Raw genomic sequence first — 288,358 nt, 5'->3', positions numbered from 1 at the left:
GGTACCCGCCCACCAAATTGGAGGCCGAGGGTCCCCGCCCACCAAATCGGAGGCCGAGGGTCCCCGCCCACCAAATCGGAGGCCGAGGGTCCCCGCCCACCAAATCGGAGGCCGAGGGGCCCCACCAACCAAATTGGAGGCCGAGGGGCCCCGCCCACCAAATCGGAGGCCGAGGGTCCCTGCCCACCAAATCGGAGGCCGAGGGGCCCCGCCAACCAAATCGGAGGCCGAGGGGCCCCGCCCACCAAATCGAAGGCCGAGCAGCCCTGCCCACCAAAGCGGAGGCCAAGGGGCCCGACCCCGCCCACCAAAGCAGAGGCCGAGGGGCCCCGCCCACCACATCGGAGGCCGAGGGTCCCCACCCACCAAATCGGAGGCCGAGGGTCCCCACCCACCAAAGCGGAGGCAGAGGGACCCCGCCCACCAAATCGGAGGCCGTGGGGCCCCGCCAACCAAAGCGGAGGCCGAGGGTCCCCGCCCACCAAATCGGAGGCAGAGGGACCCCGCCCACCAAATCAGAGGCCGTGGGGCCCCGCCAACCAAAGCGGAGGCCGAGGGTCCCCACCCACCAAAGCGGAGGCCGAGGGTCCCCGCCCACCAAATCGGAGGCCGAGGGTCCCCGCCCACCAAATCGGAGGCCGAGGGTCCCCGCCCATCAAATCGGAGGCCGGTCCCCGCCCACCAAATCGGAGGCCGAGGGTCCCCACCCACCAAATCGGAGGACGAGGGGCCCCACCAACCAAATCGGAGGCCGAGGAGCCCCGCCCACCAAAAGTAAGTGCGCCCCCGGGTGCAAAAGTAAGTGCGCCCCCGAGTGCAAAAGTAAGTGCGCCCCCGGGTGCAAAAGTAAGTGCGCCCCCGGGTGCAAAAGTAAGTGCGCCCCTGGGTGCAAAAGTAAGTGCGCCCCCGGGTGCAAAAGTAAGTGCGCCCCCGGGTGCAAAAGTAAGTGCGCCTCCGGGTGCAAAAGTAAGTGCGCCCCCGGGTGCAAAAGTAAGCGCGGCCCCGGGTGCAAAAGTAAGCGCGCCCCCCAGTCCCGTGTGTGAAAAGTGCTGCTGTAAAGCTGGTAGCGCTGTTCAAGCACCATGTATTTCCTTCAGGAAATGCCCATCTAATATATAATTGCCTAGAATACTACTTCCTGCAATTTGTGCCAACTTCCGTGGCTTTGTCCGGAGCTAATGTCCGGAGCTAATGTCCGGAGCTAATGTCCGGAGCTAATGTCCGGAGATAAGTGACGTCACCAGTGTCCTACACCCAGGCAGAGCACAGGGGCCCCGGGCAGCATATGGGGCCCCAGGCAGAGCACAGTGGCCCCAGGCAGAGCACAGGGGCCCCAGGCAGCATATGGGGCCCCAGGCAGAGAACAGTGGTCTCAGGCAGAGCACAGGGGCCCCAGGCAGCCTATGGGGCCCCAGGCAGAGCACAGTGGCCCCAGGCAGAGCACAGGGGCCCCAGGCAGCATATGGGGCCCCAGGCAGAGCACAAGGGCCCCAGGCAGCATATGGGGCCCCAGGCAGGGCACAGTGGCCCCAGGCAGAGCACAGGGGCCCCAGGCAGGACATGGGGCCCCAGGCAGAGCACAGGGGCCCCAGGCAGAGCACAGGGGCCCCAGGCAGCATATGGGGCCCCAGGCAGAGCACAGTGGCCCCAGGCAGAGCACAGGGGCCCCAGGCAGCATATGGGGCCCCAGGCAGAGCACAGTGGTCCCAGGCAGAGCACAGGGGCCCCAGGCAGCCTATGGGGCCCCAGGCAGAGCACAGTGGCCCCAGGCAGAGCACAGGGGCCCCAGGCAGCATATGGGGCCCCAGGCAGAGCACAGGGGCCCCAGGCAGCATATGGGGCCCCAGGCAGAGCACAGGGGCCCCAGGCAACATATGGGGCCCCAGGCAGAGCACAGCGATATTTTGGACCACTGTGCGGTGTTTCAGACCCCCTGTGTGATGTCTGGGGCCCTGTTCTTAAGTATATTAAAGATTAAAGTAACGTATATTAAAGTATATTCTAGATCAAATTTGACACGTTTATGAGCACCATTGAGTGATATACTCAAGAATGACATAATTTTTCAACATTTTATGGTTTCAAACTGTAAACACTCAGAGTTTTTTATAACTTCAACCAGAAAACCTTAACGGTTCATAAAAAACGTGACTGTTCAGGATATGATAAAAGTCATAGTATTCTGAATCTTTAACTTATAAAGATACCTTTACATGGGGTGATTATTGGTTCCAGAGAGGCTTTCGGCCGATAATCGTACACATGGCTGGTGACAGGACAATACAATATAAACGTTCAAAGGTAAACACTGATAACATTAAAATCTAATATATAATTGCCTAGAATACTACTTCCGGCAATTTGTGCCAACTTCCGTGGCTTTGTCCGGAGATAATGTCCGGAGATAAGTGACGTCACCAGCGTCCTACACCCGCTCAGGGTGGACAAAGATATATGCCTTCGTGGTGCGCGGCACTTTTCTGATTGGTTGCCGCCTGCCGCGAGCGACCAATCAGAAATGTGCCGTACTGTCAAGAATTGTCAAGAGCTGGTGAGTGCAGCCATTGTTTGTTCTTTCTTACTATTATTTATTAATTGTATTATTCTTGCATTTGAATAAATAAAGTATATATGGATTCTAGACTCCCGATTCTTTAGAATCGGGCTGCCATCTAGTATAATTATATAGGAACATCTGGTATACGTTATACACTTTCACTTTGTGTCCAGCTGGTATAACAAAAGCATGGTATGAAATAGTATAAATAGTAAATCCTGTGATCACGGGTTGCCCCTGTCCTGACTCTGTGATCCTAAGATGTTTAGAAGATTATTATTTTGTGTCTGGACTATTTTCTCATCTGTTGTCCTCAGGGCAGAACCTCGATGACCCGACTGTCGGCTAGATAATTGCGCGTGAATATGTATTTGTGCTGCAGGAAGAACACATTAGTAAGTAGATGAGCTCAGCCTGCACTGCTGTGTGCTAACCGCTCACACCGAACAGCGTCTGATGTCCCCGAGACGTCACATTGTGCAGTGTATTCAGTGATGTCACCGCTGATCTCTGGTGATGGATAGGAGGCATTCTCAGTGATGTCACCGCTGATCTCTGGTGATGGATAGGAGATATTCTCAGTGATGTCACCGCTGATCTCTGGTGATGGATAGGAGGCATTCTCAGTGATGTCACCGCTGATCTCTGGTGATGGATAGGAGACATTCTCAGTGATGTCACCGCTGATCTCTGGTGATGGATAGGAGACATTCTCAGTGATGTCACCGCTGATCTCTGGTGATGGATAGGAGACATTCTCAGTGATGTCACCTCTGATCTCTGGTGATGGATAGGAGACATTCTCAGTGATGTCACCGCTGATCTCTAGTGATGGATAGGAGACATTCTCAGTGATGTCACCGCTGATCTCTGGTGATGGATAGGAGACATTCTCAGTGATGTCACCGCTGATCTCTGGTGATGGATAGGAGACATTCTCAGTGATGTCACCGCTGATCTCTGGTGATGGATAAGAGGCATTCTCAGTGATGTCACCGCTGATCTCTGGTGATGGATAGGAGGCATTCTCAGTGATGTCACCGCTGATCTCTAGTGATGGATAGGAGACATTCTCAGTGATGTCACCTCTGATCTCTGGTGATGGATAGGAGACATTCTCAGTGATGTCACCGCTGATCTCTAGTGATGGATAGGAGGCATTCTCAGTGATGTCACCGCTGATCTCTGGTGATGGATAGGAAGCTTTCTCAGTGATGTCACCGCTGATCTCTGGTGATGGATAGGAGGCATTCTCAGTGATGTCACCGCTGATCTCTGGTGATGGATAGGAGGCATTCTCAGTGATGTCACCGCTGATCTCTGGTGATGGATAGGAGACATTCTCAGTGATGTCACCGCTGATCTCTGGTGATGGATAGGAGGCATTCTCAGTGATGTCACCGCTGATCTCTGGTGATGGATAGGAGGCATTCTCAGTGATGTCACCGCTGATCTCTGGTGATGGATAGGAGGCATTCTCAGTGATGTCACCGCTGATCTCTGGTGATGGATAGGAGGCATTCTCAGTGATGTCACCGCTGATCTCTGGTGATGGATAGGAGGCATTCTCAGTGATGTCACCGCTGATCTCTGGTGATGGATAGGAGATATTCTCAGTGATGTCACCGCTGATCTCTAGTGATGGATAGGAGACATTCTCAGTGATGTCACCGCTGATCTCTGGTGATGGATAGGAGGCATTCTCAGTGATGTCACCGCTGATCTCTGGTGATGGATAGGAGACATTCTCAGTGATGTCACCGCTGATCTCTGGTGATGGATAGGAGACATTCTCAGTGATGTCACCGCTGATCTCTGGTGATGGATAGGAGACATTCTCAGTGATGTCACCTCTGATCTCTAGTGATGGATAGGAGACATTCTCAGTGATGTCACCTCTGATCTCTGGTGATGGATAGGAGACATTCTCAGTGATGTCACCGCTGATCTCTAGTGATGGATAGGAGACATTCTCAGTGATGTCACCGCTGATCTCTGGTGATGGATAGGAGACATTCTCAGTGATGTCACCGCTGATCTCTGGTGATGGATAGGAGACATTCTCAGTGATGTCACCGCTGATCTCTGGTGATGGATAAGAGGCATTCTCAGTGATGTCACCGCTGATCTCTGGTGATGGATAGGAGGCATTCTCAGTGATGTCACCGCTGATCTCTAGTGATGGATAGGAGACATTCTCAGTGATGTCACCTCTGATCTCTGGTGATGGATAGGAGACATTCTCAGTGATGTCACCGCTGATCTCTAGTGATGGATAGGAGGCATTCTCAGTGATGTCACCGCTGATCTCTGGTGATGGATAGGAAGCTTTCTCAGTGATGTCACCGCTGATCTCTGGTGATGGATAGGAGGCATTCTCAGTGATGTCACCGCTGATCTCTGGTGATGGATAGGAGGCATTCTCAGTGATGTCACTGCTGATCTCTGGTGATGGATAGGAGACATTCTCAGTGATGTCACCTCTGATCTCTGGTGATGGATAGGAGACATTCTCAGTGATGTCACCGCTGATCTCTAGTGATGGATAGGAGACATTCTCAGTGATGTCACCGCTGATCTCTAGTGATGGATAGGAGGCATTCTCAGTGATGTCACCTCTGATCTCTGGTGATGGATAGGAGGCATTCTCAGTGAAGTCACCGCTGATCTCTGGTGATGGATAGGAGACATTCTCAGTGATGTCACCTCTGATCTCTGGTGATGGATAGGAGACATTCTCAGTGATGTCACCGCTGATCTCTGGTGATGGATAGGAGGCATTCTCAGTGATGTCACCTCTGATCTCTAGTGATGGATAGGAGACATTCTCAGTGATGTCACCTCTGATCTCTGGTGATGGATAGGAGACATTCTCAGTGATGTCACCTCTGATCTCTGGTGATGGATAGGAGGCATTCTCAGTGATGTCACCGCTGATCTCTGGTGATGGATAGGAGGCATTCTCAGTGATGTCACCGCTGATCTCTGGTGATGGATAGGAGGCATTCTCAGTGATGTCACCTCTGATCTCTGGTGATGGATAGGAGGCATTCTCAGTGATGTCACCGCTGATCTCTGGTGATGGATAGGAGACATTCTCAGTGATGTCACCGCTGATCTCTGGTGATGGATAGGAGACATTCTCAGTGATGTCACCGCTGATCTCTGGTGATGGATAGGAGACATTCTCAGTGATGTCACCGCTGATCTTTGGTGACAGGCGCCATTCTCAGCAGATTGTAGAATCAGTACTACACAGTCGGGCGTCATTCCGTCTTTTCCGCTGTAATGATTTATTCCCTTTATTCTTCGCAGATCTTTGGATATAAGATGAGTTTACCATGGAGTCTCGGACACGAGCTGGGGTGATGGTGCTCGCTGAGGTCGCGCACCCGCCCTGAGTGGAATATGTAAGTGGGGTCAGATCCGGCTGAGGCTTGGATGAGGTGAACTGTGAAATTGACTGTAGACGGTTTGTACTCAGTAAATCAAGACAAAACACGTATTATAATGACTCCCGGGAGCTGATTCTCTGGTTCTGTCAGGTGTGAAACACAAGCGGAAAAATCTGTACAAGGGCCGGCGAAGAAGCAGCAAAGAGCGAAAGAGGACGGGAAGCGGACAATGATTTATTCATTGTCACATTAACCACTTCATGCCGGCTCAGTACAAGTCATTTATCCAGTGCTTAATATACTGAGAATGCAGCTCTGAAGTATAATATTTATATGTCATCGGCAGGTTGTCTTTGGAGGGGACTTCAATGCTGTCACGAGGCCCCGAGATAGAGGAGGTTCCAGAGACAAGCTGACTTATGATAGCGTCGCCCTTAATAGTATAGCTAGTGAGGCTCGCCTGGTGGATGTCCACATTCGGCACACCCCAGGCCACGAGGGGTTCACCTATCATAGAGGTAACTGTAGGTCCAGAATAGATAGGTTTTATTTAAAGGAGGAAGCTGTCTCTTCAGCAGTGTCTGTTGTTGAGGTGGAGTTCTCCGACCACTGTTTAATTTTGTTTTCTCTGAATGTTACAGAGACCCTCCGGATGGGAAGAGGCTTTTGGAGGCTCAATTCCTCTCTCTTGGAAGAAGCGGAGATAAGACAGTCCTTTGAGGATTTTCTGCAGAGCCAGGTACCCTTACTGGATCTTTGTAGTAGTAAGTCAGAGTGGTGGGAGATGTTCAAGGAAAGGGTGGCGAGATTCTTCCACCAGCTCTCGAGCCTCAGGAGTCTGAGCAGGTACCGCCTGTATCAGGGTCTGAGGAGGAAACTCGAGCATCTTGTCTCAACTGGAGGTAGCCGCAAGGAGATCTCCAGAGTGAAATCTGTGCTTATGAGGTGTCAGTACGATAGACACGCATCTTTGGTTTTTGAGAGGGATTACGGGAAGTACCGCTCGCCCGACCCTTACAGAAACTGCAAGATGTCAGTGAATAGTAAAGTAGTTACAGGACTGGTCGACACTACGGGGTCCCTGAGACGATCCAGATCAGGGATCCCGGTGGTTGTCAGATCCTTCTACTCGCACCTCTTGGGGAAGAGGGATCTTGATTGGGATGAGATGTCGGCTTTCCTGGCTGAAGCCGTCCCCGAACCAGGGGTAGACCCCTCTCTTGACGTTTTGACAGAAATAATCAGGGAAGAGGAAGTTCAGTTGGCGATTGAAGGGCTTGCCCTAAAGAAATCACCCGGTCTAGGTGGCTTAACATCTGAATTCTATAAGACCTTTAAGGACGTTTTGGTTCCCCTCTTGACTGAGGTATTCAATGAGTGTCTTTCCTCGGGCACTCTGCCGAAGTCAATGAGGAGGTCTGCTCTGATCATCTTGTCAAAGGGTAAGGACCCATCTTGCATTGAGAATTGGCGTCCCATAGCGCTTCTCAATGCAGACAGGAAGGTTCTGGCAAAGGTGCTGTTTAATCGGCTGGTGAAATTTGCACCCCGACTCCTTTCGGAGGCCCAGCATTGCTCTGTTCCAGGCCGCAGCGCATTTAGTGCTGTGCTCTGTGTCCGAGAGGCAGTGGAGCAGGGTAGGGCTGGTCACTGGAAGGGGTACATGCTGTCACTGGACCAGGCAAAAGCGTTTGATCGGGTTAATCACGAGTACCTCTGGTCCGTCCTTCTGAGATATAGCCTGCTGGGGGGGTTTGTTGATTGGCTTAAGACGTTGTACAGTGGGGCAGACAGTTTCCCGCTTGTGAATGGTTGGATTGGCAGCTCTTTTGAGGTTGGGTCCGGTGTTCACCAGGGTTGTCCCTTGAGCCCGCTGCTGTACGTGTTTGCAATTGACCCTCTTCTTAGGAGGGTGGAGCGTGGACCGTTGGCCAGGATCGGGATGGACCAGGCAGCACCGGAAGTCACTCTGAGGGTGGTGGCGTATGCCGATGATGTCACTGTGTTTGTTTCCTCTTACGAGGAGGCAGGGTGGCTGACGTCAGAGGTAGATCGCTACTCGGAGGCATCCGGGTCCAAGATCAACCGGGATAAGTGTGAGAGTCTCTGGCTGGGAGGAGGAGATCCTGGTTTTGATCTCCCGGACACCCTTCCAGGACCCAAAGTCTCTGCAAAGGTCCTTGGCCAGGGGGATTACCCCAAACAAAATTGGGACAGCAGGCTAGAGATCGCCACTCAGAAGGTGAACCAATGGAAGGGTTGGTCTTTGACCCCAAGGGAAAGGGTAAACCTGATCAAAACTTACCTGCTCCCTTTACTGATTTATCTGGGCAGTGTGTGTGCAGCGCCCCAGAGTCCTGGTCGTTGCAGTACTGTGGATCCGCCACTATGGGGAGCCATGGTGCGTTCGATGGCACTGAAGGAGTTCCTCTGAGCAGGTATCACAGACACCAATATGTTTCACAGCTGGGCCTCCGGGGGGAGCTAAGGGTTCTATTCATTAGGCCACTCCCCACCATAGTGGGTAAACTGGGGGTCAGGCAGGAAGTTAGAGGAGAAAGCTGACTGGATTGAACGAAGCAACACCTTGTGGCAGAGGGTGTTCTGGAGGAAGAGACAGTAGGGCCTCTGTCAGGGGTGGGATCCTGACAGAGGCTTGGCATTGGAAAGAACGTAACGGGACCGTGCCTGCTCAGCATAGCGGCGGTGCCCAAGAAAGGACTAGAAGCGAGATAGATTGTGCTGAGTGAGAAACGAGATCAAGCGAAAGGAGAATACCAGTAGGGGTCATGCTGTAAGACCGGAGCAACATCCTACTGAGGCGCACTACCGGTGGCCGGAACGCCGAGGGAGTGGAATAGCATACAGCTTCAAGCCATACTCCAAACAGCGGCAGGGCAGTCAGTTTAAGGCGGGCTGTCTAACACATATCACCTATGAAGTCTTGGGGGGCAATTGCGGGAGAGGGGCGTCTCTAGGGTCCCGGAAGAACTCCAGGCCTACCTGACAAACGGGTGCCGTTCCAACCTGAATAACAGGGCGGGATGGAATACGAGAAGAACATCAAGTAATCGAGTTGTGAGGGAACTTAAGAAACAGACACAACCGTTGTGGGGTACTTTCCGTGAGCACAGCAGGGAAGGACTACAACACACAGCGCTAGAAGGAGGGCACTGATTTCCACCTGTGAGGAGAACTCTGGAGGTGCCATTGGACCGGTCGGACTTGCGCAGCCTGGTGAACCGTATTCTGGACTGAGGACTCAGAGATCTCCAGTAAAGAGGTAAAGAGACTGCAACCTGGTGTCCTCGTTATTTGCCGCGACCTGCACCGCTACACCACCATTAACCCCACTTATTGCATCGGACGTCCCCCACTGACAGACAGGGCCACGGACCGGGCCTAGCCACCGTGATAACCCCAGGACTGAGACTCAGAGGCCCGGCTCCGGGTACCCCTCGGCCCTGCGGCGGTGTGGGGGCGCTTCATGTGCATCTTGCCGGAATCTCTCTGGACTCGGGTCTACAGTTTGTTCTTCCAACTGTTATGGGGGAATAGACTGAACCTGGTCAAGAGGGAGGTTACTTACCGTACGAGGAGACTAGGAGGGTTGGGTATGGTCAACCCTGTGGTATGCCTTGTAGATACCTTCATTAAGATCAATATTGCAAACCTCTGGAAAGAGAGGGATCCTCCGTGGGTATTCTCCTGTAGGGGATGGTTTCAGCCTTTCTTCCAGGAATGGGAGACAGGAGGGCAAGTGAAGGATCTTCGCACACCGCATGGACATCTTCCGGCTTACACTACCTTGGTTCTGAATGTAATTCGTCGGTGGGGTCTGGGAATGTGGGAGATCAGGACTCTGCCAAGGAAACTCCTTGACAATAGGGTTCTGTTGACCCTTTTCCAGAGGCCTCTGGCGCTCAGGGACTGCCCAAGTCGGGATCTTGGGGTGGGTTTGCATCTTTTGAATTCTATCAGGATCCCCTCAAAGTTTTGGGACTTGGCTTGGGGCTGCTTCCATGGGAAACTGTGTGTGAGGGACAATCTGAAGTGTAGGAGCTCTGAGGACAGGAATTGTCCTCGGGAGCATTGTGGTACCTTGCTGGAAAGCATGGACCACTTCCTGCTTCATTGTCCCTTCAACACAGAGGTGTACAACAGGGTGGTCGCCTTCATTGGCAGGTCTCAGCTAGCCGGTCTCTCCTATGCGGAATGGGCCTATGGAGCATTCGGAGACCTTGGTGGTCGGGACCGCTGCACCTTATTTCTAGTTAGCGCAGTGGTTAGGTATCACACGTGGAACGCACGGTGCTTAGTATCGACGCAACGAAAAATCCTCCCAGTGGACGATGTGTTTAGGACCATACTCGGTGACCTGGTGAAGGTGCGCTCTCTGGAGTATGGGAGACTGGGCACACGGAGGGCCGCTCTCCTCTGGAGGGGCTTTTCTTTTAGTGTGCCCTAGTCTGGTCATCTCCTTTCCTGGTGGTGGGCTGCTGCTGACACTGTAGATTTTTGTTTTGTTTGATCATTATATAGTGATGTAGGGCTGCAGGCGCCGAACTTGGGCTTCGTGAGTTGTGATTATTGTGGTGTGTGCTGCTGTATATATTGTATATGGGGATATAGATTTGGGTGTAGGTGTTAGGTTGGGTGGTGGGTTTATCTTGTGGGACTATGGGACACTGGGTTGTTTGGGGGAAAAACTGGCACTGCCTGATCTGGCCTATGGACGTTGGACATGGACTGAGGCATGAGACGCAGGACCAGCTCTCAGGTCAGTGCGGGGGGTTGGGAATGGTGGGCTTGAGTGTGGGGTAGTGGTTAGCTTAGTATTGTATATATTTGCATAGTTTGTGGTTATTTTATTTGTAAAAAATAAATTAATAAATAAAAAAATAAAAAATAAACAACAATAAAAAAAAAAAATAATAATAAAAAATATGTATGTGTGTATATAGCCTTTGTTTGCTATTGTTTAGTTTGGTGACCGGACCAGAAGGTGTAAGTACTTAATGTTAGTTATTATTCTGTATATATAATATGTGTGAGAGGAGAGAATGAGCGGCTGGACCAGTGTTCATTATACTGATTATTTTCTGGCTGATATTTCTGTTTTGTTTCTGTTATTATTGTTATGTTTTTCATTTTTATAATAAAATCTACAGGATGTAACTCAGGATCAGTAATGTAATGTGTGTACACAGTGACTGCACCAGCAGAATAGTGAGTGCAGCTCTGGAGTATAATACAGGATGTAACTCAGGATCAGTAATGTAATGTATGTACACAGTGACTGCACCAGCAGAATAGTGAGTGCAGCTCTGGTGTATAATACAGGATGTAACTCAGGATCAGTAATGTAATGTATGTACACAGTGACTGCACCAGCAGAATATTGAGTGCAGCTCTGGGGTATAATGCTGGATGTAACTCAGGATCAGTAATGTAATGTATGTACACAGTGACTGCACCAGCAGAATAGTGAGTGCAGCTCTGGGGTATAATGCTGGATGTAACTCAGGATCAGTAATGTAATGTATGTACACAGTGACTGCACCAGCAGAATAGTGAGTGCAGCTCTGGGGTATAATGCTGGATGTAACTCAGGATCAGTAATGTAATGTATGTACACAGTGACTGCACCAGCAGAATAGTGAGTGCAGCTCTGGAGTATAATACAGGATGTAACTCAGGATCAGTAATGTATGTACACAGTGACTGCATCAGCAGAATAGTGAGTGCAGCTCTGGGGTATAATACAGGAGGTAACTCAGGATCAGTAATGTAATGTATGTACACAGTGACTGCACCAGCAGAATAGTGAGTGCAGCTCTGGGGTATAATACAGGAGGTAACTCAGGATCAGTAATGTAATGTATGTACACAGTGACTGCACCAGCAGAATAGTGAGTGCAGCTCCGGGGTATAATACAGGATGTAACGCAGGATCAGTAATGTATGTACACAGTGACTGCACCAGCAGAATAGTGAGTGCAGCTCTGGAGTATAATACAGGATGTAACTCAGGATCAGTAATGTATGTACACAGTGACTGCATCAGCAGAATAGTGAGTGCAGCTCTGGGGTATAATACAGGATGTAACTCAGGATCAGTAATGTAATGTATGTACACAGTAACTGCACCAGCAGAATAGTGAGTGCAGCTCTGGGGTATAATACAGGATGTAACTCAGGATCAGTAATGTAATGTACAGTGGGGCAAAAAAGTATTTAGTCAGTCAGCAATAGTGCAAGTTCCACCACTTAAAAAGATGAGAGGCGTCTGTAATTTACATCATAGGTAGACCTCAACTATGGGAGACAAACTGAGAAAAAAAAATCCAGAAAATCACATTGTCTGTTTTTTTATCATTTTTTTTTTGCATATTATGGTGGAAAATAAGTATTTGGTCAGAAACAAACAATCCAGATTTCTGGCTCTCACAGACCTGTAACTTCTTCTTTAAGAGTCTCCTCTTTCCTCCACTCATTACCTGTAGTAATGGCACCTGTTTAAACTTGTTATCAGTATAAAAAGACACCTGTGCACACCCTCAAACAGTCTGACTCCAAACTCCACTATGGTGAAGACCAAAGAGCTGTCAAAGGACACCAGAAACAAAATTGTAGCCCTGCACCAGGCTGGGAAGACTGAATCTGCAATAGCCAACCAGCTTGGAGTGAAGAAATCAACAGTGGGAGCAATAATTATAAAATGGAAGACATTCAAGACCACTGATAATCTCCCTTGATCTGGGGCTCCACGCAAAATCCCACCCCGTGGGGTCAGAATGATCACAAGAACGGTGAGCAAAAATCCCAGAACCACGCGGGGGGACCTAGTGAATGAACTGCAGAGAGCTGGGACCAATGTAACAAGGCCTACCATAAGTAACACACTACGCCACCATGGACTCAGATCCTGCAGTGCCAGACGTGTCCCACTGCTTAAGCCAGTACATGTCCGGGCCCGTCTGAAGTTTGCTAGAGAGCATTTAGATGATCCAGAGGAGTTTTGGGAGAATGTCCTATGGTCTGATGAAACCAAACTGGAACTGTTTGGTAGAAACACAACTTGTCGTGTTTGGAGGAAAAAGAATACTGAGTTGCATCCATCCAACACCATACCTACTGTAAAGCATGGTGGTGGAAACATCATGCTTTGGGGCTGTTTCTCTGCAAAGGGGCCAGGACGACTGATCCGGGTACATGAAAGAATGAATGGGGCCATGTATCGTGAGATTTTGAGTGCAAACCTCCTTCCATCAGCAAGGGCATTGAAGATGAAACGTGGCTGGGTCTTTCAACATGACAATGATCCAAAGCACACCGCCAGGGCAACGAAGGAGTGGCTTCGTAAGAAGCATTTCAAGGTCCTGGAGTGGCCTAGCCAGTCTCCAGATCTCAACCCTATAGAAAACCTTTGGAGGGAGTTGAAAGTCCGTGTTGCCAAGCGAAAAGCCAAAAACATCACTGCTCTAGAGGAGATCTGCATGGAGGAATGGGCCAACATACCAACAACAGTGTGTGGCAACCTTGTGAAGACTTACAGAAAACGTTTGACCTCTGTCATTGCCAACAAAGGATATATTACAAAGTATTGAGATGAAATTTTGTTTCTGACCAAATACTTATTTTCCACCATAATATTCAAATAAAATGATAAAAAAACAGACAATGTGATTTTCTGGATTTTTTTTTCTCAGTTTGTCTCTCATAGTTGAGGTCTACCTATGATGTAAATTACAGACGCCTCTCATCTTTTTAAGTGGTGGAACTTGCACTATTGCTGACTGACTAAATACTTTTTTGCCCCACTGTATGTACACAGTGACTGCACCAGCAGAATAGTGAGTGCAGCTCTGGAGTATAATACAGGAGGTAACTCAGGATCAGTACTGTAATGTATGTACACAGTGACTGCACCAGCAGAATAGTGAGTGCAGCTCTGGAGTATAATACAGGAGGTAACTCAGGATCAGTACTGTAATGTATGTACACAGTGACTGCACCAGCAGAATAGTGAGTGCAGCTCTGGAGTATAATACAGGAGGTAACTCAGGATCAGTACTGTAATGTATGTACACAGTGACTGCACCAGCAGAATAGTGAGTGCAGCTCTGGAGTATAATACAGGATGTAACTCAGGATCAGTAATGTAATGTATGTACACAGTGACTGCACCAGCAGAATAGTGAGTGCAGCTCTGGAGTATAATTCAGGATCAGTACTGTAATGTATGTATACAGTGCCTCACATTGCTTTGGAGGTTTTGCAGTCGGACTGAGGATCTCCAGGTTTTTCCACTGCGTTCTTTCCTTCACCTCTTCTATACTTGGAGGGTTTTGGATTTATTACTTTGAGAAGATGGCTGCGGAATAATAAACACTTTTTTTTTTTAAACAGATTAATATTTAGTTCACAAATCATGTCCTTGTCACTGGTGTACATTGTGAGGGCAGTCGCCATCTGTCTCTGCTGGAACGTGCGCACGTCGCCGTCTTCAGTCCGTGCTCGGTTACTAGATCCCAGTGAGCCATCATGTGGTTCAGGGAGTAATGAGCATGGCGCCCTCTAGAGGTTGCCCTGTATACATCAGTCCTGCAGACTCGGCCCCTGGGGCCGCTGTGAACAGATGATGGGATGGTTCTTACCTGTGATTATGGAGGATGTCCGGAGAGCTGCAGACTAATGTGTGATGTCATTAAACATTTGTATTATTTATTCACCTTGTACCTATTTAACTGTTGCATTTAAAGGGATATTACCATCTTTTAAGGGGTATTGGGGCTCAGTTTACTGATAGGTGAGTGCAACCCGTGAAGTCATATCTACTGTTTTGTGTCCTGGCAGATGTGGCGCCTCCAGCCCTTTACGTGTCCTTATGTGGAAGTCGGTGGAGTCGGAATATCCATGTAATATATAATGTAGGACTAGAGATGGGCAACAGTGAAGCTCAGCATCTGTACTGAACACCTACTGTTCGGGCACGGACTTCACCATGAAGTCCATGTTACTGTTCAGGGTTGGTCTCACGAACATCGGGTGTTTGTCGCTCTGTCATGTGCCGCGGTTCCCACGCTGTCAAATGACAGACTGAGCACTCAGCTGTGATCGGAGGTATAACGTTTACCTCCAGTCACTGGTGTCAGCTGATGGGACTACTGCTCCTATCAGCCAACCCCTGCTGGGGCTAATAACGGTGAGAGCAGGAGCTGCTGATGGGAGTATTGATCAGCCGGTGCCCGAAGTGTAAATAAATAGTGTAAAAAAACTGACGTGGGTTCCCCTGTATTTTTGATAACCAGTCAGAGAAAACTCACAGCTGGGGGCTGCAACCCTCAGCTGTCAGCAAGGCTGGTTATCAAGAATATAGGGGTCCCCACTCCAATTTTTTATTTAAATAAATAATTTTTAAAAATAGCCTGGAGTCCTTCCCATTTTTGACAACCAGCCTTGCTAAAACAGACAGCTGGAGGCTGGTATTCTCAGGCTGGTAAGGGGTCATGGATATTGACCCCACCCTCCGCCTAAAAATAGCAGCCAGCAGCTGCGCAGAAAAGGAACATCTATTAGATGCACCGATTCTGGTGCTTTGCTCAGCTCTTCCCATTTGCCCTGTAGCGGTGGCAAGTGGGGTAATATTTGAGGGGTTGATGTCACCTTTGTATTGTACGGTGACTTCAAGCCCACGGATTAGTAATGGAGAAGCCAAAAGAAATGAAGGACAGCAGCCAATCCAGGTGAAAAAAACGCTTCTTTTAATTGTGTCAAATGCGACGTTTCAACCATCCAAGGTTTTTCTGTAACATACAAAACAGTTAAAATGGCAGCTTTAAATAGGAATTGGCTATGGTTCACACCAATCACTACACAGTAGGCCGCGCAAACAATTTACATACCAACATATAATAAAATAAATAATACATAATATAGCACCCAATATATCACATAACACCAAACAAGTGTGTACCTTTATATTTATAAAGAGGAATTCCTACAATGATAGCCGGAAATATTCATATCAACACATGGTGGATGTCAAAAGTAAATAAATAAAAAGCTCGCTGTCCTGACTACAGCAATCACCCCGTTCCTCTCTGTTCGAGTACCACCTCATCGCCAATGTGGTGTCCTATAACAAATAATCCCATGTTCAGTCCGCGCCAATCAAACATTGCTGTATCCCAGCCAATGCCCGTATAGGTTACAGTAACACTATCCGTATAAGGAACCGCCATTGGCTCATATAGCAAAGCAAGAGGCAGACACGCATGCGTAATGGAGGCAACTCCAGGCAAACTCCATGTCACCTGATCGGAGCCTCGGCGATACGTCATGTCTAACAAAGACCCACCTCACTCCAGCGTGCGTCACCGGCCCCAACATGCGAGTGCGCATGTCCTTCAGCTCCACACGACTACGCCCGGGAGAGCAAACAGACCCACCTCACTCCAGCGTGCGTCACCGGCCCCAACATGCGAGTGCGCATGTCCTTCAGCTCCACACGACTACGCCCGGGAGAGCAAACAGACCCACCTCACTCCAGCGTGCGTCACCGGCCCCAACATGCGAGTGCGCATGTCCTTCAGCTCCACACGACTACGCCCGGGAGAGCAAACAGACCCACCTCACTCCAGCGTGCGTCACCGGCCCCAACATGCGAGTGCGCATGTCCTTCAGCTCCACACGACTACGCCCGGGAGAGCAAACAGACCCACCTCACTCCAGCGTGCGTCACCGGCCCCAACATGCGAGTGCGCATGTCCTTCAGCTCCACACGACTACGCCCGGGAGAGCAAACAGACCCACCTCACTCCAGCGTGCGTCACCGGCCCCAACATGCGAGTGCGCATGTCCTTCAGCTCCACACGACTACGCCCGGGAGAGCAAACAGACCCACCTCACTCCAGCGTGCGTCACCGGCCCCAACATGCGAGTGCGCATGTCCTTCAGCTCCACACGACTACGCCCGGGAGAGCAAACAGACCCACCTCACTCCAGCGTGCGTCACCGGCCCCAACATGCGAGTGCGCATGTCCTTCAGCTCCACACGACTACGCCCGGGAGAGCAAACAGACCCACCTCACTCCAGCGTGCGTCACCGGCCCCAACATGCGAGTGCGCATGTCCTTCAGCTCCACACGACTACGCCCGGGAGAGCAAACAGACCCACCTCACTCCAGCGTGCGTCACCGGCCCCAACATGCGAGTGCGCATGTCCTTCAGCTCCACACGACTACGCCCGGGAGAGCAAACAGACCCACCTCACTCCAGCGTGCGTCACCGGCCCCAACATGCGAGTGCGCATGTCCTTCAGCTCCACACGACTATGCCCGGGAGAGCAAACAGACACAACCACACACCGCAGCGGTGCTGGTTATCGCACCGAGGGTGTGGAAAATGCTCCATTACTATGACGTAGTACCCATATGAACCTAACCTCTACGGGCCATAAATTGGTCATCCTGATCCTACATAAGATTATAACCCTCATTCCATATCAAATATACACCACATCCATGGTTTTTCCATAAATAGAACTAGGGAAACTAATGACCCCCATAACGTGTATAGCTCAAAGTGCCTCCTCGCCCGATGTCGAAAACGGAGAAGAAAAAATGGGATTATTCTTCCAGTATAAATACATAAGCGAAGCCCCTAAGACTATGCTCTCCATGACGACCCATCAAAAAGAACCCCATAATGGGTATCATGAATTATCTCCCCATAAAGTGCATACATCAATTAAAACCAACCCATTAAAAGCAACACTACACTAACTAGATACAGCACGGATATTCAAGATGCACATAACTGTAGATTATACTCAATATTCTAACCTCCCGGGTAAAGAGAACCAAGCCTAGAGATCCACTTCAGTTCTTTCTGTTTCAATAGTCTAACTCTATCCCCGCCTCTCCTCAACATTGGTACACCATCAATGACCCTGAACCTCAACTGACTAACCGAATGCCCACTCTCCACAAAATGCTTAGGAACCGGCAGCTCCACCGTTTTAGTCCTGATAGTGCTTTTGTGTTTCCCAATTTGCGCTTTGACCTCCATGGTCGTCACCCACGTATGTTAATCCACACGGGCACACTATTAGATATATAACAAAACTGGAGTTACAAGTGTACCTCCCCTTGATCAAAGTTTTTTTCCCCAGTGTGTGAGTGATGAAAAAAAATCTCCCTCAATTAAATTACCACAACAGGCACAACCCAAACAGGGAAAATTCCCCATTTTGGGAGGGGGCCAAAGTCCTTTGCACAGTGGATCGTTCAGGGCCTATGTCAGATTTAACTAACCTATCTTTTAAATTGCAACCCCTCCTAAATGAGAAAATAGGGGGTCGAGTAAACTCATCTATTCCCGGAAGACCTTGTCTCAACAAACACCAATATTTGACCAAGATGTTATTCAACTGGCGACTTACCATATTAAAAGTGGACACAAATGGAATACGTTTCTCTATAATCCTCTTATTATGCCCTCTTAAATCTGTTCTGCAAACATCCTTGGCCCTCCTCCTGTGTTCTATGACTGTATTAATAGGATAACCTCTATCAACAAATTTTTTGCACATCACATCTAATCTTGAGTCAAGAAGTGACTCGTCCGTCACAATTCTGCGAACTCTCAACATCTGGCTCCAGGGTAAAGACTCAATCATACCCCTAGGGTGATGACTGTTGAATTGCAACAGACTATTTCTGTCTCTGCTTTTAACAAAAAGATCTGTCTTCAAAGAGGAACCATCTTTATAGACCAATGTGTCCAAAAATTGGACACACTCATTCGAAATAGTCTGTTGCAATTCAACATACGGAGAACAGAACTCGGGCTGGAGCCATTCCTCCACCAATTGCAACAAGTCACTTGCTTGAGACCTGGCAGACCGAGTCTCTACATAGGACCACTGGTACACCCAATGATCGCCCCTTACCTTTGGGGTCTCTTCAGAACTCTGCTGTTCACCCCTCACATTAGAGGTCTCCACTTTATATCGTTGAAGCTCTGCTAGCTCCCTCTGCAGCGCCTCCTGCTGCTGCAAAATCTCTTGCTGGGAGTTTTGAAACTGCAGCGTCTCTTGTTGAAGCCTTTGCTGACTGAGCACAACCTGCTCCAAAAGTTCATCCATTATTCCAGCAGACTCGCACAACAATCTGCAGCACTCCCTGGGGTATGCCTTAGTTCACTGGCCTGGCAATCTTTCCACCAAATGTGATGCAGCAGTATGACCATACACAGTGAAACGGCAGTGACCCAAACAAGTTCAAACAAAGTGTTCTTCTATTGTGTTTACTTCACACAGTCAATATAGTACATGGCTTCTTCATACAGTCCATTAATAATGCATGGCTATATGACGCAGTCAATACACAGGCCGAACTTCCCTCTGTCCATTTTCCCTGGATGACCACACGCCGGTAACAAGTCTCTGCACTCACTCAGCACACTGCACTCTTTATCCTCTGGAGTGCAGCCGGGTACAACAAGTCTCTGTACTCACTCAGCGCACTGCACTCTTTATCCTCTGGAGTGCAGCCGGGTACACGTAAGACAGCCCAAGATGCAGGGTGTCAGTCTCTCTGGTTCCTTTAGCCTCTGTGCGGCTCCACACAGAGAGAGCTCTGCAGACAACTGCCCTGTCTGCTTCCAAGAACACACTGACACACCTCCCCCAACACTACAGGGCTTTTTAATCAGTCACTGCTTCACTATTCTAATTACAGCCACACCTGTGTCTGTAGTACGCCTTCATGGCCTCACTACACTTCTATGCACATTCTGCAGAGCACATACAGCGCCCCCTAACTGTACCAGTGGTCACTGCCTCACAAGTACATCAGTGCAGGTACTGTTATATGGTGCGGTATATAGTACATCAGTGCAGGTACTGTTATATGGTGCGGTATATAGTACATCAGTGCAGGTACTGTTATATGGTGCGGTATATAGTACATCAGTGCAGGGTACTGTTATATGGTGCGGTATATAGTACATCAGTGCAGGGTACTGTTATATGGTGCGGTATATAGTACATCAGTGCAGGGTACTGTTATATGGTGCGGTATATAGTACATCAGTGCAGGGTACTGTTATATGGCATGGTATATAGTCAGCGCAGGTACTGTTATATGTCGCGGTATATAGTCAGCGCAGGTACTGTTATATGTCGCGGTATATAGTCAGTGCAGGTACTGTTATATGTCGCGGTATATAGTCAGTGCAGGTACTGTTATATGGTGCGGTATATAGTCAGTGCAGGTACTGTTATATGGTGCGGTATATAGTCAGCGCAGGTACTGTTATATGATGCGGTATATAGTCAGCGCAGGTACTGTTATATGGTGCGGTACATAGTCAGCGCAGGGTACTGTTATACAGTGTGGACTATATTGTCAGCGCAGGTACTGTTATATGGCGCGGTATATAGTCAGTGCAGGTACTGTTATATGGCGCGGTATATAGTCAGCACAGGTACTGTTATATGGTGCGGTATATAGCCAGCGCAGGGTACTGTTATATGGTGCGGTATATAGTCAGTGCAGGGTACTGTTATATGGTGCGGTATATAGTCAGTGCAGGTACTGTTATATGGTGCGGTATATAGTCAGTGCAGGTACTGTTATATGGTGCGGTATATAGCCAGCGCAGGGTACTGTTATATGGTGCGGTATATAGTCAGTGCAGGTACTGTTATATGGCGCGGTATATAGTCAGTGCAGGTACTGTTATATGGTGCGGTATATAGTCAGTGCAGGTACTGTTATATGGCGCGGTATATAGTCAGTGCAGGTACTGTTATATGGTGCGGTATATAGTCAGCGCAGGTACTGTTATATGGTGCGGTATATAGCCAGCGCAGGGTACTGTTATATGGTGCGGTATATAGTCAGTGCAGGTACTGTTATATGGCGCGGTATATAGTCAGTGCAGGTACTGTTATATGGTGCGTTACATAGTCAGCGCAGGTACTGTTATATGGTGCGGTATATAGTCAGTGCAGGTACTGTTATATGGCGCGGTATATAGTCAGTGCAGGGCACTGTTATATAGTGCGGTACATAGTCAGCGCAGGTACTGTTATATGGTGCGGTATATAGTACATCAGTGCAGGTACTGTTATATGGTGCGGTATATAGTACATCAGTGCAGGGTACTGTTATATGGCATGGTATATAGTCAGTGCAGGTACTGTTATATGTCGCGGTATATAGTCAGTGCAGGTACTGTTATATGTCGCGGTATATAGTCAGCGCAGGTACTGTTATATGTCGCGGTATATAGTCAGTGCAGGGTACTGTTATATGGTGCGGTATATAGTCAGCGCAGGTACTGTTATATGGTGCGGTATATAGTCAGTGCAGGTACTGTTATATGGTGCGGTATATAGTCAGTGCAGGTACTGTTATATGTCGCGGTATATAGTCAGTGCAGGTACTGTTATATGTCGCGGTATATAGTCAGCGCAGGGTACTGTTATACAGTGTGGTATATAGTCAGCGCAGGTACTGTTATATGGTGCGGTATATAGTCAGCGCAGGTACTGTTATATGGTGCGGTATATAGTCAGTGCAGGTACTGTTATATGGCGCGGTATATAGTCAGTGCAGGTACTGTTATATGGTGCGGTATATAGTCAGCGCAGGTACTGTTATATGGTGCGGTATATAGTCAGCACAGGGTACTGTTATATGGTGCGGTACATAGTCAGCGCAGGGTACTGTTATACAGTGTGGTATATAGTCAGCGCAGGTACTGTTATATGGTGCGGTATATAGTCAGCGCAGGTACTGTTATATGGTGCGGTATATAGTCAGTGCAGGTACTGTTATATGGCGCGGTATATAGTCAGTGCAGGTACTGTTATATGGTGCGGTATATAGTCAGCGCAGGTACTGTTATATGGTGCGGTATATAGTCAGCACAGGGTACTGTTATATGGTGCGGTACATAGTCAGCGCAGGGTACTGTTATACAGTGTGGTATATAGTCAGCGCAGGTACTGTTATATGGTGCGGTATATAGTCAGCGCAGGTACTGTTATATGGTGCGGTATATAGTCAGTGCAGGTACTGTTATATGGCGCGGTATATAGTCAGTGCAGGTACTGTTATATGGTGCGGTATATAGTCAGCGCAGGTACTGTTATATGGTGCGGTATATAGTCAGCACAGGGTACTGTTATATGGTGCGGTACATAGTCAGCGCAGGGTACTGTTATATGGTGCGGTATATAGTCAGCACAGGGTACTGTTATATGGTGCGGTATATAGTCAGCACAGGGTACTGTTATATGGTGCGGTATATAGTCAGTGCAGGTACTGTTATATGGTGCGGTATATAGTCAGCGCAGGTACTGTTATATGGTGCGGTATATAGTCAGCGCAGGTACTGTTATATGGTGCGGTATATAGTCAGCGCAGGTACTGTTATATGGTGCGGTATATAGTCAGCGCAGGTACTGTTATATGGTGCGGTATATAGTCAGCGCAGGTACTGTTATATGGTGCGGTACATAGTCAGCGCAGGTACTGTTATACGGTGCGGTATATAGTCAGCGCAGGTACTGTTATATGGTGCGGTATATAGTCAGCGCAGGTACTGTTATATGGTGCGGTACATAGTCAGCGCAGGGTACTGTTATACAGTGTGGGCTATATTGTCAGCGCAGGGTACTGTTATATGGCGCGGTATATAGTCAGTGCAGGTACTGTTATATGGTGCGGTATATAGTCAGCGCAGGTACTGTTATATGGTGCGGTACATAGTCAGCGCAGGGTACTGTTATACAGTGTGGGCTATATTGTCAGCGCAGGGTACTGTTATATGGCGCGGTATATAGTCAGCGCAGGTACTGTTATATGGTGCGGTATATAGTCAGTGCAGGTACTGTTATATGGTGCGGTATATAGTCAGCGCAGGGTACTGTTATACGGTGCGGTATATAGTCAGTGCAGGTACTGTTATATGGTGCGGTATATAGTCAGCGCAGGTACTGTTATATGGTGCGGTATATAGTCAGCGCAGGTACTGTTATATGGTGCGGTACATAGTCAGCGCAGGGTACTGTTATACAGTGTGGGCTATATTGTCAGCGCAGGTACTGTTATATGGTGCGGTATATAGTCAGTGCAGGTACTGTTATATGGCGCGGTATATAGTCAGTGCAGGTACTGTTATATGGTGCGTTACATAGTCAGCGCAGGTACTGTTATATGGTGCGGTATATAGTCAGTGCAGGTACTGTTATATGGCGCGGTATATAGTCAGTGCAGGGCACTGTTATATAGTGCGGTACATAGTCAGCGCAGGTACTGTTATATGGTGCGGTATATAGCCAGCGCAGGGTACTGTTATATGGTGCGGTATATAGTCAGTGCAGGTACTGTTATATGGCGCGGTATATAGTCAGTGCAGGTACTGTTATATGGTGCGGTATATAGTCAGTGCAGGTACTGTTATATGGTGCGGTATATAGTCAGCGCAGGTACTGTTATATGGTGCAGTATATAGTCAGTGCAGGTACTGTTATATGGTGCGGTATATAGTCAGTGCAGGTACTGTTATATGGTGCGGTATATAGTCAGCGCAGGTACTGTTATATGGTGCGGTATATAGTCAGTGCAGGTACTGTTATATGGTGCGGTACATAGTCAGCGCAGGTACTGTTATATGGTGCGGTATATAGTCAGTGCAGGTACTGTTATATGGTGCGGTATATAGTCAGCGCAGGTACTGTTATATGGCGCGGTATATAGTCAGTACAGGTACTGTTATATGGTGCAGTATATAGTCAGTGCAGGTACTGTTATATGGCGCGGTATATAGTCAGTACAGGTACTGTTATATGGTGCGGTATATAGTCAGCGCAGGTACTGTTATATGGTGCGGTATATAGTCAGTGCAGGTACTGTTATATGGTGCGGTATATAGTCAGCGCAGGTACTGTTATATGGTGCGGTATATAGTCAGCGCAGGTACTGTTATATGGTGCGGTACATAGTCAGCGCAGGGTACTGTTATACAGTGTGGTATATAGTCAGCACAGGGTACTGTTATATGGTGCGGTATATAGTCAGCGCAGGTACTGTTATATGGTGCGGTATATAGTCAGTGCAGGTACTGTTATACAATGCGGTATATAGTCAGCGCAGGTACTGTTATATGGTGCGGTATATAGTCAGTGCAGGGTACTGTTATATGGTGCGGTACATAGTCAGCGCAGGTACTGTTATATGGTGCGGTATATAGTCAGTGCAGGTACTGTTATATGGTGCGGTATATAGTCAGTGCAGGTACTGTTATATGGTGCGGTATATAGTCAGCGCAGGTACTGTTATATGGTGCGGTATATAGTCAGCGCAGGTACTGTTATATGGTGCGGTACATAGTCAGCGCAGGGTACTGTTATACAGTGTGGTATATAGTCAGCGCAGGGTACTGTTATACAATGCGGTATATAGTCAGCGCAGGTACTGTTATATGGTGCGGTATATAGTCAGTGCAGGGTACTGTTATATGGTGCGGTATATAGTCAGCGCAGGGTACTGTTATATGGCGCGGTATATAGTCAGCGCAGGGTACTGTTATACAATGCGGTATATAGTCAGCGCAGGTACTGTTATATGGTGCGGGATATAGTCAGTGCAGGGTACTGTTATATGGTGCGGGATATAGTCAGTGCAGGGTACTGTTATATGGTGCGGTATATAGTCAGCGCAGGGTACTGTTATATGGCGCGGTATATAGTCAGTGTAGGTACTGTTATATGGTGCGGTATATAGTCAGCGCAGGGTACTGTTATACAATGCGGTATATAGTCAGCGCAGGTACTGTTATATGGTGCGGTATATAGTCAGTGCAGGGTACTGTTATATGGTGCGGTATATAGTCAGCGCAGGGTACTGTTATATGGCGCGGTATATAGTCAGCGCAGGGTACTGTTATACAATGCGGTATATAGTCAGCGCAGGTACTGTTATATGGTGCGATATATAGTCAGCGCAGGTACTGTTATATGGTGCGGTATATAGTCAGTGCAGGGTACTGTTATATGGTGCGGTATATAGTCAGCGCAGGGTACTGTTATATGGCGCGGTATATAGTCAGTGTAGGTACTGTTATATGGTGCGGTATATAGTCAGCGCAGGGTACTGTTATACAATGCGGTATATAGTCAGCGCAGGTACTGTTATATGGTGCGGTATATAGTCAGTGCAGGGTACTGTTATATGGTGCGGTATATAGTCAGCGCAGGGTACTGTTATATGGCACGGTATATAGTCAGCGCAGGGTACTGTTATACAATGCGGTATATAGTCAGCGCAGGTACTGTTATATGGTGCGGTATATAGTCAGCGCAGGTACTGTTATATGGCGCGGTATATAGTCAGCGCAGGTACTGTTATACGGTGCGGTATATAGTCAGTGCAGGGTACTGTTATATGGCGCGGTATATAGTCAGCGCAGGTACTGTTATACGGTGCGGTATATAGTCAGCGCAGGGTACTGTTATATGGTGCGGTATATAGTCAGCGCAGGTACTGTTATATGGCGCGGTATATAGTCAGCGCAGGTACTGTTATATGGCGCGGTATATAGTCAGCGCAGGTACTGTTATATGGCGCGGTATATAGTCAGTGCAGGTACTGTTATATGGTGCGGTATATAGTCAGCGCAGGTACTGTTATATGGCGCAGTATATAGTCAGCGCAGGTACTGTTATATGGTGCGGTACATAGTCAGTGCAGGTACTGTTATACGGTGCGGTATATAGTCAGCGCAGGTACTGTTATACGGTGCGGTATATAGTCAGCGCAGGTACTGTTATATGGTGCGGTACATAGTCAGCGCAGGTACTGTTATATGGTGCGGTATATAGTCAGTGCAGGTACTGTTATATGGCGCGGTATATAGTCAGTGCAGGGTACTGTTATATGGTGCGGTATATAGTCAGCGCAGGTACTGTTATATGGTGCGGTATATAGTCAGTGCAGGTACTGTTATATGGTGCGGTATATAGTCAGCGCAGGTACTGTTATATGGTGCGGTATATAGCCAGTGCAGGGTACTGTTATATGGTGCGGTATATAGTCAGTGCAGGTACTGTTATATGGCGCAGTATATAGTCAGTGCAGGGTACTGTTATATGGCGCGGTATATAGTCAGTGCAGGGTACTGTTATATGGTGCGGTATATAGTCAGCGCAGGTACTGTTATATGGTGCGGTATATAGTCAGCGCAGGTACTGTTATATGGTGCGGTATATAGCCAGTGCAGGGTACTGTTATATGGTGCGGTATATAGTCAGTGCAGGGTACTGTTATATGGCGCGGTATATAGTCAGCGCAGGTACTGTTATATGGTGCGGTATATAGTCAGCGCAGGTACTGTTATATGGTGCGGTATATAGCCAGTGCAGGGTACTGTTATATGGTGCGGTATATAGTCAGTGCAGGTACTGTTATATGGCGCGGTATATAGTCAGCGCAGGTACTGTTATACGGTGCGGTATATAGTCAGCGCAGGTACTGTTATATGGTGCGGTATATAGTCAGCGCAGGGTACTGTTATACGGTGCGGTATATAGTCAGTGCAGGGTACTGTTATATGGCGCGGTATATAGTCAGCGCAGGTACTGTTATATGGCGCGGTATATAGTCAGCGCAGGTACTGTTATATGGTGCGGTATATAGTCAGCGCAGGGTACTGTTATATGGTGCGGTATATAGTCAGTGCAGGGTACTGTTATATGGCGCGGTATATAGTCAGCGCAGGGTACTGTTATATGGTGCGGTATATAGTCAGCGCAGGGTACTGTTATATGGCGCGGTATATAGTCAGCGCAGGTACTGTTATACGGTGCGGTATATAGTCAGTGCAGGGTACTGTTATATGGCGCGGTATATAGCCAGCGCAGGGTACTGTTATATGGCGCGGTATATAGTCAGCGCAGGTACTGTTATACAGTGCGGTATATAGTCAGTGCAGGGTACTGTTATATGGCGCGGTATATAGTCAGCGCAGGTACTGTTATATGGTGCGGTATATAGTCAGCGCAGGTACTGTTATATGGCGCGGTATATAGTCAGCGCAGGTACTGTTATACAGTGCGGTATATAGTCAGTGCAGGGTACTGTTATATGGCGCGGTATATAGTCAGCGCAGGTACTGTTATATGGCGCGGTATATAGTCAGTGCAGGTACTGTTATATGGTGCGGTATATAGTCAGCGCAGGGTACAGTTATACAGTGCGGTATATAGTCAGCGCAGGTACTGTTATATGGTGCGGTATATAGTCAGCGCAGGTACTGTTATATGGTGCGGTATATAGTCAGCGCAGGTACTGTTATATGGTGCGGTATATAGTCAGTGCAGGGTACTGTTATATGGTGCGGTATATAGTCAGCGCAGGTACTGTTATATGGTGCGGTATATAGTACATCAGTGCAGGTACTGTTATATGGTGCGGTATATAGTACATCAGTGCAGGTACTGTTATATGGTGCGGTATATAGTCAGTGCAGGGTACTGTTATATGGTGCGGTATATAGTCAGCGCAGGTACTGTTATATGGCGCGGTATATAGTCAGTGCAGGTACTGTTATATGGTGCGGTATATAGTCAGTGCAGGTACTGTTATATGGTGCGGTATATAGTCAGTGCAGGGTACTGTTATATGGTGCGGTATATAGTCAGTGCAGGTACTGTTATATGGTGCGGTATATAGTCAGTGCAGGGTACTGTTATATGGCACGGTATATAGTCAGCGCAGGTACTGTTATATGGTGCGGTATATAGTCAGCGCAGGTACTGTTATATGGTGCGGTATATAGCCAGCGCAGGGTGCTGTTATACAGTGCGGTATATAGTCAGCGCAGGTACTGTTATATGGTGCGGTATATAGTCAGTGCAGGTACTGTTATATGGTGCGGTATATAGTCAGTGCAGGTACTGTTATATGGTGCGGTATATAGTCAGCGCAGGTACTGTTATATGGTGCGGTATATAGCCAGCGCAGGTTGCTGTTATACAGTGCGGTATATAGTCAGCGCAGGTACTGTTATATGGTGCGGTATATAGTCAGCACAGGGTACTGTTATATGGCGCGGTATATAGTCAGTGCAGGTACTGTTATATGGTGCGGTATATAGTCAGCGCAGGGTACAGTTATATGGTGCGGTATATAGTCAGCGCAGGTACTGTTATATGGCGCGGTATATAGTCAGTGCAGGTACTGTTATATGGTGCGGTATATAGTCAGCGCAGGGTACAGTTATATGGTGCGGTATATAGTCAGCGCAGGTACTGTTATATGGTGCGGTATATAGTCAGTGCAGGTACTGTTATATGGCGCGGTATATAGTCAGCACAGGGTACTGTTATATGGCGCGGTATATAGTCAGTGCAGGTACTGTTATATGGCGCGGTATATAGTCAGTGCAGGTACTGTTATATGGTGCGGTATATAGTCAGCGCAGGTACTGTTATATGGTGCGGGATATAGTCAGTGCAGGTACTGTTATATGGTGCGGTATATAGTCAGCGCAGGGTACTGTTATATGGCGCGGTATATAGTCAGCGCAGGTACTGTTATACGGTGCGGTATATAGTCAGTGCAGGGTACTGTTATATGGCGCGGTATATAGTCAGCGCAGGTACTGTTATATGGCGCGGTATATAGTCAGTGCAGGTACTGTTATATGGCGCGGTATATAGTCAGCACAGGGTACTGTTATATGGCGCGGTATATAGTCAGTGCAGGTACTGTTATATGGCGCGGTATATAGTCAGTACAGGTACTGTTATATGGTGCGGTATATAGTCAGCGCAGGTACTGTTATATGGTGCGGTATATAGTCAGTGCAGGTACTGTTATATGGTGCGGTACATAGTCAGCGCAGGTACTGTTATATGGTGCGGTATATAGTCAGTGCAGGTACTGTTATATGGCGCGGTATATAGTCAGTGCAGGTACTGTTATATGGCGCGGTATATAGTCAGTGCAGGTACTGTTATATGGTGCGGTATATAGTCAGCGCAGGTACTGTTATATGGTGCGGTATATAGTCAGCGCAGGTACTGTTATATGGCGCGGTATATAGTCAACACAGGTACTGTTATATGGTGCGGTATATAGTCAGTGCAGGGTACTGTTATATGGTGCGGTATATAGTCAGCACAGGGTACTGTTATATGGCGCGGTATATAGTCAGCACAGGGTACTGTTATATGGCGCGGTATATAGTCAGCGCAGGTACTGTTATATGGCGCGGTATATAGTCAGTGCAGGTACTGTTATATGACGCGGTATATAGTCAGCACAGGGTACTGTTATATGGCGCGGTATATAGTCAGTGCAGGTACTGTTATATGGCGCGGTATATAGTCAGCACAGGGTACTGTTATATGGCGCGGTATATAGTCAGCGCAGGTACTGTTATATGGCGCGGTATATAGTCAGTGCAGGTACTGTTATATGACGCGGTATATAGTCAGCACAGGGTACTGTTATATGGCGCGGTATATAGTCAGTGCAGGTACTGTTATATGGCGCGGTATATAGTCAGTGCAGGGTGTGGGGGAGGTAAATGCTTTAAGAAGGGCCAGCAGCTTGCAAATAGAAATGAATATAAAATTGGACGCGGCGCGGTGAGAAGCTGTAATTTTGGTTTTGTGAAATGTTAATTCATCGTGAGAACAGCTTCTGTCCAGGGTAAGCTGAAACCTCCCGAATTCTGGGAGCGAACAGCGAAGAACAATTTGTAGCGGATTATTTGGAATTAAACGTTCCATGTCGTCGGGATTAGTCGGAGGATTGTGTGGGACGTGTTCTCCTCGCAGTCAGGATTTCTGTGTTGAGTTGAAAATGATGATTGGAGGTAAGAGGAGGATTCATATAAATGTGATACTGCTGTATACTGCTCCCCGTCCAGCACCGCAGATCACACCGGGGTCCGTCCGATTTATACAAGTCACACTACTGTACAGCATGTTCTGGAATCAACACCACGATAGTGGAGCTCAGCTACAAAAGTCTGGTGTTCAGCTCCATGATTCTGCAGTTCGCCACCATAATGCTGCTCCTGGAGCTAGGCACTGATTCTGGATGTCACGAACCTCTGACCGCTTTGACCAATATGTCAGGGATCATCACCGTGACCGTCACCCCTACGTCACAGATCGGGGTGACTTTAGGCCAACAGACACACATGTGCAGGGGGGCTTATCTTAGTTATCCCTCCACGCCACAATGTGATAAAAAGACACACACAAGGCTATTGACCTCTTAGTTTACAGCAGGGGCTTATTTTAGGTATCCCACTGCTCTTCAATATACCACGAACTGCAGGGACTTATGTATATCCCGCTTACAGCTCTACTTGAGACTTGCAGCTCTCTGGCGCCCCCCATACTCTCAGGTCAGGTTAGGTACTGCACCTAGGGTAATTAGTCGCCAGAAAGGCTGCCTGCTATGTACTGGCTATTGGGCACGCTGCAGCGACGCGATGAGCTACTCCCACTCAGGCAGGAACAATAATCATCAACGCCGCAGTCGCTAGAGCACCCAAAAGCCTGCACACGGTATTGCTGCCACCAGCTCCGATTAAATGGGTCTGAAGATAACCCAACACAGTAGCTTAATTCCCTTCAAGAGACAGGGTACGTTTTAGAGCAGGAGAACGAATCTAGTATTAATTATTATACTCCATAAAGTTTAGGCAGTGCTTTATCAAAATATTTTACAAAGATGTTACAAAAGAGACAATTGCAATTATGTACAAGGTAATTATAAAAAAAACAGGGATTACAATAAGAAAATAACACTTACATGTGGTCAGATCATTTGTGGCAACCAGGCTAGTGGAGTTTCCATCTGTCCCAGTGCATTAGGACTTGCAGTCAGGGCTCTTCAGGTAAAAACTAAAAACTGACTGCTGGAAGCCTGCCAGAAACTTATAACCTCCAGCCTGTGACATCACCAAAAAGGGTTGAGTTACGATCGCCCTCCTCTTTCTTCAGTCTTAGTAATTGTCACACGGTTTTTCTAATGCTTGTATCTCTGCTCCAGAACATGTCATATTCATAACAAACCCAGCATTCATCTCGTATTAACGTTGGCATTCTAATGAGATCAAATATGTCCTATCTGTGATGCATATTTACAGAGAAATCCCTACTTCTTTACCAGATGGAGTTAGAAGCCCGTATTTAGAGTGGCGGATAGTTCCACCGAGGGAGATTAAGAATATATATTTTCCTGTTCCTAACTTAAATGGATTGCCTAATATCTTACAAAAACAGAACAAAGGACTTTCATGGATTCTGGAAGCTTCTCTACCAGTTTAAGCTGGTCACTTTCCACTGAAGGGATGCCGGTCGTAAATACCTTGGCGAGGGGGATGAGGGGCTTGGAAGCTGAAAGTCAGGAATTTGCAGCTACAACCAATAAAAGCTGTTGCAGAATCACTCCAAGAAGGGGGGCTTAGCCCACAGCAAGCTAGCAAGAGAAACTAAACTTATATGATATTTCATACCATATCGTGACACTGGAGTACTGTGATTCAGTAGCTCAGCACTGATTTTGGGGTACTGTAATTCAGTAGTTCAGCACTGATTCTGGGGTACTGTGATTCAGTAGTTCAGCACTGATTCTGGGGTACTGTGATTCAGTAGTTCAGCACTGATTCTGGGGTACTGTGATTCAGTGGTTTAGCACTGATTCTGGGGTACTGTGATTCAGTAGTTCAGCACTGATTCTGGAGTACTGTGATTCAGTAGATCAGCACTGATTCTGGGGTACTGTAATTCAGTAGTTCAGCACTGATTCTGGGGTACTGTGATTCAGTAGCTCAGCACTGATTCTGGGGTACTGTGATTCAATAGTTCAGCACTGATTCTGGAGTACTGTGATTCAGTAGCCCAGCACTGATTTTGGGGTACTGTGATTCAGTAGCACAGCACTGATTCTGGAGTACTGTGATTCAGTAGCTCAGCACTGATTTTGGGGTACTGTGATTCAGTAGCTCAGCACTGATTTTGGGGTACTGTGATTCAGTAGCTCAGCACTGATTTTGGGGTACTGTGGTTCAGTAGCTCAGCACTGATTTTGGGGTACTGTGATTCAGTAGCTCAGCACTGATTCTGGGGTACTGTAATTCAGTAGTTCAGCACTGATTCTGGGGTACTGTGATTCAGTAGCTCAGCACTGATTCTGGGGTTCTGTGATTCAGTAGTTCAGCACTGATTCTGGGGTACTGTAATTCTGTAGCTCAGCACTGATTCTGGGGTACTGTAATTCAGTAGCTCAGCACTGATTCTGGGGTACTGTAATTCAGTAGCTCAGCACTGATTCTGGGATACTGTAATTCAGTAGCTCAGCACTGATTCTGGGGTACTGTGATTCAGTAGCTCAGCACTGATTCTGGGGTACTGTGACTCTGTAGTTCAGCACTGATTCTGGGGTACTGTAATTCAGTAGTTCAGCACTGATTCTGGGGTACTGTAATTCAGTAGCTCAGCACTGATTCTGGGGTCCTGTGACTCTGTAGTTCAGCACTGATTCTGGGGTACTGTGATTCAGTAGCTCAGCACTGATTCTGGGGTACTGTGATTCAGTAGCTCAGCACTGATTCTGGGGTACTGTGACTCTGTAGTTCAGCACTGTTACTCTTCAGTTACACTCTTCTTTAGAGCACCTCTGAGATTTTACAGCTCAGTTATACAAATCTGGACCTTATCTTCATGGTTCTGGACCCCAGTACAGTGTGATTATGGCACCTAGCACCATGATACTGAGGTTCATGATTTTTGTACAGGACTATAATACTGTTATTTTGGAGTCAGTAGTAATCACTGCCACGATTCATGAGCGGAGTTCTGTGTTGCATCATGTGGAACAAATCTAAGTTGTGCAGCAGGTCAGCATCCTGATTTGAGTATTCAGCAGTATGGTTCTGGGGCTGGGCAGCATGGTTCTAGGGCTCGTCAGCATGGTTCTGGAGCTCGGGAGCATGGTTCTGGGGCTCGGCAGTATGGTTCGAGGGCTCGGCAGCATGGCTCTGGGGCTGGGCAGCATGGTTCTGGGGCTCAGCAGCATGGCTCTAGGGCTCGGCAGCATGGTTCTAGGGCTCGGCAGCATGGTTCTGGGGCTCGGCAGTATGGCTCTGGGGCTCGGCAGGATGGTTCTTTGGCTGGGTAGTATGCTTCTGGGGCTGGGCAGCATGGTTCTGGGGCTTGGCAGCATGGTTCTAGGGCTCGTCAGCATGGTTCTGGAGCTCGGGAGCATGGTTCTGGGGCTCGGCAGTATGGTTCGAGGGCTCGGCAGCATGGCTCTGGGGCTGGGCAGCATGGTTTTGGGGCCCAGCAGCATGGCTCTAGGGCTTGGCAGCATGGTTCTAGGGCTCGGCAGCATGGTTCTGGGGCTCGGCAGTATAGCTCTGGGGCTCAGCAGCATGGTTCTTTGGCCAGGTAGTATGCTTCTGGGGCTGGGCAGCATGGTTCTGGGGCTCGGCAGCATGGTTCTGGGGCTGGGGAGCATGGTTCTGGGGCTCGGCAGCATGCTTCTGGGGCTGGGCAGCATGCTTCTGGGGCTCAGTAGTATGGTTCTGGGGCTCGGCAGCATGGTTCTGGGGCTGGGCAGTTTGGTTCTGGGGCTCGGCAGCATGGTTCTGGGGCTGGGCAGCATGCTTCTGGGGCTCAGTAGTATGGTTCTGGGGCTCGGCAGCATGGTTCTGGGGCTGGGCAGTTTGGTTCTGGGGCTGGGCAGTTTGGCTCTGGGGCTCGGTAGTATGGTTCTGGGGCTGGGCAGCATGTTTCTGGGGCTGGGCAGCATGGTTCTGGGGCTGGGCAGCATGGCTCTGGGGCTCGGCAGCATGGTTCTGGGGCTCGGCAGCATGGTTCTGGGGCTCGGCAGCATGTTTCTGTGGCTGGGCAGCATGTTTCTGGGGCTGGGCAGCATGTTTCTGGGGCTGGGCAGCATGGTTCTGGGGCTGGGCAGCATGGTTCTGGGGCTGGGCAGTATGGCTCTGGGGCTGGGCAGCATGTTTCTGGGGCTGGGCAGCATGGTTCTGGGGCTGGGCAGTATGGTTCTGGGGCTGGGCAGTATGGCTCTGGGGCTGGGCAGCATGATTCTGGGGCTGGGCAGCATGTTTCTGGGGCTGGGCAGCATGGTTCTGGGGCTGGGCAGCATGGTTCTGGGGCTGGGCAGTATGGCTCTGGGGCTGGGCAGCATGTTTCTGGGGCTGGGCAGCATGTTTCTGGGGCTGGGCAGCATGGTTCTGGGGCTGGGCAGCATGGTTCTGGGGCTGGGCAGCATGGTTCTGGGGCTGGGCAGTATGGCTCTGGGGCTGGGCAGCATGGTTCTGGGGCTGGGCATCATGGTTCTGGGGCTGGGCAGCATGGCTCTGGGGCTGGGCAGCATGGTTCTGGGGCTGGGCAGCATGGTTCTGGGGCTGGGCAGCATGGTTCTGGGGCTGGGCAGCATGGCTCTGGGGCTGGGCAGCATGGTTCTGGGGCTGGGCAGCATGGTTCTGGGGCTGGGCATCATGGTTCTGGGGCTGGGCAGCATGGCTCTGGGGCTGGGCAGCATGGTTCTGGGGCTGGGCAGCATGGTTCTGGGGCTGGGCAGCATGGTTCTGGGGCTGGGCAGTATGGCTCTGGGGCTGGGCAGCATGGTTCTGGGGCTGGGCATCATGGTTCTGGGGCTGGGCAGCATGGCTCTGGGGCTGGGCAGCATGGTTCTGGGGCTGGGCAGCATGGTTCTGGGGCTGGGCCAGGCCCGGGTTTAGGGAGCGGGGGCCTCCCACCAATATAGGGATAAATATCTCTAAACATGTAAAATTCACGTCTCTTTGCTGTGAAACATTTCTAATGATAAGGAACATTTAACAAAAGAGAAACTATTGAAAGTGTAGTGACCTGGCTACGGTCCTACATCTCAGTGGCTGGTGCAGAGGGGCAGAGTCATGGCACCTGACCTGCGTCAGCATCCACTGACCTGGCTAGCCTAGCCAGACTTCCTTAGTGCCCTCCCTGTACCTAATGCTTAGCTTATGGCATGCGGCAGCCTTCTTCAACTATATGATCGCTCCCTCGGATTAGATCAGATGACAGTTAGTTCAGCTACCTACGAGGAGGAAGGCAGAGCCACGATGTCGCCGCGAGAAGAGGATTCTCCACCGCGGATCGCGGCAGTCACTGAAGATCCAGAGGTGAAGTGGGTCAGTCTTCACAGTGTCACTCGCGGTGGGTGAGTATGATCTCTGTCTGTGTGTCTGTGTCTGTCTGTCTGTGTATCTTTCTTGCAGCTCCTGTCCTACACAGTACCATACTGTATATACAGGTCCACAATATATCCTGCATTACAGTGTGTCTGTGTATACTGTATGTATATAGTGTGGACCTGTTTACAGTATAGTGCTGTGTATACACTTTATACAGCCCCTCAACCTCTGTTCTATAAATAGCCAGCACAGCAACAGCCTCTGCAGCAGTCCCTCATATATATACAGCTCGGCAGCAGCCCCTCATATATACATAGCCCAGCAGCAGCTTCTAATATACACAGCCCAGCAGACCCTCATACATATACAGCCCAGCAGAAGCCTCTCATACATATACAGCCCAGCAGAAGCCTCTCATACATATACAGCCCAGCAGAAGCCTCTCATACATATACAGCCCAGCAGAAGCCCCTCATATACATACAGTCCAGCAGAAGCCTCTCATATATATACAGCCCAGCAGTAGCCCCTCATATACATACAGTCCAGCAGAAGCCTCTCATACATATACAGCCCAGCAAATCCCCTCATACATATACAGACAAGCAGAAGCCTCTCATACATATACAGCCCAGCAGAAGCCTCTCATACATATACAGCCCAGCAGAAGCCCCTCATATATACAGTCCAGCAGAAGTCTCTCATACATATACAGCCCAGCGGAAGCCCCTCATATACATACAGTCCAGCAGAAGGCTCTCATACATATACAGCCCAGCAGAAGCCTCTCATACATATACAGCCCAGCAGAAGCACCTCATATTCATACAGTCCAGCCGAAGCCTCTCATACATATACAGCCCAGCAGAAGCCTCTCATACATATACAGCCCAGCAGAAGCCTCTCATATATATACAGCCCAGCAGAAGCCTCTCATACATATACAGCCCAGCAGAAGCCTCTCATACATATACAGCCCAGCAGCAGCCCCTCATACATATACAACCCAGCAGCAGCCCCTCATATATATACAGCCCAGCAGAAGCCTCTCATACATATACAGCCCAGCAGCAGCCCCTCATATACATACAGCCCAGCAGAAGCCTCTCATACATATACAGCCCAGCAGAAGCCTCTCATACATATACAGCCCAGCAGAAGCCTCTCATAGGCTAAGTTCACACTAGCGTTGTGCGCCGCTGCGTCGGCGACGCAACGCACAACGCACGCAAAAACGCGGCAAAACGCACGCAAAAACGCTGCGTTTTGCGACGCATGCGTCGGTTTTTGCCGAAAATCGGACGCAAGAAAAATGCAACTTGTTGCGTTTTCTTGGTCTGACGCTTGCGGCAAAAAAGACGCATGTGTGGCACAACGCAACAAAAAAAAACGCATGCGTCCCCCATGTTAAGTATAGGGGGCGCATGACGCATGCGTCGCCGCTGCGTCGCCGACGCACATTAGCTTAACGCTAATGTGAACGTAGCCTTACATATACAGCCCAGCAGCAACCTCTGACATATAGAGCCCAGCAGCAGTTTTTGATATAGACAGCCCAAATTTCTACAATATACATACATATGTACATATTTTAATTTTAACTCCCTTTCAGGACTTCAAGGGTTGACAAGGTCATTTTGTTACTTTTAGATTACCATCATGGACAATCGTGAAGGAGATAGGCACAGACATCGCACAAGAATTTGGGAGTCTGGGGCTTCTAAAAGATGTAAGGCAAAAGAAGCAACAATGAAATCAACAGAAGAGATAGTGAAGACAAGAAAATTGGACAAGTTCTTCACTGTTTATTCAAGGCAAGTGTCGGAAAGGAGTAATGGCCTTGTAGAATCTGATCAACCTGACAATGCTTCAGTGGAAATGGTTGTTGATCCTGGCAAAGAAAAGGCTGAAGTAGTAAAGTGTACAACTGAAGAACACAAAGAAAAGGAGACTGACAGTGGCACATCTTATGAAGAAGGTGAAGTTGGCCCACCAGGGGGCGATGACATTTGACTTTGGCCATCCATTATTTCGGAACAGATGCGAGATTACTGGCTGAAAAGCAGTGTAGCAATAATCCAGCACTGTGATGAAAGTTTGCTCATTGCACACTTGGTTCAGCAACCTAGAAAGGACCCCGATATTCCAAAAATGTGCACACTTGGGCTTTTACGTCATCAAAATCATAATGGAGAAGTCATAATGAGGCATTGGTTATGCTTCTCTCCCTCTAAAGGACACATTTACTGCTCCACGTACAGATGTCCTTTATTACAGCATCTGAGTCTTCTCAGCTTTCGTCTAATGGATTCTGTGATTGGAAACATTCACAAGAACGTATAAAAAGTCATGAGCCGTCTGCCGAACATTTGAACTCTACAATTGCCTTCAATATGAGGTTAAAAGCGATTGGGCGAATTGATACGGAGCTAACACAACAGGTCGAGGCTCAGGAGCATTATTGGAGGTCAGTATTGAAACGAGTTGTAAATGTTATTCAGTTTATTGCCGAGCGTGGCTTAGCATTTAGAGGAGATAACGAATTGGTTGGATCACCTAGAAATGGAAACTTTCTGGGCATTCTTGAACTCATCGCCCAGTACGACGACTTTCTTGCACAGCAGATCAAAACTCAAGCCAATCGTGGCAAGGGTCATACAAACTACCTGTCATCTACAATTATGGAAGAAACTATCAACGTAATGGGTGAACAAGTCCTCAGAGAAATTATTTCTTGAGTTAACAAATCAAAATACTACTCCATCTCTTTGGACTCCACACCCGATGCAGCTCACGTTGACCAACTAACCCTTGCATTGACGTATATGGAGAAAGATGGCCCTGTGGAACGCTTTGTAACATTCATGGCAAACAAAGGCCATGGTGCTCAGGAAATGGTCAATGCCTTGTTGGAATTTTTGAAGAGACATGACCTAGACCTGGGAAATTGCCGCGGTCAAAGTGATGAAAATGCATCTGCAATGAGTGGCAAATACAACGGCCTGCAAGCCAAAGTGAGAGAGGAGAACAATCTTGCATCCTGGATTCCTTGTACGGCACACTCTTTAAATCTGATTGCTAAAAATGCTGTAGGAAGCTGCTCGAGTGCTGTACATTGTTTTTACTTCCTTGAAAAGCTGTTCCTCCTCTTCACAGTTTCAGCGCATCGGCATCAGCTCCTGACTGAGGTTTTGAAAAATATTGAACATTGACTCTCAAACGTGTCACAACAACGCGTTGGTCCTGCAGAGCTGGTGCTACTAAGGCCCTTAGGCATGACTATCAGCAGATTAAAGATGTACTTCAACAGATTGCTGATGACTCTGAAGAAAAAAGCTGTGTACGGTGTGAGGCAGAAGAACTGTGAAGGCAAATGAATCAGCTTGAAATTGGTATTAACACGACCTTCTGGAGTGATATCCTACAAAGAACAGATGCTGCTAGTAAAAATCTACAACACGCAAAACTCGATCTAAACCCTGCTGTGCCTCACTGACCAGCTTAAAAAAACTATGTTGCATCAAAACGTGACTCCTTCAAAATTTATGAGAAGGCGAAGAGCTGCCTGGTTCATCTGAGTATGTTCAGACGATAACTTGACACAGGCGCCGATATGTGTCTCAATCCATTGGATTATGGCCATACGGAAGAAGTACAACTCAGCCCTCCTGAAAAACACAGAACAGAAACTTTCTTGCCTATGAATGATCAGTTTATCGCTTCTCTTGACCAACGTCTTCAAGCATATAAAGATATATCAAGCAACTTTAGGTTGTTTAGCCATCTGACAGAACTGTCTTCAGACGAGCTGAAGGCCAAAGCAGAGCAACTCGTCAGGTCTTATTCAGATGACTTGGTCATTACATTTATCGATGAACTGTGTCAGCTTGTAACATTTACCAATTTATTCACAGACAAGGAGCCAAAAGGTATCAGCACTGAACTTTTCATGTACAAGCTGATCATGGAAAAGGGTGTGCAGGACACTTTCCCAAATATTGAGATAGCTCTAAGGATATGTCTAATTTTGATGGTAAACTGCAGTGGTGAGCGTTCCTTCCCAAAACTCAAATTAGTTGAAAAACGATTAAGGACGTCCATGAAGCAGGAACGACTTGTAAATTTGTCTATCATGAGCATCGAGTCAGATCTATTGCGCGAATTGGACTTTAGTGACATCATTAGTGATTTTGCAGCACGAAAATCAAGGAAAGTGCCTGGATTGTAAAAAATGAATGATTTTACCTGAATTACTCTGCGTAAATGATTTCTGCAAATTGCGTTCTTTTCATTTTGTCTTTTTGCATTACATATTGCAGCACCTTGAAAAATGGTCCACCCACCTCTTAAATCCGGCCCTGGGCTAGGCAGCATGGTTCTGGGGCTGGGCAGCATGGTTCTGGGGCTGGGCAGCATAGTTCTGGGGCTGGGCAGCATAGTTCTGGGGCTGGGCAGCATGGTTCTGGGGCTGGGCAGCATGGTTCTGGGGCTCGGTAGTATGGCTCTGGGGCTCGGCAGCATGGTTGTGGGGCTGGGCAGCATGGTTCTGGGGCTCGGTAGTATGGCTCTGGGGCTTGGCAGCATGGTTGTGGGGCTTGGCAGTATGGTTCTGGGGCTCGGCAGCATGCTAGGTATTGCTGGGTATTGGAGAAGGATCATCAAAGATTTCCCAGCACCTACAAGGATTTCACAAGTGTCAAAGAAACAAATGTATTACAAATAACGCGTTTCGGAGTCATCATCTCCTTCTCCAGGTGACCTGTGATATCAGCGCCCGGACATCTCCGATCCTCCTCCAGTGTTTTCTTCTAAACCTACATCGCAGTTGTCCCCAGGTGAGAGGTTCACATCCGATCACTTCCCCAATTATCCTATGATTTTATCCATTTTCCATTTTTTTTATTTCGGAATTTGGGGCTATGATTCTGGAGTTTACAGCGGTTTTTCTGCAGTTCATCTGCAGAATTCTGGAATTAACCTTTTGTTTCTGGAGTTTATTTGTGCAATTGTGGAGTTTATATCTGTGATGCTGGAGGTTATTCGCATGTTCTGGAGTTCAGCACCATGGACAGGGACTGCACTGTATTCTGGGACAGCACTGTACGCTGGGACTGCACTGTATTCTAGGGCTGCACTGTGTGCTGGGATTGCACTTTGTGCTGGGACTGCACTGTACGCTGGGACTGCACTGTATTCTGGGACTGCCCTGTGTGCTGGGACTGCCCTGTGTGCTGGGACTGCCCTGTGTGCTGGGACTGCCCTGTGTGCTGGGACTGCACTGTACACTGGGACTGCACTGTGTGCTGGGATTGCACTTTGTGCTGGGACTGCACTGTATTCTGGGACTGCACTGTACGCTGGGACTGCCCTGTGCGCTGGGACTGCCCTGTGCGCTGGGACTGCCCTGTGCGCTGGGACTGCACTGTGCGCTGGGATTTCACTGTGCGCTGGGACTGCACTGTACGCTGGGACTGCAAGGTGCGCTGGGATTTCACTGTGTGCGGTATTCTGGGACTGCACTGTATTCTGGGACTGCACTGTATTCTGGGACTGCACTGTACGCTGGGACTGCACTGTACGCTGGGACTGCACTGTGTGCTGGGACTGCACTGTACGCTGGGACTGCACTATATTCTGGGACTGCCCTGTGCGCTGGGACTGCCCTGTGCGCTGGGACTGCCCTGTGCGCTGGGACTGCACTGTGCGCTGGGACTGCACTGTATGATGGGATTGCACTGTGCGCTGGGACTGCACTGTGCGCTGGGACTGCACTGTATGCTGGGACTGCACTGTGCGCTGGGACTGCATGGAGAGGCTTCCTCTGATGCCGGTTCCTCCTTTCTAATTGGTCTCATTGATCGCCTATGATCCCGTCCGCACCGCGGCCTCCGCTCTATTAATACCGATCCTCAGCGGTTTATAGAGAGAACCTGGAAGTCGCTGCATCCGCAAAATGCTTTATTTTTGATCAATAGAAGATAGTAAATCATCCCGGACGTCTCGGCCGCTTCTTCATTTACCTAGAAAGTCAATGTCACTGTTTAATTGGGCCTCTTCCCTCTTCAGGCAGATAATCTGCCAAGTGGTGCGGAGGCTGCGGCTTCATCCGTCTTCATTAGAGGCTGCTCGCTGCCATATTGGTGCCAAGCAGAGTTACTTACATGATCGCTTGCGATACCTTTTATGATCCATCTTATCAGACTTTGTTTTGCATACGCTTCTGCGATCGGCGAGGTCTCTTCATCATGAAAATAGCTGAGGGGGGACGAATGCAACATACAAATCTTCTACGTGACGCGCGTAATGCCGCCATATCACCGGCCAGAGAGCCTGATAAATCACACGCCGATGTAGCAAGAGCTGCACTTTCATGGGCTCTTATGATCTTGGCGGCAGGAAAATGCCGGGAGACGGAGATTAGTGTTGGGTTTTGTCACAAAGTGTAAAATTTAAGGATAATTTTCATGCAAGTGGAAAGATTCATATCCACATTACTGGGGAACAGTCCTACAGAGTGGCGGCACACCGGAGAAGCCCACCCCAAGAGTTTGGGAAAGAGAAATCTCGCACCCTCCAAACCACTCATAACATCACACCCTGTTATTTACAGGTGCTTCTGCATGAACCATGATGTCCTCATACAAGCGCTCTCACTATATTAGAATATCATCAAAAAAGGAATTTATTTCAGTTCTTCAATAGAACAAGTGAATCTCCTATATTCTATAGAGTCATTACACACAGAGTGATCGATTTCATGTGTTTATTTATGTTAATGTTGATGATTATGGCTTACAGCCAATGAAAACCCAAAAGTCATTATCTCAGTAAATTAGAATAATTAACAAGAACCCCTGTAAAGGCTCCTAAGTGTTTATAAAGGTCCTTAGTTTGTTTCAGTAGCTCCACAATCATGGGGAAGACTGCTGACCTGACAGATGTCCAGAAGGCGTCATTGACACACTCCACAAGGAGGGGAATCCACAAAAGGTCATTGGTAAAGAAGCCGGCTGTTCACAGAGTGCTGTATCCAAGAATATTAATGGAAAGTGGAGTGGAAAGAAAAAGTGTGGTAGAAAAAGGTGCACAAGCCTCCGGGATAACCATAGTAACATAGTAACATAGTAACATAGTTAGTAAGGCCGAAAAAAGACATTTGTCCATCCAGTTCAGCCTATATTCCTATATTCCATCATAATAAATCCCCAGATCTATATCCTTCTACAGAACCTAATAATTGTATGATACAATATTGTTCTGCTCCAGGAAGACATCCAGGCCTCTCTTGAACCCCTCGACTGAGTTCGCCATCACCACCTCCTCAGGCAAGCAATTCCAGATTCTCACTGCCCTAACAGTAAAGAATCCTCTTCTATGTTGGTGGAAAAACCTTCTCTCCTCCAGACGCAAAGAATGCCCCCTTGTGCCCGTCACCTTCCTTGGTATAAACAGATCCTCAGCGAGATATTTGTATTGTCCCCTTATATACTTATACATGGTTATTAGATCGCCCCTCAGTCGTCTTTTTTCTAGACTAAATAATCCTAATTTCGCTAATCTATCTGGGTATTGTAGTTCTCCCATCCCCTTTATTAACTTTGTTGCCCTCCTTTGTACTCTCTCTAGTTCCATTATATCCTTCCTGAGCACCGGTGCCCAAAACTGGACACAGTACTCCATGTGCGGTCTAACTAGGGATTTGTACAGAGGCAGTATAATGCTCTCATCATGTGTATCCAGACCTCTTTTAATGCACCCCATGATCCTGTTTGCCTTGGCAGCTGCTGCCTGGCACTGGCTGCTCCAGGTAAGTTTATCATTAACTAGGATCCCCAAGTCCTTCTCCCTGTCAGATTTACCCAGTGGTTTCCCGTTCAGTGTGTAATGGTGATATTGATTCCTTCTTCCCATGTGTATAACCTTACATTTATTATTGTTAAACCTCATCTGCCACCTTTCAGCCCAAGTTTCCAACTTATCCAGATCCATCTGTAGCAGAATACTATCTTCTCTTGTATTAACTGCTTTACATAGTTTTGTATCATCTGCAAATATCAATATTTTACTGTGTAAACCTTCTACCAGATCATTAATGAATATGTTGAAGAGAACAGGTCCCAATACCGACCCCTGCGGTACCCCACTGGACACAGCGACCAAGTTAGAGACTATACCATTTATAACCACCCTCTGCTTTCTATCACTAAGCCAGTTACTAACCCATTTACACACATTTTCCCCCAGACCAAGCATTCTCATTTTGTGTACCAACCTCTTGTGCGGCACGGTATCAAACGCTTTGGAAAAATCGAGATATACCACGTCCAATGACTCACCGTGGTCTAGCCTATAGCTTACCTCTTCATAAAAACTGATTAGATTGGTTTGACATGAGCGATTTCTCATAAACCCATGCTGATATGGAGTTAAACAGTTATTCTCATTGAGATAATCCAGAATAACATCCTTCAGAAACCCTTCAAATATTTTACCAACAGTAGAGGTTAGACTTACTGGCCTATAATTTCCAGGTTCACTTTTAGAACCACAGCCTGGAAAGGATTGTTAAGAAAAGGCCATTCAGTAATGTGGTGGAGATTCACAAGGAGTGGACTGCTGCTGGAGTCATTGCTTCACCACACACAGACGTCTCCAGGACATGGGCTACAAGTGTCACATTTCTTGTGTCCGGCCACTCATGACCAATAGACAACGCCAGAAGCGTCTTACCTGGGCCAAGGAGAACAAGAACCGGACTGTTGTCAGTGGTCCAAGGTGTTGTGTTCAGATGAAAGTAAATGTTGCATTTCATTTGGACTTTGAGGTCCCAGAGTCTGGAGGAAGAGTGGAGAGGCCACAATCCGAGCTGCTGGAGGTCTAGTGTGAAGTCTCCACTATCAGTGATGGTTTGGGGAGCCATGTCATCTGCTGGTGAAGCTCCACTGTGTTTTATCAAGACCAAAGTCAGCCCAGCGGTCTACCGGGACATTGTAGAGCCCTTCATCCTTCCCTCTGTCCACAAGCTTTTTGGAGATGGAAATGTCATTCTCCAGCAGGACTTGGCCCCTGTCCACACTGCCAAAAGTACCAATACCTGGTGTAAAAACAACAGTATCACTGGGCTTGATTGACAGCAAACTCTACTGACCGTAACCCCATAGAGAATCTATGGAGTATTGTCAAGAGGAAGATGAGACACCAGACCCAACAATGCAGATGAGCTGAAAGCTGCTATCAAAGCAACCTGGGCTTCCATAACCCCTCAGCGGTGCCACAGGCTGATCGCCTCCATGCCACGCAGCATTGATGCAGTAATTGATGCAAAAGGAGCCGCGACCAAGTATTGAGGGCATTTACTGAACATACATTTCAGTAGGACAACATATCAGATTGAAAAATCATTTTTCAAGCTGGTGTCAAAAGTATTCTAATTTACTGAGATAATGACTGTCACTGTTCACGGGGAGGATACCTTTATCATCCCCACCGCTCACACCAATTTGTCATGAACCGGCTAGCTGGTGCTCCCTTACCCTCAGGTCAGACTGGGTACTGCACCTAGGATAATTAGTCGCCAGAAAGGCTGCCTTACTTTGTACTGGCTAGTGGGCACACTGCAGCGAGGGCACTATAACTACTCCCACTCAGGCGGGAACAATAATTATTAACGCCGTCGGTCGCTACAAAGCCTCCCAAATGCACAGGACAAATTCAGCTGCCACCAGCTCCGATTTCTTAATTATTGACTGGTCCGAAGCCAACCCAGATTAGTAGCGTAATTCACTTCAGAGGATGTGACCTTTCGTTATAGAGCAAGGAAAGACAAAGCTAGTAATTTTATATTTTACTCCAAAAAAAGACAGGCAGTGGAGGGATAAAAAGATATTACAAAGAAGACAAGTATCGTATACACAGTACAATAACAAATAAAATGGGATTAAAGTTGAAAAGAAAACTTACATTTTTTTATGTCATATCATCTCATGGCTGACCGTGTGCTGTGGGGGAAGGGCGAGCATATATCCAAATGCATCACCCCTGTATAGCAGCTAAACCCCAGACAAAAGACACATCAAGATCCAAGAAAAGACACGTCAAGACTGCTGCTTCACTTACTTATTACCTAGCCTAAAACCAAGGCACTCCCCCTGTGGTGACCTCACTTAGAGGCTGAATCCTCCCCTTTTCTTAGAGTTATGGCAACCATTTTTATGCATATCTCGCTGAATGAATCTCGTATACGAAAGACACAATGATCAGGAGGTGCACCACGTCAGGGGATTCTTTTAAGTGTAAACACAGCATAGTTACATGACCTGTTTGTGGAGAAACCTGGTCCTTGCACTCGTTGAGTTTATCTCCTAACGATTTAAGGGGGTTATAGATCTCTCGATGTACATACATAATATATAATCCTTATATCTCTAGCCCTGATCGATGCCAATATATATAACTTTCAAAGGACAATTGAATCACATGCTTCTGTACCAGTATTAGCCAGTATCAGGTGGGAGGGGGGAATGAGGAGTGTAGGGAGACCTGCTTTCCCAGCTCAAAGCCATAAAAATTCTTGAGGGAGGGGGAAATGAGGGGTTTAGGATTCCAGCCTTGTGTTGGCAGGCAGAGGAAACTGCAGCTGAGAGCCCTGTATGTGTAAGTGAAGTAATCAGAACTTTCCCATTTCCTGACATTGACTTTTGGGTTTTCATTGGCTGTAAGCCAAAACCATCAACATGAACAGAAATAAACACGTAAAATAGATCACTCTGTCTGTAATGACTCAATATAATATATGAGTTTCACTTTTTGTATTGAAGAAGTGAAATAAATAAATTTTTTGATGATATATTAATTTTGTGAGAAGCTCTTGTATGATGATGTCATGGTTCATAAACACCCGCACATCCTCAGGAGGGTGGTAGAAGTGAGCACTGTATGTTTGGTGGTTTTGCCGGGCACAGGGATGACACTTTTATGTGGATATGTATGGTACTATTATTCAATCTAATCTGGGTACGGTTTAGCACTATTATGTGGGCACTGTGAGACACTATTAGAACTACACTGTGGACACTGTATGACACTATTGTGTGTATTGTGTGTGTATTTTGTGTGTATTGTATAGTACTATTCAGAGACTGTGTGGAGATATAATCTGCACACTGTATAGCACTATTATGTGGGCACTGTGAGGCGCTATTAGTACACTGTATGGTGCTATATTGTGGGCACTGTATGACAATTATGTGAGTATTCTATAGTGCTATTACTCAGACACGGTATGGTGGTAGCATATGGGCACCGTACAGCACTATTAAGTGGGTAATATGAAGCGCTATTAGTAGCACACTGTATTGTGTTATAATGTGTACCATGTGACACTATTATATGTGCGCATTATACAGACACTGGTAGTTGTATTATTAAGACATTATATGGTGGTAATATCTGGGCACTGAATAGTACTTAGTACTATTATGCAATCCTTCATGAGCATTGTATGGCACAATGATGGAGGCACTGTATGGCACAATGATGGAGGCACTGTATGGCACCATGATGGAGGCACTGCATGGCAGAATGATGGAGGCACTGTATGGCAGAATGATGAAGGCACTGTATGGCACAATGATGGAGGTACTGTATGGCAGAATGATGGAGGCACTGTATGGCACCATGATGGAGGCACTGCATGGCAGAATGATGGAGGCACTGTATGGCAGAATGATGAAGGCACTGTATGGCACCATGATGGAGGCACTGCATGGCAGAATGATGGAGGCACTGTATGGCAGAATGATGAAGGCACTGTATGGCACAATGATGGAGGTACTGTATGGCAGAATGATGAAGGCACTGTATGGCAGAATGATGGAGGCACTGTATGACACAATGATGGAGGCACTGTATGGCACAATGATGGAGGCACTGTATGGCACCATGATGGAGGCACTGCATGGCAGAATGATGGAGGCACTGTATGGCAGAATGATGAAGGCACTGTATGGCACAATGATGGAGGTACTGTATGGCAGAATGATGAAGGCACTGTATGGCACAATGATGGAGGCACTGTATGGCACAATGAAGGCACTGTATGGCACAATGATGGAGGTACTGTATGGCAGAATGATGAAAGCACTGTATGGCAGAATGATGGAGGCACTGTATGACACAATGATGGAGGCACTGCATGGCAGAATGATGGAGGCACTGTATGGCACAATGATGAAGGCACTGTATGGCACAATGATGAAAGCACTGTATGGCACAATGATGGAGGCACTGTATGGCACAATGAAGGCACTGTATGGAACAATGATGGAGGTACTGTATGGCAGAATGATGAAGGCAATGTGTGGCACAATGTTGGAGGCACTATATGGCACAATGATGAAAGCACTGTATGGCAGAATGATGGAGGCACTGTATGACACAATGATGGAGGCACTGCATGGCAGAATGATGGAGGCACTGTATGGCACAATGATGAAGGCACTGTATGGCACAATGATGAAAGCACTGTATGGCACAATGATGGAGGCACTGTATGGCACAATGAAGGCACTGTATGGAACAATGATGGAGGTACTGTATGGCAGAATGATGAAGGCAATGTGTGGCACAATGTTGGAGGCACTATATGGCAGAATGATGAAGGCAATGTGTGGCACAATGTTGGAGGCACTGTATGGCACATTGATGGAGGCACTGTATAGCACAATGATGTAGGCAATGTTTAGCACATTGATGAAGGCACTGAATGGCACAATGATGGAGGCACTGTATGGCACATTGATAGAGGCACTGTGTGGTAGTGTTATGGGGGTACCCAGTTCAACTATCATGCTGGCACTCTATTGGCTTCCCCAGTGACGGTATTATTTTTGTGGCTAATTGACCTGGGGGCCCCGATTCTAGTTTGGCTGTTGGGCTCCTAAGATATAGGGTGTGAAGAATATTGAAATATAATTTTATGTCAATCATTTGTATCCTATTTGGCATGGGATTATAAAACTGCCTTCCTTTGTGCAGCTGTAACAGGACACCTAGCTTAGCAAGGGGCCCAGCCTTCTCGACTTCAAAGAAGAAATGCACACCCCCATAAGCTTAACTCATATGCAAACCATGCGGTCGAACTTTTTTCTGCAGACGACTAGGATTTAATAAGGAAAATATGGATTTGTTGTGCATCCTAGCCACGCACCGGTTACATTTTCAAGATTTTTAGAATGGGCTGAACGCCTTCCAGGGTCTTGATCCGTTTTAGCATCCCAGAGTGGGGTGGTACCTAGAATGGCTAATAGGAGCCAAGTAGCAGAGCTGTGTTTGGTCTCAAAGTGTAGCAGGGACCCGGCTGGTTTCAATGGCGCTAAAACCACCTCCCTAGGACCGTCCATTAAGGAGTTATATGACCCATCTTAGGCTTTGGAGTTTTTAGCTGCTAGAGGCAAGGGATTTAGGTTCAGACCTGAGGGCGAGAAGAGAATGACCCAAAGGGGATAAAGGCTAGTGTAAGGCAAGGTGGTCGGTATGACGGTTATGCTTGCTGTTCACTTTGAAAGTGGGGGCCATGTCGAGTATTGTGATGAGAAGGAACTAAGAACCAGCTGGCAGCCAATGCCCTCTGCGGCCCAGCATGCACATGATCGAACATCAAACTGTGAATTGACATGAACCATCCGCTTATAACTCTTGTCCTACCACTATTGTATTTGCATATCTGGCCATTGTATATGTATGACCATTGTGTATATAGTGTATTGTCTAGTGTGCCCTTGAGGTGATTAAATGTATAGTTTAACCTTGGGCTGTGCTTTTATTTCGATCCATGAATCCACACGTCCATGTTCTTGGTTTAACTTTCCATGCTACCAGGGCTGATTTCTGGCCCGATATAATCCCATTAACGGACCGGGCTTATGTCTAACAAGGAACTGGTGGCAGTCCTACCGGGCTGCAGTGCTCCGTTTCACTGGAGCAAAGGGGCCTCACAGCCTGTCAGGGATGTGGGTGAGTGTGGTGGGCCACGCTCTCTCACTTTTTGTGCGTGTGTGGACAGGGGTAAAACTATGCCAGGCTGACCTTACGTGTCTCCAGGAGGTGCAGAACGTCACTTTAGTGACAGTGGGGAGACCTCACTATGTGATCCTTCTGACGTAATAGCGACAGGCGCGGTGGCGAGGTGCGGGTTCATCACACGAGGCGTTTATATGAGTTTCAGCACAGCTCTTCCAGAAAAGTAGAGAAACTGTCAGTCCTGAGCAGAGCGAGCGCATCCAAACCCTGACCACATAGCTGGCGGTATTATTCATTTAGGTGGAGCTCATCCAGGTCTCGTTAGTTGTTCTTCACTTGTCTCACAAAGGAAATTGTAAAGCAGAACACAAAGCTGCGCACGGGGCCCGAAGACTTTGATTTCATATTAATAAATGGCGCCGATCTCATCAGCTGCACATCATTACCCATCATCCTCACCTCCGGCCCTGGCACCACGGCGGCATCTGCCAGGAGGATTTCTCTCTTGTATCAATATATTATATATGTATATATGGCAGACAGTGCTGTGGAAAAGTATGTGCCCCCTGTAGCTGTCTATCCAGTGCATAGTGGATCCACAGCAGCTGTACTGGGAACTGTGGTGTCCATAGAGGATCCTCGGGGGTTTATTATAGATGTGAGCTGAGCAGTGAGGCTCCTCCTGGGAGTAGTGCTCTCATCCAATCACTCCCATCATTGTGGAGTCCTGAGCACTGAGGCCGGAGAGGATGACCTCTTGCTGTATTCTTGTCAGTCACGTCCGGGAAGATTCCTTGCTGTCAAAGTCTAACTTTTTCATGCCAGACAACTGGCATTGATGGCAGAATAAATTCCCTTAATGTTTTTTTCATTTCTCTTCTTTTTAAATATCTCTGCCGGCTGTCAGTGAATGGGAGCAGACCTGTTTCCATCCATCTGTTAACCTGAAAAGACCTAATACCAATGTATCCAGTCCAGACAATCCTGTGTGAGGTAACAGCCTAGACTCCAGACTGATACATTGTAACAGAAGATGCAGCATTTACCACAGAGGATTCTCTACATTGGACACATTGTAACAAACATTCAGCTGTGAAGAATATTAGGTCACTGACAATAAGCAGAGATCAATAACATTGAAAAATTATTAGGAATTGGGATAAAAACTACTTAGAAAGTTGCAGAAGATTTATTATACAGTGGAAGGCCACATTTCCATGGTGCTATATAATACCCTCTATACGTGGGCGCCGCTCATCTCCCCTGCCCTGGGCTTCATGTAGCAGTGTGAACATCTCAATGTATTGATGAAGTGAAAACCATCTCTGTCCTATTAAATAAGATCAGATGGAGGGTCTTTATTTCTTCCCCGACACTTGGCGCAGCTGGGGAACGTGACTAGTCTCCGACATTACGGTGTAATTGGTCTCTGTACATATCGGATCCAGGATGGCGCTGGAGCATGTATGTAAGAAGGAGAGAAGCCTCGGGCCATGACGCCATGAATTCACAATGAAGCTCGATGCTTTAAATTGATTAGCCGTCTATCTCCATTACAGCGCGGCGCTGCAGCCTGATATCTGCCTCCCGCACTATATTATCCAAATGGCCTAATTAGGAGGCTGTTCTGCTAATGACTTCATACAAATGAGGCTCCCACTTCTCACAGGTCGCAAAACTTGGAAAGTCGACTTTAGTGATGGCAGAAAACAATTCTTCAAGAACAAACAAGAGCACGACGTGAACTCCATTCTCTGATATCGAGTGATAGGCCGTGGTACCCGCTAATCCCTTACAAGGGCTGTCTCTACATGGTTATTCAGTAAACGGCTGGAAGAAAAAAAAAAGCGCAATAGGGTCTTATATGGGTATAAGGAGATAAATGCTATTCACATTTACTCACCAGATCCAGCCCTTACACAGGCTCATAGAAATGTAAGCTGCTGCAGATCCACCGGTCTCTTCGTGACCAACCAAAGTAAAAAAAATGGGATATAAGGGTAGATTCTTCTCTGCGCCGCTTGAAAAATTAGAAGTCCAGATGGGTAATCCAATGAAAAGGTGGCTTTATTCAACGCGTTTCGGAGCACCAGGGCTCCTTCATCAAGAAACCACACATAATGTATCACTGAGTTGCCGTGAGAGTTCACCGGAGTTCATCAGCTGATCAGCTCCGGTGCTGTCACTTGTGGCCCCGCGGCGTGAGAAAATTCTCACGCAGCGGTCTTGTAAGTGACAGCACCGGAGCTGATTAACTCCGGTGAACTCTCAATGATACTCTGCGGGAGCGATCACCTCCTGTCGGTGTATCGCCGGAGGCCGGGTAGAGCGGTCACATCTACCGATGTGACTGTTCTACGCTTGAGATTGTCGTGGGACACTTGGTAATGGACCACGTCAGCCAGGATAGTATTATTTTTTGATTGTTTGCAGGAGACGAGAGCGTCGGGTATCAGGTGTTCAGTAAGTATGGTAAATTAAAATTCAATAAAGTCTGTGTGATTATTTCAAATAAAGGACTTTATTCTGGCTGTGTCTTTATTTATCATGTAACTATGTGGTTAGTAATGGAGAGGTGTCTTAAAGACACCTCTCCATTGCTAACCTGTGGGATTGATGTCCCCTGACAATACAAAGGTGACATCAACCCCACAAATATGAACCCCACTTGCCACCGCTACAGGGCAAATGGGAAGAGCGAGGCTAAGTGCCAGAATTGGCGCATCTATAAGATGCGCCATTTCTGGGATGGCTGAGAGCTGAAGTTTATAGCCTGGGGGGTGCCAACATCCATGGACCCTTCCCAGGCTATTAATATCAGCCCACAGCTGTTTTCCTAGCCTTTGCTCTATATTATCCAAATGGCCTAATTAGGAGGCTGTTCTGCTAATGACTTCATACAAATGAGGCTCCCACTTCTCACAGGTCGCAAAACTTGGAAAGTCGACTTTAGTGATGGCAGAAAACAATTCTTCAAGAACAAACAAGAGCACGACGTGAACTCCATTCTCTGATACCGAGTGATAGGCCGTGGTACCCGCTAATCCCTTACAAGGGCTGTCTCCACATGGTTATTCAGTAAACAGCTGGAAGAAAAAAAAAAGCGCAATAGGGTCTTATATGGGTATAAGGATATAAATGCTATTCACATTTACTCACCAGATCCAGCCCTTACACAGGCTCATAGAAATGTAAGCTGCTGCAGATCCACCGGTCTCTTCGTGACCAACCAAAGTAAAAAAAATGGGATATAAGGGTAGATTCTTCTCTGCGCCGCTTGAAAAATTAGAAGTCCAGATGGGTAATCCAATGAAAAGGTGGCTTTATTCAACGCGTTTCGGAGCACCAGGGCTCCTTCATCAAGAAACCACACATAATGTATCACTGAGTTGCCGTGAGAGTTCACCGGAGTTCATCAGCTGATCAGCTCCGGTGCTGTCACTTGTGGCCCCGCGGCGTGAGAAAATTCTCACGCAGCGGTCTTGTAAGTGACAGCACCGGAGCTGATTAACTCCGGTGAACTCTCAATGATACTCTGCGGGAGCGATCACCTCCTGTCGGTGTATCGCCGGAGGCCGGGTAGAGCGGTCACATCTACCGATGTGACTGTTCTACGCTTGAGATTGTCGTGGGACACTTGGTAATGGACCACGTCAGCCAGGATAGTATTATTTTTTGATTGTTTGCAGGAGACGAGAGCGTCGGGTATCAGGTGTTCAGTAAGTATGGTAAATTAAAATTCAATAAAGTCTGTGTGATTATTTCAAATAAAGGACTTTATTCTGGCTGTGTCTTTATTTATCATGTAACTATGTGGTTAGTAATGGAGAGGTGTCTTAAAGACACCTCTCCATTGCTAACCTGTGGGATTGATGTCCCCTGACAATACAAAAGTGACATCAACCCCACAAATATGAACCCCACTTGCCACCGCTACAGGGCAAATGGGAAGAGCGAGGCTAAGTGCCAGAATTGGCGCATCTATAAGATGCGCCATTTCTGGGATGGCTGAGAGCTGAAGTTTATAGCCTGGGGGGTGCCAACATCCATGGACCCTTCCCAGGCTATTAATATCAGCCCACAGCTGTTTTCCTAGCCTTTTCTGGTTCAATTTTATAGGGGGACCCCATGTCAATTTTTTTCTGGGGTTCCCCTGTAAACTAGCCAGTAAAGGCTAAGCAAACAGCTGTGAGCTGATAATAATAGCCTGGGAACCTTTATGGCTATTGGCTCCTTCCCAGAATATTAACATCTGCCCTCAGCCGTCAGCTTTCCCTCTGCTGGTTATTAAAATTATGTGGGAGCCCACACAATTTTTTTTACATTTTTTGAAAAATAAACATTGCATTTCACATAGATTTCTGACAGTTGCTTTTTTGTTACAGCATATGTAGGTTAATTATGTTAATGCTCCTACATAGGCTGGTGTGTGTCTTTAATATTAATGAGGGTATCTCGCTGAAGAGGTTGGACAAGGAAATGACATCACAATTTTTTTTTAATAATATATCTTTATTTAGCTCCATGTATTTACAAAAACGCATCAAATCCGAATAAAAAATGCATCAAATCCGCATAAAAACCGCACGGATTTATAACTGCTTTTTCTGTCAAGAGAGGCAGAAACTGAGCAGAATTTTACACAAGCAAGTCTGCAACGTGCGCACATAGCTTTAGGCTATGTGCGCACGTTGGGGATTTGCTGTTGTAAAATTCTGTGCGGATTCTTCCTCTCTTGGCAGAAAATGCAGTTGAAAATCCACGCGGTTTTGATGCAGATTTTCATGCGGTTTTCTCTGCAGATTTGTCTGCGGATTTGCAAGCTAAATAAAGATATATTATTTAACAAAAAGAAAAAAAAGAATTGTGATGTCATTTCCTTGTCCAACCTCTTCTTTTTCATTCTCCATTAAAGACCATAATATCATTACATACATGCTCAAATATAATGTTTACACACACAAAACAGATATAAGCACACACACACACACACACACACATATACACTCACCGGCCACTTTATTAGGTACACCATGCTAGTAACGGGTTGGACCCCCTTTTGCCTTCAGAACTGCCTCAATTCTTCGTGGCATAGATTCAACAAGGTGCTGGAAGCATTCCTCAGAGATTTTGGTCCATATTGACATGATGGCATCACACAGTTGCCGCAGATTTGTCGGCTGCACATCCCAAAGATGCTCCATACAAGGCAGGATGGATCCATGCTTTCATGTTGTTTACGCCAAATTCTGACCCTACCATCCGAATGTTGCAGCAGAAATCGAGACTCATCAGACCAAGCAACGTTTTTCCAATCTTCTACTGTCCAATTTCGATGAGCTTGTACAAATTGTAGCCTCAGTTTCCTGTTCTTAGCTGAAAGGAGTGGTACCCGGTGTGGTCTTCTGCTGCTGTAGCGCATCTGCCTCAAAGTTCGACGCACTGTGCGTTCAGAGATGCTCTTAGGCCTACCTTGGTTGTAACGGGTGGCGATTTGAGCCACTGTTGCCTTTCTATCAGCTCGAACCAGTCTGCCCATTCTCCTCTGACCTCTGGCATCAACAAGGCATTTCCGCCCACAGAACTGCCGCTCACTGGATTTTTTTTCTTTTTCGGACCATTCTCTGTAAACCCTAGAGATGGTTGTGCGTGAAAATCCCAGTAGATCAGCAGTTTCTGAAATACTCAGACCAGCCCTTCTGGCACCAACAACCATGCCACGTTCAAAGGCACTCAAATCACCTTTCTTCCCCATACTGATGCTCGGTTTGAACTGCAGGAGATTGTCTTGACCATGTCTACATGCCTAAATGCACTGAGTTGCCGCCATGTGATTGGCTGATTAGAAATTAAGTGTTAACAAGAAGTTGGACAGGTGTACCTAATAAAGTGGCCAGTGAGTGTGTATATATATATATATATATATATATATATATATATATATATATATACATACATACATATACTGCTCAAAAAAATAAAGGGATATCCTAGATATCACTGAATGAAATATTCCAGTTGTAAATCTTTATTCATTACATAGTGGAATGTGTTGAGAACAATAAAACCTAAAAATGATCAACATCAATCACAACTAATATCCCGCAGAAGTCTGGAGTTGGAATGATGCTCAAAATCAAAGTGGAAAATGAAGTTACAGGCTGATCCAACTTCAGTGGAAATGCCTCAAGACAAGGAAATAATGCTCAGTAGTGTGTGTGGCCTCCACGTGCCTGTATGACCTCCCTACCACGCCTGGGCATGCTCCTGATGAAACGGTGGATGGACTCCTGAGGGATCTCCTCCCAGACCTGGACTAAAGCATCCGCCAACTCCTGCACAGTCTGTGGTGCAACGTGACGTTGGTGGATAGTGAGAGACATGATGTCCCAGATGTGTTCAATCGGATTCAGGTCTGGGGAATGGGTGGGACAGTCCACAGCTTCAATGCCTCCATCTTGCAGGAACTGCATCTCACACTCTTACTGACCCACTGCCAAACCGGTCATGCTGAAAGATATTGCAGGCAGCAGATCGCTCTCCACGGCGTCTCCAGACAATGTCACATCTGTCACATGTGCTCAGTGTGAACCTGCTTTCATCTGTGAAGAGCACAGGGCACCAGTGGTGAATTTGACAATCCCGGAGTTCTGTGGCAAATGCCAAACATCCTGTACGTTGTTGGGCTGTGAGCAAACCCCCCATCTGTGGACGTCGGGCACTCAGACCATCCTCATGAAGTCGGTTTCTAATTGTTTGTGCAGACACATGCACATTTGTGGCCTGCTGGAGGTCATTTTGCAGGACCCTGTCAGTGCTCCTCCTGTTCCTCTTTGCACAAAGGCTGAGGTAGCGGTCCTGCTGCTGGGTTGTTGCCCACTTAGGGCCCCCTACACGTCTCCTGGTGTACTGGCCTGTCTCCTGGTAGCGCCCCCAGCCTCTGGACACTACGCTGACAGACACAGCAAACCTTCTTGCCATAGCTCGCATTGATGTGTCATTCTGGATGAGCTGCACTACCTGAGCCACTTGTGTCGGTTGTAGAGTCCGTCTCATGCTACCACGAGTATGAAAGCACAGCCAACAAATAAAAAAACGAAATTTGCGTGAAACGCAATGTCTGTTTATACATATATATTTTTTTTTAAATTGTATGGGCTCCCGTGTAATTTTCATAACCAGCAAAGGGAAAGATGAAGGCTGATGTTAATATTCTGGGAAGGAGCCAACAGCCATAAAGGTTCCCTGGCTACTAATACCAACTCTCAGCTGTTTGCTTAGCCTTTACTGGCTCGTTTACAGGGAAACCCCAGAAAAAAAATTGGCATGGGGTCCCCCCATAAAATCAAACCAGCAAAGGCTAGGCAGACAGCTGCAGGCTGATATTTATAGCCTGGGAAGGAGCCATGTATATTGGAACCCTCCCAGGCTAAAAACATCAGTTCTCAGCCGCCCCAGAAATGGCGCATCTTATAGATGCGCCAATTCTGGCACTTAGCCTCGCTCTTCCCACTTGCCCTTTAGCGGTGGCAAGTGGGGTAATATTTGTGGGGTTGATGTCACCTTTGCATTGTCCGGAGACATCATGCCCACAGATTAGTAATGGAGGCGCGTCTATAAGACACCTCTCTATTACTAATCCTATAGTTACATGGTAAATAAAGTCCTCTAATTGAAATAATCACACAGACTACTTTATTGAATCTTAATTTACCATAGTTACTTCATCGCCTAATCTCTGAATCTCTCGATCTCCTGCAACAAAAATAAAATAATAAACCAACATAAATACTCCTTGTCCGATGTAGTCCATTTACCAAGTATCCCACAACGATCTCACGTGTACAACAGTCACATCGGGAGATGTGACCGCTCTACCTGGCCTCCGGCAATACACTGACAGGAGATAATCGCTCCTGCATTGTATCACTGAGAGTTCACCGGAGTTCGTATTCTCACAGCACCGCTGTGTGAGAATTTCCTCATTCAGCGGTGCTGCAAGTAACAGCACAAACTCCGGTGAACTCTCAAGGCGGCGCAGTGATACACTGACAGGAGGTGATCCTCCCGCAGTGTATCACCGGAGGCTGGGTAGGGCGGTTACATCTCCCGATGTGACTGTTCTACACGTGAGATCACCGTGGGACACTCGTTAGTAAATGGACTACGGCGCACAGGGAGTATATGGTGGTTTATTATTTTATTTTTAATTCAGGAGATCGAGGGAGTCGGGGATCAGGTGTTTGGTGAGTATGCATGTTTTTTTTTTGTTTTACAATTGAACACAGTCGCCGGATGATGGCACACAAATCCACAAACCTTTTTACACCTGCGGTTTAGCTGCAGATTTGACTGACTCAATGTAAGTCAATGGGTGCAGAAACACTGCAGATCCGCAAAAAGAATTGACATGCTGTGGAAAATTAAATGCTGCAAATCAGTGCAGAATTCTCCACAGCATGTACACACAATTCTGGATTCCCATTGATTAACATTGCTTGAGTGGATTTTGTGGATTTGGTGCAAATCTGCGCTGAAAAAGCACTGCAGAGCCGCAAAAATATCTGCAACGTTTGGACATAGCCTTAAAGTTTTATATACACACCCCTTTTTCTCAGTAGACTGAGCCAGAGTGAAGCAAGAGCTGATGAAGAGATTGATGGCAGTAGAAACTGTGCCAGAGTGAAGGAGGAGCACCTAAAGAGACTGCTAGTAATAGAGACTGTGCCAGACTGAAGAAGGCACTGCTGCTGGAATGATTGCTGGCAGCAGACACTTTGTCACAGTGAAGGACTTGTTGAATAGATTGCTGGCTGAAGAGGCTGGGCCAAACTGAAGGAGTTGCTGAAAAAACTGCTGGCACTAAAGATTGTGCCAAAGTGAAGGGGGAGCTGCTGAAGGGATTGCTGGCAGTAGAGGCTGCTCCAGAGTAAAGGAGCTGCTGAAGAGATCGCTGGCGGCAGAGGCTGCTCCAGAGTAAAGGAGCTGCTGAAGAGATTGCTGGCGGTAGAGGCTGCTCCAGAGTAAAGGAGCTGCTGAAGAGATCGCTGGCAGTAGAGACTGCTCCAGAGTAAAGGAGCTGCTGAAGAGATTGCCGGCGGTAGAGACTGCTCCAGAGTAAAGGAGCTGCTGAAGAGATTGCTGGCGGTAGAGGCTGCTCCAGAGGAAAGGAGCTGCTGAAGAGATTGCTGGCGGTAGAGGCTGCTCCAGAGTAAAGGAGCCGCTGAAGAGATTGCCGGCAGTAGAGACTGCTCCAGAGTTAAGGAGCTGCTGAAGAGATTGCTGGCGATAGAGGCTGCTCCAGAGTAAAAGAGGTGCTGAAGAGATTGCTGGCGGTAGAGGCTGCTCCAGAATAAAGGAGCTGCTGAAGAGATTGCTGGCAGTAGAGGCTGTTCCAGAGGAAAGGAGCTGCTGAAGAGATTGCTGGCGGTAGAGGCTGCTCCAGAGTAAAGGAGCTGCTGAAGAGATTGCAGGAGGTAGAGGCTGCTCCAGAGTAATGGAGCTGCTGAAGAGATTGCCATCAGTAGAGACTGCTCCAGAGTTAAGGAGCTGCTGAAGAGATTGCTGGCGGAAGAGGCTGCTCCAGAGTAAAGGAGCTGCTGAAGAGATTGCTGGCAGTAGAGACTGCTCCAGAGTAAAGAAGCTGCTGAAGAGATTGCTGGCGGTAGAGGCTGCTCCAGAGTAAAGGAGCTGCTGAAGAGATTGCCGGCAGTAGAGGCTGCTCCAGAGTAAAGTAGCTGCTGAAGAGATTGCCGACAGTAGAGGCAGCTCCAGAATAAAGAAGCTGCTGAAGAGATTGCTGGCAGTAGAGACTGTTCCAGAGTAAAGAAGCTGCTGAAGAGATTGCAGGAGGTAGAGGCTGCTCCAGAGTAAAGGAGCCGCTGAAGAGATTGCCGTCAGTAGAGACTGCTCCAGAGTTAAGGAGCTGCTGAAGAGATTGCTGGCGGAAGAGGCTGCTCCAGAGTAAAGGAGCTGCTGAAGAGATTGCTGGCAGTAGAGACTGCTCCAGAGTGAAGAAGCTGCTGAAGAGATTGCTGGCGGTAGAGGCTGCTCCAGAGTAAAGGAGCTGCTGAAGAGATTGCTGGCAGTAGAGGCAGCTCCAGAGTAAAGGAGCTGATGAAGAGATTGCTGGCGGTAGAGGCAGCTCCAGAGTAAAGGAGAAGCAGAAGAGATGGCCGGCGGTAGAGGCTGCTGCAGAGTAAAGGAGCTGCTGGAGAGATTGCCGGCAGTAGAGGCTGCTCCAGAGTAAAGGAGCTGCTGAAGAGATTGCTGACGGTAGAGGCTGCTCCAGAGTAAAGGAGCTGCTGAAGAGATTGCTGGCGGTAGAGGCAGCTCCAGAGTAAAGAAGCTGCTGAAGAGATTGCTGGCAGTAGAGACTGTTCCAGAGTAAAGAAGCTGCTGAAGAGATTGCTGGCGGTAGAGGCTGCTCCAGAGTAAAGGAACTGCTGAAGAGATTGCTGGCGGTAGAGACTGCTCCAGAGTAAAGAAGCTGCTGAAGAGATCGCTGGCGGTAGAGGCTGCTCCAGAGTAAAGAAGCTGCTGAAGAGATTGCTGGCGGTAGAGGCTGCTCCAGAGTAAAGGAGCTGCTGAAGAGATTGCTGGCGGTAGAGGCTGCTCCAGCGTAAAGGAGCCCCTGAAGAGATTGCTGGCAGTAGAGGCTGCTCCAGAGTAAAGGAGCTGCTGAAGAGATTGCTGGCGGTAGAGGCTGCTCCAGCATAAAGGAGCTGCTGAAGAGATTGCTGGCGGTAGAGGCTGCTCCAGCGTAAAGGAGCTGCTGAAGAGATTGCTGGCGGTAGAGGCTGCTCCAGAGTAAAGGAGCTGCTGAAGAGATTGCTGGCGGTAGAGGCTGCTCTAGCGTAAAGGAGCCCCTGAAGAGATTGCTGGCAGTAGAGGCTGCTCCAGAGTAAAGGAGCTGCTGAAGAGATTGCTGGCGGTAGAGGCTGCTCCAGCGTAAAGGAGCTGCTGAAGAGATTGCTGGCGGTAGAGGCTGCTCCAGAGTAAAGGAGCTGCTGAAGAGATTGCTGGCGGTAGAGGCTGCTCCAGCGTAAAGGAGCCCCTGAAGAGATTGCTGGCAGTAGAGGCTGCTCCAGAGTAAAGGAGCTGCTGAAGAGATTGCTGGCGGTAGAGGCTGCTCCAGCGTAAAGGAGCTGATGAAGAGATTGCTGGCGGTAGAGACTGCTCCAGAGTAAAGAAGCTGCTGAACAGATTGCTGGCAGTAGAGACTGCTCCAGAGTAAAGAAGCTGCTGAACAGATTGCTGGCGGTAGAGACTGCTCCAGAGTAAAGAAGCTGCTGAAGAGATTGCTGGCGGTAGAGGCTGCTCCAGCGTAAAGGAGCTGCTGAAGAGATTGCTGGCGGTAGAGGCTGCTCCAGCGTAAAGGAGCTGCTGAAGAGATTGCCGGCGGTAGAGGCTGATCCAGAGTAAAGAAGCTGCTGAACAGATTGCTGGCGGTAGAGACTGCTCCAGAGTAAAGAAGCTGCTGAAGAGATTGCTGGCGGTAGAGGCTGCTCCAGCGTAAAGGAGCTGCTGAAGAGATTGCTGGCGGTAGAGGCTGCTCCAGCGTAAAGGAGCTGCTGAAGAGATTGCTGGCGGTAGAGGCTGCTCCAGCGTAAAGGAGCTGCTGAAGAGATTGCTGGCTGTAGAGGCTGCTCCAGCGTAAAGGAGCTGCTGAAGAGATTGCCGGCGGTAGAGGCTGCTCCAGAGTAAAGGAGCTGCTGAAGAGATTGCTGGCGGTAGAGGCTGCTCCAGCGTAAAGGAGCTGCTGAAGAGATTGCCGGCGGTAGAGGCTGCTCCAGCGTAAAGGAGCTGCTGAAGAGATTGCTGGCGGTAGAGGCTGCTCCAGCGTAAAGGAGCTGCTGAAGAGATTGCTGGCGGTAGAGGCTGCTCCAGCGTAAAGGAGCTGCTGAAGAGATTGCCGGCGGTAGAGGCTGCTCCAGAGTAAACGAGCCCCTGAAGAGATTGATGGCAGTAGAGACTGTACATCAAAAAATGAAACAACATAAAATCAACAACCATCACAAAAAATGGCCTTACAACAAATCACAATTCAAATTCCTTAGCAGGATACAGGCGACTCCTATGATAAAGGTGCTGAGAGCACAAGTGCAAAATACTAATAAAGCAACCCCTCAGGAACCTACCAATATGGAGGGGGTGGTTGCCTAGTATTATAGATGTGTACAGATAAGGCTTATATAGGGAATCAGTCACGTAGGCAGCTGTGGTGAACAGTATCTGGCTTAAAGGGTATTAATAATGCTGATAATTTTAGAATAGGTGGGCTGCCCAGTACTATATGAGTGCACTCCAAAAGGACAGAACTCGACTTACCCAGCCAACACTTATGGGGCCTGGCTGCATCCTGCCTAACAATAGATACATCTGCGAAATGATTACATTAGATTTAATAAATGAGGTATTGGTCCAGAAAGTCAAATCTGCATCTGCTGAGCACTTCTGTGCATCCCATTCATTGGTGTCAATACAAAACTAGACATGTGTAACTCAGCAGTGTGGGAAAGCTGGGTGATAGCCTGAGGGATATGTAACAGCGGCAGGTTTTTCACAACCGGATATACCGTATCTAAGAAATGCAAGAATTATTTTTGGTCCAATTGCTTCTACTGGATTTTTATGGGGAAAGTGATCTTAGAGGAGAGATCCCCCTGTGCTAAATCTACAGGTCGCCATCCTTATTACAGTCAGTGGGGGAGGGGCGCTCGCTAGGATCTTAATTATATCTGTTCATTTGCAATTACAGAAATGTTACGACAGCTGACAACTCATTCCCGGGTAATTCAATTAATGATAGACGCAGGATACAGATACTGCAGAGAAGTTTCCTCATGGATTAATTAATTGTTGGTTGCAGCCCAGATATAGACACTTTATGATAATTAACGCATTTACTACAATTACTGATAGTTGTAATAATGCTCGGAGACCTGAAAGTCTCAGTCGTCCCTCTTTCTGCATCAGTCTCCTCTGGGAAAGTCACTTTAACTACTTGCTTTGATGTCTGCAAGAATTTTACATTAAGAATATGGACTCCTTCTGAAGACACATTTATGTAAATCCATGTACTTTTGTAATAGGGTTTCATTATAAGTTTTGGATGGCTCTTCTCCATCTTCTATGTATAAGAGTACATAGCGGGCTGCACAATGAGTTACTGGTGATCCATCAGTGGGATTGTTCTCTGGTCTGTAAAGCTCATCTCTCTTCTTCTGGACCAACTTGTATAACCATTGCTGATGAACTTTGACGTAGCCATAATTCATCTTAGAAGATGGATCAGGAGAAGAGAGATAAGTGTCACCGACCATCTCACTGGTAACTCATTCTGCAGCCTGCTATGTACTGTGATACACAGGGAATGAAGACGACAGCCGTCCTAACATTTTTAATGAAACCTAATACAAAAATGATTTTTTTTGCCAAAAAACATTCATTTAATCAAAAAAATCTTCCTTTGTAGGTGTCTCTACATTTAAAGGTTTTTTCCGGTCTTAGCCTTTCATGGCTGATACAGGAATACCTGCTTATAGGTGCCGGGCAAAACTTATGAAACAGCTAAGTGCACTGGGTCAGAAACTAACAGGAACTGCAGGAACAGATAAAGCGACATTGCTGGCGCAAGTCCCGAGCTATGGACATATTGTAGCGCTCGGCTACACTGCTTCCAATGCAACATCTTTAAATTTTGATGGGGGCTATGCAAACAACTTAATGCAGCTGCACTCGACTGCTTTCATAGCGTGTCCTCTGGGAGCCGGGAACTAGAATCGGTTATTTCTGTCTCAACCATCAAAGGCTGAGAAGGGAATAACCCTTTAGGCTATGTGCACACTTTGCGGTTTTTGCTGCGGATTCGCAGCAGTTTTCCATGTGGCTTACAGTACAATGTTAACCTATGGAAAACAAAAAACGCTGTGCACATGCTGTGGAAAAAATCGCGTGGAAACGCAGCGGTTTTCATTCCGCAGCATGTCAATTCTTTGTGCGGAATCCGCAGCGGTTTGGCACCTGCTCCATGTTAAAAAACTGCAGGTGTCTAAAACCGCAGTGGAAAACGCACAAAAAAACGCAATAAATCCGCAGTACTTTTTGCACTACGAATTTCATCAAATCCGCTGTGGAAAAATCCGCAGCAGAATCCGCAAAGTGTGCACATAGCCTTAAGATAAAAGTCTCCATCATCCTGACAGGTCCATGAGCTTCTTGGGAGCTGAAACTGTTGAAAGCCAAAACTCAATTCACCTTGGCCCTCTCGATGCAGGTACGGAGGGTTATCAGGTACATGCATGTTTTGAATTAAAGAAACCCCTAAAAACATGGTGTATTTACAATATGTGAAAGTATTAACCTGGGTGCAGTGTAATTCAACAAGTGACCTCTTTTTGACTAGCAAATATACAGTTTGTGCTTCACTAGTTTTGGGTCGGGTTCTAGGGTCCATCTGCTGCAATGAAGACACATTGGAAGGTTTTCTACCACGAACTACATGTTTCAGGCTCTCCAGTGTTCTTAGGTGAAGACTTTGACATTGGAGCAGATGTTTGGGTTCTGGACTGACCTCGTCAGTATTTTCCCTTCGCATGTTATGCCCAGTGCATCATAGTTATAAGTATTGGACAATCCAAACGTGACATCCAACTTCACATCTGTTGAACATTGAGGTTAGGGAGCTCCTGGATAAAAACATCTCAAAAATAGGACGATGGTGGCAACTAATACTGCCCACTAAAGATGGATCTGCCCATAGTCTATAAGCGGTGGAATGTAACCTTTATTGATGTGGCTAGAAACGCTTCATTTCCACAGTCAGGATTGACCTTAGGTAGGTGGATGTTAGTTTTATCAAAGGATCCTTGGACCAAGGTGGGGATGTCAACTTTTCTGCCAATTAATTGCATAGAACAAAGGGGGCATCGCTCGCTAACCTACAGATAGTCTAGTACTTCTACACTTGGAACTTTCTATGAGATCCTTGGCCATTACCTTCTTTCTGTTAAATGGTATTCCATTCATTCCCAAACTCAGAAGGTACCAGACCTTGTAACTGGTTATCGGCAACAAGAGTGAAGTCTGAACATCCCAATACTTCTGCTCAGAGGACGTGATCATTAAGTCTTTGGTAATTTTATTCTATAGTTCTTCAATTGTTTTCTCTTCCCAAAAAAAAGATGGAGAAGATGTGGTAACTGATTCTGTCACAAATCCGAATCTATAGTACTACTGTGGACATGGATTGACCACTTAAGAACTTTTAGTAGGATCCTTGGATAATAGCTTTTTCCACTTACACGGTGGTCCTTCCTTTCGTAGCCAACCTCACTTGTAAAAGAGGTTAGCTTCTTCCTCTTACAAGGTGGCCCTTCCTTTCGTAGCCTACCTCACTTGTAAAAGAGGTTAGGCGACTTTGTACCCACTCTAAAACTTTTCCCTATGTAAAGTTTTAGAATGAGTGAAGAGTTCTTAATGGGAAACAGGGCCAACATCTTCTACTGAACCAATGGTCCCCTCTCGAAGAAAGACAAGATGTGGTAATAGCGATAGAGCTCATATCCTTACGTTCCCACCCATTTCTCACTCTAGAATGATGTGGTGGAGGGCGACCTTGACTCCAAATTGCAATGTAGAGGTTGATATATGTTAGAACGTGGCAATGTGTCACCACTCGGTGCAGAGAGTAACATAATTGTCATTTGAGCAGAGACATTGGTGTCTACATAAAAGAGAGAGCGCCTTCAGCTCAGGTCCCCGCTTTGATTAAAAATATATTGATTAGTCGAGTTACAATCCGTCCATTTGGGAGCATAGATTGGTTTTTAATAACCTGAGGAAGCTCAAAGACAGAGGAGAAGCAGGAATAAATGAGCTTATGGGGGACTAAATGAGAGCTTGGAAGCGCACCTGGGTCCCTATTTGGTTAAACACAGCGCGGGCCGGGACTCGTACCCAGATATCGATATTCTGCACTTTTATGTTTATGACTCACATTGGAAAATAATAAAAACAAGACCCAAGGTGGAAGGGACAGGATCCTGCATCCACAGGAATCTCCCGCGCTGGTTTAATGGGGAAATAAAACAAGAAAATGTCACATTACAAGGAGGAATTTATGTCCCATCGTCTTCAAACAAGAGAAGTGGAGCAACCGAGGAAAGCAGGCAGTCAGAGCAGGCAGACCTCTGCAGAGAAGGTAATGGGGGCTGGATGTCAGTGCTCGAAACTAGGTCATAGTCGGTGTTGTTAGTATGGGGGTGGGCTGACAACCTCACGCCAGGGTATACAGGCTGGTTGTCAGCAGTAGTAGATGAGGAGCTGGTGCTGTGGTATAAGGTGCGTGGTCTCATGTCTGATCATTTGTCAATATATCATAGATGCCACCACCAGAGGGCGGGGGCTGACAACCTGACACTAAGGTATACAGGCAGGTTGTCAGCAGTAGAATCCTAGAATGTTAGAGTTGGAAGGGACCTCCAGGGTCGTCGTGTCCAACCTCCTGCTCAATGCAGGAATCACTAAACCATGTCAGACAGATGTCTGTCCAGCCGTTGTTTGAAGACTTCCATTGAAGGAGAACTCACCACCTCTCGTGGCCGCCTGTACCCCTCATTGATCGCCCTCACTGTCAAATAGCTTTTTCTAATATCTAATCTGTATCTTCTACCTTTCAGTTTCATTCCATTGCTTCTTGTGTTTCCATGTGCAAATGAGAATAATGATGATCCCTCTACACTGTGACAGCCCTTCAGATATTTGTAGACAGCTATTAAGTCTCCTCTTAGCCTTCTTTTTTGCAGCTAAACATTCCCAGATCCTGTAACCGTGCTTCATATGACATACTTTGCAGTCCACTCACCATCCTGGTCGCTCTTCTTTGAACTTACTCCAGTTTGTTGATGTCTTTTTTATAATGTGTTTCCCAGAACTGAACACAGTATTCCAGATGAGGTCTGACCAAGGCGGAGTAGAATGACTTCTCGTGATCTAGACTCTATGTTTCTCTTAATACATCCCAGAACTTTGTTTGCCTTTTTTTGCTGCATCACACTGTTGACTCATATGCATTCTGTGATCTATTACTATACCCAAGTCTTTTTCACGCGTGCTGTTGCTTGGTTCTATTCCTCCCATTCTGTAGATGTAATTTTTGTTTTTCTTGCCCAGATGTAGAATTAAGCATTTCTTCCTTTTAATTACCATTCTATTAGTCGCTACCCATTATTCAAGCTTACCTAGATCCTTCTGATTCCTTTTTTCAGTCTTCTCTAGTGTTCGCTATCCCTCCTAGCTTTACATCATCTGCAAATTTGATCAATTTACCTTCAGTTCCCTTATCAAGATCATTTAAAATAATGTTGAACACTGGGGCCAGGACAGAGCCTTGGGGTTAACCTACTTGTAACATAGGGGCCAGGACAGAACCTTGTGGTCCCCACTTGTAACACTGGGGCCGGGACAGAGCCTTGTGGTCCCCACTTGTAACACTGGGGCCAGGACAGAGCCTTGTGGTCCCCACTTGTAACATAGGGGCCAGGACAGAGCCTTGTGGTCCCCACTTGTAACACTGGGGCCAGGACAGAGCCTTGTGGTCCCCACTTGTAACACTGGGGCCAGGACACAGCCTTGTAGTCCCCACTTGTAACACTGGGGCCAGGACAGAGCCTTGTGGTCCCCACTAGTAGCACTGGGGCCAGGACAGAGCCTTGTAGTCCCCACTTGTAACACTGGGGCCAGGACAAAGCCTTGTGGTCCCCACTTGTAACACTGGGGCCAGGACAGAGCCTTGTGGTCCCCACTAGTAACACTGCGGCCAGGACAAAGCCTTGTGGTCCCCACTTGTAACACTGGGGCCAGGACAGAGCCTTGTGGTCCCCACTAGTAACACTGCGGCCAGGACAGAGCCTTGTGGTACCACAGTAGTGGAGAAGCTGATGGTGTAGTATAAGGTGCGTGGTCTCATGTTTTATCACTTGCCATTATATTAAGAATGGCAGCCCACCCACTAACAGATTGTATCAGGTTTCACAGATCAGCTCCATTGAAGTGAATGAGGATAAACTGCAGTACCGCAAACAACCTGAGACAGAAGAGGCGCTGGTTGTAGAAGAAGCGGCCATGTCAACATTTGACAGACTGGCAGATCATATTCTGCTAGCCTCGTCCCCATCAGTTTGTGAATAAAAGGCTTGTTCTGCCTCCTGCCCCCCATATGATTAAATGCACATTGATTGTCTGTAGTTACACTGCATCTCTTTGGGAACTGATGCATTTTTAATAATCTGGCTTAGTTCAAAGTGATCGCTGCCTGGATCGATGAGCCTGCAGCTCTGCAAAGTGAAAACACACATAGATTTGGCTCAATTTAGATAAATCCACGAGCAGTCGGGGGAGGGGAGAGGTATAAAATGACAGGTTCAGATAAACATTGATATTCCAGACACTGAGCGCAGATTTCATGTTGCATAAATAAATCCATCAATCAGTTCTCAGTTTTTCCCCTTAAAAACTAATTACAAGAAAATCCCTAAACCCAATATTTCAGATAATCGGTGACAATGGCTCTGAGTTGATTTGTTTCCTCACTATGAGATGAAATAAGAATGCAGAAAATGAATACAGCAAGTGTTAAATGAGCAGCGCGACAGGAGGAGTAATTACTGGAGAAAGACACATTCATCTGCTATGTCTTCTGCTGGAAATACATTCTACAGATTTAGTGCAGATCCTCTGCTGAAAGAGAGATTTATAATAAGATACCGCTGCCTTATCCCTAGACATACCGCACATCAATACAAGCCAGCCACTCCAGGCAGAAACAGTCCGTCCTATTCAGGTCCATATTATCGGTAATAATCCCCCCTACGTACAAGAATATAACTACTATAATACTGCTCCTACGTACAAGAATATAACTACTATAATACTGCTCCTATGTACAAGAATATAACTACTATAATACTGCCCTCTATGTACAAGAATATAACTACTATAATACTGCTCCCTATATACAAGAATATAACTACTATAATACTGCCCCTATGTACAAGAATATAACTACTATAATACTGCTCCTATGTACAAGAATATAACTACTATAATACTGCTCCTATGTACAAGAATATAACTACTATAATACTGCTCCTATGTACAAGAATATAACTACTATAATACTGCTCCTATGTACAATACTATAACTACTATAATACTGCTCCTATGTACAAGAATATAACTACTATAATACTGCTCCTATATACAAGAATATAACTACTATAATACTGCTCCTATGTACAAGAATATAACTACTATAATACTGCTCCTATGTACAATACTATAACTACTATAATACTGCTCCTATGTACAAGAATATAACTACTATAATACTACTCCCTATGTACAAGAATATAACTACTATAATACTGCCCCTACGTACAAGAATATAACTACTATAATACTACTCCCTATGTACAAGAATATAACTACTATAATACTGCCGCTATGTGCAAGAATATAACTACTATAATACTACTCCCTATGTACAAGAATATAACTACTATAATACTGCCGCTATGTGCAAGAATATAACTACTATAATACTGCTCCCTATGTACAAGAATATAACTACTATAATACTGCTCCTATGTACGAGAATATAACTATTATAATACTGCTCCCTATGTACAAGAATATAACTACTATAATACTGCCCCTATGTACAAGAATATAACTACTATAATACTGCTCCCTATGTACAAGAATATAACTACTATAATACTGCTCCCTATGTACAAGAATATAACTACTATAATACTGCTCCCTATGTACAAGAATATAACTACTATAATACTGCTCCCTATGTACAAGAATATAACTACTATAATACTGCTCCTATGTACAAGAATATAACTACTATAATACTGCCCCTATGTACAAGAATATAACTACTATAATACTGCTCCTATGTACAAAAATATAACTACTATAATACTGCTCCTATGTACAAGAATATAACTACTATAATACTGCTCCTATATACAAGAATATAACTACTATAATACTGCCCCTATGTACAAGAATATACAGGTCCTTCTCAAAAAATTAGCATATAGTGTTAAATTTCATTATTTACCATAATGTAATGATTACAATTAAACTTTCATGTACTATAGATTCATTATCCACCAACTGAAATTTGTCAGGTCTTTTATTGTTTTAATACTGATGATTTTGGCCTACAACTCCTGATAACCCAAAAAACCTGTCTCAATAAATTAGCATATTTCACCCGACCAATCAAATAAAAGTGTTTTTTAATACCAAACAAAAAAACCATCAAATAATAATGTTCAGTTATGCACTCAATACTTGGTCGGGAATCCTTTGGCAGAAATGACTGCTTCAATGCGGCGTGGCATGGAGGCAATCAGCCTGTGACACTGCTGAGATGTTATGGAGGCCCAGGATGCTTCAATAGCGGCCTTAAGCTCATCCAGAGTGTTGGGTCTTGCGTCTCTCAACTTTCTCTTCACAATATCCCACAGATTCTCTATGGGGTTCAGGTCAGGAGAGTTGGCAGGCCAATTGAGCACAGTAATACCATGGTCAGTAAACCATTTACCAGTGGTTTTGGCACTGTGAGCAGGTGCCAGGTCGTGCTGAAAAATGAAATCTTCATCTCCATAAAGCATTTCAGCCGATGGAAGCATGAAGTGCTCCAAAATCTCCTGATAGCTAGCTGCATTGACCCTGCCCTTGATGAAACACAGTGGACCAACACCAGCAGCTGACATGGCACCCCACACCATCACTGACTGTGGGTACTTGACACTGGACTTCAGGCATTTTGGCATTTCCTTCTCCCCAGTCTTCCTCCAGACTCTGGCACCTTGATTTCCGAATGACATGCAAAATTTGCTTTCATCAGAAAAAAGTACTTGGGACCACTTAGCAACAGTCCAGTGCTGCTTCTCTGTAGCCCAGGTCAGGCGCTTCTGCCGCTGTTTACCTGGGGAATGCGGCACCTGTAGCCCATTTCCTGCACACGCCTGTGCACGGTGGCTCTGGATGTTTCCACACCAGACTCAGTCCACTGCTTCCTCAGGTTCCCCAAGGTCTGGAATCGGTCCTTCTCCACAATCTTCCTCAGGGTCCGGTCACCTCTTCTCGTTGTACAGCGTTTTCTGCCACATTGTTTCCTTCCAACAGACTTACCATTGAGGTGCCTTGATACAGCACTCTGGGAACAGCCTATTTGTTGAGAAATTTCTTTCTGGGTCTTAAGGTACCTTCACACGAAGCGACGCTGCAGCGATAGCGACAACGATGTCGATCGCTGCAGCGTCGCTGTTTGGTCGCTGGAGAGCTGTCACACAGACCGCTCTCCAGCGATCAACTATGCCGAGGTCCCCTGGTAACCAGGGTAAACATCGGGTAACTAAGCGCAGGGCCGCGCTTAGTAACCCGATGTTTACCCTGGTTACCAGCGTAAAATCTAAAAAAAACAAACAGCACATACTTACATTCACGTCCCCCTGCGTCCACTTCCTGACTGACTGAGCGCCGTACAGTGAGAGCAGAGCGGTGACGTCACCGCTGTGCTGCTTTCACTTTCACTTTGCGGCGCTGAGTCAGAGGAGGAAGCAGACTGCAGGGGACGCAATGTGAGTATGTGCTGTTTGTTTTTTTTACATTTTACGCTAGTAACCAGGGTAAACATCGGGTAACTAAGCGCGGCCCTGCGCTTAGTAACCCGATGTTTACCCTGGTTACCAGTGTAAAATATCGCTGGTATCGTTGCTTTTGCTTTCAAACACAACGATACACAGCGATCGGACGACCAAATAAAGTTCTGGACTTTATTCAGCGACCAGCGACATCACAGCAGGATCCTGATCGCTGCTGCGTGTCAAACGAAACGATATCGCTAGCGAGGACGCTGCAACGTCACGGATTGCTAGCGATATCGTTATAATGTCGTTTCGTGTGAAGGTACCTTTACCCTCTTGCTTGAGGGTGTCAATGATGGCCTTCTTGACATCTGTCAGGTCGCTAGTCTTACCCATGATGGGGGTTTTGAGTAATGAACCAGGCAGGGAGTTTTTAAAAGCCTCAGGTATCTTTTGCATGTGTTTAGAGTTAATTAGTTGATTCAGAAGATTAGGGTAATAGGTCGTTAAGAGAACCTTTTCTTGATATGCTAATTTATTGAGACAGGTTTTTTGGGTTACCAGGAGTTGTAGGCCAAAATCATCAGTATTAAAACAATAAAAGACCTGACAAATTTCAGTTGGTGGATAATGAATCTATAATATATGAAAGTTTAATTGTAATCATTACATTATGGTAAATAATGAAATTTAACACTATATGCTAATTTTTTGAGAAGGACCTGTAACTACTATAATACTACTCCTATGTACAAGAATATAACTACTATAATACTGCTCCTATGTACAAGAATATAACTATTATAATACTGCTCCTATGTACGAGAATATAACTACTATAATACTGCTCCTATGTACAAGAATATAACTAATATAATACTGCCGCTATGTGCAAGAATATAACTACTATAATACTGCTCCCTATGTACAAGAATATAACTACTGTAATACTGCTCCTATGTACAAGAATATAACTACTATAATACTGCTCCTATGTACAAGAATCTAACTACTATAATACTGCTCCTATATACAAGAATATAACTGCTATAATACTGCCCCCTATGTACAAGAATATAACTACTATTATACTGCCTCTATATACAAGAATATAACTACTATAATACTGCCCCCTATGTACAAGAATATAACTACTGTAATACTGCCCCTATGTACAAGAATATAACTACTATAATACTGCCCCTATGTACAAGAATATAACTACTATAATACTGCTCCTATGTACAAGAATATAACTACTATAATACTGCTCCTATGTACAAGAATATAACTACTATAATACTGCCCCTATGTACAAGAATATAACTACTAAAATACTGCTCCTATGTACAAGAATATAACTACTATAATACTGCTCCTATGTACAAGAATATAACTACTATAATATTGTTCCTATGTACAAGAATATAACTACTATAATACTGCTCCTATGTACAAGAATATAACTACTATAATATTGTTCCTATGTACAAGAATATAACTACTATAATACTGCTCCCTATGTACAAGAATATAACTACTGTAATACTGCTCCTATGTACAAGAATATAACTACTATAATACTGCCATATGTACAAGAATATAACTACTGTAATACTGCTCCTTTGTACAAGAATATAACTACTATAATACTGGCCCTATGTACAAGAATATAACTACTATAATACTGCCCCTATGTACAAGAATATAACTACTATAATACTGCCCCTATGTACAAGAATATAACTACTATAATACTGCCCCCTATGCACAAGAATATAACTACTATAATACTGCTCCCTATGTACAAGAATATAACTACTGTAATACTGCTCCCTATGTACAAGAATATAACTACTATAATACTGCCCCTATGTACAAGAATATAACTACTATAATACTGCTCCTATGTACAAGAATATAACTACTATAATACTGCTCCTATGTACAAGAATATAACTACTATAATACTGCCCCTATGTACAAGAATATAACTACTATAATACTGCCCCTATGTACAAGAATATAACTACTATAATACTGCCCCTATGTACAAGAATATAACTACTATAATACTGCTCCTATGTACAAGAATATAACTACTATAATACTGCCCCTATGTACAAGAATATAACTACTATAATACTGCCCCTATGTACAAGAATATAACTACTATAATACTGCCCCTATGTACAAGAATATAACTACTATAATACTGCCCCTATGTACAAGAATATAACTACTATAATACTGCCCCTATGTACAAGAATATAACTACTATAATACTGCTCCTATGTACAAGAATATAACTACTATAATACTGCCCCTATGTACAAGAATATAACTACTATAATACTGCCCCTATGTACAAGAATATAACTACTATAATACTGCTCCTATGTACAAGAATATAACTACTATAACACTGCTCCTATGCACAAGAATATAACTACTATAATACTGCTCCCTCTGTACAAGAATATAACAACTATAATACTGCTCCTATGTACAAGAATATAACTACTATAATACTGCCCCTATGTACAAGAATATAACTGCTATAATACTGCTCCTATGTACAAGAATATAACTACTATAATACTGCTCCTATGTACAAGAATATAACTACTATAATACTGCTCCTATGTACAAGAATATAACTACTATAATACTGCTCCTATGTACAAGAATATAACTGCTATAATACTGCTCTTATGTACAGTTGCGAGAAAATGTATTTGCCCCCTTCCTGATTTCCTATTCGTTTGCATGTTTGTCACACTTTAATATTTACATTTGTTTGGTGATCGGAAACATTTGACAAAAATAGCACAAGTAATCGCAAAATACAGTTTATAAATGAAGGTCTTTATTATTAAGGCCGGGGTCACACCTAGCGTATCAAAATACAGTCCGTTTTTAAGTTCCTGAACAGTGATCCGTATTCAATGCTAGGATGCAATTTTTTTTCTCCGTGTGTCATCCATATGGCATCCGCAAGGCGAGAAAATATTCAGAAAAATTCCCATGCTAGAGTTCATATGAGTTTATGCCACCAGGGGGTGCAGCACCGCAAGTCAACGAAGCTGCATTCCATTCATTCCCCAGTTTTTACAGTCAGGAGCACAGCTGCATTAGCAGCGCTCCAGGCTGTAAATTTATTTAACACCTTCAGATGGATTTACATCGTGGGACATGCCTGTACGGCGGACAGGTATGTGATATTGTTGTTTTTTTTATTTTCCTTTTTTTCAGAAGAACGAGGGTCGTCAGTTGGATTGAGAGTAAAATAAAGATATTAAAGCCCCATGTGTTTATTTATTTCATCAAAATACTTTATTCATAATGTGTGGGTGTATTTTTAACCCTTTATTGCTATTGGATTAATAATGGATAGGTGTCTTATTGACATCTCTCCATTATGAACCAGGCTGCTACAGGGGAGTGGGAAGAGAGGCCAAGTGCCGGAATAGGCGCATCTTCCAGATGTGCCTTTTCTGCGGTGGCTGGGGGCAGATGTTTTTAGCCGGAAGGGGGGGGGGGGGGGAATAACCATGGTCCCTCTCTAGGCTGTTAATACCTGCCCTCAGTCACCGGCTTTCCCACTCTGGCGGAGAAAATTGCATGGGAGCCCACGCCAATTTTTTCCGTGATTTAACCCTTTATTTTAACACAGCTCCCAAATTTTGCACACAGACACTACTAACATTATTAGTAAGGAATATGTAAAAATATAACGGATATGAAATGGTTTACTGTATGTAATCATGTCTTATATCCTGTGGGGTATGGTAAGGAGATAGCAAAAGCCGACAGTTGAATTACCGGCTTTTAAGCTATCCAGCTCTGTAATATGTATGTATATATATATGTGTATATATATATATATATATATATATATATATATATATATATATATATATATATATATATATTATATATTATATGTCAATGATATCTACTATACAATTGTCTAAGGGTCACTTCTGTCTGTCTGTCCTTCTGTCTGTCTCACGGATATTCATTGGTCGTGGCCTCTGTCTGTCATGGAAATCCAAGTCGCTGATAGGTCGCAACAAAACAGCAACGACCAATCAGCGACGGGCACAGTCCGGCGGCAAAATGGCCGCTCCTTCCTCCCCACAGTCAGTGCCCGCTCCATACTGCCCTCCAGTCAGCGCTCACACAGGGTTAATGGCAGCGGTAATGGACCGCGTTATGCCGCGGTGTAACGCACTCCGTTAGCGCTGCTATTAACCCTGTGTGACCAACTTTTTACTATTGATGCTGCCTATGCAGCATCAATAGTAAAAAGATCTAATGTTAAAAATAATAATAATAAAAAAATATCGTTATATACTCACCATCCGGCGCCTTTCCCGCTCCTCGCGACGCTCTGGTGACTGCTCCATGCATTGCGATCTCGCGAGATGATGACGTAGCGGTCTCGCGAGACCGCTATGTTATCTCGCGAGACCGCAATGCACTCGAGACTGGAGCGAACGAGGAGCGTCGGTAACCGCTTCGCCTGGATCCGAGGGCCAACGGAAACTGAATATATAACTAATTTTTATTTTTTTATTTTTTAACAGGGATATGATGCCCACATTGCTATATACTACGTGGGCTGTGCAATATACTGCGTGGGCTGTGCGACATACTGCGTGGGCTGTGCGACATACTGCGTGGGCTGTGCGAAATACTGCGTGGGCTGTGCGACATACTGCGTGGGCTGTGCGACATACTGCGTGGGCTGTGCGACATACTGCGTGGGCTGTGCGAAATACTGCGTGGGCTGTGCGATATACTGCGTGGGCTGTGCGACATACTGCGTGGGCTGTGCGACATACTGCGTGGGCTGTGCGATATACTGCGTGGGCTGTGCGATATACTGCGTGGGCTGTGCGATATACTGTTTGGGCTGTGCGATATACTGCGTGGGCTGTACGATATACTGCGTGGGCTGTGCAATAAACTACATGGCTATGCTATATACTATGTGGGCTGTGTTATACACTACGTAGTCTGTTATACACTACGTGGCCTGTGTTATATACTGCGTGTGGGGGCTGTTATATACTATGTGGCTGTGTTATATGCTATGTGGGCTGTTATACACTCCGTGGGCTGTGCTATATACTACGTGGCTGTTCTATTTACTACGTGGGCTGTTATATACTACGTGGCTGTGCTATATACTACGTGGCCGGCCGCGAACAATCAGCGACAGGCGCAGTCCGAATCCTGTGTATTCAATGTATTATTCTAAAATCTTCATACATAAACTACATACATATTCTAGAATACCCGATGTGTAGACATTTATTCTCTCTATTCTAACCTGTCAGTGTGATTTTACTGTACACTGCGCTGAATTACCGATTTTTCTATAGAACACCGGTGCGTATTTCTCGCAAGTCACACTGCTGGTCCGTGTTTAATCCATATTTTTCTTGCCCCCATAGACTTTCATTGGTGGATTTTTTGCGCAATACGCTGGCAAACGTAGCGTGCTGCAATTTTCTTAGCCCGTAAAATACAGCCGAGAAATATACGGCGGATGGAAGCTGCCCCATAGAGAAACATTGGTCCGTGTGCAATGCATTGTTTTTGCGCCTCTATCTCATCTGTATTCCTCTCTAGTGTGACCCTGGCCTAAGGGGAAAAGAAATCCAAACCCACAGGGCTCTGTGTGAAAAAGTGATTGCCCGCCCCTTTGAAATAAATTAACTGTGATTCATCACATCTATGGGAATCTGATTTCAGATTCCCTAGTCACCCCCAGGCCTGATTACTGCCACACCTGTTCTTAATCAAGAAATCACTTAAATAGGATCTGTCTGACAAAAGTGAAGTAGACCAAAAGTTCCTCGAAAGCTAGACCTCATGCCGTGATCCAAAGAAATTGTGAAACAAATTAGAAACAAAGTAATTGAGGTCCATCAGTCTGGAAAAGGTTATAAAGCCATTTCTAAAGCTCTGGGACTCCAGTGAACCAGAGGGAGAGCCATTATACACAAATGGCCAAAATATTGAGCAGGCCGACCAAATTTACCCCAAGAGCGCAGTGACAACTCATCAAAAAGGTCACAAAAGAGCCCACAATAACATCCAAAGAACTGCAGGCCTCACTTGACTCAGCTAAGGTCAGTATACATGACTCCACCATCAGAAAGAGACCAGGCAAAAAATGGCCTGCGAGGCAGAGATTCAAGACTAAAACCACCGCTGAGAAATAAAAACATAAAGGTTTGTATTAGTTTTGCCAGAAAACTTCTTGATGATTCCAAAGACTTTTGGGGGAATACTCTGTGGATTGATGAGACAAAAGTTTAAAGTTTTTGGAGGGTGTACAGTATGTCCCATTAATATTTGTGTAGAAGTAACACAGCATTTCAAAAAATGAACATCATACTAACAGTAAAATATGGAGGTGGAAGTGTCATGGTCTGGGGCTGTTTCGTTGCTTTAGGACCTGGAAGACTTGCTGTGGTAAATGGAATTGTGAATTCTGCTGTCTGGCAAAAAATTATAAGGGAGAATATATGGCGATTTGTTCGTGACCTCAAGCTGAAGCACACTTGGGTTATGCAGCAGGACAATGATCCAAAACACACCAAGTCCAACTCTGAATGGCTTAAGAAAAACAAAATTAAGACTTTGGAGTGACCTAGTCAAAGTCCTGACCTTAGTCCGATTTGAGATGCTGTGGCCTTAAAAAGGTGGTTCATGCTCGGAAACCCTCCAATGTAGCCGAATTACAACAATTCTGCAAAGATGAGTGGCCAAAATTCCTCTAGAGCGTTGCAAAAGACTCATTGCCAGTTATCGCAAACACTTGATTGCAGTTCTTGCTGGTAAGGGTGGTCCAACCAGTTATTAGGTAAAGGGGGCAATCACTTTCTCACACAGGACCCTGTAGGTTTGGATTTCTTTTTCCCGTAATAATAAAGACCTTCATTTATAAACTGCATCTTGTGTTACTTGTGATATCTTTCTCATATTTACATTCTAAAACATTTAAGTGTGACAAACATGTAAAAGAATAGGGAAGTGTGAAGGTGGCAAACACTCACACAACTGTGATTAGTCGGGTGGAATCATAGCCCGTACATTTCCAGTACAGATGCTGGAATAGCTGTATATGGGGTGCGGGCTGGGGCATAACGTTACCTGCGTGGTGTCTCGATATTCTCGCTGTACACAATGTGATCGCTGCAGGTACTTTGGCTGAGGAGATAATTAGTACCGGGGTGATTTCTAGATCAGCATTTTCAGCCTCGGTTGGAGTCTTGCAGTAATGAATTAATATGTTCTGCTACATTCTTCTTTTGTCCCTTCGGGTCGGTGAACGTTGTGTATTATTGAAGGGAAATCCTGAGTGGAAATCAGAGGGTTGCAAATTAGCAGAATGAGTTGTGCCCGGCGTATCACAGCAGCGGTTATTTTCTGCCCGCAGCTCATGGCCGCGCGCTCGTATGTGGATCCATTCGGAATGAATGTTACTTTGCATCTGGGTCTCTTTTTACATCATTTTCCAGATCCTCGGGATGCAGAATGGAGGAATTCTTTCCAGCTGCCGTGTATGGATCTGAACTATAAATGTATCTATTCTCATGTGAAGCCTATCTGTATATGTAATATAGACTAGAAACGCTGAAACTCTGCATTTCCCCAGCTTCAAGGGTTATTCTCAAAATCACAAGTTACTCCCTCTGCTATGGATAGAGGTTAACTTGCCCACTATTGGGGTCCTGACTGCTGGGACCCCACAAATCCCTTGCACAGAGACCTCCAGCCTAGTCTTGAATGTAGCAGAGCTGTACATGCTCAACTTTCCCCTACTCAGTCTATGGGAGTAGCAGAGAGCGGAGCGCTCTATTGGGAGTAGCAGAGAGCGGAGCGCTCTATTGGGAGTAGCAGAGAGCAGAGCGCTCTATTGGGAGTAGCAGAGAGCGGAGCGCTCTATTGGGAGTAGCAGAGAGCGGAGCGCTCTATTGGGAGTAGCAGAGAGCAGAGCGCTCTATTGGGAGTAGCAGAGAGCGGAGCGCTCTATTGGGAATAGCAGAGAGCGGAGCGCACTATTGGGAGTAGCAGAGAGCGGAGCGCTCTATTGGGAATAGCAGAGAGCGGAGCGCTCTATTGGGAATAGCAGAGAGCGGAGCGCACTATTGGGAGTAGCAGAGAGCGGAGCGCTCTATTGGGAATAGCAGAGAGCGGAGCGCTCTATTGGGAATAGCAGAGAGCGGAGCGCTCTATTGGGAATAGCAGGGAGCGGAGCGCTCTATTGGGAATAGCAGAGAGCGGAGCGCTCTATTGGGAGTAGCAGAGAGCGGAGCGCTCTATTGGGAATAGCAGAGAGCGGAGCGCTCTATTGGGAATAGCAGGGAGCGGAGCGCTCTATTGGGAATAGCAGGGAGCGGAGCGCTCTATTGGGAGTAGCAGAGAGCGGAGCGCACTATTGGGAATAGCAGAGAGCGTAGCGCTCTATTGGGAGTAGCAGAGAGCGTAGCGCTCTATTGGGAGTAGCAGAGAGCGGAGCGCTCTATTGGGAATAGCAGAGAGCGGAGCGCTCTATTGGGAATAGCAGAGAGCGTAGCGCTCTATTGGGAATAGCAGAGCGCTCTATTGGGAGTAGCAGAGAGCGGAGCGCTCTATTGGGAATAGCAGAGAGCGGAGCGCTCTATTGGGAGTAGCAGAGAGCGGAGCGCTCTATTGGGAATAGCAGAGAGCGGAGCGCTCTATTGGGAGTAGCAGAGAGCGGAGCGCTCTATTGGGAGTAGCAGAGAGCGGAGCGCTCTATTGGGAATAGCAGAGAGCGGAGCGCTCTATTGGGAATAGCAGAGAGCGGAGCGCTCTATTGGGAATAGCAGAGAGCGGAGCGCTCTATTGGGAGTAGCAGAGAGCGGAGCGCTCTATTGGGAGTAGCAGAGAGCGGAGCGCTCTATTGGGAATAGCAGAGAGCGGAGCGCTCTATTGGGAATAGCAGAGAGCGGAGCGCTCTATTGGGAATAGCAGAGAGCGGAGCGCTCTATGCGGCTATTTCCAGCAGCCCCATTACCAAATACACGGATGTGAAGCCATATATTCGCACCTTTGCTCCGTTCAACACGAGGCTGTAGAGCCTCAGGATTGCTTGGGATGTAGATATTAGCCCCCCAGAAATCAGCAAGTTATCCCTATCACGCTATATCCCCTATCCTCCAGGCTTTACACTGTAACACAATAAGAACAGACAAATCGAGTCAAACTTTTTTTTTTTTAATTGTTTAATTTTTTCTTTCAGCAGGAAGGGAAGAAAAAAAAAAAAAAAAAAAAAAGAATAGTTACCAGAATTTTTTTTAATAATAATTTTTTTCTTTTACAATGTTAAACTAAAACAGTTCTAGGCTACATGTGTTAAGTAAATCTAGAACACAAAAATGGTTAAATAAGATTTTTTTTTTTTTTTTAAAGATACAAGAAATTAAAACTTTTTTGTTACATTTAATAAACTTCACAGAACAGATACTGCAAAGGAATAACCCAGTGAACTACCGCTGCGAGGCAAACCGTCCCAATGTTCATGGTAGCCTCCGCTCTGGTCACCCTTCAGACTAACCTTGTGCCTGGAGTCATGGGGAAGGTGGAATGACAAAGGACCTTTATCTTCTCGGGGGCTGGTTCGTATTTGAGACGTTCCCTCACCCCCCTCCCCTCCAAAAAATAATAAAAAAAAAAATATATACAAAAACCAAGCAGAAATCCAGACAAACAGTACGGCATAGAGTTGTCTATTGCATAATCGGGTGGCGAGTGTGGTGGGACATAGTGGTCCTTTGCAAGATTATGCATCGGAGAAGATCCTTGCATCTTGCGTCACTGTTGAGAGAAGTTCGGTTCCTGAAAAAAAGAAGAGGCTAGAAATCTGCGACACTGTAACCGGGGGAAATAAGTGGGCTTCATCTAGGGATTTGCATGAAGGGTCGCAGGAAAGATCCGATCCCCTGCTGCCCGCCCGTATAACGAGAGACTTCCTTCTCCAAATCGTCCTCTCGCATTGTAAGGTCTATAGATAGTTTAACCCCCCCACACCCTAGACAACTAAGCCTCCTTTAAGTGCATAAGTGCCAATGGATTTGATAAATTGGGGCAGACGTTGTGGGTGACAGCGCTACCAAACAGTCGTCAGCTATTACTATCAAGGCAATTCGAAAGCAAAGTCGAGATAAAACTCAACTTCTATAGGTTGAAAGTGCTGTTATAGTATGAGGAATTCTGGAAGAAACAGTCGAAGATCTGGAGAAAGTCCGTCTGATGCTATGAAGGACAGAAGCAAGTGTCGTCAAGTAGACAAGTGCGCATACTACATCATTCTCAAAGGTCTTAGACCTCAACTAAGAAACCCTACTTATATCCAACTGGTAATTCCATCCATTGGGATTCCCAACATTTTTCAATGTGCAAGGTTTTCTAAAATCTTCCTTCAAAGATCTGCAGAGGGAAAAGCCCATAAGAGATCTGATAAGTGAAGAAAACATGTGGACACTAGTTTTCAAAGGCCTTAGACCTCAACTAAGGTCAAAAGCACCCTATTTACATTCTACTTGGTGCTCCTTTCCCTTCGATTGCTTGGGTCCCCTTCCAGTCTATCGCACCTTTCTACTCAGGGTTAAATTCTTTTTTGGTATGGAACTGCGCTTGAATATCTGAGAAGAGATGGACCTAAAAGGAGTCACGTGAGCTCACATACATAGCTCCTGAAGTGCTTAGACCTCAACTTAGGCCTGAAACACTACATACATATTCCACTTGGTAATCAATCCCTTGACATTTACTTCTAACCTCTCACACTTTCTAAAGAGGAAGGCATTCTTCTGCTTGACCTTGAAAACTGGAGTAGTTTTATCTGAATATTTAAGACAGACCTCAAGAGAGAGGTGAGCCCGCTAAATAGTCTTTGAAGGACTCTTCTAAGGCCTGAGAAACCCAATGCATATGCAACTTGCCATTCCATGGCTTGGGATTGCTTAGATTAGAGAAATGTCTCCTTTTGTACCCAAGAGCAAGTTAGTTTGTTTATTTTAACCAGCCCTTGAAAATGTGAACATTTTTTTGTCTTACTCTTTAAGATGGATCTTAGGGAAGCATTCAACCTTAAAGCATCAGAAACCTTATAATGTCCAACTGGCATTTCATCCTCTGGATTTGCTCGAGTTATTCCCCATTTTGCACGTGTCCTACAGATGTGCAAGGCTTTGTTTTTAAAACTGCCATTGAAGATCTGTACATATCTGAGCATGTGACACTGAAATATAATGTAGTGATTCAAGGCCTCATCTACAGCCTGAGAACTTGCCATTCCATCCATTAAAATCTCTTGGGTTGCCCCACAATCTTTAATTTCCTACTTAAGGGCAAGTTTATATTAACTGTTCCCAGCAGATGTGGGGAGTTCGTCTGAGCCTTAAATACACAGGCAATTGACCTCAATGTGTACCCTATGTAGTTTTTGGACCTCAACTAAGACCTGAAAAACTCAATATATCTACCTCACCTTTTCTCTCCCAACTCTCATTTCCTTCTTTTTTCTGTTCTTTTTGTTTTTAAGAGGAAGCGGTTTTTGTCCCCGCCCATGCGGAACTCCCTTCACTTTCGCTGCATAGTATCGTGCTACTGAGCCCTTTTTATTTACTTTTTTCTACAAGCTAATACTTTGGAGGCGAGGTGTACAAAAAATCTGGAGTATTTGCGGATGTTCCTCAACACTGTTACTGAGATGTTTGTTACAAAAAATTTCCTTTAACCCTGCCACAAAACCGAACCCCAAGTGTGTATGTGTATGTATATATATATATATATATATATATATGCTCCAGCCATGGCTAGTGTGCTGTGAATTAGGCTTATTCGACCAGAAGGACCGTCACTTGGCAAATAGCAAACAAAAGCCAATCAGGTAAATCCCAGTCACTCTGGTAGGGTACAGGGTGGGGCTATTGAGTGCATTGAGATAATAATGTCTGGCGGTCAGGGGTATATCAGAGTAACTAACCTGCTATTGGTACTAGGAAGGGGAGACCCCCGCCCAGTGAAATCCCTGATGCTGCTAACATAAAAATACTCAGACGCAGGACACGAGTGACCACTGGGACCTCCACTAACGATGCCATGTGACATTGGACGATCGGCATGAGCCCAACTTTTATTTATAATTTATGATTTTTAAGGGCTAACATGAAAACAATGGGTGAAGACGATGGGGAGATGGTCCGACCGGAAAACGGGATTGGAAAAGAGACAAAAACAATTATTATTACTTAAATCAGTGGAATGGGGAGAAAATATATATAAATGATCACAATGATAAAGATGAAATAAATTCCTGGAGCTTTCATCATGGACAACAGCCACCGTCCGGCCACTACCATCTTTCCTCTAGATTAAGTACCTGCGGGGTTCTCGTAAAACGAAAAAAAACAAAGAAGGAGGAACCTGATTGGCTGTAGTCTGTGACTTGCTCAGTAGTGAGAGCCTGCTTGACATTGTCCTAAATAAGGCTAACATTAGTGAACTAATAGAAACAGCATTTGGTTGTAGGAGGTTGGGGGCACTCAGGAACAGCCCTCGCCGATACGCTGGCAGGACCTGCCCACTTTGCGGTCAAGCTTCACCATCTTCAGAATGGCCTCTTCGCGTCCGCGGCCCATGTGGTCAAACGTGCAATCGTGCTGCTCCGGGAGACGATGTAACATACAGAACACATAACCTGGGAGAGAAAAAAAAAATAGATTTGTGACCCCCCCCAGAAAAATAGATTTCAGAAATATGCCCTTTCCTCCAAAACATCACGACCGACACAGAAACACAAGGAAATGGTTAATAAAATATCATCCGAGGTGAGAAACCGGCATTTACATATTTCATTTTTATGAGGCTCAACTGCCAAGAAAAATAAAAAAATACCCCGTACGGCGGCTGCCAAGTAAACGGGGGAGCGGTGTGCGTGATATATGTGGCTGATCGGGCCGTATAACACACAGGTGGACACTTGTCAACCTCCTCATAATCCTGTAATGTTATGACAGATTGTTATATACTGATCATCGGAAACGCGCCAGGAAATCCTTCATCGCCTCCGAATGCAGCCATGAAGCGCGATACGTAGCCGGTGGTTTGTGCGAGTCCAACACAAGTAAATGTCTGACACCACATACGTGAAAGTATGGGGTTCAAAATGCGTGGGCTCTGCTCCACACCCTCTGTGTATTCAGGATCCCCTCCCTAGCCTTCCCTTCTATTGGGGGTAACGCAGCTACCACCATGTCATCCTTTCAGGAGAAAAGGAGTTTGGGAAAATTACTTCATTCTGGCGACAAAGTCACCTCCACTTCCCACAACGCTTGGATAGAAGGATGTGATAACTGTCTGATACATATTCTATCCATCGAGGACAACTGACACCATGTCCTCCATTCAGGAGTAAAGGACCTCCACTTCCCACAACGCTTGGATAGAAAATGTATCAGACAGTTACCACATCCTTCTATCCATCGTGGACAACTGACACCATGTCCTCCATTCAGGAGTAAAGGACCTCCACTTCCCACAACGCTTGGATAGAAAATGTATCAGACAGTTACCACATCCTTCTATCCATCGTGGACAACTGGCACCATGTCCTCCATTCAGGAGTTAAGGACCTCCACTTCCCACAACGCTTGGATAGAAAATGTATCAGACAGTTACCACATCCTTCTATCCATCGTGGACAACTGGCACCATGTCCTCCATTCAGGAGTTAAGGACCTCCACTTCCCACAACGCTTGGATAGAAAATGTATCAGACAGTTACCACATCCTTCTATCCATCGTGGACAACTGACAACATGTCCTCCATTCAGGAGTTAAGGACCTCCACTTCCCACAATGCTTGGATAGAAAATGTATCAGACAGTTACCACATCCTTCTATCCATCGAGGACAACTGACACCATGTCCTCCATTCAGGAGTAAAGGACCTCCACTTCCCACAACGCTTGGATAGAAAATGTATCAGACAGTTACCACATCCTTCTATCCATCGTGGACAACTGACACCATGTCCTCCATTCAGGAGTAAAGGACCTCCACTTCCCACAACGCTTGGATAGAAAATGTATCAGACAGTTACCACATCCTTCTATCCATCGTGGACAACTGACAACATGTCCTCCATTCAGGAGTTAAGGACCTCCACTTCCCACAATGCTTGGATAGAAAATGTATCAGACAGTTACCACATCCTTCTATCCATCGAGGACAACTGACACCATGTCCTCCATTCAGGAGTAAAGGACCTCCACTTCCCACAACGCTTGGATAGAAAATGTATCAGACAGTTACCACATCCTTCTATCCATCGTGGACAACTGACACCATGTCCTCCATTCAGGAGTAAAGGACCTCCACTTCCCACAACGCTTGGATAGAAAATGTATCAGACCGTTAGCACATCCTTCTATCCATCGAGGACAACTGACACCATGTCCTCCATTCAGGGAAACCAGTGACTCGGAATGTGCTCCAGTTCTGAAGTATGACAGATGCCACTGTTCGCTGTTCAGGAAGGTATTTCCCAATTAAAGACTCAAAATGCATGAATTATATTAGGCCATGGTGTCTCCCCACTTTTCTACACATTGATTGTATCAGACAGTTACCATTTCCTTCTGAGGGAATATGACTCTTAACATTACGTTCTCCATTCAGGTCAATGCTTCACAGCTCAAAATGCGTTAAAGTTGCACCTGGAACTTCAAGTCCCGCAACCTCTCCTGACCGTATCAGACAGTGACCATTTCCTGCTGTTCGAATATGACACCAGGTAATAAATAAACTGTCGTTCACAGCCGCGTATGGACAAGTGAGACAAAAAAGCGCAAGGAAAACCAAGGAAAACATGCTTTTTTCTGCAGATTCTTTCCTGCCAAGACATCAGGTTTTACTGCAAAAAAAACACCCAATGTGAACTTACCTTAAATGTTCAATAAGAAGTTACTGGATTTAAAAAAAAAAAAAGTTGCATCATGCGGATTAAGCACCGCAACTACCTCCCCCCAATTCCCTCTTAGGAAATGTATCAGTCACCACTCCGCTCTGTTGGATTCAGAATTAGACTCTAAACGCGTGAATGCTGCATCATGCAGATTAAGAGACGCGACTGCCACCCTCCCCCGACACCCATGGAGACGGTGTCAGACAGCGTCATCTGTCACACTCCATCAGACGGATGTGGTAACTCGCCTGATGCAGTTTCCATGGAGTTGGAGGGTGTTGCGTGACATGAAGTGACTTTACAACTTCGAGTCACTAATTCTGAAGACAACATACTTACCATTTTTTCCTCCTGATGGACGATGACAGATGACGCTGTGGTCACGTTTCATCAGTTTTTCGCAGAATTTTGATGTACAAATTGTTTGAAATGTCACAAAATTTTTGAGTAACCGAGTTGTGCAAAAACGTTGCCACCTGTGGCATTTCTATGCCAGTCATGCACCATTGGGGGAGGAAAGACACGGATGAGCACCATTGGAGGGGGGGAAGCAATCGAGCACCGTTTGGGGGGGGGGGGGGGGAGAGATGCAGTCAAGCACTGTTGGGGGGGGGTGGGAGATGCAGTTGAGCACCGTTGAGGGGGAAAGACGCGGTCGAGCACCGTTTGGGGGTAGATGCGGACGAGCACCATTGGGGGGGGAAAGACGCGGTCGAGCACCATTGGGGGTAGACACGGACGAGCACCGTTGGGGGGGGGGGGGGAGACGCGGTCGAGCACCGTTGGGTAGACACAGACGAGCACCATTGGGTTGGGGGAGATGCGGTCGAGAACCGTTGGGGTGGGAGACGCGGTCGAGCACCGTAGGGGGGTAGACACGGACAAGCACCGTTGGAGGGGGGGAAGCAATCGAGCACCGTTGGGAGATGCGGACAAGCACCGTTGGGGGGTGGGAGATGCAGTCGAGCACCGTTGGGGGGAAAGACGCAGTCGAGCACCGTTGGGGGTAGACACGGACGAGCACCGTTGGGGCGAAAGACGCGGACGAGCAACGTTGGGGGGGGGGGGGAGACGCGGTCGAGCACCTTTGGGTAGACACGGACGAGCATCATTGGGTTGGGGGAGATGCGGTCGAGAACCGTTGGGGTGGGAGATGCGGTCGAGCACCGTTGGGGGGTAGACGCCGACAAGCACCGTTGGGGGGTAGACGCCGACAAGCACCGTTGGGGGGTAGACGCCGACAAGCACCGTTGGGGGGTAGACGCCGACAAGCACCGTTGGGGGGTAGACGCCGACAAGCACCGTTGGGGGGTAGACGCCGACAAGCACCGTTGGGGGGTAGACGCCGACAAGCACCGTTGGGGGGTAGACGCCGACAAGCACCGTTGGGGGGTAGACGCCGACAAGCACCGTTGGGGGGTAGACGCCGACAAGCACCGTTGGGGGGGAGAGACGCGGACAAGCACCGTTGGGGGGGGAAGGCTCGGACGAGCACCGTTGGGGGGGGGAGACGCGGTCGAGCACCGTTGGGGTGGGGGGACGCGGTCGAGTGCCCCCTCTTACTTTACGCTATTACTGGAGTAACATTTGTTTCAGAACGGCAGCTTAAAGTTGCACCAAATTCACAATGAGACCCACGTCTATAACGTCAGTGCACTGGTGATAAAGGCAGGTCTGCAAAAACGCTAGTCATGATCAGTTGGGGCAGTGTTCTCCATTCAGACGGGCACTTCAGAATTAGTGACTCAACATGCGTGTGCACCAAGCACAAGCACTTAAGCCTCTCAGCCCCGGAAAATGTATCAGACTATTACCATTTCCATCTACATGAGTCTGACGAATGACACTTTGATCCATTTAGATGAACTAGTGGCTTAAAACGCGTGAAAACTGTATAAAGCAATTCAAGCTTTGCATCTTTCCCAGGGAATAAAAGAAGTAGCGGAGGGACTCTGCCGGCTCGCTGCAGCCGCACATATAGGCTGCAATCAATATCTTCCTCAACAGACTTTGGACCGTCGCTGGTCATTCGTTGCTGGATTAGGAAAATTGTTGAAGCAGAAACGGCTACCACTGCAGCCCACCCAGGCACCCAGCCCCATTCCCCGCATTGCCACATAACTAGGTACGGCAGGGTGACAACACCTGTGTGAGCTAAAGGCCATACTGGTTGTCAGCCAGATTTCCAGGATGAAGGGTTAATCTAACAGAGGGCCCTTTAAATCCGTCGCCTGCATTTCACGTTATGTGGTTTTCAGTGCTGTGTGAATGCTTTGATCCATGGAGAAGAGTCTGCACAGCAGCGCTCAGTACAGGTTCCGGCCATTGCCCTCCAGATTCGTGGATCACATATCCTGTAATGTGCGCTGTAGTCTGTGTGTAACCGACCGTGTTTGGCTCGTCTCGTAGAGCTTCAGCATCCGCTGCCGTCAGATATTGCGGCCAGCTGGAGCCCGACCAGGACAACGGCCTTGGGCTTCACTGATTGAATCATACAGAAAACTGGCTGCAAAATCCACTCGACTAGAGAGCAAACACGGCAAAATAACCAAAAGTGAAGAAAAACTATCAAATCAAGAGACCATCACAAAAACAACATTTCTGTTATGTGCCATGTCTGATCTCGAGAGATACAGCTGTGGAATATGGTGTGGCGGTAAATGCATGCACACAACGGGTTGGTTGCTGGCGGGCTGGGTTGCTGGCGGGCTGGGTTGCTGGCGGGCTGGGTTGCTGGCCGGAAGGGTTGCTGGCCGGAAGGGTTGCTGGCCGGAAGGGTTGCTGGCCGGCTGGGTTGCTGGCCGGAAGGGTTGCTGGCCATGGGAATGGCTGTCAGCTGCAGGTGGGAGATACGAATGTAAGCATGGGCACAGGAATAGTCGGACTGGCAGGTCTGCATGTGATGCCGGAGCATAAGCCACTATTCAGCTAAAAGGAGGACATAATAGGAAGAGGTCAGGCACTGACATGGAGGCTGCTGGTGGTCCATGTGTAGAGGCTAGTGGAGGTCTGCTTGGCCTGTGAGGTTGGCATGTCCAGCTGGGAGGCCGTGGTCGGCTGGATACAGGGTAGTGCCGGATAGGACATGTAGAGAAGAAGTGGTGAACTGGAGTGTGGGAGCGTCTTCGCTATTGGAGAGGTTGGTCGTGGTTTGGATGCCATGACATGCAATGGCTTTACAAGATGCGGTGTGGCAGCTCAGTCGATAACCTTGGGGAAGGGAATCTGGCTGCAATGATAACAGTCAGGATACAGGAACATAGCTGGAATCATTACCACAAGCTACATGTAAAAGACTGGAGTCAGCAGACGAGAGAAAGCCATACTATGGCTAGCAAGCTAAGAGGGTCTGCACGGAGAAGACCCCACATCACTGTCAGGAATGCACAGGGACACCAGAATGCAATGTATAATGCAATTCTGGATGGGTGAAGACCAAGTGCTAGAAGGCACAAGAGACATCCCACCTGGTGGACACTATCATGGCAGCGGGGACAAACATGGAGGGAACTGGTGCTGGAATCAGGACACTGACACAGGACAGGACAACTTTATTGAAGCCTATGAAAAAAATTGCATCGGAATGTCAACGTCCAAAAGAAGTTTGCAGATTTTGTGAAACTTAGGAGCTGCTCAATGCAAAACCTGCACTGACCCATGAACACGGCCAGCCTGTTACTGAGGGGTCTGGCGAGATGCACTATAAGCACAGATTCCCCTTCTCCTCGTCCATCTACCTGGTGCCAGCCGGCAGTGATTGCAGCTCTGGGTAGAGGCAGATTCTCCGCTGCTCTGATTTACAAGGTTTTGCCGGTTTCCAATTTCTGATTTGCTTTTCTGCAAGAATCAAAATGAGTTTCCAGCACCTGGTAATGAAATGCAGGGACACCCTATAACACTGGCGGATCTCGTGCACAAAATGTCAGGATGGTAACAGCAGTTGTGGGTTAGTGCGCTGCATACAGAAGGGGCGAGCGGCTCAAACAAGAAACCACTGAATGTGCCGGTCCCTGCCCATGAAAGTGTGCAGAGTCTATATAGAGTGCTGCAGTGTGAGCAGTGTCCAGTGTACACAGTGCGCACAGTGTACATAGTGTGTGGTGTGCGCAGTGTATAGTGTGCACAGTGTAAATGCGCAGTGCATATAGTGTGCGCAGTGCATATAGTGTGCGCAGTGCATATAGTGTGTGGTATGCGCAGTGTATAGTGTGCACAGTGTAAATGCACAGTGTATATAGAGTGCGCAGTATACATAGTGCGTGGTATGCGCAGTGTATATTGTGCACAGTGTAAATGCGCAGTGCATATAGTGTGCGCAGTGCATATAGTGTGCGCAGTGCATATAGTGTGTGGTATGCGCAGTGTATAGTGTGCACAGTGTAAATTAAATGCGCAGTGTATATAGAGCGTGGTATGTGCAGTGTATAGTGTGCACAGTGTAAATACGCAGTGCATATACAGGTCCTTCTCAAAAAATTAGCATATAGTGTTAAATTTCATTATTTACCATAATGTAATGATTACAATTAAACTTTCATATATTATAGATTCATTATCCACCAACTGAAATTTGTCAGGTCTTTTATTGTTTTAATACTGATGATTTTGGCCTACAACTCCTGATAACCCAAAAAACCTGTCTCAATAAATTAGCATATCAAGAAAAGGTTCTCTAAACGACCTATTACCCTAATCTTCTGAATCAACTAATTAACTCTAAACACATGCAAAAGATACCTGAGGCTTTTAAAAACTCCCTGCCTGGTTCATTACTCAAAACCCCCATCATGGGTAAGACTAGCGACCTGACAGATGTCAAGAAGGCCATCATTGACACCCTCAAGCAAGAGGGTAAGACCCAGAAAGAAATTTCTCAACAAATAGGCTGTTCCCAGAGTGCTGTATCAAGGCACCTCAATGGTAAGTCTGTTGGAAGGAAACAATGTGGCAGAAAACGCTGTACAACGAGAAGAGGTGACCGGAACCTGAGGAAGATTGTGGAGAAGGACCGATTCCAGACCTTGGGGAACCTGAGGAAGCAGTGGACTGAGTCTGGTGTGGAAACATCCAGAGCCACCGTGCACAGGCGTGTGCAGGAAATGGGCTACAGGTGCCGCATTCCCCAGGTAAAGCCACTTTTGAACCATAAACAGCGGCAGAAGCGCCTGACCTGGGCTACAGAGAAGCAGCACTGGACTGTTGCTAAGTGGTCCCAAGTACTTTTTTCTGATGAAAGCAAATTTTGCATGTCATTCGGAAATCAAGGTGCCAGAGTCTGGAGGAAGACTGGGGAGAAGGAAATGCCAAAATGCCTGAAGTCCAGTGTCAAGTACCCACAGTCAGTGATGGTGTGGGGTGCCATGTCAGCTGCTGGTGTTGGTCCACTGTGTTTCATCAAGGGCAGGGTCAGTGCAGCTAGCCATCAGGAGATTTTGGAGCACTTCATGCTTCCATCGGCTGAAATGCTTTATGGAGATGAAGATTTCATTTTTCAGCACGACCTGGCACCTGCTCACAGTGCCAAAACCACTGGTAAATGGTTTACTGACCATGGTATTACTGTGCTCAATTGGCCTGCCAACTCTCCTGACCTGAACCCCATAGAGAATCTGTGGGATATTGTGAAGAGAAAGTTGAGAGACGCAAGACCCAACACTCTGGATGAGCTTAAGGCCGCTATTGAAGCATCCTGGGCCTCCATAACATCTCAGCAGTGTCACAGGCTGATTGCCTCCATGCCACGCCGCATTGAAGCAGTCATTTCTGCCAAAGGATTCCCGACCAAGTATTGAGTGCATAACTGAACATTATTATTTGATGGTTTTTTTGTTTGTTATTAAAAAACACTTTTATTTGATTGGACGGGTGAAATATGCTCATTTATTGAGACAGGTTTTTTGGGTTATCAGGAGTTGTAGGCCAAAATCATCAGTATTAAAACAATAAAAGACCTGACAAATTTCAGTTGGTGGATAATGAATCTATTAATCTTGTTAATGTGGTAAACGACTATTCTAGCTGCAAACGTCTGGTTTGTAATGCAATATCTTCATAGGTGTATAGAGGCCCATTTCCAACAACCATCACTCCAGTGTTCTTATGGTACTTTGTGTTTGCTAACTGTGTAAGAAGGCTAATGGAGGGTTAGAATACCCTTGAAAACCCTCGTGCAAGTATGTTAGCACAGCTGAAAACAGTTTGGCTGATTAGAGAACCTATAAACCTGACCGTCCTTTGAGCTAGTTGAGAATATGGGGCATTACATTTGTTGGTTCCATTAAACTCTCAAAATGGCCAGAAAAAAAGAACTTTCATGTGAAACTCGACAGTCTATTCTTGTTCTTAGAAATGAAGGCTATTCCATGCAAGAAATTGCCAAGAAACTGAAGACTTCCTACAGTGGTGTGTACTACTCCCTTCAGAGGAGAGCACAAACAGGCTCTAACCAGAGCAGAAGGAGAAGTGGGAGGCCCCGCTGCACAACGGAGCAACAAGACAAGTACATTAGAGTCTGTAGTTTGAGAAATCGACGCCTCACAGGTCCTCAACTGGCAGCTTCATTAAATAGAACACGCAAAACGCCAGTGTCAACGTCTACAGTGAAGAGGCGACTCCGGGATGCTGGCCTTAGGGACAGAGTGGCAAAGAAAAAGCCATATCTGAGACTGACTAATAAAGGGAAAAGATTAATATGGGCAAAAGAACACAGACGAAGATTGGAAAAAAGTATTATGGACAGACGAATCCAAGTTTGCGGTGTTTGGATCACACAGAAGAACATTTGTGAGACGCAGAACAACTGAAAAGATGCTGGAAGAGTGTGACGCCATCTGTCAAGCATGGTGGAGGTAATGTGATGGTCTGGGGTTGCTTTGGTGCTGGTAAAGTGGGAGATTTGCACAAGGTAAAAGGGATATTAAATAAGGAAGGCTATCACTCCATTTTACAACGCCATGCCATACCCTGTGGACAGCGCTTGATTGGAGCCAATTTCATCCTACAACAGGACAGTGACCCAAAGCCACCTCCAAATTGTGCAAGATCTATTTAGGGAAGAAGCCGGCAGCGGGTATCTATCTGTAATGGAACGGCCAGCGCAGTCACCAGATCTCAACCCCATTGAGCTGTTGTGGGAGCAGCTGGACTGTATGGTGCAAAAAGTGCCCATCAAGACAAACCAACTTGTGGAGGGGCTTCTGGAAGCATGGGGGGGGGGGGAAAGCCTCCAGAATACCTCAGCAAATTAACTGCTAGAATGCCAAAGGTCTGCAATGCTGGAATTGCTGCAAAGGAGCATTCTCTGACAAAAGCAAAGTTTGAAGGAGAAAATTATTATATTATATTTTTTTTCGAACCTTGTCAATGTCTGGACTAGATTTTCAACTCATTTGATTAATAAAAGTATGAGTTTGCATGGAAAACACAAAATTGTCTGGGTGACCCCAAAATTTTGAACAGTAGTGTATATACTGTGTGTATGTTCTGGGCTCAGTGTGTACACTGTGTTCCAAATTATTATGCAAATTGGATTTAAGTGTCAAAGATATAATTGTTTTGTTTTTAAAATAAACTCGTGGATGGCATTGTGTCTCAGGGCTCAATGGATCACTGAAATCAATCTTAAACACGTGGGATAATTTGTTTTCCAGGTGATTCTAATGAAAACTGTGACCTGCTGAATAATGTGGAACATCATTTTTAAGTAGTTTTCCTTTAAAGTAACATGGGAAAGAAAAAGGATCTCTCTGCTGCGGAAAAGCATCAAATAGTGCAATGCCTTGGTGAAGGGATGAAAACATTTGAAATTTCCCGAAAACTTAAGCGTGATCATCGTACTGTTAAAGGGAACCTGTCACCCCCCCCAGTCGTTTCAAACTAAAAGAGCCACCTTGTGCAGCAGTAATGCTGCATTCTGACAAGGTGGCTCTTTTAGTTCTTGGGTGCTGTAACTAGAGAAATAATCCGTTTTAGAATTTGTCCGAAATACCTTGTCCTCAGTCAAGTGGGCCGGCGTTTCCCCCCTGCTTCAGACAGCACACAGCTGTCACTCATCTTCTTGGCGCCGGCTCCTCATCACCGCTGTTTTCAAAAGTAGCCGGCGCCTGCGCTCTTATCCCCTGCCTTGGGGAGGCGCAGTGAGCGCTGCCCGTCTTTCCTCATATGCAGCCCAGCTGACTGCGCCTGCGCGGCCGCCCTGCTTGTGAATCCCAGCCCCGCAGTGACTTATGATTTATTCGCATTGCGGGGCTGGGATTCACAGGCAGGGCGGCCGCAATGATTATTTCTCTAGTTACAGCACCCAGAACTAAAAGAGCCACCTTGTCAGAATGCAGCATTACTGCTGCACAAGTGGCTCTTTTAGTTTGAAACGACTGCGGGGGGTGACAGGTTCCCTTTAAGAGATTTGTGGCTGTATCTGAGCACAGATGTGTTTGTGCTGATAAAGGCATAATGAGGAAGATTTCTGCCAGGCAAGTTTATCGGATTAAGAGAGCAGCTGCTAAAAAGCCATTACAAAGCAGCAAACAGATATTTGAAGCTGCTGGTGCCTCTGGAGTCCCTCGAACCTCATGGTGTAGGCTCCTTCAAAGGCTTGCTGTGGTGCATAAACCTACTATTCGGCCACCCTTAAACAGTGTTCACAAGCAGAAATGGTTGTATTGGGCCCACACATACATGAAGACTAATTTCCAAACAGTCTTGTTTACTGATGAGTGTTGAGCAACCCTGGATGGTCCAGATGGATGGAGTAGTGGATGGTTGGTGGATGGCCACCATGTCCCAACAAGGCTGTGACGTCAGCGAGGAGGTGGAGGAGTCATGTTTTGGGCCGGAATCATGGACAAACAGCTGGTAGGGCCCTTTAAGGTTTCTGAAGGTGTGAAAATGACCTCTGCAAAGTATATAGAGTTTCTGACTGACAACTTTCCTCCATGGTATAAAAAGCAGAAACGTGCCTTCAGGAGAAAAATCATCTTCATGCTGACAATGCCCCATCTCATGCTGCAAAGAATACCTGTGAGTCATTGGCTGCTATGGGCATAAAAGGAGATAAACTCATGGTGTGGCCACCATCTTCCCCTGACCTCAACCCTATAGAGAACCTTTAGAGGATCATCAAGCAAAAGATCTATGAGGGTGGGAGGCCGATCACATCAAAACAGCAGCTCTGGAGGCAAAGAAATACAAGCAGAAACTCAATGGATGCAGGAATTGTGAAGGTGACATCAAAGAAGGCTCCTATGTTAACATGTAACTTGGCCTGTTAGGAGGTTCTGGAGTTAAATAGCTTTTTTGTTCAGTGAATGTGACCTCCTAATGCTGCAAATTCCACAAATGAGCATTTTCAGTTCTTTAAAACCTATCAAATGTTTAGAAATACTACTGTGCCTAATAATTTGGAACAGTGCATTGTGAGTTTTTATTCATTTTGGAGATTATACTGTTATCATTGGGAGGTTTCTTCAATAAAATTTGATGTATACTCTAACAGGTGATGACTTTTATTAGACTGACTGTCATTTGCACCGACCATTTAGGAAAATCCGAGAAAAATGTCATTTGCATAATAATTTGGAACATATATGTATAATGTGTATATTGTGTACATTGTATATAATGTGAATAGTGTGTAAAATGTGTGTAATGTGTATACTGTGTGCATTGTGTATAATGTGTATACTGTGTACGCTGTGTATAGCGTGTGCATTGTGTATAACATGTGCATTGTGTATATATTGTATATGTGTATACTGTGTACATTGTGTATAATGTGTGCATTGTGTATACTGTGTATAATGTGTATAGTGTGCATTGTGTATGTGTATATTGTATATAATGTGTATACTGTGTACATTGTGTATGTGTGCACTGTGTACAATGTGTGCATTGTGTGTATATTGTATATAATGTGTATATTGTGTATACTGTGTACAATGTGTATATTGTATATAATGTGTATACTGTGTACAATGTGTGCATTGTGTATGTGTATATTGTATATATTGTGTATACTGTGTACAATGTGTGCATTGTGTGTGTATATTGTATATAATGTGTATATTGTGTATACTGTGTACAATGTGTATGTGTATATTGTATATAATGTGTATACTGTGTACAATGAGTGCATTGTGTATGTGTATACTCTGTACATTGTGCATACTGTGTGCATTGTGTACGTGTATATTGTATATAATGTGTATACTGTGTACATTGTGTATAATGTGTGCACTGTGTACAATGTGTGCATTGTGTGTGTATAATTGTATATAATGTGTATATTGTGTATACTGTGTACAATGTGTATGTGTATATTGTATATAATGTGTATACTGTGTAAAATGTGTGCATTGTGTATGTGTATATTGTATATAATGTGTATACTCTGTACATTGTGTACAATGTGTGCATTGTGTGTGTATATTGTATATAATGTGTATACTGTGTACAATGTGTGCATGTGTATATTGTATATAATGTGTATACTGTGTACAATGTGTAATGTCACTGGCACAGGCAGTTGCCGCGCAGGTGGAGCAGTTCTCAGTTCAGTCACGTCAGTCCTGTGCTTTCCTCCAGGAGCCGGGCAGGCGGCAGCGATATTACCGGACTCACACTGATCTGTTCTGCGCTGGTTTTACAAACACACCACCTTTTAACTCTGCTGGTCTCATTTTCTATAGCAGTTTCAATTTAAGCGATTTCTTAAGTGCACGGCTCGTGGGCGGCTCTTACCATCTAAAGTCACCTTCCAGCTCAGGAATAAGAAAAGTAATATTTTAACAGAGACCTGGAAATCGGGTAAATAAGGGCTGAAAGGAAAATGTGCCAAGCGCCATTAGTACACAGCAGGGGGAAATCACAGGTCGGAGCGCCACCAATATACTACAACACTGCAAAATGGGATCACAGGTCCGAGAGCCACCAATATACTACAACACTGCAAGGTGGGATCACAGGACCGAGCGCCACCAATACACTACAACACTGCAAGGTGGGATCACAGGACCGAGCGCCACCAATACACTACAACACTGCAAGGTGGGATCACAGGTCCGAGAGCCACCAATATATTACAACACTGCAAGGTGGGATCACAGGTCCAAGAGCCACCAATATACTACAACACTGCAAGGTGGGATCACAGGTCCGAGCACCACCAATACACTACAAACACTGCAAGGTGGGATCACAGGACCGAGCGCCACCAATATACTACAACACTGCAAGGTGGGATCACAGGACCGAGCGCCACCAATATACTACAACACTGCAAGGTAGGATCACAGGACCGAGCGCCACCAATACACTACAACACTGCAAGGTGGGATCACAGGTCCGAGAGCCACCAATATACTACAACACTGCAAGGTGGGATCACAGGACCGAGCGCCACCAATACACTACAACACTGCAAGGTGGGATCACAGGTCCGAGAGCCACCAATATACTACAACACTGCAAGGTGGGATCACAGGACCGAGCGCCACCAATATACTACAACACTGCAAGGTAGGATCACAGGACCGAGCGCCACCAATATACTACAACACTGCAAGGTAGGATCACAGGACCGAGCGCCACCAATATACTACAACACTGCAAGGTGGGATCACAGGACCGAGCGCCACCAATACACTACAACACTGCAAGGTGGGATCACAGGTCCGAGAGCCACCAATATACTACAACACTGCAAGGTGGGATCACAGGACCGAGCGCCACCAATACACTACAACACTGCAAGGTGGGATCACAGGTCCGAGAGCCACCAATATACTACAACACTGCAAGGTGGGATCACAGGACCGAGCGCCACCAATATACTACAACACTGCAAGGTAGGATCACAGGACCGAGCGCCACCAATATACTACAACACTGCAAGGTAGGATCACAGGACCGAGCGCCACCAATATAATACAACACTGCAAGGTGGGATCACAGGTCCGAGAGCCACCAATATACTACAACACTGCAAGGTAGGATCACAGGACCGAGCGCCACCAATACACTACAACACTGCAAGGTGGGATCACAGGACCGAGCGCCACCAATATACTACAACACTGCAAGGTGGGATCACAGGACCGAGCACCACCAATACACTACAACACTGCAAGGTGGGATCACAGGTCCGAGAGCCACCAATACACTACAACACTGCAAGGTGGGATCACAGGTCCGAGAGCCACCAATACACTACAACACTGCAAGGTGGGATCACAGGTCCAAGAGCCATCAATATACTACAACACTGCAAGGTGGGATCACAGGTCCAAGAGCCACCAATATACTACAACACTGCAAGGTGGGATCACAGGTCCAAGCGCCATCAATATACTACAACACTGCAAGGTGGGATCACAGGACCGAGCACCACCAATATACTACAACACTGCAAGGTGGGATCACAGGTCCGAGCGCCACCAATATACTACAACACTGCAAGGTGGGATCACAGGACCAAGCACCACCAGTACACTACAACACTGCTAGGTGGGATCACAGGTCCGAGCGCCACCAATATACTACAACACTGCAAGGTGGGATCACAGGTCCGAGCGCCACCAATATACTACAACACTGCAAGGTGGGATCACAGGTCCGAGCGCCACCAATATACTACAACACTACAAGGTGGGATCACAGGTACGAGCGCCACCAATATAATACAACACTGCAAGGTGGGATCACAGGTACGAGCGCCACCAATATACTACAACACTGCAAGGTAGGATCACAGGACCGAGCGCCACCAATACACTACAACACTGCAAGGTGGGATCACAGGACTGAGCACCACCAATATAATACAACACTGCAAGGTGGGATCACAGGTACGAGCGCCACCAATATACTACAACACTGCAAGTTGGGATCACAGGTACGAGCGCCACCAATATACTACAACACTGCAAGGTGGGATCACAGGTACGAGCGCCACCAATATACTACAACACTGCAAGGTGGGATCACAGGTCCGAGCACCATCAGCACAATCCAACACAGCACAGCGACTGGACTTGACGCAATGCTAGCGTGAAGCAAGGATCCTAAACAATTAGCTATTCCCCCGGCCGCTCCCGCTCGGCTGGGTGAGGGCGCACAACTCATCCTACAAATTGCTCTTTTGAAGATCAAAGCCGAGCGGAATTTGTCTGTATGCGCAGCAGATGAGATTGTAATTTAATGAATTTCTCCCTCCTTCACTTGGCAGCGTTCCCGTAGTGGGCTCCAGGGCGAAGACTCACGGACGGCGAAGTACAAAAAAACCCAGGGAGGTGTAAAGACTGGGGGGCGGGGGGGCCTGGTGGCTTCGGCTCTCCTGAGTTCTCTCTTTGGCTTTAATTGGCACCTCATTAAAAAGTAATGAAAATGACATCTTCTGTTCTCGCTGCTTCGGGCTCTAAGGGCTACAAAGGGGCCGAGCGCAATTCACAACACGTTCAATTTATAAAGCAAAGCCTCTTAAGCATTATTTATGAGCCGCGATTTCCTGCCAGATCCTAATAACCTGTAATAGGGGCAAAGCTGCTCTTCCGCCTCTGTGGCCCCGCAGGCCTTATAGTGGGCTCACACCCAGGGCCCCAGTGCACGGCCCCTATGACCAGACTATACCTTCACTTGTCCAGTCTCTTATGCTTACAACCCTCCCCGATCGCACAGCTGAGGGTTTGTTACAATGTACCGTCCTACGCTACACACATCTCTCTCCTGTCCTGACCGCTTCTCACAATGTATCAGTGCAGGTAAAATGTATCAGTCTGGTTTCCAGAAGTTTAGTTCCCAGAGGATTGTCTAGACTGGATACAATTGTAACAATCCTTCAGCTGTGAGTATTAGGACAAATTGGGTTTCAATCTTGTTGCATAAGTTTCATTATAAGGTGCTTACATAGGAATGGACAATTCATTTAAGTGCTGCCCTGCCCCTGTGCATCAGACAAGAGGATACAACCCAGGTAAACAGCACTTTGTTTAAAAAAGACCCAGACCCTGGGCTTCTCATGACTACTGGGGGCTCCAAACAGGACCCTGGGCATCTCATGACTACTGGGGGCTCCAAACAGGACCCTGGGCATCTCATGATTACTGGGGGCTGGAGACAGGACCCTGGACTTCTTATGATTACTCTGGGGTTGGAGACCAGATCCTTGTCTTCTCATGAATTACTGAGGGGCTGGAGACAGGACCCTGGGCTTCTTATGATTACTGGGGGCTGGAGACAGGACCCTGGACTTCTTATGATTACTGGGGGCTGGAGACAGGACCCTGGGCTTCTCATGACTACTGGGGGCTCCAAACAGGACCCTGGGCTTCTCATGACTACTGGGGGCTCCAAACAGGACCCTGGGCTTCTCATGACTACTGGGGGCTCCAAACAGGACCCTGGGCTTCTCATGACTACTGGGGGCTCCAAACAGGACCCTGGGCTTCTCATGACTACTGGGGGCTCCAAACAGGACCCTGGCTTCTCATGACTACTGGGGGCTCCAAACAGGACCCTGGGCATCTCATGACTACTGGGGGCTCCAAACAGGACCCTGGGCTTCTCATGATTACTGGGGGCTCCAAACAGGACCCTGGGCATCTCATGACTACTGGGGCTGGAGACAGGACCCTGGGCTTCTTATGATTACTCTGGGGTTGGAGACCAGATCCTTGTCTTCTCATGAATTACTGAGGGGCTGGAGACAGGACCCTGGGCTTCTTATGATTACTGGGGGCTGGAGACAGGACCCTGGGCTTCTCATGATTAATGGGGGGGCTGGAGACAGAACCCTGGGCTTCTCATGATTAATGGGGGGCTGGAGACAGAACCCTGGGCTTCTCATGATTACTGGGGGCTGGAGACAGGACTCTGGGCTTCTCATGATTACTGGGGGCTGGAGACAGGACCCTGGGCTTCTTATGATTACTGGGGGCTGGAGACAGGACCCTGGGCTTCTCATGATTACTGGGGTGCTGGAGACAGGACTCTGGGCTTCTCATGATTACGGGGGCGGGGGGCTGGAGACAGGACCCTGGGCTTCTTATGATTACTGGGGGCTGGAGACAGGACCCTGGGCTTCTCATGATTACTGGGGTGCTGGAGACAGGACTCTGGGCTTCTCATGATTACGGGGGCGGGGGGCTGGAGACAGGACCCTGGGCTTCTCATGATTGCTGGGGGGCTGGAGACAGGACCCTGGGCTTCTCATGATTACTGGGGTGCTGGAGACAGGACCCTGGGCTTCTCATGATTGCTGGGGGGCTGGAGACAGGACCCAGGGCTTCTCATGATTACTGGGGGCTGGAGACCAGACCTTGGGCTTGTCATGATTACTGGAGACCAGACCCCGAGCTTGTCAGGATTACTGGAGACCGGACCCCAAGCTTGTCAAGATTACTGGGGACCGGACCCCGAGCTTGTCAAGATTACTGGAGACCGGACCCCGAATTTGTCAGAATTACTGGAGACCGGACCCCGAGCTTGTCAGGATTACTGGAGACCGGACCCCGAGCTTGTCAGGATTACTGGAGACCGGACCCCGAGCTTGTCAGGATTACTGGAGACCGGACCCCGAGCTTGTCAGGATTACTCGAGACCGGACCCCGAGCTTGTCAGGATTACTCGAGACCGGACCCCGAGCTTGTCAGGATTACTGGAGACCGGACCCCGAGCTTGTTAGGATTACTGGAGACCGGACCCCGAGCTTGTCAGGATTACTGGAGACCGGACCCCGAGCTTGTCAGGATTACTGGAGACCGGACCCCGAGCTTGTCAAGATTACTGGGGACCGGACCCTGGGTTTGTCATGATTACTGGAGACCAGACCCTGGGCTTGCCATGATTACCGGAGACCGGACCCTGGGTTTGTCATGATTACTGGAGACCAGACCCTGGGCTTGCCATGATTACCGGAGACCGGACCCTGGGTTTGTCATGATTACCAGGGAGCAGGAGACTGGACCCTGGGCTTGTCATGATTACCAGGGAGCAGGAGACCGGACCCTGGGTTTGTCATGATTACCAGGGAGCAGGAGACTGGACCCTGGGCTTGTCATGATTACCAGGGAGCAGGAGACCGGACCCTGGGCTTGTCATGATTACCAGGGAGCAGGAGACCGGACCCTGGGCTTGTCATGATTACCAGGGAGCAGGAGACCGGACCCTGGGCTTGTCATGATTACCAGGGAGCAGGAGACCGGACCCTGGGCTTGTCATGATTACGGGGGGGGGGGGAAGGGGGGGGGGTAGGGCGCATGAGATAGGACTTTGGGCTTGTCATGATTTTTCGGGGCTGATGAATACTTTGGTAATGTCGGGGGTTATCTGGAGATCCGCCACCCGGGGATTCCTCTACTCTACACTGCTGCAGTATATAGCAAATTGATGATACACATTTATCTCATTAAAATAATTTTTGGCTTTGGGGAAAATCATTTTGATGAATGTTTAATGGTAATTTATGAGCTGTAATCAGGAGGGTGATAGTGCAGAGCAGTGACCTGAGAAATGAGGCCGAGGGAAAGCGCCCGGTGGGGTGCGGGGAGGTCTGTGCAGAGAGCTACATCATCCATTATTTCCCATCTTACATTGCAGCCAAATATAAACACTAAAATAGTCATTTTGCACCATTCTGAGTTAATCGCAACTCTTAACTTAATGCTCCACATTTCTCTCAATGCATTGAATCAGCAGGGAGGGATTTGAGAACCTTCAGTCTTAAAGTGAACAAATACAGCAGCATTGCGAGTGTTGCTCTGGAGGTGACTGTAGGAATATAAGATCTACATACTAGAAGCAGAAGCTCTGACCAATGACTTGTCCCGCAGCGCAGAGTATTGGTGGGTGGGGTAGAACATTGGGCATTTGTGATCCACTCACCGCAGCGACAAGACCCTAACTCCTGTTGTACCAACTCCAGTTTTATTTGGCAGCGGAAGCAGCGGCGTCGGCTCTTCTGTTTGGGGCGGTTACTGTCGGGTCCTTCCCCGCTGTCAAGTAGTCGAGGCCGTTTAATGGGGGAAGCTTCATCCTCTGATTGGGAATCTGAAAGAGAAACAATGTATCAGTGAATAATGGGGACAGTTACACAGATACCAGGTCGCCGAGGAGGATGAGTGAAATTGTACACTCACTCGTATACATGAAGCCTACAGAGAATCATCTCCACACCAGTCCTGTTCACGGACGACCAAGCACTGCGACTTCCAAGGTTTGGGGGTCTCACATCAACTTTCTGGATAATTGTGATGTATATTATACATTGGAATGGTTACATCAGAGTCATATATTTACCTCTGCAACTTCTAAACCAAGGACAGGGACTGCCTTCAGTCGCTGGTGTAAGGTGATTTAGTGCCCTCAGTCCCTGGGGTTGGGTGGTTTAGTGCCCACAGTCCCTGGGGCTGGATGGTATAGTGCCCTCATTCCCTGGGGTGGTTGGTATAGTGCCCTCATTCCCTGGGGTTGGTTGGTATAGTGCCCTCATTCCCTGGGGTGGTTGGTATAGTGCCCACAGTCCCTGGGGTTGGGTGGTTTAGTGCCCACAGTCCCTGGGGCTGGATGGTATAGTGCCCTCATTCCCTGGGGTGGTTGGTATAGTGCCCTCATTCCCTGGGGTTGGTTGGTATAGTGCCCTCATTCCCTGGGGTGGTTGGTATAGTGCCCTCAGTCCCTGGGGTGGTTGGTATAGTGCCCTCAGTCCCTGGGGTGGTTGGTATAGTGCCCTCAGTCCCTGGGGTGGTTGGTATAGTGCCCTCAGTCCCTGGGGTGGTTGGTATAGTGCCCTCAGTCCCTGGGGTGGTTGGTATAGTGCCCTCAGTCCCTGGGGTGGTTGGTATAGTGCCCTCAGTCCCTGGGGTGGTTGGTATAGTGCCCTCAGTCCCTGGGGTGGTTGGTATAGTGCCCTCAGTCCCTGGGGTGGTTGGTATAGTGCCCTCAGTCCCTGGGGTGGTTGGTATAGTGCCCTCAGTCCCTGGGGTGGTTGGTATAGTGCCCTCAGTCCCTGGGGTGGTTGGTATAGTGCCCTCAGTCCCTGGGGTGGTTGGTATAGTGCCCTCAGTCCCTGGGGTGGTTGGTATAGTGCCCTCAGTCCCTGGGGTGGTTGGTATAGTGCCCTCAGTCCCTGGGGTGGTTGGTATAGTGCCCTCAGTCCCTGGGGTGGTTGGTATAGTGCCCTCAGTCCCTGGGGTGGATGGTATAGTGCCCTCAGTCCCTGGGGTGGTTGGTATAGTGCCCTCAGTCCCTGGGGTGGTTGGTATAGTGCCCTCAGTCCCTGGGGTGGTTGGTATAGTGCCCTCAGTCCCTGGGGGGGTTGGTATAGTGCCCTCAGTCCCTGGGGTGGTTGGTATAGTGCCCTCAGTCCCTGGGGTGGTTGGTATAGTGCCCTCAGTCCCTGGGGTGGTTGGTATAGTGCCCTCAGTCCCTGGGGTGGTTGGTATAGTGCCCTCAGTCCCTGGGGTGGTTGGTATAGTGCCCTCAGTCCCTGGGGTGGTTGGTATAGTGCCCTCAGTCCCTGGGGTGGTTGGTATAGTGCCCTCAGTCCCTGGGGTGGTTGGTATAGTGCCCTCAGTCCCTGGGGTGGTTGGTATAGTGCCCTCAGTCCCTGGGGTGGTTGGTATAGTGCCCTCAGTCCCTGGGGTGGTTGGTATAGTGCCCTCAGTCCCTGGGGTGGTTGGTATAGTGCCCTCAGTCCCTGGGGTGGTTGGTATAGTGCCCTCAGTCCCTGGGGTGGTTGGTATAGTGCCCTCAGTCCCTGGGGTGGTTGGTATAGTGCCCTCAGTCCCTGGGGTGGTTGGTATAGTGCCCTCAGTCCCTGGGGTGGTTGGTATAGTGCCCTCAGTCCCTGGGGTGGTTGGTATAGTGCCCTCAGTCCCTGGGGTGGTTGGTATAGTGCCCTCAGTCCCTGAGGTGGTTGGTATAGTGCCCTCAGTCCCTGGGGTGGATGGTATAGTGCCCTCAGTCCCTGGGGTGGATGGTATAGTGCCCTCAGTCCCTGGGGTGGTTGGTGTAGTGCCCTCAGTCCCTGGGGTGGTTGGTATAGTGCCCTCAGTCCCTGGGGCTGGGTGCTGTAGTGCCCTCAGTCCCTGGAGTGTTTGGTATAGTGCCCTCAGTCCCTGGGGTGGTTGGTATAGTGCCCTCAGTCCCTGGGGTGGTTGGTATAGTGCCCTCAGTCCCTGGGGTTGGTTGGTATAGTGCCCTCAGTCCCTGGGGTTGGTTGGTATAGTGCCCTCAGTCCCAGGGGTTGGTTGGTATAGTGCCCTCAGTCCCTGGGGTTGGTTGGTATAGTGCCCTCAGTCCCTGGGGTTCGGTGGTGTAGTGCCCTCAGTCCCTGGGGTTGGTTAGTATAGTGCCCTCAGTCCCTGGGGTTGGTTGGTATAGTGCCCTCAGTCCCTGGGGTTGGTTGGTATAGTGCCCTCAGTCCCTGGGGTTGGTTGGTATAGTGCCCTCAGTCCCTGGGGTTGGTTGGTATAGTGCCCTCAGTCCCTGGGGTTGGTTGGTATAGTGCCCTCAGTCCCTGGGGTTGGTTGGTATAGTGCCCTCAGTCCCTGGGGTTGGTTGGTATAGTGCCCTCAGTCCCTGGGGTGGTTGGTATAGTGCCCTCAGTCCCTGGGGTTGATTGGAATAGTGCCCTCAGTCCCTGGGGTTGGTTGGTATAGTGCCCTCAGTCCCTGGGGTGGTTGGTATAGTGCCCTCAGTCCCTGGGGTGGTTGGTATAGTGCCCTCAGTCCCTGGGGTTGGTTGGTTTAGTGCCCTCAGTCCCTGGGGTTGGTTGGTATAGTGCCCTCAGTCCCTGGGGTGGTTGGTATAGTGCCCTCAGTCCCTGGGGTGGTTGGTATAGTGCCCTCAGTCCCTGGGGTGGTTGGTATAGTGCCCTCAGTCCCTGGGGTTGGTTGGTATAGTGCCCTCAGTCCCTGGGGTGGTTGGTATAGTGCCCTCAGTCCCTGGGGTGGTTGGTATAGTGCCCTCAGTCCCTGGGGTTGGTTGGTTTAGTGCCCTCAGTCCCTGGGGTTGGTTGGTATAGTGCCCTCAGTCCCTGGGGTGGTTGGTATAGTGCCCTCAGTCCCTGGGGTGGTTGGTATAGTGCCCTCAGTCCCTGGGGTGGTTGGTATAGTGCCCTCAGTCCCTGGGGTTGGTTGGTATAGTGCCCTCAGTCCCTGGGGTGGTTGGTATAGTGCCCTCAGTCCCTGGGGTGGTTGGTATAGTGCCCTCATTCCCTGGGGTTGGTTGGTATAATGTTGGCAGAGCGCAGGTGCCGGGCATGTAACAGGAACACAGGAGGCGAAGCACAGATGCAAGAGGGAGATGATTGACGGCTATGAGGCGGTTGACACCGGGGGAGAAGACATACCTCCGGGACACAATAGAGGTAAGGTGGGCCATTTATTAAAGTGATTATTTCTGCGTTCCTAGGGATAAGAAACCTAAGAGCCACCGTCACAGAATGCAGCCTTACTGCTGCTGAAGGTGGCTCTTTTACTTAAAAACGCCCTGGGGGGGGGGGGGGGGGGGGGTGACAGGTTCCCTTTAAATAATAAAAAATGCTTTAATGCAAGAGAATGTAACCTACAAGCTCCAGGAAAAGTACCAGATACAATGTTGCTGATCGGCATCAGAGAAGTATCCAGTCTGATCACACATCTGAGCCCGGCGCACTGTGCTGTGATGACGGCCGTACTTACCGACACCCGGCATGCACAGATACAGATATTGACAAGATAACAGACATATAATGACTTCCATACATACGAGGGAGTGGACCGTGCGCACAGCGCAGGATCATTTCCATATTACCGATCTGGTTCTGTTATATGTAGTCCCTGCTCAGGACTCGGCTTCTTATTTACCATTTTTCTATTACCCGGCTTTATACACGAGCTTCATGTCAGTAATCAGATGACGCTACATCCGCGAAGGTTCTGCCACCTCCGAGCGTACGCGGAGAATAAAGCACAGCGTGGTGCGCAGTCTGCGGCGAGGATGAAAGTGCCGGGAGATTGTCTGATACGCCGCACACTCCAGTGTGTCTAAGGAACAATATAAATGTAAATACGCGTAGCCCCGAGCCCAGGCGTGCCCCCGTGCCGCTACGCCCACGCCTCCGAGGCTATTCCTCTCACGATCAAGTAGAGCGAGGCGCCGTATGAAGATGTGGACGCCAGAGGTGTTAATACTATTTTTATTTCTGATTTGTAAAACATAACATCGTTCTGGCTGCTTTGAAAGACGACGTGAGCCTCTCGGTAGATATCTGCGCCAATGGCGTCTTGTGGGCAGCAGAGAAATTTATTATGCCTATCAGATACACACAGATATTCCAGAAATATGGCAGCAAAGTGTGACCGAATGGCATCACTACTGGAGGGCCCACGGCTTGGCCGTCTCCTCAATCCTCAATGTCTTATAGGCAAGAAGAGCATCGAGGCCCAAAAACGTCACCTTGCACCTCTGCAACTTTCTGTACACCTCTGCAGGCTTTCTGCAACTCTCTATACACCTCACTCCTCTGCAGGGTTTCTGCAACTCTCTGTACAACTTACTCCTCTGCAGGCTTTCTACAACTCTCTATACACCTCACACCTCTGCAGGCTTCCTACAACTTTCTATACTCCTCACACCTCTGCAGGCTTTCTACAACTTTCTATACTCCTCACTCCTCTGCAGGCTTTCTGCAACTCTCTATACACCTCACTCCTCTGCAGGGTTTCTACAACTCTCTATACACCTCACACCTCTGCAGGCTTTCTGCAACTCTCTATACACCTCACACCTCTGCAGGCTTTCTGCAACTTTTCTGTACACCTCACTCCTCTGCAGGCTTTCTGCAACTTTTCTGTACACCTCACTCCTCTGCAGGCTTTCTACAACTCTCTATACACCTCACACCTCTGCAGGCTTTCTGCAACTCTCTGTACAACTTACTCCTCTGCAGGCTTTCTACAACTCTCTATACACCTCACACCTCTGCAGGCTTTCTGCAACTTTTTTGTACACCTCACTCCTCTGCAGGCTTTCTACAACTTTCTATACACCTCACTCCTCTGCAGGCTTTCTGCAACTCTCTATACACCTCACTCCTCTGCAGGCTTTCTATACACCTCACACCTCTGCAGGCTTTCTGCAACTTTTCTGTACACCTCACTCCTCTGCAGGCTTTCTACAACTCTCTATACACCTCACACCTCTGCAGGCTTTCTGCAACTCTCTATACACCTCACTCCTCTGCAGGCTTTCTGCAACTCTCTATACACCTCACACCTCTGCAGGCTTTCTGCAACTCTCTATACACCTCACTCCTCTGCAGGCTTTCTGCAACTCTCTATACACCTCACACCTCTGCAGGCTTTCTGCAACTCTCTATACACCTCACTCCTCTGCAGGCTTTCTGCAACTCTCTATACACCTCACACCTCTGCAGGCTTTCTACAACTCTCTATACACCTCACACCTCTGCAGGCTTTCTGCAACTCTCTATACACCTCACTCCTCTGCAGGCTTTCTGCAACTCTCTATACACCTCACTCCTCTGCAGGCTTTCTGAAACTTTTCTGTACACCTCACTCCTCTGCAGGCTTTCTGCAACTTTCTATACACCTCACTCCTCTGCAGGCTTCCTACAACTTTCTATACACCTCACTCCTCTGCAGGCTTTCTGCAACTCTATACACCTCACTCCTCTGCAGGCTTCCTACAACTTTCTATAGACCTCACTCCTCTGCAGGCTTTCTACAACTTTCTATATACCTCACACCTCTGCAGGCTTCCTACAACTTTCTATACACCTCTGCAGGCTTCCTACAACTTTCTATACACCTCACTCTTCTGCAGGATTTCTGCAACTTTCTATACACCTCACTCCTCTGCAGGATTTCTATAACTTTCTATACTCCTCACACCTCTGCAGGCTTTCTGCAACTCTCTATACACCTCACTCCTCTGCAGGCTTTCTGCAACTCTCTATACACCTCACACCTCTGCAGGCTTTCTGCAACTCTATACACCTCACTCCTCTGCAGGCTTTCTGCAACTCTCTATACACCTCACACCTCTGCAGGCTTTCTGCAACTCTCTATACACCTCACTCCTCTGCAGGCTTTCTGCAACTCTCTATACACCTCACTCCTCTGCAGGCTTTCTGCAACTCTCTATACACCTCACTCCTCTGCAGGCTTTCTGCAACTTTCTATACACCTCACTCCTCTGCAGGCTTCCTACAACTTTCTATACACCTCACTCCTCTGCAGGTTTTCTGCAACTCTCTATACACCTCACTCCTCTGCAGGCTTTCTGCAACTTTTCTGTACACCTCACTCCTCTGCAGGCTTTCTGCAACTTTCTATACACCTCACTCCTCTGCAGGCTTCCTACAACTTTCTATACACCTCACTTCTCTGCAGGCTTTCTACAACTTTCTATATACCTCACACCTCTGCAGGCTTCCTACAACTTTCTATACACCTCTGCAGGCTTCCTACAACTTTCTATACACCTCACTCTTCTGCAGGATTTCTGCAACTTTCTATACACCTCACTCCTCTGCAGGATTTCTACAACTTTCTATACTCCTCACACCTCTGCAGGCTTCCTACAACTTTCTATGCACCTCTGCAGGCTTTCTGCAACTTTCTATACACCTCACACCTCTGGAGGCTTTCTGCAACTTTCTATACACCTCACATGTCTGCAGGCTTTCTACAACTTTCTATACACCTCACTCCTCCGCAGGATTTCTACAACTTTCTATACACCTCACTCCTCTGCAGGATTTCTGCAACTTTCTGTACACCTCACATGTCTGCAGGCTTACTGCAACTCTCCAAACTTTGTTTCGCCTCTTCACCATATTGATGAACTCTGCTTACTGTAACTGCAAATATTTTCCCTTTCTATTCATTCTGAAACAAGTCCTGATCATATCCAGCTCGCACAGGTGCAGGGTTAGCTCCTGTGTATCAGAGCTGTAATTTCAGCCCCTGGATGAGTTGTCTGCGTCCTTGAGGTTTTCTTGGCAGTCGGCCACTCCTGAGAAGATTCACTGCCGCTTCCAGCCTTCTATGTTGGAAGATAATGGCCCTCTGTGTTTTCATAAAGCCCTTGAGCTTCAGAAATGGAGACTATTTCTGAGTGATCTTTTAAAAAAAAAAAAAAAAAAAAAACAACAAAAAACACATTCATCTCTTCTGGAATTTCCTTGCATGGTGGCAGAGTCATTTTGTAAAATGGTCATGATTGGATATATAAGCTGAATGCAAATGGCGGAGCCTCCATGTGCTGCTCTACCGGCTGCTCCAATAGCAATGCTTCCTACGGCATTGAATGGATTCAAGAGTCTGTGACTGCACCACACAAGAGGCAGTGCATCTGTGTACATGAAGCCCTACGATCAGCAGGGCTGGTGCCTGCAACCAACAAAGTGGCAGTAACTTCTGCACAGCGAAGTCTGGGAAATATTACTCAGTAAAGTACGCAGCAGCGATTGGCGCCTCGGAGAATTGAGGGATTCCACAACCACAAGTTCAGAATAGACTTCTGGCAGAAAGTCGAGTCTTTTAGGGGAGCGTTGCGGTTACTTTTGGCCAAATTTCATTAATAGGTTTTAATGCAAAAACATGGTGTCATTATAAATTTTGGAGCACTTGTCCACTACATCCTCTATGTATCATTGCCCATAGAAGTTGCAGAATGAGTGGCCAGTGAGTAGCGCATCTTCTCATTTATCATCAGAAGAGGACTGGACTTTTAGACATTATTACATGGGTTTAAAAAAAAGTATCTGCTCCATCAGCTGAGACTTTCACTAAAGGCTAAATTGTTTATCACCCACTACGCCACGGCAATTAGAAAAACATCCATCCGCTTTATAAATGATTACATAGTGTCTGCCTCTTGTGGTCGGCATTCCACACGGACTGCTCTAACTGCAAAGACTCCTTTCCTATTTAGAAGCAGGAAATTGCCTTCCCTCCACAGGCAGTGAATGGCCTCTGGTCCTCGGAGGGAGTAAATCATGTTTCCGTCCTTTATATTGATCACACATACTGATACGAATGCACAAAGACGTCTCAGAGGTGGTGATCTCATTTACAAGCTAAACATGGCCCACTTTTCTAGCCTCTCATAAGGGAGGCCTCCGTCCGGCGAAACGTAGGGGAGGCCTCCGTCCGGCGAAACGTAGGGGGAGGCCTCCGTCCGGCGAAACGTAGGGGGAGGCCTCCGTCCGGCGAAACGTAGGGGGAGGCCTCCGTCCGGCGAAACGTAGGGGGAGGCCTCCGTCCGGCGAAACGTAGGGGGAGGCCTCCGTCCGGCGAAACGTAGGGGGAGGCCTCCGTCCGGCGAAACGTAGGGGGAGGCCTCCGTCCGGCGAAACGTAGGGGAAGGCCTCCGTCCGGCGAAACGTAGGGGAAGGCCTCCGTCCGGCGAAACGTAGGGGGGAGGCCTCCGTCCGGCGTAAAGTAGGGGAGGCCTACATCCCGTGTAATATAGGAGAGGCCTCCGTCCTGTGTAATATAGGAGAGGCCTCCTTCCTGTGTAATATAGGAGAGGCCTCAATCCCGTGTAATATAGGAGAGGCCTCCATCCCGTGTAATATAGGAGAGGCCTCCATCCCGTGTAATATAGGAGAGGCCTCCATCCCGTGTAATATAGGAGAGGCCTCCATCCCGTGTAATATAGGAGAGGCCTCCATCCCGTGTAATATAGGAGAGGCCTCCATCCCGTGTAATATAGGAGAGGCCTCCATCCTGTGTAATAATAAATTGATGTGTTTGAATTGACTTGATTTTCTCATTATCCTTCTTAAAATGTGGAGCCCAAAGTTGAATCCTGTATACAAGACATAGCCTCACAAGTGATTTATAGAGAAGTAATAACATCTACAGAGGGGTAAAATTATAACATTACAACCTGATCTTTTATGTGGTCAGCTGAGAAGATGGCTCAGGAGAAGAGAGATGCTTGTTATGTACTGTGATACAAAAAGGACGTACAAGACAAATGGTCCAAAAAGTATTATTATAAAAGTCTGACGGGGAGATGAAAAGGCTGATGGGAGGGGACGACGGAGCCCAATGAGGGGGAACGGGGATGTCTTATGGGGATGGGGGGACAACTGAGCCCAGCGGGAGGGACTGGGGGTGACAATTGAACCTTAGAGTTCTGCGTCTACTCCGACCATCATCACACCTATCTGTGATTGTCATAATTGAGTCAAATAAAGCAAATTGCCCGTATCCAAGCTACAAGCAGCAATTAATTATTCCAATTAACCCATGAGGAAAGTTCTCCGCGGTATTCAGAATTTACTGAGAATAAGTTGTCATGAGTCGTAACATTTCTGTAATTGCTAATTAACGGATGGAATTAAGATCTCAGATTTACCAGGAATGGGATCACTCCAGTTAACTTTCTCCATAAACATCCAGTATATACTATACGGAGCCGCCATCACTGCACGGAGCCACCATCACTGCACGGAGCCACCATCACTATATGGAGCCGCCATCACTATATGGAGCCGCCATCACTATATGGAGCCGCCATCACTATATGGAGCCGCCATCACTGCACAAAGCCGCCATCACTGCACAGAGCCGCCATCACTGCACAGAGCCGCCATCACTGCACAGAGCCGCCATCACTATACGGAGCCGCCATCACTATATGGAGCCGCCATCACTATACGGAGCCGCCATCACTATACGGAGCCGCCATCACTATACGGAGCCGCCATCACTATATGGAGCCGCCATCACTATATGGAGCCGCCATCACTATATGGAGCCGCCATCACTATATGGAGCCGCCATCACTATATGGAGCCGCCATCACTGCACAGAGCCGCCATCACTGTACAGAGCCGCCATCACTGCACAGAGCCGCCATCACTGCACAGAGCCGCCATCACTATACGGAGCCGCCATCACTATACGGAGCTGCCATCACTGCACAGAGTCACCATCACTGCACAGAGTCACCATCACTGCACGGAGCCACCATCACTGCACGGAGCCACCATCACTGCACGGAGCCACCATCACTGCACGGAGCCACCATCACTGCACGGAGCCACCATCACTGCACGGAGCCACCATCACTGCACGGAGCCACCATCACTGCACGGAGCCACCATCACTGCACGGAGCCACCATCACTGCACGGAGCCACCATCACTATATGGAGCCACCATCACTATATGGAGCCACCATCACTATATGGAGCCGCCATCACTATATGGAGCCGCCATCACTGCACAGAGCCGCCATCACTGCACAGAGCCGCCATCACTGCACAGAGCCGCCATCACTGCACAGAGCCGCCATCACTGCACAGAGCCGCCATCACTATACGGAGCCGCCATCACTATACGGAGCTGCCATCACTGCACAGAGTCACCATCACTGCACAGAGTCACCATCACTGCACAGAGCCACCATCACTGCACGGAGCCGCCATCACTGCACAGAGTCACCATCACTGCACAGAGTCACCATCACTGCACAGAGTCACCATCACTATACGGAGCCGGCACCCAGAGTGGTTGGTGAGATTGGAGCTAGCGCTGATTGTATCAGTTTAACCTCTCAATGCCAAAGTACTGCAGAGCGCTGTACAGATAATCAGGAGATCACAGGTGGAAGCCCCCTAATCGAACTAATAGTGTAAAAATCAATGAATATTTTAAAAAAACACAAAGGAAATGTTTACATTTCCCTCATTTGCTCCAAACAATTAAGTGTAAAAAATGAGCACACGTGGTGTAATAAAATATAAATATTTACCCCACATAGTTACCTTTGTTTATTTTAACTTTCACCATGTGGATAAAACCGCGCTAATAAGTATAGATCATGGAAAATGGAGACAAAAACAAAAGGTCTGAATTTTTTACAGCCCCTAAAAGATAAAGAAGAACTTTCTAAGTTTGGGACGGCTGTAATGGCACTGACCGGGAGACTCCTGTCACCAGGTTGTTTTTAAACACAAATATAAAAGGAAAAACAATGGTGGAATTGTGTTTTTTCCCGTCTTGGAATATTGCACATATGACTGTGTAGATGGAAGAATAAAAAAAGTTATGACTTTTAGAAGGAGGCAAAAATGAACGCACAGAATTGAAAAATCGCCCGGTCGTTAAGGGCTGAAATATATTTTTGCTATTACACAAATAAAGAACTTTTGTTGTAACAAATGTTTCGCCCTGCAGCCTCCATAAAAGGAGACATGTCAGAGCCGAGCGTCTGCGTGCTGGAGAACATGACGGACCCTGCAGATGCCTCTGGGGGTCTCTCTCGTCCGCGGTGCCGAGGGTGGCGGTTCCTGGGTAACCAGCGCTCGGTGATTAACGTCTTGGCGTCTCGAGTCGCAGCTACCTGGTAAATCACAGCATCTGTATTCAAAGCAGACTCATTAGCGGGATGAGAAGTCTGAAGAGGACGCACTCGAGATGTTGCTATGAGGAGTCAAGCATCCACTGACCTCAGCATCAATCTAACTATGGGTTTTTTTTCCCAGAAAAATACAATGCGTCACATGAAAAGAGCCTGTTCTCATGGTGAACATGTGCTCCGGGCCCTAACAAGCTGCTCTGTGAACCGGGAGCCCCCGTCTGAGCAGAACCTCGCGCCGTCTGATGAGCAGGACCTCGCGTCGTCTGATGAGCAGGACCTCGCATCGTCTGATGAGCAGGAGCTCGCGTCGTCTGATGAGCAGGACCTCGCGTCGTCTGATGAGCAGGACGCGGCTCAGGAACAGGAGTCAGAGAAGGAAACGGGCGAGAGATGGAAATATTCAGCTTCTGTTATGTAAATTACAACCTAAAGTCACACAATCTGCCCTCCCCATATAACTAGTGTCACTGCCATCATACATGTGGTCATGGGATCAACAAGTCCCTTCTTTTCTCACAAACTAGCGCTCCCGTCATCCCAGTAGTGCACCTCACCATCCCAAACCTTAGCCGACAATCTAATGCGTCTGGGAACAGGTTACAGCTCTGCCCACAGCTTCCCGTGCCCATCATGCTGCCTTACCACCATCACCACCCATTCCCCTTCACCAGCGGACCACCCCCAATGACTCAGACCGTTACTGCTGCATTTAGGGCCGGGTTATCAAACTTAAATACACAGAGGACCAAAATTAAAAACTTGGCCAAAGTTGTGGGCCAACCGGAATACTTGTCTAAAGTTGAAGGTTTTTCTTATTAAATATAATGGTGAAACTTTTCATATGGAAATAGACTTATGGGGCTTGTCTCACGAACAAAGTAAGTTTTAATTAATAGATCCTAGAATAAAATTAGCACATAATCACAAATGGAGCATACTGAAATAATAAAATATTATATAAGAGCAGTAAAAAAAAAAACATACGGGCCAATGGTCTAATTGTTATTACATATTTAAAAGGATAAAAAACACTGAATAAATAATACAGATAAAGTATGATGCCAACAAAAGTGCCCCCAAAAACAGAATGATACCCCCACATGGTATTATGACCATACTGCCCCCCCACAGCAATGTATGGTGACACATCACTGTATGATGTCTAAACTGTGATCCCCATACAGCCCTCCACATATAGTATAAGGGCCCCACATAGTCCTCCATACAGTAGAATGGGCCCCACATAGTCCTCCATACAGAATAATTGGCCCCACAAAGTCCCCCATACAGAATAATGGGCCCCACATAGTCCTTCATACAGTAGAATGGGCCCCACGTAGTCCTCCATACAGAATAATGGGCCCCACAGTCCTCCATACAGAATCATGGGCCCCACGTAGTCCTCCATACAGAATAATTGGCCCCACATAGTCCTCCATACAGAATCATGGGCCCCACGTAGTCCTCCATACAGAATAATGGGCCCCACATAGTCCTCCATACAGTAAAATGGGCCCCACATAAATTTTGCCCTTGGGCCAGAGTATAACGTGTGCTCTATGGTATGCAAGCTGACTTTCTGTATCTTAGAAGGGACAGCATGCACCTAGTCCATCTACCCCCAACCTATAACCAGGTTACTTAGGATCCTAAAGATACACCCCATCTCCCAAATTCCCTGGTTCCCAGGGTTGCTTTCCAGTTTCCACCCTGATCTACATTTGCTTGCCCCTTCCTGATCTTCTGACAGTCTTCAGTCTACTTTGACCACTAGTTTATCCACCAGATTAATTAAGCTCCACCTGCCCTGACGTCAACTACTATGACTACTCTTTACAGAGCTCACCTTGGACTTCATCCACAATGGTAACGGAGAATACTTTGAGGTTGTGTCCTGGGAAGCCCAACTGTATACCCTGGACAGGGGCAAGGTCTCAAAGGGTGAACAGGGGCCCCAGAGTCCCCACTCCGCAGATTAGCTCAAATCAGATCCATTGCAACCCAAGGGGTCCATTTCTTCCATGTGGACTTTGTGTGGGTCTCTCAGCTTCCAGGACACCTCCGAATGACACGAGAATAAGGAGACCTGGCTTTAATGGGTTTTTTTTCCATTTTTGAGTGGCCTCAGCATTTGCGCCATGTGACCATACAGACGCCCACGCTGGGTTTCCAGATTATGCGGACACAGACTTGCAGAATACACGCAGCTTAAATCTTGTCAATTAGGAGTGAATTAAACATGAGTTTACTGACAACGTGCAAATGAAATTCAGCTGGCGACAGACTCTCCGTACACTTGGCAATCCTGACAGAAACTCGCGCTGCCGAGCACCGAGGGCGATGTAGAACGAGAACTTGGAATGAAACAACCTGTGAGCGCAAAGACAACGTCGACACTGGCCCCGATCAACAGCAAACATCTCATTACGATTCAGCCACGAAAGAGGAGAAAACCGAGATATTCATCTCCTTCACGGATGGGCCGGATGGTGGGATATTTACAGTCCCCTCCTATTGTTCCATGCCCGGCCGGTGACTTGTCTCATCACTAATTCATGTGTTTATCTCGCTCTTCTCCAGTTTTCCTGCCGCTGAGTTGGTTTCTCCATCTTTGGACTTGCGTGTTCCTTTCTTCCCGGTGGGATCAGCGGCTCCTACACGTGGAGGTCAACAGCACGCATGAGAAGATCGTGATCCAGGAACTCTTCATCTTTCAATACTTCTCCTCCGACAATCCTCTTCTGACTCTTCGGTTTGAGTTGGAGCCAATCCTCCCCGTCAGTCACCTCTCTGCCCCCAACACCTTGACCAATGTGTTTCCGTTCGCAGTAGACATTTCTCATTAATGTGTTGCAAAAAGGTGAAAATGTAGAGATTTGCTACTAAACAAAGTCTGATAAAGCCTTAAGACGAGCAGAGGAGCGGAGCCATCACTCAACACAGATTCAATGTATTGCACGTTTCCTGGAGCAAGTTCAGGGGTGAAGAGAACAGAATCTAGCAGCTCCTTAGAAGTAGTAACTCTAAAAATCATTATCGACCCTTTAAAAGGGCTTTGCCACATGAGTTAGGAGAAGAAGCCAAATCAAACTCCATTTGTTAGACACGTCTTTCGGGGTGTTTGCCCCTCACTAGTGCAAGTCAGAAGAACTGGTTGGATGGGTGTGAGGCCTTTGAGAAGGTAAAGTTTCATCTTTTGGAGAGCACCAAGTTGGCGTAAAGACTTACAAGCTATTCGATGTGTCCCTGGCACTTTAAATATTGCGAAGGTCAGCGACCTTTGGCATAATGAGAAGACGAAGAGATTCACATATGTAATAATAAAGGCCACACAAAGCTACCGGCTGCTGCAATCGATGACACTTCTCCTCCACAATTACGCCTCCGCGCCGGCTCCATTTATTGGGAACTTTAATGCTCACAAGTTTGAGATTCATTAAACACCTCTGACGGGCGATCAATGGCGACTTTTTACATCAGTGCAGCGTTGGAGGGCGGATTATTTATGTGCTAATAACTGGCTCAAGTGATTGAAGTGACAATTAACTGCACTGAGGAAAGTATCACAGGCCGAACAAATGCAAGACAGGTATATGCTATATACTGTGTGCTACGTGAAAATGAGGACTGTGCTCCATAAAGGGGCAGTGACCAATCCAGAGCCCAAAAAACGACAATTAAAACATCTTGTTTGGTTGCAGTCACCGGCTCAGTTGATTAAACAAAGGTTTAGGGACACAAATAACAAGAGTTCATGGCCCTGCTCTCACCTCAAGTAATTTATGTCATGCTGACCTTTACATCAACAGCCGCATCTAATAAAGGGCAATTGTGCAGCACCAAAGAGATGAAAGCACAGGCTGCACCGAGAGGTGTCACCGCTGATCTCTGGTGATGGACAGGAGGCATTCTCAGTGATGTCACCGCTGATCTCTGGTGATGGATAGGAGACATTCTCAGTGATGTCACCGCTGATCTCCGGTGATGGATAGGAGGCATTCTCAGTGATGTCACCTCTGATCTCTGGTGATGGATAGGAGGCATTCTCAGTGATGTCACCGCTGATCTCTGGTGATGGATAGGAGACATTCTCAGTGATGTCACCGCTGCTCTCTGGTGATGGATAGGAGGCATTCTCAGTGATGTCACCGCTGATCTCTGGTGATGGATAGGAGACATTCTCAGTGATGTCACCGCTGATCTCTGGTGATGGATAGGAGACATTCTCAGTGATGTCACCACTGATCTCTGGTGATGGATAGGAGACATTCTCAGTGATGTCACCTCTGATCTCTGGTGATGGATAGGAGGCATTCTCAGTGATGTCACCTCTGATCTCTGGTGATGGATAGGAGGCATTCTCAGTGATGTCACCGCTGATCTCTGGTGATGGATAGGAGACATTCTCAGTGATGTCACCGCTGATCTCTGGTGTTGGATAGGAGGCATTCTCAGTGATGTCACCGCTGATCTCTGGTGATGGATAGGAGACATTCTCAGTGATGTCACCGCTGATCTCTGGTGATGGATAGGAGACATTCTCAGTGATGTCACCTCTGATCTCTGGTGATGGATAGGAGACATTCTCACTGATGTCACCGCTGATCTCTGGTGATGGATAGGAGGCATTCTCAGTGATGTCACCTCTGATCTCTGGTGATGGATAGGAGGCATTCTCAGTGATGTCACCTCTGATCTCTGGTGATGGATAGGAGGCATTCTCAGTGATGTCACCGCTGATCTCTGGTGATGGATAGGAGGCATTCTCAGTGATGTCACCTCTGATCTCTGGTGATGGATAGGAGACATTCTCAGTGATGTCACCGCTGATCTCTGGTGATGGATAGGAGGCATTCTCAGTGATGTCACCGCTGATCTCTGGTGATGGATAGGAGGCATTCTCAGTGATGTCACCTCTGATCTCTGGTGATGGATAGGAGTCATTCTCAGTGATGTCACCTCTGATCTCTGGTGATGGATAGGAGGCATTCTCAGTGCTGTCACCGCTGATCTCTGGTGATGGATAGGAGGTATTCTCAGTGATGTCACCGCTGATCTCTAGTGATGGATAGGAGGCATTCTCAGTGATGTCACCTCTGATCTCTGGTGATGGATAGGAGACATTCTCAGTGATGTCACCGCTGATCTCTGGTGATGGATAGGAGACATTCTCAGTGATGTCACCGCTGATCTCTGGTGATGGATAGGAGACATTCTCAGTGATGTCACCGCTGATCTCTGGTGATGGATAGGAGGCATTCTCAGTGATGTCACCTCTGATCTCTGGTGATGGATAGGAGACATTCTCAGTGATGTCACCTCTGATCTCTGGTGATGGATAGGAGACATTCTCAGTGATGTCACCGCTGATCTCTGGTGATGGATAGGAGACATTCTCAGTGATGTCACCGCTGATCTCTGGTGATGGATAGGAGGCATTCTCAGTGATGTCACCGCTGATCTCTAGTGATGGATAGGAGACATTCTCAGTGATGTCACCGCTGATCTCTAGTGATGGATAGGAGACATTCTCAGTGATGTCACCGCTGATCTCTGGTGATGGATAGGAGGCATTCTCAGTGATGTCACCGCTGATCTCTGGTGATGGATAGGAGGCATTCTCAGTGATGTCACCTCTGATCTATGGTGATGGATAGGAGACATTCTCAGTGATGTCACCGCTGATCTCTGGTGATGGATAGGAGACATTCTCAGTGATGTCACCGCTGATCTCTGGTGATGGATAGGAGGCATTCTCAGTGATGTCACCTCTGATCTATGGTGATGGATAGGAGACATTCTCAGTGATGTCACCTCTGATCTCTGGTGATGGATAGGAGACATTCTCAGTGATGTCACCTCTGATCTCTGGTGATGGATAGGAGACATTCTCAGTGATGTCACCGCTGATCTCTGGTGATGGATAGGAGACATTCTCAGTGATGTCACCGCTGATCTCTGGTGATGGATAGGAGGCATTCTCAGTGATGTCACCTCTGATCTCTAGTGATGGATAGGAGACATTCTCAGTGATGTCACCGCTGATCTCTGGTGATGGATAGGAGGCATTCTCAGTGATGTCACCTCTGATCTCTGGTGATGGATAGGAGACATTCTCAGTGATGTCACCTCTGGTGATGGATAGGAGACATTCTCAGTGATGTCACCTCTGATCTCTAGTGATGGATAGGAGGCATTCTCAGTGATGTCACCGCTGATCTCTGGTGATGGATAGGAGACATTCTCAGTGATGTCACCGCTGATCTCTGGTGATGTATAGGAGGCATTCTCAGTGATGTCACCGCTGATCTCTACATTAGATACTTTGTATCATCACAGCCGCTTTGATATAGAGTCACCCTTTGCCAGAGATGTACATAGTTTATATTCAGCGGCAACGTGCTGTTTTTTTCCGCCTGTTTGATATTGTGGACGTGAAATGGATTTCGATGGCGTTTTATTTCCTAGTCATCACAGGATCAGAATCTGGCATGTTACTGAGATAAAAGAGTATCTCACGGCAGTGTGGTTGTGATTCTGAGCAGGGAATAGAGCCATCCTGCTCCAGCCAACCCTCATGTATTATAGTCTATGGTGGTGGAGAACAGCGGATTGTATCACTGCGTCATTTCTGTTTCCAGGTCTTCTGTACGGACGGTTTTTCATTTACCATGAGAGTTCTTGCCCTTTAATTCTGCACAGTGTTGTCTGCTGTTCCTCGCTGGTAATCTCCGCTGTGTTACAGGTTAGTAATTACATGGATCCCTGTAATCCGCTGCCCTCTTTGCTGTTCCCTGCAGGGCATTTATCCTGGGTCCCGGCCCCTCTGACATGTTTGCAGAGCCCTCCTGTGCTCCAGTGTTCAGACCTCGGATGCCGGAGTCTTGTACGTCCCAGCTGGTTTCAGCACTTGTAGATCTGCGAGACTCACAAGTGGGAAGATGATTTGCAAGTAATTAGTAATTTTCTCCCAGGGGATTAAACGAGCTTCTCGGAGGACAGAAGGATGGGATTCTGGTGCATCTCGGCGTGATGTTACGGATGTAACGCTGCAGATCGTTTACTGACGAGAGTCCGAGTAACAGCAGTTAATTAGAGTTCAGAGCGTCAGGAACCCTCAGCATCATCCAAGTATCAGGTGGGAAAGAGCGACGGCCACATCTGGAGATTGTGAGGTTTTTACTCAACTCCCATTGATTTTATCAGGACACGACGTGACATGTTCTGACACGCGGCATCACAGGAACGTTCTCCAGAGCCGCAGACAATGGAATAACGCATGCACTTTGTGTAATAGGCTGCATGGCGGAGACAAAAAACAAGGTAGTGGTCTCCAGTGATAAGTTAGTGGTCTCCAGTGATAAGTTAGTGGTCTCCAGTGATAAGGTAGTGGTCTCCAGTGATAAGAGCCGTGCGAAGATCCATCACGGATTTATTCCATTCTCTCTTATCTCACAGAGAAACCAACCCGGGAAACAACATGTCACTGCTGAGCCCTGCACCCACTGTCCACTCCAAGGAGGCCCCCACCATGACCAACCTTTGTGACTATACAGGCCACTCCACATAGATACTAGCACCACGGACGAGGTGTCCTTCTGACGGTATGTGCGACGTGGTCCATAATCCACCACCAATGAGTGAGGTGTCCGGTCTTACAGTCTAAACCTCAACACTTCAGTCGGAAATGGGAGGGTCGGCGTTATCAGTCTTTGTGCTCCTCGTTTACTCTTCTACTGTCCTATCCAGCCACGCTGCGAGTGCCACGATCGGTAACCTACTGCCCAGCCTCTACTCCAAAATCCAGATTCCAGCCCCAAAGGGACTATTCTTAAGATGTTTCACTGTATAGTGAAGAGTCGTCCTAAGAAGAGTCCTTGTGTTAGAAATCAGGAAAGCTCTAGCAGAATCTGGACCTCAGACCTGACAATCAGGAGGCCCGATCCTCTCCTGACCCAAGTCCACATCCATTCCAGATCTGCCCCCACATCTGGGTCCCTCCCCGCTCCTTATCCACATCCATGTCAGATCTACTCCAACCCTGCATAGTTGGGAATGGAAAACGTGTCTCCATGAGGTCACCCCCCCGTCCTGTATGGAGTATATATGAGATCCCTTCACACGATCTCCAGGCCATGCGCCCACAGCCCCCCAGTCTTCTATCCAGGCAGTGATGGTCTGCTTCGTATACCCGGCTCCCAACACCCCATACTGTGCCAATGTATATAGGTTCATTACAGGCGAGACTGACGAGGCAGAGTTGTCAGGGCTCCGGTATATACACTCACTGCTCCCAGCAGGGTTGTCAGGGCTCTCCGGTATATACACTCACTGCTCCCAGCAGAGTTGTCAGGGCTCCGGTATATACACTCACTGTTCCCAGCAGAGTTGTCAGGGCTCCTGTATATACACTCACTGCTCCCAGCAGGGTTGTCAGGGCTCCAGTATATACACTCACTGCTCCCAGCACAGTAGTCAGGGCTCCAGTATATACACTCACTGCTCCCAGCAGAGCTGTCAGGGCTCCAGTATATACACTCACTGCTCCCAGCAGAGGTGTCAGGGCTCCCGTATATACACTCACTGCTCCCAGCAGAATTGTCAGGGCTCCGGTATATACACTCACTGCTCCCAGCAGAGGTGTCAGGGCTCCCGTATATACACTCACTGCTCCCAGCAGAGTTGTCAGGGCTCCGGTATATACACTCACTGCTCCCAGCAGGGTTGTCAGGGCTCCCGTATATACACTCACTGCTCCCAGCAGAGTTGTCAGGGCTCCCGTATATACACGCACTGCTCCCAGCAGAATTGTCAGGGCTCCAGTATATATACTCACTGCTCCCAGCACAGTTGTCAGGGCTCCAGTATATACACTCACTGCTCCCAGCAGAGTTGTCAGGGCTCCTGTATATACACTCACTGCTCCCAGCAGAGCTGTCAGGGCTCCAGTATATACACTCACTGCTCCCAGCAGAGCTGTCAGGGCTCCAGTATATACACTCACTGCTCCTAGCAGAGGTGTCAGGGCTCCTGTATATACACTCACTGCTCCCAGCAGAGGTATCAGGGCTCCTGTATATACACTCACTGCTCCCAGCAGAGTTGTCAGGGCTCCAGTATATACACTCACTGCTCCCAGCAGAGTTGTCAGGGCTCCTGTATATACACTCACTGCTCCCAGCACAGTAGTCAGGGCTCCAGTATATACACTCACTGCTCCCAGCAGAGGTGTCAGGGCTCCCGTATATACACTCACTGCTCCCAGCAGAGTTGTCAGGGCTCCCGTATATACACTCACTGCTCCCAGCAGAGGTGTCAGGGCTCCTGTATATACACTCACTGCTCCCAGCACAGTAGTCAGGGCTCCTGTATATACACTCACTGCTCCCCGCACAGTAGTCAGGGCTCCAGTATATACACTCACTGCTCCCAGCAGAGGTGTCAGGGCTCCCGTATATACACTCACTGCTCCCAGCAGGGTTGTCAGGGCTCCCGTATATACACTCACTGCTCCCAGCACAGTTGTCAGGGCTCCTGTATATACACTCACTGCTCCCAGCAGAGCTGTCAGGGCTCCAGTATATACACTCACTGCTCCCAGCAGAGTTGTCAGGGCTCCAGTATATACACTCACTGCTCCTAGCAGAGGTGTCAGGGCTCCTGTATATACACTCACTGCTCCCAGCAGAGTTGTCAGGGCTCCGGTATATACACTCACTGCTCCCAGCAGAGTTGTCAGGGCTCTAGTATATACACTCACTGCTCCCAGCACAGTAGTCAGGGCTCCTGTATATACACTCACTGCTCCCCGCACAGTAGTCAGGGCTCCCATATATACACTCACTGCTCCCAGCAGAGGTGTCAGGGCTCCCGTATATACACTCACTGCTCCCAGCAGGGTTGTCAGGGCTCCAGTATATACACTCACTGCTCCCAGCAGAGCTGTCAGGGCTCCAGTATATACACTCACTGCTCCTAGCAGAGGTATCAGGGCTCCTGTATATACACTCACTGCTCCCAGCAGAGTTGTCAGGGCTCCAGTATATACACTCACTGCTCCCAGCAGAGTTGTCAGGGCTCCGGTATATACACTCACTGCTCCCAGCAGAGTTGTCAGGGCTCCAGTATATACACTCACTGCTCCCAGCACAGTAGTCAGGGCTCCAGTATATACACTCACTGCTCCCAGCAGGGTTGTCAGGGCTCCCGTATATACACTCACTGCTCCCAGCACAGTTGTCAGGGCTCCTGTATATACACTCACTGCTCCCAGCAGAGCTGTCAGGGCTCCAGTATATACACTCACTGCTCCTAGCAGAGGTGTCAGGGCTCCTGTATATACACTCACTGCTCCCAGCAGAGCTGTCAGGGCTCCAGTATATACACTCACTGCTCCCAGCAGGGTTGTCAGGGCTCCCGTATATACACTCACTGCTCCCAGCAGAGCTGTCAGGGCTCCCGTATATACACTCACTGCTCCCAGCAGAGTTGTCAGGGCTCCAGTATATACACTCACTGCTCCCAGCAGAGTTGTCACAGAGGGTCACATGTACAGGCTATTGGATGCTGTGTTACATAGGACTGCAGGTCACATGTACAGGCTATTGCATGCTGTGTTACATAGGACTGCGGGTCACATGTACAGGCTATTGCATGCTGTGTTACATAGGACTGCGGGTCACATGTACAGGCTATTATATGCTGTGTTGCATAGGACTGCGGGTCACATGTACAGGCTATTATATGCTGTCACATAGGACTGAGGGTCACATGTACAGGCTATTGCATGCTGTGTTACATAGGACTGCAGATGACCAGCTCTGCATTTCCTCGCCTTTTTCCATTACACACATTGGGGCTGTGAGACGCGGAGGTTTCTCGGGGATCTGTCACATTTTACGCCACGTTTCTGTCTGTACTTGTTCCAATTCTCGCTCTGCCTTGGGGACGCAGAATTCACTTTCGGAGGAGCGCGGTGTTTGGGAAGAGGCCGGGGAACGTGACCGCACCAGTTCTATTTAATGCCGGGGAAGCGGCGGTGCGCAGGATTCGGTCCCCGATGACAATACTGAAGATTCTTGTAAACACAGCATTGAATTCAGAGGCACAGCTGGAGCAGGCTGGAGCTGCATTCACCCCCGGAGCTGCGCTCTTACCTGTGTCACAGGATCTTTTGGTTGGTGTGGTTAGGGAGACGTGAGCTGTATCTGTGCAGGGCCCACCTGGAAAACAGAGAACACGACAATCACAGGAGCCGAAAACATCACTGTCCTCAGACCTACACCTGGGGGCACAGCCGTCCGCTCAGGGGGCATCATCTCACCAGCTCGGTGCCTGTGCCATGCTTTACACTGCAACTCTGATCAAGACTAAACACTGCTGCTGTGATAAGTAATAATCACCAGCTATTGCCCATAAATATCATCAATGCAAATCAGTGCTCCTCCATACTTTACACTGCAGCTCTGATCATCACTCCAGGTACTTGTGCTACCTGGAGCTGGAAGGTTTAGTTTGACTCTTTGCACATGAAGTCAATGGTGCTAATATGTTCATCAATAGACTGTCCCTGTACTTTACACTGCGTCACATCCCGCCCCCGTACTTTACACTGCATCACATCCCGCCCCTGTACTTTACACTGCATCGCGGCCCTGCCCCGTACTTTACACTGCATCACGGTCCTCCCCCGTACTTTACACTGCATCACGGTCCTCCCCCGTACTTTTCATTGCATCGCGATCCTCCCCCGTACTTTACACTGCATTGCGGTCCTCCCCCGTACTTTACACTGCATCGCGGTCCTCCCCCGTACTTTACACTGCATTGCGGTCCTCCCCCGTACTTTACACTGCATCACGGTCCTCCCCGGTACTTTACACTGCATCACGGTCCTCCCCCGTACCTTACACTGCATCGCGATCCTCCCCCGTACTTTACTTTACACTGCATCACGGTCCTCCCCGGTACTTTACACTGCATCGCGGTCCTCCCCCGTACTTTACTTTACACTGCATCACGGTCCTCCCCGGTACTTTACTTTACACTGCATCGCGGTCCTCCCCGGTACTTTACACTGCATCGCGGTCCTCCCCCGTACTTTACACTGCATCATGGTCCTCCCCCGTACCTTACACTGCATCGCGATCCTCCCCCGTACTTTACTTTACACTGCATCACGGTCCTCCCCGGTACTTTACACTGCATCGCGGTCCTCCCCCGTACTTTACACTGCATCGCGATCCTCCCCCGTACTTTACTTTACACTGCATCACGGTCCTCCCCGGTACTTTACACTGCATTGCGATCCTCCCCGGTACTTTACACTGCATCGCGGTCCTCCCCCGTACTTTACACTGCATCGCGATCCTCCCCCGTACTTTACACTGCATCACGGTCCTCCCCGGTACTTTACACTGCATCGCGATCCTCCCCCGTACTTTACTTTACACTGCATCACGGTCCTTCCCGGTACTTTACACTGCATCGCGGTCCTCCCCCGTACTTTACACTGCATCACGGTCCTCCCCCGTACCTTACACTGCATCGCGGTCCTCCCCCGTATTTTGCAGTGCAGCTCTGATCGTGCATCATAGTCTCCCCGAAAAATCATCGCAGGGTTTTATTTTGTGCTCTATCCTGTGTCCATGAGAACAGTAAATTATCCCTCCCTCTTGTTTCACCATCTTGTCAATTCTATTTGTTTCTATTATATTTGATAACTGATTTGCATTGAATGTTATATGTATTATATCTTGGTGTGATTCCATTCTGTAAATTTCTATTGAAAAATCAATAAATACACTCCCTGACAGAAGTTATGTCGCTTATCCATGTTATGTAAATAAAAGCTTATAACCCGACGTTAAATTAATCCATTGGTTGTATAAATTATTCTTTTGAAAGCTGAAACTCTATGAAACGTGGTTTAGGTTAAGAAAATAAATTGGCATCAATGCAGAAATATTGATCAGTTAATGGACACAGAATGGTCAGATTTTGGCAAGACAAAAGTTTTGTCACCTGGTCATATAATGCACCCAATCATAGTCTACATCTTCACCTGTGCTCAGTAAATGATCGGTTAATTAGTGTGTGTGTATGAAAAGAAACCCAGCACCCCAGATCTTCACTTGAACTGCAACTTGAGCTCAGACAACATGCCAAAATTCCACCCTGCGACCAAAGCCTGGATTATCAAAAGGCTGAACACCAGATCCACTGCAGAGGTGGCTGGCACCTTTAATGTGTCTCAGCGTCAAGTACAAAGAATTAAACAAAGATTTGAAGAGACTGGAGATGTGTTTGACAAGCCCAGGTCTGGCAGACCCCGCAAGACAACTGCTCAGGAGGAACGTTTGTTGGTTAGAAAATCCAAAGCAAGCACCTATTCCACTGCAGCAGAGCTCCAACAGGCCTGGTCACCTCAAGTCCCTGGGTTAACTAGAACAGTTTGTAGGATTCTGTCTGGAAATGGCCTCCATGGTCGAATCAGTGCCCAGAAGCCGGCACTAAACAAAAGGCAAATAAAAAACCGTGTGGCATTTGCAAAGTCCCACAGCCTGCTAAACAGATGGACGCTGGAAAAGTGGCAGAAGGTGGATTTCTCTGATGAATCTTCAGTAGAATTACACCACAGCCACCGCAAATACTGCAGGAGACCTACTGGAGCCCGTATGGATCCAAAATACACCCAGAAAACAGTTACATTTGGTGGTGGAAAGATCATGGTCTGGGATTACATTCAGTATGGGGGTGTGCGAAACATGTGCAAGGTGGAAGGCAATATCAATAGCCTAAAATATCAATAAGTATTAGCTACCTCTTATGTTCCAAATCATAAAAGGGGCCAAACTCTGCAGCAGGATGGTGCTCCATCTCATACATCCATCTCTACAACAAAGTTCCTCGAGGCAAAAAAGATCAAGGTGCTCAAGGACTGGCCAGCCCAGTCACCAGACATGAACATCATTGAGCATGTTTGGGGTAGGATGAAAGAGGAAGCTTGGAAGACAAAACCAAAGCATCTAGATGAACTCTGGGAGGCATGTAAGACTGCATTCTGTGCTGTTCCTGATGACTTCATTACTAAATTGTATGAATCATTGTAGAACCGCATGGATGCAGTCCTTCAAGCTCATGGAAGTCACACAAAACATTAAATATGACTAATAGCGCCACAACGTCATTCACCAATGTTATGCAACATATATTTGTATTTTAAGTTAATTATTTGTTTGAATATCACATTACTTTCTGTGGGCGACAAAACTTTTGTCTTGCCAAAATCTGACCATTCTGTGTCCATTAACTGATCAATATTTATTAAAGTTAAGAATTTATTTTCTTAACCTAAACCTCATTTCGGAGGGTTTCAGCTTTCAAAAGAATAATGTATACAACCAATGGATGAATTTAACGTCAGATCATAAGCTTTTATTTACATAACATGGATAAGCGACATAACTTCTGTCAGGGAGTGTATTCAGTTATAAAAAAAAACAACAGTAAATCAGCTGGTCAATGGACTTTATACTGCAGCTCTGATAACACCAAGATATTAGGGAATTTTTCTAGGAGCCAGTTTTTATGAAGTGATTTGCACAGATCTGTAGATCAGTGTGCAATCATCCACCATACTTTACGCTGCAGCTTTGATCGTGCCTGCACATACTTCTGCTAAGATATTAGGAACTTTTGCCATGAGCTACATTTCGGCTACCATAAACCAGGCAATCGTTCACACAGCAATTCCAGAACATTTCATTAACATAAACTTGAGAAGACGAGGGTGCGAGTCGCTTTACATGTAATAACCTTCCTATAACCAGAGATCTATAAAAAGAAGGGAGAATCATCCGTGAAGTTCAGCGCTTCCCTCATTTCATGCGCAGTAAATGTATGTGAAAGCAGCCGAGAGATACAAAGTAGAAGAAAGTGAAGCCGGCGCCTGTGCGACTTGTCGGAGCGGAGCCGGCCGTTAAATAATCTAGAGGATTATCAGGTCTCCAATGTTCCTGGAATGAGAGAAATGCCAGATTTGTAATGCAAATTGCCTAATGAAGCAGCGGGAGAGCGCGCGAGCGAGCGGCCTATTTCTGGTGGGAGGATTGACGGTCTTCATCATTAATGCTCACGCTTCCCTCAAGATGAACTTACCTGGATTCCTGCATCACTCCAGTCCGGCCGCTGGGACTCAGGCAATTTCTCTTCTAATTAATGGGGCCGCACTGGGCTTAGGGAGCCCAATTAATGGAGGCTTTTGATGGCCTTGTCTCCAGGGGACATGGTTGAGTGCAGCAGCTGAGAGGAGTAGGAGTGCTGGGAATAGCAGAACCGGTCTGAAACTGTGCTAAATATATATAGCCCAAGAAGAACGTGTCATGGTCCAAACTCTCTCGTCGTGGTCCTGCCATACAGTCCCTCATCGGTCTGTCCGAATCTAAGGCTTCTGCTCAAACAAGCAGCATGATAGGAGCTGTAGTCTTAAAGCTCCACTAGTAAATCGCTAATATGGTCTCTTGGTTACAAGACAGAACAACTCTGACCAAAGCCGACTGATTCAGGCTCAGGACCATGTACAACTCCTGTCCCATGTTACAGGATCGAGGCACCACCCATGACCATGTCCTACTTCTATCCAAGGAAGGACGTTCAGAGCACGAACATACGCAGAGACAGGCAGCAGCGGTAAGTGGTACCCCTGAACACGACACGTCAGAACCTCAGATGTGCTGAGGTCTTTCCAATAATGTTCTCAGGTCCACCAAGCGATTAGACAGTTCTGTACAGACCCATGGACGGCGCCGCTTGTCCAATTGTACAGAACAATGCATTGCATCAGGAGCATACCAACTCCACGAGTCCCATCACAGTGTAGAGATCCCCATCGGGAGAGGATTAGGCCCTGGGTCTGGTATATGAGCATAGACGGCTCCGCCCGACCGGTCAGACACCATACGGCAGCGTGAGACTGAAGACCAACCATGGTCCTGAGGATTGGAGGCTGAAGCTTTAGAAGCAGCCAAGAACAAGACACGCACCACTTGTTTAAGAAGTGCTATATTGTGGTCAAAAGTTTGCAGTTTCAGTGTTTTCGCTCTTTTAGTTGGATGTTTCTATGGTTACTGACTGACAGTCAAACATTCCGTACGCTGTTACATTTTATAGACAAATCCATGAAGATTCTGTGACGCCTCAATATTCCCAGAGTTGCCCCTTGTCCTCCACACTCCTGCCCATTGTCCTCCGCACCCCTGCCCATTGTCCTCCGCACCCCTGCCCATTGTCCTCCACATTTCTGCCCCTTAATCTCCACACTCCTGCCCCTTATTCTCCTCACCCCTGCCCCTTATTCTCCAAACTCCTGCCCCTTATTCTCCGCACCCCTGACCCTTATTCTCCTCACTCCTGCCCCTTGTTCTCCGCACCCCTGACCCTCATTCTCCGCACCTCTGCCCCTTGTCCTCCGCACCCCTGCCCCTTATTCTCCTCACTCCTGCCCCTTGTTCTCCGCACCCCTGACCCTCATTCTCCGCACCTCTGCCCCTTGTCCTCCGCACCCCTGCCCCTTATTCTCCTCACTCCTGCCCCTCATTCTCCGCACCCCTGACCCTTATGTCCTCCGCACCCCTGCCCCTTATTCTCCGCACTCCTGCCCCTTGTCCTCCGCACCCCTGCCCTCATTCTTCAGACTTCTGCCCTTCCCCCGGCAGCTGGCTATTGGCTCCTGGGCAGACCATGACTTATGGCTGCTCGTTCTCTACTCATCACAGGTCGGAGTTGTCACAGTTTCAGGGTTTTGCTTGTCGCTTTTTGAGGACTGACCACAGGATCTCAATGGGACTGAAGATGACAATGATTTCAGCATGACAGAATGAGATTAGCTGCCTTGTCCCCCCATTAAAACTTTCTCTTGAGCTAATAAGAACACTGAAATGATGTAAGCAGGTCACTTTGTGGAAGGCTCAATCAGCCAGTATATGGTACAAACCATGTATGAGGACCACGGACAGCTCCACCACCTCAATTACCCAGTGTAGAATACTATACATGTATGAGGACCATGGACAGCTCCACCACCTCAATTACCCAGTGTAGAATACTAAACATGTATGAGGACCATGGACAGCTCCACCACCTCAATTACCCGGTGTAAAATACTATACATGTATGAGGACCATGGACCGCTCCACCACCTCAATTACCCAGTGTAGAATACTATACATGTATGAGGACAATGGACAGCTCCACCACCTTAATTACCCGGTGTAGAATACTATACATGTATGGGGACCATGGACAGCTCCACCACCTCAATTACCCAGTGTAAAATACTATACATGTATGAGGACCATGGACAGCTCCACCACCTCAATTACCCAGTGTAGAATACTATACATGTATGAGGACAATGGACAGCTCCACCACCTTAATTACCCGGTGTAGAATACTATACATGTAAGAGGACCATGGACAGCTCCACCACCTCAATTACCCAGTGCAGAATACTATACATGTATGAGGATGACTATGGACAGCTCCACCACCTTAATTACCCAGTGTAGAATACTATACATGTACTAGATGGCAGCCCGATTCTAAAGAATCGGGAGTCTAGAATCCATATATACTTTATTTATTCAAATGTAAGAATAATACAATTAATAAATAATAGTAAGAAAGAACAAAAAATGGCTGCACTCACCAGCTCTTGACAATTCTTGTTATTTAAGGTACAGTTACACAGGATCCATGAACACGCTTATGAGGGGAGTGATGAAAGACATCAGACAACAACTTTGCGTGTTGTGGCAAATGCCACAACAACGGTTCTTTGCTTAAGAACAATAGTGTAAATAATAAATAATATGTATCAATAACTATGTATATTGGTATGTTCTATGACATTTTAAAATATTTCATTATTATGTGGAAAAGCTCTTAGTACCCATACTGGCGCATACTTGTGTGCCCATCAGGTATTTTCACAGTAAAATTTTCACAGGTGGGGCCCCTCGGCCTCCGATTTGGTGGGCGGGGCCCCTCGGCCTCCGATTTGGTGGGCGGGGCCCCTCGGCCTCCGATTTGGTGGGCGGGGCCCCTCGGCCTCCGATTTGGTGGGCGGGGCCCCTCGGCCTCCGATTTGGTGGGCGGGGCCCCTCGGCCTCCGATTTGGTGGGCGGGGCCCCTCGGCCTCCGATTTGGTGGGCGGGGACCCTCGGCCTCCGATTTGGTGGGCGGGGACCCTCGGCCTCCGATTTGGTGGGCGGGGACCCTCGGCCTCCGATTTGGTGGGCGGGGACCCTCGGCCTCCGATTTGGTGGGCGGGGACCCTCGGCCTCCGATTTGGTGGGCGGGGACCCTCGGCCTCCGATTTGGTGTGTGCTCTGCCTGGGGCCACTGTGCTCTGCCTGGGGCCCCATATGCTGCCTGGGGCCCCTGTGCTCTGCCTGGGTCCCCATATGCTGCCTGGGGCCCCTGTGCTCTGCCTGGGGCCCCATATGCTGCCTGGGGCCCCTGTGCTCTGCCTGGGTCCCCATATGCTGCCTGGGGCCACTGTGCTCTGCCTGGGGCCCCATATGCTGCCTGGGGCCCCTGTGCTCTGCCTGGGGCCCTATATGCTGCCTGGGGCCCCTGTGCTCTGCCTGGGGCCCCATGTTCTGCCTGGGGCCACTGTGCTCTGCCTGGGGCCCCATATGCTGCCTGGGGCCACTGTGCTCTGCCTGGGGCCCCATATGCTGCCTGGGGCCCCTGTGCTCTGCCTGGGGCCCCTGTGCTCTGCCTGGGGCCCCTGTGCTCTGCGTGGGGCCCCATATGCTGCCTGGGGCCCCATATGCTGCCTGGGGCCCCTGTGCTCTGCCTGGGACCACTGTGCTCTGCCTGGGACCCCATATGCTGCCTGGGGCCCCTGTGCTCTGCCTGGGGCCCCTGTGCTCTGCCTGGGGCCCCTGTGCTCTGCCTGGGGCCACTGTGCTCTGCCTGGGGCCACTGTGCTCTGCCTGGGGCCCCATATGCTGCCTGGGGCCCCTGTGCTCTGCCTGGGTGTAGGACACTGGTGACGTCACTTATCTCCGGACATTAGCTCCGGACATTAGCTCCGGACATTAGCTCCGGACAAAGCCACGGAAGTTGGCACAAATTGCAGGAAGTAGTATTCTAGGCAATTATATATTAGATGAGGACAATGGACAGCTCCACCACCTTAATTACCCGGTGTAGAATACTATACATGTATGAGGACCATGGACCGCTCCACCACCTCAATTACCCGGTGTAGAATACTATACATGTATGAGGACCATGGACAGCTCCACCACCTCAATTACCCGGTGTAGAATACTATACATGTATGAGGACCATGGACAGCTCCACCACCTCAATTACCTGGTGTAAAATACTATACATGTATGAGGACCATGGACCGCTCCACCACCTCAATTACCCAGTGTAGAATACTATACATGTATGAGGACAATGGACAGCTCCACCACCTTAATTACCCGGTGTAAAGTACTATACATGTATGAGGACCATGGACCGCTCCACCACCTCAATTACCCGGTGTAGAATACTATACATGTATGAGGACCATGGATAGATCCACCATCTCAATCAGCCAGTGTAGGGTACTATGGGGAACAAGGACAGCGCCACCATCTCAGTCAGCCAGTGTAGGGTACTATACAGGTATGGGACCATGGACAGATCCACCACCTCAATTACTTGGTGCAGAGTACTATATATGTATGAGGACCATGGACAGCTCCACCACTTCAATTAGACAGTGTGGGGTACAATACATGTATGAGGACCATGGACAGCTCCACCACAATCAGCCTGCTGTAGTGTGCAAAGATGACTACGGACAGCTCCACTACAACCTTCTAGCTGTAGTGTACAAGGATAACGACCATGGACAGCTCCAAAACTTCAACACCAATGTATGAGGACCACTGACCGCTCCACCACCTCAGCCAGCCAGTGTGGGGTACAATACATGTATGAGGACCATGGACAGCTCCACCACAATCAGTGTGCTGTAGTGTACAAGGATGATGACCATGGACAGCTCCAAAACTTCAACACCAATGTGCGAGGACCATGGACAGCACCACCACCGAAAGCAGCCAGTATAGAATACTATACATGTATAGGGACCTATGAGCTATTCTGGGTTCAATGGAGACTCATCATTAAATAAGAATTATGGATGCTCCACCACCTTCATCAACAGAGTGAAATACTATACATAAGAACTATGGACAACTACACAAAACCACGGACAGCACTCATACGTGGAAACCGGATGTCTGAATGAGATCTTACAAGAATACTAGCTGGGGCCTGAGAAAACTACACAGGACCACTGATGGCCCTTAATACTCATTTGTGGAGGGCTTCAATTCTAAGACATAATGAGACAACCGCGGCCCCCAAAAAATAAAAAAATACCAGTCATGTGCAGGAATGTCCTACAGACATCGGATCTCCACAGCCAGCACGTCACGGCCTATTTAGTGTGATTTAACACCTGCTTTTCGTCACCAATATCTCCTTTTATCCCGACACTCGGAGAGTCCATAGATCATTGGAAGATCTCTCCTAAGTAAGAAGCCCATGCCACAAATAACATCCTGTCACTCTTCATGTGCGACGCGCTCCAAATGATACAGTCAGACTAAGTTGTTTATTGCCATCCAATGACGAAGTGATGAAAGGTTAGCCAACTCTTCGAGGACGGAATGCGGTGGGACTGCGAATTTAATAGACTGGTACAGTGCTAAAAGCTTATGAAAAATAAAACTTTACACACAAACTAAAATCTCCTGGGATTCATGCAATTTTTGTTTTTTTTTCACCCCTCTTGGTAACAGTATTTTTAAGCTGGTCTGCAAATCAATGCTGGCCTACATCCAGCTCGTCCATCGCTCCCTCGTCACGTAGACGCTCTCAGGAGAGCTTGTTAAGCCAACGGGCCAATTCAATGTATTCACTGCATAACCGTGAAGCACGGATTGTTTTTTTTTTCTTTACTGCAGATGGGTTAAGATAAATGGATAGCCCCGGTAACTGCTTCTATGTTGCCGCTTTGATAATTGGACGGCGTTTCAAACAGGGAGACAAATTAAAGCTCCTGTTTAACAATGCCGGCACAAGACGGACTCTTTCGTTGCCGAGAAAATAGAGTGATTAGCTTCAGCCAGTTTATTTCCCATGAATAGGAGTAAAGAACAATAAAAACAACATTTCTACATCGACCTCTTCAGATAGAAAGCTCGTGGACACAGTCTTAACCTCTCCTGTCCTTCCTGAGGTTCCCCGGTGGAAGAGAAGCATCAGAAACACTGACAGCAAAGCAGAAAATAGTTAAAAGACTAAAAGGAATAGAAAAAAAATACTTGTTTGGAAAGAGCAAAAGTCCAATCTGGAGGTGAATGTGCTGCACCGTACCAGGCCCAGAATACAACCACACTGTCAGCAAGCAAAGTGTTAATAACCGTAACTAGCTACTAAAGATCTGCTGCAAATTGCCCAAAGGAAAAAGTGTCCAAAAATAAAAGCAAGACGCACAAATAACTGCACAGAAACCGAGTCCAGGACCAGACACCAGACCATACAAACAACACTTCACAGCGTCATGGTGCTGCACGTAAATGACACGAAGAACAGGAAAACAAAGACAAGTCTCCAGGAACCAAAACATGTTCCTACAACTTCACTGCAGCATTTACTAATGGCGGGAAATCATATTAAGGGTATGTTCACACGTTCCTGATTTCCCTCCTTTTTTTCAGGACTAAAAACCGCAGCTCTTGGCAGAAAACGCAGGTGCGGTTTTTGGTGCGGTTTTTGATGCGGTTTTTAGTGCGGTTTTTTATGCAGTTTTCTCTGCAGATTGTCTGTGTTTGACACAAATAAAGCTTTAACTGCAGTGGGGGAAAAAAAAAGAAAGAAATGATGTAAATTCCTTGTCCAACCCTTTTCTTCTTCCATCCTCCATTTTGGGACTAAACACCAAAATGAGTGGACGTGTTTTGAATGACAGCGCTCCGCAGAGTGCTGAGCGTAGGCCAGATCACAGCCCGCGGATCCAGCTCTATCCAGCTATTTAAGTCTACGTTCACATTTGCGGTCTGCGCCGCAGCGTCGGGCGCCGCAGCGTCGCCGCATGCGTCATGCGCCCCTATATTTAACATGGGGGCGCATGGACATGCGTCGCACTTGCGTTTTGCGCCGCATGCGTCACTGCAGCGCACGCATCCGGGAGCAGAGGACGCAGCAAGTTGCATTTTTGCTGCGTCCAAAATCAATCAAAAAAAGGACGCATGCGGCGCAAAACGCAGCGTTGTGCATGCGTTTTGCTGTGTTTTTGTTTGCGTTGTGTGTTGCGGTGCCGACGCTGCGGCGCACAACGCAAATGTGAACATAGCCTAAGTGCCACGTATTTCAGTGCCACGTATTTCAGTGCCACGTATTTCAGTGCCACGCATTTCAGTGCCACGCATTTCAGTGCCACGTATTTCAATGCCACGCATTTCAGTGCCACGTATTTAAGTGCCACGTATTTCAGTGCCACGTATTTCAGTGCCACGTATTTAAGTGCCACGTATCACGTATTTCAGTGCCACGTATTTCAGTGCCACGTATTTCAGTGCCACGTATTTCAGTGCCACGTATTTCAGTGCCACGTATCACGTATTTCAGTGCCACGTATCACGTATTTCAGTGCCACGTATTTCAGTGCCACGTATTAAAGTGCCACGTATCACGTATTTCAGTGCCACATATCACGTATTTAAGTGCCACGTATCACATATTTCAGTGCCACGTATCACGTATTTAAGTGCCACGTATTTAACTGCCACGTATCACGTATTTCAGTGCCACGTATCACACATATATATAACGTATAACACACTGACAGGAGCCATAGTTCCTGTCGGTGTGTCACTGCGCATGCGCGAGCGAGTTTACCGGCGGTCATTGACCCCGGCACTCTCGCTTAACGGCAGTGCTGCGTGGGAAAGTTCAACGCAGCTGTACTGCTGTTAACCGAGACGCCGGAGCCATTGAACTCCGGAACAGTACGCGATACACTGCTAGGAGCTTCGCTCCTGGCAGTGTATCGCCGGAGAGCAGCCGATCGGCGTGGGACACTCGTTTTATGGATTCTGCGTACAGGGAGTATGAATTTGATTTTTTATTTTGGGATTTTTCCCTGGAGGATCGAGGGCTTCGCCTACAAGTGTGCTGTTGGTGAGTATATACTCTATGTTATGTGTTGTATGTACTGTACTGTGTGTCATGTATGTGTATTGTGTGTAGGTGTTTTGTGTAACTTTACAATTGTGCTAAGTCGCCGGACACAGGGACAACTCTCCCATCCTAATACCGGATGGGAGTAGTAGTCCCATACGGCGACTTAGCACAATGGTGGCACTAGCGTCGCATGGGGACACACACACACACACACACACACACACACATACCAAATCAATCAAACGGCCGACACGATCCCCATGCGACGGTATGCCTCCATGTCTCTCCGCCCACGCACTTCCGGCCGCTTCCCCGCACTTCCTGCTGCAGCGGTTCTGCACCACAAACCGCAATAAAACCCGCAGATATATTTTTGATCTGCGGGTTTTACTGCGGGTTTGACCTCACAATGGAGGTCTATAGGTGCAGAACCGCTGCTGTTTCGGACAAAGAAGTGACATGCTCCTTTTTTCCCGCAGCTATTCAGCGCGGCTTTTTTTTTGAAATTCAGGATCATGTGCACAGCGGTTCCTGTTTTCCATAGGGTACATTGTACTGTACCCTGCATGGAAAACAGCTGCGGAACCGCAGCGGCAAAACCGCTGCGGTTCCGCAGTAAAAAACGCACTGTGTGAACATAGCCTAAGACAATCAGAACAGTCTGACATGTCCAGTAATCTCATTATTCACACCCTCGTTACTATCCGCAAAGCAGAACAGAGGAAGCCGCTATATTCTTATACTTAGGGAGCAGTATTATAGTAGTTATATTCTTGTATATAGGGGACAGTATTATAGTAGTTGTATTCTTGTACATAGGAGCAGTATTATAGTAGTTATATTCTTGTACATAGGGGGCAGTATTATAGTAGTTATATTCTTGTACATAGGGGCAGTATTATAGTAGTTATATTCTTGTACATAGGAGCAGTATTATAGTAGTTATATTCTTGTACATAGGGGCAGTATTATAGTAGTTATATTCTGTACATAGAGGGCAGTATTACAGTAGTTATATTCTTGTACATAGGGGCAGTATTATAGTAGTTATATTCTTGTACATAGAGGCAGTATTATAGTAGTTATATTCTTGTACATAGGGGCAGTATTATAGTAGTTATATTCTTTTATATAGGGGGCAGTAGTATAGTAGTAATATTCTTGCACATAGGGGCAGTATTATAGTAGTTATATTCTTGTACATAGGGGCAGTATTATAGTAGTTATATTCTTGTACATTGAGGCAGTATTATAGTAGTTATATTCTTGCACATTGAGGCAGTATTATAGTAGTTATATTCTTGCAGATAGGAGCAGTATTATAGTAGTTATATTCTTGTACACAGGAGCAGTATTATAGTAGATATATTCTTGCACATTGAGGCAGTATTATAGTAGTTATATTCTTGTACATAGGGGCAGTATTATAGTAGTTATATTCTTTTATATAGGGGGCAGTAGTATAGTAGTTATATTCTTGTACATAGGGGCAGTATTATAGTAGTTATATTCTTGTACATAGGGGCAGTATTATAGTAGTTATATTCTTTTATATAGGGGGCAGTATTATAGTAGTTATATTCTTGTACACAGGAGCAGTATTATAGTAGATATATTCTTGTACATAGGGGGCAGTATTATAGTAGTTATATTCTTGTACATAGGGGGCAGTATTATAGTAGTCATATTCTTGCACATTGAGGCAGTATTATAGTTGTTATACAGCTATAGGACAGCACAGTGGCTCAGTGGTTAGCACTGCAGCCTTGCAGCGCTGGAGTCCAGGGTTCAAATTCTACTAAGGACAACATCTGCAAGGAGTTTTTTTGTTCTCCCCGTGTTTGCGTGGGTTTCCTCCGGGTTCTCCGGTTTCCTCCCACATTCCAAAGACATACTGATAATTTAGATTGTGAGCCCCATCGGGGACAGCGGTGATAATGTGTGCAAATTGTAAAGCGCTGCGGAATATGTTAGCGCTATAAAAAAATAAAGATTATTTATTATTTACTTATTACAGCTCTGGCAAAAATTAAGAGACCACCACATCAAATCCCTGTCATGGCCGCCCAATCTCCAGACCTGAACCCCACTGAAAACCTCTGGAATGTAATCAGGAGGAAGATGGATAGTCACAAGCCATCAAACATAGAAGAACTGCTGACATTATTGTACCAGGAGTGGCAGAAGGTCACCCAGGAGCAGCGTGACAGACTGGTGGAAAGCTGCCAAGGCGCAGGAAATCTGGGATTAAACATCATGGTTATTCCACAAAATATTGATTTCTGAACTCTTCCTGCTGAGTTATTAGTATTGTTGTTTCTAAATGATTATGAACTTGTTTTCTTTGCATTATTTGAGGTCTGAAAGCAACAAGGTTTGTTTCTGTTTTAATTTTGAACATTTTTCTTTGCCAGAAAAAAATACATAATTTATTGCTTGGAACTTCGGAGACATGTCAGAAGTTTATAGAATAAAAGAACAATTTACATTTTACTCAAAAAATATACTTGTAAAGAGAAGAATCAAGCTGAACATTCTGCAGTGGTCTCTTCATTTTTGCCAGATGCTCGTACATAGGGGTCAATATGAAGTTTCTGTTTTCTATAGACTGAGTGTGCAGCATCCTAGGCTCCACAAGTGCACAATATTATCATTCAGTAGTAGGTAACTTCAGCAGCATGCTGTCGGACATCCCACCACAGTTCGTCTTCTAACACTGCCTTATTCTTCTCGTTACTTTGTATCAGTGATGGAAGGACTGGTCTCGGCTGCTCGTTGTCCTCGCAGGCCCTGTGACTGGAGGCGGCTCATTTCGGGCACTTGGTGTCTTCAGTCGCCTGTTTCCTCCACTAATGAGATCACTTAAGAAAAATGGATTTGTCAATCGTGCGTCTGCGGTACGTTCTGTGAGCAGTATTAGGTGCAGGCGCTCAGCAGATAGCGGCAGCTTTCCTGCAGATTTATTGGTCTCTCAAACTTCTCTTAATTAACATGACATTTACATAACAGTAGCTCATTAATTTCAAGCTACAGGCGTCGGGGGCTAATTAGTGATGCATTACCTCTTCCCAAACAGGTTGTCAAATTTCTGCCATTATCAACATCATCATCGCCGGCGTGTTAATGATTTACCTTTTCCACATTAAATTTGCGTCTCTCACTACAAACCGCAAGAAAAGCGCAGACGCCTCGAGTCTCGCGGATCCGTGGTCCTAAAATTCAGGCTGTCACTTACAGAAGTTATATTATACGGGGCTGCTCTGTTACATGTACACGTTATACGTGGCTGCTGTTACATGGAGACATTATATGTGGCTGCTCTGTTACGTGGACACATACGTGGCTGCTCTGTTACATGTACACGTTATATGTGGCTGCTGTTACATGGAGACATTATATGTGGCTGCTCTGTTACGTGGACACATTATACGTGGCTGCTCTGTTATGTGGACACATTATACGTGGCTGCTCTGTTATGTGGACACATTATACCTGGCTGCTGTGTTACGTGGACACATTTTACGTGGCTGCTCTGTTATGTGGACACATTATACCTGGCTGCTGTGTTACGTGGACACATTTTACGTGGCTGCTGTGTTACGTGGACACATTATACCTGGCTGCTCTATTACGTGGACACATTTTACGTGGCTGCACTGTTACATTGAGACATTATACCTGGCTACTTTGTTACATGGAGACATTATACGTGGCTGCTCTGTTATGTGGACACATTATACATGGCTGCACTGTTACATCTGTGTGTGGCATCACATACACTGGTGGTTGCTTATACTCCAAACACATCCAAAGCTGGACTGAATAGTGCCGCCGTCCCCTGATGTCGGGCTCCCTCCCTCCTGGGGCACCGCAGTGAGGCGTCTGACTGCAGCTCTGGATGTGACTGGAGTACGAGCGCGGATCTGACCCCAGAGCGGCTCCTTACATTCCTCTTCGCTGGGAGAAGCTACATTCAGGTCCGTGGAGCGCGGCGCACCGGGGCTGCTGCTCTGCGGGGGGAGAGAGGTATTTCCGTTGTTGCTGTTTATCTCGCTGGGGAACAGATCTGATTGGCTGCTGCTTGTGCTGGGGGCGGAGTCCTCGTCTGGCTGCTTCTTCTGGAAATCTACATAAAGAGAGAAAAAACAAAACAAGAAATCAGGAAAAGCCACAAAGTGTCCAGTGACAGGTCAGAGGTCACACCGTACGGCATGCGCAGACATCCTCCATATATCCCTGCTTGCCTACTGTTTCCATCCTGCCTACAGCTTCCATTATCCGGGCCTATCGTCTCCACAAACCTGTCCTGACAACTTGTCTCCATATATCCTACTTGCCTATTGTTCCCCCCCACAGTCTCCACCCTGACATCCTGCTTGCCTATTGTTTCCCCCAGCAGTCTCCACCCTGACATCCTGCATGCCTATTGTTTCCCCCAGCAGTCTCCACCCTAACATCCTGCTTGCCTACTGTTTCCCCAGTAGTCTCCACCCTAACATCCTGCTTGCCTACTGTTTCCCCCAGCAGTCTCCACCCTAACATCCTGCTTGCCTACTGTTTCCCCCCAGTAGTCTCCACCCTACATCCTACTTGCCTACTGTTTCCCCCCAGCAGTCTCCACCCTGACATCCTGCTTGCCTACTGTTTCCACTGTTTCCTCCTCTGCTCACCCTCCTCCTAGGCGCAGGGAATATCGCGCTATGATATCAGTAGATAAAGCGTGACTTTCTGCGTCTGTCAGCGACTGGCACAACTCATGTCCCTAAACCCTCTAAGTAGCAGGGGGTGCACATATTTTTGCACAGTCTTTGATGCATTTACAGTCACTTTCATTCTGGTGTGACTCTGATCCATGATAAGGAGCAGGGAACTACAAGGCTCATCCTCCCCAGCAGAGCGGCAATGCTGGGGCTGATTGTCTGCATTCATTATCGGGGCGTCAGCGCGGAGCTGAGAAACGCTGCAGCGACACATAGGTGCAATTAGCAGCAGAGGTGAGAAGCGACAAGTTAGCACCAAAGAATAATTCCCTGCTTCTAAACGGAGTTCTGGAGACCGACAGCGAGAGAACAAGCACCGAACGATGAGCAGCGCGACCTGCCGGGCGTGAGGAGGCAGCAGCGGAACCAGCCATAGGGTCTGCAACCGAGACTGGACGGTAATACTGCAACCAGAGACCAGACTGAGGATGACGAGGAGCAGAGGCGCTGGGGCTGCAATGGAAGCAGAGTTCATGATCACTGGGGCCTTCCCGCTACGCCATCCCCTGCCAATCAGTATGACTTATTGATAGTCAGGGGTCTGATCGCTGGGATCCCTAGTGTTCCCGAGAGCAGAGCCTTGTCTGAATGGAGCGGAGGAGCTCATGCTCTGCTCTATGCACTGTCTGTGCCGGAGAATTCCAGCACCCCCATAGAGAATGAATGGAGCGGAGGAGCTCATGCTCTGCTCTATGCACTGTCTGTGCCGGAGATAGAACCATTTCCAGCACCCCCATAGAGAATGAATGGAGCGGAGGAGCTCATGCTCTGCTCTATGCACTGTCTGTGCCGGAGAATTCCAGCACTCCCATAGAGAATGAATGGAGCGGAGGAGCTCATGCTCTGCTCTATGCACTGTCTGTGCCAGAGATAGAACCATTTCCAGCACCCCCATAGAGAATGAATGGAGCGGAGGAGCTCATGCTCTGCTCTATGCACTGTCTGTGCCAGAGAATTCCAGCACTCCCATAGAGAATGAATGGAGCGGAGGTGCTCATGCTCTGCTCTATGCACTGTCTGTGCCGGAGAATTCCAGCACTCCCATAGAGAATGAATGGAGCGGAGGAGCTCATGCTCTGCTCTATGCACTGTCTGTGCCAGAGATAGAACCATTTCCAGCACCTGGGAGAAAGCAGACCGTTGTTCTAATCTGGGACGATGCCTATAACAAAGGCAGAGGAGAACCAGTATGGACTGAAGGGCGAGAACTGTGAAATGAAGCAGCTTTAACAATGGTTGTGTGTACAGTTCCTGTCTAGAGGTATGCGTCGGCATGGTAACAGACCACAGGCCTTGTGTAGTCGGACCCTCTGAATCAGTGGGTTAGAGGGGTAGACGGACGCCAACACCGCGCAGGGTTTGTCAGTCATCCTCTTACATAGATGCCTTGTGCAGGAACAATAGGAGAAAATGCTTTATTAAGGGAAACTTTTCCTTTAATCCCAGCAGTCCGTCCTCACCACTTCCCCTTTATGAGGTTGGAATTTCCATTTAATCAATCAGTTTTTAATACAAAAATACCAGAGACTTGGAACTGTAAAACATCGGAGTAATGGATGCTCGGCCTCGTGGATCCAGCTCCGTGGTCTGCACCGACCCCCGGAGACGTCACAGCTGCACAAGCTGCAGGCCAGGTCCGGAGACGAGCAGCAGAAAGACAGCTGCAGCCGATCACAGACTGCAGTGGTACTGCTGCTGGTGCGATGGAGATGTCTGCTCTACCTCTATCAGCGCTGGACCCAGGTGGGCTCCGATCAATCAACTTCCAGCTAGTATAGACCCGAGGGCCCTTTAAGAGCAAGCACTAGTGGAAGTGCATAATGTACAGCAGCGCAGTGACCTAAAGTAAGCCAGTGCATCATGGAGGAGCAGTCACCTGTACAGCAGATCTCCCTGTGACCTCCTGTAATCACAGATCTGCTCCATTACTGGAGGTCACAGCAGAGGTCGCCTTTACCCAGCGGCCGGTGCCATCTCACAGATCCACTGGAAGCAGAGGCCCAACTGGCCCCAAACCTTCAGGGCGCAGAGCGAGGACGAGGAGAACAATTCACAGGAAGAACATTTCCATTTGCTCATGAATCAAAATGTCAGACAAGCGGCAGGGAAAGAGAAACTGACCTATATCTGTGAACCCAAAAGGTCGGAGCTGATAAATTCTCTTTAGGCGGAGTGGCGGGTACAGCAGAGCAGAGCGGGCGCCGTGCACAGCAGAGCAGAGCGGGCGCCGTGCACAGCAGAGCAGAGCGGGCGCCGTGCACAGCAGAGCAGAGCGGGCAACGGGCACAGCAGAGCAGAGCGGGCAACGGGCACAGCAGAGCAGAGCGGGCAACGGGCACAGCAGAGCAGAGCGGTTGCCGTGCACCACAGCAGAGCTGAGCGGTTGCCGTGCACCACAGCAGAGCTGAGCGGTTGCCGTGCACCACAGCAGAGCTGAGCGGGCGCCGTGCACCACAGCAGAGCTGAGCAGGCGCCGTGCACCACAGCAGAGCTGAGCAGGCGCCGTGCACCACAGCAGAGCTGAGCGGGCGTCGGGCACAGCAGAGCTGAGGGGGCGCCGTGCAGAGCAGAGCGGGCAACGGGCACAGCAGAGCAGAGCGGGCGCCGTGCACAGCAGAGCTGAGCGGGCGCCGTGCACAGCAGAACTGAGCAGGCGCCGTGCACAGCAGAACTGAGCAGGCGCCGTGCACAGCAGAACTGAGCGGGCGCCGTGCACAGCAGAGCAGAGCGGGCAACGGGCACAGCAGAGCAGAGCGGGCAACGGGCACAGCAGAGCAGAGCGGGCAACGGGCACAGCAGAGCAGAGCGGGCAACGGGCACAGCAGAGCAGAGCGGGCAACGGGCACAGCAGAGCAGAGCGGGCAACGGGCACAGCAGAGCAGAGCGGGCAACGAGCACAGCAGAGCAGAGCTGAGCGGGCGCCGGGCACAGCAGAGCTGAGGGGGTGCCGGGCACAGCAGAGCTGAGCAGGCAACGGGCACAGCAGAGCTGAGCAGGCAACGGGCACAGCAGAGCTGAGCAGGCAACGGGCACAGCAGAGCTGTCGTCCACCAGGGACAAATCACATAATATCGCACTGCATGAACCTATCACATCCTGAACTGGAGGAAGGCCCCCCGACATCGGGCTGGTCGGTGTATGAGGGGATTTCTAAGCCTGACCTAGCTGGAGATCAGTCTGGCCTTACATACAAGGCACTTGATTGGCCAGAGAAACGAGGAGAATGACTGGGCCAGATGTACGATGGGCCAAGAGCACGCAGACACCGGATCGGTCCGATTTACCTGCAGACCGGCCGATGCATGTGGACACCGGTCTGCCCTTACGTGCAAGGGGTTAGTGTAGTGTGAGACCCGCACATTAGTGTCCTACAAAGGAAACTGTCAGCAATGCTGGCACCTAAGAGAAAAGCATTAACTAGGGATTTCTCCAGAAAGTACGAACCTCAGCTGGAGGAAAACCTCCTCACCACTGATAGCCTCACAATATGAGCCATGGCGCCCCCCTATTATAGAGCTAGCCACAATGACACCCCCGTGACCGACATCTTCCCTAACTCGCTGTGCCCGCATTGCTGCCAGACTAACCATCCCCTCTCCACCCAGGGGTGCAGGGTGCAGTACGTGGCATCGGATGCTGCAGAACTTCTTCAGGAACTTCGCTAATTCTGAAGCTAAAGACACTTGGTAGAAGCATATGTAGGAGTCCATCCCAGGAGGGGTTAACAGGGCAGCAATCGTCTCCGGCCTTTTCCGAGGGCTCTCCGCTACTGGAGAGGGATAATATCCGTCCGGGGGGCACAGATGTGCCAGGGCAGCGCTATAATCTGCTGGGGGCACAAGCTCCATTGTTACTATGTAAATCCCGTCTCCCGGGGGCTTCTCTGGAAAGAACAAAACGCCGTCCTTTCATTTACTCCCAAATCCCTTCCTGGGAGATGAGAGCGGCTCTATTAGTACAAATCCCTTCAAGAGGAGGAAGGAGCAAGGGAGGGGGGTCCGCAGACACTCGTGTGCCACTTATACAGGTGAACCCGCCGGCTGCACTCAACCTGGGGGTCTGCAGGGAGCCCACTGCACAGAGTGCCCCCCACCGGACCACTTACACCAATGAGCAGCAGATCATCCGCAGACAGAGCTAAAGAGCGGCACACAGAACGGGGGTCCAGCAGGACACCGCCATCTACACGGGGGTCCCAGGGGGAGGGTCAGGCTCTATCACCACAGACCCCACAGTAGTGTGTGGACCCTACAAAAGGCACACAGAACGCGGCCCCAGCAGAACACCGCCATCTACACGGGGGTCCCAGGGGGAAGGTCGGGCTCTATCACCACAGACCCCACAGCAGTGCACGGACCCCACAAAAGGCACACAGCAGTCAGGATCATCTGCGCGCTGTCAGTGAATATCCAGGGGATAAAACCTTCCCGGGATCCAGTCCTCCAACACTGGACGTTTGTTACATTATTTACTGCACAGAAGAAACAATTGTATCAGCACAAGGAAAGTAACCAGAGGTCTGTGCTGCTGCCCTGCAGGAAGATCTACAGGGGCACATGGCAAGAAACCCACCTCCTGCGAAACACACAACGCTAAATAACATCTTATTGTAGAAACACTAGGAAATTCTGAGAAGGGGAATAATATAAAAAAACAATCTGCTGAAACATTAACAGAAAGTCCCCATTATCCTTAGCTTGTGTACGGTCCGTGGTATTACATAGGACTGCAGGCGACATCTCCAGTAGCTGTACTCTGTTACATAGGTAGTGAGCCTGGCTGGGTACAGGAGGGGAATTCAGCATATCCTGTGAGCATAACCTACAAATGCTGCACACTGCATATTGGCCACTAGAGGGAGACAGAGAGCTGGCACACAACACTAATGCTTCGCGCCTGTTGCAGTTTCGGAGTTTGCTTTACAACCATTTACCGTAATATCAGTAGTGTTACTAGTGTACTACATTATCGGCAGTTTCAAACACAGGACATAAGATTTGGAACAGTCTTTGTTACTTTTATGCTCCTTTAATCCCTTAATGACAGCCAATACGTCTTTTAACTGACCTGAGATATTAGAGAATAGCCTCCCCACACAGGTGACAATCCTGCAGCTGTCGGCTGTCCACTATAGCTGACAATTTGCTGTATCAGCCACGCTCACTGTTTGCCCCGTCCAAATCTGTTTAACCCCTTAGATGCTGCTGTCAATAGAGACTACATCGTTATAAATGGTTAGCAGAGTGTGGGGGCTTCCTCTTTATCCCAATTGGTGCCCTCAGATCATGATTGTGTGGTCAATTCACGACCAAATAGCGGCCTTAGAGTCTGCCGGCTGTAGTAATCTGTTCAGAAGTTAGAGGCATTTAGGTGGTAAAATTACACATTTTCATTTCGGTCATACCACTTTGCATTAATTCCTGTAAAGCACCTGAAGGGTTAATAAACTACCTGACAGCAGTTTTCAATATGTCAGGGGGTGCTGTTTTTAAAATGGTATGTTTGGGGGGGTTACCAATATATGGGACCCCTAAAGTCAATTCAAACCTGGATAAGTCCCTAAAAAAATAAATATAGTAAATTTCCTTGAAAAAATGAAAAATTGCTGCTACATTTTTAATCCTCTTAAAATGCTAACAAAATAAAATAACATTTTACAAATGGTGCCGATGTAAAGCCGACATGTGGGAAATGTTATTTATTAATGGTTTTCTGTGGTATGACCATCTGGATTAAAGAGATAATCATTCAAATTTTGATAATTGCTAATTTTTTTTACATTTTTCTCAAATTTGTTATATTTTTTTATAAATAAACAGAAAACATACTGACCTAAATTTACCATTATCATAAAGTATAATGTGTCGCGAAAAAAACAATCTCAAAATCACTGGGATTTGCTTCACGGTTGCAGAGTTATTACCACATAAAGTGACACTGGTCAGATTTGAAAAATTTGGCTCCGTCACTAAGGGGTTAATTCTAAAAAACTAATCCTAAAAAGGTCTTTAAGCAACTACATTATTTTCACCCTGCGCTTTACACACAAGCGTCTAGAATGTCACGGGGATTTAAGTCACATTATTTTCAAAGTGTTGCCCTGACTTTCTAATATTGGGGAAAGGGACAATAAATTACAAAAGGTAAATGCAAAAGTCTAGACAACCCTTTTACGTATTAAATCTAGATAAGTATAACTACTATAATACTGCTTCTTTGTACACGAATATAACTACTATAATACTGCCCCTATGTACAAGAATATAACTACTATAATACTGCTCCTATGTACAAGAATATAACTACTATAATACTGCTCCTATGTACAAAAATATAACTACTATAATACTGCTCCTATGTACAAGAATATAACTACTATAATACTGCCCCTATGTACAAGAATATAACTGCTATAATACTGCCCCTATGTACAAGAATATAACTACTATAATACTGCTCCTATGTACAAGAATATAACTACTATAATACTGCTCCTATGTACAAGAATATAACTACTATAATACTGCTCCTATGTACAAGAATATAACTACTATAATACTGCCCCTATGTACATGAATATAACTACTATAATACTGCCCCTATGTACAAGAATATAACTACTATAATACTGCCCCTATGTACAAGAATATAACTACTATAATACTGCTCCTATGTACAAGAATATAACTACTATAATACTGCTCCTATGTACAAGAATATAACTACTATAATACTGCTCCTATGTACATGAATATAACTACTATAATACTGCCCCTATGTACAAGAATATAACTACTATAATACTGCTCCTATGTACAAGAATATAACTACTATAATACTGCCCCTATGTACAAGAATATAACTACTATAATACTGCCCCTATGTACAAGAATATAACTACTATAATACTGCCCCCTATATACAAGAATATAACTACTATAATACTGCCCCTACGTACAAGATTATATCTACTATAATACTGCCCCTATGTACAGGAATATAACTACTATAATACTGCCCCTATGTACAAGAATATAACTACAATAATACTGCTCCCTATGTACAAGAATATAACTAGTATAATACTGCCCCTATGTACAAGAATATAACTACAATAATACTGCTCCTATATACAAGAATATAACTACTATAATACTGCCTCTATGTACAAGAATATAACTACTATAATACTGCCCCCTATATACAAGAATATAACTACTATAATACTGCCCCCTATATACAAGAATATAACTACTATAATACTGCCTCTATGTACAAGAATATAAATACTATAATACTGCTCCTATGTACAAGAATATAACTACTATAATACTGCCCCCTATATACAAGAATATAACTACTATAATACTGCCCCTATGTACAAGAATATAACTACTATAATACTGCTCCTATGTACAAGAATATAACTACTATAATACTGCCCCTATGTACAAGAATATAACTACTATAATACTGCCTCTATGTACAAGAATATAACTACTATAATACTGCTCCTATGTACAAGAATATAACTACTATAATACTGCCCCCTATATACAAGAATATAACTACTATAATACTGCCCCTATGTACAAGAATATAACTACTATAATACTGCTCCTATGTACAAGAATATAACTACTATAATACTGCCCCTATGTACAAGAATATAACTACTATAATACTGCCTCTATGTACAAGAATATAACTACTATAATACTGCTCCTATGTACAAGAATATAACTACAATAATACTGCTCCTATATACAAGAATATAACTACTATAATACTGCCTCTATGTACAAGAATATAACTACTATAATACTGCCCCCTATATACAAGAATATAACTACTATAATACTGCCCCCTATATACAAGAATATAACTACTATAATACTGCCTCTATGTACAAGAATATAAATACTATAATACTGCTCCTATGTACAAGAATATAACTACTATAATACTGCCCCCTATATACAAGAATATAACTACTATAATACTGCCCCTATGTACAAGAATATAACTACTATAATACTGCTCCTATGTACAAGAATATAACTACTATAATACTGCCCCTATGTACAAGAATATAACTACTATAATACTGCCTCTATGTACAAGAATATAACTACTATAATACTGCTCCTATGTACAAGAATATAACTACTATAATACTGCCCCCTATATACAAGAATATAACTACTATAATACTGCCTCTATGTACAAGAATATAACTACTATAATACTGCCCCCTATATACAAGAATATAACTACTATAATACTGCCCCCTATATACAAGAATATAACTACTATAATACTGCCCCTATGTACAAGAATATAACTACTATAATACTGCCCCCTATATACAAGAATATAACTACTATAATACTGCTCCTATGTACAAGAATATAACTACTATAATACTGCTCCTATGTACATGAATATAACTACTATAATACTGCCCCTATGTACAAGAATATAACTACTATAATACTGCTCCTATGTACAAGAATATAACTACTATAATACTGCCCCTATGTACAAGAATATAACTACTATAATACTGCCCCTATGTACAAGAATATAACTACTATAATACTGCCCCCTATATACAAGAATATAACTACTATAATACTGCCCCTACGTACAAGATTATATCTACTATAATACTGCCCCTATGTACAGGAATATAACTACTATAATACTGCCCCTATGTACAAGAATATAACTACAATAATACTGCTCCCTATGTACAAGAATATAACTAGTATAATACTGCCCCTATGTACAAGAATATAACTACAATAATACTGCTCCTATATACAAGAATATAACTACTATAATACTGCCTCTATGTACAAGAATATAACTACTATAATACTGCCCCCTATATACAAGAATATAACTACTATAATACTGCCCCCTATATACAAGAATATAACTACTATAATACTGCCTCTATGTACAAGAATATAAATACTATAATACTGCTCCTATGTACAAGAATATAACTACTATAATACTGCCCCCTATATACAAGAATATAACTACTATAATACTGCCCCTATGTACAAGAATATAACTACTATAATACTGCTCCTATGTACAAGAATATAACTACTATAATACTGCCCCTATGTACAAGAATATAACTACTATAATACTGCCTCTATGTACAAGAATATAACTACTATAATACTGCTCCTATGTACAAGAATATAACTACTATAATACTGCCCCCTATATACAAGAATATAACTACTATAATACTGCCCCTATGTACAAGAATATAACTACTATAATACTGCTCCTATGTACAAGAATATAACTACTATAATACTGCCCCTATGTACAAGAATATAACTACTATAATACTGCCTCTATGTACAAGAATATAACTACTATAATACTGCTCCTATGTACAAGAATATAACTACAATAATACTGCTCCTATATACAAGAATATAACTACTATAATACTGCCTCTATGTACAAGAATATAACTACTATAATACTGCCCCCTATATACAAGAATATAACTACTATAATACTGCCCCCTATATACAAGAATATAACTACTATAATACTGCCTCTATGTACAAGAATATAAATACTATAATACTGCTCCTATGTACAAGAATATAACTACTATAATACTGCCCCCTATATACAAGAATATAACTACTATAATACTGCCCCTATGTACAAGAATATAACTACTATAATACTGCTCCTATGTACAAGAATATAACTACTATAATACTGCCCCTATGTACAAGAATATAACTACTATAATACTGCCTCTATGTACAAGAATATAACTACTATAATACTGCTCCTATGTACAAGAATATAACTACTATAATACTGCCCCCTATATACAAGAATATAACTACTATAATACTGCCTCTATGTACAAGAATATAACTACTATAATACTGCCCCCTATATACAAGAATATAACTACTATAATACTGCCCCCTATATACAAGAATATAACTACTATAATACTGCCCCTATGTACAAGAATATAACTACTATAATACTGCCCCCTATATACAAGAATATAACTACTATAATACTGCTCCTATGTACAAGAATATAACTACTATAATACTGCTCCTATGTACAAGAATATAACTACTATAATACTGCCCCTATGTACAAGAATATAACTACTATAATACTGCCCCTATGTACAAGAATATAACTACTATAATACTGCCCCCTATATACAAGAATATAACTACTATAATACTGCCCCTACGTACAAGATTATATCTACTATAATACTGCCCCTATGTACAGGAATATAACTACTATAATACTGCCCCTATGTACAAGAATATAACTACAATAATACTGCTCCCTATGTACAAGAATATAACTAGTATAATACTGCCCCTATGTACAAGAATATAACTACTATAATACTGCTCCTATATACAAGAATATAACTACTATAACACTGCCTCTATGTACATGAATATAACTACTATAATACTGCCCCTATGTACAAGAATATAACTACTATAATACTGCCTCTATGTACAAGAATATAACTACTATAATACTGCTCCCTATGTACAAGAATATAACTACTATAATACTGCCATGTACAAGAATATAACTACTATAATACTGCTCCTATGCACAAGAATATAACTACTATAATACTGCCCCTATGTACAAGAATATAACTACTATAAGGCCGGAGACACACTGGTGCGAGAGACGGCCGAGTCTCGCTGGTTAAAAGCAAGCTGTGGCACCTGCATTCCGGAGCTGAGCGTGCAGCTCCATGTATTGCTATGGAGCCGCACGCTCCGCTCCGGAGTGCAGGTGCCACAGCTTGCTTTTAACCAGCGAGACTCGGCCGTCTCTCGCACCAGTGTGTCTCCGGCCTAATACTGCTCCTATGTACAAGAATATAACTACTATAATACTGCCCCTATGTACAAGAATATAACTACTATAATACTGCCTCTATGTACAAGAATATAACTACTATAATACTGCTCCTATGTACAAGAATATTACTATAATACTGCCCCCTATATACAAGAATATAACTACTATAATACTGCCCCCTATATACAAGAATATAACTACTATAATACTGCCCCCTATATACAAGAATATAACTACTATAATACTGCCTCTATGTACAAGAATATAAATACTATAATACTGCTCCTATGTACAAGAATATAACTACTATAATACTGCCCCCTATATACAAGAATATAACTACTATAATACTGCCCCTATGTACAAGAATATAACTACTATAATACTGCTCCTATGTACAAGAATATAACTACTATAATACTGCCCCTATGTACAAGAATATAACTACTATAATACTACCCCTATGTACAAGAATATAACTACTATAATACTGCTCCTATGTACAAGAATATAACTACTATAATACTGCTCCTATGTACAAGAATATAACTACTATAATACTGTGCCTATGTACAAGAATATAACTACTATAATACTGCTCCTTATGTACAAGAATATAACTACTATAATACTGCTCCTATGTACAAGAATATAACTACTATAATACTGCTCCTATGTACAAGAATATAACTACTATAATACTGCCCCCTATGTACATGAATATAACTGCTATAATACTGCCCCTATGTACAATAATATATCTACTATAATACTGCTCCTTATGTACAAGAATATAACTACTATAATACTGCCCCTATGTACAAGAATATAACTACTATAATACTGCTCCTATGTACAAGAATATAACTACTATAATACTGCCCCTATGTACAAGAATATAACTACTATAATACTGCTCCTATGTACAAGAATATAACTACTATAATACTGCCCCTATGTACAAGAATATAACTGCTATAATACTGCCCCCTATGTACAAGAATATAACTACTATAATACTGCTCCTATGTACAAGAATATAACTACTATAATACTGCTCCTATGTACAAGAATATAACTACTATAATACTGCCCCTATGTACAAGAATATAACTACTATAATACTGCTCCTATGTACAAGAATATAACTACTATAATACTGCTCCTATGTACAAGAATATAACTACTATAATACTGCCCCCTATGTACATGAATATAACAGTTATAATACTGCCCCCTATGGCCAGGACTGGGCACCTCCTGCTTCACACGCTGTGTATTCTTCCTCATACATGACACAGATGTACCTTTCTATAAATACTGTGCTGTATGTTGCGACTCTTGAGAATATTCAGCGACTTTTCCATCTCGTATATCCGGTGCTTATTTGTGCAGCTATGGGGTGAGTTGTGTTACAGCTTTTAGGCTGGAAATATTCAGGAATTGATTTTGTGGCCGTTACAAGGTTACAGCGAGGTCGGGCCGACGGTTTAACTCTGAGTAAATGCTCCGCGCTAAGAGAGAACAAATCCAATATCACGGTATAAAAACGAGGCAGCGCTGGAGAGGAGCAGTCCGCACATATGGAAGCGTCCAGAGCATCGAGCCCACAAGGTGAATGGATGCAGATAACAAATGAGGAACAGCAGCTGAGGTGTGTTATGATGTTCTGCAGCAGCTGCAGCCTGGGCGTCGTGTTGAGAGTAGGACTCCTCATTGTCTTTCATGAGGCCTCCTTAATTTCTCTCCGTCTTTATCTTGTGACGGATTTTTCATACAAATCCCAATTGCTGGAGTCCATGTTGGATTTTCCTGGAGGGTAACGAGAACACTGCACTGGGGACAGGATGAAAGATGGCGGCCGGTGTCCACTTGTAAGCTTCATCTTAGGACTTAGTGGGCTGGACAGATGGGTAAATGTGGCGGATGCAGTTGGCAGGGTAGGCGGTGTAATTGGCAGAACTAGACCAACTGGACAGATCGATGTGTTGGACGCTGGGTGAAGCTGCTGGAAACAGCCGGTTAAACAGATGGGTATACAGCATGTGCTGTCCGCAGTTAGTAGGACAGATGAGTAAATGCACTGGATATTACAACCCCTTTAACAACCTTCCCATGTTTGTATTTGGTCCAGATTTTAGACACAGCTGACTGAACAACCAACATCTTTTGCAACATTGCGTGATTTACCCTCTTAGGGCTTGTTCACACTTTGCAGATTTTGCTGCGGATTTTTCCGCAGCGGATTTGGAAAAACCGCAGTGCAAAAACCTCTGCGGTTTTCACTGCGGATTTTCCTGCGTTTTCATCTGCGGATTCCTCTGCGGGTTTTCAACAGCACTTTCCTATTGGTGCATGTTGAAAACCGCTGCGGAATCCGCAGAAAGTAGTGACATGCTCCTTTTTTTCCGCAGCAATTCCGCGCGGTTTTTAAAGGGATTTTCCGCAATGTGGGCACAGCGGTTTTTGTTTTCCATAGGGTAACATTGTACTGTACCCTGCATGGAAAACTGCTGCGGATCCGCAGCGACAAATCCGCTGCGGATCCGCAGCAAAAACCGCAAAGTGTGAACATAGCCTTAAGAGTTTGATAATCCTCTCCTTTGTTTTAATTGACCTTTCTCGTGTTGGAGCCATGATTCATGTCAGTCCTCTTGGTGCAGCAGCTCTCCAAGGTGTGATCACTTCTTTAAAGATGCAGACTAACGAGCAGATCTAATTTGATGCAGGTGTTAGTTTTGGTTATGAAAATTTGCAGGGTGATTCCATAATTTTTCCCCTATGTTTGGTTACATAAAGTAACCATTACTGACTACCACATTTTTTGTTCTTGATTTCTTTCAGTGTTTCTTAAAGCCAGAAAGTTGCCATTTGTAATGACTGTAGTTTTGTGCCATGTCTGTGATCGGCTTTTTTTCTACAAAATTAAACAACTGAATGAACATCCTCCAAGGCCGGTGATTCCATAATTTTTGCCAGAGGTTGTATAATTGGGTAGATGGGTTTATGCGCTCTACCAAATTTACTGGACAGTGGTTTGTAGTCAGTTACATGTGAACACTGGATGGGTAAAAGTGCTGGACATGGCTAGTTGGATAGATGGGTAAATATGTTAGACATGGTCACTTGGACAGATGGGTAAATGCACTGAACCTGGCTTGTTGGATAGATGGGTAAATGCACTGTACATTGCTGGATGGACGGATGGGTAAAGGCACTGAACCTGGCTTGTTGGATAGATGGGTAAATGCACCGTACATTGCTGGATGGACAGATGGGTAAATGCACTGAACCTGGATTGTTGGATAGATGGGTAACTGCACTGAACTTTGCTGGATGGACAGATGGGTAAATGTTCTCGGCACAGTTGTTGGACAGGTGGGTAAATACACAGGTTACATTTCTCTATTACTTGGTGTGGAGCTGGCTCCGCGCACTAGACGAGAGGTTTCTATACTGTAGGACCCAGAGATGCCGATGTGTAATGTAATTATTACACTTTCTCTAATTTTCCCGTAATTAATTATAGCGTCCGGGTGGCGGCTTCACACAAACACTGCAGCTACAACCAAATGTGCGATTTCTCGCTTTTTTCTGAGCCATTAGTGGGTTTGGTACAACACACAGCAGATGGCCGGCGTCACTCCATTTCACAGTCAGACGCTGCCGAGGCAGAAACCAGGGAAAAGACGAAAGCCTCCAAGAAGTGGGGCGGCAGCGAGGGACCCCGGCCACCATCCCTCATCTCAGCACACCTCGCCATGACCATGATGTCAGTGAAGGGTCTTCATCCAGGGGCTGAAAACCCACATGGACCTCATCATCTCACAGATTATGGACTGTCACAATGTGTCACTGAGGATTATCAGGATTGGATACAATTGGAAACCTCTCAGGTCTTGGATAGAAAATGATTCCTTGGAACAGTAAGAAAATCAGTAAAAATTGTAACAAATCAGAAATGAGATCGTAAATGTAATGGAAACAATCTAAGGTTTCATCAGCCAATGACCCGGGGTGACTAAGGCATAAGAGCATCGCTGTTATTGGCCATCGTTAGAAATAGTTTCCAATTCCTGGAGGTTGCGCTGCTAATTCTGTCCACTAGAGGGGGCACAGTGAGAACAGAGCAGTAAGTGATCAGGACTAGATCCCAATACACACCAGGATCTACTCGCCCGATCACACACACAAGTGTGCTGACGTACATGGTCTGTGCACGGAGGACCCTCATGTACCCCTCATGCCCACCCCTGAGCAACTTCAGACGGTGCAGAACTTGTGCCATAAACCAGAAAAACTCCATATTCTTTTCTAAAAGAACAATTTATCTACAATGACCTCCGCCCCTGCGTCCTCCCTGATCAATCAGACGGATCTCCCTGTATTTATGGTTACAGCACAGTTTCTACATTGTAACTCTCAGGCATTTATCACCGTGACAACCATTTCCTATAACCGCAATTATGTATCACATTCGGCACCTACATGAGGTTTCTTTCCCTATTCCCAATCTTCTGACCATGACGTACCGCCCAGGAAAGAAAAGAATGCCAACATGGCGATGACAATAATACCTGACAGGGCAGGAGGAGAGATATTTCTCCAGTGCGGCTCTAATACTGTCAGGCGCCATCGTCCATGGGCTCCAGCAATGACAGGTTATAAGCGCGGTCCCTTTAAATGCCCCTTCTGCTGGGACACGACCGCTCATGGATCTCATCATTCCCCCTTACTCATCCCACCATGTAATAATATTCTCCATCGGAGGAGGGGCAGATCCTTCCTTTTGCGCTGGGATCCGGTGACGAGCCGCGCGGCGATGGCGTGTCACACTGGATTTGAAGGGAGATGACAAATGGCTTAATATCAGCACTGCAGGATTAATGTCGTCCCATAGATCAAGGAACAGGAAGCTCTTGACAGATTCATTTGGAAAACCAGCGTATCTTACAGCTAAGGGGTCATGGCGGACGGCGAGGACTGTAATGCTAGTGGGCACGATAATACGGGGGTCCGGACCCATCCTACGGTTATCATGTGCAGTCATGTGGAGGTATCACTGGGGGTCCAACGTCTGAGCTCAAATAACAAAAAGGTCTCACATTACAAGGGGGTCTCCATTACCCCTTCCACCCCAGAGCCCCAGCAGAGGGGCAGCCATTGCCTGATGTATGGGATTTCCTCCCACCTCATCTTCAGATTTCCGGCATTATTAGCCCCCCAAACCGCAGAGGATTTTCATTTCTCCAATTTCATTTTTTCCTCCCTTGTTTCAAGGAGCCATAACTTCTATGACTAATGCTGACATTGCCGAGTGAGGGTCTGCGTCCTGCAGGACAAGTTGTAAATTGAAAATTATTCAAAGTGTGGAGAAATGATAGAAAAAAATAAATGCAATATTCCAATTTTCCATTTCTGTGGCATTAAGTTCTAGTAGCCGAATTCTCCAGGTCACGACTGCGCCGAACATTCAGAGTTTTTCTTTATTGCTTTATTGGCTTAAAAAATGTGTGAACTTTGCAAGAAAAAACGAGTTGTTTTGTGTCGGAGTTTTCCGGGACCAATGACCTTCATTTCCCCCTCAGTGGAGCAGTGGGCACCGCGCTTCTTGTGTCGCGAGCTGGCAGGTTTAATGAATCCATCTTTGGTTTCAGTGTTTTGGAAAGTATTCGGCCCCCTGGAACTTTTCAACCTTTTCCCACATATCATGCTTCAAACAAAGATACCAAATGTAAATTTTTGGTGAAGAATCAACAAGTGGAACACAATTGTGAAGTTGAACGAAATTTATTGCTTATTTTAAATTTTTGTGGAAATTCATAAACTGAAAAGTGGGGCGCACAATATTATTCGGCCCCTGTAACTTAATACTTTGTTGCCCACCTTTTGCTGCGATTACAAGTCCCTTGGGGTTTGTCTCTATCAGTTTTGGACATGGAGAGACTGAAATTCTCGCCCGTTCTTCCTTGGCAAACAGCTCGAGCTCAGTGAGGTTTGATGGAGATCGTTTGTGAACAGCAGTTTTCAGCTCTTTCTACAGATTCTCGATTGGATTGAGGTCTGGACTCTGACTTGGCCATTCTAACACCTGGATACGTTTATTTGTGAACCATTCCATTGTAGATTTTGCTTTATGTTTGGGATCATTGTCTTGTTGGAAGACAAATCTCCGTCCCAGTCTGAGGTCTTTTGCAGACTCCAACAGGTTTTCTTCCAGAATGGTCCTGTATTTGGCTCCATCCATCTTCCCATCAATTTTAACCATCTTCCCTGTCCCTGCTGAAGAAGAGCAGGCCCAAACCATGATGCTGCCACCACCATGTTTGACAGTGGGGATGGTGTGTTCAGGGTGATGAGCCGTGTTGCCTTTTCACCAAACATATCGTTTGGCATTGTTGCCAAAAAGTTTAATTTTGGTTTCATCTGACGAGAGCACCTTCTTCCACATGTTTGGTGTCTCCCAGGTGGCTTGTTGCAAACTTTAAACAACACTTTTTTATGGATATCTTTGAGAAATGGCTTTCTTCTTGCCACGCTTCCATAAAGGCCAGATTTGTGCAGTCTATGACTGATTGTTGTCCTATGGACAGACTGTCCCACCTCTGCTGTAGATCTCTGCAGTTCATCCAGAGGGATCATGGGCCTCTTGGCTGCATCTCTGATCAGTCTTCTCCTTGTTCAAGATGAAAGTTTAGAGGGACGGCCGGGTGTTGGTAGATTTGCAGTGGTATGATACTCCTTCCATTTCAGTATGATCGCTTGTACAGTGCTCCTTGGGATGTTTAAAGTTTTGGAAATTATTTTGTATCCAAATCCGGCTTTAAACTTCTCCACAACAGTATCACGGACCTGCCTGTTGTGTTCCTTGGTCTTCATGATGCTCTCTGTGCTTCACACAGAACCCTGAGACTATCACAGAGCAGGAGCATTTATACGGAGACTTGATTACACACAGGTGGATTACATTTATCATCATTAGGCATTTAGGACAACACTGGATCATTCACAGATCCACAATGAACTTCTGCACTGAAAGTAAATGAGCCGAATAATATTGCACGCCCCACTTTTCAGTTTTTGATTTTCCACAAAAACTTAAAATAACCAATAAATTTCGATCAACTTCACAATTGTGTTCCACTTGTTGTTGATTCTTCACCAAAAATTTACATTTGGTATCTTTATGTCTGAAGCATGATATGTGGGAAAAGGCTGAAAAGTTCCAGGGGGCCGAATACTTTCACAAGGCACTGTACATACTAATTTTTGATCACATTTGTCTCTTTTTATATGAAGTGCAGTAACAAGATAAAAAAGGTACCGTAATTTTGGCATCTCTATATTTTTTGCTTTACAACTTTTATGATACAGGTTAAACAGTTTTACATTTTGATACATTAGGTTTTACAGTGACCATAAAAAATGTGGGTTTTTTGTTTACATTTCCTTATTTTTAGCTTTACAATCTTCTTTATCAGTCCAATTTAGGGAATTGTACCGGTGATTATCTGATTGCTTATAATACATACGATATACTATTATATTGCAGTATACAGTAATAATCGAGTCTCTATGAAGCTCAGCCTGTGGCTCGACCTCAGGAGAACGTGCCAGTGACGGGGGTCTTCAGGAGGACCCTCAGCTCCCACAGCAATCCATGGGTAGGGGAAACTGAAGAACATGAGTTTAGCAGGGGCCTGACTGGTAACACATTGATACTTTGTGTTTTGGAGCGAAGAGCTGCGGGATACAAATCCTCTACAAAATGGAGTAATGTCTGCTGTCTTCAAGGCTCTCACCATGTACCAGAGGTGAGGAGCAGACCATGGATGGATGAAACTGGTGGCTTCACAATATCATGGAAGGTTGTTTTTTTTACATACATAAACTCAAAGTGATGTAGTAGATCCCTCCTTCCTGCCAGCGCTTCACTCCATTGGTAGGATTTTTGGAGACAGATTTCAGAACATACACTACTTTAAAACACATAAGTGGGAACAAGGTAGTGGTGGGAATATAGAAGGAGAGAATGGATTTTTTCTATCCACCCTAGGCCAATTTAGCGAGTGTGTTTTAAAGTAGTGCTCAATCTCTTTAAGAGAGAGTCTGTGAATGGGGACAGGTTACTGGAAATTGAGAAGACTATCCTGTAAGGTAAAAGGATTTAAGGCCATGGACAATTCAAGCAACTAAAAACTATGTTTATATTGCAGTGATTACCTTGAATAAAAAAAACTGAGGGCAAGTTTTATTCTGCAATGGCCATTTCATTTCTTTGTGATATCCAGCTTAAAACCTGCTCCTCGCTTTAGGCTGGATGTGAGCTCTGTGTGTCTCCTCCAGTAATATAGGCTGGATGTGAGGTCTGCGTGTCTCTCCCTGTAATATAGGCTGGATGTGAGGTCTGTGTGTCTCTCCCAGTAATATAGGCTGGATGTGAGCTCTGTGTGTCTCTCCCAGTAATATAGGCTAGATGTGAGCTCTGTGTGTCTCGCCCAGTAATATAGGCTGGATGTGAGGTCTGCGTGTCTCTCCCTGTAATATAGGCTGGATGTGAGCTCGGTGTGCCTCTCCCAGTAATATAGGCTGGATGTGAGCTGTGTGTGTCTCTCCCAGTAATATAGGCTGGATGTGAGCTCTGTGTGTCTCGCCCAGTAATATAGGCTGGATGTGAGCTCTGTGTGCCTCTCCCAGTAATATAGGCTGGATGTGAGCTCTGTGTGTCTCCTCCAGTAATATAGGCTGGATGTGAGGTCTGCGTGTCTCTCCCTGTAATATAGGCTGGATGTGAGGTCTGCGTGTCTCTCCCTGTAATATAGGCTGGATGTGAGGTCTGTGTGTCTCTCCCAGTAATATAGGCTGGATGTGAGCTCTGTGTGTCTCTCCCAGTAATATAGGCTGGATGTGAGCTCTGTGTGTCTCGCCCAGTAATATAGGCTGGATGTGAGCTCTGTGTGCCTCTCCCAGTAATATAGGCTGGATGTGAGCTCTGTGTGTCTCTCCCAGTAATATAGGCTGGATGTGAGCTCTGTGTGTCTCTCCCTGTAATATAGGCTGGGTGTGAGCTCTGTGTGTCTCTCCCAGTAATATAGGCTGGATGTGAGCTCTGTGTGTCTCTCCCTGTAATATAGGCTGGGTGTGAGCTCTGTGTGTCTCTCCCAGTAATATAGGCTGGATGTGAGCTCTGTGTGTCTCTCCCTGTAATATAGGCTGGGTGTGAGCTCTGTGTGTCTCTCCCAGTAATATAGGCTGGATGTGAGCTCTGTGTGTCTCTCCCTGTAATATAGGCTGGGTGTGAGCTCTGTGTGTCTCTCCCAGTAATATAGGCTGGGTGTGAGCTCTGTGTGTCTCTCCCAGTAATATAGGCTGGATGTGAGCTCTGTGTGTCTCTCCCAGTAATATAGGCTGGATGGGAGGTCTGTGTGCCTCTCCCAGTAATATAGGCTGGATGTGAGCTCTGTGTGTCTTTCCCAGTAATATAGGCTGGATGTGAGCTCTGTGTGTCTCCTCCAGTAATATAGGCTGGATGTGAGGTCTGCGTGTCTCTCCCAGTAATATAGGCTGGATGTGAGCTCTGTGTGTCTCCTCCAGTAATATAGGCTGGATGTGAGCTCTGTGTGTCTCCTCCAGTAATATAGGCTGGATGTGAGGTCTCCGTGCCTCTCCCAGTAATATAGGCTGGATGTGAGGTCTGTGTGTCTCTCCCAGTAATATAGGCTGGATGTGAGGTCTGTGTGTCTCTCCCAGTAATATAGGCTGGATGTGAGGTCTGCTGTCTCTCCCAGTAATATAGGCTGGATGTGAGCTCTGTGTGTCTCTCCCAGTAATATAGGCTGGATGTGAGCTCTGTGTGCCTCTCCCAGTAATATAGGCTGGATGTGAGCTCTGTGTGTCTCGCCCAGTAATATAGGCTGGATGTGAGCTCTGTGTGCCTCTCCCAGTAATACAGGCTGGATGTGAGCTCTGTGTGTCTCTCCCAGTAATATAGGCTGGATGTGAGCTCTGTGTGTCTCTCCCTGTAATATAGGCTGGGTGTGAGCTCTGTGTCTCTCCCAGTAATATAGGCTGGATGTGAGCTCTGTGTGTCTCTCCCAGTAATATAGGCTGGATGTGAGGTCTGCTGTCTCTCCCAGTAATATAGGCTGGATGTGAGCTCTGTGTGCCTCTCCCAGTAATATAGGCTGGATGTGAGCTCTGTGTGTCTCTCCCAGTAATATAGGCTGGATGTGAGGTCTGTGTGCCCCCTATAATAAAACCAGGATGTGAGGTCTGTGTGTCTCCCCATGAGAAATATATGCTGGATGTAAACATTTTAAGATGGGGTAATAAGGCAGATTCATTAATGTGATTTTCTCTATTTTCAAAGATTGAAAGGGAATCTGTCAGTAGGATCACCTCCCCTAAAGCCATCCATATGGGCATCTAGGTCATAGAAAGGTGAATAAAATGATACCTTCATATCTGCAATCCAATGTCTTATTCCAGAGAAATCAAGATAGTTTTTTATATGTAAATGAGCTGCTAAGATCTATGGGCTGGACATAGATCTCCCCAAGAATGTGCCTCTAAAGAAAATTGTAAATAAAAGGGAGAGTTACCAGTGTGAGCCATGTAATGACTGACAGTCCGATCTCATCACACACAGCTCTGCAGTAAGAGCACTGCTAGCACTGTACAGCAAAGGCGACACAGTAGATGGCATAGGAGGGTTGCTCCTAGTGACAGATTCCCTTTAAGAGTTAATTGTACAGCTTTATTATTTTATGTTTTTAGAATTAACCTGCTTTTTTGATAGTTTGTTACGAATCACGATGGAAGGATACAGTGATTGATGATTTCTCAGACCTGATGTTCCAGGTTTATCAAAAGATGAGCGACCCGGATGGCGAGGTCACGGCGCTCGCATACTCCGGAGGAGTCATTACTGGATTATTTCCAGGTTTACTTTAAGAATCAGCAGAGTTATAAAGTAACACAAAATCCGATTCTCATGAAAAATCGATTGTATTAAAACTGCGACTGGGAGCGAGGCCTAAGAGCGCGGCTTCATGCCTTCACCTGCAGTCATCAGTCATCGTGACGAGCAGCGAGATGAAGAAGAGAGGAGCCCAAAGTCATCTTATCAATCTTGTCTGCAGGCGATGAGAGCCATGACGAGCTACGGGGAAACAACGAGAGGAGAACACAGTCTGCAAGCGAGGGGAGAATATGTGGGAAAATTCAGGATCGTCCGGCTAATATCTCCCGTAATGACATGTCACCCAGCATGGCCGTTACCATTGTGTACATTGCGCTATATACATCCTAACCTACGAGACCTGATTATTAGGGGACCAATACTTTCCCAATTCCCTTCCATATTATAAGGGGATTGTGAATAAGTGTCTCCGTGTTTGCCTGATGAAACATGCAGCTCACGATACAATCAGGGGGTGATCAGAGGAACGGGGAAAACAGGTGGCTGCTGCTCACCGTGTGCGAGAACGCGGCCCCGGGGGACGAGGATTAGCTTTATTAGTAGGACACAAAACCTCCATTACTATTCATGGAATATTCAAATGCTCGACTTGTGATATTCACAGAAACAATGGAGAATCGGCTAATGCTAGATTCTGCCTCTCCAGCTGGGGATGATGCCCCCGGGGGGGGGAAAGAGGGAGAAGACTGACCCCGAGGAGCAAGAAGCTTTGTGTGGTCACTGGGGGGGTGAGACGTCCGAGAGTCTATATCCAGGAGAAGCCCAATATGCCTGCAGTGTAATTAGCCAGGAATGTACAAAAGAAACAAACATACCCGAAAAAAGCAAAAGAAAAGTCAAAGATGTTATAGGATTTTTACAGGATGAAAAGGGTGAAGTGGTCAGAAATGATGTTGACAAGGCAGAACTTTTAAATTCCTATTTTGCATCTGTGTTCTCTAAGAAAGCAAATGTAACATCAACTGATCTTCACGGTGCCATCGAAGGAAGAAAAGAATCCACACTATCCATAAACAGAGATGGTGAGGGAACCCTGAGCTAATTTACATGAATTTACATCTCCTTGTCCAGATGAATTACATCCTAGGTTACTGAAAGAGTTAGAAGAGGAGACTGCAGAACCACTAGCCAGAATCTTTGAAAAATCCTGGAGAACAGAAGTCCCAGAAGATTGGAGAAGGGCAAATGTCTCTATCTTCAAAAAATGAAAGACGACGGAGTCAGGAAATTACAGGCCAGTGAGCCTTACTTCTATACCAGGAAAGATCTGTGAACAAATTATTAAACAGCATGTATGTAAATACTTGGGTAAGAATACAGTAATTAACTAGAGCCATCATGGGTTTGTAGCAAACAAGTCATGCCAGACTAATCTACCATATATAATCGCGTATAAGCCGACCCAAGTATAAGCCGAGGCACCTAATTTGGCCTTGAAAAACTGGGAAAACTTATTGACTCGAGTAAAAGCCAGGTATGTATTGTCCCTTAACCCCTATTCCTGTCTGCATGGCTCCTTATCCCCATCCCTGTCTGCATGGCTCCTTATCCCCATCCCTGTCTGCATGGCTCCTTATCCCCATCCCTGTCTGCATGGCTCCATATCCCCATCTCTGTCTGCATGGCTCCTTACCCAATCCTTGTCTGCATGGCTGCTTATCCCCATCCTTGTCTGCATGGCTCCTTATCCCCATCCTTGTCTGCATGGCTCCTTATCCCCATCCTTGTCTGCATGGCTCCTTATCCCCATCCTTGTCTGCATGGCTCCTTATCCCCATCCTTGTCTGCATGGCTCCTTATCCCCATCCTTGTCTGCATGGCTCCTTATCCCCATCCTTGTCTGCATGGCTCCTTATCCCCATCCTTGTCTGCATGGCTCCGTATCCCCATCCTTGTCTGCATGGCTCCGTATCCCCATCCTTGTCTGCATGGCTCCTTATTCCCATCCTTGTCTGCATGGCTCCTTATCCCCATCCTTGTCTGCATGGCTCCTTATCCCCATCCTTGTCTGCATGGCTCCTTATCCCCATCCTTGTCTGCATGGCTCCTTATCCCCATCCTTGTCTGCATGGCTCCTTATCCCCATCCTTGTCTGCATGGCTCCTTATCCCCATCCTTGTCTGCATGGCTCCTTATCCCCATCCTTGTCTGCATGGCTCCTTATCTCCATCCTTGTCTGCATGGTTCTTCATCCCCATCCTACTATGTATGGCCCCCATAAGAAAAGCATAAAAAAAAAAAAATCCTACTAACCTTCCCTGCGTGCCCTCGCAGCATCTTGTTCCGGTGCCAACAGCTTCTGCGGCCGAGCGATCACGTGTCACCGATCATTACGGTAATGAACATTCACCTCTCTCCACACCTATGGGAGTGGAGAGAAGTGAATATTCTTTTCCTTAATGAGCGGAGAAAAGTGATAGCCCTGCAGCTGCTTTGAAGTTGGCGAAAGCTGCTGATACTGTGCACGCACTATAAGAGAAACGAATAGTCACTGCAAGTGCAGAAAATTTCTTCCTGGCATTGGGCACAGGCTTCAGCCGCAGCAGCCGGCTTCTGCCTCCTGTCATCCGCTGCTCTACCGCTCCCCTTTCCCCGCCGTCTTCTGGGACAACAACTCTTGTATAAGCTTAGGGGGGGCAAGCTCAACACAAAAAAGTGCTGAAAAACTCTGTTTATACACAAGTATATATGGTACTTTCCTTCTATGATGGAATGACTGACTGGGTGCATCAGGGAAATGCGGTAGATTTAGTATATATCAACTTCAGCAAAGCATTTGATACAGTATCTCATACTATCCTTATTGAAAAAATGACCAAGTATGGGATTGACATGGCTACGGTTAGGTGGATTCATAACTGGCTCAGTGATCATACTCAGAGTGGTAATAAAGGGTTGCACATCCAAAAGGAAAAGTGTTTCAAGTGGGGTAACACATAGCTCTGTCCTGGCCACAGTTGTTCATTTTTATAAATGATCTAGATAAGGGAATTGAAGGTAAACTAATCAAATTAGCAGATGATGCAAAGCTGGAGGGATAGCTAAAACTAGAGAACACAGAGAAACGATTCAGAAGGATCTAGATAAGCTTGAACAATAGGTAACCGCTAATAGAATGGTATTTAACTGAGAGAAATGCAAAATTCTGCTCCTTGGTCAGGCCTCATCTCAAATACTGTGTCCAGTTCTGGGCTCCACATTTTAGAAAAAGACAGCCAAAACTGTATCAAGTTCAGTGAAGAGAGACTAGGATGGTGAGTGGACTGTAAAGTATGTCCTTCGAGGAACAGTTAAAGGATCTGGGAATGTTTAGCTTGTAAAAAGGAAGGCTAAGAGGAGACTTAATGTCTACAAATATCTGCAGGGTTGTCACAGTGTAGAGGGATCATCATTATTCTCATTTACACATGGAAACACGAAAGGAATGAAATGAAACTGAAAGGAAGATGCAGACTAGATATTAGAAGAAACGGACAGTGAGGGTTATCAATGAGTGGAACAGGCGGCCACGAGAGGTGGTGAGTTCTCCTTCAATGTGTATGTACAAGAATATAACTACTATAATACTGCCACTATGCACAAGAATATAACTACTATAATACTGTCCCCTATGTACAAGAATATAACTACTATAATACTGCTCCCTATGTACAAGAATATAACTACTATAATACTGCTCCCTATGTACAAGAATATAACTACTATAATACTGCTCCCTATGTACAAGAATATAACTACTATAATATTGCCACTATGTACAAGAATATAACTACTATAATACTGCCCCTATGTACAAGAATATAACTACTATAATACTGCCCCTATGTACAAGAATATAACTACTATAATACTGCCCCTATGTACAAGAATATAACTACTATAATACTGCCCCCATGTACAAGAATATAACTACTATAATACTGCCCTCTATGTACAAGAATATAACTACTATAATATTGCCACTATGTACAAGAATATAACTACTATAATACTGCTCCTATGTACAAGAATATAACTACTATAATACTGCTCCTACGTACAAGAATATAACTACTATAATACTGCTCCTATGTACTAGAATATAACTACTATAATACTGCTCCTATGTACAAGAATATAACTATTATAATACTGCTCCTATATACAAGAATATAACTACTATAATACTGCCCCTACGTACAAGAATATAACTACTATAATACTGCTCCTATGTACTAGAATATAACTACTATAATACTGCACCTATGTACAAGAATATACTGCTCCTATGTACAAGAATATAACTACTATAATAATGCTTCTATGTACAAGAATATAACTACTATAATACTGCTCCTATGTACAAGAATATAACTACTATAATACTGCTCCTATGTACAAGAATATAACTACTATAATACTGCCCCTATGTACAAGAATATAACTACTATAATACTGCCCCTATGTACAAGAATATAACTACTATAATGCCGCCTTGTAGCTACATTGTTTATGGGGTTTATAGCTGTAATCTGGTTTCTGGTTATACTGGGCGGCTCACATTTGGTAGTTGCCGTACACCGTCATAGATCTTTCCATGGTTGGTGAGGTGTGTCACCTTGTTTAGCGGAGTGTCGCGGGACAGGATGGGTTAAAGTCGCTGTTGCCTCTGTTCTCGGGGGCCGGCGGTGGCACTCACAGATGCCATGTTTTATTTAAGACACACTCTCTCAGTAACCACTTGTTCTAATTGGCGAAGCAAAGCCCTGTCCCCAAAGCACACAGCTCATTACATTCAACGTGGATTACGGAGGAAAAAACACCGCGAAACAAACTGCATTGAAATCTACAAATTAAGAGCCTAGGCGTGCGCGACACGGACATGGAATTAGTTTGTAATATGGAGCACAGTCCGCAGGGGAAAAAACCTGGAGCTACCTGAGCGACGTGCAGCGCCAGACTCCAGGAAACCAACGCAATCAAAAATAGAGGACGAACGTAGCGGAAAAACGGGGGAACGAAGGCTCGTCCGACAGCAGAAGCCACGGCAAAGAGATTCATATACAGAAGTGTCACAGGAAGGAGAGCAGCGGGACCGTGCTCCCCAGAGCGGGAAGAGGGCGGACTGTGCAACAACAGTGCTGCAATTCTGCCGAGATGGTCGGTAACACTCCAAGCGCCTCTAGAGCTGCATTCACTATTCAGTTACTCCAAGCGCCTCTAGAGCTGCATTCACTATTCAGTTACTCCAAGCGCCTCTAGAGCTGCATTCACTATTCAGTTACTCCAAGCGCCTCTAGAGCTGCATTCACTATTCAGTTACTCCAAGCTCCTCTAGAGCTGCATTCACTATTCAGTTACTCCAAGCTCCTCTAGAGCTGCATTCACAATTCAGTTATTCCAAGCTGCTCTAGAGCTGCATTCACAATTCAGTTACTCAAAGCTCCTCTAGAGCTGCATTCACAATTCAGTTACTCCAAGCTGCTCTAGAGCTGCATTCACAATTCAGTTATTCCAAGCTCCTTTAGAGCTGCATTCACAATTCAGTTATTCCAAGCTCCTCTAAAGCTGCATTCACAATTCAGTTACTCCAAGCTCCTCTAAAGCTGCATTCACAATTCATTTATTCCAAGCTCCTCTAGAGCTGCATTCAGAAGTCAGTTACTCCAAGCTCCTCTAGAGCTGCATTCACAATTCAGTTATTCCAAGCTCCTCTAGAGCTGCATTCATAATTCAGTTACTCCAAGCTCCTCTAGAGATGCATTCACAATTCAGTTATTCCAAGCTCCTCTAGAGCTGCATTCAGAAGTCAGTTACTCCAAGCTCCTCTAGAGCTGCATTCACAATTCAGTTACTCAAAGCTCCTCTAGAGCTGCATTCAGAATTCAGTTACTCAAAGCTCCTCTAGAGCTGCATTCACAATTCAGTTACTCAAAGCTCCTCTAGAGCTGCATTCATAATTCAGTTACTCCATGCTCCTCCAGAGCTGCATTCACAATTCAGTTACTCCAAGCTCCTCTACAGCTGCATTCACAATTCAGTTATTCCAAGCTCCTCTATAGAGCTGCATTCAGTATTCAGTTACTCCAATCACCTCCAGAGCTGATTTTCCTGTTCCTGGTTGTATACTCAGAGCATTTTCTGCACTGTGTCAATTTACACACCAGAATCTGCAGCTGAAACGCGATGTGTGAACATTTCCTTTATACCCCAGTCACCCCTAGAGCTGCGTTCCCTCATCCCACATGTCAATAATATGCAGAGCTGTAGTTACAGATCTAATACTCTAATCACACATAGAGCTGCAATTCTTATACTCTGATTATATTGAGGGCTCTACACACAACAATTCTACTCTAGTCACAGCAAAAGCTGAACTTGCATGTCGCTGACTGCAATTCAGAATTAGGGTTGATCCATTAGATCTGATAGATGCACATCTGCAGGACACACTGCACCGAGCAGCCACAAAACCAGCAGAATAGAGGAAGTCACAGCAGAGTCATCATTGCTGCTCTGTTTGTGACTAGAGGAAGACCACATGTAATACTGGGCAAGAAAAACCATGTACAAAATGCAGTGTTGTACGATCACAGACAAACACAGGGGGCTACCTATACCCAAGGTAATGCAGAAGTGGAGCTTCTAGACAGCAAACTGCAAGCAAACTGCAAGCAAACTGCACAAGTATCAGTAATTAACATGCAGCGATGTCAGAGAAAGCCTATCAGCAGAATAACACGGAATTAAGCTGTGTAATTTACACCTATGAGCAGTGATAACCGAGGATGATTGTAACTACATCACATTAATTACCCAGCACAGATCCAGAGCTGCACTCACTATTCTGCTGGTGCAGTCACTGTGTATATACATTAAATTACTGATCCTGAGTTACATCCTGTATTATACTCCAGAGCTGCACTCACTATTCTGCTGGTGCAGTCACTGTGTACATACATTACATTACTGATCCTGAGTTACATCCTGTATTATACCCCAGAGCTGCGCTCACTATTCTGCTGGTGCAGTCACTGTGTACATACATTACATTACTGATCCTGAGCTACATCCTGTATTATACTCCAGAGCTGCACTCACTATTCTGCTGGTGCAGTCACTGTGTACATACATTACATTACTGATCCTGAGTTACATCCTGTATTATACCCCAGAGCTGCACTCACTATTCTGCTGGTGCAGTCACTGTGTACATACATTACTGATCCTGAGTTACATCCTGTATTATACCCCAGAGCTGCACTCACTATTCTGCTGGTGCAGTCACTGTGTACATACAATACATTACTGATCCTGAGTTACATCCTGTATTATACCCCAGAGCTGCACTCACTATTCTGCTGGTGCAGTCACTGTGTACATACATTACTGATCCTGAGTTACATCCTGTATTATACCCCAGAGCTGCACTCACTATTCTGCTGGTGCAGTCACTGTGTACATACATTACATTACTGATCCTGAGTTACCTCCTGTATTATACTCCAGAGCTGCACTCACTATTCTGCTGGTGCAGTCACTGTGTACATACATTACATTACTGATCCTGAGTTACCTCCTGTATTATACTCCAGAGCTGCACTCACTATTCTGCTGGTGCAGTCACTGTGTACATACATTACAGATCCTGAGTTACATCCTGTATTATACGCCAGAGCTGCACTCACTATTCTGCTGGTGCAGTCACTGTGTACATACATTACATTACTGATCCTGAGTTACATCCTGTATTATACTCCAGAGCTGCACTCACTATTCTGCTGGTGCAGTCACTGTGTACATACATTACATTACTGATCCTGAGTTACCTCCTGTATTATACTCCAGAGCTGCACTCACTATTCTGCTGGTGCAGTCACTGTGTACATACATTACAGATCCTGAGTTACATCCTGTATTATACGCCAGAGCTGCACTCACTATTCTGCTGGTGCAGTCACTGTGTACATACATTACATTACTGATCCTGAGTTACATCCTGTATTATACCCCAGAGCTGCGCTCACTATTCTGCTGGTGCAGTCACTGTGTACATACATTACATTACTGATCCTGAGTTACATCCTGTATTATACCCCAGAGCTGCACTCACTATTCTGCTGGTGCAGTCACTGTGTACATACATTACTGATCCTGAGTTACCTCCTGTATTATACCCCAGAGCTGCACTCACTATTCTGCTGGTGAGGTCACTGTGTACATACATTACTGATCCTGAGTTACGTCCTGTATTATACTCCAGAGCAGCACTCACTATTCTGCTGGCACATACAGTACTGATCCGGAGTTGGGGCTTTCTTACTAAGCTGTCCGCAGAGCAGAGTCCTCAGTGTGGGGCGGACATCTCCCTCACGTCTATCTGCGCTGACACATTGTGACAACCATAATAATCACAGCTGAATTAGGCATGTGGTCAATGAGATGAACAGTCCTGCATGAGGCATGTGCACCGGCCGCTGCCTGGTTCTGTTGTGTTTGTGGAGGGGGATTCTGCGCTTTATAAGAATCACGTACAGATCGCTGATCGCCTGGGACAAAAGAGCAGCCCGAAGATGGAGCCATCACTCCAGCCCTGGAGAAAACCTCTACCAGACACAAGCAGCGAACGAGCGCCTGAAATAAATGCAGATTTTGGAAAATGGATATAATGGCGGCTTCTGTGCATCTTCTTCCATCCACTGACTTCTTGTACATGGCTCCATCATGTATGCATGGACATACAACCTTCCAAGGGTGTCCTGCAGGTGGTTTACCGGGAGAGGCATCAGGTGTGGATGGAGTGGACTGGGAGAGATTTCGGGAGGGCACGGTGTGGACTGGGAGAGGTATCAGGCGTGGATGGAGTGGACTGGAAGAGATACCGGGAGGACACGGTGTGGACTGGGAGAGGTATCAGGCGTGGATGGAGTGGACTGGAAGAGATACTGGGAGGACACGGTGTGGACTGGGAGAGGTACCAGGCGTGGATAGAGTGGACTGGGAGAGGAACCAGGTGTGGACGGAGTGGACTGGGAGAGATATCGGGAGGGCATGGAGTGGACTGGGAGAGGTACCAGGCGTGGATGGAGTGGACTGGAAGAGATACCGGGAGGACACGGTGTGGACTGGGAGAGGTATCAGGCGTGGATGGAGTGGACTGGAAGAGATACCGGGAGGACACGGTGTGGACTGGGAGAGGTACCAGGCGTGGATGGAGTGGACTGGGAGAGGAACCAGGTGTGGACGGAGTGGACTGGGAGAGATATCGGGAGGGCATGGAGTGGAATGGGAGAGGTACCAGGCGTGGATGGAGTGGACTGGAAGAGATACTGGGAGGACACGGTGTGGACTGGGAGAGGTACCAGGCGTCGACTGGGAGAGATACTGGGAGGACACGGTGTGGACTGGGAGAGGTACCAGGCGTGGATGGAGTGGACTGGATGAGATACTGGGAGGACACGGCGTGGACTGGGAGAGGTACCAGGCGTCGACTGGGAGAGATACTGGGAGGACACGGTGTGGACTGGGAGAGGTACCAGGCGTGGATGGAGTGGACTGGAAGAGATACTGGGAGGACACGGTGTGGACTGGGAGAGGTACCAGGCGTCGACTGGGAGAGATACTGGGAGGACACGGTGTGGACTGGGAGAGGCACCAGGCGTGGATGGAGTGGACTGGGAGAGGTACTGGGAGGACACGGCGTGGACTGGGAGAGGTACAAAGCATGGATGGAGTGGACTGGGAGCGATACTGGGAGGGCACGGCGTGGACTGGGAGAGATATGCACAGTATATACCGTATGGGAATAAACATACTAGAAATAGGAGGAAACCAATATGGCTAAATAGAGCTGTAAGGGGCGCAATTAGTGACAAAAAGAAATAACAGAGAATTAAAGGAAGTAGGTAGTGAGGAGGCATTAAATAAATACAGAAAATTAAATAAATTCTGTAAAAAGCAAATCAAGGCAGCAAAGATTGAGACAGAGAGACTCATTGCCAGAGAGCAAAAATAATCCCAAAATATTCTTTAACTACATAAATAGTAAGAAACTAAAAAATGATAGTGTTGTCCCCCTTAAAAATAGTCTGGGTGAAATGGTGGATGAGGATGAGGAAAAAGCCAATATGCTAAATGACTTTTTTTCATCAGTATTTACACAAGAAAATCCCATGGCGACAATATGATCAGTGATAACAAAAATTCCCATTTAAATGTCACCTGCTTAACCCAGCAGGAAGAACGGCGGCGTCTAAAAATCACAAAAATTGACAAATCTCCGGGCCCGGATGGGATACACCCCCGAGTACTGCAGGAACTAAGTACAGTCATTGATAGACCATTATTTTTAATCTTTAAAGAGTCCATAATAACAGGGTCTGTACCACAGGACTGGCGTATAGCAAATGTGGTGCCAATATTCAAAAAGGGGACAAAAACTGAACTCGGTAATTATAGGCCAGTAAGCTTCACCTCTACTGTGGGTAAAATCCTGGAGGGCATTCTAAGGGATGCTATACTGGAGTATCTGAAGAGGAATAACCTCATGACCCAGTATCAGCATGGGTTTACTAGCGACCGTTCATGTCAGACTAATCTGATCAGCTTCTATGAAGAGGTAAGTTCCGGACTGGACCAAGGGAACCCAGTGGACGTAGTATATATGGACTTTTCAAAAGCTTTTGATACGGTGCCACACAAAAGGTTGTTATATAAAATGAGAATAATGGGGATAGGGGAAAATATGTGTAAGTGGATTGAGAGCTGGCTCAGGGATAGGAAACAAAGGGTGGTTATTAATGGAGCACACTCGGACTGGGTCGCGGTTAGCAGTGGGGTACCACAGGGGTCAGTATTGGGCCCTCTTCTTTTTAACATATTTATTAATGACCTTGTAGGGGGCATTCAGAGTAGAATTTCAATATTTGCAGATGACACTAAACTCTGCAGGGTAATCAATACAGGGGAGGACAATTTTATATTACAGGATGATTTATGTAAACTAGAAGCTTGGGCTGATAAATGGCAAATGAGCTTTAATGGGGATAAATGTAAGGTCATGCACTTGGGTAGAAGTAATAAGATGTATAACTATGTGCTTAATTCTAAAACTCTGGGCAAAACCGTCAATGAAAAAGACCTGGGAGTATGGGTGGATGACAAACTCATATTCAGTGGCCAGTGTCAGGCAGCTGCTACAAAGGCAAATAAAATAATGGGATGTATTAAAAGAGGCATAGATGCTCATGAGGAGAACATAATTTTACCTCTATACAAGTCACTAGTTCGACCACACTTAGAATACTGTGCACAGTTCTGGTCTCCGGTGTATAAGAAAGACATAGCTGAACTGGAGCGGGTGCAGAGAAGAGCGACCAAGGTTATTAGAGGACTGGGGGGTCTGCAATACTAAGATAGGTTATTACACTTGGGGCTATTTAGTTTGGAAAAACGAAGACTAAGGGGTGATCTTATGTTAATGTATAAATATATGAGGGGACAGTACAAAGACCTTTCTGATGATCTTTTTAATCATAGACCTGAGACAGGGACAAGGGGGCATCCTCTACGTCTGGAGGAAAGAAGGTTTAAGCATAATAACAGACGCGGATTCTTTACTGTAAGAGCAGTGAGACTATGGAACTCTCTGCCGTATGATGTTGTAATGAGTGATTCATTGCTTACATTTAAGAGGGGACTGGATACCTTTCTGGAAAAGTATAATGTTACAGGGTATATACACTAGATTCATTGATAGGGCGTTGATCCAGGGAACTAGTCTGATTGCCGTATGTGGAGTCGGGAAGGAATTTTTCTCCCCATGGTGGAGTTACTCTTACCACATGGGTTTTTTTTGCCTTCCTCTGGATCAACATGTTAGGACATGTTAGGTTATGGGGTGAACTAGATGGACTTAAAGTCTTCCTTCAACCTTAATAACTATGTTACTATGTTATGTTACTAGATATCGGAGGAGGGGAGGCACACGGTGTGGACTGGGAGAGGTACCAGGCGTGGATGGAGTGGACTAGGAGAGATATTGGGAGGACATGGCATGTACTGGGAGATATATCGGGGGAGGGGAGGCGCACAGTAAAAACTAGGTGTAGTGGGAAGGTAAAGCGAGAGCCAGGAAGCTGTAATGGGAAGGCAGAGCGAAGACTCGGAGGTAGCAGTGGCAGAGTACAGCGAGGGGTAGTAGGAGAGTGCAGCGAGGCTTTTGGGGTGCACTGGGCAGAAGAGTACGTCACACCTAGCACCGTTGCCGCTCCTATACACCCTGCACAACACACTTCATAGATTTCATGTCCTGCTTTGTACATCTGTTCCCTAAACACAACATGCATCATTAAGGGGTACTCCAGACTAATCAGGTTGTCATATAGTAAAACCCATAACCCACATTTCCAGAGAAGGGACAGATCACCCTCACATTGATCAGATGGGATCAATTATATCTGTGCAAGTGAGAAAAAGCCGACACTTCAACATCCATTGACGTAGGACCTCCTGCCATGAACAAGTATTTACGACATGGGATCTGTTGAGAGGCAGCCACCAAGAACCGAGAAGTTTAATTTCCGAGGCCAGAGCTTACTGTGTTCAAAAGAATGATCTCAGACTCTCTGGAGCCAGTGGTCACTGATGAATATTGGGGTTTGCATTGATCTGATATTTATGGGAGATTTTTGGTGTCGCAGCAAAGGGACAAACATAACACATTCACTGACATCACTCTAAGGTTGGCTGAACACATCCAACTTAATATCAGATGGATGATGCTATCCATGCCATGCTTCATCTCCATAGAAAGGTAAATTCATGAAAGGAAACCTGACAACAATATCTACCACCTGGGACCTCCAAGGGTGAAGATATCCTGAAATTTGGAGATCTTATAACCTTCTTAAAGACCTACTAGCGCATCCCACAACAGTCCCCATATGAGCTCACGAAAGGGAAGTATGAGGGCGTACGCTTGATCTAATAAAAAGCAGAGTTTGGGTTTTTGTATTTGTCAGTTCTGGAAGACCCAGTACTCTGTGGTTCTGTCTGTTGCGCTAAGGAGTTGTTCTAAGGAGCGGATCCCTCCGCTAAGCTCTGATTTTATCTCATGTGATTCTTTATACCGTATTGTTTTTTTTCCCTATTTTGTAACATCTTTGTATGTTTTTTTTTATGAACACTGACTACCTTTCAGTTTATTTACATAAAAAGTAATAGCTAGGTTCTTTTTGTTCTGTACACCGCACCCCTCAAGTCATACGCTACCTGTAATGGGTGTCAAATCAGCCGGTATAAACTACTGGTGCTGTCAGCTAGCTCCTTTTGTTGTTGTAGAGCTGACAGTGATTGTATGGGGTATATTACATTTACATATTCCATACATTGGCATCGGAGGTGTATATACACCACACGCTCACTGTGAGTTCCCCAATAACCGATCTAGCAGTAGACGCAGCCACGGCCTCGTCCATCACTCGTCAATCAATTGCATAAATTGCCCTAACGACTGGAGTCAGCGGCGTTGCATCCCCTGTCAAACTGCAATATGTAGCGGCATATACACCTACTAATATTCATATTTATTGACACACCGACAAGCCAAAAACACACATTTAAAATCGTAATTGAAATAAGACAAAAAGCTGAAAATAAAGCTTCAGTCTCCCACACCTGTCACAATGATAAAGAATGACCAGCCAGGAACATGACTATACTCGGCAGTGTGATAAATGCTGGAGATGCACATCATGCCCAGGTGACATGATAATGGAGTATTGTAGACATATATAAAGCTGCGAACACCACACAGAAGGGCTCAAAATCATTAACATCATATTATCGGAACAGTGAAAGGTGAGGAGCGGTCAAGTGGGAAATATTGTGGCAGCCTATGAAGAGATAATGCACACAGATGGGGGTACAGACCCCAAGCGTATCGCCACTGAAACTGTGGCTTCATCAGGGGCAAACATGCTCTTGGTTGTGCATCCCTCTTAGGCTACTTTCACACATCAAAATTCGTCGGATTGTGCCTGACGCCAAAAACCTGAAGAAATAAAACGGATTTGGTTTTTTTTTCCGCCGGATCTGATTTTTTTCTCATAGAGTTGTATTCACTCATTTCACCTCAAGTTTCATCCGTTTTTTGCCGGATCCGTCCAAAATTAGCATGTCCCGTAGCTGCATTTTCCATTCTGGAATGTCCGTCTCTCAAAAAAAAAATAAAAATGGATCCAGCAAAAAACGGATACTTTGCATCAGTTTTTCAAAATTTTTGCTGGATCTGTTTTTTGCAAAATTGATCCCTTACATTGTGTGCTGCCCCACTTGTTGTTTAGTCCCATGACATACTGGTGGCGGCGGTGGGATCTGCGCGACTCCCCCCGATGTTAACTATGACACAGGTTATCACTTATCTACAGGAGCAGCCCAGACGCTGCCCCCCATTAGCATACCATGGTATATAGTGCTGTATACCCCTCGCTCATCAGTATAATACACAACATACAAGGCAGGGTGTAGTGCGGTGTAGTTTCGGGGTGCAGTGGCGGTGCACAGGTACTCACCTGCAAAACATTTTGAACACAGGTTCATCGTCTTACTGGACCTGGAAGAAAAGAAAAGAACACCGTTACATCTCTGCGAGTGCGGCCCCTTCCATGCCATGTTCTAGATCTGCCGCATTGTAGGAGAGGTAGTGATAAACTACTATGCATTGTGTCACACTGAATGCTTTATAGAGATATGGAAGCAGCAGGGTAGGTGAGCAAGAGGCCGGAAAGCAGAAAGCATTAATGCAGCTCTAGTGGATGAATGCAGGGCTGACTTTAGGATTTCATAAGGAGCCCCGCGTGGGTGCGCAGGACATCAATGAAACGTTGCTTGCGGGGGGTTGGTCCACCTCCCTTCTTTCCGCCTGGCAGGGTCTCGCCTGGGACTTGTGGCACAGCTCCCACCCTGACACCTTGCACACTCCCTGGTCCTATGAAGAGGGTACCTGCTTTCTAAAATGACTGAAGCCCGAATTGTGGAAACCCAAGCAGACGCTCCCGTTTTGTAAGCAATCACTGCACTCAGCGTCCAAATCACAACACCTTGAAAACAAGAAATTAAGGAAAATACATTTTGGGGAGAACCGCTGCTTTTCTATAAGCCTCCCCGCACTTGGATTAAGCAACGTGCGAGGAGAGATGGCTAATAACCCATGAGCCCAATCCACTCCCCACTGCTCCTGATTATTACTCTGGGGCCGAAGACGCTGCAGACGCCGCTGTGTGAGGCTTTACTGACGACACTTTAAATAAACAGCAAAATAAAAAAAAAAGAACGATAAAAAAAAAAAGCTTCATTTGTCAAATCTCTCAGAACAAGTCTCACACTGAGCCAAATCGCCGCTTTCTGCCGACGCTCCAGTCCTGGCATCGTGCCGTAGAACAGAAAACATTGCTATAAATATTTAGAGTGTTCGGCCCGGCAGAGGGGATGAGCAGCCGGATTCATCATCGCGCCAGCCCAAATACATCACCGGCACAAAGCCGCTTCTCCGGGAGAAATATTACAGAAAATTATTGAAAAACAACAACTGCACCTCTGAGGATGGTCCTGAAAAACGGTGCAAAGCAGCAGCGATGTCGTGATGTAGAAACACTATCTACTAGTTACATGTCACAAATGGAAAAAAGACACAAATCAGGAGCACCTATGTGGTGTGGAAACAATAGCTAAAATATGTCACAATTGGAAAAAATATACACAAATCAGGAGCTCCTATGTGATGTGGAAACAATAGCTAAAATATTATGTCACAAATGGAAAAAATCTACACAAATCAGGAGCTCCTATGTACTGTAATGTGGAAACAATACATATTATGTTACATGTCACAAATGGGAAAAGAAATCACAGATCAGAGCTCCTATGGGATGTAGGAACATCTCAATAATATTACACAAATCAAGCCTTTTCGTGACGTAGATGCGATAGCTGCGTTGTTACATGTCACAAATGTAAGAAATGCTTAAAAAGAAAAAAACATCAATTATCCCCCCTCCTACAGTAAGAGGACCTGTATTCTCCTAGTAATAATAATTCACTGCCTGTGAAGCAGCTGCCGTGTGACCGCTATGCGCACCGTCATGAAAATCAAAAATTCACAAAACAGAAAATCAAAATTTGAAACGGAACCAAAGTTGAAATTGTTTTTTTTTTTTTGGGAGGGAAACAATCACTTTAACAGCCCTAAATGTGGGAAATGTGGAGTCAGCTCACCGAATTCCAGGCACCTCGAGGAGGTGAAATCACATGGAGGAGCACCCGGTCCTGGGAGCTTCTTAAGGCAGAAACAAGTAGAAAGATCTCCAGCGTTGATTGAAAAGGTGAAACTACACATTTATTGCATAGCCTTCAAAAACAACATATTGGAAACAGCCGTAGAAACACACAGGGCACAAACCAACGCGTTTCGATTAGGTAGCCTTATTCATGGTCTCAGGACTAGCTAGTCGAAACGCGTCGGTATGTGCCCTCTGTGTTTTCTACTGGGGTTCCCAATGTTATTTTTTTAAGGCTATGCAATAAATGTGAAGTTTTACCTTTTCCTTCGTGGCTGGAGATCTTTTTCTAATCAGTTTATCAGGGGATCATAAGTCACCCGCTCCTCATGACCGTAACATGCGGTGAATAAGAGTTGGATGCAGGGGTGCTCGAGCTTTATTAGACTGATGCAAACAGCGGTGTGGGACCTCCGCCCCAGTGATTGATGGTGCTCCCAGCGATGGGTGGACAGGTGACAAATATCTATTGGAGTATCGGCATCAGGATGGAGTACAGCCAGCACAGTACTCGCTCTCCCGGCATCGGCCAAACCCAGCTTACTCCATTTCAAGGTGAACATGTCCTGCCCAAACTAAGGTCCAGTGAAGAGGAGGAGGATGATGAGCAGCTGAGCTCAATCCTAATGCTCCTGCTGCGAGGCTCTAGACTGATCGCCCGCTGATCCAGTCCTGCTTACACATCTAATAACCTGGGACCAATAAATGACACATTGCTCTCCTCCCTTTGATGGTTTGTTACAATGTATCAGTTTGGAATCACAGATAGTGGATTAGACCGGATACAAATGTAACAATCTCTTCCGACAGGTTTCCAGTTTATGCATGTGAGCAAGCACTTTCCTATTCACCGACGGCAAGCAGAGGTTTGGCGAAGGAAGAGAAATACAAAGAACAAACAGTGGTTAGCGGAAGTCCATAGAAGAACGAGGCTTCACATACAGAAGACGCCCAGCCCCTCAGATCGGCTCTCCGATATTTTGCCGTCAGATGTTCTGCGATGCAGCGAAGCGCTGGAGGAAGGGATTAAACCTCCTCCTGGATACAATGTAATAAGAAAGAGCCTTTCTTGTGGGCAATCAAAGATGCGCAGAACAATAAGGAGGGAAAAAAAAGCAAAACAGAAAACAATAAAAGCGGAAAGATTATCCGGTCCCTGGGCCCCGCCACGACAAAACACAGGGAAGCCGAAAAGTTAGGATGGAATTGTTTGGAGGAAAGTATTTGTTATTAACGAGGCTTCTGTTTTCCTATAACGTCCAGCGCCTACAACCAGCAAATTGTGAGAATCCACCCGAGAAAAGACGGAAATCACAAAGTAAAATGATTGCGGCACACGAGGCCATTAGTGGCGCAAAACTCCACGAAGAGTAATTATATCCAGAAGTCTGCAAAGCCAAGGATCCTGGGAGTTGTAGTCAATGCAAGGACAATAAAACCACCATATACAGCACCTATAGGCTGCTGACAGTCTGCAGGGTCAGTGCTATACAGCCCTCCATATACCGAACCTAAAGGCTGATGACAGTCTGCAGGGTCAGTGCTATACAGACCACCATATACAGCACCTATAGGCTGATGACAGTCTGCAGGGTCAGTGCTATACAGACCACCATAACCAACACCTATAGGCTGATGACAGTCTGCAGGGTCAGTGCTATACAGACCACCATATACAGCACCTATAGGCTGCTGACAGACTGCGGGGTCAGTGCTATACAGACCACCATATACAGCAGCACCTATAGGCTGCTGAGTCTGCGGGGTCAGTGCTATACAGACCACCATATACAGCAGCTATAGGCTGCTGCCATATTGTAGGGTCAGTGCTATATAGACCACCATAAACAGGTCATATAAGGCTGCTGACATCTTCAGGCTAAATGGTATACAGACCACCATAATCTACTCCGGCATCTTTCATGATCACGTGTCTGTAAAGTTCTATAAAATGATAAGTACCCTTGAAGATGTCTGAGAAATTGACCCAAGACGTCCTCTCGTGTGACAAGGACGCCCTCACCGCACGCCTGTAATAGCAGGACGGAGTGATAGAACCAGGAGGGACCTTCACGTCATGAATCAGCAGCTTAATATTCCAGCCAGCGCTCAGCGGCCGCGCTCCGCGACATTTGCATATCCTGCGCGTTGATTACAAAACATCCAGCTGCGTTATAATAATTTGCTGGAGAATTCTATATTTCCTCTATGGGAAAGACGTCTGGGCTTAATAGGAAGGACGACGAGGAGAGATGGTTTTGGTGAGGGGCGGTGAGGGGACGGGGTTGTCGGCTCATTTCTTTGATCCAGTCTTGTACAGGGTATCCGTGTATGAAGACACCAAGTATCTGGATGTTTAATGACATTTTCTGGCAACCTAAGGATGCCTTTAAGAGTGAATATAAGATTTTCACACATTGGTGGTTCTCAGACCCTCGATCTACACATGGCCGCCTGCTCATAGTTTCAGACTTCTCTTATGAGCCCGTCCCAGTAACACATGTTGGATGTTATCTCCATAACTCCTGGGGCGCAAGGTCTGGGGGACCCAGCCGGATTCTGCAGTCTTCACTAGATCTCATGTACCAGCAGTGCTTAGCTCCTGGACTGATGTCCTCCTGTACTGTCCACAAGCAGTGGTTCGCTCCTGGACTGATGTCCTCCTGTACTGTCCACAAGCAGTGCTTCGCTCCTGGACTGATGTCCTCCTGAACTGTCCACAAGCAGTGCTTCGCCCCAGGACTGATGTCCTCCTGTACTGTCCACAAGCAGTGCTTCGCTCCTGGACTGATGTCCTCCTGTACTGTCCACAAGCAGTGCTTCGCTCCTGGACAGATGTCCTCCTGTACTGTCCACAAGCAGTGCTTCGCTCCTGGACTGATGTCCTCTTGTACTGTGCACAGTGGACCTCCTCTGACACAGATGCTGAGGGTTGCGTGACCTACTCCTTCCCCATTGTGACTCCCTCCCGCAGAGTATGCAATGACTTTTCACCTTCCAGATAAACCTCCTGTACAGTAGGCCCCCACAAAAGAAAGCCATCTGCGCTTCTCCTACCATATACTCTCTGAACTGTCCAGTTTATCTGCCCTCCCTGAAGACTTCGATGCTTTCTCCACACCCTGATCTGCACTCTACAATCTCACAGCTACAGCTTCACTATCAAGAACTGAAAATGCAAATCCTCCAGTCACAGTGAAAGCTGCATTACCAATTCACAACGTAAGCCGCAGGACCACTGATGGCACAGTTCAACGTCTGTATAGGGGTGCACTGTATTATACCTTTCCCATTATGCAATGCTGCAGAACAAGCTACAATCAATTCAGGCATCATTTACACATCTGTCTGTTACCATCCAACTGGCTTCCGTTTTTCTCACTGACGCAGGTAAGGTAAAAAACGTTGTTTTTATCCATTGACTCCTAATGTATCAGTTAAAAATTGATGCAACTCGGATGTTACTTTGAAGACCAAACTGTCTTGTGTGTCACCAGTTTTACACGGATGTCAGAGACTTTCATGGCCGAGTCTGATCTGTAAAACGGATGAGAATAAGATGAGCTCTGAATCTCACAGACCGGAGACAGGAACACACTTATAGAACAGATGTGTGTATGTAACAATGTGCTGCCGAGAAAAGAACAGATGTGTGTATGTATCAATGTGCTGCCGAGAAAAGAACAGATGTGTGTATGTATCAATGTGCTGCCGAAAAAAGAACATATGTGTCTATGTATCATTGTTCTGCCGAGAAAAAAACAGACGTGTGTACGTATTAATGTGCTGCCGAGAAAAGAACAATGTGCTGTGGAGAAAAGAAGAGACGTGTATTAGCGATGAGCGAATATACTCGTTACTCTAGATTTCCAGAGATCGCTCGGGTGACCGCCGGTTATTTGTTAGTGCTCGGAGATTTAGCTTAACTCACCTCGGCTGATTTATTTACAGCTACTAGCCAGCTTGATTACATGTGAGGATTTTCTAGCAATTAGACAACCCCCACATGTACTTATGCTGGCTAACAGATGTAAATCATTCAGCTGCGGCAAGAAAAACTAAATCTCCGGGCACTAAAAAATACTTGGAGGTCACCCGAGCGATCTTGAGAAATCTCGAGTAACGAGAATATTCGCTCATCACTAGTGTGTATCCATCAATGTGCTGCTAAGAGAAAGAACAGACATGTGTATGTATTCATGTGCTGCCGAGAAAAAAAATGTACAGAACTAGGACGTGTCACACGGCGGCAGCACTGGAGCTGACGGGTCGCCCCAACATCCAGCATCGTTCTATATGTGACTCCGGCTCTAACGCCATGCGGAGGACTAGGGGGGCGACCTTGGCAGCGCAGACTCAGCAGGGAAGGAGAGTTTCCCCCTTTAACAGCGCAGCGGCTCGGGATGTGTGCGATCATATTTACTTCACGTCCTGTCACCGCTTCTCACTGATTACAAGCTCCTGATTTATACGACTATAAAAGAACCTAATTACAAAGCAGATGAAGTCTCCGGATCGGCCCCTGTAGGGCGATGCGTTACCGGCCAAAACGCAGCCGCCAGGTAAACAAAGCGCGGCGAGACGCGAATCCCCAACATCAGTACAAAGGCTTAATCACCAGCCAGAGAGCACCGCACCCCAGACGGGGGTCCAACGGTCGGGTGTCAATGTCACAACGCCCCATATCATCAGCAATCTACCCGTCATGGTGAGGATCTCCCCAAATCCTTGGCCAAAAACCTTGTGACGAGCTAGACCTATATTGCATGAACAACGATGGAGAAATTCCTGGCATCCCCTGCTGGTTCAGGGTCTGTGACACTACAGTATGAGTAATACATGGGAAAGCCCAGCCACCTGCAAAAGATTTAAAGGGGTTTACAATCTTAAAGGGGTAACTTGGCTCCGCACACCTCTGTACTGTGAGAAGAGCCAGGTCACGTCTACAGGTATCTGCCGGCTCACGTAAGCAATGGTCAGGTAGCGCCACATGCAGGAGGATATCTGCAGACAGGAGGTCGCCGATCTTATCACCTCTGCCATGTCCCACTGTAGGAACACAAACGGCAGCAGACGACCCCCGAACCCGCCACACTGGACCCCCAAACCCGCCATACTGGACCCCCGAACCCGACACACTGGACCCCTGAACCCGACATACTGGACCCCCGAACCCGACACACTGGACCCCCGAACCCGACACACTGGACCCCCGAACCCGACACACTGGACCCGCGAACCCGACATACTGGACCCCCGAACCCGACATACTGGACCCGCGAACCCGACATACTGGACCCCCGACCCCGACATACTGGACCCGCGAACCCGACATACTGGACCCGCGAACCCGACATACTGGACCCGCGAACCCGACATACTGGACCCCCGAACCCGCCACACTGGACCCCCAAAACCGCCACACTGGACCCCCAAAACCGCCACACTGGACCCCCGATCCCGCCACACTGGACCCCCGAACCCACCATACTAGGTTACAAGTACAGTCAACTCAACACTTTATATGTGCAGAAAAAAAGGGTATAAAAGTGGCGCATTTATCCCTTTAAGAGCAGGTGATGTATCCAGGACAATTTTAGACTCGTTGCCTTTTATCTCTCACTTTACACAGAAATACGTCTGTCTTATGAGCAGATCAATGTCAGATAGTCTGTGTATAGAAAGCCAGTGTGTAAATGCCACCATATTGTTCCCAGACTTCAGGTATTCTTCACGGACGAGCCCGAGAGGCTTCTCCCCATTTACTGCGAGATCGGCAGAATACAGAGGAGCGCTAACCTTTACTGAACAAAGGGAGGCAGCACCAGGAAGGGCCGGGGTCTGCGCTCATTCACACCAAGCACAAAAGATCCTGTCGATATGTTTGTGCGGAAAGGCTGCGGACTCCGCTCACTGAATGAGGCCAAAAACGGCTGCACTCAACAGGAGGAAAAGCCCAGACGGCAAAAGTCACTTAATGTGTTCTCAATGGACTCCTAAAAATGCCCAAAATATACATAGATCTGTCTACACAAACACTACACACAGCACTAATCATTCCTAACAATACACTGGAAATAAAGGAAATCTTATACACTGAAGAAACTACAATAAAGAACTGCAGCCATGGAAACTACTACTATGTACAAGAAAATAACCGCAACAATACTGCTCCTATGTACAAGAATATAATACTGTCCCTATGTACAAGAATATAACTACTATAATACTGCTCCCTATGTACAAGAATATAACTACTATAATACTGCTCCCTATGTACAAGAATATAACTACTATAATACTGCTCCCTATGTATAAGAATATAACTACTATAATACTGCTCCTATATACAAGAATATAACCGCAACAATACTGCCCCTATGTACAAGAATATAATACTGTCCCTATGTACAAGAATATAACTACTATAATACTGCTCCCTATGTACAAGAATATAACTACTATAATACTGCCCCTATGTACAAGAATATAACTACTATAATACTACTCCTATGTACAAGAATATAATTACTATAATACTGCTCCTATGTACAAGAATATAACTACTATAATACTGCTCCTATGTACAAGAATATAACTACTATAATACTGCCCCTATGTACAAGAATATAACTACTATAATACTGCTCCTATGTACAAGAATATAACTACTATAATACTGCTTCTATGTACAAGAATATAACTACTGTAATACTGCTCACTATGTACAGGAATATAACTACTATAATACTGCCCCTATGTACAAGAATATAACTGCTATAATACTGCCCCTATGTACAAGAATATAACTACTATAATACTGCCCTTATGTACAAGAATATAACTACTGTAATACTGCCCCCTATGTACAAGAATATAACTACTATAATACAGCCCTTATGTACAAGAATATAACTACTGTAATACTGCCCCCTATGTACAAGAATATAACTACTATAATACTGCCCCTATGTACAAGAATATAACTACTATAATACTGCTCCCATGTACAGGAATATAACTACTATAATACTGCTCCTATGTACAAGAATACAACTACTATAATACTGCCCCTATGTACAGGAATATAACTACTATAATACTGGGCTGCTCCTATGTATAAGAATATAACTACTATAATACTGCTCCTATGTACAAGAATATAACTACTATAATACTGCTCCTATGTACAAGAATATAACTACTATAATACTGCCCCCTATGTACAAGAATATAACTACTATAATACTGCCCTCTATGTACAAGAATATAACTACTATAATACTGCCCCCTGTGTACAAGAATATAACTACTATAATACTGCCCCTATGTACAAGAATATAACTACTATAATACTGCCCCCTATGTACAAGAATATAACTACTATAATACTGCCCTCTATGTACAAGAATATAACTACTATAATACTGCCCCTATGTACAAGAATATAACTACTATAATACTGCTCCTATGTACAAGAATATAACTACTATAATACTGCTCCTATGTACAAGAATATAACTACTATAATACTGCCCCTATGTACAAGAATATAACTACTATAATACTGCCCTCTATGTACAATATTATAAGTGCGATAATACTGCTTCACGTAACATGTCATACACCTGATCTATTCGGTGTGTGGTGTTGCTCGGCCCCATCTGACATGCTGGATACTCCTGTTTTTTGTGCCAATACTTGAGCCTGAATTGTTTGCAGGGCACCTTAGTAATCAGAGGTTGCGGCTCTCAGTCTGGTAATGCGGTGAAGGTTGGCAGATCAGGTCCAGACGGGGCCATAAAACACAGACACAGAACTACTTAGCACAGAACAAAGTGTAAGGATCAGGAGAGGAACCTTTATCATCCCAACGTATAAAAATTATTTGATGAGAGAAGAGAAACAGAAAGGTCACTTGATAAATCGTCAGCTGTAATGTCTCTAAAAATAAAAGACTCTGAATTATTCTCGGGGACTTTATCACTCTGGGTATTGAAAATCAGCTGCAGAAAATGGAAAGTGCATAAATTAGATTCTCTGCATGGCTGAACGGTGCAATAAAGTGCGGGAGCGACCAGGAGACCCACAAAGTCAAATGTAAAACACGTCAGCGTTAAAAGGACACAAACTGTTTTCAATGCATAGAAAGATGTGAGATCTATGAAAACTCCTCCGGAGAGTAGTAGGATAGTAGCGATAGTTGATGTAAAAAAGGCAACTTGGTTAAAATGCCAGTTTTCTCAAAGTAAAAAAAAAATCCTACCAAAAACAATAATTTGAGAACTTTTTCCACCTTCATTGTCACCCATAATCTGTAAAATGTAGTTGAAGAAAAAAACCTTAAAATCTTTTTGAGTAGAAAAAGAAAAATAAAGAACAAAAATAACATGGTTTGTACCTTCTCCTGACTGATAACTTTCCACAATGAGAACCTTTGCCGTGTTGTCAGCTGATTACAGACCAGGAAATGTCATGAAAATCCTCCTGGAACAGCGACACTTTCTCTGGGGTTAATCAGAGTCGTTGTAACGGACGACGGCCAAGCGCAGACTACTATGTAACATGAGGGGAAACGTGATTGGCTGATTAAAAAAAAAAAAACATTTCCCAAATTATAAACTTATGCGACATCATTATATTTTTTTCCCCACCTCAAAATGATTTCAGTTTGTTTTCTACAGATTATAGGCAACATTAAAGGTGGAAATAGTCCTCAAATGAATCTCCTTGGTAGGATTTTCTCACATAACAAAAACCTGGCATTTTAACAGAGGGTGTGTAAACTTTTTTTTTTTTTTTTTATAGCCAATGTATATTCTTGTACATAGGGGCAGTATTATAGTAGTTATATTCCTGTACATAGGGGCAGTATTATAGTAGTTATATTCTTGTACATAGGGGCAGTATTATAGCAGTTATATTCTTGTACATAGGAGCAGTATTACAGTAGTTATATTCTTGTACATAGGGGCAGTATTATAGTAGTTATACTCTTGTACATAGGAGCAATATTATAGTAGTTATATTCTTGTACATAGAGGCAGTATTATAGTAGTTATACTCTTGTACATAGGAGCAGTATTATAGTAGTTATATTCTTGTACATAGGGGCAGTATTATAGTAGTTATACTCTTGTACATAGGAGCAGTATTATAGTAGTTATACTCTTGTACATAGGAGCAGTATTATAGTAGTTATATTCTTGTACATAGAGGCAGTATTATAGTAGTTATATTCTTGTACATAGGGGCAGTATTATGGTAGTTATATTCTTGTACATAGAGGCAGTATTATAGTAGTTATATTCTTGTACATAGAGGCAGTATTATAGTAGTTATATTCTTGTACATAGAGGCAGTATTATAGTAGTTATATTCTTGTACATAGGAGCAGTATTATAGTAGTTATACTCTTGTACATAGGGGGCAGTATTATAGTAGCTATATTCTTGTACATAGGAGCAGTATTATAGTAGTTATATTCTTGTACATAGAGGCAGTATTATAGTAGTTATACTCTTGTACATAGGGGGCAGTATTATAGTAGTTATATTCTTGTACATAGAGGCAGTATTATAGTAGTTATACTCTTGTACATAGGAGCAGTATTATAGTAGTTATATTCTTGTACATAGAGGCAGTATTATAGTAGTTATATTCTTGTACATAGAGGCAGTATTATAGTAGTTATATTCTTGTACATAGAGGCAGTATTATAGTAGTTATATTCTTGTACATAGAGGCAGTATTATAGCAGTTATATTCTTGTACATAGGAGCAGTATTATAGTAGTTATACTCTTGTACATAGGGGGCAGTATTATAGTAGCTATATTCTTGTACATAGGAGCAGTATTATAGTAGTTATATTCTTGTACATAGAGGCAGTATTATAGTAGTTATACTCTTGTACATAGGGGGCAGTATTATAGTAGTTATATTCTTGTACATAGAGGCAGTATTATAGTAGTTATATTCTTGTACATAGAGGCAGTATTATAGTAGTTATACTCTTGTACATAGGGGGCAGTATTATAGTAGTTATATTCTTGTACATAGAGGCAGTATTATAGTAGTTATACTCTTGTACATAGGAGCAGTATTATAGTAGTTATATTCTTGTACATAGAGGCAGTATTATAGTAGTTATACTCTTGTACATAGGAGCAGTATTATAGCAGTTATGTTCTTGTACATAGGGGGCAGTATTATAGTAGTTATATTCTTGTACATAGAGGCAGTATTATAGTAGTTATACTCTTGTACATAGGAGCAGTATTATAGCAGTTATGTTCTTGTACATAGGGGGCAGTATTATAGTAGTTATATTCTTGTACATAGGAGCAGTATTATAGTAGTTATATTCTTGTACATAGGGGCAGTATTATAGTAGTTATACTCTTGTACATAGGGGGCAGTATTATAGTAGTTATATTCTTGTACATAGGGGCAGTATTATAGTAGTTATACTCTAGTACATAGGAGCAGTATTATAGCAGTTATGTTCTTGTACATAGGGGGCAGTATTATAGTAGTTATATTCTTGTACATAGGGGCAGTATTATAGTAGTTATACTCTTGTACATAGGAGCAGTATTCTAGCAGTAATGTTCTTGTACATCGGTCAGTATTATAGTAGTTATATTCTTGTACATAGCGGCAGTATTATAGTAGTTATATTCTTGTACATAGGAGCAGTATTATAGTAGTTATATTCTTGTACATAGGAGCAGTATTATAGTAGTTATATTCTTGTACATAGCGGCAGTATTATAGTAGTTATATTCTTGTACATAGGAGCAGTATTATAGTAGTTATATTCCTGTATATAGCAGTATTATAGTAGTTATATTCTTGTACATAGGGCCAGTATTATAGTAGTTATATTCTTGTATATAGAAGCCGTATTATAGTAGTTATATTCTTATTCATAGGGGCAGTATTATAGTAATTATATTCTTGTTCATAGGGGCAGTATTATAGTAATTCTATTATTGTACATAGGAGCAGTATTATAGCAGTTATATTCTTGTACATAGGGGCAGTATTATAGTAGTTATATTCTTGTACACAGGGGGCAGTATTATAGTAGTTATATATCCTTGTATATAGGGGCAGTATTATAGTAGTTATATTCTTGTACATAGGGGCAGTATTATAGCAGCTATATTCTTGTATATAGAAGCAGTATTATAGTAGTTATATTCTTGTACATAGGGGGCAGTATTACAGTAGTTATATTCTTGTATATAGGGGCAGTATTATAGTAGTTATATTCTTGTACATAGGAGCAGTATTATAGTAGTTATATTCTTGTACATAGGGGCAGTATTATAGTAGTTATATTCTTGTACATAGGGGGCAGTATTATAGCAGTTATATTCATGCACATAGGGGCAGTATTATAGTAGTTATATTCTTGTACATAGGGGGCAGTATTATAGTAGTTATATTCTTGTATATAGAAGCAGTATTATAGTAGTTATATTCTTGTACATAGGGGGCAGTATTACAGTAGTTATATTCTTGTATATAGGGGCAGTATTATAGTAGTTATATTCTTGTACATAGGAGCAGTATTATAGTAGTTATATTCTTGCATATAGAAGCAGTATTATAGTAGTTATATTCTTGTACATAGAGGCAGTATTATAGTAGTTATATTCTTGTACATAGGAGCAGTATTATAGTAGTTATATTCTTGTACATAGGGGCAGTATTATAGCAGCTATATTCTTGTATATAGAAGCAGTATTATAGTAGTTATATTCTTGTACATAGGGGGCAGTATTATAGTAGCTATATTCTTGTAAATAGGGGGCAGTATTATAGTAGTTATATTCTTGTATATAGAAGCAGTATTATAGTAGTTATATTCTTGTACATAGGGGGCAGTATTACAGTAGTTATATTCTTGTATATAGGGGCAGTATTATAGTAGTTATATTCTTGTACATAGGAGCAGTATTATAGTAGTTATATTCTTGCATATAGAAGCAGTATTATAGTAGTTATATTCTTGTACATAGGAGCAGTATTATAGTAGTTATATTCCTGTATATAGAAGTATTATAGTAGTTATATTCTTGTACATAGGGGCAGTATTATAGCAGTTATATTCTTGTATATAGAAGCCGTATTATAGTAGTTATATTCTTATTCATAGGGGCAGTATTATAGTAATTCTATTCTTGTTCATAGGGGCAGTATTATAGTAATTCTATTCTTGTCCATAGGAGCAGTATTATAGTAGTTATATTTTGGTACATAGGAGCAGTATTATAGTAGTTATATTCTTGTACATAGGAGCAGTATTATAGTAGTTATATTCTTGTATATAGGAGCAGTGTTATAGTAGTTATATTTTTGTACATAGGGAGCAGTATTATAGTAGCTATATTCTTGTACAAAGGAGCAGTATTATAGTAATTCTATTCTTGTATATCGGAGCAGTATTATAGAAATTCTATTCTTGTTCATAGGGGCAGTATTATAGTAGTTATATTCTTATTCATAGGGGCAGTATTATAGTAATTCTATTCTTGTTCATAGGGGCAGTATTATAGTAATTATATTCTTGTATATAGAAGCCGTATTATAGTAGTTATATTCTTATTCATAGGGGCAGTATTATAGTAATTCTATTCTTGTTCATAGGGGCAGTATTATAGTAATTCTATTCTTGTCCATAGGAGCAGTATTATAGTAGTTATATTTTTGTACATAGGAGCAGTATTATAGTAGTTATATTCTTGTACACAGGAGCAGTGTTATAGTAGTTATATTTTTGTACATAGGAGCAGTATTATAGTAGTTATATTCTTGTACACAGGAGCAGTGTTATAGTAGCTATATTCTTGTACAAAGGAGCAGTATTATAGTAATTCTATTCTTGTATATCGGAGCAGTATTATAGAAATTCTATTCTTGTTCATAGGGGCAGTATTATAGTAGTTATATTCTTGCACATAGGAGTAGTATTATAGTAGTTATATTCTTGTACATAGGGGCAGTATTATAGTAGTTCTATTCTTGCACATAGGAGCAGTATTATAGTAGTTATATTCTTGTACATAGAGGCAGTATTATAGTAGTTATATTCTTGTACATAGAGGCAGTATTATAGTAGTTATATTCTTGTACATAGGAGCAGTATTATAGTAGTTATACTCTTGTACATAGGGGGCAGTATTATAGTAGCTATATTCTTGTACATAGGAGCAGTATTATAGTAGTTATATTCTTGTACATAGAGGCAGTATTATAGTAGTTATACTCTTGTACATAGGGGGCAGTATTATAGTAGTTATATTCTTGTACATAGAGGCAGTATTATAGTAGTTATACTCTTGTACATAGGAGCAGTATTATAGTAGTTATATTCTTGTACATAGAGGCAGTATTATAGTAGTTATATTCTTGTACATAGAGGCAGTATTATAGTAGTTATATTCTTGTACATAGAGGCAGTATTATAGTAGTTATATTCTTGTACATAGAGGCAGTATTATAGCAGTTATATTCTTGTACATAGGAGCAGTATTATAGTAGTTATACTCTTGTACATAGGGGCAGTATTATAGTAGCTATATTCTTGTACATAGGAGCAGTATTATAGTAGTTATATTCTTGTACATAGAGGCAGTATTATAGTAGTTATACTCTTGTACATAGGGGGCAGTATTATAGTAGTTATATTCTTGTACATAGAGGCAGTATTATAGTAGTTATATTCTTGTACATAGAGGCAGTATTATAGTAGTTATACTCTTGTACATAGGGGGCAGTATTATAGTAGTTATATTCTTGTACATAGAGGCAGTATTATAGTAGTTATACTCTTGTACATAGGAGCAGTATTATAGTAGTTATATTCTTATACATAGAGGCAGTATTATAGTAGTTATACTCTTGTACATAGGAGCAGTATTATAGCAGTTATGTTCTTGTACATAGGGGGCAGTATTATAGTAGTTATATTCTTGTACATAGAGGCAGTATTATAGTAGTTATACTCTTGTACATAGGAGCAGTATTATAGCAGTTATGTTCTTGTACATAGGGGGCAGTATTATAGTAGTTATACTCTTGTACATAGGGGGCAGTATTATAGTAGTTATATTCTTGTACATAGAGGCAGTATTATAGTAGTTATACTCTTGTACATAGGAGCAGTATTATAGCAGTTATGTTCTTGTACATAGGGGGCAGTATTATAGTAGTTATATTCTTGTACATAGGAGCAGTATTATAGTAGTTATATTCTTGTACATAGGGGCAGTATTATAGTAGTTATACTCTTGTACATAGGGGGCAGTATTATAGTAGTTATATTCTTGTACATAGGGGCAGTATTATAGTAGTTATACTCTAGTACATAGGAGCAGTATTATAGCAGTTATGTTCTTGTACATAGGGGGCAGTATTATAGTAGTTATATTCTTGTACATAGGGGCAGTATTATAGTAGTTATACTCTTGTACATAGGAGCAGTATTATAGCAGTTATGTTCTTGTACATAAGGGCAGTATTATAGTAGTTATACTCTTGTACATAGGAGCAGTATTCTAGCAGTAATGTTCTTGTACATCGGTCAGTATTATAGTAGTTATATTCTTGTACATAGCGGCAGTATTATAGTAGTTATATTCTTGTACATAGGAGCAGTATTATAGTAGTTATATTCTTGTACATAGGAGCAGTATTATAGTAGTTATATTCTTGTACATAGCGGCAGTATTATAGTAGTTATATTCTTGTACATAGGAGCAGTATTATAGTAGTTATATTCCTGTATATAGCAGTATTATAGTAGTTATATTCTTGTACATAGGGCCAGTATTATAGTAGTTATATTCTTGTATATAGAAGCCGTATTATAGTAGTTATATTCTTATTCATAGGGGCAGTATTATAGTAATTATATTCTTGTTCATAGGGGCAGTATTATAGTAATTCTATTATTGTACATAGGAGCAGTATTATAGCAGTTATATTCTTGTACATAGGGGCAGTATTATAGTAGTTATATTCTTGTACACAGGGGGCAGTATTACAGTAGTTATATATCCTTGTATATAGGGGCAGTATTATAGTAGTTATATTCTTGTACATAGGGGCAGTATTATAGCAGCTATATTCTTGTATATAGAAGCAGTATTATAGTAGTTATATTCTTGTACATAGGGGGCAGTATTACAGTAGTTATATTCTTGTATATAGGGGCAGTATTATAGTAGTTATATTCTTGTACATAGGAGCAGTATTATAGTAGTTATATTCTTGTACATAGGGGCAGTATTATAGTAGTTATATTCTTGTACATAGAGGCAGTATTATAGTAGTTATATTCTTGTACATAGGAGCAGTATTATAGTAGTTATATTCTTGTACATAGGGGCAGTATTATAGCAGCTATATTCTTGTATATAGAAGCAGTATTATAGTAGTTATATTCTTGTACATAGGGGGCAGTATTATAGTAGCTATATTCTTGTAAATAGGGGGCAGTATTATAGTAGTTATATTCTTGTATATAGAAGCAGTATTATAGTAGTTATATTCTTGTACATAGGGGGCAGTATTACAGTAGTTATATTCTTGTACATAGGAGCAGTATTATAGTAGTTATATTCTTGCATATAGAAGCAGTATTATAGTAGTTATATTCTTGTACATAGGAGCAGTATTATAGTAGTTATATTCCTGTATATAGAAGTATTATAGTAGTTATATTCTTGTACATAGGGGCAGTATTATAGCAGTTATATTCTTGTATATAGAAGCCGTATTATAGTAGTTATATTCTTATTCATAGGGGCAGTATTATAGTAATTCTTTTCTTGTTCATAGGGGCAGTATTATAGTAATTCTATTCTTGTTCATAGGGGCAGTATTATAGTAATTCTATTCTTGTCCATAGGAGCAGTATTATAGTAGTTATATTCTTGTACACAGGAGCAGTGTTATAGTAGTTATATTTTTGTACATAGGGAGCAGTATTATAGTAGCTATATTCTTGTACAAAGGAGCAGTATTATAGTAATTCTATTCTTGTATATCGGAGCAGTATTATAGAAATTCTATTCTTGTTCATAGGGGCAGTATTATAGTAGTTATATTCTTGCACATAGGAGCAGTATTATAGTAGTTATATTCTTGTACATAGTGGGAAGTATTATAGTAGTTATATTCTTATTCATAGGGGCAGTATTATAGTAATTCTATTCTTGTTCATAGGGGCAGTATTATAGTAATTATATTCTTGTATATAGAAGCCGTATTATAGTAGTTATATTCTTATTCATAGGGGCAGTATTATAGTAATTCTATTCTTGTTCATAGGGGCAGTATTATAGTAATTCTATTCTTGTCCATAGGAGCAGTATTATAGTAGTTATATTTTTGTACATAGGAGCAGTATTATAGTAGTTATATTCTTGTACACAGGAGCAGTGTTATAGTAGTTATATTTTTGTACATAGGAGCAGTATTATAGTAGTTATATTCTTGTACACAGGAGCAGTGTTATAGTAGCTATATTCTTGTACAAAGGAGCAGTATTATAGTAATTCTATTCTTGTATATCGGAGCAGTATTATAGAAATTCTATTCTTGTTCATAGGGGCAGTATTATAGTAGTTATATTCTTGCACATATGCACATAGGAGTAGTATTATAGTAGTTATATTCTTGTACATAGGAGCAGTATTATAGTAGTTCTATTCTTGTACATAGGGGCAGTATTATAGTAGTTATATTCTTGTACGTAGGAGCAGTATTATAGTAGTTATATTCTTGTACATAGGAGCAGTATTATAGTAGTTATATTCTCATACATAGGTGCAGTATTATAGTAGTTATATTCTTGTACATAGGAGCAGTATTATAGTAGTTATATTCTTGTACATAGGAGGCAGTATTATAGTAGTTATATTCTCGTACATAGGAGCAGTATTATAGTAGTTATATTATTGTACATAGGGGCAGTATTATAGTAGTTATATTCTTGTACATAGGAGCAGTATTATAGTAGTTATATTCTTGTACATAGGGGCAGTATTATAGTAGTTATATTCTTGTACATAGGGGCAGTATTATAGTAGTTATATTCTTATTCATAGGGGCAGTATTATAGTAATTCTATTCTTGTTCATAGGGGCAGTATTATAGTAATTCTATTCTTGTTCATAGGGGCAGTATTATAGTAATTCTATTCTTGTCCATAGGAGCAGTATTATAGTAGTTATATTCTTGTACACAGGAGCAGTGTTATAGTAGTTATATTCTTGTCGATAGGAGCAGTATTATAGTAGTTATATTCTTGTAGATAGGAGCAGTATTATAGTAGTTATATTCTTGTACATAGGAGCAGTATTATAGTAGTTATATTCTTATACATAGGGGCAGTATTATAGTAGTTATATTCTTGTACATAGGAGCAGTATTATAGTAGTTATATTCTTATACATAGGGGCAGTATTATAGTAGTTATATTCTCGTACATAGGAGCAGTATTATTGTAGTTATATTCTTGTACATAGGGGCAGTATTATAGTAGTTATATTCTCGTACATAGGTGCAGTATTATAGTAGTTATATTCTTGTACATAGGAGCAGTATTATAGTAGTTATATTCTTATACATAGGGGCAGTATTATAGTAGTTATATTCTCGTACATAGGTGCAGTATTATAGTAGTTATATTATTGTACATAGGAGCAGTATTATAGTAGTTATATTCTTGTACATAGGAGCAGTATTATAGTAGTTATATTCTTGTACATAGGAGCAGTATTATAGTAGTTATATTCTTATACATAGGGGCAGTATTATAGTAGTTATATTCTCGTACATAGGTGCAGTATTATAGTAGTTATATTCTTGTATATAGGGGCAGTATTATAGTAGTTATATTCTTGTACATAGGAGCAGTATTATAGTAGTTATATTCTTATACATAGGGGCAGTATTATAGTAGTTATATTATTGTACATAGGGGCAGTATTAAACATATCTGCAGTCACTATAAATAGATATGCAAAGTAATTCTAGAGGAAATTTAGGAGTTAATTAGAATAAAGCAGACACTAATGCTGAGGCTCAGACACCTGCCCTGTGCGGTAATATCTGTACCTAAAGTAATATGAAGCATTGCGAGCACAGTGTGATTATAGAGACATCAGAACATGGCCCTCACGGTCCAGCCGCTTCCTCTGCTCTGTCCTCTGCTGATAATTTACCGCTTCTTGTAAGTTGGAGCCGTCTCTGCGCGCTGCACGTGATGGAGGGTCGGCTCTCACATCGATACGGAGAAGGGTAAACACAATTAAGATATTACTTAGCTCGATATTACACAGGTCTAGAAAGTAAGTGAGGCCACGCGGCGAGCGAGGCTAAAAACAGCCATTCATTTAGCCCCATGAGCCGCAGTTCAATGCTGCGCACGCGTCTCGCTTCATTAATCCTCCAATAACAGCGGCAGATAGAGAGGTTCTGACCGGGCCGCCCGCTCGCCGGTTCTGCACTTTTTCTAACCTCCGCTGATGGAGCAGAAGAGAACAATAGGGCTGCGGTGCTACAGGTAATATCTTAAAAAGTAAAAGCATTAATTCAGCCGCTCCACGGAGACCATTGAACCGGCCCGAGGTCGTCTGGAAAAAATCCATAAAAACTCTCCTCGGGAAAAAAAAAAAAGAAAAAAAAGAAAGCATAATGAAAAACAAACAGAAATCAAAGCTTTTAATGCCGGCAAATAAGCAGCCGTCCCTTCGCCCCTTCCCACCGAAGAAACAATTATCAGACAGAAGCCCAGACGGAATCTGCGGCACAGTCCGGTAATGGAAGAAATTAAGAAGGGGAGCGGGACAGGACGACGAGCCCCCCAAATCCACACCGCCGGCATGGTGGTGGACTGGGACCGTAATATATGGTCCACATATAGGCCAGCGTGCTGCTGATAATAATGGATTCCATGGGAACAGAGGACCCAAATGGACAAGACAAATCAGCTTCCATTAATGTAGGGCAGATATATAAAAAATAAACATTTAATGAAAATGTGAAAAATAAAAGTTTCTTCTGATTGATGCAGTGTCCACGTCCACAACAAAGTGGTGCATGCGCCAAACATCTCCTGTATGTTACAGCTCTATTATCACAGTATATATTATACATAGGACCCACTCTACATGCCGGGCAGATAACAGGGACATAGGGAGGTGCAGCTACAGGAAGCCCCTATGTCACCTGCTGGGACCCTCCTGTATGTTACTGCTCTATTATCACAGTATATATTATACATAGGACCCACTCTACATGCCGGGCAGATAACCAGGGACATAGGGAGGTGCAGCTACAGGAAGCCCCTATGTCACCTGCTGGGACGCTCCTGTATGTTACTGCTCTATTATCACAGTATATATTATACATAGGACCCACTCTACGTGCCGGGCAGATAACAGGGGACATAGGGAGGTGCAGCTACAGGAAGCCCCTATGTCACCTGCTGGGACCCTCCTGTATGTTACTGCTCTATTATCACAGTATATATTATACATAGGACCCACTCTACGTGCCGGGCAGATAACAGGGGACATAGGGAGGTGCAGCTACAGGAAGCCCCTATGTCACCTGCTGGGACGCTCCTGTATGTTACAGCTCTATTATCACAGTATATATTATACATAGGACCCACTCTACGTGCCGGGCAGATAACAGGGGACATAGGGAGGTGCAGCTACAGGAAGCCCCTATGTCACCTGCTGGGACCCTCCTGTATGTTACTGCTCTATTATCACAGTATATATTATACATAGGACCCACTCTACGTGCCGGGCAGATAACAGGGGACATAGGGAGGTGCAGCTACAGGAAGCCCCTATGTCACCTGCTGGGACCCTCCTGTATGTTACTGCTCTATTATCACAGTATATATTATACATAGGACCCACTCTACGTGCCGGGCAGATAACAGGGGACATAGGGAGGTGCAGCTACAGGAAGCCCCTATGTCACCTGCTGGGACGCTCCTGTATGTTACTGCTCTATTATCACAGTATATATTATACATAGGACCCACTCTACGTGCCGGGCAGATAACCGGGGACATAGGGAGGTGCAGCTACAGGAAGCCCCTATGTCACCTGCTGGGACGCTCCTGTATGTTACTGCTCTATTATCACAGTATATATTATACATAGGGACCCACTCTACGTGCCGGGCAGATAACAGGGGACAAAGGGAGGTGCAGCTACAGGAAGCCCCTATGTCACCTGCTGGGACGCTCCTGTATGTTACTGCTCTATTATCACAGTATATATTATACATAGGACCCACTCTACGTGCCGGGCAGATAACAGGGGACATAGGGAGGTGCAGCTACAGGAAGCCCCTATGTCACCTGCTGGGACGCTCCTGTATGTTACTGCTCTATTATCACAGTATATATTATACATAGGACCCACTCTACGTGCCGGGCAGGTAACAGGGGACATAGGGAGGTGCAGCTACAGGAAGCCCCTATGTCACCTGCTGGGACCCTCCTGTATGTTACAGCTCTATTATCACAGTATATATTATACATAGGACCCACTCTACGTGCCGGGCAGATAACCGGGGACATAGGGAGGTGCAGCTACAGGAAGCCCCTATGTCACCTGCTGGGACACTCCTGTATGTTACTGCTCTATTATCACAGTATATATTATACATAGGACCCACTCTACGTGCCGGGCAGATAACAGGGGACATAGGGAGGTGCAGCTACAGGAAGCCCCTATGTCACCTGCTGGGACGCTCCTGTATGTTACTGCTCTATTATCACAGTATATATTATACATAGGACCCACTCTACGTGCCGGGCAGATAACAGGGGACATAGGGAGGTGCAGCTACAGGAAGCCCCTATGTCACCTGCTGTGACCCTCCTGTATGTTACTGCTCTATTATCACAGTATATATTATACATAGGACCCACTCTACGTGCCGGGCAGATAACCGGGGACATAGGGAGGTGCAGCTACAGGAAGCCGCTATGTCACCTGCTGGGACCCTCCTGTATGTTACTGCTCTATTATCACAGTATATATTATACATAGGACCCACTCTACGTGCCGGGCAGATAACAGGGACATAGGGAGGTGCAGCTACAGGAAGCCCCTATGTCACCTGCTGGGACGCTCCTGTATGTTACTGCTCTATTATCACAGTATATATTATACATAGGACCCACTCTACGTGCCGGGCAGATAACAGGGGACATAGGGAGGTGCAGCTACAGGAAGCCCCTATGTCACCTGCTGGGACGCCCCTGTATGTTACTGCTCTATTATCACAGTATATATTATACATAGGACCCACTCTACGTGCCGGGCAGATAACCGGGGACATAGGGAGGTGCAGCTACAGGAAGCCCCTATGTCACCTGCTGGGACCCTCCTGTATGTTACTGCTCTATTATCACAGTATATATTATACATAGGACCCACTCTACGTGCCGGGCAGATAACCGGGGACATAGGGAGGTGCAGGTACAGGAAGCCCCTATGTCACCTGCTGGGACGCTCCTGTATGTTACTGCTCTATTATCACAGTATATATTATACATAGGACCCACTCTACGTGCCGGGCAGATAACAGGGGACATAGGGAGGTGCAGCTACAGGAAGCCCCTATGTCACCTGCTGGGACCCTCCTGTATGTTACTGCTCTATTATCACAGTATATATTATACATAGGACCCACTCTACGTGCCGGGCAGATAACAGGGACATAGGGAGGTGCAGCTACAGGAAGCCCCTATGTCACCTGCTGGGACCCTCCTGTATGTTACAGCTCTATTATCACAGTATATATTATACATAGGGACCCACTCTACGTGCCGGGCAGATAACAGGGACATAGGGAGGTGCAGCTACAGGAAGCCCCTATGTCACCTGCTGGGACGCTCCTGTATGTTACTGCTCTATTATCACAGTATATATTATACATAGGACCCACTCTACGTGCCGGGCAGATAACAGGGGACATAGGGAGGTGAAGCTACAGGAAGCCGCTATGTCACCTGCTGGGACGCTCCTGTATGTTACTGCTCTATTATCACAGTATATATTATACATAGGACCCACTCTACGTGTCGGGCAGATAACAGGGACATAGGGAGGTGAAGCTACAGGAAGCCCCTATGTCACCTGCTGGGACGCTCCTGTATGTTACAGCTCTATTATCACAGTATATATTATACATAGGACCCACTCTACATGCCGGGCAGATAACAGGGGACATAGGGAGGTGTAGCTACAGGAAGCCCCTATGTCACCTGCTGGGACCCTCCTGTATGTTACTGCTCTATTATCACAGTATATATTATACATAGGACCCACTCTACGTGCCGGGCAGATAACAGGGGACATAGGGAGGTGCAGCTACAGGAAGCCCCTGTGTCACCTGCTGGGACGCTCCTGTATGTTACTGCTCTATTATCACAGTATATATTATACATAGGACCCACTCTACGTGCCGGGCAGATAACCGGGGACATAGGGAGGTGCAGCTACAGGAAGCCGCTATGTCACCTGCTGGGACGCTCCTGTATGTTACAGCTCTATTATCACAGTATATATTATACATAGGACCCACTCTACGTGCCGGGCAGATAACAGGGGACATAGGGAGGTGCAGGTACAGGAAGCCCCTATGTCACCTGCTGGGACGCTCCTGTATGTTACTGCTCTATTATCACAGTATATATTATACATAGGACCCACTCTACGTGCCGGGCAGATAACAGGGGACATAGGGAGGTGCAGCTACAGGAAGCCCCTATGTCACCTGCTGGGACCCTCCTGTATGTTACTGCTCTATTATCACAGTATATATTATACATAGGACCCACTCTACGTGCCGGGCAGATAACCGGGGACATAGGGAGGTGCAGCTACAGGAAGCCCCTATGTCACCTGCTGGGACGCTCCTGTATGTTACTGCTCTATTATCACAGTATATATTATACATAGGACCCACTCTACGTGCCGGGCAGATAACCGGGGACATAGGGAGGTGCAGCTACAGGAAGCCCCTATGTCACCTGCTGGGACGCTCCTGTATGTTACTGCTCTATTATCACAGTATATATTATACATAGGACCCACTCTACGTGCCGGGCAGATAACCGGGGACATAGGGAGGTGCAGCTACAGGAAGCCCCTATGTCACCTGCTGGGACGCCCCTGTATGTTACTGCTCTATTATCACAGTATATATTATACATAGGACCCACTCTACGTGCCGGGCAGATAACCGGGGACATAGGGAGGTGCAGCTACAGGAAGCCCCTATGTCACCTGCTGGGACGCTCCTGTATGTTACTGCTCTATTATCACAGTATATATTATACATAGGACCCACTCTACGTGCCGGGCAGATAACAGGGGACATAGGGAGGTGCAGCTACAGGAAGCCCCTATGTCACCTGCTGGGACGCTCCTGTATGTTACTGCTCTATTATCACAGTATATATTATACATAGGACCCACTCTACGTGCCGGGCAGATAACAGGGGACATAGGGAGGTGCAGCTACAGGAAGCCCCTATGTCACCTGCTGGGACGCTCCTGTATGTTACTGCTCTATTATCACAGTATATATTATACATAGGACCCACTCTACGTGCCGGGCAGATAACAGGGGACATAGGGAGGTGCAGCTACAGGAAGCCCCTATGTCACCTGCTGGGACGCTCCTGTATGTTACTGCTCTATTATCACAGTATATATTATACATAGGACCCACTCTACGTGCCGGGCAGATAACAGGGGACATAGGGGCTTCCTGTAGCTGCACCTCCCTATGTCCCCTGTTATCTGCCCGGCACGTAGAGTGGGTCCTATGTATAATATATACTGTGATAATAGAGCAGTAACATACAGGAGCGTCCCAGCAGGTGACATAGGGGCTTCCTGTAGCTGCACCTCCCTATGTCACCTGCTGGGACGCTCCTGTATGTTACTGCTCTATTATCACAGTACTAGATGGCAGCCCGATTCTAAAGAATCGGGAGTCTAGAATCCATATATACTTTATTTATTCAAATGTAAGAATAATTTTGTGGGCGGGGACCCTCGGCCTCCGATTTGGTGGGCGGGGCCCCACGGCCTCCGATGTGGTGGGCGGGGACCCTCGGCCTCCGATGTGGTGGGCGGGGCCCCTCGGCCTCCGATGTGGTGGGCGGGGCCCCTCGGCCTCCGATGTGGTGGGCGGGGCCCCTCGGCCTCCGATGTGGTGGGCGGGGCCCCTCGGCCTCCGATGTGGTGGGCGGGGCCCCTCGGCCTCCGATGTGGTGGGCGGGGACCCCCGGCTTCCGATTTGGTGGGCGGGGACCCTCGGCCTCCGATTTGGTGGGCGGGGACCCTCGGCCTCCGATTTGGTGGGTGGGACCCTCGGCCTCCGATTTGGTGGGCGGGGACCCTCGGCCTCCGATTTGGTGGGCGGGGCCGGGCCCCTCGGCCTCCGTTTTTGGTGGGCGGGGCCGCTCGGCCTTCGATTTGGTGGGCGGGGCTCCTCGGCCTCCGATTTGGTTGGCGGGGCCCCTCGGCCTCCGATTTGGTTGGCGGAGCCCCTCGGCCTCTGATTTGGTGTGTGCTCTGCCTGGGGCCACTGTGCTCTGCCTGGGGCCCCATATGCTGCCTGGGGCCCCTGTGCTCTGCCTGGGGCCCCATATGCTGCCTGGGGCCCCTGTGCTCTGCCTGGGGCCCCATGTTCTGCCTGGGGCCCCTGTGCTCTGCCTGGGGCCACTATGCTCTGCCTGGGGCCACTGTGCTCTGCCTGGGGCCACTGTGCTCTGCCTGGGGCCACTGTGCTCTGCCTGGGGCCACTGTGCTCTGCCTGGGGCCCCATAAGCTGCCTGGGGCCCCTGTGCTCTGCCTGGGACCACTGTGCTCTGCCTGGGGCCCCATATGCTGCCTGGGGCCCCTGTGCTCTGCCTGGGGCCACTGTGCTCTGCCTGGGGCCCCATATGCTGCCTGGGGCCACTGTGCTCTGCCTGGGGCCCCATATGCTGCCTGGGGCCCCTGTGCCCGGCCTGGGGCCCCATATGCTGCCTGGGGCCCCTGTGCTCTGCCTGGGGCCCCTGTGCTCTGCCTGGGGCCCCATGTTCTGCCTGGGGCCCCTGTGCTCTGCCTGGAGCCCCATGTTCTGCCTGGGGCCCCTGTGCTCTGCCTGGGGCCCCATATGCTGCCTGGGGCCCCTGTGCTCTGCCTGGGGCCCCATATGCTGCCTGGGGCCCCTGTGCTCTGCCTGGGGCCACTGTGCTCTGCCTGGGGACCCATAGGCTGCCTGGGGCCCCTGTGCTCTGCCTGGGACCACTGTGCTCTGCCTGGGGCCCCATATGCTGCCTGGGGCCCCTGTGCTCTGCCTGGGGCCCCATATGCTGCCTGGGGCCCCTGTGCTCTGCCTGGGTGTAGGACACTGGTGACATCACTTATCTCCGGACATTAGCTCCGGACATTAGCTCCGGACATTAGCTCCGGACATTAGCTCCGGACAAAGCCACGGAAGTTGGCACAAATTGCAGGAAGTAGTATTCTAGGCAATTATATATTAGATATATTATACATAGGGACCCACTCTACATGCCGGGCAGGTAACAGGGGACATAGGGAGGTGCAGCTACAGGAAGCCCCTATGTCACCTGCTGGGACGCTCCTGTATGTTACTGCTCTATTATCACAGTATATATTATACATAGGACCCACTCTACGTGCCGGGCAGATAACCGGGGACATAGGGGCTTCCTGTAGCTGCACCTCCCTATGTCACCTGCTGGGACGCCCCTGTATGTTACTGCTCTATTATCACAGTATATATTCTACACAGGGACCCACTCTACGTGCCGGGCAGATAACAGGGGACATAGGGGCTTCCTGTAGCTGCACCTCCCTATGTCCCCTGTTATCTGCCCGGCACGTAGAGTGGGTCCCTGTGTAGAATATATACTGTGATAATAGAGCAGTAACATACAGGAGCGTCCCAGCAGGTGACATAGGGGCTTCCTGTAGCTGCACCTCCCTATGTCCCTGTTATCTGCCCGGCACGTAGAGTGGGTCCCTATGTATAATATATACTGTGATAATAGAGCTGTAACATACAGGGGCGTCCCAGCAGGTGACATAGGGGCTTCCTGTAGCTGCACCTCCCTATGTCCCCGGTTATCTGCCCGGCACGTAGAGTGGGTCCCTATGTATAATATATACTGTGATAATAGAGCAGTAACATACAGGGGCGTCCCAGCAGGTGACATAGGGGCTTCCTGTAGCTGCACCTCCCTATGTCCCTGTTATCTGCCCGGCACGTAGAGTGGGTCCCTATGTATAATATATACTGTGATAATAGAGCAGTAACATACAGGGGCGTCCCAGCAGGTGACATAGGGGCTTCCTGTAGCTGCACCTCCCTATGTCCCTGTTATCTGCCCGGCACGTAGAGTGGGTCCTATGTATAATATATACTGTGATAATAGAGCAGTAACATACAGGAGCGTCCCAGCAGGTGACATAGGGGCTTCCTGTAGCTGCACCTCCCTATGTCACCTGCTGGGACGCTCCTGTATGTTACTGCTCTATTATCACAGTATATATTATACATAGGGACCCACTCTACGTGCCGGGCAGATAACAGGGGACATAGGGAGGTGCAGCTACAAGAAGCCCCTATGTCACCTGCTGGGACGCTCCTGTATGTTACTGCTCTATTATCACAGTATACACTCACCGGCCACTTTATTAGGTACACCATGCTAGTAACGGGTTGGACCCCCTTTTGCCTTCAGAACTGCCTCAATTCTTCGTGGCATAGATTCAACAAGGTGCTGGAAGCATTCCTCAGAGATTTTGGTCCATATTGACATGATGGCATCACACAGTTGCCGCAGATTTGTCGGCTGCACATCCCAAAGATGCTCCATACAAGGCAGGATGGATCCATGCTTTCATGTTGTTTACGCCAAATTCTGACCCTACCATCCGAATGTCGCAGCAGAAATCGAGACTCATCAGACCAAGCAACGTTTTTCCAATCTTCTACTGTCCAATTTCGATGAGCTTGTACAAATTGTAGCCTCAGTTTCCTGTTCTTAGCTGAAAGGAGTGGTACCCGGTGTGGTCTTCTGCTGCTGTAGCCCATCTGCCTCAAAGTTCGACGCACTGTGCGTTCAGAGATGCTCTTAGGCCTACCTTGGTTGTAACGGGTGGCGATTTGAGTCACTGTTGCCTTTCTATCAGCTCGAACCAGTCTGCCCATTCTCCTCTGACCTCTGGCATCAACAAGGCATTTCCGCCCACAGAACTGCCGCTCACTGGATTTTTTTTCTTTTTCGGACCATTCTCTGTAAACCCTAGAGATGGTTGTGCGTGAAAATCCCAGTAGATCAGCAGTTTCTGAAATACTCAGACCAGCCCTTCTGGCACCAACAACCATGCCTCGTTCAAAGGCACTCAAATCACCTTTCTTCCCCATACTGATGCTCGGTTTGAACTGCAGGAGATTGTCTTGACCATGTCTACATGCCTAAATGCACGGAGTTGCCGCCATGTGATTGGCTGATTAGAAATTAAGTGTTAACAAGAAGTTGGACAGGTGTACCTAATAAAGTGGCCGGTGAGTGTATATTATACATAGGGACCCACTCTACGTGCCGGGCAGATAACAGGGGACATAGGGAGGTGCAGCTACAGGAAGCCCCTATGTCACCTGCTGGGACGCTCCTGTATGTTACTGCTCTATTATCACAGTATATATTATACATAGGACCCACTCTACGTGCCGGGCAGATAACCGGGGACATAGGGAGGTGCAGCTACAGGAAGCCCCTATGTCACCTGCTGGGACCCTCCTGTATGTTACTGCTCTATTATCACAGTATATATTATACATAGGACCCACTCTACGTGCCGGGCAGATAACCGGGGACATAGGGAGGTGCAGCTACAGGAAGCCCCTATGTCACCTGCTGGGACGCTCCTGTATGTTACTGCTCTATTATCACAGTATATATTATACATAGGACCCACTCTACGTGCCGGGCAGATAACCGGGGACATAGGGAGGTGCAGCTACAGGAAGCCCCTATGTCACCTGCTGGGACCCTCCTGTATGTTACTGCTCTATTATCACAGTATATATTATACATAGGACCCACTCTACGTGCCGGGCAGATAACAGAGGACATAGGGAGGTGCAGCTACAGGAAGCCCCTATGTCACCTGCTGTGACGCTCCTGTATGTTACTGCTCTATTATGACAGTATATATTATACATAGGACCCACTCTACGTGCCGGGCAGATAACAGGGACATAGGGAGGTGCAGCTACAGGAAGCCCCTATGTCACCTGCTGGGACGCTCCTGTATGTTACTGCTCTATTATCACAGTATATATTATACATAGGACCCACTCTACGTGCCGGGCAGATAACAGGGACATAGGGAGGTGCAGCTACAGGAAGCCCCTATGTCACCTGCTGGGACGCTCCTGTATGTTACTGCTCTATTATCACAGTATATATTATACATAGGACCCACTCTACGTGCCGGGCAGATAACCGGGGACATAGGGAGGTGCAGCTACAGGAAGCCCCTATGTCACCTGCTGGGACGCTCCTGTATGTTACTGCTCTATTATCACAGTATATATTATACATAGGACCCACTCTACGTGCCGGGCAGATAACAGGGACATAGGGAGGTGCAGCTACAGGAAGCCCCTATGTCACCTGCTGTGACGCTCCTGTATGTTACAGCTCTATTATCACAGTATATATTATACATAGGACCCACTCTACGTGCCGGGCAGATAACCGGGGACATAGGGAGGTGCAGCTACAGGAAGCCCCTATGTCACCTGCTGGGACGCTCCTGTATGTTACTGCTCTATTATCACAGTATATATTATACATAGGACCCACTCTACGTGCCGGGCAGATAACAGGGGACATAGGGAGGTGCAGCTACAGGAAGCCCCTATGTCACCTGCTGGGACCCTCCTGTATGTTACTGCTCTATTATCACAGTATATATTATACATAGGGACCCACTCTACGCGCCGGGCAGATAACAGGGGACATAGGGAGGTGCAGCTACAGGAAGCCCCTATGTCACCTGCTGGGACCCTCCTGTATGTTACTGCTCTATTATCACAGTATATATTATACATAGGACCCACTCTACGTGCCGGGCAGATAACAGGGGACATAGGGAGGTGCAGCTACAGGAAGCCCCTATGTCACCTGCTGGGACGCTCCTGTATGTTACTGCTCTATTATCACAGTATATATTATACATAGGACCCACTCTACGTGCCGGGCAGATAACAGGGACATAGGGAGGTGCAGCTACAGGAAGCCCCTATGTCACCTGCTGGGACCCTCCTGTATGTTACTGCTCTATTATCACAGTATATATTATACATAGGACCCACTCTACGTGCCGGGCAGATAACAAGGGACACAGGGAGGTGCAGCTACAGGAAGCCCCTATGTCACCTGCTGTGACGCTCCTGTATGTTACTGCTCTATTATCACAGTATATATTATACATAGGACCCACTCTACGTGCCGGGCAGATAACCGGGGACATAGGGAGGTGCAGCTACAGGAAGCCCCTATGTCACCTGCTGGGACCCTCCTGTATGTTACTGCTCTATTATCACAGTATATATTATACATAGGACCCACTCTACGTGCCGGGCAGATAACCGGGGACATAGGGAGGTGCAGCTACAGGAAGCCCCTATGTCACCTGCTGGGACGCTCCTGTATGTTACTGCTCTATTATCACAGTATATATTATACATAGGACCCACTCTACGTGCCGGGCAGATAACAGGGGACATAGGGAGGTGCAGCTACAGGAAGCCCCTATGTCACCTGCTGGGACCCTCCTGTATGTTACTGCTCTATTATCACAGAATATATTATACATAGGGACCCACTCTACGTGCCGGGCAGATAACAGGGGACATAGGGAGGTGCAGCTACAGGAAGCCCCTATGTCACCTGCTGGGACCCTCCTGTATGTTACTGCTCTATTATCACAGTATATTATACATAGGACCCACTCTACGTGCCGGGCAGATAACAAGGGACATAGGGAGGTGCAGCTACAGGAAGCCGCTATGTCACCTGCTGGGACGCTCCTGTATGTTACTGCTCTATTATCACAGTATATATTATACATAGGACCCACTCTACGTGCCGGGCAGATAACAGGGGACATAGGGAGGTGCAGCTACAGGAAGCCCCTATGTCACCTGCTGGGACGCTCCTGTATGTTACTGCTCTATTATCACAGTATATATTATACATAGGACCCACTCTACGTGCCGGGCAGATAACCGGGGACATAGGCATCTCTGCAGGGTGTCTGTAGGATCTACGAGTAACCAACGGTCATTTATATCGGGCCTGGGTTCTGTAGGATCTATGAGTATCCAACGGTCAGTGATATCAAGTGATATTTAATACAAGTAATGCTAATTGCAAAAAAATAATACTGCAAACACAAACTCTACACAACATTGCAAATACAATTTGTAATATCGCAGCTAAAAACACTACTACTACAGACCGTAATAGTACACATACAGGTACTAGCACTACACAACTACAGCTACAAATACAAGAACTACAGCTACAAAAAATAATGCAACAAACTCAAATCATACCACTACAACACATGACAAATACAGTTTCCAATACTACATTAATACTACTGCCAAATATAAAACTACCAAAAACACAGGAGTCATCACTACAAAAATACTACAAGTGTAATGAATACCAGTACTAGTGATGGCGTCTTACGGAAGGCTGCACTGGAGTAAAACGCTCAGATTACATAGGGCCGTGCGCCTCGAATGACTATAGAGTCGTTTTCCACTGCCAGAAACATACGATGTGGTGTAAATTATGAGCTTGGTGGAGCTGGATGGGCAGACGCTAGAACACCACAAGTATCTAGAATATTCTGCCAATTCTGGCAAAATTAACTTGATGAATTGATTCTTACAAGTATTATTTCCAATACTACAAGGACTACCACTACACAAAGCACTAATACTATTAATACTACAAGTACTACCACTATACAAAGCACCACTAATACTACAAGTACTACCACTACACAAAGCACTACTACTAATACTACAAGTACTACCACTTTGTGCCCAAAGCACTAATACTACTACTAATACTACAAGTACTACCACTATACAAAGCACCACTACTAATACTACTACAAGTACTACCACTACACAAAGAAGCACTACTACTAATACTACAAGTACTACCACTACACAAAGCACTACTACTTATAATACTACAAGTACTACCACTACACAAAGCACTACTACTAATACTACTACAAGTACTACCACTACACAAAGCACTACTACTACTACTAATACTACAAGTACTACCACTACACAAAGCACCAATACTAATACTACTACAAGTACTACCACTACACAAAGCACTACTACTAATACTAGAAGTACTACCACTATACAAAGCACCACTAATACTACAAGTACTACCACTACACAAAGCACTAATACTACTACTAATACTACAAGTACTACCACTATACAAAGCACCACTACTAATACTACTACAAGTACTACCACTACACAAAGAAGCACTACTACTAATACTACAAGTACTACCACTACACAAAGCACTACTACTTATAATACTACAAGTACTACCACTACACAAAGCACCAATACTAATACTACTACAAGTACTACCACTACACAAAGCACTACTACTACTACTAATACTACAAGTACTACCACTATACAAAGCACCACTAATACTACAAGTACTACCACTACACAAAGCACTAATACTACTACTAATACTACAAGTACTACCACTATACAAAGCACCACTAATACTACAAGTACTACCACTACACAAAGCACTAATACTACTACTAATACTACAAGTACTACCACTATACAAAGCACCACTAATACTACAAGTACTACCACTACACAAAGCACTACTACTACTAATACTACAAGTACTACCACTACACAAAGCACTACTACTAATACTACAAGTACTACCACTACACAAAGCACTAATACTACTACTAATACTACAAGTACTACCACTACACAAAGAATCACTACTACTACTAATACTACAAGTACTACCACTACACAAAGCACTACTACTACTACTAATACTACAAGTACTACCACTATACAAAGAAGCACTACTACTAATACTACAAGTACTACCACTATACAAAGCACCACTAATACTACAAGTACTACCACTACACAAAGCACTACTACTACAAGTATTACCACTACACAAGGCACTACTACTACTAATACTAGAAGTACTACCACTATACAAAGCACCACTAATACTACAAGTACTACCACTACACAAAGCACTAATACTACTAATACTACAAGTACTACCACTACACAAAGCACTACTACTAATACTACAAGTACTACCACTACACAAAGCACTAATACTACTACTAATACTACAAGTACTACCACTATACAAAGCACCACTAATACTACAAGTACTACCACTACACAAAGCACTACTACTACTACTACTACTACTAATACTACAAGTACTACCACTACACAAAGCACTACTACTACTAATACTACAAGTACTACCACTATACAAAGCACCACAAATACTACAAGTACTACCACTACACAAAGAAGCACTACTACTACTAATACTACAAGTACTACCACTACACAAAGAAGCACTACTACTAATACTACAAGTACTACCACTATACAAAGCACCACTAATTCTACAAGTACTACATCTACACAAAGAAGCACTACTACTACTAATACTACAAGTACTACCACTACACAAAGCACTACTACTACTAATACTACAAGTACTACCACTACGCAAAGAAGCACTACTACTAATACTACAAGTACTACCACTACACAAAGAAGCACTACAAGTACTACCACTACACAAAGCACTAATACTACTAATACTACTACAAGTACTACCACTACACAAAGCACTACTACTAATACTACAAGTACTACCACTACACAAAGCACCACTACTACTACAAAAATACTACCACTACACAAAGCACTACTACTACAAGTACTACCACTACACAAAGCACTACTACTACAAGTACTACCACTACACAAAGCACTACTACTAATACTACTACTACAAGTACTACCACTACACAAAGCACTACTACTACTACAAGTACGACCACTACACAAAGCACTACTAATACTAATACTACAAGTACTACCACTACACAAAGCACTACTACTACTACTTATAATACTACCACTACACAAAGCACCACTACTAATACTACAAGTACTACCACTACACAAAGCACTACTACTACTAATACTACAAGTACTACCACTACACAAAGAAGCACTACTACTAATACTACAAGTACTACCACTACACAAAGCACTACTACTACTACAATACTACCACTACACAAAGCACCACTACTAATACTACAATTACTACCACTACACAAAGCACTACTACTACTAATACTACAAGTACTACCACTACACAAAGCACCACTACTAGTACAAAAATACTACCACTACACAAAGCACTACTAATACTACTACAAGTACTACCACTACACAAAGCACCACTACTACTAATACTACAAGTACTACCACTACACAAAGCACCACTACTACTAATACTACAAGTACTACCACTACACAAAGCACTACTACTAATACTACAAGTACTACCACTACACAAAGCACTACTACTACTACAATACTACCACTACACAAAGCACCACTACTACTAATACTACAAGTACTACCACTACACAAAGCACCACTACTACTAATCCTACAAGTACTACCACTACTAATACTACAAGTACCACTACACAAAGCACCACTACTACTAATACTACAAGTACTACCACTACACAAAGCACCACTACTACTAATACTACAAGTACTACCACTACACAAAGCACTACTACTACTAATACTACAAGTACTACCACTACACAAAGCACTACTACTACCACCACTAATACTACAAGTACTACCACTACACAAAGCACTACTACTACCACTAATACTACAAGTACTACCACTACACAAAGCACCACTACTACTAATACTACAAGTACTACCACTACACAAAGCACCACCAATACTACAAGTACTACCACTACACAAAGCTCCACTACTACTAATACTACAAGTACTACCACTACACAAAGCACCACTACTAGTACAAAAATACTACTACTACACAAAGCACTACTAATACTACTACAAGTACTACCACTACACAAAGCACTACTACTACTAATACTACTACAAGTACTACCACTACACAAAGCACCACTACTACTAATACTACAAGTACTACCACTACACAAAGCACCACTACTACTAATACTACAAGTACTACCACTACACAAAGCACTACTACTACTAATACTACTACAAGTACTACCACTACACAAAGCACCACTACTACTAATACTACAAGTACTACCACTACACAAAGCACCACTACTACTAATACTACAAGTACTACCACTACACAAAGCACTACTACTACCACTAATACTACAAGTACTACCACTACACAAAGCACCACTACTACTAATACTACAAGTACTACCACTACACAATGCACCACTACTAATACTACAAGTACTACCACTACACAAAGCACTACTACTACTACAATACTACCACTACACAAAGCACCACTACTACTAATACTACAAGTACTACCACTACACAAAGCACCACTACTACTAATCCTACAAGTACTACCACTACTAATACTACAAGTACCACTACACAAAGCACTACTACTACTACAATACTACCACTACACAAAGCACTACTACTACTAATACTACAAGTACTACCACTACACAAAGTACTACTATTACTACAAGTACTACTACCGCACAAAGCACTACTACTAATATTACAAGAACTACCGCTACACAAAGCACTACTACTACTAATATTACAAGTACTACCGCTACACAAAGCACTACTAATATTACAAGTACTACCAATATACTACTACTAATAATAATAATAATCTTTATTTTTATATAGCGCTAACATATTCCGCAGCGCTTTCACACATTATCATCACTGTCCCCGATAGGGAATTTAGATTGTGAGCCCCATCAGTATGTCTTCGGTACTACCACTACTACTAATACTACAAGTACTGCCACTACACAAAGCACTACTACTACTAACACTACAAGTAATACCGCTACACAAAGCACCACTACTACTACACAAAGAATAACTACTACAAGTACTACCACTATACAAAGCACCACTACTACACAAAGAAGCACTACTAATACTACAAGTACTACAACTACTACTACTACACAAAGCACCACTAATAATAATACGAGTTCTACTTCTACTATATAAGGCTGCTTTCGCACTAGCATCGGCATGGGGCCTTCGCTATTCGTCGGCCCAACGTGCCGACGCGCGATGTGAAAGAAATGCCCGACGTGGGCATCAGAAGCAGTGTTACGACGCTTCCGCTGCCCCATTTTAAGGCCCGGGAAGGAGGGGGCGGACTTTCGGCAGGGCATGCGCGGTCGAAAATGGCAGACTCGAAGCACAAAAAAAGGTTACATGTAACCTTTTTTTTGTGCCGACGGTCCGCCAAAACACGACGCAACCATCGCACGACGATTGCGATGTGTGGCCATACGTCACAATGCGTCGCTAATGTTAGTCTATGGGGAAAAAACGCATCCTGCAGACAACTTTGCAGGATGCGTTTTTTCTCCTAAACGACGCATTGCGACATACAGCAAACAACGCTAGTGTGAAAGTAGCCTAAGAAATAAAATAACACTAATACTACTGCAAAATTATTAACCACTATACAGATACTGGCTGATGACCGGATTATACATGTACACATACAGTACAGACCAAAAGTTTGGACACACCTTCTCATTTAAAGATTTTTCTGTATTTTCATGATTATGAAAATTGTACATTCACACTGAAGGCATCAAATCTATGAATTATCACATGTGGAATTATATACTTAACAAAAAAGTGTGAAACAACTGAAATTATGTCTTATATTCTAGGTTCTTCAAAGTAGCCACCTTTTGCTTTGATGACTGCTTTGCACACTCTTGGCATTCTCTTGATGAGCTTCAAGAGGTAGTCACCGGGAATGGTCTTCCAACAATCCTGAAGGAGTTCCCAGAGATGCTTAGCACTTGTTGGCCCTTTTGCCTTCACTCTGCGGTCCAGCTCACCCCAAACCTTCTCGATTGAGTTCAGGTCTGGTGACTGTGGAGGCCAGGTCATCTGGCCTAGCACACCATCACTCTCCTTCTTGGTCAAATAGCCCTTACACAGCCTGGAGGTGTGTTTGGGGTCGTTGTCCTGTTGAAAATAAATGATGGTCCAACTAAACGCAAACCGGATGGAATATCATGCCGCTGCAAGCTGCTGTGGTAGCCATGCTGGTTCAGTATGCCTTCAATTTTGAATAACTCCCCAACAGTGTCACCAGCAAAGCCCCCCCACACCATCACACCTCCTCCTCCATGCTTCACGGTGGGAACCAGGCATGTAGAGTGCGTCCGTTCACCTTTTCGGCGTCTGACAAAGACATGGTGGTTGGAACCAAAGATCTCAAATTTGGACTCATCAGACCAAAGCACAGATTTCCACTGGTCTAATGTCCATTCCTTGTGTTCTTTAGCCAAAACACGTCTCTTCTCCTTGTTGCCTGTCCTTAGCAGTGGTTTCCTAGCAGCTATTTTACCATGAAGGCCTGCTGCACAAAGTCTCCTCTTAACAGTTGTTGTAGAGATGTGTCTGCTGCCAGAACTCTGTGTGGCATTGACCTGGTCTCTAATCTGAGCTGCTGTTAACCTGCGATTTCTGAGGCTGGTGACTCGGATAAACTTATCCTCAGAAGCAGAGGTGACTCTTGGTCTTCCTTTCCTGGGGCGGTCCTCATGTGAGCCAGTTTCTTTGTAGCGCTTGATGGTTTTTGCCACTGCACTTGGGGACACTTTCAAAGTTTTCCCAATTTTTCGGACTGACTGACCTTCATTTCTTAAAGGGCCACTGTCACCCCCCTCCAGCCGTTATAAACTAAAAGCCACCTTGTGCAGCAGTAATGCTGCATTCTAACAAGGTGGCTCTTTTAGTTTTAGGTTCAAGTATACCCCAAATAAAGCATTTTTATACTTAGCCACAATTCCTGTCTCTAGCCAGGTAGGCGGGTCCTCACTCCCCAGCTTGGCCAGCTCCTGTGCCGTCACTCCAATCTTCTGCGTTTTCGGCGTCGCCCCCTCAGCGCTGTTATCGTTTCAAAACCAGCGCCTGCGCTCTGTACTGGTGTCCTGCGCAGACGCAGTAAGCTCTGGCCGTCTGATGTCCCAGCCAGGCTTGCACACTGCGCCTGCGCGGGCATTGCGGCCGCCGGCCAGCCACCTTTGGAATCCCCGGAAAACGTCTTCTTATCAGTATATATTTATGTTTCACCTATACAGAATATTCCATGTAATGGCTGATACAAGAGAGCAAAAGACATCCACAGAACACCAGGATTGCCCTAATCACATGGCAGTGACGTCATCGCAGGTCCTACAGCTATTTGCTGTGCAGCGATCCATCCTGGTGTTCTGTGGATGTCTTTTGTTCTCTTGTATCAGCCATTACACGGAATATTCTGTATAGGTGAAACATAAATATATACTGATAAGACAACGTTTTCCGGGGATTCCAAAGGTGGCTGGCCGGCGGCCGCAATGCCCGCGCAGGCGCAGTGTGCAAGCCTGGCTGGGACATCAGACGGCCAGAGCTTACTGCGTCTGCGCAGGACACCAGTACAGAGCGCAGGCGCCGGTTTTGAAACAATAACAGCGCTGAGGGGGCGGCACCGAAAACGCAGGAAGATTAGAGTGACGGCAGAGGAGCTGGCCAAGCTGGGGAGTGAGGACCCGCCTACCTGGCTAGAGACAGGAATTGTGGCTAAGTATAAAAACGCTTTATTTGGGGTATAGTTGAACCTAAAACTAAAAGAGCCACCTTGTTAGAATGCAGCATTACTGCTGCACAAGGTGGCTCTTTTAGTTTATAATGGCTGGAGGGGGGTGACAGTGGCCCTTTAAAGTAATGATGGCCACTCATTATTCTTTACTTAGAATTTGTATTATGGCAAGAAAAAAGCAGCTAACAGTCTATTCAGTAGCACTATCAGCTGTGTATCCAGCAGACTTCTGCTCCACACAACTGATGGTCCCAACCCCATTTATAAGGCAAGAAATCCCACTTATTAAACCTGACAGGCACACCTGTGAAGACCATTCCCAGTGACTACCTCTTGAAGCTCATCAAGAGAATGCCAAGAGTGTGCAAAGCAGTCAAAGCAAAAGGTGGCTACTTTGAAGAACCTAGAATATAAGACATAATTTCAGTTGTTTCACACTTTTTTGTTAAGTATATAATTCCACATGTGATAATTCATAGTTTTGATGCCTTCAGTGTGAATGTACAATGTTCATAGTAAAGAAAATACAGAAAAATCTTTAAATGAGAAGGTGTGTCCAAACTTTTGGTCTGTACTGTACAGATACTGGCTGATGACCGGATCATACACATACAGACACCGGCTGATGACCGGATCATACATGTACATATACAGATACCGGCTGATGACGGATCATACATCTATAATATAACGCTGGGAGCGTCACTCTGTCCGAAGCCTTTATAGACTGCGCAAGCGCCGGCGCAGTCTGGACCCCACAGAGTGACGCTCCCAGGAGATCACGGTATGTGTAAGCACACCGCGATCTCCAACGGAGAAGCAGGGACGAGCCAGGAGGGTGAGTATGCAATATTTACCTGTCCCCCGTTCCATCGATGCGCACTGCTCCATCCTCCACATCCTCTGCCTGTAACGTTCAGTTCCGAGGGCACGATGACGCGCTTAATGCGCGCCGCCCTCTGACTGAACAGCCACAGCCAGAGGATGTGGAGAATGGAGCAGCGCGCATCGATGGAACGGAGGACAGGTAAATATAGCAAGTGCCGGGGGCCTGAGCTAGCGGCGACTCCGGCACCTGACCCCCACAGCGCGCCGGTGTCCCCGCCTGCTCAGGCCCCCAGCACTCGGCGCCCAGCACCGCCACGCACAGCCGGCCGCCCTCAGCACCGCCACGCACAGCCGGCCGCCCTCAGCACCGCCACGCACAGCCGGCCGCCCTCAGCACCGCCACGCACAGCCGGCCGCACTCAGCACCGCCGGCCGCACTCAGCACCGCCGGCCGCACTCAGCACCGCCGGCCGCACTCAGCACCGCCGGCCGCACTCAGCACCGCCGGCCGCACTCAGCACCGCCGGCCGCACTCAGCACCGCCGGCCGCACTCAGCACCGCCGGCCGCACTCAGCACCGCCGGCCGCACTCAGCACCGCCGGCCGCACTCAGCACCGCCGGCCGCACTCAGCACCGCCGGCCGCACTCAGCACCGCCGGCCGCACTCAGCACCGCCGGCCGCACTCAGCACCGCCGGCCGCACTCAGGCAGTAGAGCCGGAGAGAGAAAGAAGGGAGCAACATATGGCAGAATGGAAACAGGAACAGGAAGAATGGGAGCAGCACATTACAACATAATGGGGGCGCGGGATGGGAGCAGCACATGACAGAATGGGGGTGCGGGATGGGAGCAGCACATGACAGAATGATTGCGCACGATGGGAGCAGCACATGACAGAATGGGGGCGCACACATGACAGGATGGGGGTGTAGGATGGGAGCACATGACAGGATGGGGCGCAGGATGGGAGCACATGACAGGATGGGAGCAGCACATGACAGAATGGGGGCACACACATGACAGGATGGGGGTGTAGGATGGAGCAGCATATGACAGGATGGGGGCGCAGGATGGGAGCACATGACAGGATGGGGATGCAGGATGGAGCAGCACATGAGAGGATGGGGGCACAGGATGGGAGCACATGACAGGATGGGAGAGCAAGATGGGAGCAGCACATGACAGGATGGAGACCATATACCAATATAAATGCTCGCCACCCGGGCGTAGAACGGGTTCAATAGCTAGTGTACATATACAGACACCAGCTGATGACCGGATCATACATGTACATATACAGATACTGGCTGATGATGGATCATACATGTACATATACAGATACTGGCTGATGATGGATCATACATGTACATATACAGATACTGGCTGATGACCAGATCATACATGGACATATGCATATACCGGCTGATGACGGATCATACATGTACATATACAGACACCGGCTGATGACGGATCATACATGTACATATACAGATACTGGCTGATGACGGATCATACATGTACATATACAGCTCTGCATGTCTCCCCATATTATGGTGGCCGGATCAGGCATGACGGCATGTTCTACCTACAGTGGGGCAAAAAAGTATTTAGTCAGTCAGCAATAGTGCAAGTTCCACCACTTAAAAAGATGAGAGGCGTCTGTAATTTACATCATAGTTAGACCTCAACTATGGGAGACAAACTGAGAAAAAAAAATCCAGAAAATCACATTGTCTGTTTTTTTATCATTTTATTTGCATATTATGGTGGAAAATAAGTATTTGGTCAGAAACAAAATTTCATCTCAATACTTTGTAATATATCCTTTGTTGGCAATGACAGAGGTCAAACGTTTTCTGTAAGTCTTCACAAGGTTGCCACACACTGTTGTTGGTATGTTGGCCCATTCCTCCATGCAGATCTCCTCTAGAGCAGTGATGTTTTTGGCTTTTCGCTTGGCAACACGGACTTTCAACTCCCTCCAAAGGTTTTCTATAGGGTTGAGATCTGGAGACTGGCTAGGCCACTCCAGGACCTTGAAATGCTTCTTACGAAGCCACTCCTTCGTTGCCCTGGCGGTGTGCTTTGGATCATTGTCATGTTGAAAGACCCAGCCACGTTTCATCTTCAATGCCCTTGCTGATGGAAGGAGGTTTGCACTCAAAATCTCACGATACATGGCCCCATTCATTCTTTCATGTACCCGGATCAGTCGTCCTGGCCCCTTTGCAGAGAAACAGCCCCAAAGCATGATGTTTCCACCACCATGCTTTACAGTAGGTATGGTGTTTGATGGATGCAACTCAGTATTCTTTTTCCTCCAAACACGACAAGTTGTGTTTCTACCAAACAGTTCCAGTTTGGTTTCATCAGACCGTAGGACATTCTCCCAAAACTCCTCTGGATCATCCAAATGCTCTCTAGCAAACTTCAGACGGGCCCGGGCATGTACTGGCTTAAGCAGTGGGACACGTCTGGCACTGCAGGATCTGAGTCCATGGTGGCGTAGTGTGTTACTTATGGTAGGCCTTGTTACATTGGTCCCAGCTCTCTGCAGTTCATTCACTAGGTCCCCCCGCGTGGTTCTGGGATTTTTGCTCACCGTTCTTGTGATCATTCTGACCCCACGGGGTGGGATTTTGCGTGGAGCCCCAGATCGAGGGAGATTATCAGTGGTCTTGAATGTCTTCCATTTTCTAATTATTGCTCCCACTGTTGATTTCTTCTTAAAGAAGAAGTTACAGGTCTGTGAGAGCCAGAAATCTTGATTGTTTGTTTCTGACCAAATACTTATTTTCCACCATAATATGCAAATAAAATGATAAAAAAACAGACAATGTGATTTTCTGGATTTTTTTTCTCAGCTTGTCTCCCATAGTTGAGGTCTACCTATGATGTAAATTACAGACGCCTCTCATCTTTTTAAGTGGTGGAACTTGCACTATTGCTGACTGACTAAATACTTTTTTGCCCCACTGTACATATACAGACACCGGCTGATGATGGATCATACATGTACATATACAGACACCGGCTGATGACCGGATCATACATGTACATATACAGACACCGGCTGATGATGGATCATACATGTACATATACAGACACCGGCTGATGACGGATCATACATGTACATATACAGACACCGGCTGATGACGGATCATACATGTACATATACAGACACCGGCTGATGACGGATCATACATGTACATATACAGATACCGGCTGATGACGGATCATACATGTACATATACAGCTTTGCATGTCTCCCCATATTATGGTGGCCGGATCAGACGTGACGGCATGTTCTACCTATTGTGTCCCCCATCTCCTCACAGGTTGTAGCTAGGAGCAGGACCCTCGCTCCTCCTGTTACTCTGATGTCTTCATTGTCTGCACACGTCCCTGATCATTGTAAAGGGCTGGAGATTATGTTGGCGTTATAGAAATAATAATAATAAAATCACAACTAAACGTAGCCCAATGCTGACACGTGCCCCTGCCTCCGGCGCTAGTAACGACTGCTCTCCGCTCAGTGAGACTTCATTATCTCGTATTGGGGCAGTAAAATGAATTGTACGGAGGAATAAACAGCGCTGAGTGCGCAGTCACATCTCAAGTGGAGCAGCCGTGATTTTACAACTCTGTTAAACGAGAGATGATAAAAAAACGTGCCGGCTAATAATAAGAGTGACATAAAGCGGAGCCTACACTGCGGCAGAGTATAAACACGCCGTTAATGCCGCGCTGCTGACGATGACACTTCTATCCAGTAATACCGCCACGCTGAACAGCTGCCTATGATATTACCATCCACTCCGCCTATTGTGCCCGATCTGCTCCTAGGAAAGGAGTGGCAACCAGAGTGGCCGCCGTGACAGCGAGGAGGTCGCCCGATTTATCGTAGATTGTTAGGTAATTCAGGAGTCTTGGAAAGCGGGATGACAATCATGGTGAAGTGAAAGCAAAAGAAGGAAGCTGGTGAGCAGGGGCTGCAATCACACCCGGGCGCTGGAGCCTTAGGGTCCCAAAGGTCCCTCTGGCCCAAATGAAAAGTTACCAAAAAAGACTTTAAATACCGTAATTGGGGGTCCCGTTGGACGCTTGCACAGGGGCCCACAATCTTCATCACTGACAGCTGCAGTGTTACAGATGTGGCGAGTTACTGGCTACTATCCTGCAGTGTGATGGGCGCAGATTACCGCAGGCGTCTGCCACGTCCCCAAATGCTGCAGATGAAAGGCCTGGAAGCATCTGGCGAGAGGGGTCACTGCGGCGTCAGATGCCGCACATCTATGTATTTACCAGGCGGGCAGGGTGGGCACAGACAACAGCAGCAGAAACATCCAGATAAACTGTGTGCTAAGCGAGCGCGCATGGCTGACACTTGTAGCGGGCGCCATTAATAATGCATTGCCAGGGCGACAGATGGAGAGATATTTTTGGGAGTGTATTTGTGACTCCTGGTTGCTTTTGACAATAAATGGAGTGTGAAGCTGAAACTCATCACACAAGAACGAAGGTAACCAGCTGCTAAAAACCAGCAAGTCCCACCGCCCCTCCTGCCACCCTGGTAAATAAGGGAGAGGCCGGGTGACAAGTGCCAGGGGCTCTGCCCGCAGGGGGAACGACAGCCGACGGGTGAGAAAAGGATCAGGGCCTACACGGCAACCAGCTACGGACAGGAGCAGAGACAGCACAGAGGATTTCAGGAGAGGACTGTGCTCATCCGTGGAAGGTCAGAGAGGTGAATAATGGGGAGAACTGGTCATCCAGCAGCACAGAGGATTTCAGGACAGGACTGTGCTCATCCGTGGAAGGTCAGAGAGGTGAATAATGGGGAGAACTGGTCATCCAGCAGCACAGAGGATTTCAGGACAGGACTGTGCTCATCATGTGGGAGGTCAGAAAGATGCATGATGGGGAGAACTGGTCATCCAGCAGCACAGAGGATTTCAGGAGAGGACTATGCTCATCATGTGGGAGGTCAGAGAGGTGCATGATGGAGAGAACTGGTCATCCAGCAGCACAGAGGATTTCAGGAGAGGACTGTGCTCATCTGTGGGAGGTCAGAGAGGTGCATGATGGAGAGAACGGGTCAGCCAGCAGCACAGAGGATTTCAGGAGAGGACTGTGCTCATCCGTGGAAGGTCAGAGAGGTGAATAATGGGGAGAACTGGTCATCCAGCAGCACAGAGGATTTCAGGAGAGGACTGTGCTCATCTGTGGGAGGTCAGAGAGGTGCATGATGGAGAGAACGGGTCATCCAGCAGCACAGAGGATTTCAGGAGAGGACTGTGCTCATCCGTGGAAGGTCAGAGAGGTGAATAATGGGGAGAACTGGTCATCCAGCAGCACAGAGGATTTCAGGAGAGGACTGTGCTCATCTGTGGGAGGTCAGAGAGGTGCATGATGGAGAGAACGGGTCAGCCAGCAGCACAGAGGATTTCAGGAGAGGACTGTGCTCTTCCGTGAGAGGTCAGAGAGGTGCATGATGGAGAGAACTGGTCATCCAGCAGCACAGAGGATTTCAGGAGAGGAATGTGCTCATCCAGTGGGATGTTAGAGAGGTGCATGATGGAGAGAACTGGTCATCCAGCAGCACAGAGGATTTCAGGAGAGGAATGTGCTCATCCAGTGGGATGTTAGAGAGGTGAATGATGGAGACAACTGGTCATCCAGCAGCACAGAGGATTTCAGGAGAGGAATGTGCTCATCCTGTGAGATGTTAGAGAGGTGCATGATGGAGAGAACTGGTCATCCAGCAGCACAGAGGATTTCAGGAGAGGAATGTGCTCATCCTGTGAGATGTTAGAGAGGTGCATGATGGAGAGAACTGGTCATCCAGCAGCACAGAGGATTTCAGGAGAGGAATGTGCTCATCCTGTGAGATGTTAGAGAGGTGCATGATGGAGAGAACGGGTCATCCAGCAGCGCAGAGGATTTCAGACAAGGGGACTGGTGAACTAGTGGGACATAGGCAGAGTTACGCAGTGGAATGAGTGCTAACTCTTCAGCTACTTTCACACGTCAGGTTTTTGCCGTCAGGCACAAACCGGCGAATTTTGAGAAAAATAGATTCATTTTTTTTTTCCGCTGGATCCGTTTTTTTCTCAGAGTTGTATCAGCGCCAAATTGGGACGGATGGCCACACGTTTCATCCGTTTTTTTGCTCTCTCTCTGGAACAGGAAGTCCAAACTATGCGCGTAAACAAAAACGGATTCAGCAAAAAAAAAAAAAAAAAAAGGATCCGGTGCATCAGTTTTTCACAATTTGCACCGGATCAAATTTTTTTTTTTTTTTTAATTCGCCGGATCCTGCCTGATGGCAAAAAACTATTGTGTGAAAGTAGCCTTAGCTGCACAGAGTGTTTCCAGAGAGGACAGTCCTGGACTTGTAAGAAGTTGAGTCCAGAGCTGCCTAGTACAAGCAGCACAGAGGATTTCAGACACAACGTTCCGGTGTTAACGTACAGAGTGTCAGGAGCCGGCTCCCAGCAGCACAGAGCACTTCAGCAGATGTATGCAGTAATAGATTATTTGTATCTCCGCCGCTTCGTACAGAAAGAATGAACAGCAGCGTGCAGACGTGGCGGTCATTAGCGCTCCGCGTCTCCAGGCGCCTGCGGGCGATGTAAATGAGCGGAGCCACCTACAGCATTTACCTGGCCTGATTCTGTCCGCTGACACACTCCTCAAATTAATTAAATGTTTCCGCAGCCGAATCTGGAAAGGAACAAAATCGGGAACATTTTACGAAGACGTACACCGTAGACGGCGGCCACCACTCTGCCGGAGGAGGGATGCTGCGTTCTGTGGAGTCCCTGGCCTGGAAAATGGGCCACGCATTTCAGGAGCCTTAATTAGGCAATATGTAAAAGTCAAAAGCCTTATAAATATGCGATGGGGAAGCACGGAAACGAGGGATGTCAGGACGGGCTCTAAACGAGGCAAAGCTGCGGAGACGGAGAGTGAGAGGGGCATCCAATTTATAGTGACGGCGGAGGCGCGGACGGGAAGAGGCAATCTACATCATAAGAATAGGGTTCCCGCTACGGGGGGGATGGAGACCTGGAACCCCAAAAGTGTCGAAAGGATGGGGGGGGGGGGGGACACAGAGACCTGCAACTTCAAATCTGCTGCTATGGGGAGGGGAACAGAAAACTGGATCCCCAAATCTGCCGCAATAGTTGGGGGACGGAGACCTGCAACCCCAAATCTGCCGCTATGGGGGGTGGGGGGGGGACAGGGACCTGCAACCGCAAATTTGCGGCTATGGGGGTGGGGGAACATAAAAGTGGAGCTCCAAATCTGCTGCTATAGGGGGAACGGAGATCTGGAACCCCAAATCTGCCACTATATGGAGCAGGAGAGGACGGCAGTATTATAAAGAGTGGGTGGTCTGCATTGGGGCTCAGGAGCCGAGGACATAGCCATTAGTCATTCGTGAGTCCGGCAAGCCATGGCACAAGACACCTGTACGAGGCTTCAGAAGTGCCGGCTGCACTGTGCCCAGATGAGACAGATGCCGCCCATGGGGCACAATCCTCAGGGCGCATCCCTGGCTGTATAAGGCCAAAATCCACAGCGCTAAGTATCAGGGCTGACAAGGGACAGTGCCACAAGCAGCGACATCAGGGGCTGTCCAGGCAGATAGGTCTTCAATATAAGACCAGTAGGAGTCAGACATCCGGCACGTCCACGGGATCTGCGAAAAATCTGTGTAGTGGCCGCCGAACCCTGAAAGGAGCTGCTGTACACAGAGATGGTCTATGTGGCTATGGTCCTAGGGTGCGGTATAACATGGGGCTCCCGAGACCCCAGTGCAAAATCTGCAACAGCTTCAGCTACTACGTGCCATTTATTACACGGATATCCTCTCGGGCCTCCTATGGCAGCAGCTATGGGGTCCCCGATATCTCCCACCCTGCTCCTATGAGACAGATCCATCCCCGCAGCTCAGCCGAGTGTCTTCTAGTTGCCTCTTTTCATGCACCTGCACCATGGCCATTAGTTTACCCCATGTGTTGTCTGCAGCCAATCACTAACCTCAGCGGTATAAACCAGAGATTGGCTGCAGACGTCACGTGGGTCATATGGGTGGGCTCGTCTTCAGCTGATGTAAACCGTACACCGGCGGAGACGGACTATTATTATTTGCTTTAGTCTGTGGCTGCCTGTGTGCTGCATAATCCTCATGGAAAGCTCAGTAACTCACTACCATTGTATGCAATACACGGATTCGATGGGCAGACGCAAGATGGCGAGTTGTTTAAGGCCGGGTTCACATTAGCGTTTGTGCACAGCGTATGTTCCGCATACACCCGCATGCGTCATGCGTACATATCTTTAACATGGTGTACACAGGGACATGCGTTTACATGCGGATGCGTAAACATGCGTCGTTTCACGTGTGCGGCAGTGTCCGGCGAACGCAACATGTTGCCTTTTCTGAGGCGTCAAATATTGCGCAATCGTCCGCATGTGGATGATTGCATCAAAAAACGCATTACGATCTATGAGAATGCATTGGTACTCAAGGACATGCGTATGCATGCGTACTTTAGACTGCGCATGTCCGGAAAATGATGTCACAACCTCCACCATGCGCTTAAAAAATGCAAACGCATGCCAAAACGCATTTAAACGCATGCATACACAGCGGGTTTTTGTCATCATGCGTAAGAGGATGCGAAGGTGTAAGCACGAGTTTGCATGCGTTTTGGCTTGCAGATGATACGCTGCGCACAGAAACGCTAATGTGAACCTAGCTTAAGGAGCTGCGCATGGAAGAGCAGATCTGGATGTGCAGATAGTGGCGGGCGGGGCAGAGAGGAGAAAGAAATACTGTAAGCTGGAAATATGATGGCCCATGTAGTCAGACAGGTGCGTGAAGCTGCATGTAATAATGTGGGGAGTCTGCCCAATACAGAACTATGGGCTCTGGGCTTTGTGGGGAGCTTTGGCCACCATCACACTGGTAATGATCGGCTCCGGGGTACAGGGGGGCACTGGATGTGGCTCACAAGATATGAACGGTTGGGGAGTGCTCGTCTAGATCATCCTCCATTAAGGCTACTTTCACACATCAGGTTTTTTGTAGTCAGGCACAATCCGGTGAGCTTTGGAAAAAAAAAAAAAAAACAGATCCTTTTTTTTTTCCCTAGACTTGTATTAGCGCCAGATTGCGCACGATGGCCTTCCGTTTTGTCCATTTTTCAATGCACAAATGAACGTTTGTGTCCGGCGAAAAATCAGAAAAGCCGGATCCTGCGCTGTCCGGCTTTTGCTATAATGGAAGTCACTGACGGATTCCGGTGATGGATTCCGTTTTTTCAACTGCACATGCCCAGAAATGCTATTTTTCCCCATCTCTCTCTCTCTTTGAATCCGTTTTTTCAAAAACTCGCCAGATCCTGCCTGACGGCAAAAAACTGATGTGTGAAAGTAGCCCTACATAAACCCCGAGACTGATACATTGTAACAAACTGCCAGATGAGAGGCTTGTGCTGCCGATTTATCTAGTCTGGATACAAATGTAACAACCGTTCAGCTGAGAGAGCAGGTCAGAATCAGTGGGGTAAAGACAGAATGTTTCCAATCAGATCCTATAAAGTATTACAAATAGTGAACCCCGAAATCATGTGATCACCCAATACATGACCGATGTGCCGAGCTGATCGCTGCTGCCGGTCACGTGACTCATCCGCACAGCCGATCTCTCAGATGTCATTTTTCAAGGAAACAGTGTCAAACAGTTCCGTTATGACCAACATGGCGGCCGCCTCCGTACACAATGGCCGTGTGTGAATCCATAAATGATAACGTCTCCATCTGCATCCGGAGCACTCGGCTAAGCGCTATTAAATCCCCATCATTACAGGACGGCGGCGGCTTTACACACCAATTGCTCTAATCCCCAATAAAACAGCTCGTTAGCTACAAGATGCTAACGGTCGTCGCGGCACACGGCGCGCTTATGGCTTTAACCTTCTCGCTGCTGGTCACCAGGACCTCCAGACAAGAAAACACTGAAATCTGTCATTCTACTCTAATCACTCCTCAACCGAGGCCTGGAAATCTACGGGAGGAAAAGGGGTGCAATCTCCTCCAAACGTACAGCGAGCGACGTCCTGGGGCTGTGGGCTGAAGAGATGACAGACTTCTACAGACCAGGAATGGCACAGTGCCGATCTCTACTATCCACTTTTAGAAATACGGAGATGAAAGCAGAGACGGGACCCGCAGACTGGAACTGGAGATGGAAGCAGAGACGGGAACCGGAAATGGAAGCGGAGATGGGACCCGCAGACTGGAACCGGAGATGGAAGCAGAGACGGGACCCGCAGACGGGAAGCGGAGATGGAAGCAGAGACGGGACCCGCAGACTGGAACCGGAGATGGAAGCAGAGACGTGAACCGGAGATGGAAGCGGAGACGGGACCCGCAGACTGGAACCGGAGATGGAAGCAGAGACGGGACCCGCAGACTGGAACCGGAGATGGAAGCGGAGACTGGACCCGCAGACAGGAAGCGGAGATGGAAGCGGAGACGGGACCCGCAGACAGGAAGAGGAGATGGAAGCGGAGATGGGAACCGGCGATGGAAGCAATGATGGGACCCACAGACGGGAACCAGAGATGGAAGCAGAGACTGGTCCCGCAGACGGGAACCAGAGATGGAAGAGGAGACGGGACCCGCAGACTGGAACCGGGGATCGAAGAGGAGACGGGACCCACAGACTGGAACCGGGGATGGAAGCAAAGATGGGACCCGCAGGCTGGAACCGGGGATGGAAGAGGAGACGGGACCCGCAGACAGGAACCGAATATGGTAGCTGAGACGGGACCCGAAGACAGGAACCGGAGATGGAAGAGGAGACGGGACCCGCAGACTTGAACCGGAGTTGAAAGAGGAGACGGGACCCCAGACGGGAACCGGAGAAGGAAGAGGAGACGGGACCAGAGATGGGAGCTGGACACCGGGGCTGGTGTTGGGGCCTGAGATGTGATTTTCTTCACCCAAATGCAAAAACAAAACGCAGTGAGCCACACAAAAAAGTGCACAGGGTGAATACTATCACAAGTGGACACCAAAAGAAGCAGCATCCACCAGAAAAATATTTGCTTGTCCGCCCGGACCAGGATTCATCTGTGGTAGCAGCATCTTTAGTCTCCTAAAGGGTTTTTCGAAACGATTGAATACTCGTGAAAAAAATCCCAGATTGTAATCGCCCTGTGTGGCTGCTCCAGTCTGTGTGTATTGGCTGTAGTGGTGATGTCAAGACTATAGCTCACACGACCGCTGCAGCCAATCATTGAGCTCAGAGGCTCATGCCACCTACATCAGCAGAAGCACTGAGCTAGATGATTGGCTGCAGCGGTGATGTCACCACTGCAGCCAATACACAGAGACCGGAGGAGAGGCGGCATTGAACTCTGTGAGGATGAATACTATCTAGGTTTGTTTTCTTACCATTTGCCCACCTTTTTGAAAGGGAAATGACCCCTCTATATAGTGGTCACATGGCAGCAGCATGGGCAGAGCGGAGGTGATATCATGAAGCCAGGCGGTTCAGATGGACAGCATACCGTAGGCTTTGGATACGAACAGTACGGTGCACAAACTTACCAGTCGGGGAGTCTTTCCTGAGAAAACTCCACTCAGGGCCGGTTGGACACCGTCCCAACTACACTCGGCGCATCCTTCTCCTCGTTAATCCATTTTATGAGCACGGGTATAATTAGCATACGCCAGCTCCGCATTACCATCCGTCTCGTACAGTCCTATTTCCACTACAATTAATTCCAGTTTGCTTTGATTTACGCAGCAATTTTCTCTCCGGCACAGACAAGTTAAAGGCAGCAGCTAATTTGCAGGAAAGTTTTATGGTGGTCAATTGTATGAATAACTAAATACCGCAGAGACGTATTTAAGCCTCTCCAACACGACTGCGAGACGGGACACGCCGGACTGTTTACACTAATGGATTACTCTCCGGCACAACCAAGAAGGGATTTAAAAGCTTCGACAATGGCGGCATCAACGCATTACACACCGCCAATCGTTTCCAAGATGGGGATCTCAGGAGCACAGGAGTTCATAAACGCTCCATGAGGATATAACCAAAAGATGTCCTAAACTTCGGGGTGACTTCTGCCAACCAGAAAGCTCAATGGTCAGTGGACGCACTGCTGCAGTGTCCCTTCAGCTCCGTCACACTTGCATCATTGCAGCTATGCCAGATGTGTTTGCAAATAGAAACCAAGAAACCCCAAAGATTATGTGAGATGACCTCCAAATCTGTGCACACTTGTCTGACATCGCACAAAATGACTTCCCAAGTAGAAGGGGAAAGTAATGTGTTTCCTGTAGGCCGGTATGATGGTGCAGTCCTCCTCACGAGGGTCTGCAGTCTCTGCAACGTGGCGAATGTACCTGGAAATGGCGCATCATCTGAATGGGTCACATTCCTATACTGTCCAGCAACAGAAAAATACAATTATAATGTTTCTTAATGGTCTCCAGTCAACATCCATGGGGCGAACAACTGCTTACCGGAGGCAATCTGCACACTGTACGACGTGAGGATGAGACAGATGCCCAGAAGGTGACTAACATTGAGCGGTTTCCCTTCTGATTATTGGGGTTTCCCCCCTCCCATGTACTTTGTTTTTGCATTTTATCTATTTTTGGCAATATTTAGTGCAAATCGGTTTTATTTCTGTAAACCTCTCTTGATCTTCATGCAGAATAAAAGGTCAAACATACCAGAATCCTGACGTCCCCGGCTGTGCTGCGTGTGCAGCGCGACGGTGCAGTACACAAGACTGCAGACAGGCAGCTACAAAACGTCTCATGGTGTGCAGCGCAACGGTGCAGTACACAAGACTGCAGACAGGCAGCTACAAAACGTCTCATGGTGTGCAGCGCGATGGCGCAGTACACAAGACTGCAGACAGGCAGCTACAAGACGTCTCATGGTGTGCAGCACGACGGTGCAGTACACAAGACTGCAGACAGGCACCAACAAGACGTCTCATGGCGTGCAGCGCGACAGTGCAGTACACAAGACGGCAGCTACAAGATGTCTCATGGTGTGCAGCGCGACGGTGCAGTACACAAGACGGCAGACAGGCAGCTACAAAACGTCTCATGGTGTACAGCACAACGGTGCAGTACACCAGACTGCAGACAGGCAGCCACAAAACGTCTCATGGTGTGCAGCGCGACGGTGCAGTACACCAGACTGCAGACAGGCAGCTACAAGACGTCTCATGGTGTGCAGCGCGACGGTGCAGTACACAAGACTGCAGACAGGCACCTACAAGACGTCTCATGGTGTGCAGCACGACGGTGCAGTACACAAGACTGCAGACAGGCAGCTACAAGAGGTCTCATGGTGTGCAGCGGGACGGTGCAGTACACAAGACTGCAGACAGGCAGCTACAAGATGTCTCATGGTGTGCAGCGCGACGGTGCAGTACACAAGACTGCAGACAGGCAGCTACAAAACGTCTCATGGTGTGCAGCGCGACGGTGCAGTACACAAGACTGCAGACAGGCAGCTACAAGATGTCTCATGGTGTGCAGCACGACGGTGCAGTACACAAGACTGCAGACAGGCAGCTACAAAACGTCTCATGGTGTGCAGCGCGACGGTGCAGTACACAAGACTGCAGACAGGCAGCTACAAGATGTCTCATGGTGTGCAGCACGACGGTGCAGTACACAAGACTGCAGACAGGCAGCTACAAAACGTCTCATGGTGTGCAGCGCGACGGCGCAGTACACAAGACTGCAGACAGGCACCTACAAGACGTCTCATGGTGTGCAGCACGACGGTGCAGTACACAAGACTGCAGACAGGCAGCTACAAGACGTCTCATGGTGTGGAGCACGACGGTGCAGTACACAAGACTGCAGACAGGCAGCTACAAGACGTCTCATGGTGTGGAGCACGACGGTGCAGTACACAAGACTGAGGACAGGCAGCTACAAGAGGTCTCATGGTGTGCAGCACGACGGTGCAGTACACAAGACTGAGGACAGGCAGCTACAAGATGTCTCATGGTGTGCAGGGCGACGGTGCAGTACACAAGACGGCAGACAGACAGCTACAAGACGTCTCATGGTGTGCAGCGCGACGGTGCAGTACACAAGTCAAAAAACGAAAGTTAAAATAAATAAATAAATAAGAAAGTTTTAGTCATTCGTCACATTTAGGCCACATTCCCATTGAGATTAGGACGTGTATTTGACACGTGAGAATATGGTCTGCTGGACATAAAGTCTCCTATAGATCACACCGTAGGACACAATATTGGTGCAGCAGACGGAGCGAGGCAACCGGACAGATGACGCTTCAGGAATTTGTTGTGTGCCGGTTTTGGATAACACGTGGCGGCCTCTGAGTGCTGATACGCCCCGGAATCATCTCACAATCACCGTCTCCACCGCGGTATTAAACCAGCATCCAATTCTACATGAACCGCGATTAATTCCACAACCTGACGCAATTTGCGGCCCTCGTAAAAGAGAAGGTAATATTTGCCATCAGGAGTCATTTACATAATTACTCATCACTAGGAAACGGTGCGGTGATAAAACGCAGTAAGGTGTAAAATGCCACCTCCGGGCACAATACTCCCTGTAAAATAAGATTCGTCTGTAACGTTCCGGCTCCAGCATAAACCCCCCACATTGGGAGGAATGGGAGCGATTCTATCAGGAGTGTCGCCATTAAAGGTCCTGCACGACGGGCGCAGGACCATTAATGTTTATTGAAGGGCGGAGCTGGAGAAATGGCGATGGCAGTGGAGTGTTACGATGGAACCGCATGCACCATTCACTCGCATTAGAATGGGCTGGAGAAAGGAGAACTGGGCGCTCGGACATGGCACGGTTAAGGCTGACACACCACTTGAGAAGCTGCATATATCTGATCCGAGCACCTGAAAATGGTGTAACAAATTAAGAACAGGGCCATTTTTTGGGGACAAGTCTACTGCTGAGCACCTGGGTCTTCCAGGAGATGGCGTGTGCCAAATAGGCCAAGTAAACTACACCGAGTTTACCATTCCATGCCCGCCATCTTGATACATCTGCACACCATTAATTATTGTCCCATAAACATATTGCCTGCCCACAAGGTGTGCGTTACATGTAGGATGGCTGCGGGTCTGACCACAGATTCTATTTGTCTCCCAAATAGTTCATCTCCAGGTGAAAGATGGCGGCCGGTGACCACAGCACCACATCTCATACACAGACATAAGTAGTCTTGGCTTCACAGTGCGGAAGGGACACGTCCCGGTGGTCGCCCCGCATTGTTGTGAAGAATAAAGCCGCCATTTAGAGCGGATGTAATTTGCCGGCCGCGATGATTAGAGCAGGTATCTTGCAGGATATCAAGCCTTCTGCATTTCACATCTCCTCGGAAAAATAATTGGAGCTTAAACTCACTGCCGCTGAGCACTTGAAAGAGTCTGGAGGTCTGGTAATTTCAGGAGGCTTCAATCCCATAAGTTTGTAAAACCGCTTCTCGTGCCGCCGGGGTTTATTCTAATTGTCTGCTCTTGTTTGCAGTGGATTTAAAACTTCCTGCAATATGCTGCGCTCGACAGGCTGAAAACACGGCGGCAGCCGGCGGCGCCCCGCGGATCGGTCAATATTAATCCAACCCACGAAGGGTTATGTCAGATGGCAACATTGTATCCAAGACGGATTGTTAGGGGCTTACTCTAATTGTGCAGCTGGAGAGAAAACCGCTACACGTCAGCGACTGAGGGAGGACAGCGCGAGCGCTACACGTCAGCGACTGAGGAAGGACAGCGCGAGCGCTACACGTCAGCGACTGAGGAAGGACAGCGCGAGCGCTACACGTCAGCGACTGAGGAAGGACAGCGCTACACGTCAGCGACTGAGGATGAGGAAGGACAGCGCTACACGTCAGCGACTGAGGGAGGACAGCGCGAGCGCTACACGTCAGCGACTGAGGGAGGACAGCGCGAGCGCTACACGTCAGCGACTGAGGGAGGACAGCGCGAGCGCTACACGTCAGCGACTGAGGGAGGACAGAGCAGGAGCTACACATCAGTGACTGAGGGAGGACAGCACAACCGCTACATGTCAGCGACTGAGGGAGGACAGAGCAGGAGCTACACATCAGTGACTGAGGGAGGACAGCACAACCGCTACATGTCAGCGACTGAGGGAGGACGATACAACTGTTAACAGTCTTTACATCCCAGATCTGACTTCTGCCGGCAGTAAAGCCCCAGGCTGCGGTCACTGATTTCTATTGTAATCTCAGTATACAGCTACTTCCTCAGTTACTGATGTCAGTGTTGAACTACAATTCCCAGCAGACCAGACAATTGGTCACTAATTACACCTGACAAAGTACAATATTTACAAAGAAAAAAAAAAGATTTCGAGGGGAATCTTCTCTCACATTGATCTCTGTATGTTCACAAACCTTTTCCTATTACATTGCAGGAGCAAACACCAGAACAAGTTTAATGTGCTTTCATTAGTACAAAAAATTGAGAAAAATTGCCATAAAAGCTTTGGCCACGAGGCGTCTCCTTTGCTGTCCTCTGCCTGTTGTCAAGACTAATCCATCTGGAGTTACAGAGAAGCAGAAGATGGAGGAAATGGAGCAGGTCCTTCCCAGCTGTGGGGACTTCTCAGACAGGCACTCCGGCTGCGCGCAGCCCCTCCACAGCACACAGCCCCTCCGCGGCACCTCCGCAGCACGCAGTGGCACAGCTGCCGGACTGTTAGTGGGCACTTATGTGTTGTTTGCTGCTCATTTTTCATAGACTAGCAGTACGACCTCCCCTCCCCCCAGGTTTGTTTCCGGTTTTCTCCTCACTTTTACTTAACTTGCCGCCTTATTCCTTGCTGAAGATTAGCAGAGCCGTTCTCCCCTTCTTGAACTTATGCAGAGAAAGTCTGAAGTTCTTCATGGGAGGAGGCCATCTTGCCTCAACTAAGATGCATACGTTAGGGAAACCACGGAGTGTAGGAAACCGTAGTCTGAAGCTGACCTAATGGGCATACTCTGTGGCCTGTGCAGAGGTCAATGAGCACGGAGGGGGTGAGATGTGACCACCTATTATCTTCCATGGGAATGTTGTGGTCATGCTGTGACCTGGGCAGAGGTCAATGTACAGGGAGGGGGAGGAGGGTTCATGTGATATCACTTATCTTCAATGGAAGTGCCGTGGTCATACTGTAACCTGTGCAGAGGTCAATGTACAGGGAGGTGTTATCTATACATAGTTGTTACTGGTCATTGTATTCTTGTCTGTGATGAAGATGGGACAAAAGTGATGCGAGTTATGACGTGTTATCTTCTATGTGAGAGTGTTGTGGGCATGCTCTGTACTCTGTGCAGAGGTCTGTGTGCAGTAAGTACTGAGCTGCTACATCACATATCCTCTATAGGGGAGTGTTGTGGGCATGCTCTGTACTCTGTGCAGAGGTCTGTGTGCAGTAAGTACTGAGCTGCTACATCACATATCCTCTATGTGAGAGTGTTGTGGGCATGCTCTGTACTCTGTGCAGAGGTCTGTGTGCAGTAAGTGCTGAGCTGCTACATCACATATCCTCTATAGGGGAGTGTTGTGGGCATGCTCTGTACTCTGTGCGCATGCTCTGTACTCTGTGCGCATGCTCTGTACTCTGTGCGCATGCTCTGTACTCTGTGCGCATGCTCTGTACTCTGTGCGCATGCTCTGTACTCTGTGCGCATGCTCTGTACTCTGTGCGCATGCTCTGTACTCTGTGCGCATGCTCTGTACTCTGTGCGCATGCTCTGTACTCTGTGCGCATGCTCTGTACTCTGTGCGCATGCTCTGTACTCTGTGCGCATGCTCTGTACTCTGTGCGCATGCTCTGTACTCTGTGCGCATGCTCTGTACTCTGTGCGCATGCTCTGTACTCTGTGCGCATGCTCTGTACTCTGTGCGCATGCTCTGTACTCTGTGCGCATGCTCTGTACTCTGTGCGCATGCTCTGTACTCTGTGCGCATGCTCTGTACTCTGTGCGCATGCTCTGTACTCTGTGCGCATGCTCTGTACTCTGTGCGCATGCTCTGTACTCTGTGCGCATGCTCTGTACTCTGTGCGCATGCTCTGTACTCTGTGCGCATGCTCTGTACTCTGTGCGCATGCTCTGTACTCTGTGCGCATGCTCTGTACTCTGTGCGCATGCTCTGTACTCTGTGCGCATGCTCTGTACTCTGTGCGCATGCTCTGTACTCTGTGCGCATGCTCTGTACTCTGTGCGCATGCTCTGTACTCTGTGCGCATGCTCTGTACTCTGTGCGCATGCTCTGTACTCTGTGCAGAGGTCTGTGTGCAGTAAGTGCTGAGCTGCTACATCACATATCCTCTATGTGAGAGTGTTGTGGGCATGCTCTGTACTCTGTGCAGAGGTCTGTGTGCAGTAAGTACTGAGCTGCTACATCACATATCCTCTATAGGGGAGTGTTGTGGGCATGCTCTGTACTCTGTGCAGAGGTCATTGTGCTGAGAGATGGAGGAGAAAAATGAGATGACTTCAGAAAAATGATGGCTACAGAACAGGAAGTGTCAGACTGATATGAGGCTCCCTGCTCAGAGTGTGAAGCTTTAAATTTTTGAAAAAGTGAAAAAAATAAAAAAAAAAATAAAAAAAAAAAAAATCACCAAAAACGGACTTAAATTTATGATAGAAAGCCTGTAAAGGCGAGGATTGCTTTCTGAGGTCACATTCCCTTTACATGCACGGCCTCTGTAGCTTATTTTTAGAAGGCTGACAGGACCGGTGATTACGGTCCCCGTAGCCGTTACATATTTTTAGCTTCTTTATACAAGCTGCCCATTAATCGTCTCACCTTGTGGAATTCTCCAGCCTGGAAACTGCTGGAGATGCCTAAAAACAGGATGTGGGAGCGCAGGTGGAGCAGACTTTATGGCCATTTTCCAGTGTGCAAAAAAGGGATTTTACTGGAACATTTTATCTACAGGTGTCTGCACCACAACATGCAATAGCAATCTGCACTGGAGCTTTGTTTTTTTGCTGCTTTATTTATGCAGTTCTCACTTTATTTTTTTTTATATAGTTTTGTTATAGATTTGATGCACAAATTAATAAATTAATTTTTTTTTAGTACAGAAACACAGATTCTGCACTTACTAAGGCAACTGCATTTTATTCAGACTCCCCATAGAAGTCTATAAAAAACACAAAACAGGACAAAAACTAAAACCCCCGCGCAGTTCAGAAGGGTCGTTAGACACAGAGTGCAGGAGTTTTCATGAAATCACATCCACTTGGATTGATGGATGAACCTCAGCTGATATTCCGGAAAAAAAGCGCATTTATCCTAGGTGAGAACACGGCCCAAGATGTCCTCTGGTGCTGCAGTTTATTACAGACCATTTGCTTTTGGCAACCCTTGGTTAGGCCGTCATTATGACAACACTGACAACCACAGATCCACTAAACGCGTCTTTACCACCATGGCGGGGCGATTCACCCCAAGTGTCGGATTATTGATACTCAGGGGTATTATATTAAAGTTACCACAAGTCCAGGGATAGCGGAGACGGACAATCTCTGTGCCAAAAACCTCTGCCCTGAGCATAGAGACCAGACTACACCACAGACACTGAGCCCCGGGGCGTCTGCTAAGAAGACCTCCCAATGAGGCAACGAGCCACCTCAGGTGCTCCACAGCCCCCAATATAAAACTCCACACCCCCCCCATACAAAACTCCACCCCCAATACAAAACCCCACCCCCCAATACAAAACACCCCCCCAACACAAAACACCCCCCCAACACAAAACTCCACACCCCCCAACACAAAACTCCACACCCCCAACACAAAACTCAACCCCCCCAACACAAAACTCAACCCCCCCAACACAAAACTCAACCCCCCCAACACAAAACTCAACCCCCCCAACACAAAACTCCACACCCCCCCAACACAAAACTCCACACCCCCCCAACACAAAACTCCACACCCCCCCAACACAAAACTCCACACACCCCCAACACAAAACTCCACCCCCCCCAACACAAAACTCCACCCCCCCAACACAAAACTCCACACACCCCCAACACAAAACTCCACACACCCCAACACAAAACTCCACACACCCCAACACAAAACTCCACACACCCCCAACACAAAACTCCACACCCCCCCAACACAAAACTCCACACCCCCCAACACAAAACTCCACACCCCCCCCAACACAAAACTCCACACCCCCCCAACACAAAACTCCACACCCCCCCCAACACAAAACTCCACACCCCCCCAACACAAAACTCCACACCCCTGACGAAGCCACTGGCGTGGTGAAATGCGCGTCGAGGTGTTCTACTGCGGGTCAGACACTCGGGCCATCATGACCACAGGTATTATACACATACTATTGCCCTTATGCCATGATATGGACTAATGTGCTATTTTAGGCTTACGGGTTTGGTGCAATATTTGAGGCAGTGCTATATTTTGATAGGAGGCTTTGATGCTGTCCGATATACTTATGATAATAGACTGCCCCTGGCATAAGTATTAGAGCTCATTGGTATACAGCTCCCTGGGTAATTTATTTGGGTCTTCTTGGTCTTGGTGTTTTGTTCCTGTTTTTTTTTTTTTTCTGCCGACATCAGTTCACAGATGGTTCGGTCCATCTGAGTTGTACTCTTTTTCTCATTGATTATTGTATTTAATGTATTTTTCTGTACTGAAGTTATTTTAACTAATAAATGGTGTTATATTGGGAATTGCTCCTTCGGTTTGTTCCTCTATCAGTGTATATGTTGATGCGGAGGTTTATATTTTCCCCCTCCTTTTTGGCCTCTCTGATTAGTATATGAGGTGTTCTCTTTCGGTGTACAAAACTCCACGCCCCCCAACACAAAACTCCACCACCCCCCCAATACAAAACTCCACCACCCCCCCAATACAAAACTCCACCACCCCCCCAATACAAAACTCCACCACCCCCCCAATACAAAACTCCACCACCCCCCCAATACAAAACTCCACACCCCCCCAATACAAAACTCCACACCCCCCCAATACAAAACTCCACACCCCCCCCAATACAAAACTCCACACCCCCCAATACAAGACTCCACACCCCCCAATACAAGACTCCACACCCCCCCAATACAAGACTCCACACCCCCCCAATACAAGACTCCACACCCCCCCAATACAAGACTCCACACCCCCCCCATACAAGACTCCACACCCCCCCCAATACAAGACTCCACACCCCCCCCAATACAAAACTCCACAACCCCCAATACAAAACTCCACATCCCCCAATTTGGGCAGCACGGTGGCTCAGTGGTTTGCACTGCAGCTTTGCAGCGCTGGGGTCCTGGGTTCAAATCCCACCAAGGACAACATCTGCAAGGAGTTTGTATGTTCTCTCCGTGTTTGCGTGGGTTTCCTCCGGTTTCCTCCCACGTTCCAAAAAACATACTGATAGGGAATTTAGATTGTGAGCCCCATCGGGGACAGTGATGATAATGTATGCAACCTGTAAAGCGCGCAGAATATGTTAGCGTTATAAAAAAAATAAAGAATACAAAACTCCACATCCCCCAATACAAAACCTTCCTGCAGACCACAACATGCTGCTCCTGTATGTGATGTAAGACCGTCATCAACATCACAGACACAGACGATAAAAAAGTGACAAACAGCGATAATGTCTGCGAGTCCAGAGCCGAATATGTAAGGCTAGTTTCACACTAGCGTTTGCATGAGCTGCGGACTTCCTCTGTGAAGCCACGCCCTCGGCCGCACCTCCGCCTCTAGCTCCGCCTACTTCTGCATGCGGCCGGCATGCGGCCTGTGTACCTATCTTTAACATTAGGTACGCAGGTCGTGCCGCAGTATGCGGATGCTTCCGCATGTGTCGTTTTGACGATGCGGCGACCAGCGTAAACGCAGCTTGTAGCAATTTCATTTTTTTGCTGTATCATCAAAACGACGCATGTGGGAGCATCCGCATACTGCGGCACGACCTGCGTACCTAATGTTAAAGATGGGTACACAGGCCGCATGCCGGCCGCGTGCAGAAGTAGGCGGAGCTAGAGGCGGAGGTGCGGCCGAGGGCGGGGCTTCACGGAGGAAGTCCGCAGCCCTCCGCAGCTCATGCAAACGCTAGTGTGAAACTAGCCTAATGGTGTCTGCAATGTGGCCACGTATGGATTCTGCGGGGTATTAGGAGGTCACACAGTGACTGCACCCGCAGAATAGTGAGTGCAGCTCTGGGGTATAATACAGGATGTAACTCAGGATCAGTAATGTAATGTATGTACACAGTGACTGCACCAGCAGAATAGTGAGTGCAGCTCTGGATAATACAGGAGGTAACTCAGGATCAGTAATGTAATGTATGTACACAGTGACTGCACCAGCAGAATAGTGAGTGCAGCTCTGGGGTATAATACAGGAGGTAACTCAGGATCAGTAATGTAATGTATGTACACAGTGACTGCACCAGCAGAATAGTGAGTGCAGCTCTGGGGTATAATACAGGATGTAACTCAGGATCAGTAATGTAATGTATGTACACAGTGACTGCACCAGCAGAATAGTGAGTGCAGCTCTGGATAATACAGGAGGTAACTCAGGATCAGTAATGTAATGTATGTACACAGTGACTGCACCAGCAGAATAGTGAGTGCAGCTCTGGGGTATAATACAGGAGGTAACTCAGGATCAGTAATGTAATGTATGTACACAGTGACTGCACCAGCAGAATAGTGAGTGCAGCTCTGGGGTATAATACAGGATGTAACTCAGGATCAGTAATGTAATGTATGTACACAGTGACTGCACCAGCAGAATAGTGAGGGCAGCTCTGGAGGATAATACAGGAGTTAACTCAGGATCAGTAATGTAATGTATGTACACAGTGACTGCACCAGCAGAATAGTGAGTGCAGCTCTGGAGTATAATACAGGAGGTAACTCAGGATCAGTAATGTAATGTATGTACACAGTGACTGCACCAGCAGAATAGTGAGTGCAGCTCTGGGGTATAATACAGGATGTAACTCAGGATCAGTAATGTAATGTATGTACACAGTGACTGCACCAGCAGAATAGTGAGGGCAGCTCTGGAGGATAATACAGGAGTTAACTCAGGATCAGTAATGTAATGTATGTACACAGTGACTGCACCAGCAGAATAGTGAGTGCAGCTCTGGGGTATAATAAAGGATGTAACTCAGGATCAGTAATGTAATGTATGTACACAGTGACTGCACCAGCAGAATAGTGAGGGCAGCTCTGGAGGATAATACAGGAGTTAACTCAGGATCAGTAATGTAATGTATGTACACAGTGACTGCACCAGCAGAATAGTGCAGCTCTGGGGTATAATACAGGAGGTAACTCAGGATCAGTAATGTATGTACACAGTGACTGCACCAGCAGAATAGTGAGTGCAGCTCTGTAGTATAATACAGGATGTAACTCAGGATCAGTAATGTAATGTATGTACACAGTGACTGCACCAGCAGAATAGTGAGTGCAGCTCTGGGGTATAATACAGGATATAACTCAGGATCAGTAATGTAATGTATGTACACAGTGACTGCACCAGCAGAATAGTGAGTGCAGCTCTGGGGTATAATACAGGATCAGTAATGTAATATATGTACAATGTATAACTTTACAATAATTCTGTTCCACACTGCAGAGAACAAAAAAATGTGTAAATATTATATTAACTCATTCTAAATATGATAATATTGACATTCTACATCCAGACAAGAACTGACCATTACACAGATGCCGATGAGAATACAAGTATCGGACCCAGTGCAGCAGACGGAGCGCAGTAATTGTATTTATCACTCATACATACTGGTTATGGCAGTGTAACGCTCTCGCAGTTGCAATACTGACCCACAATATTTGGGGACATGAGCGCATGATCCAATGTCTCAGCCAAATACAACTAGCTAACACTGTGAGAAGACAATATGCAAACTACCTAAATCTATCGGATGCCAGGAGACGGCACACATGTCCGTGTCAAAATCACTCAAGCTCGCGATCTAAAGAATATGGGATCATCTAGGAGACAGCTCACATCATCATGAAGGGAGCGCAGCTGTCTGGGCAGCACAGGAGGTTTTGCAGTGTCCTGTAATACAATAAAACCCATGATCCTGCCGGCATTATGGAGGGCATCATATGGCGCTGATCACGGTGTAATGTACACCTTATGATGCAGTTATGTGGACGGTGCACGGTGGCTCCATGCTTCCCAGGGTCTCTAGGAAGGCACAGCACATAATACATCACAAATAAAGGATCATCAGAATCAACATAACCCAAGCAATGCAAACCCAGAGAGAACAACGATGTACCCACTGGAAAACAGAGGCCATGGGAGCAGAGGATCAGGGGGATGGGCTGGGGGTTAGGAGTAGGCACTGGCTACCATCATGCTTGTCTGGGGGTATGTCACTGCTGCCCAGGCTGTGCCCGATGGACGAGTGGTTATTACATGCCTATATTATATAGGCATAAGTGTAGGTGATCACCGAGATCTTCCTGCCATCGATGATTGGTAAACTTCCCTCACAGCACCCACACTTATACGTCAGGAGGTGCCAGGAGTCTGGAGTGACCCTTCCTTGGAGGATTGGTTTTCAGCGACCAGCCATGGGGACATTACACCAAGAAGGTGGCACCAGGTGCTTTCACATTGCGTTCTGTCACCTCTTCGGGGGCCCCGTTGGTGCACACATCCGAACTACAATTTGTATATTGGGGTTCAGAGGTATGCGCCTATGGGGCTATAGTCTGTAATGGTGTCTGCAGAGCGAACGTGCACCGATGTCTGTCACTTTCAGGAGTGTACGTCTTCTGGAGGTGGACACCCAGATGCAGTGTACAACATCCGATTGTTCACCTCCTGTAGGCGTACACTGCCGAAAATGACGCACATCAGTGCACGCCCGCCCTGCCGGCACCTTTACAGTCTATGGCCCCGTTGGCGCATACATCCGAACCTCATTTTGCAGGGGGTTCAGACATAAACCCTGATGGGGCCACCTAATGGGAGCCAAAATCCAATGTGGTAGTACCATAAGACAAGGGGGTGGGGACGGAGAGAAAGGCTCATTAACACAAACCATGAATTCAGTGCAGACTCACTCTACATTTCGGTGTTTTCTGTGTCCATCCTGCTCATTTTTATTTCATAAATCAATAATACACAAAAAAATAAGAAACTTTGCAATATTTCTTAACTGAGAAATCTCCTCCTGAACAGATCGTTTAGGCCACGTTCACACGGTCAGGATTTTACATCAGTATCTGTAGCCAAAACCAGGAGAGGAACAATCAGAGGAAACGTCTAATAGAGACACATCACCACTTCTGTATTTATCACAAACTCCTGGTTTACAAATAGTGACGTAAAATACTGACCGAATACTGAACGTGGCCTAAAAATTCTCAATTTACGTGTAAAATTTAGTGACGACTGGTGCTGATAAGATTCTATGCAGGGGGAGGAGCTAGACGCAGAGCTCCTCCTCCTCCTCAACATAGAACTTTATGAGCACCAGCCGTCATCTCCTCTCGGCAAAGTATAAATCCGTCTTCACGAAATACTGTGAATGAGAGATCAGTCCTGGCGCACAAAGACGATTTCTCTGATAAGATAGATGACAAAGTTTCTTATTTTTACAGGTACTATTGATTTAGGAAACAAAAATTAAAACGACGGTGCCACTAACTTTTTTTTTTTTTTTTTTTTTTTAGAACAAGAAGTCGCACAATATGTTAAAATATCGCACACAAGACTAATATTTCCATCAAAATATCTAGCTTATAAAAAAAATTACACCACGGGAAGTTTGTGGTGGAGCGTGATCTACATTTGGGCACAAATTAAGAAAAAAAGTTGGGAAATGTTTTGACCACAAAAATCAGGATTACAAACAACCGGTGCTGCAAATGGTCAGGGAGGCCCAGTGCGGTGACATAGCAGATCAGAGGGGGCACTGTGCGACGGTATACGGGGTCAGGGGGGCACTGTGCGACGGTATACGGGGTCAGGGGGGCACAGTGCGACGGTATACGGGGTCACGGGGGCACAGTGCGACTGTATACGGGGTCAGGGGGGGCACAGTGCGACTGTATACGGGGTCAGGGGGGGCACAGTGCGACTGTATACGGGGTCAGGGGGGGGCACAGTGCGACTGTATACGGGGTCAGGGGGGGCACAGTGCGACTGTATACGGGGTCAGGGGGGCACAGTGCGACAGTATACGGGGTCAGGGGGGCACAGTGCGACAGTATACGGGGTCAGGGGGGCACAGTGCGACTGTATACGGGGTCAGGGGGGCACAGTGCGACGGTATACGGGGTCAGGGGGGCACAGTGCGACGGTATACGGGGTCAGGGGGGCACAGTGCGACGGTATACGGGGTCAGGGGGGCACAGTGCGACGGTATACGGGGTCAGGGGGGCACAGTGCGACGGTATACGGGTCAGGGGGGCACAGTGCGACGGTATACGGGGTCAGGGGGGCACAGTGCAACGGTATACAGGTCAGGGGGGCACAGTGCGACGGTATACGGGGTCAGGGGGGCACAGTGCGACTGTATACGGGGTCAGGGGGGCACAGTGCGACTGTATACGGGGTCAGGGGGGCACAGTGCGACGGTATACGGGGTCAGGGGGGCACAGTGCGATGGTATACGGGGTCAGGGGGGCACAGTGCGACGGTATACGGGGTCAGGGGGGCACAGTGCGACGGTATACGGGGTCAGGGGGGCACAGTGCGACGGTATACGGGGTCAGGGGGGCACAGTGCGACTGTATACGGGGTCAGGGGGGCACAGTGCGACGGTATACGGGGTCAGGGGGGCACAGTGCGACGGTATACGGGGTCAGGGGGGCACAGTGCGACGGTATACGGGGTCAGGGGGGCACAGTGCGACGGTATACGGGGTCAGGGGGGCACAGTGCGACAGTATACGGGGTCAGGGGGGCACAGTGCGACAGTATACGGGGTCAGGGGGGCACAGTGCGACGGTATACAGGTCAGGGGGGCACAGTGCGACGGTATACGGGGTCAGGGGGGCACAGTGCGACTGTATACGGGGTCAGGGGGCACAGTGCGACTGTATACGGGGTCAGGGGGGCACAGTGCGACTGTATACGGGGTCAGGGGGGCACAGTGTGACAGTATACGGGGTCAGGGGGGCACAGTGTGACAGTATACGGGGTCAGGGGGGCACAGTGTGACAGTATACGGGGTCAGGGGGGCACAGAGTGACAGTATACGGGGTCAGGGGGGCACAGTGTGACAGTATACGGGGTCAGGGGGGCACAGTGTGACAGTATACGGGGTCAGGGGGGCACAGTGCGACTGTATACGGGGTCAGGGGGGCACAGTGCGACAGTATACGGGGTCAGGGGGGCACAGTGTGACAGTATACGGGGTCAGGGGGGCACAGAGTGACAGTATACGGGGTCAGGGGGGCACAGTGTGACAGTATACGGGGTCAGGGGGGCACAGTGTGACAGTATACGGGGTCAGGGGGGCACAGTGTGACAGTATACGGGGTCAGGGGGGCACAGTGCGACTGTATACGGGGTCAGGGGGGCACAGTGTGACAGTATACGGGGTCAGGGGGGCACAGTGTGACAGTATACGGGGTCAGGGGGGCACAGTGTGACAGTATACCCTGACAGGGGGCACAGTGTGACAGTATACAGGGTCAGGGGGGCACAGTGTGACAGTATACAGGGTCAGGGGGGCACAGTGTGACGGTATACAGGGTCGGGGGGCACAGGGGTCTCTGTGGTGAGGCTCCGCCCCTCTACCCTCGGTGCCCGCTCTCAGGGCTCGGTGCCCGGTCTCTTACCCCCAGAATCCGCAGGGGCAGCGCGGGGGGAGGCTGGGCGGTTTGCTGCGCTCGCTGCCGGTGTCTCCCATGTCTGACAGGCCTGGGCCGCTCTCTCTACACCAAGGCCAGGGCCTCCGCGCCGCTCACACTCCCTGCTGCCCCTGAGCTGTCCGCGACCCTCACAGGATAACGGCGGGGACGGGGCCGGCGGGACACGGCGACTCCGGGGCGACCAGTCCGAGGCTCCAAACCGTGATTCCAGGCCGGTCAGCTGGAGGCGGGGCGTACCAAGAGCAAAATGGGGGAGCAGCCACCCCGGAGCGCGGCACAGGAGAGCGGTGTCAGCCACAAACCACAGATGTCAATGTCCCCACAGTGTAAACGACTAGAACTATCCGGCACCTCGGTACCACCGGCGCCTCCACTGCGACAGCGCTACTAAAATGTGCTCGATAAGTCCGAACACCCCTCTTCACTTAATGGTACGGTCCTCTCTGGAGTCTCGGTTCAGGCGAAGAGGCACAGACCTAAAATCAGCTGGAAAAGGACAAAACCATTCCACCACTGGGGGAGGTCCATGATACTGTGAGGTATTCAGTCCAGACCTGAGTCCAAACATTACATGACCCTGACAGGAAAACGAGAAATTAGCGGGAAAGAATGAAGAAAGATATAAGTAAGCTTAATTATCAAAAAATATGAGACCTGACGTGCTGACTGCACAGACTACCCCCCCCAGCAGCCGGTGGTACAGGCGGGAGAGGGAGCTGGTTGGTTTAAGTTGGACCAAAGCCAAAATAGAAGAGGAAATAGAGAGAACAACACGATACAATGTATCTACCCCTATATACCGCTGTTACAATGTATCTACCCCCTATATACCGCTGATACAATGTATCTCCCCCCGTATACCGCTGATACAATGTATCTACCCCCCCCCCCTGTATACCGCTGATACAATGTATCTACCCCCTATATACCGCTGATACAATGTATCTACCCCATATATACCGCTGATACAATGTATCTACCCCCTGTATACCGCTGATACAATGTATCTACCCCCTATATACCGCTGATACAATGTATCTCCCCCCCCTGTATACCGCTGATACAATGTATCTACCCCTATATACCGCTGATACAATGTATCTACCCCTATATACCGCTGATACAATGTATCTACCCCCCGTATACCGCTGATACAATGTATCTACCCCCGTATACCGCTGATACAATGTATCTCCCCCTGTATACCGCTGATACAATGTATCTACCCCCGTATACCGCTGATACAATGTATCTACCCCCTATATACCGCTGATACAATGTATCTACCCCCGTATACCGCTGATACAATGTATCTACCCCCTATATACCGCTGATACAATGTATCTACCCCCGTATACCGCTGATACAATGTATCTACCCCCTATATACCGCTGATACAATGTATCTACCCCCCCCTGTATACCGCTGATACAATGTATCTACCCCCTGTATACCGCTGATACAATGTATCTCCCCCTGTATACCGCTGATACAATGTATCTACCCCCTATATACCGCTGATACAATGTATCTACCCCCTATATACCACTGATACAATGTATCTACCCCCTATATACCACTGATACAATGTATCTACCCCCTTTATACTGCTGATACAATGTATCTACCCCCTATATACCGCTGATACAATGTATCTACCCCTGTATACCGCTGATACAATGTATCTACCCCCTATATACCGCTGATACAATGTATCTCCCCCTGTATACCGCTGATACAATGTATCTACCCCCTATATACTGCTGATACAATGTATCTACCCCCTATATACCGCTGATACAATGTATCTACCCCTTTATACTGCTGATACAATGTATCTACCCCCTGTATACCGCTGATACAATGTATCTACCCCCTATATACAGCTGATACAATGTATCTACCCCCTGTATACCGCTGATACAATGTATCTACCCCCCTATATACCGCTGATACAATGTTTCTACCACCTATATACTGCTGATACAATGTATCTACCCCCTATATACTGCTGATACAATGTATCTACCCCCTATATACTGCTGATACAATGTATCTACCCCCTATATACTGCTGATACAATGTATCTACCCCCTATATACCGCTGATACAATGTATCTACCCCTTTATACTGCTGATACAATGTATCTACCCCCTGTATACCGCTGATACAATGTATCTACCCCCTATATACAGCTGATACAATGTATCTACCCCCTGTATACCGCTGATACAATGTATCTACCCCCCTATATACCGCTGATACAATGTATCTACCCCCTATATACTGCTGATACAATGTATCTACCCCCTATATACTGCTGATACAATGTATCTACCCCCTATATACCGCTGATACAATGTATCTACCCCTATATACCTCTGATACAATATATCTACCCTCTATATACAGTTAGGTCCATATATATTTGGACAGAGACAACATTTTTCTAATTTTGGTTATAGACATTACGACAATGAATTTTAAACAAAACAATTCAGATGCAGTTGAAGTTCAGACTTTCAGCTTTCATTTGAGGGTATCCACATTAAAATTGGATGAAGAGTTTAGGAGTTTCAGCTCCTTAACATGTGCCCCCCTGTTTTTAAAGGGACCAAAAGTAATTGGACAGATTCAATAATTTTTAATGAAATGTTCATTTTTAGTACTTGGTTGAAAACCCTTTGTTGGCAATGACTGCCTGAAGTCTTGAACTCATGGCCATCACCAGACGCTGTGTTTCCTCCTTTTTGATGCTCTGCCAGGCCTTCACTGCGCTGGTTTTCAGTTGCTGTTTGTTTGTGGCCTTTCTGTCTGAAGTTTAGTCTTTAACAAGTGAAATGCTGCTCAATTGGGTTGAGATCAGGTGACTGACTTGGCCATTCAGGAATATTCCACTTCTTTGCTTTAATAGACTCCTGGGTTGCTTTGGCTTCATGTTTTGGGTCATTGTCCATCTGTAGTATGAAACGACGGCCAATCAGTTTGGCTGCATTTGGCTGGATCTGAGCACACAGTATGGCGGCTCTGAAGACCTCAGAATTCATTCCTGTGTCACATCATCAATAAACACTAGTGACCCAGTGCCACTGGCAGCCATGCATGCCCAAGCCATCACACTGCCTCCGCCGTGTTTTACAGATGATGTGGTATGCTTTGGATCATGAGCTGTACCACGCCTTCACCATACTTTTCTCTTTCCATCATTCTGGTAGAGGTTGATCTTGGTTTCATCTGTCCAAAGAATGTTCTTCCAGAACTGTGCTGGCTTTTTTAGATGTTTTTTAGCCTTTTTCTTCTTGATGCTTATGAGTGACTGCACCGTGCAGTGAACCCTCTGTAGTTACTGTCATGCAGTCTTCTCTTTATGGTAGATTTGGATATTGATACGCCGACCTCCTGGAGAGTGTTGGTCACTTGGTTGGCTGTTGTGAAGGGGTCTCTCTTCACCATGGAGATTATTCTGCGATCACCCACCACTGTTGTCTTCCGTGGGCGCCCAGGTCTTTTTGCATTGATGAGTTCACCAGTGCTTTCTTTCCTTCTCAGGATGTACCACACTGTAGATTTTGCCACTCCTAATATTGTAGCAATTTCTCGGATGGGTTTTTTCTGTTTTCGCAGCTTAAGGATGGCTTGTTTCACCTGCATGGAGAGCTCCTTTACCGCATGTTTACTTCACAGCAAAACCTTCCAAATGCAGCACCACACCTCAAATCAACTCCAGGCCTTTTATCTGCTTAATTGAGAATGACATAACGAAGGGATTGCCCACACCTGTCCATGAAATAGCCTTGGAGTCAATTGTCCAATTACTTTTGGTCCCTTTAAAAACAGGGAGGCACATGTTAAGGAGCTGAAGCTCCTAAACTCTTCATCCAATTTTAATGTGGATACCCTCAAATGAAAGCTGAAAGTCTGAACTTCAACTGCATCTGAATTGTTTTGTTTAAAATTCATTGTGGTAATGTCTATAACCAAAATTAGAAAAATGTCGTCTCTGTCCAAATATATATGGACCTAACTGTACCGCTCATACAATGTATCTACCCCTATATACCACTTATAAAATGTGTCTACCCCTATATAACGCTGATACAATGTCTCTACCCCTATATACCGCTGATACAATGTATCTACCCTCTATATACCGCTGATACAATGTATCTACCCTCTATATACCGCTGATACAATGTATCTACCCTCTATATACTGCTGATAAAATGTCTCTACCCCTATATACCGCTGATACAATGTATCTAGCCCCCTATATACCGCTGATACAATATATCTACCCTCTATATACCGCTGATACAATGTATCTACCCTCTATATACTGCTGATACAATGTATCTACCCTCTATATACTGCTGATAAAATGTCTCTACCCCTATATACCGCTGATACAATGTATCTAGCCCCCTATATACCGCTGATACAATATATCTACCCTCTATATACCGCTGATACAATGTATCTACCCTCTATATACTGCTGATAAAATGTCTATACCCCTATATACCGCTGATACAATGTATCTAGCCCCCTATATACCGCTGATACAATATATCTACCCTCTATATACCGCTGATACAATGTATCTACCCTCTATATACCGCTGATAAAATGTCTCTACCCCCTATATACCGCTGATACAATGTATCTACCCCCTATATATCGCTGATACAATGTATCTACCCCTATATACTGCTGATACAATGTATCTACCCCTATATACCGCTGATACAATATATCTACCCCTATATACCAGTGGTACAATGTATCTAACCCTATATACCGCTGATACAATATATCTACCCTCTATATACCGCTTATACAATGTCTCTACCCCTATATACCGCTGATACAATGTATCTACCCCTATATACCGCTTATACAATGTCTCTACCCCTATATACCGCTTATAAAATGTCTCTACCCCTATATACCGCTGATACAATGTCTCTACCCCTATATACCGCTGATACAATGTCTCTACCCTCATATACCGGTGATATACTGTATCTACCCCTATATTCTGGTGATACAATGTATCTACCTCTATATACTGGTGATATGCTGTACAGGAGCTTCTCAAAAAATTAGAATATCATCAAAAAGTGAATCTCCTATATTCTATAGAGTCATTACACACAGAGTGATCTATTTCACGTGTTTATTTCTGTTAATGTTGATGATTATGGCTTACAGCCAATGAAAACCCAAAAGTCATTATCTCAGTAAATTAGAATACTTTATAACACCAGCTTGAAAAATGATTGTAAAATCTGAAATGTTCCCTCCTGAAATGTATGATCAGTAAATGCCCTCAGTACTTGGTCGCGGCTCCTTTTGCATCAATTCCTGCATCAATGCTGCGTGGCATGGAGGCGATCAGCCCGTGGCGCTGCTGAGGGGTTATGGAAGCCCAGGTTGCTGTGATAGCAGCCTTCAGCTCATCTGCATTGTTGGGTCTGGTGTCTCTCATCTTCCTCTTTATTATTATTATTATTATTATTATTTATATAGCACCATTGATTCCATGGTGCTGTACATGAGGAGGGGTTACATACAAATTACAGATATCACTTACAGTGAGCAAACTAACAAGACTGATACAGAGGGGCGAGGACCCTGCCTTGCGGGCTTACATTCTACAGGATGGTGGGGATGGAGACAATAGGTTAAGGGTTGCAGGAGCTCCGGTGGTGGTGAGGTGGTGGTGAGGAGGCAGCGGGGTCAGTGCAGGCTGTAGGCTTTCCTGAAGAGATGGGATTTCAGGTTCCGTCTGAAGGACCGAATGTGGTTGATAGTCGGATGTGTTGGGGCAAAGAGTTCCAGAGGATGAGGGATATTCGGGAGAAGTCTTGGATTGGACGGTTGGGTGAGGAGTGGATAAGTGTGAAGGAGAGAAGGAGGTCTTGGGAGGACCAGAGATTACGTGAGGGAAGATATCAAGATATCGGGATATATCTCTTCACAATACTCCATAGATTCTCTATGGGGTTAAGGTCAGGAGAGTTTGCTGCCAATCAAGCCCAGTGATACTGTTGTTTTTACACCAGGTATTGGTACTTTTCGCATTGTGGACAGGGGCCAAGTCCTGCTGGAGAATGACATTTCCATCTCCATAAAGCTTGTGGGCAGAGGGAAGCATGAAGGGCTCTACAATGTCCTGGTAGACGGCTGCGCTGACTTTGGTCTTGATAAAACACAGTGGACCTACCCCAGCAGATGACATGGCTCCCCAAACCATCACTGATTGTGGAGACTTCACACTAGACCTCCAGCAGCTTGGATTGTGGCCTCTCCACTCTTCCTCCAGACTCTGGGACCTTGGACCACTGACAACAGTCCGGTTCTTTTCTCCTTGGCCCAGGTAAGATGCTTCTGGCGTTGTCTATTGGTCATGAGTGGCTGACACAAGGAATGTGACACTTGTAGCCCATGTCCTGGAGACGTCTGTGTGTGGTGAAGCAATGACTCCAGCAGCAGTCCGCTCCTTGTGAATCTCCCCCACATTACTGAATGGCCTTTTCTTAACAATCCTTTCCAGGCTGCGGATATCCCGGTTGCTTGTGCACCTTTTTCTACCACACTTTTTCCTTCCACTCCACTTTCTATTAATATTCTTGGATACAGCACTCTGTGAACAGCCGGCTTCTTCATCAATGACCTTTTGTGGCTTCCCCTCCTTGTGGAGTGTGTCAATGACGTCTTCTGGACATCTGTCAGGTCAGCAGTCTTCCCCATGATTGTGGAGCTACTGGAACAGACTAGGACCTTTATAAATGCTTAGGAGCCTCTACAGGTGTTTATTCTTAATTATTCTAATTTACTGAGATAATGACTTTTGGGTTTTCATTGGCTGTAAGCCATAATCATCAACATTAACAGAAATAAACACGTGAAAAAAAAATAAAAAAAATAAATAAATATATATATATATATATATATATATATATATATACACACATGCACACTTACATATATATTGAGGATACATTGTATCCATCCCTATATGCTGGTGATACAATGTATCCATCCCTATATGCTGGTGATACAATGTATCCATCCCTATATGCTGGTGATACAATGTATCCATCCCTATATGCTGGTGATACAATGTATCTACCCGTATATTTTTGTGATACAATGTATCTATCACTATATTGTATTAAAACAAATACTTTATCGGTAATATTGTTAACTGAGTGAATTTTTAATTCAAGGACCCATTTTAAACATATAATTTCAAAAAGCCAACTTTTTCAAGGTACAAGTGTGTGAGTTTGCCCCCTTCCTGATTTCCTATTCTTTTGCATATTTTTTGCACTTACATGTTCAGATCATCAAACAAATGTAAATATTAGACAAAGATACACCAAGAGGAACTTATCCGTGCAATGTGAGGAGCTGAAAAACCTGCACTCATGTAGAGACCAAAGACTGGATACAGATCCAGAAAATATAAATATTAATAATAATAATAATAACAACACATAGCAGGACTATAAGATTCCAGGGACATTCACATGTTCCTCCTCCAATGGGGTGTACTTAATTCTGTGAACTATATGTCCTACTAGATGGTAGCCCGATTCTAACGCATCGGGTATTCTAGATATGTATGTAGTTTATTTATGAAGATTTTAGAATAATACATTGAATACACAGGATTCGGCCGGCCGCGACCAATTAGCGAATGGACTGCGCATGTCGCTGATTATATAGCACAGCTACGTAGTATATAACAGCCCACTTAGTAAATAGCACAGCCACATAGTATATTGCACAGCCCACGCAGTATATAGCACAGCCCACGCAGTATATCGCACAGCCCACGCAGTATATCGCACAGCCCACGCAGTATATTGCACAGCCCACGTAGTATATATATATAGTATGTAGTAACGGTTTGGGAATGCAAACTCACTAAAGTCTTCGATTACAGCCACACAGGACTAAATCTGTCAGAAGAATTTATGATTCACTACAGAATCTGAGGCCTCTGCTCCAGAGACAGTGAGGTCACCAGGAATCTGCTCCAGAGACAGTGAGGAGACCAGGAATCTGCTCCAGAGACAGTGAGGGCACCTGGAATCTTCTCCAGAGACAGTGAGGGCACCTGGAATCTTCTCCAGAGACAGTGAGGACACCAGGAATCTGCTCCAGAGACAGTGAGGAGACCAGGAATCTGCTCCAGAGACAATGAGGATGCCAGGAATCTGCTCCAGAGGGTGAGGTCACCAGGCCTCTGCTCCAGAGACAGTGAGGTCACCAGGCCTCTGCTCCAGAGACAGTGAGGTCACCAGAAATCTGCTCCAGAGACAGTGAGGTCACCAGGAATCTGCTCCAGAGACAGTGAGGTCACCAGAAATCTGCTCCAGAGACAGTGAGGTCACCAGAAATCTGCTCCAGAGACAGTGAGGTCACCAGGAATCTGCTCCAGAGACAGTGAGGACACCAGGAATCTGCTCCAGAGACAGTGAGGTCACCAGGCCTCTGCTCCAGAGACAGTGAGGGCACCTGGAATCTTCTCCAGAGACAGTGAGGGCACCTGGAATCTTCTCCAGAGACAGTGAGGACACCAGGAATCTGCTCCAGAGACAGTGAGGAGACCAGGAATCTGCTCCAGAGACAATGAGGATGCCAGGAATCTGCTCCAGAGGGTGAGGTCACCAGGCCTCTGCTCCAGAGACAGTGAGGTCACCAGGCCTCTGCTCCAGAGACAGTGAGGTCACCAGAAATCTGCTCCAGAGACAGTGAGGTCACCAGGAATCTGCTCCAGAGACAGTGAGGTCACCAGAAATCTGCTCCAGAGACAGTGAGGTCACCAGGAATCTGCTCCAGAGACAGTGAGGACACCAGGAATCTGCTCCAGAGACAGTGAGGTCACCAGGCCTCTGCTCCAGAGACAGTGAGGGCACCAGGCCTCTGCTCCAGACACAGGGAGGGCACCAGGCCTCTGCTCCAGAGACAGTGAGGGCACCAGGAACCTGCTCCTTTTACAGTGAGGGCACCAGGAATTTGCTCCAAGACAGTGAGGACATCAGCCCTCTGCACCAGAGACAGTGAGGACACCAGGAATCTGCTCCAAGACAGTGAGGACATCAGCCCTCTGCTCCAGAGACAGTCAGGACATCAGGAATCTGCTCCAGAGACAGTGAGGGCACCAGGCCTCTGCTCCAGAGACAGTGAGGGCATCAGGCCTCTGCTCCAGAGACAGTGAGGACACCAGGCCTCTGCACCAGAGACAGTGAGGACACCAGGAATCTGCTCCAGAGACAGTGAGGACACCAGAAATCTGCTCCTTTTACAGTGAGGGCACCAGGGATCTGCTCCTTTTACAGTGAGGACACCAGGAATCTGCTCCTTTTACAGTGAAGACATCAGGAATCTGCTCCAGAGACAGTGAGGACACCAGGAATCTGCTCCAGAGATGGTGAGGGCACCAGGAATCTGCTCCAGAGACAGTGAGGACACCAGGAATCTGCTCCAAAGACAGTGAGGGCACCAGGAATCTACTCTAGAGACAGTGAGGGCACCAGGAATCTGCTCCAGAGACAGTGAGGGCACCAGGAATCTGCTCCAGAGACAGTGAGGACACCAGGAATCTGCTCCAGAGATGGTGAGGGTACCAGGAATCTGCTCCAAGACAGTGAGGACATCAGCCCTCTGCTCCAGAGACAGTCAGGACATCAGGAATCTGCTCCAGAGACAGTGAGGACACCAGGAATCTGCTCCAGAGACAGTGAGGACACCAGGCCTCTGCACCAGAGACAGTGAGGACACCAGGAATCTGCTCCTTTTACAGTGAGGGCACCAGGGATCTGCTCCTTTTACAGTGAGGGCACCAGGGATCTGCTCCTTTTACAGTGAAGACATCAGGAATCTGCTCCAGAGACAGTGAGGACACCAGGAATCTGCTCCAGAGATGGTGAGGGCACCAGGAATCTGCTCCAGAGACAGTGAGGACACCAGGAATCTGCTCCAAAGACAGTGAGGGCACCAGGAATCTGCTCCAGAGACAGTGAGGGCACCAGGAATCTGCTCCAGAGACAGTGAGGACACCAGGAATCTGCTCCAGAGAGGGTGAGGGTACCAGGAATCTGCTCCAGAGACAGTGAGGGCACCAGGAATCTGCTCCAGAGACAGTGAGGGCACCAGGAATCTGCTCCAGAGACAGTGAGGACACCAGGAATCTGCTCCAGAGACAGTGAGGGCACCAGGAATCTGCTCCAGAGACAGTGAGGGCACCAGGAATCTGCTCCAGAGACAGTGAGGGCACCAGGAATCTGCTCCAAAGACACTGAGGGCATCGGGAATCTGCACCAGAGACAGTGAGGACACCAGGCCTCTGCTCCAGAGGCAGTGCGCATACCTCCCAACCGTCCCGATTTCAGCGTGACAGTCCCGCTTTGGCACCGGGGTCCCGCTGTCCCGCTTCGGGCATTTAAAATCCCGAATTTGCGGCCGCCGGTGAAGCCCCGCCCACTTCCGGGACGTAGAGAGAGCCCGATTGATATAAGCACACACTACACAAGACAGAGCTAATAAGGACACTGCGCCTGCGCACAACTACTGAGGGACAGAGCATTGCGCCTGCGCAGTAAGCAGACAACCCTGCACCGCGTCTTGTTTTACCATAGAGCGGGTACCTCGTGTACAGAGCGTCACTGTGAGTCACCAGCGCTGCTTTATACAGAGGAGCAGGAAGAGATGGACCAGAAGTGAGGGCAGAGCTTGTCTCAGCCGCTGTAGAGCGGGGACCCGGCATCAGAGCTGTACAGTCCTCAATCCCTGCTGGTGTCCGGATATTACTGCGCGGAGGAGACAGGTATCCCTCTAAATAACACGTGTGTGCAGCTATTGTCCTCTGTGAGCAGCCACTGGCTTGTTATATTACATCATATGAATGAATGGGGATGTGTGTGACTCCAGCAGCCGGCCTCACTGCCCCCCAGCCTGCACTCCTTATCCAGAAGGTCACATTCCTTTAAGGCCCCGTCTCACTTAGCGACGCTAAAGCGATCCCGACAACGATACGACCTTCAGGGATCGTTGCTGCGTTGCTATGTGGTCGCTGGTGAGATGTCAAACAGTGAGATCTCCAATGATCGCAGCTGCGATCTCACTGTTTGACATCTCACCAGCGACCTGTAGCGACCTGTACAACGATGTCACATGGGAGCTATTATGACGATTCAGTGTCTGAGTCGTCAACGAGGTCGTTGGTAAGGTGTCAAACACAGCGATGTGTGCTACCCAGCGGGACCTCAACGATCAAAAAAAGGTCCAGGCCATTCCGACACGACCAGCGATCTCACAGCAGGGGCTTGGTCGCTGCTACGTGTCACACATAGCGAGATCGCTACTGAGGTCGCTGTTGCGTCACAAAACTTGTGACTCAGCAGCGATCTCGCTAGCGATCTCGCTTAGTGAGACGGGGGCTTTAGAAATCATTCTTGCAGTGTTAATCATTCACCTTATGGAATTCCTTAAAGAAGTCTTGCTGTTAACCCTTCCAGCTCCTGCACAGGCAGAGTCGCCTGTGCCCCGCACCCACCTTCACTGCAGATCCCAGCAAAGTTACAGAGAGCTCAGCCGGGTCCATGACAAACTTTAGACAGGAAAGTGAGAGAATGACAAAGAGAGGGAGAAAGAGAAGCAGGGGCGGGAGCAACCACAACTACTACCCACATCAGGGAGGAGGGGGCAGCGACAGCCAGGACCGGCGTCAGCACCCGGGCAAGTAAGTATATACATACCTCCCAACCATCCCGATTTCAGCGTGACAGTCCCGCTTTGGCACCGGGGTCCCGCTGTCCCGCTTCGGGCATTTAAAATCCCGAATTTGCGGCCGCCGGTGAAGCCCCGCCCACTTCCGGGACGTAGAGAGAGCCCGATTAGTACCCGCTGTTCGTTCCGTTCCCTGGGACTGCGTTGTAGCCACGCCCCCTTGAGTTGCCTCACCGCCCGCCTCCGGCTTCCTCCTCAACTATAGACGTGGGCGGACTCTGAGGACAGAGCGGCAGCACCCGGACTGGTTTCTGGCACGGGGGCAGAGTTGTGAGACACTCCGTGTCTGTGTGACCGCGGGAGCAGCGAGCGGATCTCCAGACTGTAAGTGAATGTATGTGTCTCTCCCCCTCTCCATGCAGCGCTGCCCTGCTGCGGTTACAGCAGAGACTCTGACAGCATAGGAGGACTGACAAACTAAACTTTGTCTCCCCATGGTGCGCGCACCCCGCTCCCACTCTCCCCCTGGTACCCATCCATCGGATTCTCCACCAACCTGGTGCAGCACCCCTTACATTCTATGGGGGCTGCCACCTGCCTGCGTAACTTACATTCGGTGGCAGCCCCCATAGAATCATTCTTTGGGGGCTGCCACCTGCCTGCGTTACATTCTATGGGGGCTGCCACCTGCCTGCGTTACATTCTATGGGGGCTGTGCAGCATTATATTCTATGGGGCTGTGCAGCATTATATTCTATGGGGCTGTGCTGCATTATATTCTATGGGGCTGTGCTGCATTATATTCTATGGGGGCTGTGCTGTATTACATTCTATGGGGGCTGTGCTGTATTACATTCTATGGGGGCTGTGCTGTATTACATTCTATGGGGGCTGTGCTGTATTACATTCTATGGGGACTGAGCTGTAATGCTGGATACAGCAGTCAGCGGCGCAGCTGGATGACACCATTCAGCGCCGTGGGAGTGGAAGCTGCCGGCTGCTGCGAGGGAGCGCGGTGAAAGGTGTTTGTGTGTACTGATGGAGAAGGCAATGATGGGGGTGGGGTAACCATGTGTGGCCATTATACTGCACCCAGCATTGTGTGGGGCCATTATACTGTACCCAGCATTGTGTGGCCATTATACTATACCCAGCATCGTGTGGGGCCATTATACTGTACAAAGCATCATGTGGCGCCATTATACTGTATGGACCATCACGTGGGGCAAGTATACTGTACGCAGCATCATGTGGGGCCATTATACAGTATGGAGCATAATGTGGCCAATGGCCATTGTACAGTATGGAGCGTCGTGTGTGGCCATATTTTTTTGTTCATAATTATTGTTAACGAAACATTGTGATCAGAAGTGCTAAATGGGTGTGGTTGGGGCGTGGCTAGTTGTGAAATGGGTGTGGCCTAAAATTTGCCGCAACGCGCTATGCGCGCCGCTGACTTTGTCCCTCTTTCCCTTCCCCTAAAGTTGGGAGGTATGGCAGTGCGGACACCAGAAATCTGCTCCAGAGTCAGTGAGGGCACAGGAATCTGCTCCAGAGACAGTGAGGACACCATGAATCTGCTCCAGAGACAGTGAGGGCACCAGGAATCTGCTCCAGAGTCAGTGAGGGCACCAGGAATCTGCTCCAGAGACAGTGAGGGCACCAGGAATCTGCTCCAGAGACAGTGAGGACACCATGAATCTGCTCCAGAGACAGTGAGGGCACCAGGAATCTGCTCCAGAGTCAGTGAGGGCACCAGGAATCTGCTCCAGAGACAGTGAGGGCACCAGGAATCTGCTCCAGAGATGGTGAGGACACCAGGAATCTGCTCCAGAGACAGTGAGGACACCAGGAATCTGCTCCTTTTACAGTGAGGGCACCAGGGATCTGCTCCTTTTACAGTGAGGACACCAGGAATCTGCTCCTTTTACAGTGAAGACATCAGGAATCTGCTCCAGAGACAGTGAGGACACCAGGAATCTGCTCCAGAGATGGTGAGGGCACCAGGAATCTGCTCCAGAGACAGTGAGGACACCAGGAATCTGCTCCAAAGACAGTGAGGGCACCAGGAATCTGCTCCAGAGACAGTGAGGGCACCAGGAATCTGCTCCAGAGACAGTGAGGGCACCAGGAATCTGCTCCAGAGACAGTGAGGACACCAGGAATCTGCTCCAGAGATGGTGAAGGTACCAGGAATCTGCTCCAAGACAGTGAGGACATCAGCCCTCTGCTCCAGAGACAGTCAGGACATCAGGAATCTGCTCCAGAGACAGTGAGGACACCAGGAATCTGCTCCAGAGACAGTGAGGACACCAGGAATCTGCTCCAGAGATGGTGAAGGTACCAGGAATCTGCTCCAAGACAGTGAGGACACCAGGAATCTGCTCCTTTTACAGTGAGGGCACCAGGGATCTGCTCCTTTTACAGTGAGGGCACCAGGGATCTGCTCCTTTTACAGTGAGGGCACCAGGAATCTGCTCCTTTTACAGTGAAGACATCAGGAATCTGCTCCAGAGACAGTGAGGGCACCAGGAATCTGCTCCAGAGACAGTGAGGGCACCAGGAATCTGCTCCAGAGACAGTGAGGGCACCAGGAATCTGCTCCAGAGATGGTGAGGACACCAGGAATCTGCTCCAGAGACAGTGAGGGCACCAGGAATCTGCTCCAGAGACAGTGAGGGCACCAGGAATCTGCTCCAGAGACAGTGAGGGCACCAGGAATCTTCTCCAGAGACAGTGAGGACACCAGGAATCTGCTCTAGAGACAGTGAGGACACCAGGAATCTGCTCTAGAGACAGTGAGGACACCAGGAATCTGCTCCAGAGACGGTGAGGACACCAGAAATCCGATTTTACTTGGATATTGGGACTGTAAAACTTTAACACCACTAATCTAATCCAATTAAAGGGAGCCTGTCACCCCCAAAATGGAAGATGAGCTAAGCCCACCGGCATCAGGGGCTTATCTCCAGCATTCTGTAAAGCATTCTGTAATGCTGTAGATAAGCCTCCGATGTTAGACTACCGTCACACTAAACGATATCGCTAGCGATCCGTGACGTTGCAGCGTCCTGGCTAGCGATATCGTTTAGTTTGACACGCAGCAGCGATCAGGATCCTGCTGTGATGTCGCTGGTCGCTGAATAAAGTCCAGAACTTTATTTGGTCGTCCGATCGCCGTGTATCGTTGTGTTTGACAGCAAAAGCAACGATACCAGCGATGTTTTACAATGGTAACTAGGGTAAATATCGGGTTACTAAGCGCAGGGCCGCGCTTAGTAACCCGATGTTTACCCTGGTTACCAGTGTAAAATGTAAAAAAACAAACACTACATACTCACCCTCTGATGTCTGTCACACGTCCTTCGCCGTCCGCTTCCTGCACTGACTGAGCGCCGGCTCAGTCAGTGCGGGAAGCGGACGCCGGGGGACGCGAAGGTGAGTATGTAGTGTTTGTTATTTTACATTTTACACTGGTAACCAGGGTAAACATTGGGTTACTAAGCGCGGCCCTGCGCATAGCAACCCGATGTTTACCCTGGTTACCCGGGGACCTCGGCATCGTTGGTCGCTGGAGAGCGGTCTGTGTGACAGCTCTCCAGCGACCAAACAGCGACGCTGCAGCGATCAGCATCGTTGTCTGTATCGCTGCAGCGTCGCTTAGTGTGACGGTACCTTTACCTGAAAGATGAGAAAAAGAGGTTAGATTATACTCACCCAGGGGCGGTCCCGGTACGATGGGCGTTGCGGTCCGGGGCCTCCCATCTTCTTACGATGACGTCCTCTTCTTTTCTTCCTGCTCTGGCTCCGGCGCAGGCGTACTGATTTGTCCTGTTGAGGGCAGAGCAAAGTACTGCAGTGCGCAGGCGCCGGGAAAGGTCAGAGAGGCCCAGCACCTGCGCACTGCAGTACTGTGCTCTGCCCTCAACAGGGAGATAAAGTACGCCTGCGCCGGAGCCGCAGCGTGAAGACCTGAAGAGGACGTCATCGTAAGAAGATGGGAGGCCCCGGACCGCAACGCCCATCGTACCGGGACCGCCCCTGGGTGAGTCTAATCTAACCTCTTTTTCTCATCTTTCAGGATACATCGGGGGCTTATCTACAGCATTACAGAATGCATTACAGAATGCTCGAGATAAGCCCCTGATGCCGGTGGGCTTAGCTCACCTTCCATTTTGGGGGTGGGGTGACAGGTTCTCTTTAAGGATTCAGACTCTGAGCTCAGTTTGTTTATTCAAAGGCTAATTTATTATACCATGCCCCTTTTTTCTGTTTTTTTGCTGTCTGTTTGTGCAGATATTTGTGTTTCTTCAGAAACTTTGTTGTATGCCTGAGGATGGGACCTAAGAAGTCCCGAAAGCTGCTTTGTAACATCATTTATTTTATTTTTGTTGGCCATTAAAAGGTATCATAACTAGTGATGGGCGAGCACTAAAATGCTCAGGTGCTCGTTGCTTGGGTTGAGCAGATTGGAATACTCGGGTACTCGGCCAGAACAACGAGCCCAATGTAAGTCTATGGGGGACCCGAGTATTTTTACCGCAATTTCCCCCGGGGGTCCTTTTAAGGTCTAAAAACGTCTGAAAATGATGGAAACACTGCTCAAATGACACAGGGACCTCATGGGGATCGCCCCTGGAAGCATTCCTGACTCCTAGTTCACAGCCTAAGGGTATGTGCACGCATTGCGGATTTTGCTGCGGATCCTCAGCGGATCTGCAGCTGCGGGTCCGCAGCAGCTTTCCATGCGTTTACAGTACAATGTAAACCTATGGAAAACGCAATCCGCAGTGCACATGCTCCAGAAAAAAACACGCGGAAACGCTGCGGGTTACATTCCGCAGCATGTCAATTCTTTGTGCAGATTCCGCAGCGGTTTACACCAGCTCCATAATAGGAATCCGCAGGTGTAAAACCGCAGGTGGAATCCGCACAAAAACCTCGGTAAATCTGCAGTAAATCCGTAGGTAAAACGCAGTGCCTTTTACCTGCGGATTTCTCAAATCCGCTGTGGAAAAATCCGCAGAGCTCAAAACTACGTGTGCATATACCCTTAATCATTTTTTTCCGAGATTCATGCCATTTTTCCCGGTGCCACAAAAAACACACTAAAATGAAACAAAACGGGTTTTGCCTGGAAATATGACAAGGTCCATCCTTTTCAGGTCAATGACTTGCCTGTAAGGCCAAATATTTAACCCCAGACTGAAAATTTCCTCCACCACTTAGGCTTAGTTCACACGCTGCGTTTTTGAAGCGTTTTTCACCTTTAACATTGCTTTCAACCACTACAAATACATTCACTGGGAAGTGTCACTGTAACATGTAACCCCCCTAGCTGGCCATGTGGTGTGTGACACATAAGCAGACCCATCTTGTTTCATGCACGAAGGAGGGACTCTTAACCCCTTCACCCCCAAGGGTGGTTTGCACGTTAATGACCGGGACAATTTTTACAATTCTGACCACTGTCCCTTTATGAGGTTATAACTCTGGAACGCTTCAACGGATCTTGGCGATTCTGACATTGTTTTCTCATGACATATTGTACTTCATGATAGTGGTAAAATTTCTTCGATATAACTTGCGTTTATTTGTGAAAAAAACGAATATTTGGCGAAAATTTTGAAAATTTCGCAATTTTCCAACTTTTAATTTTTATGCCCTTAAATCACAGAGATATGTCACGCAAAATACTTAATAAGTAACATTTCCCACATGTCTACTTTACATCAGCACAATTTTGGAACCAAAATTTTTTTTTGTGACGGAGTTATAAGGGTTAAAAGTTGACCAGCAATTTCTCATTTTTACAACACCATTTTTTTTTAGGGACCACATCTCATTTGAAGTCATTCTGAGGGGTCTATATGATATAAAATACCCAAGTGTGACACCATTCTAAAAACTGCACCCCTCAAGGTACTCAAAACCACTTTCAAGAAGTTTATTAACCCTTCAGGTGTTTCACAGGAATTTTTGGAATGTTTAAATAAAAATGAACATTTAACTTTTTTTCACACAAAATTTATTTCAGATCCAATTTGTTTTATTTTACCAAGGGTAACAGGAGAAAATAGACCCCAAAATTTGTTGTACAATTTGTCCTAAGTACGCTGATACCCCATATGTGGGGGTAATCCACTGTGTGGGCGCATGGCAGAGCTCGGAAGGAAAGGAGCGCCATTTGACTTTTCAATGCAAAATTGACTGGAATTGAGATGGGACGCCATGTTGCATTTGGAGAGCCCCTGATGTGCCTAAACATTGAAACCCCCCACAAGTGACACCATTTTGGAAAGTAGACCCCCTAAGGAACTTATCTAGATGTGTGGTGAGCACTTTGACCCAACAAGTGCTTCACAGAAGTTTATAATGCAGAGCCGTAAAAATAAAAAATCATATTTTTTCACAAAAATGATCTTTTCGCCCCCAATTTTTTATTTTCCCAAGGGTAAGAGAAGAAATTGGACCCCAAAAATTGTTGTTCAATTTGTCCTGAGTACGCTGATACCCCATATGTGGGTGTAAACCATTGTTTTGGCGCAGGGCAGAGCTTGGAAGGGAAGGAGCGCCATTTGACTTTTCAATGCAAAATTGACTGGAATTAAGATGGGATGCCATGTTGCGTTTGCAGAGCCCCTGATGTGCCTAAACATTAAAAACCCCCACAAGTGACACCATTTTGGAAAGTAGACCCCCTAAGGAACTTATCTAGATGTGTTTTGAGAGCTTTGAACCCCCAAGTGTTTCACTACAGTTTATAACGCAGAGCCGTGAAAATAAAAATTCTTTTTTTTTTCACAAAAATGATTTTTTAGCCCCCAGTTTTGTATTTTCACAAGGGTATCAGGATAAATTGGACCCCAAAGTTTGTTGTCCAATTTGTCCTGAGTATGCTGATACCCCATATGTGGGGGGGAACCACTGTTTGGGCGCATGACAGAGCTCGGAAGGGAAGGAGCGCCATTTGGAATGCAGACTTAAATGGATTGGTCTGCAGGCGTCACGTTGCATTTGCAGAGCCCCTGATGTACCCAAACAGTACAAACCCCCCACAAGTGACCCCATATTGGAAACTAGACCCCCCAAGGAACTTATCTAGATGTGTTGTGAGAACTTTGAACCCCCAAGTGTTTCACTACAGTTTATAACGCAGAGCCGTGAAAATAAAAATTCTTTTTTTTTTTTCTCACAAAAATGATATTTTAGCCCCCAGTTTTGTATTTTCACAAGGGTATCAGGATAAATTGGACCCCAAAATTTGTTGTCCAATTTGTCCTGAGTATGCTGATACCCCATATGTGGGGGGGAACCACTGTTTGGGCGCATGACAGAGCTCGGAAGGGAAGGAGCGCCATTTGGAATGCAGACTTAAATGGATTGGTCTGCAGGCATCACGTTGCATTTGCAGAGCCCCTGATGTACCCAAACAGTACAAACCCCCCACAAGTGACCCCATATCGGAAACTAGACCCCCCAAGGAACTTATATAGATGTGTTGTGAGAACTTTGAACCCCCAAGTGTTTCACTACAGTTTACAACGCAGAGCCGTGAAAATAAAAAATCTTTTTTTTCCCACAAAACTTATTTTTTGGCCCCCAGTTTTGTATTTTCCCAAGGGTAGCAGGAGAAATTGGACCCCAAAAGATGATGTCCAATTTGTCCTGAGTACGCTGATACCCCATATGTTGGGGTAAACCCCTGTTTGGGCACACGGGAGAGCTCGGAAGGGAAGGAGCACTGTTTTCCTTTTTCAACGCAGAATTGGCTGGAATTCAGATCGGATGCCATATCCCGTTTGGAGAGCCCCTGATGTGCCGAAACAGTGGAAACCCCCCAATTATAACTGAAACCCTAATCCAAACACACCCCTTACCCTAATCCCAACAGTAACCCTAACCACTCCTCTAACCCAGACACACCCAACCCTATTCCCAACCGTAAATGTAATCCAAACCCTAACCCTATCTTTAGCCCCAACCCTAACTGTAGCCCCAACCCTAGCCCCAACCCTAGCCCTAACCCTAGCAATAACCCTAGCCCTATCACTAGCCGTAACACTAGCCGTAACACTAGCCGTAACCCTAGCCCTAACCCTAGCCCTAACCCTAGCCCTAACCCTAGCCCCAACCCTAGCCCCAACCCTAGCCCTAACCCTAACCCTTGCCCTAACCCTAACCCTAGCCCTAACTCTAGTCCTAACTCTAGCCCTAACCCTAACCCTAATGGGAAAATGGAAATAAATACATTTTTTAATTTTTTTATTTTTCCCTAACTAAGGGGGTGATGAAGGGGGGTTTGATTTACTTTTATAGCGGGTTTTTTAGCGGATTTTTATGATTGGCAGCCGTCACACACTGAAAGACACTTTTCATTGCAAAAAATATTTTTTGCGTTACCACATTTTGAGAGCTGTAATTTTTCCATATTTGAGTCCACAGAGTCATGTGAGATCTTGTTTTTTGCGGGACGCGTTGACGTTTTTATTGGTAACATTTTCGGACACGTGACATTTTTTGATCGCTTTTTATTCCGATTTTTGTGAGGCAGAGTGATCAAAAACCAGCTATTCATGAATTTCTTTTTGGGGAGGCGTTTATACCGTTCCGCGTTTGGTAAAATTGATAAAGCAGTTTTATTCGTCGGGTCAGTACGATTACAGCGATATCTCATGTACATCATTTTTTTTATGTTTTGGCGCTTTTATACGATAAAAACTATTTTATAGAAAAAATAATTATTTTGGTATCGCTTTATTCTCAGGACTATAACTTTTTTATTTTTTTGCTGATGATGCTGTATGGTGGCTCGTTTTTTGCGGGACAAGATGACGTTTTCAGCGGTACCATGGTTATTTATATCAGTCTTTTTGATCGCGTGTTATTCCACTTTTTGTTCGGCAGCATGATAATAAAGCGTTGTTTTTTGCCTCGTTTTTTTTTTTTTTCTTACGGTGTTTACTGAAGGGGTTAACTAGTGGGCCAGTTTTATAGGTCGGGTCGTTACGGACGCGGCGATACTAAATATGTGTACTTTTATTGTTTTTTTTTTATTATTTAGATAAAGAAATGTATTTATGGGAATAATATTTTTTTTTTTTTTCATTATTTTGGAATATTTTTTTTTTTTTTTTTTTTTTTTTACACATTTGGAAAATTTTTTTCTTACTTTTTTACTTTGCCCCAGGGGGGGGACAATACAGATCGGTGATCTGCCAGTTTGCATAGCACTCTGACAGATCACCGATCTGAGAGAAGTGCACGCTGCTTCACAGTGCCTGCTCTGAGCAGGCTTCTGTGAAGCCACCTCCCTCCCTGCAGGACCCGGATCCGCGGCCATCTTGGATCAGGGTCTGGAGCAGGCAGGGAGGGAGGTAAGACCCTCGCAGCAACGCGATCACATCACGTTGCTCCGGGGGTCTCAGGGAAGCCCGCAGGGAGCCCCCTCCCTGCGCGATGCTTCCCTGCACCGCCGGCACATCGCGATCATGTTTGATCGCGGTGTGCCGGGGGTTAATGTGCCGGGGGCGGTCCGTGACCGCTCCTGGCACATAGTGCCGGATGTCAGCTGCGATATGCGCGTGAGCGCGGCCGATCGCGTATGACGTACTATCCCGTCGGTGGTCATACGGGCCCACCCCACCTCGACGGGATAGTACGTCAGATGTCAGGAAGGGGTTAAAGTCACAGAGCCTATTTTTACTGGTGCATTAGGCGGCATTAATCTTCCTAAAGGGCCATTATTACACAGTGGGTCTCCTAAGCTGATGCAGCCTATGCTGTGAGTGGATGGGCTGCCAAGAATTACGGCACACCACAATACCCCTGTCATAAGATGTCCAGGGGGGACTCCTGAAAAAGTGTTGCATTGAATTCAAGGCCTGCCCTGCTACCAATTCATATGCACCCCAATAAGCCTTTGAACCCACATACTGGATGGGCCCATGAAAATGCACTTCACAATATGCATTTTGTACTCCATACTCCTTTGTTTTACACATTGGCAGGAAGGCCAGCCCTGCTACATAGTCAGTCACATGCACCCCATTAGGCCTTGGAACCCACATACTCGATGGACCCATGAAAATCCACTCGTATTTTTTAATGGTATGATGGTTCCCTCTTTGCACAATTATTTACAGGAGAATTTGGCAATTTTATTTGACATGTTTTTAACACTAAGGTTGAGATACGGCTTTAAAAAAAGGCAAATACTTGCAATACAAGGCAATTTTATTGCAAACTACAAAATTCAAGGAATAGTATGATTGAATAGTGTGAGTGCGTACACTTTTGTATGTGTTGACATACACAGGTTAATAAGTACATCTAAGGATTAAATAAATATAGTGATTACATATATATGAAGATTAACTACATACAGCATAGTTAGATCATCACCAAGAGGCTTTTAAACATCATCCATCTGGAATATCAGAGAAGCAACACCAAGACAGAGAGCCCCTGGGAGATTACCTACACTGCATGGGCATCCCCAATTATGCAGGTATCAGCACACTGTACATGTACAGGTACCCCAGTTTAGGCATCTGTCTTAGTCATGTTTCTCTGGTCTTATGTAGTGAATAACACTATGTAGTAACTCTAGTTTCACCAACACCTTCAAGTGGCCACTTTTCAAGGTTGGATGAAACTGAGATATCATGGACTCATCAGACGAGGGGCCATAAACCCCTAGAAAATAAAAGCCACAAGGATTTAGATCAAACCACCACCGGCAGATTTTCAGTAAACCTTAATGTTTTACAATGACAAACAGCAAACATATAGAGGCTTAGAACTGTTTGTGAAGTGAATAAACAAACATTTATCAAGATTGTGTCACTATGAGCATTGTCTGTCACATCTCTAAATGTTGTACAAGAAATGCAGCTATGTGATTGTCTGAATGCATTCGGTATACAGTCTTTCAACCTTGTTTACAAATCGCCATTTGTATATTCTCCATTTGTACATTTGAGGCAGACAAAGTTAAGGCTCGCAAGGATAGAAACTAATATAGTGGACAAAGCTATATTTTTAATGAACTACTGAGGCAAAGTAACAGCATTGTGTCATGATATTGTATGAAATATCATATAAGTTTAGTTTCTCTTGCTAGCCTGCTGTGGGCTAAGCCCCCCTTCTTGGAGTGATTCTGCAACAGCTTTTATGGCTTGTAGCTGAAAATTCCTGACTTTCAGCTCCCAAATCCCTCATACCCATCCCAAAAGAATTTTTACGACCGCTAAACGTAGCTGCATAGACAGTTGTACCAGCTTAAACTGGTAGAGAAGCTTCCAGAATCCATGAAAGTCCTTTGTTCTGTTTTTGTAAGATATTAGGCAAACCAATTAAGATAGGAACAGGAATATGCATATTCTTAATCTCCCTCGGTGGATCCATCCGTCACGGTAAGCACGGGCTTCTAACTCCATCTGGTAAAGAAGTAGGGATTTCTCTGTAATTAGGAATCACACATAGGACATATTTGATCTCATTAGAATGCCAACATTAATATGAGATGAATGCTGGGTTTGTTATGACTATGACATGTTTTGTAGCGGAGTTATAGAAATTAGACAAATTTAAGGTTGAATTACTCAGACTGAAGAGAGAGGAGGGTCTGGATAAGCCAGCCCATTCTGTGATGTCACAGGCTGCAGGTTATAAGTTTCTGGCAGGCTTCCAGCAGGCAGTTCAGTTTTTTACCTGAAGAGCCCTGAGCAAGTCCTAATGCACTGGGACGTATGGGAACTCCACTAGCCTGGTTGCCTGCAATGCTCTGAGAACATGTGAGTGTTATCTTTTCTCCTTTAATTCCTTTATGTTGTAATTACCTTTGTACATATTTGCAATTGTCTCTTTTGTAACATCTTTGTAAAATATTTTGATAAAGCACTGCCTAAACTTTATGGAGTATAATAATTAATACTAGATTCGTTCTCCTGCTCTAAAACGTACCCTGCCCTGAAGGGAATTACGCTACTGTTTTGGGTTAGCTTCGGACCCGTTTAATCGGAGTTGGTGGCAGCAATACCGTGTTGTACAGGCCGTTGGGTGCTGTTGTAGCGACTGCGGCGTTGATAATTATTGTTCCTGCCTGAGTGGGAGTAGCTATCGCATCGCTGCAGCGCGCCCAATAGCCAGTTCATAGCAGGCAGCCTTTCTGGCGACTAATTACCCAGGGTGCAGTACCTAATCTGACCTGAGAGTAAGGGGGGCGCCAGAGAGCTGCAAGTTTTAAGTGGAACTGTAAGCGGGATATTCATAGATCCCTGCAGTTCGTGGTATATTGAAGAGCAGTGGGATACCTAGAATAAGCCCCTGCTGTAAACTAAGAGGTCAATAGCCTTGTGTGTGTTTTTCATCACATTGTGGAGTGGAGGGATAACTAAGATAAGCCCCCCCTGCACATGTGATAGCCGTCTGTTGGCCTAAAGTCACCCCGATCCGTGACGTAGGGGCGGCGGTCACGGTGTGAATCGTGACATATTGTTGGCAGAGGTCAGGGGTTCCTGACACATTGCTTTATCAAATTTATATGAAGTGTATTGTGTCCAATGTTAGCAACCAGGCAACACAAAAAGGAGCTTTTCAAGTGAGCTCTTTAAGGTACACAAATGTTATGAAGTGTTTGCCAACAAGGATGTGGTTTCACCAATGTAGGGTACCTTTTGGTAAAAATAGACTAGTGCCATCACAGCCCCCCTTGACCAATCTTCACAGGTCTATAACAGTACAAAGCACATTCACCCTGGTGATCTAGTGGCAGTTAAACAAGAGAGATTGCAGGAGACAGAGTTAAGAAGTAGGCCCAATGGAATGCCATGCCCAATTCCCCAATGTCGGGTCCTTTTTGGACTGATTAAAATAGTGCCATCACAGCCCCCTTGCCCTAAATGCACCGTACAGACCACATTCGCCCTGGTGACCTACTGGCAGGAACAGGACAGATTGCAGGAGACCGAGTTAAGAAGTAGGCCCAAAATAATGTCATGCCCAATTCCCCAATGTAAAATCCTTTTTTTTTTTAAATAAAAGAGTGGCATGACAGCCCCCTTGGCCAAAATGCACCGTACAGTGCACGTTCACCCTGGTGATCTAGTGGCAAGTACAGGACAGATTGCAGGAGACCAAGTTAAGAAGTAGGCCCAAAGAAATGTCATGCCCAATTCCCCAATGTGTTGTCCTTTTTGGACTTAAAAATATAGTGCCATCACAGCCAGCTTGCCCAAAATTCACCGGCCTATAACAGTACTGAGCGCGTGCACCCTGGTCATCTAGTGGCAGTTAAAGGACACATTGCAGCAGACAGACTTAAGAAGTAGGCCCAATGTAATGTAATGCCCAATTCCCCAATGTGGGGTCCTGTTTTTACAAAATAAAATAGTGCCTTCACAGCCCCTGTGCCCAAAAATCACCGGCTTATAACAGTACAGAGCACGTTCACCCTGGTCATCTAGTGGTTCTGGATGATGAGGATGAGGATAAGGAGGAGGATAACAACAAACAGACCAAATGTGGAAGCGTATACCCATGTGTGGTTGTGAAGAGGTGCATGAGAATACACCTCCCCAAAAGAGAGAATGTATTTGAGGTTATGTTTCGCTGGTTTCACTTGGTGGTGTACAGAAGTCTTTCCCAATCCAGGCCTTGTTCATTTTTATAAGAGTCAGCCTGTCAGCATTTTCAGTTGACAGGCGAATGCGCTTATCTGTGATAATTCCTCCAGTGGCACTAAAAACCCGCTCTGACAGAACGCTAGCAGCAGGGCAGGTCAGGACCTCTAAGGCGTAGAGAGCCAGTTCATGCCACGTGTCCAGCTTGGATATCCAATAATTCAAAGGCACAGAGGAATCACGGAGGACGTTTGTACGATCTGCAAGGTACTCCCTCACCATCTTCCCAAAGATTGCACTTCTTGTGACAGCACCCCTTGCCTCTGTGCCGCCATGATGGGAGGGTCTGAGAAAACTGTCCCACAACTTGGCCATTGTTCCCCTGCCTAAGCTGGATTGTACTTCTGTCTCTCTCGCTTGGACTCCTTGGTTGTACAACAAACTCTGACGTCTGCTGCCAGCGTTCTCACATGGGAATTTTCTAAGTATTTCTGCTACAAGGGCCCTCTGGTACTGCAACATTTTAGTACACCTCTCTGCCTCAGGCAGAAGAGATTGAAAGTTCTCCTTGTAGCGTAGGTCTAGAAGTGTCACCAACCAGTAATGAGTGTCACCCAAAATTTTGATAATCCGAGGGTCACGTGAAATGCAATGCAACATAAAGTCAGCCATGCGTGCCAGACTGCTAACAGGCAAGACTTCCGTGTCCTCACCAACAGGACAACTGACCATACTGTCCTCCTCCTCCTCATCCTCCTCCCTGTCCTCAGGCCATCCTCACTGAACAGAAGCTAATACAGATGTGTTTGTAGTACTGTCTATAGCACATGAAAGTAGCTCCTGTTCTTCCTCCTCCTCATTGCCTACCAATCCACATTGAGAAGACATGAGACTGGGCTGAGTGTAATCCCCTTGTATGTTTCCTTGCTCCATGTCCTCTTGCTCCGCCTGCAATGCATCCTCTTTGATTGTGAGCAGAGAGGTTTTCAGAATGCTGAGAAGCGGGATGCTGACCCTAATTATGGCGTCATCGCTGCTCACCATCTTGGTGCAGTCGTCAAAGTTTTGGAGGATGTTACATATGTCTGACATCCATGTCCACTCCTGAGGTCTTATGTGTGGAGTCTGACCTGAAATTCGACGGCCTTGTTGATGTTGGTAGTCAACAACGGCCCTCTTCTGCTCACAAATCCTTTCCAACATATGCAGCATAGAGTTCCAGCGCGTGGGGGCATCACACACCAGCCGGTGAGCTGGAAGCTGCAAATGCTGCTGAAGCATGGCAAGGGCGGCTGAAGCTGTAGCTGACTTTCTAAAATGGGCAGACAGACGGCGTAATTTCACTAGCAGATCCGGCAGCTCCGGGTAGGTTTTAAGAAAATGTTGAACCACGAGGTTAGGCTCATGGGCCAAGCAAGGTACATGTGTGAGCTCACCTTGCCTCAGAGCCGCCACCAGGTTACGGCCATTGTCACACATGACCATGCCTGGCTGTAGGTTCAGTGGTGTCATCCAAACATCTGACTGCTCTTTCAGCGCTGTCCACAACTCTTCTGCATTGTGCGGTTTGTCACCTATGCAGATTAGCTTCAGCACAGCCTGTTGCCGCTTGGCTAAGGTAGTGCTGCAGTGCTTCCAGCTTCTGACTGATGTATTCATTTCAGAGATAGAGGATGAAGAGGAGGAGGTGGTGCAGGAGCTGTAGACTGTGGGGGCAACCCTGATTGACATAGGGCCAGCAATCCTCGGAGTGGGGAGGATGTGTTCCATCCCAAGGTTCCAATGGTTCCCGGCTTCCACTATGTTAACCCAGTGTGCCGTCACTGAGATGTACCCTTCCTGCCCACAAGCACTTGTCCACAAGTCCGTGGTTAGGTGGACTTTCCCTGTAACAGCATTGTTGAGGGCACGGGTAATGTTGTGGGACACATGCTGGTGTAATGCCGGCACTGCACATCGGGAGAAATAGTGGCGACTGGGGACCGAGTACCTAGGAATGGCCACCGCCATCAGGTTGCGGAAAGCTTCCATCTCAACAAGCCTAAAAGGCAGCATTTATAGCGCAAGCAGAAGAGAAATATTAGAATTGAGCACTGTGGCCTGTGGGGCATTGGCGGGGTATTTCCGCTTGCGTTCCAAAGACTGGGTTATAGACAACTGAACGCTGTGCTGGGACAAGGACGTAGACAGGCTTGCTGATGGTGCTGCTTGACTGTGGGCCACAACAGGTGCAGGGCTAGAGGCATCTTCACATGCACGGTGTACTGGGGATTGGCTTCTATGCAAAACAGTGGAAGAAGCACTTGTGTGACCAGCAGGCAGTGATCCTGGAGCCTGGGGTTTTGCCCACAAAGTCGGGTGCTTTGCTTGCATGTGCCTGATCATGCTGGTGGTGGTCAGGCTGGTTGTTTTGCTATCCCTGCTGATGCGGGCATGGCAGGTGCTGCAAATGGCCTGTTTGGGGTTATCGGCAGAGTCTTTAAAAAATAACCAGACTGGGGAAGATCTAACAGTTGGAATGGCAACTTCCCTCATGTTGGTGTTACTGGGAATGGATGCACGCTCTTATGATCTGGTAACCTTGGAGCCGCATGAGAGACTTTCTCAGGAGTAGGTGGTACCTGTACTGACTGCAAATCCTAATCTAACACCGCAACTAGAAGTAGCCGTGGGATGTACCTAACACGTCCTAGACATCTCGACACAGCCGGAGGACTAAATACCCCTATAGATGGAATTGGGAATTCTATCTTGCCTCAGAGCAGAACCCCAAAGGATAGGCAGCCCCCCACAAATATTGACTGTGAGTATAAGAGGAAAGACACACACAGGCAGAAAAACAGGATTTAGCAAAAGAGGCACTTCTAGCTAAATAGAAAAGGATAGGACAGAATTCTAAGCGGTCAGTATTAAAATCCTAAAAATATCCACAGCAGATAATACAAATATTCCACATCTAACTAAATACATAGAAAGTATATCTGCATCTCCTGAGAATCCAGCATGACTGAAAAATCCAAACAAAGTCTAAGCTGGACAAAAACACAATAAATTGCACTGAATTGCAAAACACACTGCATGTGTGCACAGAGACAAAAAAACAGACACTTATCTTAGTTGAATTGGCAGCAGGGCATGAGGAGCCAGAGAGAGATGCAATCCCTCCAAGTACAATGGACAACTGGCACAGACTCATGGATCCTGCACACCTAAATACTTAATAGAGCTGCAATCAGCAGAAACACCTGCCTGGATTACTACCCCAAGACAACTGCACTACCACCAACAAGCACCGGAAGAAGCCCAAGAGCAGAATTCACAACAGCACGCCTTCTGTCTGTGGCCACCACACTGCTTCTTCCTGCCTGTTGGGGGGATATGCCTCCTTCCACATTTGTGCTGCTGTCCTCGCTATGCATGTCCTCCTGCCAGGTTGGGTCAGTCACTATGTCATCCACCACCTCGTCTTTCACATCCGCACCCTGCTCCTCCTCCTGACTTTCTGGCAATTGTGTCTCATCATCATTCACCTCTTGTGACACTTTCCCACCATCGCCTTCGTGTGACCGGGGCTGGTCAAAGCTTTGGGCAGCTCTACATGCGATCTCATCTTTCCCCACTTCAAGTTGACCAGCAGAGATTTCTGAATCTTGAAATGGAAAACTGAACAGCTCTTCAGAGTGTCCAAGTGTGGGATCAGTTGTCTCAGGGCACTCGGCATGGTGGGAGGAAGGAGGATCAGGGTTAAGAATATCTTGGCCACACTCACGGCTACTCAGACTTGACCGTGTGGAAGACAAAGTGGTGGTGGTGGCTAAGTGACTGGAAACATAATCCGCTATCCAACCAACAACCGTTTCACCTTCTCTGGCTTCAATAGTGGTGTGCTGAGGTCCCCTAGAAACTGGGACAGGAAGGTCGAGCAAGAACATGTGTGTCTTTGTTGTTGTTCACTTTCACCTTGGCCACAGCCTCGTCCTCTGGATGCACCATCAGCATCACGTCCACTTCCCCGTCCCTTGCCCCTTGCCTTGCCCATTTTAAATGGACTACTGCACTATTTCAAATGCTCAACACAAATGTCTTTATTAGTAGAGAAATAATATCTGATCAGTATGCCTGCAAATCTACGATTTTTCAAACCCAAACACCACGCAGGCCTCAGCCTGACCTAACAGACTGTATTCAATTTTTGGGGCCTTTTTTTAAGTTAATTTATGCAAAATAGTGCTGTATATACACTATGTTCCAAATTATTATGCAAATGACATTTTTCTCAGATTTTCCTAAATGGTCGGTGCAAATGACAGTCAGTCTAATAAAAGTAATCAACCATTAGAGTATACATCGAATTTTATTGGAGAAACCTCCCAATGATAACAGTATAATCTCCAAAATGAATAAAAACTCACAATGCACTGTTCCAAATTATTAGGCACAGTATTATTTCTAAACATTTGATATGCTTTAAAGAACTGAAAATGCTCATTTGTGGAATTTGCAGCATTAGGAGGTCACATTCACTGAGCAAAAAAGCTATTTAACTCCAAAACATCCTAACAGGCCAAGTTACATGTTAACATAGGACCCTTCTTTGATGTCACATTCACAATTCTTGCATCCATTGAACTTGTGAGTTTATGGAAAGTTTCTGCTTGTATTTCTTTGCATGAAGTCAGAATAGCCTCCCAGAGCTGCTTTTTTGATGTGAACGGCCTCCCACCCTCATAGATCTTTTGTTTGATGATACTCCAAAGGTTCTCTATAGGGTTGAGGTCAGGGGAAGATGGTGGCCACACCATGAGTTTATCTCCTTTTATGCCCATAGCAGCCAATGACTCAGAGGGATTCTTTGCAGCATGAGATGGTGCATTGTCAGCATGAAGATGATTTTGTTCCTGAAGGCACGTTTCTGCTTTTTAGACCATGGAAGAAAGTTGTCAGTCAGAAACTCTATTTACGTTGCTGAGGTCATTTTTACACCTTCAGGAACCTTAACGGGCTCTACTGTTGTGAGTTTGGTTTTTGGGCTCCCCTGGTGGTCGCTGGTGGTACTGGACTTGTGTGCTTCACTTTCTCTGTTCACCTGTTTCCATCAGGATATGGGTGTATCCTATTTAGCCTTGCTGCTCAGTTATTCTAGTGCCGGCCATCAATGTAACCAGAGCCTTTCTGTTGCATGTTCCTGCTTCTAGACTACTATCAGCTAAGTTGGACTCTTAGTCCTAAGTTTGTTTTGCATTTTTGTTCCAGTTCACAGTTATGTTATTTTTCTGTAGCTGGAAGCTCTTGTGGGCCGAAATTGCCACTCCGGTGTCATGAGTTGACACATGAGTCTTAAAGTAATTTCGGGATGGTACTTTAATAGGGTTTTCAGCTGACCGTGAAGTTCCCTATTGTATCTTCTTGCTATCTAGTAAGCGGACCTCGCTTTGCTGAACCTACCTTCATACTGCGTATGTCTTTTCCTCTGAACTCACCGTCAATATATGTGGGGGGCTTCTGTCTCCTTTTTGGGGGAATTTCCCTAGAGGTAAGCCAGGTCTGTCTTTTCCTCTATTAGGGTTAGTTAGTCCTCCGGCTGGCGCTAGGCGTCTAGGGATAAAACGTAGGTACGCCACCCGGCCACTGTTAGTTGTGTGGTAGGTTTAGCTCACGGTCAGCTCGAGATTCCATCACCCAAGAGCTGTTCTGTTATTTATGTTCTCTGATGTTCCCTTGCCATTGGGAACCATGACAGTATGGCCGGCCCAGTGTTAAAACCGTTGGCAGAGGAAAGGAGAGAAAAAGAAGTCTGCAGATTTTTTTTTTTTTTTTTCCTCTGAGCTTGCTCTATAGTTGACTTAGTTGCATTTCTGCTCTAATTGCAGCCTTTGTCTCTCTCTCTCCTTCTAATCCTTGAATGGCTCTGATCTCACCTGATTAAAATGGATCCTCAGAGTTTGGCTACAGGTTTGAATAATCTTGCTACGAAGGTTCAAAATTTACAGGATTTTGTTATTCATGCTCCTATATCTGAACCTAGAATTCCTATACCAGAATTTTTCTCCGGGGATAGATCTCGTTTCCTGAATTTCAAAAATAATTGTAAATTATTTCTTTCCCTGAGATCTCGCTCCGCTGGAGATCCCGCACAGCAGGTTAGGATAGTAATTTCCTTACTGCGGGGTGACCCTCAAGACTGGGCATTTGCATTGGCACCCGGGGATCCTGCGTTGCTCAATGTGGATGCGTTTTTTCTGGCTTTGGGGTTGCTTTATGAGGAACCTAACTTAGAGATTCAGGCTGAAAAAGCCTTGATGGCCCTATCTCAAGGGCAAGATGAAGCTGAAATATACTGCCAAAAATTTCGTAAATGGTCTGTGCTTACTCAGTGGAATGAGTGCGCCCTGGCGGCGAATTTCAGAGAGGGTCTCTCTGATGCCATTAAAGATGTTATGGTGGGGTTCCCTGCACCTACAGGTCTGAATGAGTCCATGACAATGGCTATTCAGATTGATCGGCGTTTGCGGGAGCGCAAACCTGTGCACCATTTGGCGGTGTCTTCTGAGAAGGCTCCAGAAAATATGCAATGTGATAGAATTCTGTCCAGAAGCGAACGGCAGAATTTTAGGTGAAAAAATGGGTTGTGCTTCTATTGTGGTGATTCAACTCATGTTATATCAGCATGCTCTAAACGTACAAAAAAGGTTGATAAGTCTATTTCAATTGGCACTTTACAGTCTAAGTTTATTCTGTCTGTGACCTTGATTTGTTCATTATCGTCAATTACCGCGGATGCCTATGTCGACTCTGGCGCCGCTTTGAGTCTAATGGATTGGTCCTTTGCCAGGCGCTGTGGGTTTGATCTAGAGCCTCTGGAAGTTCCTATACCTCTGAAGGGTATTGACTCTACACCATTGGCTAGTAATAAACCACAATACTGGACACAAGTGACTATGCGTATGAATCCAGACCATCAGGAGATGATTCGCTTCCTTGTGTTGTACAATCTACATGACGTTTTGGTGCTCGGATTACCATGGTTACAATCTCATAACCCAGTCCTTGACTGGAAAGCAATGTCTGTGTTAAGCTGGGGATGTCAGGGGGCTCATGGGGACGTACCTTTGGTTTCCATTTCGTCATCTATTCCCTCTGAGATTCCGGAATTTTTATCTGATTATCGTGATGTTTTTGAGGAGCCTAAGCTTGGTTCACTACCTCCTCACAGAGATTGCGATTGTACCATAGATCTGATTCCGGGCAGTAAATTTCCAAAGGGTCGTTTATTTAATCTATCTGTACCTGAACATGCTGCTATGCGAGAATATATTAAGGAGTCCCTGGAAAAGGGACATATTCGTCCTTCTTCATCTCCCTTAGGAGCCGGTTTTTTCTTTGTATCTAAAAAAAATGGCTCTTTGAGGCCGTGTATTGATTATCGACTCTTGAATAAAATTACAGTCAAATATCAGTATCCTCTGCCACTGCTGACTGATTTGTTTGCTCGAATAAAAGGGGCTAAGTGGTTCTCTAAGATTGATCTCCGTGGGGCGTATAATTTGGTGCGAATTAAGCAGGGGGATGAGTGGAAAACCGCATTTAATACGCCCGAGGGCCATTTTGAGTATTTAGTAATGCCTTTTGGTCTTTCAAATGCCCCTTCAGTCTTTCAGTCCTTTATGCATGACATTTTCCGTGAATATTTGGATAAATTTATGATCGTGTATCTGGATGATATTTTGATTTTTTCGGATGACTGGGATTCTCATGTCCAACAGGTCAGGAGGGTTTTTCAGGTTTTGCGGGCTAATTCCTTGTGTGTGAAGGGTTCTAAGTGTATTTTTGGGGTTCAAAAGATTTCTTTTTTGGGGTACATTTTTTCCCCCTCTTCCATTGAGATGGATCCTGTCAAGGTTCGGGCTATTTGTGATTGGACGCAACCTTCTTCTCTTAAGAGCCTTCAGAAATTTTTGGGCTTTGCTAATTTTTATCGTCGATTTATAACTGGTTTTTCTGATGTTGCTAAACCTTTGACTGATTTGACCAAAAAGGGTGCTGATGTTGCTGATTGGTCCCCTGCTGCTGTGGAGGCCTTTCGGGAGCTTAAGCGCCGCTTTTCTTCCGCCCCTGTGTTGCGTCAGCCTGATGTTACTCTTCCTTTTCAGGTTGAGGTCGATGCTTCCGAGATCGGAGCTGGGGCGGTCTTGTCGCAGAAAAATTCCGACTGCTCCGTGATGAGACCTTGTGCGTTCTTTTCTCGAAAATTTTCGCCCGCCGAGCGAAATTATGATATTGGTAATCGGGAGCTTTTGGCTATGAAGTGGGCTTTTGAGGAGTGGCGTCATTGGCTTGAGGGGGCTAGACATCAGGTGGTGGTATTGACCGATCACAAGAATTTGATTTATCTTGAGTCTGCCAGGCGCCTGAATCCTAGACAGGCGCGCTGGTCGTTGTTTTTCTCTCGGTTTAATTTTGTGGTCTCATACTTACCAGGTTCTAAAAATGTGAAGGCGGATGCCCTTTCTAGGAGTTTTGAGCCTGATTTCCCTGGTGATTCTGAACCTACAGGTATCCTTAAGGATGGGGTGATATTATCTGCTGTTTCCCCAGACCTGCGACGGGCTTTGCAGGAGTTTCAGGCGGATAGACCTGATCGTTGCCCGCCTGGTAGACTGTTTGTTCCTGATGATTGGACCAGTAGAGTCATCTCGGAGGTTCATTCTTCTGTGTTGGCAGGTCATCCCGGGATCTTTGGTACCAGGGATTTGGTGGCTAGGTCCTTCTGGTGGCCTTCCCTGTCTCGAGATGTACGAGTTTTTGTGCAGTCTTGTGATGTTTGTGCTCGGGCCAAACCTTGTTGTTCTCGGGCTAGCGGATTGTTGTTATCTTTGCCTATTCCGAAGAGGCCTTGGACTCACATCTTTATGGATTTTATTTCTGATCTCCCTGTTTCTCAGAAAATGTCTGTCATCTGGGTGGTGTGTGACCGTTTTTCAAAGATGGTTCATTTGGTGCCCTTGCCTAAGTTGCCTTCCTCATCCAAGTTGGTTCCTCTGTTTTTTCAAAATGTGGTTCGCTTGCATGGTATTCCGGAGAATATCGTTTCTGACAGGGGGACCCAGTTCGTGTCTAGATTTTGGCGGGCGTTCTGTGCTAGGATGGGCATTGATTTGTCTTTTTCGTCTGCGTTCCATCCTCAGACTAATGGCCAGACTGAGCGAACTAATCAGACCTTGGAGACTTATTTGAGGTGTTTTGTGTCTGCGGATCAGGATGACTGGGTTGCCTTTTTGCCGTTGGCGGAGTTTGCCCTCAATAATCGGGCTAGTTCTGCCACTTTGGTTTCTCCTTTCTTTTGCAATTCGGGGTTTCATCCTCGTTTTTCTTCCGGTCAGGTGGAGTCTTCGGATTGTCCTGGAGTGGATACTGTGGTGGATAGGTTGCATCGGATTTGGGGACAGGTGGTGGACAATTTGGAGTTGTCCCAGGAGAAGACTCGGCATTTTGCTAACCGCCGTCGTCGTGTTGGTCCTCGTCTTCGTGTTGGGGACTTGGTGTGGTTGTCTTCTCGTTTTGTCCCTATGAGGGTTTCTTCTCCTAAGTTTAAGCCTCGGTTCATCGGCCCGTATAAGATTTTGGAGATTCTTAACCCCGTGTCCTTTCGATTGGACCTCCCAGCATCTTTTTCTATCCATAATGTCTTCCATCGGTCATTATTGCGCAGGTATGAGGTACCGGTTGTGCCTTCCGTTGAGCCTCCCGCTCCGGTGTTGGTTGAGGGTGAATTGGAGTACGTTGTGGAGAAGATCTTGGACTCCCGTGTTTCCAGACGGAAACTTCAGTATCTGGTCAAGTGGAAGGGCTACGGTCAAGAGGATAATTCTTGGGTGACAGCCTCTGATGTTCATGCCTCTGATTTGGTCCGTGCCTTTCATAGGGCTCGTCCTGATCGCCCTGGTGGTTCTTGTGAGGGTTCGGTGCCCCCTCCTAGAGGGGGGGGTACTGTTGTGAGTTTGGTTTTTGGGCTCCCCCGGTGGTCACTGGTGGTACTGGACTTGTGTGCTTCACTTTCTCTGTTCACCTGTTTCCATCAGGATATGGGTGTATCCTATTTAGCCTTGCTGCTCAGTTATTCTAGTGCCGGCCATCAATGTAACCAGAGCCTTTCTGTTGCATGTTCCTGCTTCTAGACTACTATCAGCTAAGTTGGACTCTTAGTCCTAAGTTTGTTTTGCATTTTTGTTCCAGTTCACAGTTATGTTATTTTTCTGTAGCTGGAAGCTCTTGTGGGCCGAAATTGCCACTCCGGTGTCATGAGTTGACACATGAGTCTTAAAGTAATTTCGGGATGGTACTTTAATAGGGTTTTCAGCTGACCGTGAAGTTCCCTATTGTATCTTCTTGCTATCTAGTAAGCGGACCTCGCTTTGCTGAACCTACCTTCATACTGCGTATGTCTTTTCCTCTGAACTCACCGTCAATATATGTGGGGGGCTTCTGTCTCCTTTTTGGGGGAATTTCCCTAGAGGTAAGCCAGGTCTGTCTTTTCCTCTATTAGGGTTAGTTAGTCCTCCGGCTGGCGCTAGGTGTCTAGGGATAAAACGTAGGTACGCCACCCGGCCACTGTTAGTTGTGTGGTAGGTTTAGCTCACGGTCAGCTCGAGATTCCATCACCCAAGAGCTGTTCTGTTATTTATGTTCTCTGATGTTCCCTTGCCATTGGGAACCATGACACTCTACCAGCTGGTTCCCCATGATTCCAGCCCAAAACATGACTCCTCCATCTCCTTGCTGACGTCGCAGCCTTGTTGGGACATGGTGGCCATCCACCAACCATCCACTACTCCATCCATCTGGACTGTCCAGGGTTGCTCGACACTCATCAGTAAACAAGACTGTTTGAAAATCAGTCTTCATGTGTGTCTGGGCCCACTGCAACCGTTTCTGCTTGTGAACACTGTTTAGGAGTGGCCGAATAGTAGGTTTATGCACCACAGCAAGCCTTTGAAGGCTCCTACACCTTGAGGTTCGAGGGACTCCAGACGCACCAGCAGCTTCAAATAACTGTTTGCTGCTTTGTAATGGTATTTTGTCAGCTGCTCTCTTAATTCAATGAATTTGTCTGGCAGAAAACTTCCTCATTATGCCTTTATTTGCATGAACTCTGCCTGTGCTCTGTTTCAGTCACAAATCTCATTAGAGTTAGATGATCACTCTTAAGTTTTCGTGAAATATCTAATTTTTTCATACCTTGTCCAAGGCATTGCACTATTTAACGCTTTTCAGCAGCAGAGAGATCCTTTTTATTTCCCATATTGCTTGAAACCTGTGACCTGCATAATAATGTGGAACATCATTTTTGAGTAGTTTTCCTTTAATTAGAATCACCTGGAAAACTAATTATCACATGTTTAAGATTGATTTCAGTGATTCATTGAGCCCTGAGACACAATACCATCCACGAGTTTATTTGAAAAACAAAACAATTAAATCTTTATCCCACTTAAATCCAATTTGCATAATAATTTGGAACACAGTGTAATTTGAGTATAAGACAGGCAAAAAATAAGTACACCGGCCTACAATGCCCAAACTTGGAGCAGAGATATATGAGGGCTCTGACATACCACACTGACAAATATGTGGCCTGTTTATATTATTGTATGCTAAATAGTGCTGTATATAATTTCAGTAACACACAGCAAAAAAAGTGGTCCTCCGGCCTACAATGACCACACGTGGAGCACACAGATATACGACGGCTCCCACAGAAATACCACACTGGCCTTAGAATTTTTTTTATGCTAAATAGTGCTGTATAGAATTTGAGTATCAGACAGCCCAAAAATAAGTACACCGACCTACAATGCCCAAACTTGGAGCACAGAGATATATGAGGCCTTTTTCGGTGAATTTAAAATACCCCCCCAAAAAAAGTGGCACAAGGCTAGCACACACAACTATGCTACGTATGCCTGACAAACAATGATTTTTCAACAGCCCCCTCAGTCTGACAGAACAGACTGTATATTTTTTTTGGAGGGGGGTGAATTTTTGGTTTAAAAAGGTGTATAGTAAATAATCTGCAGCAGCAGCAGGCAGTTATGGAGCTTTGGGAGGGATGCAGTGGGAGCAATAGACGCACATACAGTGCCTGCAGGCCTTGCACTGATGTGGATATGCTGTGCCCTGCCTACCTAGCGCTGCAATATCGGGATCCATTAATTAGCCCTTAAAAGGACTGTTGGTTTCTCAGGAGTTGTGGATGTAAGAGTTGCAGACCTACATTAACTCTAAAAACCAAGATTCTGACCCTATCTCGGCACCAGCTCTCCCGACTCTCGCTGAATCCGGAGCTGAATGCGGCGCCAGGTCTCTTATACTCGGGATGATGCCGTGCGGCCAGCCAATCACTGCACGACCACAACAAAGATGGCTGCCGGGTTTCATGGCCTGACAGACAATCCCTGCACCGTGATTGGGTCTCTAAAGTCCGCCAAAAACGCTGGGTGAAGACACCAGTTACCGCCGAATAATCCCAGAAATGCTCGCGGCTCGCCGAGTACCCCGAGTACCCCGATACTTGGGCAAGTAATGAGCAGTGGCGAGCACGTTCGCTCATCACTAATCATAACTACAAGATTATCTTGTTTTTCACACTGAGAGCATTATTAGACAAAGATAACACAAGTAATCAAAAAATGCAGTTTATAAATGAAGGTCTTTATTACAAAGGGGAAAAGAAATTCAAACCTACGGGGTCCGGTGTGAAAAAGTAATTGCCCCCTAGACCTAATAACTGGTTGGACCACCTTTACCAGTAACAACTGCAATCAAGCATTTGCGATAACTGGAAATGAGTCTTTTACAACGTTCTGGAGGAAATTTGGCCGCTCATCTCTGCAGAATTGTTGTAATTCAGCCACATTGGAGGTTTCTAAGTATGAAGTGCCTTTCTAAGCTCATGCCTCAGCATCCCAAATAGGATTAAGGTCAGGACTTTGACTAGGCCACTCCAAAGTCTTAATTTTGTTTTTCTTAAGCCATTCAAAGGTGGACTTGCTGGTGTGTTTTGGGTCATTGTCCTGCTGCATAAACCAAGTGCGCTTCAGCTTGAGGTCATGAACAGATGGCCGGACATTCTCCTTCAGGATATTTTAGCAGACAGCAGAATTCATGGTCCCATTTACCACAAGTCTTCCAGGTCCTGAAGCAGCTAAACAGCCCCATGCATAACACTACCACCACCATATTTTACTGTTGGTATGGTGTTCCTTTTCTGAAATGCTGTATTTCTTCTGCGCCAGATATAATGGGACATACACCTTCCAAAAAGTTCAGCTTTTGTCTTGTCAGTCCACAGAGTATTCTCTCAAAAGTGTTGGGGATCATCAAGATATTTTCTGGCAAATCAAAGATGAGCCTTTATGTTCTTATTCCTCAGCAATGGTTTTCATCTTGGAACTCAGCCATGAAGCCCATTTTTGCCCAGTCTTTTTCTTATGGTGGAGTCATGAACACCGACCTTAACTGAGGCAAGTGAGGCCTGCAGTTCTTTGGATGTTGTTGTGGACTTTTTTGTGCCCTCTTGGATGAGTTGTCACTCCACTCTTGGGGTAATTTTATTTTTCCGGCCACTCCTGGGAAGGTTCACCACAGTTCAATGTTTTCGCCATTTGTGGATAATTATTATTATTATTATTATTATTATTATTATTATTTATTGTTATAGCGCCATTTATTCCATGGCGCTTTACATGTGAGGAGGGGTATACATAATAAAAACAGGTACAATAATCTTGAACAATACAAGTCACAACTGGTCCAGGAGGAGAGAGGACCCTGCCCACGAGGGCTCACAATCTACAAGGGATGGGTGAGGATACAGGAGGAGAGAGGACCCTGCCCGCGAGGGCTCACAATCTACACGGGATGGGTGAGGATACAGTAGGTGAGGATAGAGCTGGTCATGCAGCGGTTTGGTCGATCGGTGATTACTGCAGGTTTAGGCTTGTCGGAAGAGGTGGGTCTTCAGGCTCTTTTTGAAGGTTTCGATGGTAGGTGAGAGTCTGATGTGTTGTGGTAGAGAGTTCCAGAGTAGGGGTGATACGCGAGAGAAATCTTGTATGCGATTGTGGGAAGAGGAGATAAGAGGGGAGTAGAGAAGGAGATCTTGTGAGGATCAGAGGTTGCATGCAGGAAAGTACCGGGAGACGAGGTCACAGATGTATGGAGGAGACAGGTTGTGGATGGCTTTGTATGTCATGGTTAGGATAATGGCTCTCACTGTGGTTTTCTGGAGTCACAAAGCTTGAGAAATGGCTTTATAACCTTTTCCAGACTGATAGATCTCAATTACTTTTTTTCTAATTTGCTCCAGAATTTCTTTGGATATCTGCATGATGTTTAGCTTTTGAGGAACTTTTGATCTACTTCAATTGGTCAGGCAGGTCCTATTTCAGTGATTTCTTGATTGAGAACAGGTGTGGCAGTAATCAAGCCTGGGTGTGGCTATGGAATGTGACCTCAGCTTCCCATAGATGTGATAAACCACAGTTATTTTATGTTTTAAGGGGGAAATTACTTTTTCACACAGGGCCCTGTAGGTTTAGATTTCTTTTTCCCCTTAATAATAAAGACCTTCATTTATAAACCGCATTTTATGATTCCTTTGTGTTTTCTTTCTCTAATATTTACATTTGTTAGGTGATCTGAAACATTTAGGTGTGACAAACATACAAAAGAATAATAAATCAGGAAGGGGGTGAACACTTTTTCACACAACTGTATATCTGTGAGCGCTGCGAACCAAGGTCCCAAAGAAAAAACTCTGGTGGTAGAGACAGGGGTCAAATATTAAGTTGAGGGTGCCAATTTTGTGTTGTTCCAATACACACAGAGGAAAAAACCTGTGTATAACGAAATGTGTGTGATTGTAATAATTTTCTGGGAGAAATACTTCATTTTCTGGAACAATTTCAAGGGTGCCAATACTTTTGGCCATGACTGCATGTACACATTATCTCTTGTCAATTATATCAAACATATGACTATCTGCTTCATATATCATATACAGGGTAAAAAAGTGCGAAGGACCTTCATAACTTAAACATAGACAATGTGTTACTAGGATTGAAGAGAAGATTCTAAAACCCTCGCTTTAGGTATTTTGAAGCGGATTAGGACACTAAACGCGGTGTCCTGTATATTTTACTTCACGTCAGTGCAAATTATTGAAGGAGAGTTGTAGTTACATCATATAGGCGCTGCGGGCACCATGTGTAATGAAGGAAGTGGTCCTATACAGGACAATGTGCACGTGGCTCAGAGGTCGGGAGGATCCAGATTTGATGAGGGCCCAAAGAGTTTATATAAGAAGTATTCCATCTGTTTATATGTGGTAATGTAGCAAAATATATAGAATAATAGACATTCAATAAGGGAAATATAAGGCATTAAGACCCCCATATTGAACCATTTATATCAGGACCCTCACAATAATCACCGAGGACCTCCTTCCATCTCTGGAGAAGGATCACAGGAGCCACAAGTAAAAGGTCGAAGTCACGAACCTCGCA

General features: G+C 46.4%; 1 protein-coding gene across 5 annotated transcripts; it reads right to left on the bottom strand.

Moving 5' to 3' along the window:
* Positions 1–83,060: 83,060 nt before the first annotated feature.
* ZFAND3 (zinc finger AN1-type containing 3) lies at positions 83,061–248,010 on the bottom strand. 5 transcript variants are annotated; one of them, XM_077282035.1, is made up of 6 exons: positions 247,904–248,010; positions 178,757–178,797; positions 141,496–141,675; positions 125,444–125,509; positions 102,784–102,948; positions 83,061–83,640 (listed from the first exon to the last, which is right to left on the bottom strand). In XM_077282035.1, the coding sequence occupies exons 1-6, from the start codon at positions 247,993–247,995 to the stop codon at positions 83,486–83,488; spliced, it is 699 nt and encodes a 232-aa protein (XP_077138150.1). In that variant the 5' UTR covers positions 247,996–248,010; the 3' UTR covers positions 83,061–83,485. The 5 variants fall into 5 exon arrangements, with proteins under 5 accessions (XP_077138150.1, XP_077138153.1, XP_077138154.1 ...); XM_077282038.1 differs by lacking the exon at positions 247,904–248,010 and adding an exon at positions 247,779–247,880; XM_077282039.1 differs by lacking the exon at positions 247,904–248,010 and adding an exon at positions 247,665–247,875.
* Positions 248,011–288,358: the final 40,348 nt, after the last annotated feature.

Source organism: Ranitomeya variabilis, chromosome 2 (genome assembly GCF_051348905.1).
Source record: "Ranitomeya variabilis isolate aRanVar5 chromosome 2, aRanVar5.hap1, whole genome shotgun sequence".
Taxonomy (NCBI): domain Eukaryota; kingdom Metazoa; phylum Chordata; class Amphibia; order Anura; family Dendrobatidae; genus Ranitomeya; species Ranitomeya variabilis.
Note: the sequence above shows the minus strand (reverse complement) of the source record. Positions and strands in the feature narration are given on the sequence as shown.

What these genes read in the sequence shown, in the direction of transcription:
- ZFAND3 (XM_077282035.1), bottom strand. Translation starts at nt 247,995, where the DNA reads ATGTTTGGACTCAGGTCTGGACTGAATACCTCACAGTATCATGGACCT. An exon ending in TTCTCCCAGCGAAGAGGAAT is followed by an intron (nt 125,510 to 141,495) that starts GTAAGGAGCCGC and finishes TCTGTTTTCCAG; the next exon opens with GTGGGCCCTGCACAGATACA. An exon ending in CAAAAGATCCTGTGACACAG is followed by an intron (nt 102,949 to 125,443) that starts GTAAGAGCGCAG and finishes TTTCTCTTTCAG; the next exon opens with ATTCCCAATCAGAGGATGAA.